General features: G+C 38.2%; 11 protein-coding genes across 19 annotated transcripts in view; 5 read left to right on the top strand and 6 right to left on the bottom strand.

The window, feature by feature from the left end:
- mix23 (mitochondrial matrix import factor 23) overlaps nt 1–1,231 on the bottom strand; it is a 3,336-nt gene extending 2,105 nt beyond the window's left edge. The window contains exon 1 of one of the 2 annotated variants that reach the window (XM_079259440.1): nt 1,151–1,231. In XM_079259440.1, coding sequence (XP_079115566.1) covers nt 1,151–1,201 — 51 coding nt within the window. In that variant the 5' untranslated portion in view covers nt 1,202–1,231. Of the gene's footprint in view, nt 1–1,038 lie in introns of both variants that reach the window. The other variant, XM_079259441.1, reaches the window with a different exon arrangement.
- A 535-nt stretch (nt 1,232–1,766) lies between these two features.
- Nucleotides 1,767–5,178, top strand: fam162a (family with sequence similarity 162 member A). The gene is made up of 5 exons (XM_079259794.1): nt 1,767–1,904; nt 2,589–2,663; nt 3,051–3,162; nt 4,171–4,279; nt 4,478–5,178. The coding sequence occupies exons 1-5, from the start codon at nt 1,862–1,864 to the stop codon at nt 4,592–4,594; spliced, it is 456 nt and encodes a 151-aa protein (XP_079115920.1). The 5' UTR covers nt 1,767–1,861; the 3' UTR covers nt 4,595–5,178.
- A 134-nt stretch (nt 5,179–5,312) lies between these two features.
- kpna1 (karyopherin alpha 1 (importin alpha 5)) lies at nt 5,313–11,743 on the bottom strand (the record flags this gene model as incomplete). Its single annotated transcript, XM_079259793.1, is given in 15 exon segments — nt 5,313–7,413; nt 7,675–7,850; nt 8,039–8,166; nt 8,256–8,381; nt 8,464–8,542; nt 8,789–8,952; nt 9,143–9,242; nt 9,332–9,420; nt 9,578–9,709; nt 9,870–9,964; nt 10,299–10,398; nt 10,634–10,747; nt 10,855–10,988; nt 11,666–11,717; nt 11,720–11,743. Coding segments are annotated over 15 exon segments (1,701 nt in total). The 3' UTR covers nt 5,313–7,225.
- Nucleotides 11,744–25,367: 13,624 nt separating this feature from the next.
- On the top strand, nt 25,368–35,623 carry LOC306771050 (uncharacterized protein). Its single transcript, XM_079260079.1, has 16 exons — nt 25,368–25,654; nt 26,155–26,198; nt 26,334–26,401; nt 26,485–26,618; nt 26,840–26,900; nt 27,024–27,234; nt 27,348–27,437; nt 27,876–28,013; nt 28,668–29,338; nt 29,770–30,285; nt 30,961–31,567; nt 31,645–31,718; nt 33,315–33,455; nt 33,848–34,014; nt 34,120–34,210; nt 35,439–35,623. Exons 1-16 carry the CDS (start codon nt 25,631–25,633, stop codon nt 35,519–35,521), a joined length of 3,120 nt encoding a protein of 1,039 aa, XP_079116205.1. The 5' UTR covers nt 25,368–25,630; the 3' UTR covers nt 35,522–35,623.
- A 40,919-nt stretch (nt 35,624–76,542) lies between these two features.
- On the top strand, nt 76,543–127,854 carry vipr1b (vasoactive intestinal peptide receptor 1b; the record flags this gene model as incomplete). Its single annotated transcript, XM_079259722.1, has 13 exons — nt 76,543–76,596; nt 88,649–88,739; nt 90,463–90,573; nt 102,347–102,447; nt 107,353–107,450; nt 113,671–113,803; nt 118,498–118,651; nt 118,794–118,854; nt 118,959–119,031; nt 123,072–123,163; nt 123,733–123,862; nt 124,199–124,240; nt 127,663–127,854. The coding sequence occupies 13 exons, from the start codon at nt 76,543–76,545 to the stop codon at nt 127,852–127,854; spliced, it is 1,332 nt and encodes a 443-aa protein (XP_079115848.1).
- Nucleotides 127,855–145,426: 17,572 nt separating this feature from the next.
- Nucleotides 145,427–148,212, bottom strand: sec22c (SEC22 homolog C, vesicle trafficking protein). The gene is made up of 7 exons (XM_079259336.1): nt 148,010–148,212; nt 147,255–147,466; nt 146,891–147,054; nt 146,554–146,733; nt 146,326–146,444; nt 145,957–146,022; nt 145,427–145,858 (listed from the first exon to the last, which is right to left on the bottom strand). The coding sequence occupies exons 2-7, from the start codon at nt 147,434–147,436 to the stop codon at nt 145,658–145,660; spliced, it is 912 nt and encodes a 303-aa protein (XP_079115462.1). The 5' UTR covers nt 147,437–147,466; nt 148,010–148,212; the 3' UTR covers nt 145,427–145,657.
- An 80-nt stretch (nt 148,213–148,292) lies between these two features.
- On the top strand, nt 148,293–164,662 carry nktr (natural killer cell triggering receptor). 6 transcript variants are annotated; one of them, XM_079260089.1, is made up of 18 exons: nt 148,293–148,394; nt 149,749–149,819; nt 150,588–150,662; nt 151,740–151,847; nt 152,985–153,029; nt 154,861–154,948; nt 155,732–155,761; nt 156,585–156,730; nt 157,962–158,184; nt 158,272–158,439; nt 158,555–158,642; nt 159,386–159,534; nt 159,620–159,777; nt 159,859–162,241; nt 162,338–162,427; nt 162,588–162,647; nt 163,614–163,709; nt 163,992–164,662. In XM_079260089.1, the coding sequence occupies exons 2-18, from the start codon at nt 149,762–149,764 to the stop codon at nt 164,059–164,061; spliced, it is 4,035 nt and encodes a 1,344-aa protein (XP_079116215.1). In that variant the 5' UTR covers nt 148,293–148,394; nt 149,749–149,761; the 3' UTR covers nt 164,062–164,662. The 6 variants fall into 6 exon arrangements, with proteins under 6 accessions (XP_079116215.1, XP_079116214.1, XP_079116216.1 ...); XM_079260088.1 differs by having other exon boundaries at nt 159,620–162,241; XM_079260090.1 differs by lacking the exons at nt 148,293–148,394; nt 149,749–149,819; nt 150,588–150,662 and adding an exon at nt 153,308–153,331 and having other exon boundaries at nt 151,790–151,847; nt 159,620–162,241.
- Nucleotides 164,663–167,056: 2,394 nt separating this feature from the next.
- zbtb47b (zinc finger and BTB domain containing 47b) lies at nt 167,057–190,160 on the top strand (the record flags this gene model as incomplete). The annotated part of the gene is given in 7 exon segments (XM_079259858.1): nt 167,057–167,130; nt 184,245–184,263; nt 184,265–185,677; nt 185,963–186,110; nt 187,956–188,071; nt 188,431–188,575; nt 189,715–190,160. Coding segments are annotated over 7 exon segments (2,361 nt in total).
- Nucleotides 190,161–194,612: 4,452 nt separating this feature from the next.
- Nucleotides 194,613–201,795, bottom strand: klhl40b (kelch-like family member 40b). Its single transcript, XM_079259535.1, has 6 exons — nt 200,539–201,795; nt 199,425–199,585; nt 198,872–198,979; nt 198,545–198,730; nt 198,123–198,272; nt 194,613–197,950 (listed from the first exon to the last, which is right to left on the bottom strand). The coding sequence occupies exons 1-6, from the start codon at nt 201,661–201,663 to the stop codon at nt 197,839–197,841; spliced, it is 1,842 nt and encodes a 613-aa protein (XP_079115661.1). The 5' UTR covers nt 201,664–201,795; the 3' UTR covers nt 194,613–197,838.
- Nucleotides 201,796–206,703: 4,908 nt separating this feature from the next.
- Nucleotides 206,704–212,822, bottom strand: hhatlb (hedgehog acyltransferase like, b). 3 transcript variants are annotated; one of them, XM_079259362.1, is made up of 12 exons: nt 212,646–212,822; nt 210,916–211,054; nt 209,910–209,971; nt 209,710–209,823; nt 209,207–209,401; nt 208,896–209,105; nt 208,378–208,549; nt 208,114–208,258; nt 207,997–208,032; nt 207,712–207,913; nt 207,492–207,633; nt 206,704–207,411 (listed from the first exon to the last, which is right to left on the bottom strand). In XM_079259362.1, the coding sequence occupies exons 2-12, from the start codon at nt 211,019–211,021 to the stop codon at nt 207,200–207,202; spliced, it is 1,596 nt and encodes a 531-aa protein (XP_079115488.1). In that variant the 5' UTR covers nt 211,022–211,054; nt 212,646–212,822; the 3' UTR covers nt 206,704–207,199. The 3 variants fall into 3 exon arrangements, with proteins under 3 accessions (XP_079115488.1, XP_079115487.1, XP_079115486.1); XM_079259361.1 differs by having other exon boundaries at nt 210,916–211,057; XM_079259360.1 differs by lacking the exon at nt 212,646–212,822 and having other exon boundaries at nt 210,916–212,616.
- Nucleotides 212,823–220,200: 7,378 nt separating this feature from the next.
- On the bottom strand, nt 220,201–226,345 carry gars1 (glycyl-tRNA synthetase 1). Its single transcript, XM_079259942.1, has 17 exons — nt 226,086–226,345; nt 225,587–225,688; nt 225,015–225,117; nt 224,765–224,906; nt 224,344–224,432; nt 223,744–223,820; nt 223,403–223,548; nt 223,165–223,314; nt 222,900–223,062; nt 222,661–222,825; nt 222,308–222,438; nt 222,095–222,262; nt 221,922–222,007; nt 221,721–221,830; nt 221,464–221,557; nt 221,185–221,375; nt 220,201–220,684 (listed from the first exon to the last, which is right to left on the bottom strand). The coding sequence occupies exons 1-17, from the start codon at nt 226,335–226,337 to the stop codon at nt 220,559–220,561; spliced, it is 2,295 nt and encodes a 764-aa protein (XP_079116068.1). The 5' UTR covers nt 226,338–226,345; the 3' UTR covers nt 220,201–220,558.
- Nucleotides 226,346–231,929: the final 5,584 nt, after the last annotated feature.

The following is a 231,929-nucleotide window of genomic DNA, read 5'->3' on the forward strand; positions in this document are numbered from 1 at the left end:
GTTGGGCAGATGACGTAAGTTCACAAACCCTTTCCATTCCCCCTCCATAGTTTATTATATTTCAAGCTGTTCTTGCTTTCATCTTTCTGGAATGAATATTGTTGTTTAGCTGCAGAGGCTTTTTAAAATGATCTTCAGCAAAGTCTAATTTAACTTGTTTTGCAATATTCAGACTATTTCAATCCACTAAACTGACACCTGTAGTGATTTGCTTGTCTTCCCTCCAGTGTTCTTGAATTTGATGGAAATATACAGATTTTTTTCCTCAGTAAGGAAAAATGTCTTCCTTAAAAGTAATCCCAATTTTTTTGTGTCACTGAGCTTGTTTGTACATATTGTTGTTGTAAGAAAGTGACTAAATTGTGACCCTGTATATTTGTTGTTTTTCTCTTTTGTATTTGTTTATCCAGTTAAACGACAGCCTGCTTCTTTTGCTCTAATACATACAATCACACACTGACATTCACATAAACTTAAACAAAATAAACATGCAATATTTGGGATGAACTCTACACCGTGTTTGGCATTAATTTTAGTTAAATAACATGAAATTATGCCAAGTGGTCATAAAACTGGATATCAGTTCATTTAAATTTATATCAGTCCACAAAAGAGCAAACTACAATTAATAAACAGTGCATAAATATTTTTTCCTCAACTCTAGAGGATAAAGTCTAAACCTTGGAGTTAGTAAGATCTTGATTGCATCATGTCAATGCTTTGTACTGCTTCACAAAGGTGAGCTTGTACAACTTGTTGTACAAATGGTCTATTGGGGCTTTACCATGAATAAAAAGGGATGATACGAATCTGATATCACTGCAAACACTGATCAGCGGGTTAGTTCTGTTACTATGTCCATGCCTGTCTGAGCTAGACGGTAAGCCTGACTCTTTCAGCACATGCCAGACAGTTTTCAGTCCTGTGATCCAGACTGGGTCCTCGGACTCTGATTCAGACCTCGGACTCTGATCCAGACTGGGTCCTCGGACCTCGCAGAGCCACACAGTGAGACCACGAAGTGATCAGCAGGGTCACCTTTTTGATTAGGTAACGTGTCGTGCCAGTAACTCTCCAAGAGGTAAGGGATCACATCACTGCGACTCTGTGACAAGTTTGCGTTGATCGATTAATTTTTCATTTAATTTACCTGAAACATCGAAAAGTCCTCACAATTTAAAGTTCCGTTGGGCGCCGCCATAATGGCCTGCAGGGTCCTTCAGGATCAACGCGACCTGTCTGTCCAAGACAGTGCCTGCGTAAAGCCCACTTGATTAGTTGTTTAGGCTAAAGCTTTATTAATGTTTCTCTAAAAAATTATATTCTTACACTGATCACAATGCATTGAATAAACATACATTTTAAGTTATTGCATGGACGAACGAGTTTATTGATTTGTATTTATTGATATTTTAGTATTGTAACATTGTTTTTGTTTTATTCTGTGAAGCACTTTGGAAACTACCTATCATAAAATGTGTTATATAAATAAAGTGGGTTGGATTGAAACATGACACGTTGAAATACTCGGATGTTTGTTTTATATGCACTATACCCCACCACTACAATAATATACAACAATTACTTAATTTGTACTAAGCGAAATTAAACTTTAGATTTTTATTCATGTGATGTTAAGGACTAAAACATAAAATAACTATGCTATAACCTCTGCTAGTGAATATATGTACTTTATAAGAATATGAAAGTTTTGATCGGGCATTTGGCACAGACTCCTACAGATATGTTAGGTCCCTGTTTTGGCAGTGACTTTCGGTCGCTGAAGAGGTTGGACTCTGTTGCTCTTTGCATCGCACTTTCATAGTTTTGCACTCAGAATCCACATTTCTGCATCAAAACCATGAATTTTCTCAGATCCCACCTTTTCACCGACGGCGTTTTCGGTGCGTATTGTTAATTTTTATTTTGTTGTCGTCGATATAAAATGAATTTCCTGCTTCTGTCTGTTGTTCTACGTGCTGTTTAGTGTTGTTGTAATCGTAAAATAATTGTGAAATTAAACTGTTGTTAGAGAGTTTATACTTTATTTCCGTATAAACATTTGTCTTTTGAAAGGCAGTTTTAATATAGAGATGTATAAATGTCCTGTTAAATGTGGCGATGTACAGTCTGTGGTTTTGGCATATTATTTTACATCGACAGGTATGTTGATAGTTTCCATCAGATTGCACAACATGCACCGTCACGGCAGATCTCTGTCTCTTTACACGCTAGGTCAGGCTTTGTCAGGCAAATTTATACGTTTTGTATGCATTTCTTAACACGATCAAACATCTTGTATTGATCATTAGAAAAGCTGCCTATTCTAAAATTGTTGTTCATGTTAAAGATGTGTTCATGTTAAAGAAACAAGTGTAAAGTTTCAATAAGTATCTGGTAAAACCATAAATATTTGATTAGGGATATAATGAGAAATATGGTTATTATTGAAGATGAAGCAGTGTAATGCAAAAGATGTGAAGAAAATAAGGAATCAAAAACTATCTGTAGATTAACAGTAATGAAACTTATTTTTGGCCATGTCTTTGCACCACTTTTACTGTTTTATTGTTTTTATTTATACACAGGTCAAAAATATAGAGGGATGTGCAATAAACTCCAGGAGACCAAATCTGAGTCTGCTCCTGCAGCTTCGGCACAAGGTGAAGTTTTAACCATCATTTACTATGTCCTTGCTTTCTTTTTTTTTCTTAGTCTTGAAAGTTTGTTTTTTTCCTTATGGTGCAGAAAACTGATTTAAACTAACAAGATACATGCCTTTAAAGATGACTTTTTAGTTAATAAAAGCTAATAAAGTTGTCATATTTTTAACTTCATAAGCAGAAAATTGGCCATTAGGTTTTGTGCATCACAGGTTACAGAGTTCTCTTCGTGGTTAAGTGTGTGAATGTGTGTTTACGGTCCCAGAAGACTGACCGACAGGAAATGGAGCCACATTCTGAGGATGGAACAAATTATCATGTTTGTGTGGATAAGCTAGATTATTTTCTGCTTGCTCATTAATATTTGCTCCCTGTTCTTTTGTACAGAACCACGGTCCTCTTTCAAAGTTCCAGGCTACAGACCTTCTGATTGGGACAAAAAAGTTTTCATCTGGTCAGGTCGGTTCAAGTCGGTAGACCAGATACCAGAGGTTGTGTCGTAAGTACACTTTTCCTGTTTACACCAGACCTCCCAGTGTTCTTGTCTGATTGTCTTATCACAAAAGCAGAGCCAGCTAACTGGATGAGCAGCAGTGGAGTGTGTGGCAGGTCCTCTGAGATGGCTGTAGTTCAAACAAGGCATCTGTTTATTGTGGGAGATAATTGTAGTGGCTCCCAACATCAGGGTGGAGATCACGTCTGATCTGCTGTTGCTGTAAAAGATCTGCTTTTTGTTCATAGAAAGTGCCACCTGCTATACTCACAGGACTCGGCATCTTAAAAAAACCTGAATGTGAGGAGGACTCTTCCGAGTATTGAATTATTTAGTTGTTGTAAATATGATGCCATGGATAACCTTGAAGAGCCAGTTGTATTTGACATTACTGATGTTGCCCTACACGTGTTTACATGTTCCGTTAAGTAAATTGAAAAATAGTTGTAATGTTGTAATAGGTTTACTTTTAAAGGCTCCATACTATATATTTTTTCAGCAGTTTCATATGGGTGTCAAAGCTCAAACAACATTGTTTTTAAAGGGTATTACCCCAAATTTGGCCTTGGTCCTTCAGTTCAACCATTTCAAAGTTTCTCTGGTGAGCTCTACTGAGAACGGGTGGTTTCTGTGTCTGATCTTTTAAATGTTCATGACCGGTGTCTGTCCAAGCCCATTCCGCGCACCTCTCAGGGAAAGGATGCAGTTTTTGCTGCTGCCTGCTTGTTGATTTCAGAGGGCAAGCTAAGCTAACCAGGGGACGGGTTAATGGCAGTATCTACTACTGGAGGAGTGGATACTTCCCTTCTAGAGGTTGCAAAAGAAAAGATCTCAGACTAACCTTCTTAAACACGTTGTCACTGAAAAGCAGTGAAATAATTTTGTTTTTGGGTCTTACACACAGGTCATAGGACTCATATGACTGATACGTAACTATTAGAATCGTGAATTTAGAATAATATGGGAACTTTCAATGTGATGGTTTTTTCATTGTACACCTGTATTTTTCAACAGGTTTGAGATGCTTGACGCTGCCAGGAACAAACTCAGAGTTAAAGCTGCTTATTTTATGATGGCAGCCACATTGGGAGCCTGTTTGTTGATGGTAATATCAGGCAAAAGGGTGAGTAACAATTCATCAGTTCATTATGTCTTTCAAAATGAGCAAGATTAATAGGAACTGTGGTTAACTGCAGTTCTTACTGGTGGCTTTGTTTCTGCGCTTGTGTGAAACTTATTACAAATTAGCTAAATCGTCAAGTACCAGTTTTTGGTTTATATACAAAAAAAATAATACCTGTATTTCCTCTTGTTTATGCAGGCTGCAGGTAGGAACGAATCTTTGACAGCTCACAACGTAGAAAAGAAAGCCAGGTGGAGGGTGGAAGACCAGCAACCGAATCCAAACACTGTTGCAGTGTCTGAAAAGGCTCAGTGATGGAGAGAAACTCATCCCCGCAAAGTTATAATCTCCCCATATACTGGACAGATAACCCCCTTTATACTGTGTATACCACAGCTTCTTTCTTCTGGGGTAGAACAAATATCAAGTATCAGGACAGTTAGTACAGTTCAGTAGTACTTTTCAAAGTGGGAGAAGGCTTTAAGATACAACCCCTTGCAAAGATTTCTCTACAAATGGATTGTGTTCAGATGAGGTCATAAACTGGCACTTAATGAGTAAAAGGCAAATGCTAAACATTTGCAGTACTAGAAATTTGATTATATTGGAGAGTTATATTGTGGCATTACAAAAACCCAGCGCTTTGACTGCGAATTTATTGGAGACAAAATCAGTGAACGAATCAGTGCACAAGTTCAGACATGAAACTTGCAAGTTTAGTTTTCCTGGCTGGAACTTGCAAAGGCGTGCTAATCTTCAGTTTTCACAAAATCACCAGGGAGTGAATTCAACATGAATAGTTCCTCAAGCTTTTTCTAGATACTAATATCAAGTATATGGCATCTGTGTTTATAAATAGGAATCATTATAAAAATGGTCAATAAAGTAATGCTTCACGAGTTCCTTGTCTGATCTCATTAACTCACCTGCATATCAACCGACTCAGTGCTTAAGCAAATGTCCTTGATTACTGAGCATCCACAGGCATTTTCAGTAGTTATTCTGTCTTCTAGTTGTGTTCAAACCTAAGCTATACGGCCAAAATAAATTCAGTCACTTTTTAAATACTATTTGCTAGTTTTCCTTACTCCATGGAAATAGTAGTGAAAGCCAGCAGCATTACCTAACAAGTATTTCTGTGTTTGATACTGCATAGTCTCAAATAAAAACTGCAAATTGTTGCAACTGTGTACAGAAAAACCATCTTAAATGGAGCTGATTCATTTGCCACTGTAGGAGTTCATGAAACAATTTTTATGCAAATGGCGCAACATGAGACAGATGCACAAACTCAATACAACAAACAGTAATTAACATGTAGAGCTGGTCATCTCTTGCAGAGATTTTGACAAAAGTATGTAATTTAAAGAGGACTTGGTAAACAAACATTCAGTTAACTAAGGTGATCACCAGAGTTTTCAAGTTTTTATCTGGATCTTTGCTGAAATTGTGTAGAAGGATTTTGTTTGAACAAGGATTATGGCACCATGACAATATGACAGATGCTAACCCCCAAATTCGAAAGGGCAAGACGTAACAATACTTCAAGCCTAATAGCTGATGCATGTGTTAATTTGGCATGATAAAAAGGAAAATACTATCTGAACTTGTTTTAAGCTGCTTACAGCTAAAAATCCAATTGTTAGTTAGAATGAAGTTCTTTTAGCTTCGCTGAGGCGTCATGATCCTTCTGATTGTGATAATTGTGTCATTAGCATCGGTTCACAATTTGCTCCAGTCCCTTTCTTGGAAGGGTAAACGGTGTCTTCTATGACATGCCAGTAGGGGGCAGAAGAAACACACCACCCCTCTTTACACCTGCTTCCTGAGGAGGGAAGAGCCATGTCATCAACTAATTAAATAGCCAAGTAATGTAGAAAATACTGTTAATGAGCAGGCATCAGTCCAGAACTAAAGTGCTGCAAATGAAATGAAATGATGGTATGATAATAAAAATTCCCGCTGGTTTGCTGCTGGACAGAATCCAGAATCATATAGTCTGTTTCGTCCAAGTCCGTCCAATTGTCTCAGTGTGAGGGAAGACTCCAATTCCCATGGTTCCATGGGGTTATTCACATCACACTAAAAGGCAGGAGACGTCTTCGTGAGGATGGAACCGTTGCAGGTTGAAATATCCCAATACTGGTTAGAGGAATGATATGAGATCCAGGTGGGAATGCAAGCAGCCCGGTTTGTCAACAAGCTCCAACCCTCAGTGACACAGTCAAATTTTTAATTAGTCCATCTGTGGTTAAAGAGAGAAGGACAGAGGATTCGTCCTCTGTTTTTGACTTGAGTGCCTTTCAGAAAGGTCAGTTGAGTCCTGTGACACAGTCCAAGTGACACAAACATGTGGTCAACGTCTAATGGTCAGTCCAGTGCTTAGGTTAGAGCATTCCTCTGTGTGTGTAGAAATGGTAAGGGGGATAATTATGTCTATTTTTGTCTGTCATGCGAGTCATTTAATGCTTCAGACAATTAGTGCAGTCCAAATACTCCCACCGAATCAGAGATGGCGCTTACCAACCCTTTGGGATGAATGAGAAGAGCTTGTTTTGAAAGAACGGAGGAGCAGATCGATTAAGTAATACAGGGGTGTTATTACAAGGGCAATCTGCTAGTGAGAGATACTGGGGTCTGAGCAGGTAAAGAGGGGGTTCATATGTTAAGGAAGTCAGCAAAAAACAGAATGATTAAATAAAACCTTCACAAACTGGCTGACAAGATGGCAGAAACTGACCCATGTTGGACGTACACACAGACGTGTGCTATCATGGGTTTTTTTTTTTGTTTTTTTTTTAATGATTATGATTAAATCTGCCTTTCTGAAAGCAAGAAGAGGAGACCATGGGTTGTGTTAACCCTGGATCTTGCCTGCAGGCAGATTGAGAAATATGAAGGTAGGTGAAGATGATGGTGGAGCACAAGGGGAGGGAGTATTTAGCATTATAGCTGGAAGCCCTCCATGGGGGCCTCGCACTGCTGAAAGAGGAACTGCTGCTGCTGCATGTCAACAGCTGGAGCCAGAGATGGGTCTTCATCTTCCGTGTTGAAGTAGCGCTCGATCAGGTCGAAAGCTTTCTGGTAGATTTCCTGGTTCTCATGGCCTTGCAAGAACTCCAGCTTGTCCAGACCTACAAGGGAGAGACAGATTCAATCAGAAACAGTAAATATTTTATTATTCTGGCTTCTTTTGGTTTACAAAAAGTGACATCTTCATTTTTAATCATTAATATGTTCATTTAACAATTAAACGTAAACTATTTATCATGATTGGACTTGATCTATCCTTTGCATAAAAAAAGAGACAAACAAACAACTTGTTTTCAGCTCCGTGTTTTCATTAACCATCGAGACAAGAAAAATGTCACTGTTGTAATGGCACATGTACTCACCATAGGCCTCCTCAATGAGTGCACAGTAAGGGTTGATGCCTCCCCCTCTTTTGGCCTCCAGTTCTCCCAGTCGTAGGATGTTCTCGAGGCCATTTAGAGCCACTTGAACTATTTTGGAATCCATGAGTGTGAGCAGGTCACACAGAGGTTTTATACAGCCAAGTTCAACTAGATGCCTGCAGGAGGCAGCACACACAGTCGGAATGAAACAGACTATAAATAGGTCTTTCAAGTGTACATATCAAGTTTAATTAAAAAGGACAAACTGATTTCATGCTAAACATACTATATGCAGTTTGTTTCTCATTTACTTATATTTCAAATTCAGCTATATGCAGTACAATAATCTTCATCAGTCCCCTACCTTATCTGCTCTGCAGAGCCACCTGAGGTGGCGTTGGTGATGGCCCACGCTGCCTCCTTCCTTGTGCGAAACTCTGCTACTTGCAGAATAGTGATGAGAGGGGGTAGCAGACCTGCATCCATCACCATCTGTCATCAGGCGAAGAGACAGATTAATTATATAATAATAACTTATTACTTTCAAACTGTATTCAGGAAGAAAAAAAAAGAAAGCACACCTGTATTTGTGCCCGATTGCCTGCTGTTATGTTTGAGATCGTCCAACAGGCTTCCTTCTTGATGGATTCCTTGGGGCTGTTCAGGAGGTGAAGTAGGGATTGCAGCGCTGAACAGTTTAGAATAACCTTGAAAAAAATTAAACACAAAATCAGAACATTCATATCGCCAGTGCAGGCGCTATAGCTCAGCTCAGTTTGCTGGTCTCACCTGTGTCTGCATATCATCTCCAGTGACTATGTTTCCAACAGCACGCAGTGCAGGAGACACCACCTTATAATCAGAGTGCCTAGAGAGAAGCAGAATTGTTGTATGTAATTACTTTATTAAAGTAAATACTTTACGTTACATATTCACATCTAGTTTTGACATAGTGGAGATGAATGATTCATTTAGGAGGTTCTGCATCTGTTTCAGTGACTTAGTGCAAATAATATGACTCTGGTTGTCTGTTTACAAACATTAAGCGAATCACTTACAAATAATAATATAAACATCCCTCAACATATTCAAATGTATGTGTTTAATCTCGCACATCAGTAATTCGACCAGCCTGCGGCAGACTCCTGAGTCAATAACAGCCTGGATTTTGTCGTTGGGGCCATCAGATAGGTAGGAGAGTGCCCAGCAAGCATCAGCTAGGATGTCTGTGTCATTGACAAACAGCAGCCAAGACAGCACACTGAGACACGGAGACACCTAGAAGAAATAATGGGACAAAGAAAAGCTGATCAGGGGAACACAGCGATGAGTTGAGTGAGTCAAACTGTTTTCAGATCAGATATATCCAACTATATACCCATTTTGACCTTGAAATGTGTAATATGACAACATCAATAATGTAGGATGTATGCAGTTACTATAGTGATAAATTTACATGGCAAATTACCTTGGTGAAGTCTGGAGGTGGGTTCTTTCCTCTGCACAGGTTTGACAGTGCCCACACTGCGTTTCTCATCATGGTTAGGCGATTTTGCTTGGCCAATAATCTGCAAGAGTTAGCGAGTAAAATGATCAATGTGTTCTTTAATTCCAAGAACGTGAGAAGATGACACTGTAACACTGAGCCGCTACTCACTGCATCAGGGAAGGAAGAATGTTGCAGTCTATGACAAAGTCTCTGCATTCTGTGCTATCGCCTGCTATGTTTCCCAAGGCCCACACAGCCTGAAGGGTAAAGCCATTATTCAAGTCACACAGCAACTTCATAAATGTACAATTGTCAATGACAGGAGACTTTTCAATAACATCTTTCAGACAGACAATAAAAATTCTTAGCTGACAGACAGCAGTGGCTACAAGCAAGAACTTTAAACTGTCTTACCTGTTCCTGTACGTCTTCAAAATCTGAGCAGAGCATCTCTATGAATATGGGCACAGCTCCAGCCTGGATTACAACCCGTGTCTGGTGGGACGTACCTGAGGCAATGTTGGTCAACACCCAAGCTGCCTCAAACTAAGACAATATGCGGAAAATGTACAGGTTGAGACCCAGAGCATTCATCAAGCGCACCATCTAAAATATGTCACGCCATCATCTTATGAGGACAACAACATGATGGTACTTCATGGCTCATTCACATAGCTGTCCTATTCACACAGTTGGTGAAGTTTACCTGCAATGTGCAGTTTTCTCTTCTCTTCAGGAACTCAACAAAACGCTCCACCACTCCTGGAGTGGCAATAACTTCATCAATAGGTGGGTTGGGCTCTGCAGTGACATACATCAGGGAAAGGCATTAAATGACACATACTAAAGTTATTAATATTTATTTATTTTAATTAATTCCACAAAAGCACATGGCTGAGGCAATAAAACATGAGTTGATGTAGCAGATTTTAAACAGCTTCACAATCTTATCACCAGTATCGCCTACATAGTTAAAAAAATATAATAAATGTGTGCAAGAAGACAAAGTATCTTGTTTTGTGCTGAGGACATTTAGCAATCATCTTGCACTAGAAAAATTGTGTAAATACAGTTCATTTCACTGACCAGAGGAGAAACACTCATTAGGAATGACACACAGCTCAGGAATCCATACCTTTAGAAAGAAGTTTCCTAAAGCGTTGAGTGCCTATTAGCTGTTGTTCAGGAGAACTGGAGAAGATCATCTGAATCATGTCTTCTGAGATCACCCCACCCTGCACAAGATTCAATACACTTCAATTCAGCTTTTTTTTTTGCATAGTGCCACTCACAACAATGTTGTCACAGGGCACTTTACATACACAAATCAACGTACACATAATTTCAAGCCAATTCCTACTTGCACAAGATGGTTAATGAATGACTGTCACATCTGACTTGGTGCGTGTAGTTAGTGAATACACTGCATATCAAAGCAAACAGGTTATTTATAAATGAACGCCTTCTCACCACATGTGGATCCAAGTTGTTAGCTTGGGATTCCAGGAAGCCACTATCTGCCATTCCATCATCCTCCAAGACCCCATCATCTCCCACTGTGGCAACATTTCTTCTTTTAAAAAGCTGCAACATAACAACAGTTAGATTCATTGTTGTGGCATGTTTGTTTATTAATATTAAATTAGCAGTTAAGACAGTGTTAGGATCAATATAGCTCTTATTGTACTTACTTGTTCATCCTTCTTCTGTTTGCGGAGCTGCAGGCCTTCCTCTTCCCTCCTTCTTCTCATCTCATCTGTATTAAGAGATTTGTTCTTGTAGCTCTTGAGTCTCGCATTGTCCTTTCCTTGACTCATTGTGCAGCCTAAAAAGACACAAAAGTATATAATTTTGGCAGATCTGGATATAACTTGGAAGAAATTCACTGAACTTCTTGTGGACACAGAGCGGCTTACCAATACACAAATTTTAATTTTAGTCATATGTTGTTAAACAATACATGTAGTACACATCCATCAGTTTTCTTAAAGTGGCTATTCTTCGACTAAGGTTGACAATCATCATCTGAGGTAATAACGTTAATACTCAAGCTTTGGTTGTCGTTTAGACTGCTGACACTGGATCTTTCTTCTTAACAAACACATTGCTAAACACCTAGAAGCGTCTAAAGATACCAAGCTAGCATGTTAGCTTTCTGTGACTTTACGCGGCAGGATTAGTAAACAATCATTAATATAAATAATATCTGGCCAGTGACAAACATGCCCGCTATTGAATCAGACTTCGGTAAGGCATGATAGAAATCTAAATTAATATGCTCCATTCCCAACACTTTGTTAGTTTACTAATGTCGTTGTTACTGAAAGCTAGCTGGGAAGCTAACAGGAGATAGCTAAGCTCGATACCTTGCGTAAACGAATACTCGCGCGACAGTAAAATGTTTCCAAAAAGCTTCTGACGACAAGGCTAGCGTTTATCTTGTCGTTGGAAAGCGTTTCTTAGCCTGAAAAGCTAAAATAAAAGCATTCATAATGATTTGACCTGTCAGACTGGGCTCCGTAATCCCCTTATTAGTTAGGCCACCGTTTCTACCGTCGTCGCCGGTATGTTAATGCGCATGCGTGACATTAAACGCACCCCAAGGCTCTCCTTACGCTCTTTGTGGCCCCGCCCACCCAACGCTCTGTGGTTCAGAAATAGGAAATTTGCCTCTTCGGTTTTATAAAATAAAGACTTATTTTCTTTCTTTCTTCTTCTTTTTTTGTTTTAGTTTTGTTTTGTTTTTAGGGGAATGTTGGTTTATAGTTTTAACTCAAAGCAAAACCAAGACGGAGATTCCCCATCAGTTTGTGTGGTTGTCAAAAGTTTTTTTTTCTTTGTAGCCCCCTCCCCTTTTTCCCCCTCTGGTAGCTGAAGGTGATTCCAGACTATGCAGGTGTGATCTTAAATGTGGCATTGTTTTGAAGTGCACTACACTAGACGCCACGGCGTCGGTGACCACCAGATGACCTGAAGTGTTTGCACACTAACTAATAATACACGCACACACTTTCATGAACACATCAAGAACCTTCATCAGACTGCGTGACAACACAGGCAGCGTTGGCAACACAAATTATTGTAAATACGTGTCGTTGTCACACTGTCTCTTTGAATCATCGTCCTTAGTATTATGAACATATAATTTAGACTAGCCTACTTATTTAACAATAAAATATAAAACATACGATTTCCACAATAATGGATGAACCTTATAATAAGCTGCGCATCTCACCAGAAACTGTAGCCTAAATACTTTATATTCCGTTTAGTCAGCTGTATAGTGCACCCGTGCTGGCAAATACACTAACAGAAGAATAATCTTTATACAAATGACCAAATGAATGCGGCCAAAAAATATGCAAATAAATAAATAAATGAATAAATAAATAAATAATACACCGGCGAACTTAATTTCTGCGCAAAAACATGAGCGACTAAAATTTTGATAACAACTTTTAATCTGTATCTTCTTTCAAGCTTCCATCATTTAAGAATATAGCCGGTATATTTGCTGTGCGTGTGCGTGTGTACGGCATAAGGTCAGTCATTAAGGGGATGACTCCTGACAATTAAGATAATTAAAATCGAATGTGTCTGAACTCCTTCTGACCTGTCACATAAGGCACGTGCTTTCTTCAAACAAGAAAATTTGTTAAAGACAAATGAGTCTTGATGAATTTGATAGTGTAATTTGTTGGTTGCCATCCATAGGAATTAAATGTTATAGTTGTTTTCTCTGGAAATATAATCAAAACATATAAGGTATAAAGCCCATGCTGAAAGTAATAACCCATGTCGTATGAAATCTGTTTTCATAGAAGCTCCTCTGTGTTTGAGGATCTTCAAGCGGCCACGCGCAAAATCTTTGCGTTTTAGATAAAAAGTAATCTTTTCAACATCACAACGTTAACACCTGCTGTCAATCAGGGATGGGAACGTTTCAGTTTAGTTTTAGGTTTCTATAAATATGACACACCATGCACAAGCATAATTATATTTTAAATACTCATAATGCAAAGAAGAGTCGACGTGCAGAGTTCGCTCCTCTACAGCGAGGACAGTTTCGACATGTGGCGCGACTACATGAATCTGGGCAGACTGCTGGAGAGGCTGGGCCACCGGCATGACGTGAACAGCGGAGACCCTGAGAAACCAAAGAGAGAACCATCGGTGATGCAGGGGAGCTACCTACAAAAGTCATCCCTGGGGAAGTCCAAACCTCCCAACAGCTCTGCAGAGAGCAGCTCGGCCAGCAGCCCGTCCGACACCAGCAGCGGAACACATGCGGACTACTGTCGCTTCTGCAAGCAGAACGGGGAGTCTGCGCGGGTGTACCGCTCACACACTCTCAGATCAGACAACGGGAAAGTCATCTGCCCAATTCTCCGGAATTACATCTGTCCCATTTGTGAGGCCACCGGAGACTACGCTCACACACGCAGGTACTGCCCGCAGGCGCAGCAGCGCGAGGAGGATGCCCAGGGTCATGTCCTGGTAACTAATGATGGACTTGATGACACTGAAGAAGAATGTACATAATTCCTAAAGAATGTTGTTGAAATGTTTTAATGTTTGCCCTGATAGTTTGATAACTCTGGAAAAGGCTGTTTATAAACATTCCGTTCATGTTTAATGGGCTGTTTCCGTTCAGCACCAGTCTGCTGCAAACAGTCTCCAGTCCTCAGCAGCACCCTGTTAAAAGCTAACAAATGTTTCATTTAAGCATTCTTGTTGTGCATAAAAAAAAAAAATACAGGAGAAGAGCTCATTATGTGTTTGTTGTGCTGTCAAGGTTTTAAAAACAGAGACATGGAAACCTCCTATCACTTGTTGCACTGGCTTGTATAAAACGTTAATAAAAAGTTGTTTTATAAACAAACATTCAAAAACACATCTTACGTGTTTTTATTATAAGTTAGGCTACATTGATAATTGATGTGAAAACAAGCTAAAAATAGAAAAAAAGAGATTTTACTTTAACTTAAATTCTTGTTTTAGGAATTTATATTATAGAGTCCGAAAAGGAGCAGGATGAAGCAACGCTTATGTATTCCTGCCCCCCTTTTACAGTTTTGTAATGACATTTGTCCATGACATTATTGCTTTCTAAAACACAGTGGAGTCATTCATGCCATGCAAAATACATTAATGACATATTTAAAAGTTGAATATTCGTTTCATAATTCATGACTCATAGTTTCATTGTAGCAAACGGAAAGTTCTTGTCACATGATTAACTAGTGTTCAAATACCGAATCCTTTCATAACATGACTTTATTGCATTTGATGTCCCGTGGAATCTACATTAAACATGGCACCCAGCAGGGGAGCAGGTTATATTTTTGTCTTTTGTTTTGAATTAGAGCTTTAACTCATAGGGCCTTTGAAAATATTTCTAATAGAAGTTGAGGTGAGTAATAGAATCTGCTTCATGAGCTCAAGCTCAGACTCCAAATGAATCAAGATGTTGGATTAATTCATTTTGAAGTGCAGAGCAGCTTCTTATCAAGAAGTCCATGTTAACTTTTGTTGCAAAGCATCTTTTAGATCTCTCTGCAGAAAGAGTGAAGAGACAAGACAAATGGAAATGTGTAAATGTACTTGGGTAAATGTCACAATACCCCATAAAGTACAAAAACACTGCATGTCAGGTTGTTAAAGTGTCTGTAAATTGGCGAGTTAAAAAAAGTCTGAGAATGTAAAACTTAAATAATCATTGTATTTGGAAAGTTTCTTTTACACAACAAATGTTAAGAACAAAATTCACTAATACTCATAAAATACATTAAAAAAATGAACAACAGATTGAAGAGATGCTGTTCAGTTGAAGAGATGCAAGTGAAATATTTGGCTACAAGAATTTAAACACAACTTTTTTCAGAAGTTTTTTTTTTAAAAAAAACTGTATTTATTCAACCACTTAACATGAACATATTTCAGGGTAATCTTACACAGTAAATATTGGACATAGACATTCACATACAAACAAAAGTATTAGACAATTGTTTCACTGTAGAACTTTTATATCACATTTTAGATGATTCTTTACATCTAATTTACTATATTTTACTTGGGGTTCTACCTTAAAAGAAAACAATCTCTGATTACCAGGATGGTTGAAATAAAGATATATGGATTTGTGAGATTATATATCTGAACCAGGCAAGGCAGATTAAAAACTAATTCTCATTTACAACTGTGGCTTGGCAAAAGACAAGGCCCTTGAGGGAAAGGAGACAAGAGGCTTTAAAAAAAAAGTAACAAACTAACTAATAAAGAAAAACATAAAAAGAAGATTGAGTACAAAAATTTACAAGCTATATATAGACTGAAATATACAGACCAGGTAGCCAACAGGAAGGCTTTGCAATCATTGCTCTTTAAAAAGGTCCATGATGAAAACTTTAAGAACTCTTTAAGATGAGAGAATCCAGCTTTAGTGGCTTTTTGTAAGTCATTCCAGTCTCTGGCTGCAGCTGACAGTAACGATGAACCTAAAGAGGATTTAGTTTCATGTTTTACTGTCAACAAACTCAGGTTTGCAGAGCGAATGTTGTACGTAGAGGACGATGTGTGCAAAAGTTGGCGCAGGTTAGGAGGGGTTACACAAGGAAGAGTTTTGTAACATACACCAGTGAATTATGAGAGGAATGCAAAGTGCAGTGGTGTGTTAGGAAAGGAACCTTTTTAGGAATCCAGTGATTGTCTTGCAGCAGCAGAAGCAGAAGAACCAGAGCAGAACATACATTTTAGTCTGCTGCTGTTCCATGTCATCTGAACAAATAGAACAAAAACTGAAAAGAACGAGAAAAGAGACACAAAAAATAAATAAACTCATGATGACTTGAAAGAAAAATATGACAAAGAAATGGAAAATGAACACAGACACTAAATTGACTTCAAACATCAAACAGTTCATCAGCTGAACTTGTACTGAACCTCTTTCACTTAGTGTGTTTCTCTGATATAAGAAAGGAGTGTGTGTCTACACGCCTACAAGGATCATTTGTCTTATTGTCATCAGTTTTTATATAATGACACTTCACCCTTTTAGTTAGTAGCAGACAATATATTGGTACCTTTTATTCACCTATATAAAGACATGATAAACGTAGTCCTATTGGCAGCAGCTCAACATTTCACAACATATGATTAAGTTACTTAAAGCTGAGAACACCTATTGGCTAATCCTAACAAGGCAAACTCTGCTCTCACGTGGAGCAGGGACAAAGATCTAACATGAATGGGTGATAAAAAGCCGAGTTACCAAACAGACTGCTGGGGCAAAGTCTTACTATTTTATAATTGGGTAATTATGGAACTGAGCAATCTATCAGTCACTTTAGGTAACTTTTGTTTTTTTTTATTCAGCTGACGGTCTGAACACAATAGATGTAAGAGGTGATGTAAGTTTCAAATGTGCACGTGTTGACGAGCCATAAAAACTCACCTGTTGCACAACACCTTCCTCTAAGTGCAGTGAAGTTCCTGGTCTTTGAAGTTGCACCTCCCACATCAATGCACGACACAACCAATATGTCATCATCTTGCTGCCGAGACTAAATCGTTCTCTTGCTATTTCTAAAACGGACGAGCGTTTAAGTCTTGAATTACCTCTGCTGATTTGTTCTACCTGTGTTGTTAGGTTTAGAAGACATGGCGAAACACAACATTAGCCTTCTGATTGCCATAGTGCTGGCACTTGTCATCTTCATCATCACTATGGTATTCTCTGCTCTGGCTGCACCAGGAATATGTAAGTCTGCGCAGTCTAGTTATTTAATAAGCTTATTATATTCACATTGTTCTAGGAAAAATCTACAAAAAAATCTTGCTTCAGTGATGTTACATGTTTTGAACTTTTCATGTGTACATGACTCTTTTCCTCTTTCATTTTTTAAATTTGCTCTCCATAGACCCGTTCCTGTATGGCACTGGTAACATTTCGGACCAGTTTGTGACTCAGATCACACCATCGGGGTGGACCTTTGCCATCTGGTCTATTATTTATGTTTTTCTGGCATTAGTGTTGGTGTACATCCTCTCTGGCATCTTTAGGAAGTAAGAAAACAAGTTGCCAAACTAAACTGCTGTTGTGCTATGAAAAGAAGTATCCTGCCGTATATTCGGTTTTTTGAGCTGATTTGTGATCTATCTGCAGGAATGCATATGGTTACGTCTACTGCAGCCCTGCTGTCCTGCCGTATGGATTTTTTGTGGCTTGGTGCTTGAATCTGACTCTCAACGTTGGATGGCTGTTCCTGTGGGACAGAAAGTGAGATGGGATTTTTTTTTTTTTTAAAAATATGTTTATATACATAAAAAAAAAAAAACCTTTACCACACTTAATTTAATAGTTTCAGTAAAAGGAAACTGGAAAATCAGGAAAAAGTCTTGATTGATTCTAAAATACCAGTAAAAAGACATCCAGGGAGCAGAATCAGGCGACACACACAAGTCAGTAATTGAACACAAATGAAAGATGTTTAAAATTAGTAACATAATCTAATGGGAAAACAAAACAAACAAACAAAAAAAAAAAAGAATTCATAACACCATTTACCATTTCAAATGGAGTAAATAAAAAAAAGTGCACCCCTTACCAAAACAGAAAAATAATAATCATACAATCCAGCCTTTAAAGAGATAGCCTTTGGAGATAAAATGCATTTTGGTTTTCCTCAGAAGTTGTTCCAGTTAAATTACCCCTAAAAAGTCGCATGAAATTATACAATCAATATACATGATTATTGATTTATAGTTATGTGTGCACAGTTTATGTTTTTATGTCATAACATGTGGGAGACTAGTTCATTTGTGCACATTTTGGCTTTTTTTCTGACAAAAGACTTTAAGTGAAAAATGTTTGAGGATTGGGAAATGACCACATCTGAAAACATCTCATAAAAAGGTTTTCATGGTCATGATGACATGCATGTAGGATGACTGATTATTTCTCCAAAGTGATTAGATCATTCAGACTAAATTTAAATTTGTAATCCCAGTTGTTGTATTAAAGTGTGTTTCAGACACACAGCTGCTTTCGTTTTTCTTTTTTTCAGCCCATTATCGCAAAAAAAAAAAAAAAAAATCTGTTGTTTAAAGTTTCCTTTAAAAACCTGTGGGGAAACTTTTCATATTTGACACAAATGTTTACATATTAACAGGGACATGTAGTGCATGGAATGCTGCGTGACTTTGTGTTGATAAAGCTGACCTTATCAACCGCAATATGTCCATATGAGAAACATGCACACAGTTGTCTTAATGCCATTCTGTACTAAACTAACATATTTTGTTCTCCATATTGTTTAAGGTTCATGCCTCCTGCTCTGGCATTTCTCATCCTGATCGCCTTGACTAACTACACTCTGATATTCTTCTCCTGTTATGGACTGAGTAACTACGGAGCCTGGCTCAATAAATACCACAGAGTAGACTTGTGGCTCCACCGTGTGTTGGTCAGTATAAGCTCTTTCAGCTTTCTTTCAGATCTCTTCTTTAATTAAAAAATAAAATGTCTCTGCATTGTGTTGTGTTTTTGTTGTATTACAGATTCAGAATGGCATTGCCATATATGCAACATGGACTACCATTGCATCCCTAGTGAACCTGACTATTACTATTAATTATGATGCTGACGTGTCCAGCACGGATGCTGCCACCATCTCACTTTCTCTTTTGACCGCAGTGTTGGTTGTGTGGTAGGTTTATATGAAATAAATGTAATGTTACATTAAGTTAAATGTTACTTTAAATCAGTGTTTCTCAAATCCGGTCCTCAGGACCCTGCCCTGCATGTTTTATAGGCAACCCTACCTTAACACACCTGAATGAAATAAAGAGCTTGTTAACAGGCTGCAAAGAACTTGATGAGGAAGTTCAACCGTCTGACTCAGATCTTTGGAGGAGGATCATGTCTAAAACAAGCAGGGGGGGGGCTGAGGACTGGAATTGAGAAACACTGCTTTAAAATAAAACAAACAAAAAAAATCCTTTTTTTCTCTCACAGGTTTATCCTGGAAAACTTCCTCCTTGACAAACATGTGAGGTTTATTCTCACCATCTATCCAAGTGTGATTTGGGCCCTGACGGGTGTGTTCACCAAAAACTACGACGATTCAGCCCCCACTCGCAATAACATTTTCATTGGTGAGACAAAACCCTTCAGTCTCAGGCATACTCCTCGTCATTTCTTCATACACACACTAATGTCACTCTGTCTTTCCAACCACAGCTGTATTGTTGGCAGTCGCCTGTGTCTTGTTTGCCACGCGCATAATTCTGGTCACCTGGAGGCAAATCAAAAAGCCGCTTTACAGAGATGTGGACCCTGATGACATGTCTCCCATGGAGATTGCAGAAAAGCAGAAAAAGATATTTAAGTAAGCGTGTGGATCATGTATGGTTCTGATAAACCTTTTGAGGCATGTTTTTGTGGTTGCGTATGACTCCTGTTTGATTTGCACTTGAATGTGTTTTGTACATGTTGTAAATGATGACTTTGTTTTTTGAAACCCAGCTGACAGATGATGAAATGCAAAGTGGTAGGAAGTCAAATGATGGTGAACTCTGCTTTAAATATCTGCACTTATCCGCCAACCTTTGTATATGTATGAAACAAATAAAGACTTTGACACGGATGAGTCCTTTTTTGTGGAATTATTTGGTGGGTGAAATTGTAACACACCATCCTTGTGTTGCTGAGCATAGAGGTGGAACGCTAAAGACAGCAGAACAAATTAAGATGGACAGATAATACATAATGTCAATATTAGAGCGACTTCATGTATCCCTCAGGGGAACCTGGTTCCATCAAAGGATCCTTGATATCAGAGTAGTCCTTCAGCAAAATTTTCTGATGTGGCGTCCTAGAAATGAATCCGTTAAGGATCCTTCCATGAGTCTGAGAAACAACCTCAGGTGCTTCTTCTCCATTCTGTTTAATTACAGAAATGGCTCCAGGTGTGCAGCAGTGCTTGTCACATCCAAACATCCCCAACAAGCAGCAGTCACACTGCAAGACTGTCAGAGTGTGGATTTATCTGTCACGCCAAGCATGATACGTTTGTGAATTATTCTTGTTGCTTATCTGCAAATGTGCGACACTGACTTCACCCAGCAAAACTTCTGCCATACTCCACCTCTGGATCTCATGACTGAGGAATCTGCGCCGACAACAATCATCAGGATCTCTGGATTTTCCAACACAAGGACAAACAGGCTCTCATTTCTGTGCCTGTAAGTTAAGAGACTAATTTCAATATTAACCTGTAAAACCTGCCTTTATCTTTGATAAACAAGAGAAGACAGTTATTTTATCAAGTACTGTGGAGGAGGGGGGCTTTTAAGATAAACCTTCATCTGATAAACCCACATGAGAACTTTGGTTCTACTTGCAGAGACCCATACCTCTATATAAATAAGTAGACAAACAAAAATCGTCGTAGCAAGATGCACTCTCACACGATCACTGATCTACTGGCTCATTTTACCTTATATATACATTTTTACTTTAATCAGTCACCCATTTATTAACTCTGGGATGTAAGGACAAAAATCACAAGGAACTGAACATCTTAAACAGAGATGAATAAAAAAGGAAATGATTTCAGTTTCTGTTTACATGATGAGTTTTCTTTTTTTTTTTAATCTCTTATTTTTCTGATAGAAACATGAATCCGACGTGAATCTGCTTGCTATTCATATCTGACTGACACATTAGATGAACAGTTTATCTATTCAGCCAGCTGTAAAGGATGACACTCCCTTATGGTTGTCAGAGACTGAAACAAATTGTTATAGTTTACAGGAAAAAAAAGAAAAAAAAACTTTTGTGTTATTTGTGCAGTTGGCGTTTGTCTGTTGTTTACTGTAGTCTGGATAAAGAAAAACGACCAACAAAGTCTTCAGAAGCCTGTAGTGGTGGTATTACACTGTATATGACAGTATATCCCACATACTGTGGCATAGACTTTGCTCTTCTAAGCTGGTCGTACCAAAAACTAAAAGAAAGAGATTATTCAACAGTACAGTATTTTGAAGTGAATTTTGGTGATAAACTGTATGAGAACAGCGGCTCCATGACTGACCCGAAGTGGTACAACTTAACAGTCCAGGTTTACTTCATACAACATGCTTAAATAATTTCAATTAAAAAAAACAAAAGAAGAAAAAACAGCTGCGAATCTGTTTACAATATTTTTCATTTCTGAAAGATAAGCCAATAAGTTGTAGGATGAAAAAGCAACATAGTGTTCATTAAGAGAGAATATTAGATACGAATCCATTTTCTTAAGTTAAATATTTGGGTAGAAACAGTGTAACTGTTTTATAATCCTCTGTACTGTGGCATAAATGTATATGCCAGATAAGACGAGCACGTGGCCATGTAGATGGGCCATAAATGTCCCTGTTACCCAACTACAACTGTTCTATAAAACAGGCAGTTCCCCGTCCTCTGCTCAGTTACTCTTTCTATGCACAGGCTTGGCTCGACTCTGGGAGCAAAAGAAGGTGTGTAGCTGTTTATCTCTTTGGGTCTTAATTTTATGACCTTTGCATTTTTTTTTTTTTTTAAATCATGCCAGCTTTATGTTGATGTGGATGAAAGACTTGCTGTAGCGACACGTGAGTGTAACGTTACAAAAATTATTTCAAAACCTGGGGTTAAAATCTGTCTTAGAAAGAAATCATCCAATTTTTTTTATTTATGTATTTGCTTATTCATTTATTCATTCAGTCATTCATTTATTTTTGCTGCAATGAACAGTTCAAATAAAAGTGTTTTAAATCACAAATATTCTCTGAGACATTAAGTCGTGTCACAACTAAGCTGTTTTCTTTTAAAATGTATTTCTGTCTCATTTCCATACATCACAGTGGATCACAATGGCGAAACACAACTATGGGCGTCTTGCTGCTGTGATTCTGTCTGTCATCGGCTATGGGATAAGTCTGGTATTCAATGGCCTGTCCGTGGTTGGAGTTGGTAGGTTGAAGCTTTTCCCGTCTCTTTTAGATAAACTACGTAATAGAAAGTGTAATCTAGAGAGAGTATAATCTGACTCTGAATCTGACTTGGATTTTTCTCTGCATAGGTCCCTATCAGACCACCACAGCCAATGTGTCTGCTGTGTTTGACACACAGCTCACACCCTCAGGATGGACCTTTAACATTTGGAGTGTCATCTACATCTGGCTGACAGCAATGATTATCTATATTGTTGCTGGTCTTTGCAGAAAGTAAGGCCCCTTTTTATGTCCTCTTAACTATCTCATTGCATGTTCAAGCCATATTTAGTACAATCGTTTTGAGCATAATTTACTTTCTTTTTTTCTACATGGATGCTATTTATTAGTTTTAAAGCCTTTTAAATGCTAATTCACAGACTGAGGGTTCGACTGTTTGTCTTGTAGGAACGCATACGGATATATGTACTGCAGCCCTGCAGTGTTGCCATATGGATTCTTCTGTAGCTGGTGTCTGAATCTGTGTTTTAATATCAGCTGGCTCATTGTTTGGGACAGAGGGTAAGTGTTTCCACTCTGATCTTTTAAATGGCTTTAAGGGATGATGTAATTAATGAAAAGAGAAGTAAACAAACCCAAAATTAACTGTGTGTTTTCTGCTTTTCTTTTTAAGAATGATGATCGCTGCACTGATTTTTCTCATCCTTGTCATCTGCACAAATTACTCCATGGTATGCTTCATCTGCTACGGACTTCATACGTACGGGGCTTGGCTCAAAAAATACCACAATGTGGACTTGTGGCTCTTCCGTGTGCTGGTTAGTATATGAAATTTCTTCTGTGTGCAATGTTTAGCTAAAAAAAATGTGTCTAACTATTTAACTTTATTTGTAGGTTCAAAATGGTGTGATGATTTACACAACATGGACAACCTTAGCAACTCTCATCAACCTGACCATCGTGCTAAGTTATGATGCCGAGATGTCCCCTGCAGATGCTGCCACCCTCTCCTACTCTCTTTTGACTGTGGTGTTGCTTGTATGGTGAGTGCACTTCATGGGAAAAACACTTACATTAAATGATAGAATGGCGATCAAGATGATTCTGAGGAAATCCGTTTACAGGTTTGTTTTGGAAAACTTTGTGCTTGACAAGCATGTGCGGTACATCTGCATCACCTATGTTGTCGTGATCTGGGCGCTAGCTGGAAACCTGGATAAAAACTTTGACGCTGACTCACCCAGTTGCAATGGCATCTTCATTGGTAAGACAAAGAAATCTACCCTGCATGTCAGAATAAATGAATCTGCAGACTTAATCTGAGGAAATAACACGCATCATTTGTACATCAGGAATTGCCGAACTGACCTTGGTGACCATAAAAGACTCATTTAAAATTGTTCCTAAAACCTTTTCTCCTCCTAGCTGTACTGCTGGCTTTAGCCTGTGTCCTGTTTGTCATCCGGATTATATTGGTGGCTTGGAGACACTTCAAACAGCCGCTTTATGAAGACATCAGTCCTGAAGCCATGGAAGTGATGGAGATTGCTGAGAAGCAGAAGAAGATATTTTGTTAAGCATCTGAATATAATAATAACCCAAATGTGAACGGAGTACTCTCCCTGGCAGCATTGCTTTCCACTGATTTGTTGTCATGGAAGCAATGCTTTCTGTTCACATCAAGATTTCATTCAATACATGATTACTCTCTGAGGCTTTTGTAACTGTTTTATTACATTCTGATTGAACTGATAAAATGCCGACATGTGACAGTGTAAAGAGGTAAAACACCTCAAGCACAATGGAGTTTAAAACATTTCCAGAATTTTTCTTTATTGTACAAAATATTTCTAACTCTATAATTTTTTTTTATTGTGTATAAATGTATATAATGTATATATTCCCTAAACATAATCTAATATTACTTCTGGATTAAGTTTTATTCCAGGCTGGTTGGTGTCAGATTAAAAACAGCAAAAGAATTGAAGCCTAACAAAATAATTTTAAACTTTCTTCTTAAATGCATATGTTCATTTTTGTGCAAGTTATTGAAATAAAAATGTGCTTGTTGCTTCTTCTTTCTTTTTTTTTTTTTTTTTTATTTTTTTTTTTTACATTTTATAAGAATTATTTTTCAAGGGTTTATTGGATCATTTAGACATTGCTGAAATGGTGGTGCTTAGCCACAATTATATTTTATAGTGCATGTTTATGCATATTTAGAGATGAGAGGTAAAATTTTCTGTGTACATTTCCATGATAGATATTCAAATATTAAATACCAGGTCGGAGACTTAGAACAAGACCAAAGATTTATGGATACAGTGAAAGATGACATGAAGTTAGTTAATGTATGAGAACAGATACTAAGAATAGGTTTACATGGAGACAAATGATTTGCAGTGACAACCCCTAAAGGTAACATGTGAAAAGGAAAAGAAGGATTTTAAACTGTATGGGGTTGAAATTTGAACTCAGCCTTATCACTGTAAAAACTTCTGGTTAGTGATTTATGCTAAAGTAAATATACATCAGGTGATGCCAATATCCATCATACACAGCAAATATGATTTATTTACCCAAGAGCAATATTTTTCCCTCTCTCATAAACACACACCTATGGAAAATGAAAACTGAACCCTTCATTTAACCCTCTGTGAACACGCCATAGGAATACGCACGAGGAACAAGAAGCACACAATCAATAGAGGCAGGCAGAAAGCACATCAAACAGACTTATTTACAGTTGATTGGAGTGCTGATAGCACCTCTTAGTGAGTGGATAACAGAGTATCGGTATTAAATTGATGGTGTAATTCATATTTTCATATTTTCCTCTTTACAATAATTTTGCAGAAGATGGCAGCTTTTTTCTCCATTTTTCCCTTGCAGTGAACCATCTTCAACAGTAGGTGGCAGCAGCAAGTTAACCTTCAACTTTTGTTCCAATCCTGAGGCACTGAGCCGTGAATATTTTAAACCCTGCGCAGGATCTGTCAGGAAGAAAACCTGTAACCAACTTAGATTTTGGAAGTCTGAAACAAGCTTTATTATTTAGCAATTAGAAAGTTACTTTTACATTTTTAAATATAAAGTATATATTTTAGGAGAAGAAGAATGCATTACCCTGAACCAAATTTGACATGTTGTCACCTGCCAGATATGAATGGGAGGAATAATACCACAACGTCTCTCAACGACTGCGCGGGATATATGCGTATTGTCAACAGCGCCATTGTTTTGCTAACGCCGAATTTAACTGTAAATCCAATTAAATACAATGTCTATCAGCTTTCATATTGATGTATACTTGCCCATGATTTATTTAAGATAGAAGAGAAGATAATAAATGCATTCGGGGGACTATGCAGGCATATGGCTGTCGAAAAACGGAATGATAGCTAACGCTGGTAACTTCGGTAACTTTCAGAAACAGCAACAGAAACAGTTTCAGTTATATTACCATTGAAAACAGACTTCTAGCAGACCCAGATGGAGAAAAAGTACCCTACCTTGGTAAGTCACGGCACTCCGTTGTTCATCTGCAGTGATGCTCGCACATTACAATTGTATTGTGGTCTTTGTTGTCAGAGTCGATAGCTACGAAGCAAGACTTAGAATCTGATTAAGCTTGCATCTCATCTTTGGAAATGGCTGTGCTGATAAGTTACTAAGTTACTATAATGACGTCTAATCACAACATTTCTGCAATAAATGCTGCATCTGTAATTGTTACAATAGTTGGGAATCGTGTTCATGTTTCAGCAGTATTGAAGGCTGTCATTTGTGATGTTTTTAAGTGTTACTACAATATACTAAAATGTGACTTGTATTTGTACATCATCCTATGTACAGCAGATGGTGTATAAGAAAAGACACCATTTTATAAATCAGTTTAAAACTGAATGAGTTGAGTGTTTTAAATTGGGATATTTTCTGCAATTACTTCTAGTTTCTTATTTTAAGATAACCTAATTATACTAGCAGTAGTTACAAATACTGCTATTTGTTTACAGAGGAGACCCAAGAGGAAACTCTGCTACATTACAGACAAGAAAAGGTATGTTTAGACATAGTGCCTGTCTGGATTATATCTCTTTTAGTTTTTCTGCATATAATCCTACTAGTTATAATTGTGTCTCATCAGTAATTTGTTTGCTATGGCTATGTCTTTGACCTGAAATGCACGCTACAGTCCACCTAAACAATTGGGAGAAGCCCTGACACTGGAAGAGGCGGTTGATAAGATGTTTGATGACATTGGTGAGTGAGATTCACTTGTTTTTAAATGTGCATTGACATTGGCATGTTTATTACATTAACCTGTATTTAATGCATCGTTTCAGAGTCATGTGCACCGTTACATTCATCGTCGCTGCTGCTTCAGAGTTGTGATACTGACACAAATCCAAGTCAGACACAAATCTCTCCAGTTTCAGAGCAGAAATGCCCAACAGAAAAACTTCCAAGAAACCAAATGGTATAACAAAGTCAATTCATTACATGAACATCTGCTAGTCTTACAATTATATATTCAAAAAGTGCCTAAAGCTCCTGTTCCGTAAATTTCTTGCATGCTTATTGTTAGGATGCACAACTCATTTACTTTTGAATCACATGCATTTTTACATATTCAGTCCTGACTGATTTGATGCCTTTTGGCAGTCTGAGTCACTGAATGTATGATTTACTACTATTTAGGGCCACAAAGAAGTTGTCCTACATGCTACAACAGAAGCTCCAAGTCCTAAACTTGACATCGGTAAGACATTTGAAACTGCATTTCACTAATATATATCCTTTTTAAAGTAATAATAACTTTTTCTGTCTGCTCTGTGTTAGAAATGTTTCTTGTGTTTACATTAAATTCTCTTCATTGTTGCAGATTTGGACATCCCCTTCAAAGCAGATGGGCCAATAAAGACTTCCAGCCCCATAGAACATAACTTAAGTGTACATGGTGTTCATAAGCTGGACAATGAAAAAGACAGAGATGTACTCCCAATTTTATCAAACTGTGGACATGAAATAGTAGAGGATCCTAACAAAGACTTGCTACCTGCTCAGAACGCCCTGTGCAGTGGAGATGCACAAGAGTAGGAACATTTGTATTCAAAAATAAGATCTTGAAAATACATCAGCCTTTTTTTTCTCTTTAGGGATTTTTTTTCCCTATGAATTTTTAAATAAAAATTATTGTCATCTTTAGGAATGATGATGGTGATGAACTGGAGTCTCCTCCAAGTAGAGTTACAATAACCAAGATGCCTTCTCACAAAGTCAAGGGCGGAGTATTGTGGTAAGTTTTTATTTTATTTTTTTAAAATTTTTCATCATCATATATATATATGTGTGTGTGTGTGTGTGTGTGTGTGTGTGTGTGTGTGTGTGTGTGTGTGTGTGTGTGTGTGAGAGAGTGAGTGGCTGGACATTTGAAACTTTATACCAATAATAAATAAAAATTAAACTGGTGACAAATGTTCATGACTAGATAAGATCACATCAAATCACTAGATAAGCACAAGATAAAATCACTAGATAAGCACACATCAAACATTGTTAGAGAGAAACCAGTGCTCTTTTTTTTTTTTTTTTTAGTCAATGTTTAAAGCCCTAATCCACCAACATAGAGTGGAAAAGTATTTCAGCTTTTATATCAACAGGTAATTGCGTTGTCGTTAAGCTGTTGAACTCTATCAGCTGTTATCTGATGTATTTTTGTCACTATGTTTAATAGCAAGCAAGAAAATGTGGAACCTCTTGCTCCAGCAGTGAGTCTGCAGCCTAAAACTTTGCCTTCTGAGAAGAAAAAGGGAAAAGACATGACTGCTTTTCTGGAGAAGCTCAAACTGGCAGTGCAGCCACAATCCACATGGTGAGATAGAGAGGAGCACATGTGTCATTTTTCTGTGATCATGTGTGTAATAATATGTGTGTAAGCCTTGGCTACAGCATAATTGTTTATCTTTTTAACTATGCCATTCACATGTTTTTTTATTTTTTTTATAAGCCAACATGTTTTTCATAGCTGATATTCTTCTCAGATGAGGCCTGTGTGGTGGTTACCACAAAATGGTCACATGTTTGAGCTACGGTTAGGTGGAAGGTCAAACAGGAAGTTTTGCTGTACTGTGGTTTCCTCCCATCAACCAAAGACATTTGTGTTAGATTTAGTGGTCAACCCTAGACTCTTGCTATGAGTGATTGTGATTGGTTGGTTGACTCTCGGCCCTGTGATGAACTGGCAACCAGGCCAAACTGTATCCTTCCTCGTGCCTGCTAATTGCTTAAATAGACTCAAGCTACCTGGCTTAAATTGATATAAGCGGTATAGAAAATTAATAAATGTATTGAATGGCTCGCTTATATCAAATAAAGTGACTAATTTGCAAAATTATAGTCCCCATCCATGTAGAATTACTAGAAAACAACTTTTAAAGAGATGTCCACTTTAGTGGACACAATTCATAAAATCATTAATGCAGCAATGAATAATACATTATTGTGTTTTTAACCCTTCTATTTAAAGTTATAAGAAATCTCCAGCCAAAGTGTCCCCTCCACTCCCTGCTCCTGAGCCAGAGGATGACTTTTGTATTTTGGAAGATGATGTACCGTTTTGGATTTCCATCCCAAGCAAAAGTGCCACAAATAGGAGACAAAATCTGAGCAAGACCACCAGCACTGACAAGGAGAGCTCAACAAACAAGGAGACAAAGGATAGTCCACGCAAGAGTCCACAGGAACAGCTGGAACTAGTAAAAGGCAATGTTAAACCAGAAAACCAGAAGAAGAGGAAGGAGAAGCCTCAGGAAGCTATGGAGCCTGTAAATGATGAGGATGTTTTACCCAGTCCTCAAGATCCTCCAGCAAGTGACTTGGTGGGGTGGCAGAAACAAAAGAAAAAGAAACCGCAACTGAAGGTTAAATCAGGAGAGATCGACATGGTACAGGATCAACATGATGAGATACCCAGCATGGAAGAGGGAAAAGAAAAATCCTCCATTAAGACAAAAGCTCACAAGTCTTCTGCGAGGAAGAATTTGAAAAAAGGGAAAGAAATCGTCACGGCGAACACATTAAAAGTGACCAGGAAAAAACAGCGGGAATCTGATGTTGTGAAGGATGTTCCACTTGTAGATGCTGTCAAAGAACTAAGTCCAGCGCCCGGACATGCTGAAGACCTAGCTTCATTTACAGGTAGGGTCTTCCTGTTAGTTATTTCATATCAAAGTTTTTTCAATATACAATGTTGTTTAGCTGGCAACTTTCACAGAAATGTATTTAGCATCCTTAAAACCAGCTAATCTCATCCACTGAATAACCTTCCACATGTGCTCATGATGTCTTTTCCTTTTGAAAACTCTTGTTGCATGCAGGAGTCCTAAAAAAGTGTGTTTTTTGCTTTTGGCATTCTGTTAAATTATATATATATATTTTTTTTTTCAAATATTCCAAAAAAATATCCAGCCAAGAAGTGATTAGGATGTCGCCAAGTTTAATTGTTTGATCACATTTTATATATGAGCTATTTGGCTCCTTATTGGATTGTTGGGTTTTAATCCATATAACAAAAAAAACCCCAATGCTTTTATGGCTAATATTTTGTTGTTATTATTGTTGTCCAACAGACAAAAAAGTTGCAATGGTAACATCTGAAGCAGATGGAAAGACGACAGCAAACAAACAGCCAACAGGGTCAGGAGGAAGTTCACCAGAAGATGCTGAGGATCTTGGGAAAAGAAAAAGAAAACAAACAGGGCAATGGTGGCAGAGTTGCCCACAGAGCACAGAGGAAAAAGAAAGCTGGCAGCCTAGTCCCAAGAAGTCAAAACAACATGGTAAAAAGTCCAAAGCAGCAGTACTCTCACCAACCAAGGCCAAGAAAGGAAAAGTTTCCAAGAAAAAAACTAATCAGGAACCGCCTGTACAATTATCCTGTGAGCACACCGGTAAAGAGAAGAAATCCAAACAGATCAAAAAAAGAAACACAAGACGAAACACAATGGACAAGATGAAAGCTGCAGAGGAAATACTCAACACATATGAAGCTGAGCAGGAGCAGCAGGAGGTCCTCAACCAAGACTTGGACCAGCAGGAGTCTAGCCCCCTGGTTTTTACACAGAGAGGCCACAGTGTCGACTCAGGTAGGAATATTGACTGTCGGACGTGTACACATCATTTAGATGAGGAAATAGTACTGTGATTTTATAATATGGCAGGCAAGGTGCTCTGTGAGTGATGTATTACACACTCAGAGAAAATAAATAGGCTGATTAAGTGTTTCATAACAAAAAAATAGATGTTTCTGGCTGTATGAGCTAACTTACATTCCCATTAATATCTATAATAATCAAAAGACAATCCCTTAAAATTTCCAAAAACTGGGGTGCACCTAAAGTTTTTGCTGATGCACCCAACTTAAAAAGTTAGTTGCCGCTGTGCAACCAGTGCTAAAAGTTAGTGTGGAGCCAGTTTTAAGCTAATTTTACTGTGATGTTCTGTTTAGTTAGGTTTGCTGGTTATTGACTGTGCTCTATGATTGATAGATATTAGATCATTTGTTGGGGATGGAAAGAAAAAAGGATCAACCCATTTTTTTCCTAAATATTTATTTATTGGTTTCTTTAAGGGAAAAATCATTTTGCTTCCTCATGCCACAAATGTTTCTTTTAAATATGAAAAATTTGCTAAATGTCACACTGATCTATATTAATAGTAAAAAAAATAAAACAAACAAAAACTGTTACATGTGGTGAATTTACTAAAAATGGAAATGGAAGTGTCAATACTAAACTCATTTAAATGTTCTTTTGTTACAGGAGGGCAGATATTTCAGAAAGTCTATCACCACAATATGAATTTAGTATCATCTGAGTCGCCCAGGCAACCTAAGCAGCAGCTTATGAAACCAGAATCAGGGAAACGGAGGAGAAGGACACCAGGTAACTGGTGGACAGTCAACAATATGGGTGACGATTTGGAAAGCGACTCCTCACAGCCTCAGCTGCTTCCCCCCACAGAGCCTAAACCTCAACAGGAAAGGAAAAAGCCATCAAAACTAAGGAAACCTGCTGGTCTTGGTGTTCCCAAAAATGGCAACATGGTAATCCCAATAAAACCACCAGGGGGAGCTCTGACAACTTCTCTAAAGCCCCTTCCCACTCCAAAGACTGTCAAACCCTCTCTGGCGACATTTAATGACATTTTCACTTCAAGAACAGTGACCCCGATTGTGGCCAGTAGCAGAGACGCACACCAGAGTAACAGATGTCACATCACTTCACATCCTGCAGAGGACGTCTCCGCCACTGACGCAACATGCAGCAGGGCTGCTAAAGATGCACTCATTGGGGATGCTGAAGGATGCAGGGGCACGCAGATCAGCCAAAAGATCCCACAAGACAAATACAGTCAGTCAGAGAACAGGTAAGGAAAATTCTAATTTATTCTTACTTACCTATCTTTAATATCATAAAGCTCTTACTATTTAGGGATTATTTCAGCAGGTCAGAAGTCTTGAGAAGTGGGCCGTCCTCTATGATTCAGCTGGAGGAGTACGAAGACCATGACGACATGAGTATGTTTTTTAATCTTTTGGTAATATCTACTAACATAGGTTTGTGTACATGTACATCACCCCTTGTGCTGTAATCTTGAAATTTGAGATTTACACTGACAAGGCACATCTTGCCAATGAATTGTAATGTTATTTCACATTTCTATCAAACATGAATATTAAAATGATTATATTGATCACACACCATCATAGATAAAATGAAAAATACTTTCAAATTTCAGATTTCAGTTCTGGCGTTTTGTTTTACATTCACAAGGTGAAAACATGACGAGTCTACAGCACAAGATGTCATTTTCGTTTAGTGGATTTCTGATGAATAAAAAGTTTTAAAAAGTTGTCAATCGTCACAATGTTATGATGAAAAACTATTTAAGAATTGCTCTCGAATGGAGATTTTTGCGTTTACAAACTGAGGCTTTGAGCACACAAACACAGGTTTAATAACTGCAGTTTTTTATGTTTGTATGTGTCGCCAACATGAAAATGCAGGTTCTTCTGTGCTGAAAGCAAACCTTTTTAAAAACACATTCTGTGGTGAAGATGTTTATATGATTTTTAATTATTTGTCATTATGTTCAAATGAACTTTTTCAATCAGTCCTTTGACTGTTGCATTTATGCGTTAGGATTTTGACTTCCAATGTCAAATTGTACGCCACTGTCGCCTCAATTTAACGTCAGAATATGGGCTGACTTCCCCTTTTAGAGCACATGCGACATGGTTTCAGAAGAACTTTGCATTGACATGGTGATAAGGAGCATTAAAAAATTTTGTGATTACAGTTAAAAACATGAAAGCGAGCATACGGCTATCGATTTATTTACTTTTTCCCTCCTTATGACTTCAGTTGTGTTGGAAATGAGATTAAACAATCAGTAAAATATGTCATTTAACCAGGATTTTGACCCAGTTTATCAACTGAGATCACGTCATATAATGATTTTATTCGGAACCATCCATCCATCCATTTTCTGAACTGCTTGTTCCAATTAGGGGGTCAGGGGAAGCTGGAGCCTATCCCAGCAATCATCGGGCAAGAGACAGGGTACACCCTGGACAGGTCGCCAGTCCATCACAGGGCCTTCATTCTTAACATTACGGTTATTGTTAATCGTATATTGCAGCAACACAAGACTTTATTACTCAAACTATCATGAAAAGCCCCCAAAAGAGACAGAAGTGGGAGATTTGAGCTGATGCAGATGGGGATGATTGTAACAGTCGGGCTGAGAGATAATGTTTTCTGCAGGCAGAGCGGACAGTAAGAGATCTCTTATTGGCTGTTCAGCCTCGAATAAATTTACTGCCACATTGGAGAGCTGCTTTCAGACTAGAGATGTGGGTATCCATTAAACAAAATTTACAACAAGCCCTTTCCCCTACTGTGGAAAAATAAAAATGTAAAGCCACGGCCTTCGTACTCTTGGAAATGTGTCACGTCACTGGTTAAACTGCAGATGGCCTTTCCATTAACCTCAGTTGACTTCATTTGACTGACATATATAATCACTGATATCCCCTGACACGTGTCTCACTGATTGCCATTCACTATTTTCTTGGTTTTTAATATCTGCTTTCTGTTCTATTGTGTTCCAGTTATGCCATCATCCAGAGTTCAGACGATGCTGGCTATATCAGACATTTCTGCTCCTCCTCTCAAACCGCTGAGCTTACACCCAAAGGATAAGGCCGCCCTTACCGAGTGGTTCCAGAGCCTCTGGTCCCCCTCTGCTAATGGTAAAGACTATTTTTAGTTCCTCAAAAAGCTTGTAAGACTGCAAGTTTTGGTGTGTATGTTTGGGTTATTTATGTATTTATACTGTTTTATTTCTAAAAGTTCACAATAAGCTTAAATCACTGTGATTGAACATAAAAATCATAAATCATAAAAAGTGATTATCCCTTAAAGATAGAAAAGACACAAAGAAAAAAAAGGGAGCTTTTTGAAACCACAAAGTTTATTAACATCAAAATATGGACATAATAACACAACTTTCCAACATATAATGAAAATAATATAATAGTCTGAAATGTGGACAACACATTTTTAATGAATCACAGCTGTGTCTTCATCACGGGCTTCTTATGATTATGTTTAATAATGATTGAATAATTGTGAATATATAAAGATACAGACGGTGCTGCAGTCACTCCAGACCAGTTTGACTGGTACTCCTACAAAGACAGAGCCTTTGGCATCCAGGCAGACCTAAACAGTGGCTCCATCTGTTCTGGAAAGATCCTGCTGGGATCTCACATGAAGAAGCCCCTCTGGGTGGATCACACTGCTACAACAGTAAGTTCACTATTACCCTCCTAAGTTACCGGGTTGTTCATTCAGTTGTTGCCATTTAAATAATTCTCTCCTTTTTTTTTATTTATTTTTTTTTTCATTCCAAAGGTTTTTAATTTATTAACAAGCTCTGTGAGTGTTAGCATCAATGGCAGTGTTTCTCGCCACTGGCCTGGACAAACCTTTATAGTGGAATGTGGTAAGCACATTGTTTTAACAACAGTATTATACTAAAGCACATGTTAAGTTTTTGAATGTCAGATCTGGTCAGATGTGAACAGATTTTATATTTAATATGTGTAGCCGAGTATTTTTCAATTCTGGTCCTCTAGTACCACTGCCCTGTGTGTTTTAGAGGTTTTCTAAATATTTATTTAGAAAAAAAAAAGATTTATTTTGGCGTTTTCACTGAAGCCAGTGACAGATAAAGCATGAAGAATGACTAGTTGGAAGATTTTCCTCCAATTGACAGAAATCTAGCTGTTCACTGTCCTTTACAGAAATAAAACAGATCTGTGTTTGTCTTATTTTATAAACGAGGAAACATCCTGGTGAATATCATCATTTTATGTCAGATCTCGAGGCCGATCCAGAAAAATAAACAGTCAATGAAACCCTCACTGACTGGTTGTTGAGCCACGCAAAAGCGACAAAAGTTGAACATTTTTCAACTTTATTGCTTTATTTCGAAAGCCAACGTGTGCATGAATGAGGGCAAAATTTCACATGCATGGAGGGCAGCGTTTTTCGCCTCATCGTGCAAGTTACTTAGGAATGAATAGAGAATAAACTACATCGCCCCTGTGTGTCGAGTCTATAAGACATGCAGGACCAGTATTGAGAAACACTGGTCTAGACAAATCCAGCTTATGTTTTACACCATCTTGTGGCGCTGCCATTACTGAGGTGGCCGATCCTAATTATAGTATCAGCCAACATGGAAAACAGCATGAATATCTGGACTTGACACAAAAGATCTACATTTACTGATAAGAGTATCTTCTCTAAAGACCTAAAAATAAAAATGCTGTTTTTCTTATAATCAACGCATGAATGCAAACTGTTTGATTCGTCAGAAACTGTTTTAATGACTAACAATCAACCCTGTAATGTAAAATGCAAAAAAGTAGGTAAAGAAATGGTTTTAGACTTTTGCAAAAGCTGTTGATTTTCAGAGAGAAAATGAACCACAAGGCTTGTGATAAGTAGTTCAGGCTGCAGGATGCCGTTTATGTTATAAGTCTAGATTTCCTTGACGTTGTTAAGGAAGTGGTCAGATTCTCATTTGTTCTGTTCTTAAATGCACAGAAATGGTGCCTCAGCAATGGTGGAGGTTTCTACTTTAGGTCTTACACCAAATTAGTCCATAGATTTTTAATGTAAGACAAATCTGGTTCTTTACTCTGGTTATTATTTTATTCACACAGGAAGTGCCTACAGCATCCACAACAACAATGCACAGCCAGCCGTTCTGTTCTTCACCAGGATCCTAACAGAAAGTTCAGACTGATGTTTTCTGTTGAGTTTTAGAGAAACGATCAAATACAGGTGTTGTAAAAGAGGCTGGGGATGTATTACACATTAATTGTAATATTTTTTAAACTGTTTTTTTCCAGACCTATGCTGTGTTTCAAATTGTAAGATTACAACATAAGAAATGTTAAAATACTTGTAAATAAATGTTTTTTTTCTCTAATGGTTTTGTTTTACTGACTGTTCGCACTACCCAGATATTTGTGGCGGAAGAGTAGATAATCTGATGTACAACTGGGATAAATCTGGATGTTGGCCATCTTGGCTGGTTGCTTGAAAAATGGCAAACAAATGGTAGACTTGCTTGTTGATCCATTTTTTAAACATTATCTATTGTTGAAGAAACTACATTGAATAAATGGAGACAACACATTAATTCATACTGAATGTTATTGAAGTAGATTAAAGCCTTTGCAGAAATCTGTTACTGGTATTTAATATAAGCAGTACAAAACATACACTTAGAAAAATGGATAAAACTGGTAAAGTATATGAGAAAATATTCCTGATTCCAGAAAGCGCCTACAAAACTAGAATGTATATTTTTGTAAATAAGTCGGCATGGTGTGCAAAAATTTAAAAAATGTCCTTATCTTTCTTCTTTCAGACCATTTGTGTTGTAGGTGTAAAACATTTTGGGCCAATTCTGATAATCCTTGGTTTTCCTGATATGGACAGTCTGCAGAAGTGGAGGGGATTTCATCTATTTACACCTTATTAGACAGCGAACAGCTTGAACTGTGGTCTCAAAATTGACCTAACCTTTATCCGGGTGGGTGAGTGTAAATCAGCAGGAAGGATATGTTGCTGCTCAATAAAACCCTCCGAAGGCCTAACGATATCATGGTAGAGAGACCCCTGTTGCTGACGTTTATTTACAGTGATGTTTAATAAGGTGGTGGAAGCCCGATGGATGCATGACCGACACGTCTTCACAGCAGACAGAAAAAGTTGAAGGCAGGGCAGGCCAGCAACGACATAATGGGTTACAGTGAAGAGTTTCTGGTAAATAATCCAGCAAGATTCCTCTATTTTATGTATCACTTTCTTTGTATTTTAGCATGGATTTCACACAAAAAAACATTAAAAGATGAAGATCCAAAACCTCAATAGCAAAACTTTTCTGGAGTGTACCGCTTTAATAAAGCTGCCACAATGGATGTTAAAGATGCTGAGCTTCAACGACCCTCTTCAGCGGTTTGGTATGACTGCTTCTTGGTTTGTGGATGCACTCAGAACTGCGTTTCAGGTCTGTTCAGAACAAACGGAGGATCGTCTTCAGAGCAGCAGCTGCACTGCAAAATACATTTGAAACTTTTTTTCCCCCCATCTTTAGATGACCTACCAGCAATATTTGCTCACCTCTGATGAGTTAAGTTTGATGCGGTTACTTTCCATCTTCAGCCAGTGTTGCAATTTAGTAGGAAGATTCTTTATCTTTATTGTCATTATCCGAGCATAACAAAAATGAGAAGTCTCTGCTTGGACACACATAAATAAGTAATGGAAATAAATCAGGGACACATAAGTACAAAATATAGGATAAAAAAAATCTAAAAGATATAGGAATAGCTGTATATTTACAGAAAATGAGAAATAATTCACAACAGATGGTGATATTTACAGGGTGGAATACAATCAACACTGGAGTAAAAGCTAAATCACGCTTTTCTGTGAGTCAACGGATTCTAAGATCTTAATGTCTATTTCAGCTTCAGTACCACAAACTTTATTCCAGGAGTTACAGGTGGATGGATTGTAATAGCTTTCATAGCAGATGTCTTCATGTTGAAATGGAGTACAACCGTTCGTCCATATTTGGGATTTTTTTTATCCTTTTGTGCGACGCAGGGATGAACCATGTGCTTTGCTCTCGTTAAGTTTTAAGAGTTTAAAATTGTGCCTGAATATTTAAACAGGAGCAGTAATGAAAAGTTGAATAAATTGACAGAAATTTTACAACAGCAATGAAGCCAAAACCCTTGATCCAGACACGCAATAGGTAGATTAGTGACCAAGTACAGTCATGATTGATAATGAGAATCATAATTTATGATGTTGCATGTATACAAGCAAAACTCACAACTGAGTCATATGTTGGTGGGCCCTAACCCCCTCTGCCTGCCACGAGACATTAGCCAACACACGTCATGGGGGAGAATATATTTCTACACGAGATCCCTGCATAGTTCCATGTCTCCTTCCATGTACACAGTTAAATAATGACACTTGGATACCAATATGCATCTTAATAAAGGCTTTTTTATGTTTTCAATTTGTCTGTAATGTTACATGTTGAACAGTGTTTTTAATTTTTTTTTTTTTTTAATAATGGATCAAACATCTCTAATTCTTACTCTGTATGCACAAGCAACATAAAATGTCTGTCAATAGTCACTCAGGCTTGGCAATATCCATGGCATGAATACAAATCAAAGGAACACAGAGGCCTCTCAGCAGTAGATCTTTTAACAGCATGTCAGTTTGATAAATTATCATTTGCAAATGTCTAGTTTTTAGCTGCTTATGGTGCTCCAGCAGCTTGACTCGCCTCAGGGCAGGATTGCCTTCAGAGAAGTGAATGCTACTGGGACCTCTGCTGGAATGGCCTCCCAGGTCTTTAATTATCAACCATGTCTATGACCACATACCGCAAGCTGCAATGAAATGACTGAAACACACTCATTCCACTCTGCTCTTGTCAGAGAAGAGAGGGGTGAAAATATGTTCTTTTAAAGGATTAAAAAAGCATATTAAAGTTGAACTTGAGTGTGTTATTGATTAAAAAAAAAACATGATGAGGGATGCATCATTTTTATTGGAGGACTGTTTAAACCTCCTGTAAGAGGAGGATGCTGGACTCACTGAACTATAAACACATAAAAGATGAAAATACAGTCGTGTTTAAGGTCCCTTCATAGACATGCAAAACAGTTTAACGTACCATGAGCACTGAAGCACATCCAAAGCAAGGATGCTGCTTTAAACAGTGTGCTGATAAGTGGGATGGCTTGCCTCCCATTTAGCCTGGAGGATGTAGTGGCTGTGATTTCCACAAGGAAGTTAAAATTTAGATTCATCAGCCCACAGGAAAGCTTTCTGCTCCACCTCGGTCCACTTGATGTGAACACATGACAGCTTGGTTTTTATATGGTTTCTTTGCTTTATAAAGTATTTACTGACACACAGCCCCCATATATATGTGTGTGTGTGTTCATGTGTTATGAAGTTTCCTATAATTTATATAATTTTCTAAAGAAAAATAATAGGCAGTGCATTTCTTTTTAAAAGATTTAATTAAAAGTCAGTTTATCCTGGAAAAAATGAAAGAAAAATCACTTTTTAGCCATAAACCACAACTTCGAGACAAAATTATTAATTAAAAATCATGTCAGGTCAGCATGCTAAGTCCGTTATAACTAATTTGCAAACCGATTCAGCTCAGTCATTCCACTCCAGATCCAACTCATCCCCATTTATAAAAAGCATCCCAGTTAATTATAATCATATTTACAAGTCAATGGATCAACTAATGTCTTTAGTTTGATTTAATAAGTAAGTGTGTTCTAACTTTTTTCTATTTTTATTTCTTTTTTTTTTATTATCAAGAGTTAATCACCTTTTACCACCTTGAAATAGAGTTTCTTGTGGGATTTGTTTGAGTGAAGAATGTATTTTTCCTTTCATTTGCAAAGACATCCCTCTTTAATATGTATAACCCCCCTCTGGTGCACAGGTGTATGAAGTAGAAGTACAAATCAAGTAGAAGTCCTGGCATTTACCGATGCATTTAGAAGAGGTGTTTTCATCAACAAGCTCATGTACCTCACTGTGAAGCTGAGCTAATTAAACTCAACTGGTTTAGTGACTGGCTGGAAAGAGTTGCCGGACGGGACTTCTACTTTCTTCTTCTACTTTCTACACCTCTGCTCTGGTGTGAGGCTCTTACATGCGTAGCTCATGCCAGTATTAAAACTAGAACTGAAAATCAAATACAAGCCATTTATTTAAGCTGAAATGCAACACAGAGGTATGAACTGTTAAGTTTCAACAACAAGTGCAAATCTCCATATTTCAGTTCAGACGCTTACGCTTTCATGATTGGTCTGATGGTTTAGCAGCAGGATAGCTATCAGTGAGAAATCTGGCTGCTAGTGAGCACATTTTATTTTCGGGATGCATAAATCACACATTTTCACAGCATTTTCCTGCTTTGAGCTTTGAATGTGATGATTTCATTGGTTTGAAGAATGGATATGCAGATATTGTCTGTGATTAGTCTCAGTTCTTGGAACAGAGCTTGAGCATTAAGTATGATTTCCTTCCTTTTCCATGGCTCTGCGCATTTGTTTGGAGCGACACTGCAGCTAAAAGGCACAGGCATGTATAATAAAGCTGTTGCCCTGCTCAATGAATCATTGTGCAACAATTCTTTCAGGTTGGGGCAAATCACAGGAAGCAACCTTTTTGTGTTCGAGTGAAGTTTTCACACAAAGACTCGTTTGATCTGAGAGGACATTTAAATGCTTTTAGATTCTCTGAAAGGGATGTTTGTGTACCAAATAAGCATCACAAATCAAACACCTAACAGCAGAAAGGGCTGCATAGCAGACTCTCAGCTGTTGCACCCCACCTCCCTCTTCTCCTGTAGAGCTGCTGCGCCCCTCAGTGTGTTTGACATCCTGGTTACAGCCTTGTTGACATAACATGCTGCAGACAGATGTTGTGTGAAGGGCGACTTTGAATGGTTTTTTTTAGAAACCGAAGGCTATGCTGTTGTAAACAAATGCAATGTTTACGCCATTAGCATAACAAATGATACACACACACACACCCATTATGCAATGTCCACAGAATAATCTTCAACATAACAGTTTGTTTCTGCTTTAATATTAATAATATGCTGAACAGTGAGTTTGTTTTGCTGAGTTGCATGTTTTTTGATGCAACCGTGTAACACTGCATTTTTAAATGATCGAGGCTTCAAGCTGTTCTGATGTGACAATTCAGGCCAATTCATCTGTTTCTGAAAAGGATCTTTCACTTCTATCTTTTATCCTGGATCCAAGAACATCTAAGAGTGAGTGATTGATAGAAATCACTGGCCTGGATTGAGTTTAAAAGTTTAAACAGGATGACAAATAATGCAATTTAAAACTGGATCTTGCTGTGGAAGCCATTGCACAGAAATCAGCACGAGTATGTTGTGATAATGCTGTTGTTTTTCTGCCAAAATGCAGTTTATTCATCCTGCAGGTAACAAAGTGATGCAAAATCAACAATAAATAAAGGGTTACAACAATCTAAATAAGGAATAATTAAATCAAAAATCAATCTTGCAAAGTTATGCAATATCAGGCCTGAATGTCACTCCAGTTCTAATTATAAAAAGGTGGACTTGACCACTTCACGAATATGTTTGCCAAGTTTGAAGGCAGAGTCAGATTTTTTTTTTGAATTGTAGGCTAATGGCACGGCTTTATTTCTCGCTGTTTGGATTGAGTCTGAAGCAGCGCCGCACCAAATGTGTATGAATATAAATACCTATAACGAAAATAAAGTCAAGTTTGTTTTCCTCTTCTTAGTGTGAAACAAGATTAATTCAGTACTTATAACTTAGTAACTATTGTGACGGGGTCAAAGTGTGGTTTTTAAATTGAAATAGTTTTATTGCATGTGTTTTTAACTTGTTGCTTGCACTACTAACTCCCCCTGATTTTTAAAAGAACCAAAGTGGCCGGGAGGACCCTTCTCTTTTACCTGTTTTTATTTTATTTTAACACGCCCCGGGCCACCCCCTGTTACAATTTTGGCATTGTCGCCAGGATCAGGGCTGAGCAGAGTTGCCACTAGTTTTAATGTTTTATGTTTTATCTTTTTTTTTTAATGTTGCCATCGTGAGTTTTAGTCTGAGCTCATTTTAATTGGAGAACTTCAGGTGCTACAAAGAGAATTGGTTTTAAATTGATTGTCTTGTAAGTGTTGTTTGGGTGCCACCTGTGTGCTATTTATAAAGAATGAACTGATGTTGCAGGGACTGCAACCATTTAACAATGGGGGTATGTGACGGGGTCAAAGTGTGGCAATGGGGGTATGTGACGGGGTCAAAGTGTGGTTTTTAAATTGAAATAGTTTTATTGCATGTGTTTTAACTTGTTGCTTGCACTACTAACTCCCCCTGATTTTTAAAAGAACCAAGGTGGCCGGGAGGACCCTTCTCTTTTACCTGTTTTTTTTTCTTTCTTTATTTTATTTTAACACGCCCCGGGCCACCCCCTGTTACACTATCACACAGACTCCAGGAGGTGGAGGGTGGTGATGCACTATGAAAACCGGACTTGGCTGAACCATAAGTCGCCCAGCATCTAGTATTTGTTTGTTCCAGTGAGGCAGTTCAACAAAGTCGGTTTCAAATCAAACTCTATCTGAAGAGACAATACGAGCCGACACATCATTTCCACCAAGAAAAGTCTAAAATCATTTTTTGTTTTCGTTGCAATGATGTCTCATTCCAGCTGTAAAATAACGGACACTTCAGCAGCATCAATGCTGCTAGGGTAAACACAAGCCACCGGTGATGACTGTTGTTACAAGCAGCCTTTGGCTTTGTCTCAAACTCTAAGAAAGGTTATACAAAGCAGATTTGAAGTCACTGGCTGACTGCTATGATTTGCATCAATGGAAAAGGAAAATAAGCCTTGCTCAGGTGAGGAACTTGTCATGTGCCCCGCAGACTGTGTAATTTTCTGAGAAAATAAACACGAGACAAACAAAGCCTAACAAAATGAGAAAAAAAGGAATGATTTTCTTTCTTTGAGAAGAAAACAATATAATCTGACCTCATCTGAGAGAGATGAATTAATTTAACTGCATTGTGTCAAAACTAAAGTCTCAGTTATAAATTCACACTAAAACATTTTTGTGTTAACTCAGTGGAAAATGGTTTTATCTGATGTTGACTCTAATTGTTCCTCTATTGTATGTTGATATAGGAGGTTTATAAAGGATAAATGTGCAGCTTTTTCAACATCCAAAACCTTTAAATTGAGGTTTTTCTGAAAGAAAGGATTGATTAAAGTAAAATAAAAGAAAAGCAACTAGATGGATTGAATGAAGAAGGTATAAATTAGAGTCTGTTACATGTGTTTTTAACTGTATAAGGGGCACTCTGTCATTTTAACAAAGCCTGCATATATTGACATGCAGTATAATGGCACAATGTATTGATACCAAAACTAATTTGTCAATGAGCAGATCTACTTCACAGACTGTGACAAAATAAACAAACAGCATCTAGCTCAGAATCAATATTCATTATAGCATAAACATTGTAATATAATATCTTGCTTTAGCTCTCAATTTTAAATCCATGATCTGAATCCAACGGTCTGCACCTTTATGACCCATCAGCCATTATGAAATGTGTCTAAGAATCTGGGAGTAAAAATAGCCTTTAAATTAAAATAGTTTTAAGTGCTGAAGAATTGCTTAAGTAAAAAATGAAACTAACAATAATTTCATCTCCCTATTAAAGGATTTGGTTCATGGATGAAGTCATTTTTCATTCCTCAGCTGTGATGTTGCACAAGCTCCAAGAATCCTCTGTGGGTCATTCAACACTCTAACCTTGAATTCAATCTGCTTCCACTGAGCACTTAAAAAACTGCAAATGGAGGATGAAGACAGCAGCTGCAGCCTGATGCATATCTGCCCATAGGGCCCAACAGCTTCTCAGACAGGGACTGAAAGATAGAAAAGTCAATAAAAAAAAGACAGGTCTCCATTTAAAGTTGAATTCTAAGTGAAAAGTTTTTTTTTTTTTTTTTTTTTAGATAAGCAGTTGCTTCCATTTTTAAAGCAGCACGACTGAACTTTGGGCAGATTGTCACACTTTTCTGTCCCCTAATGATGGCTAATTTGGCATTTATCTTCCATCCTGTCACGTCTCTGTGTTCTCTGTTTCTTCGTCTTATTCTTTCTCTTACTTCCTCCAATACTTTTCGTCTTGGATTTATTTGATTAAGCCATAGTGCAAATTCATGAGAGTCAGAGTGCTGATATTCAGTTGCTGGCCAGAAAAAAAAAAGCTGGAAAGTGTGTTTTCTCAGCCTCAGATTGCTGCAGGGAGATGACAGCTCCATGAACTCAGTGAGTTAAGGTCAGAAACTTGTCTTATTTTGCTTTGACATGCTTTAACACTTTTAAAAATGGGGATCAAATTTGGATTGTTTATAAATAAATAAATACAGCAGGAAACAACTTCAGTCCAAGTGCAAAGCATTTAAATTGAGATTTTTATTCATGTGCTCATTTTCAATTGACAGTCAGCAGGATTGAAAAAATGCCTTGGCAAGGACAAATTTTTTCTGTTTGCTTTTGCGATTCATCTTTTTGTAACAACTGAGGAGACAGAGAGAAAAAGAGATTTGGACCTCAGGTGGACTTTAAGAGTGGGGCTAACATCCACTTACGAACCGGATGGTGTGACGCATGCAGAATGTGGGAAGACTTTGTCCTGCTGAAATGAGCCGCTTCCTGAAATCCCATTTTCAGACCATTTCTCATAGAGTCAGTATCTTATTCTTTTATAAAGCTCCTGTTCTGCTGTCACAATCCTGTAAAGCCAAAACACTGCAAAGACAACTTAAAAAAGGTTTCTCTTTGTTGTTTTTTTCCCTTTTCTTCACACTTTGCTTCCACACTTATCCCATTCAGGCTGACAGGAAATTACTAATGACGGGAGAGCTTGTTGTTTATCACAAGCTGTTGATATTATCTGACAGTCGGTGTCGAGATAAATGTGTCCTGCTTCATTATGACTGAATAAAATGGTACTTTTAATAAAACAATGGAATGAATCTTATAGTTTTTTGGCACATAGATGTGCAACACAGTGTCATACAAAGAGTTAGATATATAAATGGGAAGGTTATTATTTCTTTGAAAGATAAAACCTCTAAAACATAATACTAATTGGACTTTTAGTTTTTGCTACTTACAAACAAACTCATGGTAAATAAATCACATTTCACTTGAATGTCACCATCGCTTGTGATACACATTCATCTAAGCTGTGACTCAGGCTTGAAGGTTTTGATTAATGTGCTGCGTCAAAAATAAAACCCGATTTTATTATTAATTTCCACTTAGGTTAGCAACAGCTTACTTGTTTTTTTCTTGCTTTGCACACTGTCAATCTAACTTTGCAGTCGGAGCTTGTTGACTGGTGGTTTTAGTGCAGCTCCACATTCTCCCGAAAAGTCTTTAAGGTCAGATAAGAGAGAGACACAGTTAAAAGACACAGATTAATTGGTGTCTATCTGCTGCAGTAGCATTCTACCACGAAATGCTGATAAGCATGAAAATGTCAGTCCAGCCCCAAAACAGCTAAGTGAACATCTAATGGATGAGAAAAAGTGTTATCAGTGTCTGGGGGGTCTGTTTCTTACAATTAAGCCAATTATAGATGTCTGTTGTTGTGACAGATAACCATGACATCCAGGTGTTATTTAGCTTCTAAATGCAACCACCTCTCTCCTTTTCAGCGAACCTGTTCCTCTTTGAAATCACCTTCTTGCAAAAATAGCCCAAATGGGCTCTGCCTCCATTTGTAAAACTAAAAGACCATCATCAGTCCACCCATTCACTCACACAAATAACAAGTGATTATTATTTATGGCAATTATTGATGACAGGCGAATTTAGCATTAATCAGAAATTATTTATAATAATATGACAATCAATGTCTAAATTATGCATGGCCTCTGGCTTGATTGAGACCAAATTTGAGAAAAATATTTTGATAACTATAATTTGGATACAACAAAGTGTCGTCCAATTTATTTCAGCAAAAAATGTGAAAATAGTGACAAAAAAGGTGAAGAAAAACATTTCAGGGAAGGTCTTCCCTGAAAAAAGATACCATCTAGAATAAAGATCGTGTTACTCAGTAACCTATATCTATCGCTTCTGAATGATCAATATAGTTTCTGACTGTTCCCAAATAAATTGAGCAGTGTGAACAAGGACAAGGCCTCCAAACTAAAGCCACAAGGAGAACTGATATGTTCTTTGGCCAATGGTTTGACCCAAAACATCACAATGTCGGGATCATTATTTTTAAATTGATGACATTTGAGGTGGCGCACACTTCAACAGGACTGGCTCATTCTACATACACACACATATATACATATATATATATATACATATATATATATATATATATATATTCAGATATTCAGCTTTTGGGTGAAATTTCACAACAAGCCTAAAATGCATTCAAACCTGTACAGGTGAACTTAATGTGATCTTCTCTAAGCTTTTAAATGCACATCTCCAACTGTTAAATGTTTCAATAAATTTTGCACAAGTTGCTGTTCTCTAACAAGGAGCTTAACGGCAAAAATCACGGCAGGTGTGTGATCCTTGAATTGACCAATAAATGTCCTGGTTCAATTAGAGCAGGTGTTTAAACAGTTGTCCTCATCATGCTGTTCACATTTTGATATCATGAGACCAAGACGACACCTAACAATGGAACAACAGTCCCTTGCCATTGCGATGCTTCAAACAGGACGTTCTCAGACAGAAGTGGCCACTGAGCTTGGAGTGTCACAGAGTGTCATCAGCAGGTTGCAACAGAGATATCCAGAGACTGGAAGAGTCACAGAAAGGCCTAGAAGTGGACGTCCTTTGGCCACATCCTGTGCTGATGACCGCTACATTGTGAACACTGCCCTGAGAAACCGGATGATGAATGCCACTCAACTCCAGGCCCGTTTAAGAGAGGTGAGAGGCACCCAAGTGTCACGTCAGACCATTCGAAACCGTTTCCATCAGCGTGGTCTGCGTGCTAGATGACCTGCACGGGTACCTGACCACACCACCAGGCACAGGCATCATCGTCTTGCATGGGCCAGGGAGCATTTACGCTGGACGAGGAACCAGTGGGCCTCAGTGCTGTTCTCTGATGAAAGTCGATTCACACTGAGCAGAAATGATGGCCGGCAACGATGTTGGAGACGTCAGGGAGAGCGCTATGCATCAGCCACTGTTGTCACCAGGCGAGCTTTTGGTGGTGGCGGTGTTACAGTGTGGGCAGGGGTGTCCGCTTGGTACAGAACTGCCCTACACTTTGTGAATGGTACAGTGACAAGCCCATACTACCTGAATAACATCATTAATCCAGTGATTGTGCCCCTACATGAACAGCACAGGCCTAATTTCATCTTCATGGACGACAATGCTCCTGCTCATCGAGGCCGCATCATCAGGGAACGGCTGTTGGAGACTGGTGTACCTCAAATGGAATGGCCTGCACTCTCTCCAGACCTGAATCCCATTGAAAACCTGTGGGATCAGCTGAGCCGTCGTGTAGAGGCTCGAAACCCTGCACCCCAGAACCTCAATGACCTGAGGGCTGCCCTTCAAGAAGAGTGGGATGCCATGCCTCAGCAGGCAATAAGTTGCCTTGTGAACAGCATGAGACGTCGTTGTCAAGCTGTAATTGATGCTCAAGGGCACATGACGAGATATTGAGACGTTCAAATTTTTTGTTGTGGTGTAACTACCATTGTTGTTATCTTTTGTGTTGAATGAATTGTTTGAGATGAGGAAATCAGTAGTGCATCCTTCTACTTAAATGTCTTACTTTTATGATATTATATCACTGTAGCATGAACATATTGCATTTTCCATAAATTTCACCTGAAAGCCAAATATCCCTAACTTTTTGTGAGTAGTGTATATATCTATATATCTATATCTATATCTATATCTATCTATCTATCTATCTATCTATCTATCTATCTATCTATCTATCTATCTATATATATATATATATATATATATATATATATATATATATATATATATATATATATATATATATATATATATATATATATATATATATATATGTATTCATATTTTTCTGGTGATGACAGTGCCTCATAATGGAAGAGTGGGAACGGTGACAACCCTGAGGTAATTATTCATCAGACCACTGCCACTTTTACAGAGGGCAAGTCAGATCAATGTCCCCTAAACTGTTGAACAAATTGAGGGATTCAATAGGTTAATTAGAAATTTTGTAAACCTATTATTTTTCTGATGAGAAAGCAGCACATGTTATGAACAAAGCTGTAGTGAGTTTGCCACATTTTGTAGGGACGGTTTTCACATGCAAGCACACAAACATCACCAAAGGCCGTCACACAGAATTTGTGTTTTTATTTCATATATTGCACATTTCAAATATGATTATTGTGTGATAGAATAGCAATAATGGTGAGCAACATTTTATATCTATTACTAAAACAACTAGTTTATTAAACACTAGACTTTAAAAAATTAAAGTTCAGTAGACATCTTTCACTTCAAAACAAGCATTATTGAATTAATAAAAAAAACGTTTTCAGTCATTTCAGTCATCCAACATTAATACTTTTTAAAAAAAATGAAAAATAACCTTCAAGCTTTTCTGCGTTTCTTTTTCCTCCGTTTTTAAAAGGCTTTGGGTGAATGTGAAAGGTTTGCGGAGTTAAAAAGCAGAATGCCAAAATCAAAGAACACCCCTTTCCCACAGAAAAATTCTGCTCCTGATCTGATTGACACACTTTGAAGAACAAGTGATTCATTAGAAGCGAAAAAAAGATGCTAGGGAGAATTCAACTATATATATATATATATATATATATATATATATATATATATATATATATATATATATATATATATATATATATATATATATAATGTATATATATATATATATATATATATATATATATAAATATATATATATATATATATATATATATACACACATATATGTGAAGAGCCAAACATGAGGTGAAGGTGAGAGCATTAGAGCAGTGTGTCTATACGTGTGTAAGCACTGTTGTCAGTTTGTGATTCAGACATGTGCAGGGAGGACTTCAGCCAGCAGAGCCTGTTCAGACTGAACAAAGCAAGAGGAAATTAGGAAGAGTTTCTGCACCTGGGATGTCTACACATAAAGACCATCCATTTATGAACAATGGTGAACAATCAGTATGGCCTTGCTGACTCAGATGAAATGCAATTATAAATCCAAAGCTGAATTTGGAGCAAAATGTTTGAATGGGAGGTTTGCAGCTAGTTTATTAGTTGTTCAATAGAGAGCAGTGATGGAGCCAACACAGCTTGAGCCGAAGCCACGATCAATAGGCTACACCTTGTAACTAACAGCAGGCTTAAGCTCAGGACATAAGTGTCTTCCAGGGACCTCTGCAGGACACTCTATCAGTCAAGATTTAGCTCAGGCGTGCCCAAGTTCTGTCCTCGAGATCTACCATCCTGAAACTTTTAGATGCAACCCTTGTCTAACATACACAACACAACACATAAGGTGTGTTGGACAGGGGTTGCATGTAGAAGTAGCAGGATGGACAGGACTTGGAAACCCCTGTTTTAGATAAACACCCAGTGACCTGAGAAAAGGGCCTTACAAGCAATTACCCAAATGCCAATTACAGCAAATAAGGCAATGGTGATGATGAGCATCATTTTCATTCAGTGGGCAAGCTGCCCTGAAAAACTGCCCGGCTAATGCACAAATGAACTAATGTGGCAGAATGTTCTTATGACAAATGAAGCTGTTTGACGGGGCTGCATGGTGGCTTGTTAGCACTGTCATCTCACAGCAAGAAGGTCGCTGGTTTGATCCTCGGCTGGGGCGAAGTTTGGACAGTGGCTTTTCTGTGTGGAGTTTGCATGTTCTCCCTGTGTATGCGTGGGTTCTCTCCAGATACTCCGCCTTCTTTCCACTGTCCAAAGACATGCATGTGAGGTTAATTGTATACTCTAAATTGCCCATGGGAGTGAGTGTGAGTCATTGTTTGTCTCTGTGTGGCCCTGCGATGGACTGGTGAGCTGTCCAGGGTGTACCCTGCCTTTCACCCAAAGACTGTAGGGATAGGCTCCAGCTTCCCCGTGACCCTTCATTGGATGAAATGATTAGGATAATATATGAAACTGTTTGGCACTAGCTTTACAGCAATATATATATATATATATGTATATATATATATATATATATATATATATATATATTTATATATGTGTGTGTGTGTGTTTGTCATTATGCTGGTTATGAAAAAGTTATAAAATGAAAATAAAATATAATGTGATCACTTGTTTCTTACTCAAGTTCTTTTATTATTTATCTTCTCGAGTCCCAGTTATTATGACTACACAAAAATAAGTGAGATGCACCGTGGCATTCCATTGTGGGATAATTTCCTCTCATAATGTATCGTCCAGCATTTTTTATACTAAAGGATGTAGTAAAAGAAACAACAAAGCTTTCTTTGAATGAAACCAGCTGTCACAGTGGTAAGTTAAATACTTCCAAATACAGTCAGAAACTATTCTTCTGCAAGCTATTTGATGACTCAAGACCTTTCCTCTCTTATATACATCTACAAAAAAATGTGTTTTTATAATGCCAAAGCAGTTGCTGTTTCTCTTACATTCCTCCATGTCACAACTTAAAGAGAAATAAAGCATTTTAAAGAGAAGTAAAGCATTTAACTCACAGTGAGACAGGTGGGGATAAAATCACCAATCCTACTATGAACTTGGATTCAGTAACTAGTCCCTTATGCATAAATATTATATTAAGATGCAGCTGAAAATGATCCCTGCATAATGAAATGGATTATTTGCACATAATTTGGAAACATTTGCTAAAGAGCAAAGGTGTTCATAATGAAAAATTGTGAGCAATTTTCTAATCAGAGAAAAAATGAGATTCTCAAATGTTGCGTCACTTTTAATGGGTCGAGAGGCTTTTTTTCTGCTGCAACATCTGGGCTTGGAGGGTAGAGGTAAAGTAGGGAAAGAGAAACATCTTTAGACATGAAATAGTAAAAACAAACACTAGCTGTATATTTTTCTCAATGTCCGTGAGAAATTTGAATAAATCGTGCGCAATTGTGATTTCGGAATCTTTTCAGCCCTTTACTCCCACCTGAGTTTCTGGACAGGATGTTCACCACTGGAAACCAAGCACACGGCAGACACGACCAGGGTTTATTTCTGGCGACAATCAAAGTTAGGCAGCTGGCGCCCTGCGGAGGGATGTTATGTCAGGAGGCTCCTCAGGAGCTGTTAAAGGAGGAGTACCCGTTCACTCTCTGCCACAGCTTTACAGCCACCAATTAAGGTAAAAGCTCTGTGGATCTTCCGACTTTCACCTTGTGAACGTGACATTTGGAACCAGATTTAATGGTGTTGAAAAGCAGCCAGTTGCCTCTGAAATCCATCTGTCGTCTGACGAAGTAAATTCATCTACAACAGACACCGACCCTCACGGCTAACGAGGCATCTTGTAATAATAGCCTTGATAAAGTTCAAAACAACAAAGAATCCACTGCTTTCAGTTGTTGATGAGGTTGACACATGGAAGGAGATTGTATAAGAGAAAATCCACCTTTGTTTGCACACACTGCACCATCATGAATCCACATTAGCACTGCCAGCTTCTTCTTTTGTATGCGTAACAGTATGTCACAGCTGTACCTCAACAGGTGAGCAAAAGGTCTTTCCATCTCAGGATCGGAGCCTTTATGCCTAAATGTCTTCTGGTTATGTTGCATGTTGGCCAGTTGATGCTTTTGTCACAGGATCTATTGGATTTGTCTTTACCTTTTAATTTTAAGAGACTCACAACACTGCATGACCTTAAAGGGGTGCTATTATGGTATTTCAAGTTTTCTGAGCTTTCTACAGGGTTACAGTGTTGAATCCTCATCAGACACTGTTTTTTATCACCTAGTTTGAGTTTGAGTTTGAGCACTCTCTCAATTCGGTTTCCATGGCGATGGAAAACGCATTGTTTTAGAGAGTTTTTTGTTCTTTGAAATCCTTGTGACGTCCGGGGGATAAGGTTCGGTGATTGGTTACCTTCTACTGGTTAACTAGGGCATGTACAAATACATCAGGCGGGTGGAAAACGTCGGATAAAGTTATTTTGAACGATGGCTGGTGAGTTTAACCAAAGAGAGAGATCCTGCTGCATTCGTTGCTGTGGGTTGCTGTTTTCCACTTCGTTTTCAGGGTCTGATTCAGGTTCCAACATGTCGGGTTGTTTTTTATTGAGTTCATATTAGCCTAATCCTTTTGTTTATGAGATGTTACAATGACGGCGAAAGCAGGTGCGGTGCGCGCTCCCGATGTAGTGCAGTGGCGGGAGGCGGGGCTTAATGCAGAAGAGTCTCAATCCACTCGTTTTGCCCACAGGCTGATCTGACAGCCTACGGAGAGGGTCGGTCTGAAGTAAATAAAGGAATTTGTGACAATAACTCGATCAATCCCAGCCCTTCTGGTCTCAGAAACAAAAATAAATTAGCCTGAAATGCACATAATAGTTCCACTTTAACTGTTAGGATCCATTAGTCATGAAATAAAAGAGAAAAAGACACATTGCTTCAGAAAATAAGCTGCAAATAGATGCATTTTAAGGATTTATTTTCCAAAGAACCAGGGGTTCTACAGTGAAATATGAAGTTATTGTTTGTATCAAGCTTCAGATACTTGTGTTGTTGCTTGGGTTTCCAATTCCCTGGAGTTTTTTCTCTTCTAATATTGGTCACACACACACACACACACACACACACACACACACACACACACACACACACACACACACACACACACACACACACACACACACACACTAACATGTAGAAAATAAGTGGTAAGGCTTGTTTGACGTGTGAAATTTCCAAAACAAATCTGATCAGCAGCAATTGGATTTATAATTATAACGTTTTTGCAGCAGCAACATATGTGTGTGTCTGCTTCAGGTGTTGTTGTAAAGGGTAAATGGCACACCACAGTTATTGTATGGATAGCTTCCCCCCTGGGTGGTCAGAGATGAGTAACATGCACAGACAAGCTTGTGGCGCTTAAGGTGGCTGCACTGTGTTATATAGTTTACTGTAGAGTGCACTATATAAAGGTTCAAAGCTTAAACTTGTCATCACCAGCATTTACACGGAGAACTTTTGAGATGATTGAATGCCCATTCAGATTAAACTTTTTCATGATTGACTGTGTTCACTCCTTCTGATTGGTTTTGGGGTGGATGCTTTTTCTGTGATGTCAAGAGTTTCAGAGAAAACTTGAAAAATGGCGGCAGCAAAACAGAATGGGAATATGCAATCTCACTGTACGTTCCTAAACAGCCAGTGATTCTTGATGTCCAGTGTAGCAAATGGATATCATTTGGCCCAGTGCTTCCTGCTTGATGTGCTCATTGTTTCAATAATAAATTTAAACACATTTATTGTGAACAAAATATCCATCGGATGGCTGTAAAAACTTCCGAGCAAATGAAGTCAGTGCACTTATGCTTGGCTGTCGTCATCTGGGAAGATGGAAGCATTGTTCCAGTCCATGTGTGGTGGCACTCTGGGGGTCCTCTCCTTCCTCAGGCAGGCTACATTGTGGGGGACACTGCGATGTCAAATGTCCCGCCTGGGGCTGACCTTTAAGTTGTGAAGACATTGAAAGCATGCCTTCAGGAGGCCAAAGGTCATTTCTGTTTGTGCCCTTGTCCTGGCATGGGTATTATTATGTGCCTGCTGTGCTTCTTGGTGGTCTGCACACAGGGTCAGGAGAAAAGGCTGGCAGGCATACTGTTTGTTCACCAGCACTACAGCAGAACATTCACCTGTGAATTTTAAATGTTGCAATCACAACCTCATAAATAGAGGGATATTCCTGACCCAGCCATGATTTTAAAAGCGATTATTGATGGGTTTCAGTTTCAGCAATTTATCGTCCCGAACGGGAAACATCATTTACAGACAGGTCCTCATGGACATCATTTAGTAAACTCCAGTCACTCACAGCAACCATGACTGTTCACAGAAAATGTCAAGAAGAAGAAAAAAAAAAAGTTATTCAAAAATAAAAAAAAAAATTAAAAGAATTGAATGAAACAAAAAACAAGGGACCAGACAACAGTTGAAGTATTAATCAAATAAAAGGGGTTGTGTGGCTCACCGTGTGGCAGGCGCTGATAGACTGCAGAGGTCTGAAAGACTCTGGAGTCATAGAACGAGCCGGGTCACTTTCCTGCAGCAAGGCTGAGTAGCCAGTCAGCTTTGCAGACCATCTGAGATGATAAGATGTAGACCAATAAACCAATCAATGTGCATCACAAGCAATACACAGCCTTCATTAATAGACAATATCAAAGAGTCATGCTCAACATAAAGTTAATGTTTGGATAAAGATTTCTTATTCACAAAATCCCCCTCATGGGCACCCGAGGGGGATTTATTTTGATGAGGGTACAGTCCAGTGGACCAATGACTTTGCGCTAATGTAACACAAAGCAAAAAGTCTCATACCAGGACTGTTAACAGGTAAAGTAAGAGCAATATACTGCACTTCATTCAAGCAATCAAGGATTCTGACCCAGAATAGGAATGTAAAAGCATACTTTGTATAAATAAGGCAAGCTATGCACACACCTGACCTAAAACCCCTTATATATAACTAGTCCCTTATGAACTAAACGGCCATTCTATATTAAACACATAAGACCCTTCCCACACACCCACAAAGTTAGTTTTTTACTTGAAGGATATGTGAAAATATCCCAGGAATTACTGGGTGAGTGGCAGGGTACACACTGGACAGGTCGTCAGTCCATCACAGCAGCAACACAGAAGGATAAACAACCACAAAAATTAATCTTAGAAATTTTTCTTCATTGTTTTTTTTTTTAAAACATTGTTTTGTCTATTTATTTAATGTTTGTCAGCACGATTTAAATTTATATAATATATACGTTTAAATAATGTATAATTATCATGTTTAAAAATATAAGTTTAAATAAAAGTATAATAACTTGCCGTTTAATCATATAAAATTGAAGCTCTCCAAACTGGACTAACACATCTGTTTGAAACTCCATCCCTGTGTGCCCCACACTATATTTAAATGGGAAGATGTATGTTGTACAAACTCCAGGTTCTGCCGCATTCATGTATAGTCTGATGGGGCAAAGGTGGTGATACAAGTATTAGCCTGGTCAAGATATAGCCTTTATGTGGTGCAATAATGTGCATGGTGCCACGGTATCGGAGAAAGAAGTGGAATGTCATGAAGTGTAACAGAATAAAAGCCAATTAAAGCAGAGATTTCACTTTTACAGATCCAGCCATTGGCTGAGAGAACTGTGGCAGCCTCTGAGGACATCAGTAAATATGGTAATTTTATCAGTTGCTGATGTTGAAATGCTGATAAATACTACTTTTAGTTCAGGCAGCTGAAATGCTGATTACTTTAAAGCTGTAATTCATGTTTAGAAGAAACTCTTGTTGAGTGCTTGTAGAAAAAAATATACTCCACTGTGAAACATTGTTCTTCTGCTTTGTACAGGCAACACTTATCACATACAGAAAAACAGAAAACACTTTAGTTCTACACTCCACTGTGACATCAGTTTGCAGAAATGCTGATCTATCTTAAAACAATTGAAATATTGGATGTTAAATGCCACCATTAAACCATTAACAGCTTGTAAAGTTGAGAGGTCAACGTATACAGTGATCCAGAAACAGGACACTTTAAATTCAGTAAGTGCAAATCTCCTTGTGTGACCACAATTGAAGTGACAGGTGGTTCAAGCAATCTTCCACATGGATGATGGCACGGAGGGGAGGAGGGGTGATATGGCCGATGGTGATGGGTGAAGAGTGGCAGGCAAGTGCTAATTTTAGCAGGCAGGTCTAAAGCAGCATATGCACACAATGAGGATCGTCTGAATGTCTGCATTGCACTTTTTCTCTGCATATCTGTTCTTTGGCAAACTGAACTTTGCAGGACATTTGCTTAGTAAGCAACTGGCCATAAAAAGATTTTTCTTTTTCTTTTCTTTTTTTTAAATTTTAGCAAAGGTGTGCATTCATTTTTATAAGCTCCGGTTTTGGTAATAAAGGGTTTCCAGAGCACTAGCACCAAAGGCAGCACAAATTATCATTCTGTCCTTCTGTGTGAGCTGTTCCAGCTAATGTGTGGTGAAAATATGAATTAAATGGAGGAGAAAAGAAAGTGTTATAAAAGGAATTATGCATGGTGGATTTACTATGGCACAGTAAATCTGCACTGATACTTTGGCTGGATGTCGCCATGCTAAAGTAGTGCCTTACATTCAGATGCTGCTCCTGCAGTGCTGATGGTGCCTTTGGACAGAAATACCAGGTTTGATGGATAAAATTTAGACATTTCCGTATTTTGATTAAACTGATGCATGCTGCAGAGAGGGTTTTGGGAGATGAGAGTGCTGTTTGATTGGAATCCATCCGTAAATGCACCACTTCTGCAATTTTAATACATTTAACACAAGGTAAAGTTGATTGAAAAGTTCAGGTAAAGATAATGAATGCAGAGTAGAAACTGGAGAGTAGGAAAAAAAACGTGAGAAGCTCAGTGTTTGTCTAGACAAAGCCTGGTAGGATGTTAAAATATCTAAGCAATCTGATTCTGTTCTCTGGCACGAAAACAATATTGATCTGTAACAGGCTAATCCAGTTAGTGTCATGGTGAAATGCCACTATGTGTGATCACAGAGGCTACAGTGCTTCTTCTTTTGTGATGCTATTGGCGTTTGGGAGCAACTGCATCTTTACTCACCTCAAACTTGCTCTTATCTGTCCAGAAATGCAAATTAGCTGGCAGAAAATCCAAGTATTCCGGTTATGCAATTAGATTTTTTTGACATATTGATTTTCTCTTTGGAAGTTAGAGTGGCGTGATAAAGTGCGCTTCTCTCAGATTGCTCTAAAATAATTAACAGGGGAGTTTATTCATGTGATCAAATAAGTCTTTTAAACAGTTCATTTAGACAAAATGCTGTGAGGGTCTGAAGTAGTTGCTGAACTTTTTACCATTTAAACACGCTAATGACCGAATATAGCATATTGAAAGTTTAGTGACTCAAGTTATTATTTTCTGTTTGCTTTAAGCTGTGCTATGTAAATTAGCATATCAATTACCAGCAGTGTTAACAAATAAAGCCTGAAAGTGGTTTTTATAGTGCTGTGTGCTTTTAGTGAGCTGTTATTGATGATTTCTTTCCATTTAATCTTACTGTTAATATCTTTTAACTGAAAACATGTCAATGCACCGTACCATATGAGAGTCTACATAAGAGTACATATACAAGTCTCAAGAGAGCTTAAAGGCATTTATCAGGCTATATTTAGACTGTTAAAGTGCCCAAATGTGACTTTTATACTCATACAGTCAAGACAATAAATTCGCATATCAGACTATAATGGAAAAAATCCTCCAACTGAGTTTAAATATGACTTTAAATGAACACCAGACACTTAACATATCACACTGTGCTCTTAATAATTTAGCTAAACAAAGTGCAGGAAAAGTGTGAGAAACAATGAAGTGCACCCTTGCTACTTCCAATATAATTAGAAGTATTAAGCAGCAGTTAGATGCTGACAATCAAATGCACATGAATAATTGATCATCAGCAAGTTTGAGCATCCACATAAAAGCTTTGGAAGCTTTAAAGTTTGGTGCACAGAGGTGTGTGGTTAACACAATCCCGAGGAGGAATGAGGTAAACAGTGGTTCATTGTAGATGCGAGACTGTTGCTGTCTGACAGTCTGTGAGGGAAACAACAATGTGGAGTTCGTCATTCTACAGCGAGAAAGATTTTTCACAAGTGGAAGCCAATTTGCAATCTTCCCTGAGGTGGTTTACGCCAAGTTCATTGTCAGTACAACTTGTGCAATAAACAGATAACCAGAAAAACAAACTAAACAAAACAGGACAAAAACAAGAGCCAAACGCAAAATCGTGGCTGCATTACACACGTTTATGTTAAAGTTTGAGACAGTACAATGAATTATGGCTCGTCCCTTCTAGACAAGCTACAATTCACTGGCCAGAAGAAAACCTGTTGTTTTCTGAAAGAACATGGCTGCACAGTTTACATTTGCAAAGAAGTATCTGTATAAACAACAAGGTCTTTGGATCGATGTTCTTTGGACAGGCGGGAATGACCTGGAGATGTTTGCCATGATGCACAGCACGACATATGGTTAAAATACCAACCATCATCACAACACTTCTTATCAACTGACAACATGGTGCTGGTGGGGGTGGGGTTGAAGATTTTGTATTGTTTTGCAGCCACAAAACACAGTCTTTGAGTTAACTATTAACTCCTCTGTTTGCCAAAATTTTAATTTATAAATGAAGCTGATAAATAATGGTCTTTCTTGAGTACTTTACTTAAATAGTTAGTTTTTTTTTTTGTAGATTTCTGCATTTTGGCTTTGGTTTTTGGCAAATACATTAAAAGGCCTCAATATGTTGTTGTTCACCACAATATTTTACTCAATTTTAAACACACGTAAAGACCAGGATCATTTTTATATTCAAATTATATCACAATATGTACAAACTGAATTGTAAAACTGCGTTTTTTTTATTTTTATTCATGGCTAAATTTAATCGGAATCTTTTTATTTTACTTTCTCACTGACAGAAAAATTGTCTTGTCTGCCCAGATTTGGGTTGTTTTCCCATTTTGATGCAAATCTGATATTTTGTTTGTTTGTTTCAAGTAAACATGAGTATTATCAAATGCTAACAACTCTAAATCAAAATCAGGTTTCTCAATGCAAAACCTCTGATTTTTTCAGTTGCTGCTGTTTAGTGGATATTGTCTCTATGACCAGGAACTGAAACAAATTTTGTGTCATGATGGAGCCATGTCAAGTCAAGCTCCATCATGAAATGGCCAAAATCATATTTTAGACAATTTTGAATAGAAAATTTGAAAACCAAACTAATGACATGTCATCCTGGCTGTATTATGTACAGGCTTTGTGTATCCCTGAGCTTGTTCAGCTTCTGTTTCAAATCACTTACTTTGCCTTCATCCCACCAGTTTTACATCTGTAATAACACATAACTCTTTTAAAATTTTTGTCATGTAAAAAAGCGAAAATCAGGAAAATCAAGACGCTGTCATCCGTTGAATTTAAGGATGTCTAACAATTTACACTGAAATATGAAAAAAAAAAAATCAATTAATATAGTTATGGATACCAAAAAAAACAAAAAAAAAACACTAACAAATGAAAGAGAAAAAGAGATCCGTTACTGGTCAGCTTTCTTTATCTGATTCATTCATCTCATTTTGTGTTGTCATTGTGACACACCACCACAGAACTTTACACTGAGTGTGTGTTGTTGGCGCGGGTGGAGAAATGACTTCACTAAATTGACCAACTCCTCCTTGAGAAGACCCCTGATCCTCAGAATCAACAATCCAAAAGCAAAAAACAGGCAGTTCATGTTTAGTTCAGAGAATATAAGTATCTTTGTGTAAACCTATGCACTGAGCCTTTGGCTTGCACCAGCTGTCTGTGGCGGGGGCTCAACAAGCCTGCAGTCAAACTTGTTTGTTTCTCTGGAAAGCTGGTCTGCAATGGTCTGCTTCGCCCAGCAATGATGTAATCACACAAGACAATGCCATAAGCGTATTTTCTCTGGTCAAACAAAACAAAACAAAACAAAATACCTCCTGCACTATGTTCTCTAACATATACTACTCACACTGAGGATGCTGTGAAGTTAGATCCAGAGATCAGAAATTAGTTTGCTTTGATTTTTGAATCACCAACAGTGTTTTATACCATGAAAGAGTGATAATCAAGTCAATGTTTTGCATTTATAGTCTGTGCATTAGTTAAGATACATTTTAGCATGTTTCACATTTAAGTGCAAGTGAAAGACTATTTTTGATTAATCATGATTAGAGTTATATTATCAGGCAATTCAAGGCAAGGCAAGTTTATTTGTATAGCATCTACAAGACAATTCAAAGTGCTTTAGATGAAAAAATAAAACCATTACAGATGGTGTAAAAACAAAAAAAAAAAAAGCATAAAAGACCAGACGAATAGCAAAATCACAATAAAATGATAAATTATATTAAAATAATTAAAAGCAGAATTGATTAAAAGTTGCTGTGCAGATGTCAGCGCATGAGAAAATAAATGTTTTTAACCCAGATTTAAAAGTGTTTACATTTGGTAAGAGTTTAATCTCCACTAGCAGTTTAGTCCATATGTTTGCAGCGTAACAGCAAAATGCTTCCATGTTTAGTCTGGACTCTGGTCTGGACTAGTTGACCTGAGTCTTTGGATCGAAGAACTTTGCTTGGTTTATATTCTCTGAACATATCACAGGTGTATTCTGGTCCAGAACTATTCTGAGATTTGTAAACAATCAGCAGGGTTTTGAAATCTATCCTTGATTAACTGGAAACCAGTATAAAGATTTTAAAACTGGTGTGATGTGTTCAGATCTCTTAGTCCGAGCAGCAGCATTCTGATGTTTCATGCTCTTTTCAGGAAGTCCTGTTAAAAGACCATTATAGTAATCCAGTCTGCTGGAGATGAATGCACGTATAAGTTTCTCCTGATCTTTCTGGGAGACTAAATCTTTAATCCTGTTGATCTTCCTGAGTTGGTAAAAAGATGTGTTAGTGACAGCTTTGATGTGGCTGCTGAAAGTCAGATCTGAGTCTATCAACACTCCAAGGTTAAAGACTTGATTGGTGGTTTTGAGAGCTCATGTCTCCAGGTGTTTACCAACGTTGACCCTCTTCTTTTTGCTACCAAACAGAATAATCTCAGTTTTGTCTTGATTTAATTGAGGAAAATTCTCTCTTATCCAGGTGTTTACTTGCTCCAAACACTGGCAGAGTAAGTCTGTTGGACTGTGGTCATCTGGTGACAAAGACACATAAAGCTGCGTGTCATCTGCATAACTGTGAGGATTTATGTTAAAGTTCTGTATTATTTGACCCAAAGGGAGCATGTACAAGTTAAACAGAAGAGGTCCCAGGACTGACCCTTGAGGTACTCCACAAGCCACTCGTTCAGATTCATGGCTGTCAATTGTAACAAAATAATCCCGGCCTTCTAAATAAGACCTGAACCAGTTAAGGGCCACTCCAGAAAATCCAACCCAGTTTTCCAGCCTGTTCAACAGAATTCTGTGATCTACAGCATCAAATGCAGCACTGAGATCCAGCAGAACCAGAACTGACACTTGACCAGAATCCGTACTCAACCTAATATCATTTAAGACTTTGACCAGAGCTGTTTCAAAGCTGTGATGAGGTTGAAACAATGACTGGAATTTATCAAGATTTCCACTTTCATTTAAGAAGACATTAAGCTGATTGAACATAACTTTCTCACTTATCTTGGATATAAAAGAGAGGTTAGAGACAGGTCTACAGTTGTTCATTACAGAGGCATCTAGACTCCTTTTCTTTAGGAGTGACATAATAGCAGCTATCTTTAGAGACTTGGGAAAAAAACCTGATGCCAATGAGCTTTGGACAATAAGCAGGAGATCACTTTCTGCAGAGGTAAAAACTACTTTTAAGAAGTCGGATGGGATCATGTCCAAAGAGCACATTGTTGATTTCAAATGACAAATTATTTCTTGTAAAAGTTTTTAATCATAATAAATTCTGACATTATATCAGAGTTATTTTAAAGTTTTGGACATAGACTAGTTTTCTTGTTTGAATATGTGACATTAATATTTTGTTGAATTATTTTAATTTTCATTCGTGCATACTGGCTCAAACGGACTCCTCAATTATTATAGAAATATTTGATAAATATTTTTTTCACCATATGTCCAAAGAACCATTTGTCATTGTCAAATTCATTCTAATTTGTACTAACCTTGACAAACACTGATTGAAATGGAATTAAAATCCCAACATCTGTATTATAAAGCCCCACCCGAACTGGTCTTGTTTCAGATATTGTCTGTGTCAGGCCAACCGTGCCGAGTGGCGCCAAGTACAGATTTATTGTATAATTTCATTTTCTATTTTCTTTGTCTTCGTGTGAGTCATAAATCTTCTCATTTCATTTCTCTGGCAGCCTGATGGCCTCTGCGTGTACTCCAGCACTTTCCAAAGACTTTTTCATGGTCACAATATTTAAATCAAATTTCAAGAGTTATGGATTAGCAAAAGAAAAACAACATTGTTGGGTGCAGGTTCCCCATGGCGTAGTAAAATATTATTGTGTTGCCATGGGGTGCTTAGAAATTATGACCATGTCACATGTTAGTACATTGCAGCCAAAGTATTTTATCTTTTTCTAACCAGCTTTCTCTGTGGGGCACTGTATTTGGCACCTTTTTAGAGAAATTCAAATAAAATATTTAAACATATTAACATAAGACTCACATGTGGTTAATTTCTCCTAGGCTGATCATTCCCAGCTTTTTTCCACCTTACAGTGAAATGACAGGAATGTCTGAGAGTGTCATGCTGTTGGAAATAATACCTCGCCCCAATCCCCAAAGGTTCATTTCAAAACCCCTGTTTCAATAGTTTAAATAATGCAATCAATACGTTTCATAGTCATAAAATTATAAAGAAGCCTCTGGGATCATGTGTTGAGAAAAAAAACTGTGTTTGGGTCTTCTCATTCTGAGTGGATTGTAGAAAGAGCATCAGATTATAATCATCTAAAAGTAAATGAGGATTGTAGTAACAAGTGACACTGAGAACAATGTGGCAATTTTACGTGTTGTTTCTGTGACAGAAAGCAAAGACTACAAAGCAAAATGCCTCAGCAGCGCTGACATCCAGAAATGGATGGATTTCATTTTGATTTCTTCGGCACTTAGTCAGGTGTCCTTGCTGAGTGTGTTAAATCTACTGATCCTCCTCGCTCCAAGACACGCTGAACACTACCTGAATAATGCATCTGTGAACTATTAAAATGTTGAGTGAAAGCCAAAAAAAAAAAAAGGTAAAGTAGGGCCATGCAAGCTGTTTACTTCAAAGAATTTCTAAAAGGAGGACTTTGAACATCTTAAAGAAAATATGGTGGCTTTTTTATGATTGATGATTGTGCTCCTTGTCATTCTTCCTGCTGTGTGACACAATAGCAATCATAACAGGGGGGAAAAATGCTTCAATTAGTGTCACTGAGCATCTTTTGACACCTTCCTGAAGTATTTCAGGTGGGAGAAGACCACCTGGAGGGATTATGTGTCCCAGCTGGTTTTAAAAAACCTTTGAATGAGGCTTGTGTTGACTGCGACTACAATCTGGATCAATACAAGCGGTGAAAAATGGATGGATGATTGGATAAACTGACGAGCTGTGGCAGTTTAATTTATTTAACGTTCTTCAGTGATTATATGCCTATAGCGCTAACAGTGTTAGTCAGGTTTGACGAGGAAATAAGCCTCTGCCCTTGTGGACTGCGTCATGTTCACTTATTTTCATTCATACTTTACAGTTCAGACATGCAAATGTTTTACTGAAAGAATTCCTGAGCATGGGTGATCTGAATTTGAATGGCAAGCCCATTCCTATCAACCAAACATCAAGCAGCAGGTTATGGAAAACAAGGTTTCAAAATTTTTGCCCCCATGACTCTTTCTCAGGTTGTCAAATCCTTCAAATTATATATGTTGACGGCTATAACCATTTTACACTCCAGACACATTATTACATTTGGGTGAAAGGTGATGTCTCTGTGTGAAATAGTATTCTGCTGAGCTAATTTCTCCCCCGGGAGGAGTGACTGAGGAGCAGCTCTTTGTCACAGATGGACACAGCTTTTCTCTGCAGTAGCTTTGACATTGATGCACAGAAAGCACCTGGAGGCTCTGATGAGTTTCAGTGGAGGAGGATACAGTGACACTGCCTTTGGTACAGTCACATCACTCCTGCTGTGTGGGTGTTATTTTGAAATCTTTCAGGCAAGTGGCAGAAACTCTTATCGTATTGTGGTTTAGTGTTAAAAACCTCTTAGACTGATTGCAACTGGGTCTCGTACCGTCTTAATGGGTCCCTTACTGCTGCTCTCAGTTTCACCTGAGAGTTAATTAAGATTTTAGCTGAAGTATTGCTGCTCGTTTTGTTACAATAGTTTAGTGATTACAAAGTGCACAAATGATGCATTCTTGGAATGGATTCAACAAGTGCTGCTGCAGATGCTGCACCCTTCAAAATGATGCATCATGCTGGATCCAGGTTGTATGTCGTCATACTGCGCGTCAATCAAAACTTACCTCTAAATATCAGCCAGTAACTCAGTGGTGGAAGGTACTTATATCTTATTATCAGCATTTATAGTAGATATGTTTATAAACATGTATCAAAAATAAAATAAACGATTTTGTATATAATCACATCAGTAGTTTTTCATGGTTTTAGCTTCAGTCTTAACTTGTCAACTAGTGTGTTGCTTCTAAGACTGAGATGCCTTCTTCTGTTAAAGCAATGCTCTATGCTGGATTTATATGTATAATGCTTGTAAAAGGATTTGTTAAATGTTCAGCTTTTTTCCTTTTTTCTCTTAAGGTTTGACATCTGACTGAATATATACAAGAAAACAACTTTGGTCAAAAAAAGAAAAAAAAAAATTCAAACCAGTATAGCATCTGGATACGTTAAGTGTAGTGTGAATTTAGCTAATTTTTGCAATAGTTCACATACTGCACACAATGTGCCATAATTAACTTAATAAGTATGTATGACTACTATCATCCACGGTAGCAAGTATGACAAGTACCAGTTTTGCTGCTATTTTGATTATGAATTTAAGTACCAACTCAACATGAGCCTACTACTTAACTTTTTGCAGCAACTGAGGAGGAGAAGAAAGATAGACCACCAAACACGGGAGGCAAAACAACACGCGTCATTCGGGACAGGACAAGGTAACGAGCATGCGCAGAATGACCGGAATTAACTTAGAGCAGAATTAAGGCGTACATGACAGAGGAATTAAATAGTTTGAAATTAAAATGCGAATAAACCAGCCACTTACATCGGAATTAAGTTTAATTCCGAATATAAATTTGCATTTGGAATTGTTTACACGGTCCTGCAATGGACTGGCGAGCAGTCCAGGGTGTACCCTGCCTTTCACCAAAAGACTGCTGGGATAGGCTCCAGCTTCTCCGTAACTCTTAATCAGACTAATCAGACTAAAAAAAACCAAAATACAATGTCAACACATAGCATACAGCCCGACATGTTGGAACCTGAATCAGACCCTGAAAACGAAGTGGAAAACAGCAACCCACAGCAACGAATGCCGCAGGATGTCTCTCTTTGGTAAACTCACCTGCCATCGTTCAAAATAACTTTATCCGACGTTTTCCACCCGCCTGATGTATTTGTACATGCCCTTGTTAACCAGTAGAAGGTAACCAATCACCGAACCTTATCCCCCGGGATGTCACAAGGATTTCGAAGTAGAAAAAACTCTCTAAAACGACATGTTTTTCGTCGCCATGGAAACTGAACGGAGAGCGTGTTGGAACTCAAACTCAAACTCAAACATGCGTTTAGGAGATAAAAAACGGTGCCGTTCACATGTCTGATGAGGATTCAACCCTGTAACACTGTAGAAAGCTCAGAAAACTTGAAATACCATAATAGGACCCCTTTAATATAGCATTTCAGTTACCTTATTATGCAAATTTTTTTCAGAAACCACAGCTCATAACTAGGTTTGTGTTTCTTTAAAGTACTTTGGCTTGTAGATAACTTGTTTCTACTCTTGGAACCAACTTTGAAGTAAGAAAACATGGGAGGAAGATGTTGTAGGTGACAGTATTTAAGCACTGCTTGAATACCCAGATTTAACGAGGCATATAGGTATTGAATACTTACTACTGGGTAATTATGTTTAGGCTGGCAACAAGTTATTTAATCTTTGCTGTTGCAATAAAAAAAATCTCATTTCTTAAACAATAATGTCAAAAGACACTTCCCGTAGTTGTGGAAAAGATGTTTGCCTATTAAAAAATTGCCACTGCAGACACACTAAAGCTAAAGCTAAAGGTAGTCCAACAAAATATTAATGACTTCTTTTTTTTTAAAGTTTTTTTTTTGCTGTGAATAATATTCACTCTGGAACCTGGTTCTATAAAGTTAATGGCTGAAAGTGATTCATCTTCACCTTTTATTGACACACATTTCTCAGTTGCATCCCTCCAGTCATTAGTGGCTTCCCACAGCTACTACATCACAGCTTTCCCACAAGGCCACATGCATAAAGGGAAAGGGATGTTTGTAATGGTCGTTTTATATGGAGCATAATTACATTGGAGTCTTTTAGCTGATTGCAGAATGAAATGAGTATGCCAAAACCTAAAACTATGACTCATTCTGTTTTAACTGGAGGATGGTACGACAGTGATGCCTCTTTCAGCCATATCACGTCATCCTGTTTTGTTCACTTGACAGGTATCAAAGGAAAGTGCATCAAGAGACAGACAAAGATGAGAAGGTAGAGTATTAAAGTTGACAACAGAGTGACTGCAGCACGGCTGCTCCTCCAGGTCCCACCAGAGAGAAAAGTTTTGGCTGTCAATAATATCGCTGTCCCTAAGGTGTTCATACATTATGATGTACCATGTGTATCATGTTTACCTTTCACTGCTTCCAGCAGTGTTTTGCACATCTTTGCCACATGCTGGAAAAACGGAAGGCTCAAACGGCCCTGTGTGGGGGGGACACCCTTTGAGAGCAAAGAAAGCAAATCCAAAAATCTTGGATACAATTCTGATCACAGGGACAATTCATGTGTTTGGAAATGTATCTCATTTGTAAAGCAAACAGAGGCTTAAGTATTTAGATTGCTGTAAAGCTAGTGCCAAACAGTTTAATTCATTCATTCATTATCCTAACCGCTTAGTCTGATGAAGGGTCGCAGAGAAGCTGGAGCCTATCCCAGCAGTCTTTGGGAGAAGGGCAGGATACACCCTGGACAGCTCACAGTCCATCGTAGGGCCACACAGAGACAAAAAAAAAAAATCTAGAGTAAACATTTAACCTACACATGCATGTGTTTGAACTGTGGGAGGACACTGGAGTACCTGGAGAGAACCCACAAACGTCACACTGAAAGACCGCTGTCCAAACCTTACCCCAGATGAAGATTGAACCGGTGACCTTCTTGCTTTAAGGCCACAGTGCTGATCACTATGCCACCATGCAGCCCCGCCAAACAGTTTCATTTGTCAAAAGGACATTCTGCCACATTAGTTCATTTGTGCATTAGCCGGGCAGTTTTTCAGGGCAGCTTGCCCACTGAATGAAAATGATGCTCATCATCACCATTGCCTTATTTGCTGTAATTGGCATTTGGGTAATTGCTTGTAAGGCCCTTTTCTCAGATCACTGGGTGTTTATCTAAAACAGGGGTTTCCAAGTCCTGTCCATCCTGCTACTTCTAGATGCAACCCCTGTCCAACACACCTTATGTGTTGTGTTGTGTATGTTAGACAAGGGTTGCATCTAAAAGTTTCAGGATGGTAGATCTCGAGGACAGAACTTGGGCACGCCTGAGCTAAATCTTGACTGATAGAGTGTCCTGCAGAGGTCCCTGGAAGACACTTATGTCCTGAGCTTAAGCCTGCTGTTAGTTACAAGGTGTAGCCTATTGATCGTGGCTTCGGCTCAAGCTGTGTTGGCTCCATCACTGCTCTCTATTGAACAACTAATAAACTAGCTGCAAACCTCCCATTCAAACATTTAGCTCCAAATTCAGCTTTGGATTTATAATTGCATTTCATCTGAGTCAGCAAGGCCATACTGATTGTTCACCATTGTTCATAAATGGATGGTCTTTATGTGTAGACATCCCAGGTGCAGAAACTCTTCCTAATTTCCTCTTGCTTTGTTCAGTCTGAACAGGCTCTGCTGGCTGAAGTATATATACATGTATATTTATATATATATATTAAAAAGAGGTGGAATAAAAGGGTCTGTTTGTTGCTCTGAACAGCAGTTGCAGCAGTAGGAGGATTATTGGGAACATGTTGGATGGTTACAATAGCAGCGATGAGAATGATGAAGGTCATATTTTTTTCCATTTTTCTTTTAAATCTAAATTTGGGTGGGGTATTGTTGGATTTACAAAAAGGTGCTTCAGACCAAAACACTTTTTGCGTTTAAACGTGCTTTGCCGGTCTTGAGCGCATCTTTTTATTTATTTATGTATTTAGAAATGGGTTCAGCAAATTAATCCAAACTCCAAAATATAAATATAATAACAGCATAAATCAGTGTTTCACATGATCATTTTTATTATTTAACACAATATGAACTTTCTAAGCTCTCAATGTCGGCTGCATTCAATTTTGATCAAGCTGTTCCCAAAATGGGATGATCCAGTATCTGTGTCATTCAGCATATCTCAAGGGGTCCGATGTAATGCTCAGGTCGTTCTGTCTCCCTATTCCTTAAGGATATAACTTTGAAGCTATCTGCCACAGAATATCTTAAAGACCTAAAACTTATTTTGTCTTTCATTTGTCCACTTCCCTCAGTTACCTGAAGGACACACTGTACACCATGTTGAGATAAGTCACGTTTTGAGATTATTGGTCTTTAGGACTCACCTTGTGGAGGCAAAAATATCATCTCATGACGATCAAGCTCTGGAATTTTTCTTATATGTAACTAAAAGTATGGGAACAATTTATATGTCTTTGTAACAGGCTATTAGTAGGTGCCTAAAGATATGGTTTAAATGTGCTCTTGGCTATCTGTGTGCAGATACAACACTTGTCACTTTCCTTTGTAATGCTGGAATTAAAGTGTTATGGCGAAACGAACAAAACAAGAAGAAAAACCTTCCTCTGCAAACGGTTGGGTACAAAGACTGTAAATTAGTGAAAAGCAGCAGACAATGTTCAGAGAAACTTTGAAAAACCTTCATAAAAGTCTGAAGAACAATTGCTAAAGGCCACTTTTAAAAGCTTGCAGTCTGGCTCCTTGGAATCAACATCTGAAGGTGGAGGAATTCAACTTTGCACAGTTCTGCCTCATGCTAATTTTAATTTTTCATTCAGTCTTGCAGAAAAACATGAAATTCATGTGAATTTCATATGTATTGATTCATGTCCATAAACATGGTTTTCATTTATTTTAACGCTGTTAAACATAAACCAACTCCACAGAGTACCTTCACTAATGCACTCACGCTCCCTCATTTTAACTGTCAAACAAGTCTGATTTTAAGGATGCAGGGTTTAAGGAATGGTACTAATTACCTGCCACGCGGTAGAGATCAGATGGAGTCATCTCACACACTTCTCATTCTGAACACAAAGAAAAGCTCATTGATTTCCTCAGAAATGAACCACTTAACTGTCGCAAATAGCAGATTTCCTTTTACTTTGCAAAAGCAACATAGGTTTTGTCAAATAGCATTCGCTTTCCCAGCCTAAAGAGGCTCACACTAAAGCAGAGGAATTGGTTTAGATCTTGAAAAAAAGTTTGGGGGAAAAAAATGATAACCTAAATTAGATAGTTTAATAACATAATGCATTAAAATGCCCTTTTCTTGGATTGTTGACTGGAGTCCTGCCCCTTTAATTGTATATAATGTACAACACAAGTCTCATGTCCTTAATGAAAGATATTACTTTAAAGGTCATGCTGAATGACTGGCTGAGGGAGGCCTTGGCCACATGTAGCAGCGCATCTCACAAAATGAAGATAGTTTTCTATGATTTGATCCGTCATCTACACAAAAGTACAGATTTACGACATTAAAAACGATTCTTTGAAAAACTTCTGACCAAAGTGAAGATTTAAGAAGTTTGTGCATCTGCATGTCTACACGCATAACCGGGGTTTTAGATTTCAAAACAGCCTGTTACAAAAAATGTTCAATGTCAGTGTGACCTGTGTTTATGTGACGGGGTCAAAGCATGGTTTTTAAATGAAATAGTTTTATTGCATGTGTTTTGGCCGCCGCCGCCGCCACCAAGTCAGGTAGATCCACCTGGATGCGTGTTCAGCCATTGCTCCCAGGACAGCATTTCGGTGAATGCAGCCTGCCCCAGCAGGTGTCTAGCATCCTATTTATAATGAGTGGGAGGCTCTGATTGCAATCAAATGCAATGAGGTCCAGGTGTGTCCGTCTGCAGTCAAACGTCTGTTCTTAGTTAGATCCTAGTAACTCAGTTCAATACCACACAACACACTTAACAAACAAAAATTCAATTCACTGCATGGCACACAACAAAAATGTAGAATTACCCGATCATAAAAAACACCAAGAACAATGTTCTGCATCCTGTGACATTTACAGTCAGAAACAGCATGTGTTGGGGCGGCTCATCACAAACACTCAGAGGCAGCAGTTCTTGCAAGCAAGGGTAGCTCTCGTGCAACGTGGCACATCAAAGTCAAGCTACCACAAATGCAGCCCAAATGTAGATGTATGCATATGAGAGTCATGCAGGTGTTGACCTTTGTTCCTCTAAACTATGTGTGTGTGCATGTATGGTAGATGGAGTGTGGTTTTGGGGTGAGACATCTGTCTATTCTTATCTATGGAAGCATAGATCAAAATATGAAAACAGGAAGTCACAAAACAAGAAGTCAAAGAATACATGTACAAATGCCTTCTGACCTTACTTATCATAAATATAAGACTAAATATGGTAAAAGCACACTAACAGCATGGACACCCTCTGTACTTAACAATGTGCTTATGCAGTTGTGGACAGATTATTTTCAAAAGGACGAGGAGCTTTGGACTCAATTTTTTTATTTTTATTTTGGGGGGGGGGGGGATACATGGTCTCACACACACACACACACACACACACACACACACACACAAATAACAAAACAATTTTAGTCTCTTTCAATATAATGGCCTATATATATATATATATATATATATATATATATATATATATATATATATATATATGTATATATATATATATATATATATATATATATATATATATATATATATATATATATGTATATATATATAATGTATAATCATTGACATTTGAAATATGGGGAAATATGTATATAATTAGTACTGTGTAAGATGCATAACATATTCAGCTATAGGGTGATTAAAGAAAAGAAAAAAAATCACTCCCAGTAAGTGGAACTGTGTATACCAGTTCAGCAAACCACAGATTCTTATCAAGAATGCATGATGCATTTTGTACTCTGTGCCCCAAAGCTTGCACTAATGTCGGGAGGACAGCTCGCTGTGGGCTGCATTTTTACCATTTGATGGCAACTAAAATGACAACTCTGACAAGACTGAGTCATAACTGCATAAGCTCACTTTTCCAAGATCTGTTTGAGAAAAGCACTTTGACAGAAACTGTAAGTGAAAGACCCGGGCTCTGATCAACCCAACCTTGCAGGCAGACAGCAGGTGAACAGGAAGGAAAAGAAGTACATATGGAGCTTGTCAGGTAACCAGCCAGCTGCAGTCATGTTAAAGTAAGGCTGTAGCTAAAACAACTGGGACAGATCCAACCTGGGCACTTCCAGAAAAAGGGAAACGAAACATCTGTTTCTGAGAATATAAGCAAACACGAGGACACCAGAGCACGCAGAGCACGCAGAGCATTGTTACACTGCTGGAGGGGAAGTGACTCATTAGAAAATCCAAATGGATAGATTTTGCTCCATAATGTCCTGGACGGGCAACGTGAAGAGAGCACTGCTGGGTTGCATGTTGAGGGAGGTAAAAGATTCTAATTTTGAGGAAGTAAAGGGTCCTGATTTCATTGCCATTCAAGCAGACAAGACAGCTGACATTTCCAACTGCTACCAGCGAGTGTTTTTGCTGCACTGACGCCAACAGTAAGATCCAAGAGAATTACTTTAGTTGATAAACATCCAGAACACATCTGATGACACCACTGCCTCACAGTCCTGTTGAGACAAACTTGCATGACAGGGCCAGCATAATAACAGGAGCCATCGGCAGCATGCATTGCAAAATCATGGATGTCTCCAAATATGCGTGCTACGTCCACAGCAAGGCACATCATCTGAACATTAACACGCAACGGGTAACAGAACCATCCCCAGGACTGACATGTTATTCTGACCTTGCTGTTTTTTATCAGTTCTCCACATCACCAAAGTAAACTACCATTTTTCAAAGTATTAAATTCTTTCATGTAAGGATAAATTAATTGTTACATTTCAATGTAAAGTGGTAAAATCATGTTAATATGTAACCTCTCTGCTTTACACCATATTTACATTCCTTTTCTGGAGACTGGGAGGTCTTATTTATCTTATCTTATCTTATCTTATCTTATCTTATCTTATCTTATCTTATCTTATCTTATCTTATCTTATCTAATCTTATCTTATCTGACCTCGTCTTGTCTCGTCTTAATTACTTTCATTTTGAACTTATTTCTATTCACAGGTTAGTTTCTCTTATTGTGGTTTGTTAGGTTTTGCCACTAAAAACTTGGTATTTGTTCATCATCATGTCCTTCTGCAGCTTTTACGACATGATACATATTTTTCCTACTAAGTTGCCAGGTAACAAGACATTTGAAAGAGCCACATAGGGTTGGCATTAAAAAAAAACCCTCGTAATGTAATAAATAACTGGGCAGATGACAAAGAACACAATTTATGTCCTTCAGCATGAATAGAAGGATTTATCTTTGCGTTCTTTGTGCTTTTATCAAAAGACCAGTTTGTGTTTTCTGTAAGTGTGCTCTGCGGTGACAAGCTGCATGTTTCACAATCCAGCATGTCCAGTTTCTTGGTCAGAAACTAGCCAGTGAATGGTGACAACAGATCATAATCAAAGGGTGAGAAGAGAAGCCAAATTCATATGGAGCTCATTTACATATTTAGCAAAGGTTGTATTGCATTACAGTAAAGTAATCAAACAAATAGCCTACATTCATTCCCCCTTTGCTTTTGAAACAAATTTATCTGCAGTTGGATGGATGTAGATGTACTAACTTAGCTTAAGGGGTGGAAGTTAATTAAGAGCACATTCATGACGTTTCCTCAGGAAAGAATGTCTCAGCAGCTTGCTGGGAAAAAAATTACCTAATGTTATAGAATTTGAAATGACATCATTAAATCTTACACTACATATGCACAACTCGCATGTGGACTTCATACAGAGAAAACTACACAAAGATCAGTGTGAATGATGAAATTTACATCATATGAATGCACAGTGACCCTTGCAGAAACACAGGCATGGATAAAGCATGAGTAGTTGTAGACATAGAGTACATGAAACGTACTAACCCAGCTCTGTTGTGGAGCTCAATCCACTCTCATTTTTAGTTCAAATCATGCAAAAGCAACTTACTTAAAAAGATGTTTATAGTCAATATTTATTTTCAGTCCTCAAAACCTTGAGCATAGTTAAATTCTCTTTGTAAGAAAACATTCACTGATTGCCTATTTAGCGCTGACGTGTCCTCGCACATGGAGGTAGCCCAGGATTAATTCACTAGACCGAAAGACTCTTGACCTTACCGAGATGAAAATCCTTTGTGGCAGTCCTTTAGTTTTCCATGGTCTACTGATTCAAGGCATCTCTCTTGATAAAAGGTTAGATCTGTTTGCAGTCCGGCAAAATAAGAAGGTATAGATTAATTTTCATTTAAAAAAATCTCTTTCACAACAAACGCTGCTTTTTGTAATATGTTTAGAACGAAATGAGAGACGTCTGAACTGTAAATACTTCTTTGTAAAGACATAAAAAGACATAAAATTATATATGTATATATATATATATATATATATATATATATATATATATATATATATATATATATATATATATACATATATATACATATAGAGCTGGGTTAGTACGTTTCATGTACTCTATGTCTACAACTACTCATGCTTTATCCATGCATGTATTTCTACATCTCTCTCTCTCTAAATACACACACACACACACACACACACACACACACACACGTGTCTTAGGTGGGAGTTGATTTGCGGCCATGATTACCACATGCTGCAAGTTGCCCTCTTCCTCAGTAAATAACTACCTTGTCTCCACTTGTCAGATGGTTTATGCCCAGGTCTGTACTCTCACTTGCTGTTCTTCATGTTAGAGATTTTTTAAAATCTTTTTTGTCCAGCTGCAGCAGTTTTGGTTTTGGTTTAGTCGAATAACAGTTTATCACTTTTTTTCCACCTTTCCATGCTTCCACACTAGCATGAGTCTTCTGCAACACACGGCCATTACAGCAGAAAAAAAATGTTTTAAAGAAAAGGGAAAAGCAGCGTAACATTCAAACTCATTTTAGACTTCACTAAAAAGTGAAGCCACAGACCAAAAATATCTTGCCACCTCTCAAAAACCAAAAGGAGCAGAAATAAAACATGTCTGAGCTCTTTGTGGAGATTTATTCTTTGCTGTGTTATTTGTTCATCAATATTCATGGATGTGCTCATGCAGAGAGATGTTAGGCAGGGTTAAGTCAGTCACAGAGACAGAGGAGGAAGCTGGGAGATCCAGTCAGCTGTGAGTGGTAGTCAATCAGCTGTGACAGCGACATGAGCGTGGGACAACAACTATAGATGATGGACGTGCAACGCTGCAGTCAGGATGGAGGAAGGGGTGTGTGTTTGTGGGACTGCAGGAGAGGAGTGCAGAGGACAGGTGGGTATGAAGGTGCAGCAAGAGTGTATCCCTCAGTTCGGCGTGTCTGCACTGCATGAAAGAAAAAAAAACAAACAATGCAAAGCACTTAGATGAGGCTAAACATGTCATGTCAGTGCACACCATTTATCATTTTCTTATTTAAGATGACGCTCTTTCCATTTTTGTACATTTGCAGTTGTAAGATGACGAACCAATGCAATTTGGGTAATGGACTTTCTGCAAGCAACTGTTCAGTAGATGTCTCTTTATATATATATCTTACCCCTGTGACACAACAGACTGCTTCATTACCACATTAGGCTAATGAGCTGCTGCTTGTGGACAGTAGGCACCCTTACCGCTCTGCTTCTGTTCTTCTGTGTCGTCTGCATCTCCAGCTTCATGTCGTAGCTATTGTTCCATGATTTCTTTATTCATTTGTAAGGTTGTAAAAATGAATCTGTCATTAAAGATGGATTATAGACATAAGAGGCATACATCCAGGGCTTTACTTATTAGCATGCTCAGGTATATGTCAGTGTGCCCCACCAAGTTACTGTGAGTGATTATGAAAGCTCACTGTGCTTCTGATGCTCACATAGTGAGTGTAGGAGCTTGATTATGATTTCGTGTGGCAGATGTCAGAGAGGTTCATGTCCTTTGTGTTTTTTGCTAAGAATCTAGAAGTCATTTCAAACCTGAGAGAAACTTCAAATTAAAATAACAATGTGGATGAAAAGGAGAGGTAGCATGTTTAGTTCGTATTGAATTTACATGAAAATGTGCGTGCAAAGGTCTGATAAGAGAATAAAACTAACCCTGAACTGGAGATGGGAAGTTGTAGATTCACATAAAGTTGCATCTGGCCAGAGTTCAAGTCATGGCTCATGTCCTTCTGCTGCATGTCACCCCCCCTCCCCTCTCTTTCTCTGACCCCTTCCCATCATGCTGTTTTTAAATGAAGGCCATTACTGAACCAAAACTCATTTAAATAAGGAAAAAAAGAGCATCTCATGACATGATGCAGGTCAGTATTATTCATGCCACATTGTTGATTTGGTTGATGCAGAAGATTTGTTCAATACTTCAAAAAGCAGAAGTACGGACAAGATGATTTTATCTGAAAGAAACGTGTTTAAGAAGTGAAGCTAAAAAACAAAATAGATGGAGTTTCATCATGGTTTGGGTTTACTTTGGGGATTACATTGTATCAAGGTGAAGTGTAGAACAGAAGAAAACATTTGCATGAGTTCAGTCATTCACTATAAATTCTTTTGATTAGTTTTGGTTTGTTATTTTATTTGGAGAGTCAAAATGCAAACCAAGAAATGGACATAAAAAAACCATCTCAGTTTCAGTTTTCCAGTTTTAGAGACTCTGGCTTTTTGTGCTGTTCCTTCTTTATGACAAACACAACTACAAAAACAGAGATAAAAGAGATCAAACATTTCTAACCTGGGTTTTATGAAGTATTTGTAGGAATTCAGTTTGAAGCATTGCAGCAAAAGTTCAAATTCTTTTCCTTCTTTTTAATGGTTGACAGACAGCTTTTTGGACAGACAATATATAACATATACATATATATAACTGAATGCAAACAATATTTTTCAACACTGCACCTTTAAAGTCATCTGAAGGGGAATATCTGCAGTGTTTGACTCTTTTTAGTATAAAATACTCAGAAGTCATATGAACCATAGTAGGAATGAAGTCAGTGGGATGAACATCTAAATTCAGAAAATGTCTTTCTAAGATATGATTTAACTTAAATTTAGATAGCCCAAAACGTCAAGAATCCCGATAATGTAAAACTCTTTGGTTTAAGGGGAAGTTAGGAGCTATAAGGGTTAATGACTTCTATCTTGGAGGAGTTCAAAGACCCAAACATCCAGAGTTACTTCCACCACACAGGTTTATTCTACCTGTCATATTAAATCCATAACTGCGATGGGTGTTTGCGCCTCAGACGAAATAAGCATCAGACTCTGCTTCAGGCTCTTCAGTCTGTGTCTGTTGTAAAACAAACAAACAAAAAAAAAAAAAAAAAAAAAAAAAAAAAAAAAAATCGCATAAAACGAGTCGGAGGACAGGGAGATAACACAAGAATACATAAGTGGCTTTGTGACCGACACCTTTCTCCCACTAGCAGCAGGCCGACAGGCTTGTTAGCGCTCCGGCAGGACGGGCGGTGTGGAGTAGTGAATGGCCAAGAGGCGGTACGGTGGAGCAGATGCAGCTTTCCAGCTGGAGGAGCGCACATAGGAGCGCACAGAGGAGCGCAGTCCGATGGAGCGGCAGCAGCAGTTCACCTCACACAACTGAACAGACATACACACGCACACACACAACTTCAGTCTCAATACACGTGCTCAAAAATACGAAAGGGATTTTGCCAGAATCAAGAAGCAACAGCAAAACTTCTTACTGCGTAAATCGTCACCAAGCACGGGAGACAGGATGGATCCTTCGCAGCTGCTTTGTCTTCTTCTGCTGTACGGGTGTCTGCCAAAAGTAAGTCTTTTGTTAGCATAAAATATACAAAGAATATTTCTGAGTATATATTTTGTATAGGTTTGACTTAAAACAGTAGCATTTACCCGAGAGATCTAGTCATTTCCCTCACAAATAGTCTTCATTACAGCCGCATCAGAAGAGACCAATACAACATCTTTACATAATTAACTGAACTTTGAAGTATTTTCTGTACAATAGTATTGCTACTTGGAAAAAAAAAGCTTTACTCTCTTGGTAAATAACTGACTTTTGAAACATATTTTCATCAGTGAAGGTGAAATTCTTTTCCAGAGCTTGGAACAAAACCAGTCTGAAAACAGGGTTATTTTTAAAAGTAAAAGCCATTCAAATGAGTTTTTTTTTATGCCAAGGCCATAAAGCCTTAAACAGGGACTCAGACACAGAATAAATTGTGATTCTGTGTGTTCAAAAGTAATCTGTTTAACTGCTTCAATCCTACAGCCCTGCTTTCAACGCACACACACACACACACACACACACACACACACACACACACACATATATATATATATATATATATATATATATATATATATATATATATATATATATATATATATATGGCTTCAGATAATATAGTATGGTACATGAAGTTTCAGTAGTATATGCTGACATCTGAAAGTAGGTTGAAGTGAAATAGCCTTTGTCAGGTCTTGTGATCATTTTGAGCTACATTTGAACTGTAATTTTATTTATTTTCTTTTTTTGCCCCCTGAGGTAAAGTATAGTGATTAAAGTGGACCACACTGTTACTATAACGACCTGTGCTCTCTGTGGATTTCTGTAATTGAATCAACAGCTTTGAGCATCTCGGCGTGCCTTCCAGTGTGATGCTGTAGGGAGATTTAGGACAGAAACACATTCACCCTGGCTTTTCCCCAAACATTTTGTTTTTAAAATTACAGTCTTTGAGATTAAGTGAACAGCACTCTACACCTCAAACTAAAACCATCCAGCTGGTAATAATATAAGACAATTTACTGCTCTGCGTGGTTTTGTGTTTATCTTGTCCATTCGACGCATCAAGAGCAAATGACTTTTTCTTTGTTCTTTCACAAATGTTTAAGTTCATGCTGTTCCTCTTACTGTGCACTGCTGTCAGTATTGAGTGCAATTTCATTCATCAAGGTTAAAATGACTTATCTATTTTTATTTAACAAATGTTTGTGACAAAAGCAAAGAAGAGCCTGCTTCTAAGAAGCAACCTTACTGATAATTACTGCGACATCTGACACTCTGGTTTCAATAATGCTTCCATTGGAAACCCTTTTAAGAAAATAGATGGCTGACGTCTAACAGTGTGTGTGATGATTTCTCTGTCCTCACCTTTGACAGATCTCAGATGTCCCGATGCTTTAGATCAACCACAAATGTCCTTTGTAGACACACTGTAGTGGCGTTTTGTAGGGTGTCCTTTTTACAAAGTTCCTTTAGCTGCTGTACAATAACACACCCTGACATGTTTCATCAATACATCCAGTGAAGAAATGTGGTCTTGACAGCTGTGTAGAAAATCCCATAAGTGGTTAAAAAGTGCATGTTAGTGGCTGGATGTCACTGTTATCGATTTAACACAAAGCAAATGGGAGGTGGAGAAGGAGGAGGGCAGCATGGGTGGGCTATAATGACTTCTGCTCTCCTTTCCTTAAAAACACGAAACCATCTGATAAACACCAGAAGCAGATGATTGTGCGTTCATGTGCTTGTGGGTGATTTTCTGTCCAACGATCCCAAGGATTCAAATTTCTCTGATGGATGGTTGCTGAAAGTTTAGATCAGTAGCTTGAAATAACAGATTATCACAAATTATAACTTAAAATAGTGTATTTTCCATCTTCTTTAAGAGGCTATAAGTGTTTTGAAGTAAGATGTTGGATGTTTGTTATCAGTTATTCCAAATGTGCATTTATAATCTCTCATACACAAATCTTTATCAGCACTTCTTTGCTCATAAAAAGTCAGCTTTTTTTTTTCTTTTTTATCGAATGTAGTCCTCTATGCACCCAAAAGCAGCAGCTAATCCATCGTCAGCCACTGCAGAGATAAGATCGAATTTTGCACACAGCTTCAGATTCAAAGAGGTGACAGATGAGACAGGCAGCATTAGCATCAATCTGAAACTTAGCAACCTGTTGAATGAAACACCACACGGTGAATGTAGATCAGCTCATCCATCTTGTATGCTCCAGTTTGTGTTTGCTCAGTGTTGATATAAAAACCCTAAAATGTGAATTCAGTCACGTTTGTACAGACTTAAACTGCAGAAATTGCTCTACACAAATGCTGAGTGAAAATCTTGAGTCGCCTGTCACTTCTTTTGATGTTCTCAGGAAAATAGGAAAAAGGATTTACTGAAGCACATGCAAACATAAATGGAATATGAAATTTAAGGCAAAAAAAAAAAGACATTTTATAGTTCTCAGAATATTTGGTATGAATATTTTCATCCTTAGACAAGGTTTCTTGTCATTTTCTGAAGTCGTTTTCAGGAGTAAGTTTCCAGGCTTCTTGAAATGTTCCAAAGCTCCTTTATGATTGTTTTCTGCTTTCTGTTTAATTTTCTCTGAAGTTGATCCTGCATTGTCTCATCTGAGTTGAAGCTTGAGCTCTGAGGAGGATTCAACAATCTACAAGACCTGTTGCCACTGATTTTTAGTCCAGTTCACGCGCACATCAGCATTCCTCAACCTTTTCTTCCTATTATTCTTCCTGGATAAGCACATCAAGGCATTTTTCCTCTACAGTCCTCAAGGAGAGTTTATTTCAACAAATATATACATAGAAATCAGTTCAGTGTATCATCTGCAATATACATATATATATATATGTAACATTTCCAGCCTCTCCTACCTCGCCATATTGCACAGAGAAACATGCTGGAGGGCAATATTTTATAACAGATCTTTTCCTCTACCTAACCTAAGTTTTGTGCCAAAATCTGACCAAAACTGATTCTTGGTAAAAAAAAAAAAAAAAAAAAAAAAAAAAAAAGATCAAACAAAAAAGTAAAAAGGCAAAACAAAACAGAAATGACAGGAAATGTGAAGCACTTTGTTCAAGGTGAAATAACATGAAAGATTGTGTCTCTTTGGAGGCAAATTCTGGACTTCCAGATGAAAGTCAGTTAATTTATGTAATGCATGTTTATTTGCTGATAAAGTTTACATTAGCATTTACTTTGAATGTTATCAAAACAGCAGGAGGTTAATTTGGTTTCAGGAGCATAGATTATATATTTCATATTTTATATCTTTTGATATATGAGTTTGAAGAAAAGCTACTTATACTTTTGACAAGACTTCAGAAAAATGCTTATTGTTATTCTTTCTCCAAGTTCTAAGATCAGCATAATTTTACCCCTGCATATTGTTGAGTCTAGTAGTAGTAGCACCACATACATGCAAAACCTTTCACTTTAACATTTTACATGCTATAAGTGAGTACTTACTGATTTATTGCAAGGATTGCAGCCAAGCAATCATGCACAATGGAGAAAACTTCGAAGCAGCTTTCTAAACATGATAAAACCTAAAAGTGTTTAATCTAAATAAAAGCTTTACCATAGCTAGCATAAAAAGGATATATACTGTAGGTTATCATGCTGTCTTTTGAACAAGTCCTCCAATCACCAATAGGGGACATCCAATAGAAACTAGGCAGCAGCAGGAAGGAAATATGTCATGTCACCGCTCCACATGGAAACACAAAGTCTTCTAAATGCAAAAGGAATGACATTTGGGTCACATTCTTACAGTCCATCAGGAGCACAACAAAGCTTCACTAAAACACTTTTGTAACTTCCTGTTTGAGTTCAGGCATTAATATTACCAGGTTAGATCGAGAAAGTAATCATGTTTCAGACCTAATATTCTTTCTACAACGCCACTGTCACAGCCACAGATGTCATTTTGCAAGTTGCAATATGTTAATGTTATCATTTCTAGATTGGATTGAGAAATTAACATTGTTTATTTAGGGACAGAAATCAAAAGCACATGCTCAGGCTTAAAATATCATGGTGAGGTCTGAAATATGAAGAATGCAGGGCACACTTACTAACGATCACAAGTTACAATATTTTAATAAGTAATAATTGAAAATATTTTATTATTAAGAAAAATAACCGAGAAAAATAACGCCATTACCTGCATTTCAAGCTCCTAAGAGAACTTTTAACAGGTCAGATGTTTGAACGGTACTATGTAAACGTATTTAGACTCTAAACTCATCATATTTGTGAGAAAAGCTGCAGTAACAGTCGGCCACATGGCTGAAAGTGGGTGGTGAAAGTGCTGCCTCAGTAAATGTGTGCAGTAAAGTTGTTTTAATTTATCTTCCAGGAAGCAAATAGACAGATGTTAGTTCTCAAGGACGTTTGTTTTGGTTTGTGAAATTGTTTCATGGGGAAGTGAAAGATGGCTTCCCAAAGCAGAAAATAGAATATTATAATTGGCAGAAACCCTGTGAAAATCCAGATGAGGATTTAATTAAATCAGCATTTAATAAACACCTACACTAACATCCAAAATCTAGTCTGTTCAGCTGGAGCCAAATAAAAACAGTCTGGTTCACAGATTAAACAAATAAGATATAAAAAAAATCTTAATTAACTTCGTAGGTGATGTTATGCACAGTCGGGGGGGGGGCTGGTTTTCCCAGATCTTTGATAAATTAAGCCTCTGGTTCTGTTTCAAATGTCATGTGCAGAATTGAAGATTATATTGATTTCTTTAATAATCTATTGGCAAAGCACAATTAACTAGAAATGCACTTTTTTAAAAATTTGTAATATGCAGGTATATGTATTATTGTATAATGTCCACATTTCTTGTTATTGTTTCAGCACAACACACATTTCTTGTGTTTGTGCTTGTCTGCTTGGTAAAGATTGCTCTTTAATTCATCCACACATTTCGCTCCCTGGTTTATATAACCCACAGAAAACAACAAAAGCCTGCATGTGTTCCTCCCAAGTCAGACAGAAAAAAGGACTTCAAACACATTTCTCTGGCCACGCACAAACACAAGCTTCTTCCTTCATCTTCACCTTGTCAGCCTTTCTCATTTTTTATTTATTATCATCTTGTCCTCAAACAAGGCAAAGCTGTCAGCCATTTCAAATGGCAACAATCACTACAAACCTGAAGCGGGGCCCTGTTAACTCTTGTGATGAGCTGTGTGAAAACAAACTGAGCGCTGACAGGTATTTATGAGATGTTTTGCTAACCAAGGCAGTCTGCGTACATGTTTGTCTCTAAGGCATTGCAAGGATCTACTTATCATCAGCATATTTTGGAAGTGACAGTTTAATTCATTGCCCATCACAGTGGTCTTAGTGGGCGAGCTGTCCGAGCTACAGATAATATTGACATGTTTTTAAGCATCAGGTGGCAGGCACTTCATTTTGCCGCCTGAATTTTAATGCAAAAGTCACAATCAAGATCCCATCATACCTTTTTTATTTGAGCTTTTCTTCCTGGGTTTAAGAATTTGTCCATTTTGTGAATTTTGGGGCTCGTTTTTATCACTGGTGACTCTTTTTGTCTCTATTTATGATATACAAGCCTGTATGGAGTATAAAACGATTCGCCATGTTTCAATGAATAAAGCTTTATCCCAGAAGCTTAAAGACTTAAGACTTGGACACGTTCCAATATCACGCCTGTTTTCCTCCCTAGTGAGGGACTTTATATCAGGATTCTTCTGTTTATGTCTTTTATAGTATTTTTAGAGACTTCAGATTGAAATTTGTGTTGCAACACCAGACGGACAGATGGAAAACAGAGCCTTTCTGCTGTCATGTGTGAGTGGAATAACAGTGTTTTCAGTTTCTGATACGGATGCTCTGTTTTAAATCATTCTGTCTAATGGAAATCCCTGGCATGCACGAGCTGTGGCTGGAATTTGGTTTATGTCATTCCTCCTGTAAAACATCTAGACAGTGAAACTTGACCTTAAAATGAACACACATGTAAACAAAAACTCTGACTGAACATGTGCAAACATTTCTCAGAAAATTCCAGCTTTGCAGATGGTGAGAGGAGAAAAGGAGCCCAGAATATGGAAATTGCATGCAAACGGTGCTTAACACAAATGATTAAAAATGAAAACCATCAGTCATGTTTATGTTTGCACTATTTACCTATAAATATTCTATTTTTTTTTTTTTAAATCCAGTTTTAAAAGATTACAAAAAAAACCTCTATCTGCTTAAAAAGTTGTCTAACCAAGATACTTTGCAGCCATGAGAGGAGAAGCTGACCTGGTCCGATGCTGAAGATGTAGTTTCTGAAATGCTGGAGGAAACCAGAATGAGTGAATAAGTTAGAGCTGCATCAGGTAGGCAGCTACATCAGCAGCTTTTCTCTTTCAGCTTGTTAAGAAAAAGCCCAGAAGTACTGCAGTGTGTAATGTAATGTATAAAATCTATCACATTGTGAAATATTTTACCAGCTGTTGTTATTAAAATTCCCTGTAAAACCAGTTTAAGAGGTTACTACAAGCACATTTTTAAATTAATTGATGACGAATGAGGAATTATGAGGATTTGGAGCTATATGTGCAAAACATGCTAACACTAAGACATCATTTGCATATTTTATGCTGATATTGTGTGTCTTCTGTATCCCCCCGTTTGAACTAGTGGGCCCATGTCAATGCACAGTTATTTGGATGTCCACAAGCAAAAACTGGGACAGGTGCTAGACTATCTGATACCTCCAAGGCGGAGGGGGGGCGGGGGTCTTCTATTTGGGTCCCAGTATAGTTTTACATTCAAGCTGAGTTTGAAATTACTTTTCCAAAGGAATTTGTGCCAGAAATGGAAAAAGTTATGTGTCCCAGTTGCCTCCTAATTCCAACTGCCTGGAATGCCAACTTTCCATGAACAAAATGGCGTTTCAGCTTCACCGACTTGGAAAAATTAGACACCTCCAAGATAGTCACTTTGTTACCATCTACTACATCATAATTAATAAAATTAAGAACAACTTATGAACCAACTGTAAACTGTACCACTCTAAAAAGTGTACGGTTAAAACAGCAGCCAGGTTGGAAGATAATGATTAATAAACCACACATATTAAAGCAACATTCCACAAACGACCCCTCCTTAACGTTGTAATATCCATACCAACTCAATGCTACACTGGAAACATAGTAGATACAAAATATATTAGAAAGTTATCTAATAAAGACAGCAGTTGGACACGGGTGATACTGGATGCAACCATCTTTAAATTGGGGTTCTTTGCAACTTCTGATTTCTTTGTTTGCAAAAACGCAACAGAGATTGGGATTTACCAAAACAAACCCTTCCAAATTAACCTCTACCAACCTCAAACTGGGTTGTTTTCTGTTATATGTTATTTGTTATGTATTTTAGATGTAGAACTCAGGTGATCAAATGAAGGAACACAGACATAGGTTCAGGCCTTTCCTTTCTACCAAGAGAACCAGCTGATGAAATGATCCAGTTGTGAAAATTCAGCATTACATCCAATGGCATAAAAAAAGTCTCAATAGTTTAAAACAGCATCTACTTCTCGACAGCCCACATACTGCTTTCCATATATGTTTGCAATAACAAACAAACCTATGATAAACAGTTCAGTTTGTGACGTAATACACACTGAGAGCACACTGTGGCGTTTGTCACACTATCTGGCCTCTGCAGTCACTTCAACCAGCATGTAGACACGACTTGACCGACTGCCTGTGTAATCTAACGATGTCTGCATGAAAACAGCATCACTGAAGCCTCTCATGCAATCATTCCACCCAATGTCCTCACCATCACAACAAGTTTAACTTGTGAAAATCCCTCTACAGCATGCTTCTGACTGTCACGATCATTTAGCATTCAGTCTTCTGCAGTGAACAAAAGAAATACATTCAGCAGTATTACTTTTTATGCTTATGGATGCACCAGTGCTGTCAGAACTCTACCAGACTCAAAGGAAAGAAAATAAAAAGTTCAAGGACCACAATTCCTCTACAAATCATCATCAGCACTTTGATGTTTGGATAAAAAAATGTTCATTTTCTTGGTTTTCTTCTTAGGAGGAAACATGATTCACAACTGCACATTTCCAGGAGTGCTCAAAAAGGAACTTTTCCCCTGAGAAATCATGCTGTGTGAACAGTTTTATAACTCCTATTATTCATTCTGCTCACCCTTTTTTAGCTTTCATGGTAATGCACACTTCAAATACTGATCCTGTGCCCCTTTTTTATTCTGTATGTTTCTGTCAGTGCAACAACAGCATTAGCTAGAATGGGTTTCCTGCTTGGCAAAGGATTTGCTTATTGAAAGGAAACTGAGATGTGTATAATAGAGGTCCTACACATTTTCTAGTTCAGGGTTCCTGAAGTGGCATGTCTTTCCTTTTTAATGCCTCAGATAAAAATAGATGGATTAGGTAGCCGAATATTTCCTTTTTTCCCCCCCTGATGATAGCATCTTTACCTGGCGTCCAAAACTAAATCCCCCCATTACAGCTCTATTGTTTTACTGACCCACAGTTTCTTTGATGCTAATCAAAAATAAGGTTACTGAAAGGTCTGCCCAACTAAAGAGTCCTCCTGCATGCATGTTGCCCTGCTCAGATGCTGTCCTCAGATTAAACTTCTACCTCCCAGCAGTGCTGGAGCTATTACTTCAGATAAGCTGGATTTTCAGCTATAATCAGTCGCTGGCATGGATCCCCGTGAACAGTTGTGGATGGTGTCAGAATGACCTCCTCCTTGCAGGGAGAAGGTGAACGAGGCAATGAGCTAATCTCTAAGAAGGAAGAGTGGAAAGTAGAAGTTAGATATGACATGGTTTGTTATGTATGTGCAGGGTCTGTCAAATTTACACAAGTTGCACATGCAACAACTTCTTGTTTCAAATCTACACTGACAGATAAAAAAAAGGAAAAGAGGAAAAAAAAAAACCTTAACAATATTGAAGGTGGTTTGTAATTAGATTTATTTTACATATGACCGAATACTTGGCAGAATCTAACACCAGTGGCTGAAATCAATATTCATAAAATCGAACTCAGAGATCAAAGTCCTCGTGCTTTTAAGCCCATTCTCGCCAGGAAGTGTGTAATTGGTTCATTTGAATGCATGCCCAAATCTCAATCACATAGCATCACACCCCATGGTTGTAAATTATGAAATGCAATGTATTCCTCAGCTTTCAGTCTGCTGGTGCTCATATGATCATATGAATAGTACAATCCACTGAGACGCCTGGATCTTTCTAATGGACTAATTCTGCAGTTTGCAACATGCAGACCAGGGATCCTCCATCCTGATCCTCAAGGATCGGAGTCCTGCAGGCTCTCCAAGTGTCCCTGCTGCAAGACAGCTGATTCACATCAGTGCGTATTTAGCAGACATGCGCAGAGCTTGTCTGAGTCTGAGTCTGGTGTGTTCCAGCAGGGACACCTGGAAAACCTGCAGGACAGCGGCCCTCGAGGACCAGGACTGAGGATCCCTGATGTAGACTATGGTTTGAGGGAAAGTGAACACATACAGAAACAAAGAAAACTGATGAGTCAGAAGTCAAGCTGTCTCTCTGGATCAACGGAGGGTTAAAGGACCTTTTACTAAGCATTAATTACCTGATAATTCTGGGTTATGATGAGCTTCTCATGACAGTTTGTTATTTCTTCATTTATTCCCTGCAACTAAGCAAAAGTTCAGCCTTGAAATCAGCAAAGCAATGCTGAGTTCTGTCAGCTTGTTCCTTTCCTCATCTCTCACCATGGCAGAAAACAGTCTTTATTGTTATCAGTTATTTAGGTCATTTTTTTATCTTTATATTTCTGAAGCATAACTGTCGCATCAGTAAGGTAGATTTGCATCAAGCATGTTATCATCATATCAATCATGTTATCTGTTTTGTCTTATGAAGCAGAGTTTATATCATGAGAGATTGATGCACTATAAGCTAACTGTAGTTTATAAATGCTGTCATGTTTTTCACCTATAATATCAGGAATTCTTTTGTCTGTGGATATTTTTTTTCTTGTTTAAAAGTCTTCAGAAAATGTAGGTATGATTAAACTTCCTTCCCATTATGGATTTTTTCACAACAAATCACAGCAGTTACCATTATTATCATATAAAAAGGTTCAAATATGTTGAAATTCCACACAAAGTCATCATACGTACCACCATGACAACACCAATGAAGACTCACATTTAAGGACTAACATTTTTGACATATTTGGAAATCTGATGACAACAGCACCACTGGATGTGTGTAAAAGCTTATCTACTGTAGGAGTGAGCACAGCAAAAGTAGTTGCAGAAGTCTGATTGCTTTCTGCTCTGAGACGGCGAGGCAGATCCGTAGATATTACCATTCTACTTGTCATACTTTGTCCTTGGGGAATAGTTGACAACATTGGCATAAAAAAATTAAACCAACATATTTTTTAATCAAACAAATGAGATTGGTGCTTTCCCATGTTGCCCGTGGACACAGGAAATAATTGCACCAAAAATGAACTTTTTCTCATTTGTTTAAAATGTTGCAAGTGCTTGTTATCAGTCCTATGTCAGGATCAAATAGCTCAACCAGAATACAGCATTTGTTTTATGAGCTGGCCAAAATATTAAATATAATGGTTGCAAATCAGGAAATAGACATGAATTATTTCTAATGTTATCTGTGAATTTGCACTTTAATCTTTTAAGAGCCTGGTCTACCATTTAGTAGTGATAAATTTGTTGTAGTTATGATGAATGTCTTTAAAAAAGAAATTGTGGAAATAACCTGGCATCTCTACCAATCGGTTTGAGTATGTGAAACTCAAACTAAGTGTTTGTTATATCTCTGTCATTATGTTATTGTTAACTTATATCTCAACCTTTTGCTAAAATACATTTATTTTGATTATTCTTGTCCAAAACAAACAGAAAAAAGCAACAATACAGTTTTCTCTTTCCTTTTTTTTTATGTTTGTGACCAAAGCTGGACCTCAATTGAGAAAGTTTAGACTCTGTGATTTATTGGAACACAATGACAAAGATTCCTCTCAGCCACTAGTCATCTGTAAGCAGCTCATAAACTGCATCAATTGTCACAAAAACATTTAGAAACACCCCATAATTGCCTTCATTTCTGACATTTTGTCTGGTGACTTGATGGCAATCTTTAACTGAAGATGTGAAACATCATGTTGTCATTTCAACTAACACTGGACTGCAGGTACTTTAATGTAAATTATATGTGTATATAATTTAATAATGAAGCCATTTCATCCATAATATCACGTACATGCTCCCATGATTGTGCCGTTGGGGTGTTTGTCTCGCCTGAGGAGAGCAGTGACAGCTTCAGGGTAGCTGGGGCTCATGAAATGGACTTTAAAGACATCTGTAAGGACCAATTAGAGAACATGAGCTGTAAATTTGCTCACACATCATGGGCTTTGCACCACATCACTCCTCTCATCATGACATTCGCTGCTCTCAGTGCAGTAAGTATTGTAGCAGGATGCAGCTGCTCCCAGAGAGTTCATAAAGACGTTCTGCCTCATGCTGACTTCTCTTTCCTTCTTTCTGCTCATCTCCTCTGACCTTCTCAAGCTTTTGTTGCACATCTTACACGTTTTCATTGGCCCAGTGGCTCTCCGCCAACGGCTGTCAGCCCACATTTTTCAGCTACTGTTGACACAGATGAACAATCGCAGCAGATTACTCAGCGGCTCCCTCCTCCACTTCTTTTGTCCATTTGTGCGATAGCATCCATTTCCCTTTTAAGAAGGAGCATTGTTTGGATTTCACACATTGACAACATTTCTGAGCGTTTTTAGCTGTATTATTAGCAAGAGATTTATTCTAATGGAAACGCACAATGGGAGAGGCCACACAAGTATATGATAAATGTCTTTTTTGTGTGTGTGTCATACAGCCTTCCTAACTCCCCCAACTAGTGATTACAGATCCCTTCAAATGATTAAAATGTCTTTTTTTTTTTTTTTCTTTCGTTTCTGACACTTTGGTGTACTTCCTCCCTCCTTTGCAGGTAGTATCAGTTCAGATGTGTGACGTGGTGAACGAGATTGAGCTGGAGAAAGAACGCTGCGAAAACAGCACCTCTGGGAACGTCACTTCAGGTCACTCTCGACAACCCTTTTTCATCTCTGAAGCTCTTTAATGTCTGCAGCAGCCTTTTTAGAGAAAATTGGAGGCAGCAAGAGAGAATGAATAGCAAGGTACAGCCATGCAGCGTGGAACTTTGGAGATAAAGTAGTATTGCTGCAATCAGAAACTCAGACATATTTTTCAGACACATAATTTACTTATGCTGAGCCTACTGCAGCTGACTGTTGTCATAACATATGACTTTTAGCCTTGAAAGCCACACTTTCAAAAATGAATGTGTTAATTTAGGGGCTATTAATGCTTCCTCAGAATGATCAATATGTATTCTCAGTTTCCAGTTACTTAGGAGCTCTGAGGTAAAAATGAAATCTGCTTCTACTATTTTTATGTCTCTGCTGCTGTATTTTATGTGTCATATTCCAACATGTTCATGACCATTTAAATCAGCAAAAGTTGTGGATATAATAGAAACACCTTTAATTTTAAATGTAAATGATCATACCACAACTTTCAAACAAATTTCATTATAAGCTGAACTTTGTAATGTTTATTGAAGAACATTGGCATTTAAATGATGTACATAATGTTAAACAGACACTCCTGCTATACTATGAAGACTCAAACAGGAAATACTAAAACTAATTTGCCCGAAATTGGTGTTTATACCCTGGACGTAGGTTTCTTGGTATGCTTCTTGGCAAAGTTCTTTCTGACAGTCAAAGTATTCAGTTAATATATTAACCTCAAATACAGCACTTTTATTCACAAAAATGATATTAGGGCAGCGGTGATGACAATAAGTGCACTCTCTGCTTCTGTGAGAGGAAGTGAACCTGCAACTTCTTTTGTGCTGGAAGTCCAGTAATCACTTTAAATGAAAACGCTTCTGTAAAAACACCTATTAAAGCAAAATGAGCTATAAAATACATTTTCTTAAACAGGCCCACCAAATAAAACGAAAACACCCCTGAAAAACAAACAAAAGCAAAGTTTCCTGCCCTGTTTCACTGCGGTTACCGTTCTTGCCTCCCCACCCCTACACCCTATGATTTATGAATAATTCAAAAACCTATTCTCATAAACCTCCATCAGTGCTATTTCAATTTGCTCTCAATTTAATAAAAAGGCAGAATACATACCAGGCATACAGCACATTGCATTAAATGAATATATATGAACAGCTTGTGTAGAAACAGCTTTCCTTTTTTTTTTTCTTTCTTTTTTTTTTTAGCTATTCTTGGAGTTTTTATGGTAGTTGAAGCATCAATGTGTCACATAATGACAAAAAATCTCAAAACTATTTGATTTCCTGTAAGTTTGACCTTCAGAATTTGAGATATTTCATCGCTTGTGTTTTTGTTTTTTCACACTTTCCTGAGCTTCGCGGTGGTTGTCATGCATCAGAGTAAGGTGCCGTTAACAGGCACAACGTTGTAGCTTTCATCTCATGTAAAGAATTCAAGAAGATCCAAAAAATTGTTTTCAAAAAAGTTAAAAAAGAAATGGCGAAACGATTCGGGCTCTGATTTCTGGATCAACTTGCTGTTTGTACTATGTGTACCTACCTGCCCGTATCCCAAAAAACACTGTCATATTCAAATAAATAAACAAATAAAGTTATCTGCAAACCTTAGGACATTGTTTATTACACATTTTTCCACCGTCATCTGTGTATGTGTGTGTCTGTCACAACACAAGCAGTGGCATGTCCGTGTTATTGTTCTCTCCCGGCAGGTTGCCAAGGCATGTGGGACATCATCGCTTGCTGGCCTTCAGCCAGAGTGGGAGAGGTGGTGACAATAACATGCCCTACGTACTTCAGCTACTTCAGTGACCAACAGAGAGGTAAAATCATTCACATTAATGCAACTAGTACTAAATTATTTCATACATGAATATGTTTTGGGGGCAAGCAGCAGTAATTTACTGCTTCCAGATTCACTCCCTCTCATGTCTCTGGTTTGACATCTCTGGCACGCTAAACGCAACGGACTGTGTTTAGAAGATTGTTTTTTCTTGCAATCTTTAAACTACTGCATATACATATTTATGACTTTATTATGGGGTGAATAAGTTGGTTGAAAGCACTTATGGAGTAACTGGTTTTTGATACATTACATTATAATCTACCAACTCTGATTTTACAGTAACATTTAGTGGAGGCTGTTGGAGTACAGTGAGCTTGTCATGTTCAGGACAGCAGTTTGACATGATTAGATCTTAGTTAGTCGATGCATTGTCCTTCTGGAGGTAGCCATCAGAAGATGCTACACTGTGGTCATAAATGGATGGACATGGTTAGCAACAATACTCAGGTACACCCAAATATCACCCCAGCATTACACCACCAGCAGGGTCTGAACCACTTATTAAAGGAGGGTGGATTCATGCTTTTATGCTCTTCCCAGGCTGCACGGTGGCGCAGTGGTTAGCACTGTGGCCTCACAGCTAGGTCACTGGTTCGATCCTTGGCTGGAGAGGGGTTTGGTCAGTGGCCTTTCTGTGTGGAGTTTGCATGTTCTCCCCATGTCTGCGTGGGTTCTCTCCGGGTACTCCGGCTTCCTCCCACCATCCAAAGACATGCATGTTAGGTTAATTGGTTGTTAATTGGTTGCTCTAAAAGGAATGAGTGTGAATGAGTGGTTGTTTGTTGTTTGTCTCTCTGTGTGGCCCTGCGATGGACTGGCGAGCCAGGGTGTACCCTGCCTGTCGCCCAAAGCCAGCTGGGATAGGCTCCAGCTTCCCCGTGACCCTGCATTGGATTAAGCGGTTTAGAAAATGGATGGATGCTCTTCCCATTGAATTCTGGCACCACCATCTGAATGTTGCAGCCGGAGCCGAGAGTCGTCATACCAAGAAAGGTTTTTTCCAATCTTCTTAGAGTTTAGGATGTTAAGGGTAATGTGGGGGTCCACTCATACCCAGAAACATTTTTATATATGAAGGGGAAGAGATCAAACTGTTGACCACCCAGAACAAGGTCCAGTTAAACCAGTAAAGAGATAAGAACGGAGATGACATGAGATGGTTCTCTTTTCTAAAATGTGAAAATTATCCATGACCAAATTATTTTTAAGTGTCAGTTATCAATGTGTTTTTGTGTCGTCTCTCATCTGAACCAGAAGAAAAAGCATTGTTTCAATTTCAGCTGTCATAACAAAGAAAGTTTAGTTTCATTCTGACTTTGGTATTTTGGTTTTACCTCACAGTAAACCTCATTCGTCTTATTTTAGGCTTGTCAGGCTTTTGTCAATACACATTTCCTACCTTATAAAACAGAAAAAAGAGACTTTTGAAGGATTTGGAAGAAAAAATGAAGCTAGATTGACAAAGTCCATGTTGTTGAAATGGTGTGAAGCTGCATTTTGATAGTTTTTTTTATACCCCAGACATTATACTGGTTTCCACTGCGAGATTTGATTTGCATATAGAAGATGTGAATAAGAAAAGGTGAGTCAGAAAAGGAACCAAATTACTGCAAATGTGTGAAAGTGTTGCACGTTCTTGCTTTTGTTCATGCTGAGATTTGTCTCTTGTTATGGCAACAGCTTCTGCTACTGAATTACAACCTGCAGGAACATTATGCAACCTACTTTATTTCTTTATATGTATATTTTTTTTTAGATCAAGTCAGATCTCATGGAATGAAAACCTGATTATTCAAGGATTATTATTCTATTATTTGGCAGTAGAAGTGACATGATCCACTCTCTTGCAATGAGTTTGGAATACATTTTCATGTATTTTCAAATGATTTTCCATTTCTGTATTATTTATTCATTCATTCAAAATGTCCCTTCTGCAAATACTAACTCTGTCACGCTGTTATAAACTTTGTCTTTTGTACTTTCTGTATTGAAAGCCATCCTTCAGACTGACTGTGAACCTAATCAATCAATAAACTCTATTTGTACAGATTGATTATATGATTTGCATTTTAGTTGCTATAACTGATGCAAAAACATGCATGAGTGGCAAGCACCAACAAAAAATAAAACAAGCTGACCCTAAAAAAGTAGCTTTGTGAAGCTTTGAAAACTGATGGATCTATTATAATTATTATGACTTGGAAGTCAAGATCATCAGGAAATTTCTGAATGAAGCCATGAATACTCGTCCACAGTCATTCACACAAACTCTTAACGTAGTAAACAATAAGACCCACAAAGGCCTTCCTGTTGATAATTCATCACTTCTTTGTCCCCGTCTGGCTCCCCAGTGAGGTTTCTCAGTGTTCCTCGGCTGTTTACATCAAGAACCAAACATTAACACAGTGTTGCAAGACGTATTTAGTTCTTTAACTGTGCTTAAAAGTAAAAACACTATACTGTCAAAAGTATTCTCAGGTTTAAGTACGTGTGCAACAATACCAAAGTCTAGTTCAAGTATGAGAGTATATTAATGTATATTGTTATATAAGGTCCTAGGATGCATATAACTACTATACTCATGTGTGAGTTGTGTTTACTAAATTACTGCAAATGCCTCTATTGTAAATGCCTGTCATGCCTCTAAAACATCCCCAACATTGTTGTACCATAACATATTAGAGTCCTCAGCTGATGTATTTGTGGCAGTTAGTAATGTTGCACATTAATTTAGCATAGTCTGTTACTTTGCCAAAGAAGTAGTCTGTTTCTTTTGGCAGGTTACTGTAGTAGTCTCTGCATTTTGCTTATCCGACACAAACAAAAGAAGGAAACAAATTCCAGACTTGCTTTGTGTCCGTTTTACTCAGTCCTGCCTATGTTAGCATGCTTGTAGGCTTTTGTATGATGGAACAGCTGTGATAAAATATAGTAGTCAGTATATTCAGAGGAAGTTGTTTTTTTTTTTTTTTTTTAAAGTTGTTTAACTTTATAATCTAGATCAGGGGTGGGCAACTTTGGTCCTCGAGGGCCGCATTCGTACAAGTGTACAGATTTTTCCTGCTGCAGCACACTTGACTGATATCAGTGACTAATTAGCCGACTTGTGCCGAGTTTCATGTCAAGCTCCATGGAAGTCTGCTGATTAGGTTGGATGTGTGTAATGTGTGTTCCAGCAGAGAAACTCCAAACACTTGCAGGACTGCGTCCGACCCCTGATCTGGATGCATAAAGAATTGCAAGTATGTGTTGATATTTAACAAACTGAAAATACTCCAAAAGTCACTTAAAAATGCAGTAAAATAACTACTTACATTTTCATGGCAGTAATCCTGTCCTTTACTTTTTAAAGTAACAATATCTGACACCGTTTACCTGGAGGTGTCCATCACACTTGGAAAACCAGGTCCACCAGGCCCTCCTTGGACCTGGTGGACACTCACCTGTTAATTTGTTGCCATCTTCGTCATTTTAACTCTTTAACTGTGATGCTATAACGTTCACATAAAAGTGAGAGTCACATTTGTGAGACTGGGAAGGTAGAGCATGGATGAATGAAGAACATTTTAATGCAATGGTCTTATAGGAGAGTGTTCCCTTAGTTTTAGCTTTTTTTCTTTTCTTTTATTCTTAACTATTTACAGCATTCAGTATCAGGCCCGTCACTTTGCTGTGTGACCCCACGACCTCAGTCGTCCATGTTTCACACCTGCCTCTTCTCACTTATTTTCCAACTGTAGAGATGACGACTTATGACCACCGTAAAACTGACTTTTAGCATGTATTAACAATAATTTTGTAGCTGCTTTCATCTGGGATCATGATGTTTGTTTTCTTTTGAGGCAGAGAGAATGTAATGCTCTAAATTTAATATGAATTTGAACAACAAGGCTTTTCTCTAGGTATCTTAATGCAGTGTTTTTTAACCACTGTGCCGTGGCACACTAGTGTGCTGTGAGAGATCATCAGGTGTGCCATGAGAAATGATCCAACTGCACCTAATTGGTCTAAAAAGTAGAGAGAAAAATCACAAAATTTCCTTTTCTTGTGTGTATCTGATGACTGTGTAAGACTCTTTGAAAAGATTGACTTTAAATTCTTAATATCGGCTCATTTTTTAACAATTTGGTTTGTACTGTGCTTTGTGATTTTTTTCGTGGAATAGGTGTACCTTGGCTCAAAAAAGGTTGAAAAACACTATCTTAATGTACCATAATCTCTTCTTCAGTTTTTAAATGTCACATCATTAGAGTGAAATGTATTGGAAAATGCAACCTGACCCAAATCCTTCTTTTAAAGCCCTTTTCCTTCCTCTCTGAGCACCGTTTTCAGATTGGTGCAGTGATGGATACCCATTCAGCACCTCAGAGCTTTTCTGCTGCTCCTCTTGTGCTCCTGCCTCAGTGACTCAGCAAGTCAATTCTCATTTTTTACTACCTGACTGAAAAATGTGCCAAAATGTGGCCATTGACAGCACTCCAGGATACAAAATGACAGACTTACATTTACTCTTACAGGTGCTGAATAACTGTAAGCTTCCTAAGAGATGAATAAGATGCTAAATTGATCTTGCATTTGGAATCAGTTTCAGCTTATTTTCTGTGTTAAATCTTAATTTCGGCTACACTGCAAGCAAGCAGTTCACGTTTATATACTCCATCTCAGCCTTGTTTTATTTTGCACACTGTCACCTTTCATTGTCGTAGTTAGTTAAAATGTTTTTTGCCGCAGCACTTTTTCATAGGTTTTTGGGATTTTTTTCTTTCACCTTTGCATATTTTGTGGGTGTGAAAAGCCTCTTAAACAGCCAGTAAAATCCCCCCAGAGCTATTTGTGCATGTTGAACACACATGTCCTTCATAGAGGCATTAGCACCTCCAAGAGTCAACCAGCAAATTAGAGACCAAGGAAACTGTGACATTTTGCAATCGGAGGATGGACTTTCAACCCCACCAAAAAAAAAAAAAAAAAAAGAAATCTAGCAAATTTAGACTATTGTGTCTCTCTTTCTCTCTCTCTCAGCAGGTAAAATCTGTATTTGTTACTCTGGTATTGCCTGCTGATTTCATTCCAGTTTTCTTATCTATTTCTTGGTTAAGAAAAACACTCAATCTGAGATAGAGACAGTTTTTATTCAGTTAAAGCATCAGAACCTTTGAAAGGTGTGTTGTACATTTAAATGACCTCGTTTCACCTGCTGTGGAAATAAAATGTTTTCTGATTCTTCGTCCCTCTGCAATGTCTGCATAGGATTATTCATGGCACTGAGACATCATTCGCCTGTGATTTTTACTGATGTCAGTTATATTGTGTGACATATTGTTAAGTAAACTTGTCAGTGAGCTGTGACAGTTTATATTTTTTTGTTTAATATTATTTGTGTTTCTACTTCATTTTTTTTTACCCCGGCATACAGAATTTATGCAAATTGACTTTTTTTTTGACAGCTCCTTGAAGTAATTTTCAATTTGTTTTCAATTCAGTTAACAGCAAAATTGACTTGCAGTTTTTGTTATTCATTGGTCTGCAGAGTCTGCATGTTTGTGTAAAATTGTAAATTGTTATACTTTATATGGCTTTAATTTTGCAAAACATTGGCGTTAGTTGTGCCTGAGTGCGCACTGAGATTAACGTTGCATGCTGTAAACAGTTGATGTAGAAATCTACTGCTGTTTGCACAACTTGTTGCAACAACAGATAATTTAATTTGACATCTTATCCATTGTTCTGAGACATTATGATTACATATTAGGATGCAAAACTGGACCTTTTTGAAAATCTAAGTTGCCCATGTTTATACCAGATGGGCATCTTTTCAAGCATGACAGTTTGGGAAATGAATTGATGACTTTCAGCAACATAAAATCTTTAATTATTGATAAAGAAAAAGGATTTAGTTCGGATTATATCTTTGAGCACAGAGAACTGATCCGTGCCTGATGTGTTTGCTGAAATAGGTTTGAAAGGATGAGGCAAATATATTGTGTCAACAGGATTTCAGCATCGAAAGAGCCGAGGCTTAGTGAAGGAGTGTGGTGATGAAGCTGGTTTATAAGGGGGGAAAAAGACTTGAGAATAAGTGCATAGTTCTGCTGCTCTGTTCTGGTGGTACGGAGGTATATTTAGGCCTTTAGATGATTTACTAGATGGAAAAGTGGTGTAGTAGTAGATATTCCTCACATTTTACTCAGACTTTACAGTGTGTAATGTCTCTTCATACATCAGTGAAAAGAAATGGTTTAAGGTCCAAATTCTAGCCAACAAGCCCTCATAACATGGAGCTATATCAGAACAAATAAAGAACTACAGCTGATTTTATTCAGAACTTGTGATGCAATAAGTTTTTCATAAATCTTTTCTCATCCCCATCTTGTACTCATGCAGAGCTAATAGTCCACTGTTTCAGCTCTCAACACAGAGACACCGAAAAGATCAGCAAAGCTCCTGAAAATATCACAGAAAAGTTCCTGAAATAAAACACATTTATTTGGTTTTAATTCACATCCGCAATGTTTTCTAAGTATAATGAATTTACTTACATATGATCCATATGGAGTCCTTTCAGGCAGGAATGAGAAGCAATTTAATCTTAATTCATTTTCTTTACTGCTCATGGGGAAAGTTAGAGCATATCATCCAGCGAGAGTCGGGGTGCACCCTGGACGGGTTGTCAGTCTGTCGCAGGACCAACACAGAGAGACAAAACTCCATTAATGATCATTTGCTTCTAAGGAGAATTTAAGGACACCAGTTAGCCTCACATGCTTATGATGGTGGGAGGAAGCCACAGAAGAGAGAGAGAGAACCCACACTACATACATAGTGGGGAACATGCAAAGTCCACACAGAACGACCACTGTTTGACACAAGTAATCTCTTACTCTATCACATGATATTAACACAAACTTGTCGATGGTGCTTTGGACTCAGGCAAATGAATATTTCTAAAATAAGAATTTGAAAGTCATCCTCCATATTTTCATTTAAAACATATTCATAATCTTTCCTGTATATTCATGAGCGAAACGTTTTACTTAACCTGTGTCCTCTGTCCCTTAGATGAAAAACATGATTGGCTTTCATCTTTATCTTCTCCTTTGTAATTGCATTACCTTTGATTTAAAATATCAGAAAAGAGGAACTGCTTTTTTTTTTTTTTTTTTTTTTTTTTTTTTTTTACCTGGATTCAAATTATCTCTCTTTTTTCCTGTTAGAGTTAATTTGCTCTCTTTTTCTCTACTTTGACATGTCACAGCAGCAGCAGTAACCATGAAAGTAATTTACTGAATGCCTCTGTCCTCTGGGATCATAAGCCTGCTACCCACTATGATTACAGCAGTCGCTGCCCTTCAGCTAATCTTTTCCATCCGCCCACACCCAGTGACACTTACCCTGCCATGTTCTGCAAAGTCAGAGGATTTTTCAGTTGACTTTTATAGATTTTATGGAGAATAAGTGTGCCCTAAATCCTTTTTGCCAAACTTGTTTTATATGGTTTTTCCACAAAAGAGAGATGGGTCTACATGAAATGTTAGTGAAATGATCTGTGCCCACAAGGAAGACTATCCCTCAGCCGACCATCCCCACCATGGAGAAAGTTGGGACTTCTCTCAACATTTTTATTTTTACTAAATAAATGCTGCTGAAGCTTTTTGTTTTTGTTTTTGTTTTACCAGCAAATGACCTAATTGGAGTTAACCTGGCATCTTTATTCATTCATTCACTTTCTATACCGCTTATTCTCACTCTAACAACTCACGGTTGTGGGTCCTCCTGATCAGTTTTTGCAGTGTTCCTACTATGCTACCCCAGGCTAATGGTAAGAAGTTAAAAATATACAGTTATGGTGAGAAAAACAAGAACTGTTTTGGAATATGAAATTGTTAAACTCTGACCACAAATTTTAAACTGACCACAGCTCCCATCACATGTTGTCGTGCTACCCAGCCCCACAACATGTGGTGGGACCTTTTTTTGAAGCCTGATTTCTACTGGTCATAAGTCAACTTTATACAAAGTAAAAGAAAACCCATCTTAGTCCTACACATGATTTTTTTCTAGTCCTACTCAAGTAGTTTGGGGTTCTACATTAAAGCAAGTGATGTTACAGTCTGGACCATACTGGAACATGACAGCATGGTTAAAGCTTATACACAAAACAAATGTAATAAAAGTTAAAGATAAAAACAAACAAGGATTGAATGTCAACATTTCAGAATGCCATGTGATAAAAGCCGCCTGGTGCATCTGTGCAGGGAGTTGCACAGCTGACTCCCAAGATGATCAAACATCTAATAATCTTTCAGCTGAGTTGTATTGGATGTTGTCCTGAAAATCATTCACACGACAACATTCATAGATTCAACAGATCAGGCACCAATTCATTTTCATCCCTTAAGTGACTTTGTTTATCTGTGCCAGAGAATTTAAGGTTCAAACCACAACATTTAATCACAGAAAAACTCTTCAGTTCGATTTGCGTCACATCTAGAATCTAAGGGCTTTGATAAGATGGACCTGATGAAGGGGGGGTGCAGGTAACCCTGAATGTCTTGTTTCAGAGCTTCATAAATTCCTTTGAGGATTGATCACCATATTTCAGTTTGTAGAGAAGCTCATGCTGCCAGATTGTTGCACATAAATTGTGAATATATCTACGCAGCAGCTTTGGCAGTACTGTCTGGTCCTACACTGTCTTATGAAGACCTGGAATTAATTTGGAAGCAAATAAAAAAAGCGGACTTTCTCTCCCAGCCACTTCACTGCAGTGACATGAAAAAATGTAAATCGTTTTCTCTGTGCCAAGAGGGCATTTAATTGTGAGATATCATTAAGGAACCACAACGCGTTTGGCCACGAGTATTTCAATGTGTGAGTTTCTAGAAACCAATTCCAAATATAAATAGCTTCTTAATTTAAAATGTTGTGATGGTTTGGCAGACTTAGTGAAACTTTGATGGTGTTTGTTCGTCTCAGGGCAAAGTTGAAAACAGGGCCAACATACAGAGCACGCAGAGAGTTTGCAAGGCAAATAAAGCCAAACAGAAACAGCTTGATTTAAAGCCTGCGGGGAAACCAAAATACGGACTGAGACTGAAATCTTTCTAAATCCACATGCGCAGAAGTAAATGCAAGTCAAAAACAAACAAGGCAAATCTTTCTCAATCTATCCCCACAAACAAAATGATACTGATGGTGTATCTATCCATATCTCTTCTTTCCTGCACCAAATTACGTCATTACAGCAAAGTGTGATTAGAGATATTAGTTTACTCATTGTGCTTGCCATGTCGGTAGGGTTGTCTTGTTTGTCTGAAAATGGCTTGATGCTGTGAAAGCATTCCTCTACATTTGGATTCAGAGATCATACTGTCATAGCAGTCTAAAAATTCTCTTCTCTGGTATTTGTGGATCCACTTGTGGGTTCTGCCGGTGCCAAAAAAAGCAAAACAACAACAGATACAAAACCAACATGGGAGAGTTTCATGTGTGTTTCGGCTGAAACGTTTAAAAAAATGAGTTATTTTGTGCCAGATTGTTTGTAAGAAAGAATTGAAGATGATGTTGTTTGAAGGGAAACTGGTGCAAAATGCCTTTCTGCCACAGAATGGGATTTGATACGATTATTTTAAATGATCACATTTTAAACTAAAATCTAAAAATGCAGTGAGAAATGCTGGGATAATACTTGCTTTAACCGATTTGCTTTCTCTGTTGGATCCACAATATCATATTGCTTATGCACAATAAGCAATATGATATTGTACTGTATATATTGACAGTAGTCAATATATACAGTACAATGACAGTACTTGTACTTACTTGTATTTAAGGTAAAGTCAGCTGTCATATTTTCCCTGTCTTGGTTTGTTGAAAAGCAAATAATTGCAACATGTGACAAATGCAAACATGTCTTTTGAGATATCCTCCAGAAAGTTTGTTATTTTGCAGCGGAGAAGAGGGGGAAGGATGGTACCTTGGTAAGAGGCTTACATGTGCCTACATGAACATTCATTCATTCATTCATTTTCTGAACCGCTTATTCCAATTCAGGGTCGCGGGGAAGCTGGAGCCTATCCCAGCCGGCTTTGGGCGACAGGCAGGGTACACCCTGGACAGCTCGCCAGTCCATCGCAGGGCCCCTACATGAACATGTGTTTCCCAAATGAAAGAAATTAATTTATTTTAAAATGTGAGAAATTAGTAGGAAATTTGTAAACATGGGTAAAGTTCAAAATCACGCACATCCACAACATGATAAAGCAAGGCGCCTGAAGAAAGAAAAGTTATGACAATGAAAAAATATAGGTTTTCATGCTAGAAATGGCTCCAGTGTGGTTTTTATTCACCAGTAGAAAAAGTAGCCATGGCCCAAAACATTACTGATTTTTCAGCTGCTGAATAAAAACCACATAGGAGCCATTAGTAGTGTGTGGACCTACAGTTTTTCATAGAATAAATTTGTAAACAAGCTCTGTGACAAATTCATGCAGCCACAAGAGAGATAACCTGACATTTCAACTGCGCAGTGACCTCTCTGTGACTGAGCCAATACGCCACTAAACCCCTGCTGCACGTTCCTTTTTCCTCAGCTGTCTATTGCATCACATCACATAGGCTAGTAATTGTTAATGTTAACATCCATAAGTCTGCTAACGTGTCTACCACACCGGGGTCCAGGTTTAATTTGTTTACTTGAAGCTTTAAAGCACTATAATGAAAACTAATTATGCCCTATTAATAAACTGAATAATAGATAGATAGATAATAGATAGATAGATAGATACTGATTAGTTCTGTTTTTAAGATCCAGAGCCATATTTAGTAACTTGATGCTTATCTTAAAGCTTCTTCTATCTATCCATTTATCTATCTATCTATTTATCCATCCATCCATCCATCCATCCATCCATCTAATCTATCTATCTATCTATCTATCTATCTATCTATCTATCTATCTATCTATCTATCTATCTATCTATCTATCTATCTATCTATCTATCTATCTATCCATCCATCCATCCATCCATCCATCCATCTAATCTATCTATCTATCTATCTATCTATCTATCTATCTATCTATCTATCTATCTATCTATCTATCTATCTATCTATCTATCTATCTATCCATCCATCCATCCATCCATCCATCCATCCATCCATCCATCCACCTATCTATCTATCCATCCATCCATCCATCCATCCATCTATCTATCTATCTATCTATCTATCTATCTATCTATCTATCTATCTATCTATCTATCTATCTATCTATCTATCTATCTATCCATCCATCCATCCATCCATCCATCCATCCATCCACCCACCCACCCACCCACCCACCCATCTATCTATCTATCTATCTATCTATCTATCTATCTATCCATCTATCTATCTATCTATCTATCTATCTATCTATCTATCTATCTATCTATCTATCTATCTATCTATCTATCTATCTATCTATCTATCCATCCATCCATCCATCCACCCACCTATCCATCCATCCATCCATCCATCCATCCATCCATCCATCCATCCATCCATCTATCTATCTATCTATCTATCTATCTATCTATACAGCAATGAGCAATTGAGTATTGTGTTGTTTGTAGCAGTGTGAGAAACCAAAGTGTCATGTGTGTCTCACACAGACAATGTTGAACCAATTTTTGAATTTGCTGGGCTGATAAAAGAGCAACTCCAGTGCTTGGGTGGCTGTGACCTCTTCATTTCTACTCCCCCTGCAGGAAACCTCTCAAAAACCTGCACAGCAGACGGCTGGACTGAGATGCATCCTATTGACATAGCAGTGAACTGTGGATACAATCTCAACAGCACCAATGATGATGTGAGTAAATTGCCTCCATCTAGAAGCTGAGCCAAAGTTCCCACAGTGAATGAATCAAGGCCGGCGTACAGTGGGAGAACTTGCTGAGAGTTAGTGGGTATCTGCTTTTATTTATTTTTTCTTTTTTTGCTCTCTGGTTGGTTGTTCTTAACTCTTTTAGGAAAATGGCTGTATTGATTGTTATTGCTATGATTGTTGTCATATCAACGGTGGCGGGTAGATGCCATGACAAACAATGATTATATTTGGAACCTGACTTACTTTGATAAATGAACCAATTATGAAGGTTGGATTATATGCTGGACAGATTTTGAAACATCATAGGATTCTAGTGAGGAGGTCTTCAACCAGTCACTGAATGAATGAATAAATGAATGAATGAATGAATGAATGAATCCACCACTCAATCAATCATATCTGTAATATTTCTATGTTTAGACCTGGATTCTTCCTTCGCAGCATGAGACATTGGACTCATACCTTTAAGTGCTTTATGAAGCAATATGTGTCCATGTGAGGCAGGTTGGAAAGTTAAAAAAAAAGGTTATTTCCTGATATATTATCTTCAGATATTTTCGTGTATTTCATGTGAATCCAAAACAAATTCACATGATGTTTTAATATTACTTTTTATTATTACTTCTCATTTTGAATACATTTATTTAAAAAAGGAATAACTTTTGAACGAATGAAATTCGTTGATGTGGTAACTAGAAACTTCCTTATTGTGCTAAAAAAAGCCTTCAGAAACTGTGTAATACTGGTGAAAATGAAAGAACATGACATGAACATGTTTGCATTTGCCTGTAGGTTGTTTTTGTATTGTTTTCACTGAAAACATTTATTACTTTGAACTAAAGAATTCATGACCCTCAGTACAGTCAAAAGGATCCTGACAGCAAAAAAAGAAAGCGGGAGGGGAAAAAAAAAAAACTTTTTTATTTTGGGTTTTAGGGGCCTTGAAGTACAATACCTGACTCCCATTGATCCAGCGAGGTCAGTTGATATTCCTGGTTGTGCTATCAGGAATTATGAGAGGTTATTCGTTGTGCCTCCCGGGGTGGGAAGGGAATAAAGACATCAAATATTAGTCTTGCCTAGTTTTGTTTTTTTCTTCAAAGAACACAAATCTTGTCTGTGTTGATAACAGTGGAGCAGTGTGAAGAGTGGATGAGCACTACATGGTGGTAAAAGCTTTTCTGGTGGGCACTCTGCTCTCTGAGTCACAGAGGCGGCCTCATTAGTATGCCACATAGGAAGTCAGGAGGGACCAGGTGGGTAAGGCTCTCTAAAAGGAATCTGATGTCCGTCTTTCTGCATTTTTGATATTTTTGTGTCACAGGATACAGAGCTCTTAATCTCATTTCTTATCAAGCATGAAACATATAGTGCCATAGCAGTAGCACAGTGAGAATAAAGCAGGACTTTCTAAGGTCCAGTGGTTTGTTAGATGACGGCATATGGTATGTGAAATCTTATAAAGTAAGTTCTGCTCTTCTAGAAATCCTGTCTGAACTGTCATTACAGTGGAAAGAGAGGATAAAATTATTTATTTAGGTTTATTTAATTATATAAAAATGAAGCTTGAAATTCAGTAATTACTTAGAAGTAAATGTTTCTTACAGTTAAACTCTTGCTTGACTGAGAAACATGAACATAATATTGATTAGGCTTTCTACTGACACTCTCTTGTTAAATCTCTGGTGAGATTTATGCACTTGCAGGCCAATAACAGTTTGCCGAACTGCAAGCCACCATAATTAGCTTTGTGAGTGAGGCAGGCTGAGTTTATAGCAACTGGAAGTATGAAGAGACAGCTTAAGAAGCGCTCAAGGAGGGTTTTGTTCGGCATCGTAGCCTGCAGAATGATGCTGAACAGACTTCCCCCTCTTCAGAATAAAGTTTTTTTCATTATTTTTTACATAATTTTTTGCTGAAATGACATATTAATGCTTAATCTGACCCTGCGATGTACTGGGGACCTTTCCAGGGTGTCCTCTGCCTCTGGGCCAATGGTTGCTGGCATAGGCTCCAGCTTCCCAATGACCCTTAGTCGGACTAGCCGGTTAAGAAAATAAATGGATGGATGGAAACTGGACCTGACAAGAGTGGTGGGACAAAAGATAAGAGAGAGTAAACAGAAGAAAAATAAAAGTGAACAGAAGAAAAAAGAGGCAAGAATACTCAATTTACAAAGAAACTGTATCAACTGTTCAAGCTAAACGTAAAAACCAGACAATCCGCTGCTAAACCTGCAAGAAAACAATAACTAGCTGCAGCATCTTCTAGAAAAACAAAGCTGACAGTCATCAGAAACACCTACTAAAATGAGAGAGTCTTGGCTGCAGCATGGAGAATGACCCGGGGCTGGATATTGGGTGGGGTTGGATGTCCAACCCCGCCCCCCTCAACATTTTGATTGGATTAACCCTAACTCTAACCACGCCCATTCGATGTCCATCCCCACCCAATATCCAGCCCTGCCCCATTCTCTTGGCTGCACTAAAATAAACGTTTGTGAAGCATGTTTTTTGGTTGCAATTAAAATGCAGGGGCTGTGACCACTCAGTAAGGATCCACAATGCATCGGTGTTAATATCAGTATCAGTCAATATAGAATCAGTCCGATAAGTAAAACTGAACTGATATTGACAACTAAATATTTATTTCTGGCTGTTTGAGTGTGTTTTAAAGGAGGTGAGGATGCCTGCGGTATTTCTTTGGGAGTATGTCATGATAGTAATTCAGCATGGCAGAGTGTTTAACTGATTGCAATGCCAGCGGTGTGGTTATTATTTTACTGCACCAGACTAAAAATACTCAAAAAGTAGTATACAATACTCGCAAAGTCAAGGTAACGCAAGAAGGATGCCACATCAGATCATTTACACCACAAACAAGATATGTCATTTGAAAAGTTCCTAAACAATGGCAGGAAGCTAATGTTAACTTTAATTTTGCACAGAATTTGATCATCTTAACCTTTAGAAAAAATAATATCGCTGTTCGTAAATATCAGTTTTCAGCCAAAATGTATCCTTATCAGTGTTGGCTGTGATGCCACACGGACATCCCACCTACCAAAAACGCTGCACCTGCCAGACACTGTGCAGCAAAACCCTCAAGTGTTATGTTCATGCAGTGTCCCTTTTAAGTCATTTCTTCCTTTTCTTGCTTTCTTTCTTTGATCTACTGGAAAGCAATCCTATTGGTCAGTAAGCCGGCACCCTTCTCTCAACCACAAGATTGTCATGTCATTTCATTTTCCATGTTAGCCTCTCAAGAAAACAAAGTGTTTTTGACGTTCAGTCTGATCTGCTGTACGCTGCTGTCATTCACTGAACAGAATAAATATTGTGAGAGATGTGCTAGTGGCTGAAAGCAAAATCCTTTTGCCACGGGGGTCATTCTGACAGCTTAGTTTTGAACAGAGTGGTTTCTTCTTTTTCATTTTTGCCAAAATAGTAGTTTGCCAAAATACAATAACGAACAGCCTCCAGAACCTGGACAGCAGAGAAAATTAGGTCAGAGCAGACTCAGATTGGAAGAAGAATGAAGCAAAATAAGATTTATAAATTTATTTTTTCTAGTTGAGCAGTGATAAAGGACATGAGTTGAGCAGTAATAGAGGACATGTAATATAGACACAAGTTTGAAAAAGTGAACAAACTGGACGAATATTTATAGCACAACTTTCTAAGGAACCATTTAAGAATATTCTTTAAACAACTAAAACAGGACTTTCATTTATTAAATAAAAGGAAATTAAAGTTTTATTTTTCTCAGAATGGTAGCAACCGCGGCAGCACAGCACGGTCTGCTCTGACAATGGATGTGAACACTGATAGAGTGGACACAAAAAAGCGTAAAAATAATAAACACTGTTTCTGAAAGGAGAAATAAACAACACATTTCAGTTTCATACACTTTAAAAAGCTAATTCCCCTTTCCATATAACCTTTCTTTTCCCTCTGCATTTTAAAATCCTTTATTGGATTTTTGTTTAATGGTTTATCCCCTCCGTTTACCTTTTACGCAACACTCTGGATCAGTGAAAACCAAGTTAAACCAATCACAGCCTGTCTTCGAAAATAACCACTTCTCTCATTGCATCTCACTGCCTTGCATCTCAGATTCAGGTTAACTTCATCTAACTTTGAGGGAAACTCATCTCCTAAACGCAGCAAGGATGCTTAAAAGTTTCACCTTTGATGATGGAAAAAGAAAATAAAAGAAGTAGAGTCCTGCACGCTAAGTTCCATTTTGAAATCAACTTTGTTCATATTGGGTATATTATATAAGACAGAAACTGTTCATATTCATATATGTATATATATATATATATATATATATATATATATATATATGTATATATATATATATATATGTATATATATATATATATATACATATATATACATATATATATATATATATATATATATATATATATATATATATATATATATATATATATATATATATATATATATATATATTTATATATATTTATATATACATATATAAAAGAACAGAAAAAAGCAATATATATATATATATATATATATATTTATATATTGCTTTTTTTGTTTAAGTATGTGTATAAATTTTATTTTATGCAGGTGTATATTATGTATACAAATCTATGTGAGTGGAACAAGCTGTGAAATGGGGCAGGAATGGTGTACATTACTGGTATTTTCTCTTCAATGTTCATTAAATAAAAAGTGAAAGAAAAGTAAATGCATTTTCAAAACAACATTTTTCTTCTTTTTGCGAGACAGATTCCAGAGAAAAAATATTAGTGACATTAAATTCAGTTTCCTGTAAGTAACTCGACGTTGACATTAAACTTTTGAGTTTAAATTCATATCACATGAAAGCATCTTTTTCTGCTCTTTTCAGGGAAAGTTTTTCTGGCAAGTGAAGATTGGCTACACCATTGGTCACAGTGTTTCACTGATCTCTCTGACAACCGCTATTGTGATCCTCTGCATCTTCAGGTATGTAAAAACATGATGGCACTCTCTTTTCTATCTGGAGCTTCCCTGGGTTGCTGTTTTCAGTCTGAAACAGTCAGTTCTAAACCTATAAAGGCTATTTTAGTTGCAAAGAACAACAAAAAACAAAATTGCATGAAAGTCTTTATCAAATCTTAATCTAAAAAGCAAAAGCTACAAGACTGTGTCCATCAACTTCTTTATTTTATTTTATTTTATTTTATTTTATTTTATTTTGTTTTGTTTTGTTTTGTTTTGTTTTGTTTTGTTTTGTTTTCTTTTCTTTTCTTTTATTTAGTTTTATTTAGTTTTATTTTATTTTACTTCTGGTATTTTCATGTTGTGGACCTTTGAACTAATTTTTGTCTAGTTATTTGTTTGCAGTTATTATGTGCAATTATGCTATCATCAAAGTCAAAGATTAGGCTGATTTAAGGATTGAACTTTAGTTTGATGAATGCAAAAGTTGTGGTGCCATCTTTAATAACAATTACAACATCATTTGTGACAGTGTCTGGATTCTTCTCCACAGGAGCAGATAAGGTCAATAGTATTATGGCATTGATATCTTAAATTCATTTCATAAGATTTTTCAGGAGCATTTTTCAGGTAATTTTTTCAGTAAATAAGTAGTTGAAAGGGTGAACATGCTGGTTTTCAGGAACACTAAAGACACTCCAGGACTTTTGCCAATTTCCCAGTAATGCACCCCCTATCGACGTCTAATTCAGCAACCATCTTACATCCTACCTGTACTGTGAGCTCTCTACATAAAGCAATAGACAATCCTACAATGACTTATGTATTGTTACTTTCTCTCTTTTAATCTTTCTGCATGTCTTTGCTGAATCAGTGACGAGCACGTTCTAAACAGCCAGTGTGTTTATATTAATTTTCTATCATGTGAAGTGAAACTGCTGCAGTATCACGCAGCGTCCCAGGTGACAAAGTTGTATGATGAGAGTTTGAAGCTTCGGACGCTGTGGGGCTCCAGATAGGCACACGATAAATGTCATTGTGTTGTCAAACAAGTCTGGAGTGCAGAGTTTTAAGGTCAGAAAGTTTTGTAATGAATCTTTAAGCCTTCCCCGAACTGTCTGTCCTAAAACTCTGATTTTGTTCTGCTTCACTTTATCAGAGTTGTTCTTTGCAGAGACAATGATGTTCACATGTTGTCCTATGATTTGATCAATGTTTAGAACTACAGCAGCATCATTCCAAAGGGATTTTATTTATATTCATCCTTAAAGAGATTTTCAGGCAAGCCTGAAATGGTTTTCATTTGTTCTGTGTACCATTTTCATTTATTAATAACTACTAATTGATAGCCAGCTTAATAAATCTGCCTTTACTATGACAGGATAAGTATTCCATCAGACCTTGTAGTTGCAGAAATGTTCCCATTTCATTATGGGAATAAAACTTTTTTAACTGATATGACAAAATAGACCCTGGTTTAAAGGGTTAAAGCCTCAGTTAGGTATATTCTCACTTATTATGGTTGAATAAAATAATGTGTGAAGCATAGTTTAAAATGATCTTAGCAGCAGGTATGGAGCAGTTAGGGACCTTACATGACAGCTGATCTGGTCCTGTATGCATGTTAGGGCAGGTAAGAGACTGTGGTGCAGGGCAGAGCAATTTAATTCGCATTTTTCTCCAATTTATGGAGCATGTTCCCTGGCTGAAAATGTCCCACAGAGTAAGGGATTAGATAAAAACTGACCTTTGCCTTTCAAGAAATAGTAGCAAGCTGGTCTCAGTGGAGAACTCCGTGCTCTGTGCAAATGTCTTTGTAGTTTTTGTAGACAGAGAACATAACCACAAGACAACATGAAATGTTTTCAGTGTTCCACAGCTCAAAGTGCTTGAACACAAGAAAGGTTTTAAAAAAAAGTACAATTACAATGTTTCTTTGACTCTATTGTCAACATAGATGCAGCTTGTGTGTTTGTCAGGTCGCCAGCGTTGTTTCCTATTCCAATGTGATGATGGTAAAATGTGCTATTTCACAGGTTACTGTGACACTGAGGGCTGCCGAATGAGAGGTCAGTGGTTCAAGAGTTGTCTCGCATCGGGGATTTAACAGCCTCAATTCCTTTTATTCCCTCCCATTTGCTACCTTTTTTACTGTGGAATCACCTGCAGATGATTTACTGCACATGGTTACATGTACCAGAGGGAGGTCTGGGTTTCCCTGCTTAGGCAGCTTCCCCATGACCCAAACTCCTGGATGGATGGATGGATGGATGTCTGGCTGGCTGGCTGGCTGGCTGGCTGTCTGGCTGGCTGGACGGATGGATGGATGGACGGATGATGGATTCTACATATCACAAAATACCTGCTTAAATGGTTACAGAAGTCAGCATTGTTACAGCTGGCAAACTTAGACATGTTTCATGGCTCTTCATGTCACACTGTGGTGCCAGACAGAGAACAACAGCCTGCAGCTATATTTTCATCACACAATTTCCAACCATGGATTGTGACGCCACCACCTCTTGGACAAGTGGATTCCTGTTAATACACTTTTTTGGTTAAACTGGTCTGAAGTGATCCAGGTAGTTTTGAAAAAGCATTAGAGAACAGAATAAAAGGACTTCCTCACCGATCCAGTTAAAGCATTATGTTGATATTTTTCCTACTGGGTGACTTGACAGGAATGACGTGAAAAATTTTACATTCCATAGTCACACATCAAGATAAAGCACTTTTCAGCAGGATTTGCGCATCTCGGCTCAGCGCGGCTTCACGCTGGTGCATAAAAAGCAGGCTTATGTTGAGCTACAGAAGACGAGATATTCTATAAATGAATTAGTCACACTCACTTTGATGACCCATGATGTTTGCATGGAGCACATCTGGAGCTATTTGGGGGATTTTAAGGATATGAAACAATTGTGACGTTTTCTATTTGATAAGACATCATGGACTGCAAGATGCTTGAATGCAGTTATAATATTTGGAATAACTACAATTGCAGCTTTAGATTTCAGAGCTTTACATTAATCTAAAAAACCAGCAGATATAGATTATCTAAACCATAGCTTTTCTGTATTGTATGCCTTGTTGAACTTTTAATCCTTTTCCAGTTGAAATGCTTAGAAATTTAAACTTTTAACCATAGTAATGAGTGATATTATTATATTGATGGATATTACAGGATTTCAATACTTAGATACCTTTTTCTAAAGTAACTTTTACTGTAGGAAGTGGTAGGTACAGAGTGAATACTGATCTCAGTGGGACGTAGCCTGATTGTTGATAATTGGTGTGGAAAAGCCAGTGTGGGTCTATGATTTTAGGCACCAGCATGCAGAGGTATTTGTGTTTCCAGTGAAGTATATAAATATGGTTCTTCACTCAATGGAGGATTAAGACAGACTTGTTATTTGTACATGTAAACGGTTTGTACATTTGGCAGATAGTCTTACTCTGAATACTGTATGATGCCACTATCTATGTAAATTAGATGTTATGTCCACGTTAAATGTTATTGTCAGTGTATTAGCTGTGAAAAAATTCTTTTGTACTTTTGGTCTCATCTTTTCATTCAGTTTATTGTAAAGTAAAATGATGCAGCAAGTGTTTACTTTCTTTTATACAAGCACTTACTCTGTTCATTTCCATTCAGGGTCACACTTAGAAATATTATCAAACACTCCTTTTCCCATATTATGCATGAAATTGTTTCTTTGCCCACATTTTTACCCAAAAGTCTTATATAAACTTAATACTGCTGCTATTTTTCTTATTGAGAAGATTAATAACACAATTGTCCCATTTCATAGTTTTCTGCAAAGACAAGTCCTGACTCTGAAAGTTTCCCCTGTTTGTTTCGTTCCTCCTGACACACATCAGAAACCACGAGATGGGACAAGGTCAGGAAGATGAAATAACAGATGAGGGTGTGAAGTTTATGCAACCCGCAGACTCGAGCTGTGAGGTGTGTTGTGAGCAAAAACTTGAGGTGGAAAGCGTGAAGGTTAGGAGGTCAGTAAGAAAGGAGAAAGCAGGTGGAACACACCAGTTATCAAAGCATGCTGGACCGCAGGCTCTTATAGGTATCTATGATCTTTTTTTAACTACAAGTTTAATCAAAAAGGTGTCAATCACACAAAATGTTTACAATAATAACCAATGTTAAAGCATGTTCTTTAAGGTAATCTTTATTTTGCTGCTTTTGGTTATAATGATGTGTTTACAGCAGTAAGCTTATGAAATATGAGCACAGTCAACTTTTATTCATTTCAAGTTTGTCTCCAACTTTTCTTATAGACTCTCTGACCATTTGGATGAAGGTCATGCACACGTTTCTCTTGACAAAAATGTTCACATATCACAACAAGAGAAGCACAGTTTTCAGCTTGTTTTGCAGTTGGCTGCAGTCCACACTAGTGTGTTCACCCAGCGACTCACTCTGAATGATAAGAAACTTGGTTGAGAGGTGGAGTGCATGCAAAAAACTTATTTAAATTTTAGAGGCAACAAGATGACTTTTCTCTAAATTGAAAAAATTATTTTTGGCCTTGGTGGCGGATGCACCGTGAATAATACTATTCTACTTGTAGTTCATTCTACTTGTTCTTTTCTTTCTGAGGGAACATGTTTGAGTTCGAGAAGCTGAGATTATCTTTTATGCTGCATACTTACCTTTTGGTCTTATTTTAATTTAGAAAAGCTCTATAAGCAAAAATGTTTTACAGTTTTTAAATTGATATATAAGCAAAAAGAATTACTGGTATTTAAAGATGATGCAAGGTCTGAAATTACACTTAGTGGGTGTATTAAGGGTAGTAGCTGCAGAGGCAGCTCCTGCCACTTTAGTGCCTCGGCGAGCTCATGGTTAGCTCAAGGACACCTTATTCATAAATTGGAGCAAAAAATAAAGAAAAATGATGTGAGGAAAAGTGAGAAAAATGAGAAAAAGATGTGCTCTATCATAATTCATTCCTCCTTCGTAGCACATAAAGAAGAATGGGTTCTGACCAGATTAATCAAACTATGAGAAACAACCAGTGTTGCCAGATCTTGTGAGAGAAACAAGCCGCTAATCCAGTGAAAACAAGTCTCAAAGAAGCTATTTGGCCTCTTTTGATTAAGATAGCAAATCACCAGGCTGTAGTAATTGTGCCCCATGGCTGTGAGTCAGTGTTGGACATGTACACTGTGATTTCAGCAGTTCCTTACTTGCGGACTGGCTGATAGGCCAGCCCCATTCTCAGTTCAAGAGGAACTAGGCTACTGAACTTGTTAGCACTCTGGGCAAAGATTTAGGATTATTCAACCCCTATTGCAACAAATTTAACCTGTTGTGTAAAATATGAAAAAAAAAAAAGAAAAAAAAAACAGAAGTAGGTACACAAAGTCCCAACTTCATTGGATTAGACTTCATTGCGGTTGTAAGTAAGTGATTACACACAATAGTCTTGGTAACAGAATTAGTTTTGTTGAGTATTATTATTCTTTACAGATTATTAATCCATAAAGACCATAAAGACTAATTCTGTTCCAACAAATCTGATGGGCCCAGGCCCCACTGGCTCCAAATGCTAAGGTGCCATAGGCCACTAGACTTCATTATATCAGAAGTGGTGCAGTTACTCAGACCATAGTAACTCTGGCACAAATATCCTCCAGATGTCAGGCCTTTTCAGTGACAATCTTTGTGTGAATAACAGAATAGTTACTTCATGCAGCTTTGACAGAATGAGCAACCTGCCTTTGGATAAGTTTAATGTAATTGTTATTACTTGGTGGGTTGCATTAACTAAATGCTTTCTCAGAAATGAATACTTCCCTGCCTGAGATAATCATAAAAAAACAATGATAGGAACCATTGGACATCTTCATCAGGCCTCTCACCTCTCCTGCTGATTATTTAGTCTTCTCGAGTGTGATAATCAGGATGTGGAGAGGCACTGAAATTTGGTCATTTAAAAAACGTGTTGCCATTTGGACGTTTTCCTCTCTTGTCTGCATTATTAAGGTGTGTGAAGAGATATAAAAAAGCATTCAGTGTGCCGAAAAGTGGATCCAACCACTCAGTAATTACAAAAGCCAAGAGGTTTGATTATGATTTAATTTGATCTGTGAATTATTCCATTAACTCCAAGGTAATGCGATAAGAGGCAATAAGGATAATAAGGACACTCTTTTTTAATTGTGTATTTGTGTCTTTTGGGTTGCTTTATGTGTATTCTTGTATCTTTTCTGTTTGTAGGAAGCTCCACTGCACAAGGAACTACATCCACATGCATTTGTTTGTGTCGTTTATCCTGAAGGCCATCTCTGTGTTCATCAAGGATGTGGTTCTCTACGAGGTCGGGGAGGTGGACAACTGCTCCTCAGGCTCTGTGAGTCAATTGTTCAAAATGCAGCTGTGTGATGTGGAAGTCTTGAGCTAAATGGCTGGCATCTGGTTTGATTAGACATCAAATTTGCTAGATTGATCTGACACAGTAAGATCTATGAAGATCTTTGATCGGAATCAGAGTCTGTTTGCATATTGGCTATACCCCAAATGAAGAGAATTTTGTAATCAAAGGACTTAGATTGTAATTGTAAGAGCTTCATCAATGAGGACAATTATTGTGCCTAATCTTAAAGGTAGAGAGGATGCTTCCCAATAATAGCCTGATAATTGAAGGCTCTGCCTCTGATTCTACTTGCAGAAGCTAGGAACTACAACTAACCCTGCAGTCTGAGACCAAAGTGCTGGAACTGTGTGGGTGAAAAGTATTTTAAATCATATAATTGCTTTGACAGGGAGCCGATGAAGAAAGTTAAAGTTGGTGAAACATGATCTCTTCTCCTAAATCTCAACAGAACCTTTATTACAGTTTTTTGGATCATCTGGAGCTTTGACAGCATCAACAAGAAACACATAGGAAATTAACTGATAAGATCTGAAAAATATTCCCCAGAGAAAGATTAGACGGGTTTTTGCATGTTTCTCCCCATACATATGGTACATATCATTAAACAGTTTAAGCAACCTGGAGACATTACAGCACATAAAGGATAAAAGCACACGTCTAATCTCCATTCCCTGGAAAGACACGACATCAAGAGCTGCTTTTCATCAGTAAACACAAACCTGAAGTTAAGTCCAGCTTGTCTGGACAGATAAGCATCTTGGTTTTCACATGAAAGAAATCCTTACCGTGGCAAAACCGATCAATATTTAAGATATTTTTGAAAGAATTTGCCACCAAGGACTCTGGATCACCAATGAAAAGAACCATTCGTTTCCCAGCAACAAGTCCACAAGCCCGGCTTTGTGATGATATGCGGTTGTATCAGCGCCCAAGCCAGCTTATAATTTTGTAATAAAAGGAAAATGATGAGATAAAACATGAAATGTTTTGAATAATACGGTTCAGTTTTATTTTTACAATTTGTGGAAGCACAATCCTCAACTAATTTTTGACAACATAATTGGAGCTTTAACACCACGACCGTCACAGCATCCTAAAATGTTTTGATTTAATTTCACTTTGGAATAACAGACTGTCCAACAATGATAAGCTTGAGAATAACACAGGGCTTAAAAACCACATGTTTTAGACTTACATCACCCCACTATACTGTCTTCCATCAGCACCACCACATCGCACAGTGCTGAGACGCAGATCAAAGACCCTCGAATCCAGAAAACGACGCGAGGTTTAAGGTCCACACACTTTCCGCCACACATCAAGAGGAGCCTTGGAGTGGATTCATTAGTAAGCTCTCAGGCCGGCTCTGGCGTGTTATTGAAACTTTTTATGTTGACAGGAGCCAGCTGATGTCAGTGGCAGGGTAAAACGTTATTACAGATTATGGAGACAGGTTTAGCGGTGTAGTTCTCACAATGACCTCGGCATCAAATCCTTCACAACTACTGGCTTATTTGCTTCTGCTGTGGAGTGTGTGGGCGTTCTCCTGGTTTATCTCTCTCTCGTGGGTTAGGGGTTTAGATGTCTGCAAGTTATCCATTAAATCATTTCATGAAATCCATGCTCTGGAAAAACATACAGCAAATGCTTAATTTAATGTATGTGTGTAGGTGTGTGCAGACATGTTGAGCATTGTCTTTTCACTTTTTTTTTTTTATTTTTGCTGTGGCAAAATATCTGATTGTTCATCCACATGCCTGCAATGACAGGCTTTTAAAAACTCAGCACCAGTGAACAATTTGCACTGATTTGCACACATTAAGCTACTGGAAAGGTTCAGACAGTTCAGGCTTGTCTTTTTTTCTTCTAAACATGCACACAGTTCATGTGCTGACTGCTTTAATGAGCTGCCCTCTGAACTTTTACTTCATGCTCAAGAAATGAATCCTAACTAAATCAGCAGAGCGTGATGATTGTTGGTTTTATTTTTATTTGTTTGATTCATGTTCTAATTTTTAATCTTTAGAGGTAATCCCTCAACAAACAAACATGTCTGTTTAATTTACTCAGTCTTCTTCAGCCAACAGATGAAATCAGCTCACTTATATGTCATTTTTAGTCTTCACAGTCTTCTCACAGTATCCATAATTTCTTAGACTACACACACATACAACATACAAAGCACATGGCCTTGGCTCTTGGCGGCACAATCTTTTCACATCTCTTTACTTGTGAGGCAGACTGAAAAGAGTCGTCTCATTTCTTAATTAACGAAAAGTGCCTTCATTCACTCTTAATGTTCTTTAAAATGTTGTTGATCTACTCCTCAATCAGGTGCACCATACACCACAGTGTTATTAAATGTATAATAGCTCCATGCATTTTTCTCACAATTTTTTATTTTATTTTATTTTATTCAGTTTTTTTTTGTTTGTTTGTTTGTTTGTTTGTTTTTTTTTCCAATCATCATGTAATTTGGCATCACCACAAGCAAAGATGTCCTGTTCATTTTCAACCATCAGACTAACAAGAGCCAAAATTCTTGGTCACAACAACATCACACACACACACAATTTATGTGACAATAGTTTGCAGGGCTGATGACAAAACTGACCAAAATATGTTAAGTCAGCTCATTTAGTTGTATCATTTCACTTTCTTGAAAGGGAAATAAGTGACTTGGACAAAACGTGAATCTTTTAATCTCTGCATTTGTGTTATGACAAATCACTTTTCCCAAAAAATGCTCACCAAATAATTTGTCAACGAAGTCTGCAGAAAACAGGTAGAATTGAGCTGGAGAGCTACAGCAGGGCTGTCTCAGTGATGATTAATGATGTGTGAGTACATCTCATCCCAATGAGCTCTGACATTATAACACTTTTTTACTCATTCATCATTCTTCGTGGTTGAAACAAGAGGTATAGCCTTTCAACTCTGTGCCTTGTTTGTCCTTGTTTCAACTTCAGAGTTAGTTTAGTTTAATTTCAGAAAGACACCTTGCAGCTGTTACTGCTTTTTATTCACTCCCTTTTGATTCTTTTTACATTTAAGTTGTCAAAACTGAGTTGATTCCCACTCACACATTAACATTTCCACCCTTCCCCTAATTTAACACATCTTTTTTTTATCTATGTAATGTCATTCCTTCGAGATTTCTGAGTTATTCAACTAAACATACATTGCACATAGCTCATATATGTTACTACTGCACCTGGCTGTGCTACAGACACACACACTCCTGCCAGGCTTCACTGCAGTCAATCTTCAGATTACTGATTGATCACACTTGCATCCTATTCCCTACCCGGCTGCTTATATCTCAGCTCCACTCTCACAGCTTGTGGGACCTCCCATCAACAATGCTGGACCTTCCTCCCGTCTCCTTACCGACTCCAACTCATCTGTTGTTGTCTGGACTTTCAAGTTAGATCCTTCCTTAGTCTTCATTATGAGATTCCCATTGTTATCCAGAGTTGTTATTGAAATCCTGATTGATTCTTATCTGTCTCTGAGAGGTCCTTTGTTACAATATAACCTTTTATATGGATCTATGTGTAACAAGCTCAGTAGTGGCCTCCCTGCCCAGTATGCCATCCATCCATCCATCCATCCATCCATCCATCCATCCATCCACCCATCCATTTTCTTATTCCAGTTCAGGAAAGTTGACGTGGGAAGTTGGAGCTTATCCCAGGAATCATTGGTGAGAGGAAGAGTACATCCTGGACAGGTCCCCAGTCTGCCCAGTATGCACAGGGAACAAACTGAATTTGAATTAGTTCACCCATCTTGGCAGGACTGTTGTTCCCCCAACCAACCAAAAGGGAGTCAATGTGTCATCCTGCGTTGTTGTTCCAGTGCTCAGCCTGTGTCCTTCGCTCAGTTGGAACATCTCTGCACTTTATCGATTTATGTCCTCTTGTTGTAGAAAGACAGAACTCACATTTTTCTCGGGCTTTGATCACCAGTGTACCCACTGCCAGCACAAATTTTATACAGCAAAGAAAAAAAAAACTGAGTTGCTTCTAATTTATATATTTCAGTATGTTCATGGGTGTTAACTAATTGCTTAGTTAACTAACTAGATACCCCCCCCCCCCTTCTCAGTGGTTAATTTGGCATCCATCTTGCATCTCACCTGTACTGTGAGCTCTTTCCAGCCAGGAAAACATTTAACTTTTGTCTTATCTCTTTCTCAGTCTCTCTCTCTCTCTCCTTTTTTTCTTTTCTTCTTCTAATGATGTCTTCTTGTGGTTCTTTGCTGAATCAGTCATGGCGGACATTCAAAAGGTCAATCAAACACAAAGTTATGAAGTGCGGTTTGTCAGCCTCGACACACAGCAGGGCAGTGAAAGCTACTGAAATGTATGTAATAAATGTCACTGTGCCATCAAACGAGTCATAAAGGTGGACCATTAAGGTTGGAAAGTTACTTTGTGCAATGACACAAACTTTAAATTTTGTATCGTCTTTAGGTTTATACAAAAAATTCCCACAATTTAACCAACCACTAACACATACACAGTACCAGTAAATAGTTTGAACCCACCACATTGGATCAGTAGATGATTGAGAACCTCAATATGAGGAAGTAACATGATAACATAGGAGGAAAACTTTACCAACTATATAAATACTGATTATTTAAGTTTTTTGTTCATCTCTAGGTGGGCTGCAAGGCCGTGATTGTGTTCTTCCAGTACTGCATAATGGCCAGTTTCTTCTGGCTGCTGGTGGAGGGCCTTTACCTTCATGCATTGCTGGCTGTCTCCTTCTTCTCCGAGAGGAAGTACTTCTGGGCTTACATTTTGATCGGCTGGGGTGAGAGTAGTATGTTTATTTGATTTCATTTTATTTTAGTGGTCTCCCTAAACAACCACAGAGAACTAACTACAAACTGAGAACCTCTGTGGGATCCAGTAATAACTTTGGCTTTGGTTGTGTATACATTTGATGTCCCCAGGAGGTCCAGCAGTTTTCACCACAGCTTGGAGCTTTGCTAAAGCCTACTATAATGATGTGGGGTGAGTGAAACATCAGAGAACTGCCATGCTTTTTTTTTTTTTTTTTTTGTTCCTTTTTTTTGCCTTATCGTGTATATTGACAGTTTCCTTTCATGTCTCACCAGATGCTGGGACATAATTGAGAACACTGATGTGTTCTGGTGGATCATAAAATCTCCCATTTTAGCATCAATCCTGGTAAGTTTAGAAGTTTAAAATATACTTTCATTATTCAGTTCAACATAGCACCCTGAGCTCTTAGATTAAACTTTTCCATAGTTGCCACAAAGAGAGAAAAAAAAAAAACTTTGTGTCAGTTATCATCAGTCCTCATCGTTTCCATCTAACAGTATCATTTATCCTTTAAAACTCTTTTTTTGTCCTTTATGTCAGCCCAGCAGAGAGGTTAACTTGACCTCACTGAGTTTCATTTTACCGTGGAGAGCTAACAGTGTCACTACAAGTATTTGTTTTTCTTCACTGACAGCTCACTTTTTACTTTTAGAGAGCAGTAAAAGAATCTTAAAACACTGTTTCTAGTGGTGAAATTCTCAAAGTAGCTGTCAGTTTTGTGATGTACTATAGGTTAAACTCTGTATGTGATTGGATTAAACAAACGTGATAATACCGTTTATTTTTAAGCCAGCTGTAAGGTAAACTTTGATGGATAGAACACTTAGATCACCACTATTAACACTAATTATTTTACTGAAATCCCTCAGTAACAGCCAAAATAAACAGGCATAAACAGTTATACTAACAAGATGTTTGCATAAAAATAAAAAAAAAAAACCAACAAAAAAAAAACAAGTACATTTTGGATCAGAGTTGTGTGTGAGTGAGGTAATGGGTAATACAAAGTGAGACGTTTTTCGTCAGGTTTTTGGCTGCCCTGAATCTAAAATGTATTTAAAAAGAAGTGTGGTTTTATTATTGTCTTGTGATAGTCATACTCCAGTCCCTAAAGGAACAGCTGAAGCTATGAGTTATGAACAGGTTGGGATTATTCTGCTAATTAAACTGTAAAGTTGCAGATGACTTGATTCTATCACAGCCTGCCATGAGGGAACAGCAAATATAATCTGTTTGCAACATTCACGACATTTCTATAAAGGCAGATTGAGAAACTTGCTTGTTTTAAATTACGTGTAAAGCTATAAAAGCAAAACTACTTCACCATTGAAGTGACAGCGCTTAAAAATTGTCTCAAGTTTGGTTTATCTTTGTGAATCAGCGCCTCTTCAATGAATGATTTATTCAACATAGTTATCAACAGGAGGGGCATCCTAAATCATTTTGCCTTCAAACATTGAGCTATACATGCATTTATTAACAAAATAGTATATATATGTAATTATAAGGGTAATTATATACATATGCATACATTTACAAACAATCTGTTTGCAAAAAAAACCAAAAAAAAAAAAAAAAAAAAAACCCCAGAAAGTCATGTGCTCTTCTTCCTTTTGAAGCAGCAAAGTGATTGATGACCCTGTTGTATAAGTCAGGTATGTTCCTGACTCGTTTCCGCTGAATGGAAAGCGTGGCCCATTGCACTATGGAGGGATGTCTTGTTTTTGGGGTTTTTTTTTAGAGGTGCAGCTTTTTACAAAATCAAATGTCAATGACAGCATGATGTAATATACAATCAAAAACTGTTTCTACATCTAACCACCTCAAATACCTCATCCTACAATAATATTAAGTTAATTAATTCACAAAAATAAAACTAACAAGAGTTTTTTGAAGTCTTACTTTCATGCTTCATAAAAGCAAACTCAAACCCTGCTAAGCTTAACACAGTTGAAGTGTTGAGCTTAAGATGTGTCATTTTTACAGTTAACTTATCGTTTTTACAGCAGACAGTTGCTGATGCCAGTAGCAGTGGTAATGTTCACTCACAACTGCTGGATTTTTTTTTTCCTTGATTTGTTTGACATCCTGACAACAGAAGATGATCACGCTGCTTCATGCTGAGCATATCTGCTGAATGGAGGATAATAGGCTCCCCTCGATTCTTGATAATTGATTGTATCAGTTTACCAACAACATACCTGATGTTCAGATTTGATCTTAGTGGATCTAATTGTTAACCAGTAAATATCCGGAAATATGACTACTAAAAGGAAATTATCTTAAAGATACAGAAGAATTGCTCTGACCATAAGCCATCATGTGTTTGACCATGACCAGCTTAGTGCAAAAAGTTGGCCTAACTGGATGATTCATTAGGTGAAAAGCAAGACCTCCCAGAAAACACATGCACTACATTATAGTACCTGCTCATGGGAAAATATACTGTCTAACATGAGGGCTAAGAGGACAGTCGGGATCATTTTCAGCCTGACTGAAATCTCCTAGAAAGGAGCATTAATCCCAGGAGCATGGCTTTATGCTGATTGGACGCTGACATACAGGCAGGCCAACATATTAAGAGTGGTTGCAATCAGTGTGACTACATTTTTTTTTAATTAATTTTTTTTTATACCTGTCCTGTCCAGCATCTCAGCATACAGAACAGCAATCTGCGTGCCATATTTTTGCCAGACAGATTTGCTCTGTCAAGGGAGACATCTCATGTATATAGCTGCCCTTGATAATCTGAATATTTTTATTATTATAATTATTTTATTTTATTTATTTATTTATTTATATATATATTTTTTTCCTTTTATCATTTTGCAATCATCGTCAGTCTTGATATGGCCGAGCTGGACCTGGCAGGGAAAGAGGAAAAAAAGTGTGACTACATTAAAGAAAAAAAAAACTAAACTTTTTTCACCCAGACAATCCACCCCTGTTTTGCTGTATTTAAAGTAACTATTGCAGCTTCCAAGAACCAACCCTTTAGCCATGGTAACGCATTCACTAAGATGTATTTTGGTGCAGCCATTACAAGCAGTATAGAGCTATTGCAGCTCTGCAAGGATGGATGTATGGAAAAGTGAAAAACAGGGACTTAAACAGATTTTAAAAATGAATGAATGAATAAATAGATAAATTAAGGTGAGTGAATGCGCACAATTACATTCACTTCCATACATGCATACATCGACTCCCATGTGAACCATTGCCTTGGCAGCATGTTTACGCACTCATGCACACCTCATCACCACTTGTATGCCTCCTACAGTAACTATTCCTTCCTCCGTTCATTCATCCTCTATACTTCTTAGTCCAATTCAGGGATGAAGGGAAGCTGGAGTCTGTCCCAGCAATCGGCAGGTTAGAGACTGTAAACACCGTGGACACGTCACCAGTTCTTCACAGGACTATTCCTTCAAGATGCTAAACCCAAATATTAAGAAAAGGCTGAAGTGTAACAGCTCACATTGACTGAATGTCTTATTTATTAAGTAAACAGACATTAATCTTCATAGGCATGTGAGAAGGAGTGTGTGTGTGCATGTTCGGGTGTGTTCGTGTATTTGTGTCCGTATCCAACAAAATAGGATGTGGGAAAGTGAAAATGAGGGCACTTTTCAAGAGGTGTAAAAAGGAGGGTAAAGGCAAGTTCAGCAAGTATGACGACTGCATTGGTGTGAAATGCATCTTTTTAGAAAATGAACTGCATGCTGCACAGCTCCGTTTAGGATTTTTTATGACTGTTGGTTTTTTTATTTTTGGTTTTGTTTTTTAACTTTCAGCCAAATGTTGAAGAATGCGTTTTCTTTTTGATCATGTGGTTTTGACAGATCTGAGAAAACCATTTTTAGAGAAATGCTTACAAGAACTGAATATGGTAAAATGTTTACTTGTTGCAGAAGCAAGAACAAGTTTTTTCCAGTCTTTATGATTAGATCGAGTATCACTTTTATCCTTTCCTGTAACTTAAAAAAGAATTGAAAACATTCATCAAAAAGGTCAAACCATCAATATTTTAAATAAATAAACCATATGTTGTACACAGATTGTAATCCTTTCCTGCACGCTGGCATTGCGGTGCAGGATAAGCCGCCTAGCTGTCAAGTGTGTTGTGTCAGTCTTCAACTCAGATTAACAATTTAGAAATCCTCTAGTTCCCTCAGGGCAGTGCTTCTTTCCTGCCAGACCAAAGTTAAATTTGACATTTGGTTTCTGAAATTACAATTCTTCTATATCCAAGATGTCATATTTTTAGTTATTATACCCAAAAAGAAGTGGAGACTTTGCTCAAGCTGCATTACATCAGCATAAAATCCCATTTACAATGCAAAATAAATGTAATGCTGTCCTCTTTTATGAAACTTATTCCTCAGATGAACTTCATCCTATTTATCTGCATCATCCGAATACTTCGTCAGAAGATCAACTGCCCAGATATTGGAAGAAATGAGTCCAACCAATATTTGTACGTATGACATAATGGCTTTTTCATATTGCATTACTTATTAATTCATAACTAATTCATAGCTGTTGGCTGTTGAAAAAAAAAAAAAAGAAAACAAGATCCTTGCAGTGGTTTCTGTGCAAACTGAATCCGATTCACATCCACATTGACAGCTTTTACAAGAGTAAAAAAATATCTTAAATATTCTGACAAAGACTTATTTGATATTTGTTTATATTCTTATGATGATGCAGTGATTACCATTATTTATTTGGACTTAAAAAATGCCAGTATAATGCAGTCGTCTTCCAGCAGCAGCTGCTTTACACAGAGATGCAGGGCTCTGTGTGTTTAAGTGATTTTTCTGTGATGGAGAGCTTCTCATATACCTGCCATAATGCATGAGCTATTTTCCCACTGACAATTTTAATGGCGTTTTTTTTTTTTTTCCATCTCTGGCCCACTGAGATGAAATGTAAAATGAAAAGTACTGCAGAGTTGCATTTCATCATTGATGTATAAAGAGACAGACTGAAAATTGGTTTCACCAGAGGGGGAGCCCTGAATACTCTTATGCTTTGTCGTTTCAGGAGACTGGCAAAATCCACGCTGCTTTTGATTCCTCTGTTTGGGATCAATTTTATAGTGTTTGCATTTATCCCAGAGCAAATGAAGACTGAGTTACGGCTGGTTTTTGACTTGATTCTTGGCTCATTTCAGGTATTGTACAAAAGCAAATGATTTTTTTTTAAGCAACTGAGTAAAAATACTATTTTAGATATGTTCAATAAAAAATGATCAAGTTTTAACTTCTGTTTTGAATTTGTATCATTTTATTTAATAGTTTTCCATAAAGTTAACCACAGCAGCTTTATGGAGCACATAGATAACTACAGAAACCTGTGTAGCACATTCTCCGCCCTCACTCCCGTCATCTTATTGTCAATTAAATGTGTTCATATAAACAATGCAGGACACATTTTAATTCTAAAGAACCAAAAATAAAAAAAAACTCAAATCTTTCTCTCTCATATGTGTGTTTTGCTTTCCTTTCAGGGCTTTGTGGTCGCTGTCCTTTACTGCTTCCTGAATGGTGAGGTAAGTGATACAAACATTGCCTGTATAAACATGCTCTTCATAGCATGACGCTTCCATGCAGAGGCTGCCAACTGTTAAAGTTCTCTGTTGCCCCATCAGTGCACCATTTACATTCACACACTCAGTCCCATAAGGATGATGGAATTGCGAGCATGAGTCACCGGCACTGGTTGTCCCAGCCGCCTTCCCTCCCTCTGACCTGTTCTCTGCAATCCACTAGCCGGGTGGTGCAGCTGTACTGTAAAAATAACCACCTCCTTTGGCAGTGATGTCTGCAGATGCTCTCTCTGGACAGATTAGTTATGTTCCCAGTCCTGAGCCAGAATGAATAACAGTGATGGGATGGATGGCAAGGCCTGACTTTATGCTGCCTGAATTTTAATCAGCTGCAATTTTCACTGTCTTTTGTTAAGTGTGGTGTCTTGTGGTGGTGTGGAGTTATTATGCTCTCAAATGACCAAAGCCTCACAAATGGCACTGGATTTGTTATTTGTTACATTAGAGACAAGTGAAGATAAAAAGGAACAGATTAAATGTAATATTGATTAAAAAAAAAAAAAGAGGAGAAAAACAAGGTGAATATGACAAAATAACAATAATAATGTACTGCAAGACAAAAACATTTCTGTCAAACAAGGCGCATCTATTATCGCTACCTAAATAATACAAACTGCAGTTTGAATGTCATCAAAACACAACTCCACTTTGTCAAAGTAAATTATGGTATGTTATACCTTAAACTTAGTTGCTATGCATTCTCAGTCATCCCCACATTTACAGTAAATAAAAATAAGCAAATAACAGAAATATAAATACAATGGAAAAACTCATACAAATACAAAGCATACAAATGACATTTGATGAATATTAAGAACATCATGATGTTACAGCATCTCCAGCAACAGAATGCTTGTCAATAATTTAATTAACCAAATAGTCAAGTTACAAACGCTCAGATAAACTGGAAGAAATATTGAAACTGAGAGGCGTGAATGCTTTTCATTTGAAGAAGATTATACAGCAGCTGAATGGAGCACTGTAAAATAAAATAACTTTGTGGATGAGGACACACTTCCCACTTGACCAGTTGGGGTACATTTGAAAGACTGTGCAGATGTGAAACGCAAACGTCAAAGTCTGCCAGGTGCAGTGATGAAGACAGAGACCTCAAACTGAAGCATAAACAACAGGGTAATGAGCGCAGAAAGTCCTAATGCAGAGAAAATATTTACAGGATTTAATAGAAAACAATATGATGTCTAAGAGATGAAGACCTTTCTGCTCCAGTAAAATGGGTGACAGGTCTCAACTCCAAGCAAGTCAATTGAACACTTTATATTTTAACTGTGAAACTATGATGTCGTAATAGGAGCTGAATGTTTTACTCAAATAAAAATAAAGGCCTTGCCTGAAAAAGACGTCTAAATGTTGCTTGGCTAAAGCGTTTGCTGCTGCTGGCCAGGTCTGCTCTGAACAAAGTGATGAGGTCAACACTGAATATAATGATTGAAGATGTTTTTGTCCCATTTTACTCCCTGGTGGTAGAAGCTTATTCCAAGAGGACATTGCCATGATTCATCAGGCTCAAATATGAAAGGTGATGAGTGGTTCAGATGTTATTTTCAGACACAGATTTGCCTCTACAGAGTCCAGGCCTTTACCCCACAGGGAATCTACCTCTGGTCTAATCTTGCTGATTTCAAAGTGGAGGTAACAAGGAGAAGAAGGTATCTTTGATTACAAATAACAATCAGTATGTGATTTGTCAAACCGCAGGACAGTTTTCCACCCTGCTTCAGGAAGCAGCTGAATCTAACAATTATCTATTTTCCTTTGCATGGTGGAGTTTTGACTTGATTTTAGGAATCCTTCACTTTTTGTTGAAGGGTTTTTAAAAGGGCGCCTGAGTCCACTAAGTGATGTCCACAACAGAATTCCACTTGCTTTTAAGGCAGTACTGCCTGAGAGCCTGAAGCTTGCTGAACAGCATTCCAGCCTTGCATCTTGTCTACAGATTTTTTGAATCTTTTATTGATATCCGTAGAAGAATTTTGGGGATTTTTGTCTTGACAAACATGAGTTTGTTAAATCCTTTGAACTATTTGTGCCCACAATCTTTCACTTTTCACTGAACTCAAGCAGTCTTTAACTCTGAGTCATGTGGGATAATGGTTTCTTGTTTTTAATCCTGTGTTTTTATTGACCAAATACACAAACTGATCATGAAATGTTTCTGCATTTTATTCCATTTTCCCCCATGTTTTAAAAAAACTTTTTTGGTAAATGCTCGAATGTACAGCTGGACCGGTTTATACAATATTTACTGCGCTTACCTTTGAAAAGACAGCTCATAAACTGAGTGGAAGGACAGGTGTTTATATCTCCCTGTAACCTTCAGCCTGTGTCTGATGAGGAAGTTCAGATGAATCATAGACACTGCCAGATCTCCATATCTATTTCTGATTTTGCCATTTTTATGGTGTGGTAGAATAAAATATAAACCTGTTCGCCACACAAACTCTGAGTCTGCCTTTGAGATACAATCACGATTATAAACAAACAAGAACACAAACTTTTTCCAAAGACAACAGTGACCTGGAAGCACATCTGGTTGGATGGGTCATTGTGTTAAATGTCTGGACTACAATCGTCAACAACAACAATCTTCCAAGTTTTTCTGACACTTAAAATGAGATCACTGCCAGAAACTGCAGAAAACTGAAACTGAAAACCTAAAACCAAACTTGTAGGAACTTTCAAGATATGAAACTTTTCAGACAAAAGATTTTTTACATCATTACCAGACTGCATATATTTCCTCAGAGAAACCGAAAAGACATATTTTAAAGCAAGCATGTAAGAGCTCGTTGATGAAATGTCGGATGCGCTTATATGTTCATCCTGCAGAAAATCCTGTCAGTTCTCAGTTCCTTTTCCTCCCTTTGAAATGGTTTGAATGAAAACATGTTATTTGGAGTTTAGTTTCATTATTCTACTTTTAAGCTGATTATCTGCTATTCATTGTATTTTTCCACAGTCCTTTTACTGATTCACACCTCCGTTCTTCATCTTCTGGTTGCTGGCAGCTCTTTATTTTTACTTGCATTAAGCCAAACATATCTCAAAGCTCTTATGAATGTGTCAGGTATGAGTCTGTACCAATGAAATACCACCAGCATGATAATAAGAAGTAAATCACAGTGAAACAAGGGAGCAGTTTACACAAAACATGATCCTAAATCACACAAAAAAAATGTCACTGTTTTACTGAAATGATTGATCTCCTCCTCCTTGTATTTGGACTCTCCATCCTGTTACTTTGTGCTCGTATTTATGTGGCAGTAGAGATATTTTGTGTCAGGTGGTACTTGACAACATTTCATTTTGTTGCCCACGCTCCCTGTTACTGTGATCCCCTGTAGGTCCAAGGAGAGATCAAAAGGAAGTGGAGGAGGTGGCACTTGCAGAGATACATGGGCTCAGACACCAAGTACCAACATCCGTCTATTGGCAGCAGCAACAACTTCAGCACCCAGATCACCATGTTGACACGATGCAGCCCGAAAACCCGCCGGGGTTCCTCCTCCTGTCAAGATGATTTGTCTTGCATATGAGCCAAAGAAGCAAAATGCTTTTGTGCTAAACATTCGGCACACCGATGAAGCATGAACACTCCCTCATGGACACATGCACGCTCTCAGTTATGGTGTAGATAAAATCTGGTTAATCCTTCTCCAAGCGGCTCTTTATCTTCACTCATCTTTCAGAAAATAAGTAAAAGTGATGCAGAGGCAGGCATCACGCAGAAGCAGAACCTTTGCACCTTTAAATACCAGTCTGCTTTTTCTTTCTGCTTCACATTTTAAAGCACATTATCAGGTAGATTTGTGAGAACGTCATACCTGCAGTTATTGTTTAGTGTGCTCAGAAACGGAGCAAAGTGATATGTCACATATGAATGTTTTAAAGAGGGTTCCCAGTCTGGACTGCACCAGTAGACACACAATCTGATGTAACTACAAACTGATGGGAGAGAAAAGTCGCAGCTATTAGAGGGAACTGAGCTGAAGTTCGGAGCATGTATTTGAGTTATGATGGAGAATTTGCTTCGCATCATACAAAGGGAATTAATGTGAACAAAGTTGTGTGCAGTATTTTGTGTTCCTCGGTATGAGGGCATGCAGCAACAAAAAAGGCCTGTGCAGAGTTTTGCACGAGCGCTGAACTGTGGTGGCTTCTGACTGGATGACCAGTGTGACGATGATTCGCAATGATGGTTCTGGAGCACAGACGCCTTTCTGTGCACTATCAGTCTCACAGACTGATTGCCCTTTGCCATCGCTTGTTTCAGCACAGCTCTCCCACTGGGTCTGTGTCATTCTGTTCTGATGGGTGGTAATGGCTTTCTGTATTTCAGGCTCTGTTTCAGGCAGTTCAGGCGGCTCGTCATTGATTTGCCTGGTTCTCAAATGCGTGTTCTCTATATCCAAACTTTGCCAACTCTGGGATTGCGAAGCAACTCTGGAGAAGAAAAGCCTTTACGCATCTCAGTCCTTGAATGTTTACATTTTCTTGGGAAGAGTCTAAAATGTCCTACAGAAAAGTGTACAGTGTATAAAACATGAAACACTGACATGTTGTGCCACATGGGTTGCTTTGTGCCATTGTAAATCATTAACTGTTGTCCGTTGTTGCAGCAAGTGCATTTTAAAGCTTCACCACTAATAGCGCAAGCTTGTTAACATGGCAATCCATGGTTTTTCATGAAGAATAACAGCTAAGTAAAAGCTTATTGAACAGTCCTCTAATTTATAACGGACAGATGTTACACATGCAGAAGCATCTGGCTGACTGGCATAAGCTTGTAGTCCTCAGCATTTCCTGAAATCTCCCTTGACGTGTCAGATTGAAACTTTTCTGCTGGAGGAGTTTGAAACTGACAAGTCAGTAGAAAGTGTTGGAGTATGATTGTAAGGCAAAGCAAGGTGACAGGGATGACTGGTCCTGTCACTTCTAGGTTTTCACCATGCTTCTCAGCCCACTTGGGTTAGACTTGAAAGTCACCTGCGTGTTAACGCAGGGAAGACATAAAAAATAAACAGATTCATTAATTAATCATAAGCATCTAAACCCGGAAGACCATGGTGTAACAGAGAAATAATAACACATAATATAAATACTAAACTTTGTTATTAAGCTAAATATTAAACGTGTCTAAAGAAGAACCGTGAAACAACATTATAACTCTTCAAGGAGCAGTTTCTGGAGTGTGTATTATCTTTTTTTTTTTTATTATTATTATTGCAAATTTTAAAATATTTGACTATTGAAATATGACTATTTGAATATTTGAAAGAAGATAAAGAAGCTCAACTTATCAGAATAGGATGCAACTTCTGTGTCATATAAACCTGTCAAAGGTGTTGGATTTGAAAAGATTGAAAAGTTGGATTTTTCTTTTTGTGACTGCTCTGTTCCAGTGTGACAGCCACACATTATCTGCTCTTTATCTTAAAATGTGATACTTTTAATCTCGATGCTGATGAAGAGTGTTCAGGTATGCTGATAGCAGGTATAGGAATCAAAAGGATATTAGTGGTATTGATTGAATATTGTCAGAGATATACTCCAACAGACCAGTCAGTTTTCTTATCTTATTTTTCTGATTACGTCTGATTCAATTTTAAGAATGTAATATAAGTTTTTCTACAAATATGCCACACATGTAAAGACCTATCTGGCCTGTATTGTATTTATTTTATTTTCCAATGTGTTTCTGATGGAAGGTGGAACAGTCTGCGCGACCACAACTGTGTTGGTGGGAACATGACAGTGCAGCTCAACAAGTCCTCAGCTGCATACATGTTGTTTATGGAAAATGCTAACATGAGAGGAGACAATGCAACGGCTGCACTTTAATCTGATTTGTTCCACATATGTTAGTGTCATTTTGTTCAAGTTAAAAAGAATTTTCCTTCCTAACAGGAAAGTCTGGCTCAACAAATCTTTCAGGCACCAATTTCACTTCACAGATGTATTGATTTTCTTTTTGTTTTTCTTTATATTTAAATTTTTGTTGAAGGGTTCAAGTGACAGCTTCAGTATTCGAATGGTTAAACTGAGCCAACGATCCATTTTCAGAACAAGGAGATCAAATTTTTCATTAGGCAAGATAAAAAAAACAAGAAAGCAAATGTTATCCTTCAATACGTCATGCTTCACTGTTACCTTGAGGACTTCATCGTTCAGTGCCTGTCTTCTGTTGTTGGTAATGTTTAACGTAGTGAAGTGAACTTGCTGAATGTAAATATATTTGTAAATATTAAAGAAGCCATCTTTTGTCTCTCGGTTTGAGCACGTGGTGTTTTGGTAACTTGGAAAAGTTGTAACAAAAATACTGGAATTACATTAAAAAGAGTGATTCAGCAAACATTCAAATGTGCACTTAAGAAGTAAACACCGCAATGCTGAACAATGTGTGTTGTGAATTTATCTCTTTGCAAACTGGATGTTGTTTCTTGTGTGTGGGCTATATGAATTAGTGCAATATGTGTATAACTGGTTCGTGCCAGCAATGTCCTGTACATACTTATTTGCTTGTTGTGTACACATAAAGCTACTTTTTGATTTTTAAAGGAAATTGTTTGGATAATGTACATAGTTTTGTTGTCATTCTAATGTGTACTTTTAATGGAAAAAGTCTTCTTTGCAGGGAATTTGACCTGCAAAAGACTTTGAGGCACTCATACTGAAATAAAGTCATTAAAAATAAACAAAAAGGTGGAAGTTCAGTATTTATTTATCTATTTATTTATTTATTACAGTATTTATTTATCCCCACATTTAGACTCCTTCACTGAGTGCTTCTTCTACAGACCAGACTGGAGCGTGGCCTTGAGCAGATAAACTCTTTGACTCACTAAACATTCACTGAAATCTTCATACTTTAGTCATCTGTGCAGATTCATTTATCCCTGTAACAGATAAATGTATTCTTCATTTTAAATATTAATATTTCACACTGAGCATCTTTGTAAACGACATATTGTTCACACCTAAGAAACGGATAATGGCTTGATTAAATACAAGCTCTTTTCATATGTAAGCACATCAATCTTTCACCATCAGAAAGTACGAAATGTGTTTGTACCACACAGCTTAGATAACTGGGAGCCTGCTGCAGCTCACTAAAGGAATGATCTCCGTAATGACTCTGCTTTTTCACTCGAGTTAGATGCTGTTAAAGGTCGATGTGTCCTTAAAAGACAAAAGCATTTGGAAATGTCTCTGAAATACATTTTAGAGTTTGATTGCTTTTGCTTTTTTGCAACTTTATTGTTACTCACCTCGATCAGGGATGTGTGTTACAGCAACACAGTGACAGGCTTTTCCCCTTACTGGTTTTACTATTGAATAGAATATATTTTCTCCTTTCTGTTTCATCTTTTCCTTTTTTTAATGTTTTCTTTATCCTCAAATGACCCTAATACGCCACGTAATACCAAATGTAAAAACACACATTGGTCTAAAAGTAAAATTTTAGCGCACTTATAAGCTCTATTGACCATTTAGGAGATTTTCTGCTAGTCGTTCCAGCAGAATTCAGTGAGCAGTATCACAGTGAAAATAAAGGCATGTTTATATTAAAACAACAAATCCAGATCCAGATGAGAGATCCAGATGAGTAATGCAGATACAAAATTCTACACAAACTGTAGCATTTAGTCCAGTCAGAAATCCCCTCGCTCTCCACCTTCACCAGTTATCACTGGCAGTTTTTGACACGGTCAGATCAGTCCACTGACTTTGCTGTGGAAATTAAACTCTGGCTGCTGGGAGTTAATCCTCATTTTAGTCCTCGGGTTTATTGGTTGACTCCCTGCTTTGAGTTTTGTGGACTTTTTTACTGCAAAGCTCAGCACCAGGAAGGAAAATGAATTCAGCCAAGGCAAGACTGTGTGCTGCAAAAAGATGAACTGTCACGCCTGCTTCCTCACATCAGCTGCTTTATGTTTAATGTTTCATTAGCTTTATCCATGAAGTAAAAACGAGCATGCATATAACAAGATTAAGTATGCATGGGAACTGTAATGGATGTAAATTAAGGTATTACCGGGTTCAAAGGTTATTATCTGCATTCATTAAAATGTCTGCCTGAAAGGCTCTATATTAGACCATGTTAAGTAAATTTATATTTGTATCTTTTGTAGTTGAGTCATGTATTTAAATACTTTTTAATGGATTTGTACAACCAATTTCTTCTAGTTTAAAAATGTCTTGGATGTTTGGGGTCACAGCAGTCTGAATTCATGTAGACAATGTCGTCTGAGTGCAAGACAGAAGATGGATGATGTCATTCAGAGTCCCTGTGACTCTTTAGATGTAAGACAGGTGTTCTGCCTTTGAGCATCTTTCAAGATTTATGAGACTGACAAAATATTTATGTGTTGAATGAAAAGTTTGGAAAGGTGAGTGACAAGTAAACTGCATCCAAGTCACTGAGAGGACACTTTGATTCTCACTGCTGTCCTCAGATAAGCCTGATCAAGTTAAATTGTCCTTTTATTTCACTCTGATCTGTGACAATGAGTGATGTACACCAAAGTTTTTTCCAGCTTTTTACCAGGAACATCAACTCAATTATAAAATGATTTAAGTCACAGGTTTGCAGCTCTTTCTTTTTACCCTTACAATGTAATTTTTTTATGATTAATGCATGTTTACTAGTACACTTTTCCTCAAATATAAATACTTAAATTCAGTACATGAATCTGTCATTGCCAACACACACTACAGAAGAAATTACTTTAAATCTTTGCTCTTTGATTCATGTTTAATCACGGTGTAAAAAAGCTTAGGAAATTGCTCCTCACATTTACACAATGACAGGATGTTTGATCTGACTTTTGGACTGAATGCCTAATCCACTGGGGAAAGCGTGACTCATGGGGTATTGAAAGTCTTGGCTCAGTATTGTGATCATATTGTATTTTATTTATAACTGGATGTACTGGGAGAGCTCTGTTGGGAGGTTTTTAGATGATACCATCATGCCTGAATCAATTAAACTTTTTTTTGTTGTTGTTGTTGCTTTATTATACAATATATAAAACAACTGCCTGGTTTGTACAAAGTAAATTATGTGGATATCAATTAAATTTGGTGTGTGAGCCACTTTGACTCCATAGTCAATTTAAAGTTTACATCACTGAGGTGATACTGTGAAAGCTGAGATGGAAAATGTCTTCCACTAAACTTCCAATAGGAAAAATAAAAATAAATGCTAAAACCTAAGATAATTATGCTATACATGTCTGCCTTTCGAGTATGTCTGTGCAACCACTTTGTAGATAAGTCTCTCAGGAGATTTTCGACTGATGACAGTCAATTTTAGACTGTGTGTTCTCTAGGTTTCATTATAGGACAAGACCTAGATCAAAGCAAAAAGTGTAAATGAAGTGAATGTAAAAGCATTTTGAAGCTATATCAAAACTGAAATGTAACATCAGAGGATGCAAATCAAGATCCCATCAAGAGTGTAGTCTGCACTTGGATAATATGCACATGCGGAAAGCACAAAGTATAGGTCAACCATCTACAAGTCCATGACAGTCATGGCCCACATGATCTTCAGCAGCGCCGCTTTGTTTTGCAGCTCAGATACGATGAAGGTTCTGCAGGCCACCTTTACATACTGAGAGCTAGTCAAGTGTTGAAGCAGGGGCATTTACCTTGGATAACCAGGTAATGGGAGGAAAAGGTTGTTGCTGATGGGAAAAGACTGTCCTCTAACATGCTAAATAAAACAGCCTTGGTTTCATGTGTTGTACTTCAAAATGATTTGTCTATTTTTTATTCTAAGTTTAGTATTTTCCTTATTTTCTTATTTTATATTTTAGTTGGACTCATTCTGTAATTGATTTGTTTTCTGAAATTTGACTTACTGTTTTGTTTTGCAGCGATTGTCTTTTTTTTTTTGGCGTCAGTTCAGTTTGCTTTCTGCCATTATAACAGCAGATAGCTTTTATTTATTGCCACTCAGCAAGCTTTCTTCACTATGTCACTTTTTGCATTGAGGCTACGCTGCCAAATAAGCAAACAATGAAAGTAAAATAAAATAAAATAAAAATTAAATTAAATTAAATTAAATTAAATTAAATTAAATTAAATTAAATTAAATTAAATTAAATTAAATTAAATTAAATTAACCAGAGTAACTCAGCGAGTTGTACTGCTTAATCCTAACCTAAAGTGAAAAGTCAAAACTGCCTAAATCCGATCATGACTAGCCAAACTGCGAACAATGTAAGCATTAAAAGTGACTAATAGAGTCATCAGTAAAATTTCCACTCCATTTAAGCTTCCATTCAACTATGGGTTGAATATTTTCCTCAGCAACTGTGATGATCCCACATGGTACACCAACCCCACTCTCATGTGTGAAAGTGATACAGAGAAAGTAAAAATCTTGTCATAATCCATTCTCACGTTTTACTTGCATATCTGCCTTAACTGGCCTGTGAATACATTTGTAAGTATTTAAATGTGTCAGTTTTTATTGATTTTTCCTAAAAATGTAAAATGAGATTTCAGCACAATAACAGTCTATTTGGTGGCAAAATTCTCTTTGACTTTATTCATGTCCTCCCAGAAGATTTAGCAGATTCTAGCCAGACTAAACTAACAGAGCAACAATAGCTATAAACAGAAGCTATAGGAGTTAAGTTGTTAGGAGATTGCACTCCCATCCCAGCAACACAGCCTGACATGTCTTCACATTTTCTGTTTATTACATGTCACCTTATTTGTAAAGGTTTCCATGTGTAACTCAAGAGTCGCCAACCACCCGCCTAATTTGTCTGTCACTGTAAGGACATTTTGCTTGGATGCAGTCATTACTGTTCAACATCAAGACGTGCTTTCTACTTTAATTCCTTTTTTTTACCACCCACAAGGAGCACAAACAAGGCAGGGTAGGAATATTATTATTCTACAATGTGCTGTTGAGATAGTTAAGCTGAAACCACGAATAGAGAGCATCAACGGCCTCACCTTTACAAATTGTTTAAAAAGCTTAAAGGTATGAAATCCCTGACTGGGGATCAACATGTTATTGCTGGAGCATGATATGAGTTTGACATTTCCTGCCAATGTTTTTTAAAACAGGCAGTATCTGTGGGGTAATTCAGAAATCAATTTCATGGGAAAAATCAGCATCATACACGTACCACAAAATCATAAATGCAAGGATCAAAGCAAAGCTTCTTTCTGCTCTATATGATAGCAGAGAACAATTCTCCACTCGTGAGATTGTCTCAGAGAGAGACCTCTAAAACTCAAGGTTCCTGGTCTGAAAGATGAATGATGTATTTGAAATAAATGGAAAAAGCTTAAGTGGATGCTGTCAATTGGCAAGAGAAACTGAGACAAAGATTAAAAAGATAGAAGTGGGTGCCAGAGAGACTTACTTTGATTAAATCCACCAAGTCTCAGAGTAATTTCACACAGTCTGGAGGAAACACCGCCCCCCAAGCCCCTGCAGGTCAGGGTGGACCTGACAGTGTAATTATGAGAAGGTTGACTGATATATTAACCTGATCTATTCAGGTTAATAGTGTTGTGGTTCCAAGACACACAACCCAAAGATGAATTGACGTGTCACTTCCCACCATTCAAAAGTGAAAATTACACCCCAATAATTAATGACACTTACAGCTGAACTCTTGAACTGATGAAATTAGCCTATTTCCCATGGCCCCATCCATCCATAAGAGTCACTAACTGCAATATTCAACTTTTTTTTTCTCCAAGAATACAAAGAAATGTGTTGCTTTTTAAAGAGGGAAAACTGAAGAAAAGCTATTAAAATTGTAACTGAGCGCACATGTAGGTGAAGACACCACAAATTTGGCAGATTCAGTCTAATCACAAAATTGATCTTTGGCTTTGTGATTCTTTCCAAATGACGTATGAACAGTGTTAAATAGAAAAGCTATATTACTATGTGCATGTTCAACTGATTCTTATTTCCTGTTCGTAGCATATTGTACATAAAGTCATGGACAACATTTCATACATTTCGTATCTATTTCCAGCAATATGAGAGGTTGTTGTGAATTTGTCATTCATGTTTATAGCTTTAGTCAGAAAAATAGACAGTGACAGCAAACTATGGATAGTAAGCCTTCACTTGATGAAGGTTGTAAGAAAAAAAGATTCCATTTCTTTGTAAATTATGACATTTTACAGTTCTAATAAAGCCATTTTGTGCGTGTGTGTGTGTGTGTGAATGCACCATTAATATCCATCTCTTTAATCCACTTTACAAGGTTCAGGTTGTGGAGATGCAGCATCCAAACCAGGCTAGACCAGACATTTTTCTTTCTGGGCTACTTCTTACAGCTCGTCCAGGGGGCTCACCAGGCATTCCCACACCATGTTCAAACATTTCATCCAAACCATGGAGATGTGCTATCTATGCCTTCTTCTGCGCTTACAATACAGGCAAATGTCATGGCTATGAGGGTTGAGGGCACACACATAAATCCATGCTGCCTGAAACCAATTGATCATGTTATATTGGAATAGTTCAAGAACCTATCTACACACACACACAGTGTTATGAGTGTTAATACTAAATACCCTACTAACATTATCCATTATCTGTAGGTAAGTATAATTTCAAGTCACTATTGTTACATGAAAACCAGACTAAAATATTCAAGTACTTTGTTAGATATAATTGGAAACTAAAGAAAAAAAGAGCAAAGCTTCAGGATATTCCTAAAATATACATGAAAATAGACACAAACAAGAGCTATTAAACTCCTTATACCAGGGTCCCCAACCCTGGCCCTCGAGGACTGGTGTCCTGCAGGTTTTCCAAGTGTTCCTGCTGGAACACAACAGACTCAGACAAACTCTGCACATGTCTGCTAAATACACATTGACTTGAATCAGGTGTGGTGCAGCGGGGACACTCAGAAAACCTGCAGGACACCGGTCCTCGAGGACTGGGAGTGCGGATCCCTGCCTTATACTGCTGGTTGATAGTAATTTAATATGGAGTACAGCCCAGTGACGTCAGACAGTCCAAAGCAGGATTGGAACGTGCCAAACAATTAGCGTTGCCCATGGCAACCACATTAGTAACTAGAAAAGCAATCGGAGTGCGCAAACCTCCACCAAGGGCCACAGTTAAAAAATTCCTGGACCTAAATGGTGATCTGGATCGCCACCAAAATTAAATCAGTTCTTCCGTTTCACATTTCCAACAACTCCTGAAATTTACATGAAAATCTGTCCATAACTTATTGAGTTATCTTGAACACAAACAAACAAACACATAAACGCCAGTAAAAACAAATCTCACCAGACTTCAGAGAAGCTTTACAAAATGACTGTTTAGCTTTAAGTTTTCTATTCGATAATATACATGGTCTAAGGTATGTTGGGAATGAGAGTAAGCTTTTTCATTGACGTTTGGAGCCAAATTAGGTGATTTTTTCTGGAGGTTTTTTTTTGTTTTTTTTTTTTGGGCATTTTCTACCATTTTTGTTGTTCGACTGTCACCTCGTACATACTCAGGATGAAGGACTGGATTGAAGTCGTGATTCGATGCAACCTTTTTGCTTTCCTCAACGAAGAACAATAATTCAGTATGAGTTGGTTTAAGTTGTAGGTCGACAAGTGCCCTGACAGGACATTGTTGTGAGGTAAAGCTGAGTTTTACTGAATTGAAAAGCATGTCAGAACACAGCCATTGATCTATCATCGCCCTGATGGGAATAGCATTTTTTAAGATACATACAAATATCCGTGCATTATTTTTTTTTATGAGAAATCATACAAACCATTTGTGAGGTCAGCCTGGCATGTGACCCTTGAAGCCTGTATACCTTTTGTTCTGTATGGCTAAAATGATGGACAGAATGATAACTCTAAAAGAAAAGCAAATTGATGGAAAAGGACATTCCTGTAATTTTTCTAAATAGAAGTCATTTTGTGAGGATCCCATTTGCACTCGAGCCATCTTTTGTGTGAGGAGAACCCTGCTTATTTGAACCTCAAGGACTTGTGCTTTTTTAACAATGGGACTAACCTCCATCATCGTGTTTCAGTCCATTTCTCTTCAACAAAATAAATTGCTCCACATATCTGTCGACTGCAAGTAAAACACTCACATTTTGCAAGTTCAGAGAGCAGATATTCATGGATACATGATGAAACTTTGATGTAGTACAATGTATGCATAGCAAATCTTCTGGTAAAATCCTTTAGGTACTTATTTTGATAAACGATTTGTCAAAGAGTAGCTCTTCCTACAACTGTTTTTCACTTTATAACTCAAACATAGTGCGTTCACTTCGTCCACAACCTGCTATAATGGAAGCAATCTGGTCCAATTTATTCATCTGTATTTCAATAAATTTTTCTCCTAGTAAGTTAATTTCTCTGTCTTCCCATTTTCTATTAGATTCAATGATGATAACCAGCTTTGAGCTAGACAAAGGGTACCAAGGTTATCATAAAAGGTGGGTTTCTTGGTACTGTGTGCTAAAGTCAGGCCCAAGGCAGCAGCTGGGTACATAAGCACTCACCTTTGTGTTGAATGAGCCATTGCTTTTACATTTCCTATCAATGACCAGTGCAGACTTATCATTATCTAGATATGCCTCAGATGCTGTGTGAAGGAAACTTCCTGAGCCATCTCTGAAATCTTTGAGGTTTGTCAATTAGTGAAATGATGCCTCTTTTATTGCACACAATGTGTCGTATTAATGTGTTACTCAGTGGGAGGATTTTTCTTCCAAAGAAATCAGAATATATGCATCACTAATTGGCTGCATAGCTTCAGTCTTGTCAGAAGAGCTCTGGGGAGCAAGGACCCCCTGATAGGAACTGCTGATCTAGTTTGTCAGCCTACAGCTTCATCATCTTGTTTAGCAATTCTTGAAGTATCAGTCGTCCGCTTTTCTGTATGTGTATTTCTGAGCGGAGAAAATGTAAGCCATAAAAATTTAAAGTAAGACCTTTTACAAATCTGTCTGTTAAATGAGACAAGTCAGGTTCTAGACAGTAGGATCATCTGCCACTCAGAACAAAACCCAAGTTTCCCCCAACACACAAGAAGTTTACCCCTGTAGATGATTGATTATTTTGTTTTGATAAAGGCACAATGAACTCTGTTCAACCTCAATTGTTCTGCTTTAATGTAAGTTTAACTGCTGACGGTTACTGGTAAAAATAAGTAACACAAAAGGTGAAAGAAGGAACAGAAACCAAATGTCATTTTAATGGGAGAGTATTACTGCCTACCTCGGAATTGTAGCTGGAAACAGCTGCTGTCACTAAACCAGTTTGAGGTAAGTTTCAGAGTGGTTTCCTGATCATTTATCTATTAAAAATACTGTAATTTAACTCCACATTTCTAGAAGAGATTTTTTTCCTGTTCAACTTCAACTAATCATATGAAAGGGTGACCTTAATGTTAGCACTGCTGTTATGGTAGTATTTCATTAGTTTTAAGATAATAACATGTAGTTTTCAGGGAGTGTATTAAGGGACGAGACATAAACTAAGTCAATCAAGATTATCCTTATGGAACTGATTATAAAATACAAAAAATCTTCAAATACTACACCTTAAACCAGCCAACTTACAGTAACTTGATATGGACCTCTTTGAACTTGTTGCAAATATTCTCAGTTGGTGATCCAGCTTGTAACTGTAAAGATGTTTTACTTGTCATGCCTCTCTAACGTGACCACAGCTGTCCCAGCAGTGTATGTAAATGTGTTGGAGAGAAGCACACAATCATTTCCTTATTTTACCACGTGGACCCCGTGATAAAGTCTCACCAACCCTCTGGCCACATTGTAAAAGTTCAGCTCTACTATTAGTTACCATGGAAGCCATTTTCAAGCTGTTTTCCAGTGGTAAACAGCGAGCCATGTATCCCCGCTCCCCGCATTCATTTCCTCAGAAATGTAACTACACACCAATCACTAATGTGACTGGTCCAATTGGTATGTATTTACACGGCATGAAGATAAAGTGCTCTTGTAGAGCGTAAATGTAAGAAGAGACAGGACATCTTTTACTATTAGAAAGTCAAAACCAAACCCAATATTGGAGCCATTTTCTCCTTTTAAAAGTTTTGTCAGTCTCTGTAAAAATTCATGTCTCTTTTCTGTTCCTAAAGTTTCAGTAAAAGTAGTGGTGACCCAAACTGCAATTATCAAAAATACCTAAAACATAAAATTGGCTCCATAAAAAAATGATATGCCAATAAATTGAACAAAAAAAAATTAAAAGTGATATCTCATTTTTCCATTTAAAAAAAATGAAACATCATATTTCTATTGTCATTTATTTAACTGCTTTAACTTTGTATTATTACTATTTCTACAACAATTTATTTACTTTTTCATCTAATTTTCAGTTTAGTTGTCGTTTCTGCCAAGGTGGACGTCTTGGATTTGGTAGGGTCGGTTTGTCTGTCAGTCTGTCTCTTAGCAACATAACTCAGAATGTTATGCCTGGGTTTCGATTCAATTCTCAGGAAATCTGAGAAATGGAATAAGGAACACAGGATCAGATTCTGGGAGTGAGTCAGACTACTCCCTGAATCCAGAAAATGTTTCAGTATTTTTTACTTTGGGAGATTGCAATAATTCTGCCATGACAGCTTCCAACTCAAAAATAATACCCGAAATTACTGGCAAAACATAAAAATATAAAACCTACAATAGCTTGATGGAGGTCTGCTTGATGCTTTTTTAAAATTTCTTCCTCTTTCATTTCTATGCCTGTTTTGACTTCTGGATTGTGTTACTTTTACATTTTCTTGCCAATTAAGAAATTATTTTTGTCTTTTAATTTCATCTGACACTTATTTGAAAATTCATTATTGACATCCTCATTATGTCTCAATCTTGCATTTTCCTCTTCTCTTCTTTCCTTATCCAAGTGGATTTAAATTTCTCTCCTATTTTACATTTCTGTATGTATTTCATTAGTCTCAGGTGAATCCTCACATTAATGGCTGACTTTCAACACAAGAATGTACAGGAACTTCAGCATGTTGCTCTCGTACCTGAAAATCAGTCACTGATGACTGTTTACTGGTTGGTGTGGCTGCAGAAACTGAGAGTCTGTTCCAGCTTCAGACATGCGGTTTGCATTAAATATACTCAGTATAAACCAGTCATGTCCACTAACCTTTGCTCTTGGCTACCACTGATTGATGCTGCATCAGAAACCCTGCAGCCAAAACAAAGATCGAGGCAGTTTCAGTGGAGCATTTCAGATGGAGGGCAACCAATCTGATTCTCCCACTTTGGAGAGGATTAGAGTGCATGTTAAGATAAGACACCAGGAAAATAAAAGTACATCCTTAAAGTACTTTCCTTTCATTTTAATAAGTTTTATGCATCTCCTTTTAATGAACAAAACTTAAATAAAAATTTCTAAAGATTTGAAGAGCACTTCAATGTATCTTTTACCTGTTATTAGGGACTACCAACACTTTATTTGTTGAATTGTCTTGCATTTGCTGCAAATCTTGCTTATATTTAAACAATGTGTTTCACCAAATGTAAAGACATCAACATTATAGTTAATCTGTGGTGGACAGGATTTTAAAATATCACTGTTTCAGCATCACATGTCAAAAAATGGACAGTTTCCTCTTGTGTTACTATACCATACCTGATAATATATATCAGATAATAACATTGTATTTAGTTTTCTGTTCACTGGGCAATAAAATATTGTCTTTCAAGCTATGACACGCTAATAAAACATGATGACCTGGGGAACTAAACTGTTGGATCACCTCCGCATACTGACTTTATTAAGGACTGGGATGGTGTCTGGAAAGACATGCGCTAACTTGAATGCAGTGAAAGGGCTCCATCTGCTGTAAAATTGTAAAGATACACAATAAATTCTGTTTTGTTTTTTTTTCTGCAAACTTTTATAGCATTACTGAATGTCTAATTCACAATATACACACATAGATGTACAACAAATGTGAAAAGACACTATTTATTCATGAAATGTCAGCTTCACTATAGCAGAAAAAAATTACAAAAGAATAAATAGAGCCCCATCGTTACCAGTGTTTTCGGCAGTTACAATTAATAACAGGGTTACAATTCCTCCACAGCCATGAAAACCACTGAATAGTCAGATCCGATACATATTACAGAGCAGAAAAGGATGGGTGGAAAATATTCAGTTCGCACAGTACATTTATACTTTAGTTAAACCTTCATAGTGAAGATGATTCCTTCATTGAGTAACTTGTACAAATTTAAAACATTTTATAATTAATTCATTCTGCATTAAAATACACAACTCTTGTCCTGAAAACGGTGAAATAGGTAAAGTAATTTGTATTTAAATAAAACATTACTGGTGTCCTGCACAGGAAACACCCAGCAGCATAATGGGTGAAACACTGGGATGATAAATGGGCTTGAACTCTTGACACAGAAATCCTCCATCAACATGTTAAAGTTTGCTTGTTAAAAATGAACTGATAACTTTAAAAATCTATTTCTGAAACAGATAACTGCAACTATGCAGCTAATCTAACAATGACTTTATTTCCTGAGAAGAATAACAAAAGTTTAAAATTCCCAGAAGAGCTTTCCATTTCAAATGAGGGTTAAAATATCAAGGACGGATTTTTACAGAGCAGCATTGTTGTTATTAACACGGTCAAAACTTTGTTTTTCTTTTTAGTAATTGTTTCAGAAAATAATTAGAATTGTATTGAAGCCAAGAACAGAAAAACTTTTAATAAAGCATTCTTGTGTCTATCACAGTTCTCTTGTGTATTTTGTTTGATGCATCATTTGTACAAACTCCCAGAAATGAGCTCTACCTGCCTGCAGGTTGCAACGTGCATGTGACTGGTAGGGAACCAATTTGACCACATATCAAAAGTTGTAATAATTATGAAAAGTTTGGAAGACAAACATGCCCTGGGACCTCGTGTACAGTCTATGATACTGCTCCTGCAAGGCTGTGATTTCAAGATTAGGGAAATAGTTAGCTTCTCTTTATTGTCATGTTTATTGTTTTGTTCTGACGCTACAAATTTGGCAACTTTGTCTAGTCTAAGTTCTCTGATGTGCCCCTCTGGTGGAACCCCCAAGTAATAAGCGTACTACATTAGCAAGTAGTCTATGGGAACAATGGTGCTCAAGATTGAGTTGGTGACCGAAGGGACCACAGGTTAAAAGCGAGCATATTCTCAGCTTGAAGCCCAGCACAGGGTCCATTAGAACAAAGAAAAAAATTGTTTGTTTGCTCAAGGTGTTAAGAACAACTACAAAGTTCACTCTGACCCTGTTATTTCACACTTCATGAGAAAGCTTGTCTACAGAAGTGTGGGGGTTTGCGAAGGTGATGTTCATGACTTTAAAAACCTTCCTCAATCCTTCAGCAAACTGTTCCTAAAAACTGAAAAATGGAAGCGACAACTTTCTGCTTCATGGTTTCTGGCATTTATCCCACCAACTTCAAATTTCTGACTAGTCACGCAATAGCTGTCGGACACCACATGAAAAAATGTTCTGACCAAATGTGTTGAACATACACCAGGTGATCAACCCCCAAACCTAGACCGGAACATAACAAACTTGTACAGGCCTCTCGTCTATCTATGTAGCAGCGCAACATTGAGGCTTCTGCATCTGGAAAAAAGCAGGGGAAACTAGATTTTTAACTTTAAACGAATGGGGGAACTACAGATGAAGTGATGAAACAAAGATTATAAAAGATTCTAAAAAATTGTTCGTTATTGTTTAGCTAAGCTAACAACAGGCTAAAGATAGTGTGGCCACATCTGCCTCATCTGGAATAGTAATAATAATTCAGCTAAAGCAGGGGTGCCCAAATTCAGACCTCGAGGCCCACAATCCTGCAGGTTTTCTATCTCTGCCTGTTCCAACCCACCTGGCTGAATCCAAAAGTGATTTCTGCACTATGACAGATTCATTTGAGACTAGTGGGCTGGAACAGGGATACATGGATTACCTGGATGGATACCTGCAGGATTGTAGCCCTCGAGGACCTTAGCTGGACACCCATGAGCTAACACTTAAAAGCCATATTATGCTGTAAAGAGTTTTAAATCTAAACAAATGTCCTGTGAATTGTAGCTAGCCAGAAAATAGGCTAGTCACCGACGGGTGATACATTAGCTTGTGCTGCTGCACTGTGATCACAACATCTGGAGTAAATACCAACATAAAACAACTTCAAAATATAATTTCAGCTACCGGTGATCCTAATTATGCAAATGCTTTAAAAAACAAATGCAATAAACGTCACAAAAAACCTTTAACCTAAAAAATAGTGCAGCTTTGTTTTAACAAGTCATATTAAAACATTATTTCAGTGCTTTTATACCTTACACTTGCTTTACATTTTTACAATGAAAACATTTGTTTAAAAAAAGAAATAAATTATTAGTTTTTTCTTTGATGGTAGAAAAAAAATCCTTGCTGAATATGGATGAAAATAATGGGTTTTATCAGAAGGTTTTAAACAAAACCACAATATCACACCTAACCACTGTAAAATCATTAAATAATGAAGCCTTTCACTTTAGAGCAGCTAAGCACTTGTTGGTTGATTTATAAAATTTAACTGATTGATAATATTTATTCTGTCATACAATAAGGCATGTAAGGACCCACAACTAGACAGTTCGCCTGATTTTTTTACAGTAGCCTAAAAAGGACAATTCTAAACTAATCTGAAAAGGAGCAACCCGCTATTCCAAAGTTTCACTAATATTAATTTAAACTACTCTAATTTACTTATCATACTCCTACTGATATAAAATCTTATTAAACAATGAAAGCATGTTTTCATATCGTAAAAGTACAAATAAATCAACTTTAAATAAATCACAAATCCTCCCCAAGCGTTGTAAACTGCTTATGCAAGGATAATCAAAGGCCTGTGGAAGCAGAACGCAGCTGAAGCTTAATGCAGACATAAATGAGCCCCTAAATCATACATAGCCCCTACAGTTAAGACACTGACATTATTCTCCCCTTTTGAAAAACTTTGGTCAACAACAGACTGAAAAACTCCTTCATATGTTAAAAATGTATCATTTTCTTCCTTGTTAAAGGTCAAAAAGAAATTTATTATGGGAACCCATAAATAACTGCATTTGACTGTATTCTCTTTACAGTTTTGAAAACAAAAGATACAAAGTGCAAGTTTTGACTGTACATGTGAAAACATGTACATGAATGTTGAAACTAATTTTCATTGCGACACTCATGTGTTTTTCACATGTGTTTACATTGAGTCGATTACTTCCCTATTGTTTCCCATTGCACTGACCACTGAAGTGGGGCAGTGGGTTAAACTGGCCGGTGCTCGTCAGACCCCGCAGTCATTGGCTCTGTCTTGGAGTTTGCGAGTGAGAATGAGGACGGTAGAAATTGAGGCGACGGATATGTGAAAGATGACCTGCCACACGTTCCTCATGCCAAGCAGGTAAAAGTTGCATAGGACGATCACGTTCAACAGAGCAAAGGACTTTAGCTTCTTCAGAGATGAGTGGAACAGATAGAGGTGGCACTGTTGAGACAGTCACACAGAGAAGCACCACAATGTTTCAAATGAACACATTACTGTTTAAAACAAGCAGTCATGTTAACTTATGAGCTGATATTTACCTGAAAAACACAGCAGACAAATGCCAGTAGAAACGCCACAACATTCCACATGCCTTCATAATCATCCTGTAAAAAAAAAAAGTAGATGAATACAATTAAATAAATACGTGTTTTGTGGAATAAGGCCTGCTTCTATGTCTGTCATTCATTCATTCATTCATTTTCCTAATCGCTTATTCCAATTTAGGGTCGCTGGAGCCTATCCCAGCAGTCTTTGGGCTAAAGCAGGGTGAAAATGTCTGTCATGACAAATCTAATTGAGTTTTAGATGTATCATTATCTCATGCATGCCTACTTTCAGATCAAACACATCTACATCATCATTGTTTATTTGAAAAAATTGTGATTAGGTCTTTACACTGGCCACACCTGAAAAGTGTACTCGATGAGGTGCATTCCACGGATCACATTCAAAGATGCACACATGATATTAAGGACAAGAGAAAGGATGCCTGGTGCTGACACTGGTTCAAGCCTCTGGTTCTGACCTGCCAGACAAATGAAAGTGATATGAGTAAATTCATTCATACCTTCAAGAAGCAACAATAATTCAAACAATTCTATTTCTGTGAATGTGCTGTTTATAAATAGCCTCACCAGATGCAGGACCTTGCTCGATGTGGCCATTTGCAATGCCATTGTTTAGCTGCACCTCATCTAAGTTAATTACTTGTGGTGGATTTCTCCTCAGATCCTCTTGGACTTCTACCAACGTCACCTCGAGTGCCGGACCACCACTTTGGTTGTACTGCTGCTTCAGCTTTTGAATAGTGCTGTCTGTCAGCCAAAGAGATTGTTTAGATTTGGATGAAAACATCCACCAAAGCTGACCAAAATGCTTTACATTTGAAGCATTTGCATCGTGATTCAGAACCAGATTCTTTGAAATACCAAAGTATAAAATGCAAAGGACAATATTTTTCTCTTCTCTCACCGAATTCCAAAAATGGATATGGCCTGGCTGCCAAGGCAACAACAGTGCTATTGAAGCATGCTGTGAACTCCCAGTGCAGATCTTCCAGGAAGCAGAAGGCTTTAGCAACAGGGAGGCTGCAGTGGCACACAGTCATGTAGGATACACCCTCTGAGGAGATGAAGCTGAACAGGTGAGAAGAGAAAAGGTGTTTAGTAAACAAACAGGCTGACTCAGTGTGACACGGATGCCCTGAGCTCACATGGTGTCACTGTGTCTGCGTTCTGCGTCACAAAATCAAGTACACACAGAATTGCTTTAGACGGTGCATTGTGACTTTCTGCTATGACCCAGTCTGCTGCATCTTTGTTTCCTGAGTCCTTACTATATGTTGAGCTGCTGGCCCTTAACGGTACCCCTGTCAGGAAAGCAGGCCAGCGACTTGCTGATGGTTCTGAGCTGCTGCTTCCTCTCCTGAAGCTCTCGGTTGTGTTCAAAGTCTGTGGAGGCTGACAGGGGGAGTCCATCCCTGACCCGAACCACAAAGGCAAACAAGATCAGAGACATTTTCCACTGGGTCCATGAAGAACAAATAACCTACATGAGGTAGAGGGAGAGACAAATAAGTTGAGTTATTTTTACATATTCCATCACAGCTTTACACAGCAGTCCTGCAGTAAACTGTATCCACAAGGTTATAATGGGCGTGTTGTTTAATTGTAGTTTATGGCGTCATTCAATTAGATTTTTAATACGAAATTATATCAATGGCTATTTATTTTATGAAAATAAAATAGAAAGTACCAAGTCTAGGCTATCAAACGCAGCAAATAATGCATTTTAGGCTTGTAAAAATGACAACTGGCAGCTCACACAACATCTAATAAATATAAAAGATAAAACAAAATATACAATATCTCTAACTAACGCTGTCAATCTATTAGAATGAACTAAAATCCTGGCAAAGAATTTAAATAATTTCTCTAACAATATGTGTGTCAAATGATTTTTAAGATAATGATGACTTTAAATACGTAGGCAGGAGAGCTATACAGACTCTTTGTTTTTAAGCAACATTTGGAATATATAAATTTCTTTAAGGGTAAAAGAAATGTTTTGTTTTATTTCTTTACACCTTACCTCATTGTTCTGGGGATCATGCTGCACCTTATTACAAAGCTACAGTAAGTTAGCTGACTACAGCATCATATCAAAATACACAAACAGCGGGAAGCCAGCTTAGCATAAATCAATGCTATTAAGAAATAATAATGAAAGATCTGAATAAACTACAATAAGAGGGCAAATCCTTAATTCAAAATTGTCAAACGAGCTAACTTAAAATCTGCTTGTACGTAGCCGTCAACAACAACCACAATAAATCTGCTACGGTAAGGCAGGAGGGACAAACTTAAAGCAGTCGCAGTGATCTCGTCTCAAGTCCCCATTAGAAAAAAGAAGTTAGCACAAGCTACGTAGCGACCGTCAGTGACTAGCTTATTATCTGGCTAGCTACTGTACATTGGTGAGTTGCTTCATTTACAACTTTTGGTAACATATTATGTCATTTTTAATCTTTATATGAATTTGAAGTTATCATTGCAGCTGAGGGGAATTAGACATAAGCTGCTACGCTAGCTTGCTATTAGCTCAACCATTTTGGAAGCGCTAACATTTTGGTTAGCTGTTTGCATAACAGAGTTTGCAAGTATGTCTTTTTTTTTTTTTTTTTAGTTGGGCTCATCTCAATGACGCTCGCTCCCGTAGTACTATCTAAGTTAAAATATATTAATCCTCCTGACAGCTTATCTAACCTCTTACTAATAATAGTCCTCAGACCTGCCCTCTTACCACTGTGTTGTAAATGAGGACATTTTACTTGGCTAACAGATGTGGACTTGAATTGATGAACAGGTAGAATTGCTTAGTTGTATTTTTATTGTGCATAAATTTAATTAGTCGGGTTTGTTGGTGCAGTTATTGTTCTCTCCGTTTCACTGGTTAACCAGCTAAAGTGTGAAATGTACTCCTTCTGCAGGAAAATCTGGACAAGTGTTGCTGCTACTTACTTAAAACTCTCAGTCTTTGTCGACTAAAATTTGCAAATTGTCAGGAGTCAGAAAGTAAACATGAACATGTTGCACGTGGAATTTGAAGTGTAAAAGATGCATTAAGTTAGATATTCAGCAAATCTTTTAAGATCTTGGAAAGAAAGTTGCGATTTATCTCAGTATTAAAACTCTAAGTTGTCTTTAGTTTGATTTATAGTCTGGCAGTGCCATTCCCAGTAAACCAATTGCAGCAAAGGTTAGTAACATGAGACAGGTTACTCAAGGACTACAATGGAGTTCTGTTTTAGGGTTGTGCTGCAGTAAGCTTAGGATAAAGTGATGGGGTTCCTTGGCTTGGTACAACAGCCTTTGTATGATTTGTGAACACCGTCTTAGTTAAATTACATGCAAAGCAAAGTCAGAACTACTCATTTGTTGTCTTTATCTTCATGCATTTTCGTGATTGTTGGTTATTTTTAAAAGATAAATATCAGGTGAAGTAAAAATGTTGACTCAAAGCTACATTTTCCCTGTTGCATTTAAAGATTTATAATTACATTAATATTATTTTATATTTAAATAAGCAGCTAAGATTTGGTCATTCTCTCCTCCCTCATCTGTTTCTTCTGCCTTGCATGTCATGTCATCTTTTCAGTGTTTTCTTACAAGCCTCTCACCAAGCTGTATCTTTTCAAGGCTCAAACTGTCATATGAAAAAGGGAACTTTTTAAGAGAAGTTATTTAGGCTTAAACAGGAGACTTTTACTTTATGTTTCTCAGCTCTTTTGAAAAGTGTTTTTACAAACTTTTTTTCTTACTTTATTTTAGGACTTTAATAACAATGGGGGTGAAGGACCGCCCTCAGTGCTACTTTGATGTAGAGCTCAACCGGGAGCCAGGTAAGAAAACTCTTTATGCACTTTAAGGAAAGAAAATGTCAGCATCACCTCACTTTTATACTTTGATCTGATATACAAAAAATAGCTGTGTTTACTGTTCGCCACATTCTACCTGTGTTTGTTGTTCTTGGTCTGTCAGCAAGATAACTCAAAAAGTAACGGACAGGTTTTGATTAAATTCTCTGGAAATAAGAAACAAGTGATGAAATTTAGGGACTCTTCTGCATCACCCCAATTTTTTTAACGTGATTCTTCACTATGGGCAGGTAGAGATCATTTTGCCATGAGAGCTTATAGCTAAAAAATAATGCCCTCAATGATTTTTGAAAAAGTGAAAGTGAAAAATTATGTCATACTGTCTTGTTGGACATGTTTTATTTTATTTGATTTTATTTAAGAGGCAATTATGTACTCTATGAATTGACTCCAAAGAGACTCCATCTCAAGCACGAGTATTGCAGTGGTTTCTAGATCACAAAACAGCTTCCTCTTACTCTGGCAAAAATGTCAGACTTGTTAGCTGTGAAGGTATTTCTTTGTTATGGGAGTTTCACTACAGGAGCCTTTAACTTCTGTTCCTTCAGCATGTTAAGATTGTACTCCTTCATTTAGCCTTTTTCAGCATTTAAAAGATTATCTTGTTTTGCTATTGTACAGTTAATGATGTCCCATGTTATCATTAATATTTCATAAAAACTGCATATTTTCCTGCAGGAAACTGAAGGGAGTGTTATTAATAAACTTTTTCCCTTCTTTTTTATTTTTCAGTTGGGCGCATTGTCTTTCAGCTTTTCTCAGACATTTGTCCCAAGACAAGCAAAAACTTTCTGTGTTTATGCACTGGTGAGTAATATTCAGTCATGGATATGTTTCACTTTCATTAAATCTCCTTGCAAGATCCGTATGATTGTATACTTCAAATTCTCTAATTAAAATAAGAAGTTAATAAGAAGAAACTTGTGTGTGGGGAAAATACATCTTCTTGATTTTGAATAAAAACTGAGGATTTACCGGTCACAAACAGTCAATCATTGGGTATGAATATTTTCCATTATCATATTGAGAAGATTAAGATTTAAACAGTCGAAGTCTCTCTGTGAAGAAGGTGTGACTGCAGTGTAAATGATGCAGTGATTGATGGAGTCACTGAATGGCTAGGTCCTGGTTTGACTGGAGATTTTATCCCTCGCGGTAATGTCAGTCTGCCTACAGACAGTCGTAAAACAGGCAGTAGATCTATTATCTCTCTCTTTTCCACTCCTTTAGCTGCAGGGGAGGTGGTGCAGGCAGACATGAAAGGTTGCTGGTTATTCTAAGTGTAAATGCAAAAGCACATAAAGTGCATCACGGTGCTGCAACAGACATTCACCTTGGTACAGTTTTGCTCAGACTTTACTGAAGTTTCTAATCTGCCCTTTTAAGTGCAGAAATTTTTCAACACAATTAACCAAAGCTTTAGAGTAGTGCTGATGCAAGTGAAGTAAAATCCTGAAATATTAGAAATGTAAACTTCCTATTTAAGCAAACATAAACAAATAGTTATCTCTTCTGAAAGGAACTCTTTAACCACATGGATACATATAATTAAATTTGTCTGCTCATGTTTCTTTCCAACCCTAAAGGCAAGGTAGAATCCTAAAGGTAAGCAACGTGGGCTACTATTCTGTCCCCAGTCTGTGTTATTTCAGTCGAATTGTTAATTGACTTTGAGGTTCAGTAAGGAACTGTCAACAACAAGTAGCCTAACAAAAGGTTGCTACAGTTACAGTCTCAGTAGTGCATTTTTTTCCCTTTTTCTCAAAATAAGCCACATGTCAAAGCACCTCACCTAAAACACCTCAAAGCATCTGGTACACTGTATTTCCAATGCTAGCAGATCTGATGAATGACTTGTGTTTGATGGAAACTCTGTAATTGCAGGTGAAAAGGGAACTGGGAAAAACACAAGGAAAAAGCTCTGCTACAAAGGCTCCACATTTCACCGAGTTGTTAAAAATTTTATGATTCAGGGAGGCGACTTCACAGAAGGTAATAAGAGTTTATATACACTGAAAGTAAATGTTTCCATAATAACACTAGAACCACCAAGAGGGTAATTTTTACCACTTTGCATTTTCAACCTCATGTAACTCTTTCAAATGACCCAATCTACCTTAAACTTCATGACTTTTCCTGAAATTAATATTTTTGTTACCTTGTGGATTTTGAGGTGTCTGTGATACAAAATAAAAAGGTTATGATCATTTCAACCTAGAAACGCCGAGGCGGTCATTTTTACTTAATAGAAAACAATGTAAAACACTGAATAGAGCTGCGTCCTCGCATAGTCAATATTGCGAGGCAACCACGCTCTGGCACCAAAAAATAACAGATCAAAGATACTTTCTTTGATTCTGCCTTTAGTTATGACTCGCAAATCCAGACAGAAAAAAAATGGATTTCAGTAAATCAAAACAAACTCTTAACAATTTGTTAAAACTATAATCAATACATTTGATTAAGTTGAGGGCAGGACTAAATGAATAAATTGTTGACAAGAAGCCAGACGATTTTCATCTCAGGCTGCAACCAGAAGATGGTCTGTTGTGGTGTGTTCTCACGTTTTGTCATTTGAAATTATTAATTCCAAATTGAAAAACTTAATGTAACTATAAACAATGTAACATACAGTCTAAGGTGCATTTAAGCTTTACACAAGGCTTAGTTTTTTTTTGGGTTTTTTTTACTCTTTTTTTTCTACTCTTTCTTTTTTTTATTTTTAAATAGAAAGTATTATTTATTAATTATTTATTAATTATTTATCAAATTGGATTTGCTGTGGGTATAAAATGTCTTTTTGGGTTTACAAGTTCCACTGTTAATAATTACTGATGGTGATTATAGTCAAAATTAGGAGCAAGAGGGAAAAAAAAACAACCATAAACATATACTTTGGCATTGTGGGTGGCTATGGCAGACTTCCAGGAGACATACTGGGTCTGGACTGTGGAAACCGCTTCAAAGAAAGTATGCATTCACTATTTAGACATGTTTTTATTTTGTGTATGTTTTTTTCCTCTACAAAAAGCTGAGATGTTACTTATTTCAGTGATGCAGATAATACAATACCTATGATTTAACATAAAAAATGAGTTTATTTATTTTGATTTTTATTAATCTTTGCAGGAACTGGAAGAGGAGGGGAATCCATATATGGCGGCTACTTTGAAGGTATTGTAAAAATGATTATCTAGTAATAAGTCTACATATATCCCATAGAGGTGTTAACATACAGAAATACAGTGTTATTATTTTGCATGTGCTTGTAGTTGTAAACACTGATCTCTTATTAATCAGTGACTCAGTTAATCCTTACATTCCCATTGTATAGAGCTGTCATCTGATATGTGTTGAACTTTTAATTTAACCAGCATGGGAAGCAGCCATTCTCTTTACTGAAAACTACAATCTTCCTAACTAAAATTTTCAACATATTCTTTTATTTATAGAGTGGTCTTATGCAAAATAAGAAGGTAAGAGATGTGCACAGCTCAGTAACACCATGTTAACATAGTCCCCAGCACCTTCCTCAGAGAAGTAACAACAGTGGCAACTCTTCCAGCAGTCCACATCTGTCCCGAATGAGTTTCCTTTCAGTCAGCTTCCTCATAGTACCTCAAAGATTTTGCCTGATCAATTGTGGCACTTATGACTAGTGAAACATGGCGTCTGTCACAAGTTTTAGACAAAAGATTTTGGTTTTGCACATTGGACCACATCATTGTCTATATGTTGACTCACACATTGAATGTAGATAAAGGGATAAAAAATTTAGATTAAGATCTCATAAAGCATGATATTAAATAAATAAAACATTGTTATAAAGATTTATCATTGGTTTGTTGAAATCAACTGTTCATCACCTTTACAGTAAATGTAATTTAAAATTTAAAGAATAAAGGATCATTGATTTATTATCATCACCATTGATATTCACATTAACTTTTTGTCTTAGATGTGTCAATATACAGAGATTCGTCTCGTCACAGAAAGAGGGTGTGTGTTAATAATGCATCTGGCTTGAGATACATGCAAAACCTGAACAACAAACTAATTGCGGAGAAAATATTTGACTTTTTTAAAACGTTTAATCAAAGATTTGGGAACTTTTTTAGTTTCTGACGCGAGCTCTACCAGATAAAATTCAAGAGACTAATGGTGACTAATGACCAAATTATTATTTTATATTAATTGTCATAGATTTTATATTTTATTTTATATAAACTTTGAATAACCTACCAAGTACCATTTATTGCTTGTAGCAAGCTGAATATTTGCAGGAGTGAAAACAAATCAATCTTTTGTCTTCTACATCTACAAAAGGGCAACTCTGCTAAGGCTGACTGTCTGAGCATTATACAGAGACTGTGTAATAACACCATCATAGATTGGTCATTCTTCTGAAGCAACAGTCTTCCAGTTTTCCCAAGTTCAGAGCTAATGTTCCCAGTCTTTTCCTGCCACATGAACAGGACTGACATCCTCATTGTGAAGCAGCCTTTTTTTTTTCTTTTCTCTGTTCTAAACTCTTGCAGACTTCATTCCCTTGCCACTGAAAGAAATAATAACTCCACATATGTCAGATTATTGTTTTACTATTCTCCAAATAGTATCAAAGTAACTTAAACCACAAAGGTTTCCCCTAAATATATATATATATATATATATATATATATATATATATATATATATATATATATATATATATATATATATATATGAAACACATTAAACATTTCTGTTCAGTGATTTTTATGTAATGTTGAATATAAAAAGAGCCAGTATGATACTTAAACTGTCTGAAACTGATAGAAATGAGCTTCAAACCTCTGGATTGGTGTTTAATAACAGATTTCAATCAAAACAGCTGATTCTGTGGAAGGGTCTGCTGGTGGGGCAGCTAAAAGGCTTTTATTTATTATTCATTTTCCCCTTCAGTATTTCCAATGCCACTTCTGGGAAAAGACTGAAACTGCGATTCTTGTTTCTCTGTACCTCACAGATGAGAATTTTACTCTAAAACACGACAGAGCCTTCCTGTTGTCGATGGCCAATCGCGGGAAGAACACCAACGGTTCACAGTTTTTCATGTGAGTAATGTTCAGTAAAATAAACGCAGCATTTACGTGTTATTGTTGATAAAGTTTTGTTTTAGTTTTTGGTTTCCTATCCCTTTTTTTTTTCTTATGAACACCCAGAATAGATTATGACCATCAGAAGTCCCCTCTCTGTGTGAAGTTAGATTTCAAAGTACAGAGAAACATTGGATTCATTCTTTCTCACCTAAAATGTGTTACTTTTTTTTTTCTCTGCCGTTTTTTGTGTAAAATTTACAGAAACTCTAGCATCCTCCTCTTCCAAGGTAATGTGTTTCAAAGGCTGTGTTTCTCTCTCTCTCTCTCTCTCTCTCCTGACTGTTTTTCATTTAGTAGTTTATATTTGCAAGTATTCTGCACAGTGCAGTGTTTCTCATATGCTTAAACATTTCACAAATGGCTTGAGGTGACTCATGTTATTTGGCCTTATAAACCCCTTTGACCACTGAAAAGGGTTGAGTTTTCCTCCGTGAATAAAAATGTCAAACAAAAAGGAGGAAATTTAGACTGACTGTTTTTTCCTTTTTTGTATGAATTGATTTGATCATATGAAGATATAATTATTTTGCTCACTCTTCATGTTTTCATTTAAAAAAAACTGATTTTCAATCAAATTTCAACAAACGGTGGTCTTGCTTATTATGCATCCACATGTCATCAGAGATATTTGTTTTTTCATTCTTTTCCCCCTTTTTTCCCTGTTTTTGTTTTTCACAAACTCACCTCTGCCATTGGTTGACTTCTCACCTGTTTCACTGCTGGAATTTCTGTATACAGAACAACTAAAATGGCACCACACCTTGATGGGTAAGTTTCGCTAAACTCTTCATTTAAAATTGTACACAGAGCTAAAAGTAAACAGAATTCCCATTATTGTTTTTCCTCATTTTCCATTAACAAAGATGTAATATTGTGCATATCTAAATGTAAATCTTGTATGTATTTAACAGAAGGACCCCAGGAAGAATAGCTGCAAGTTAGCAGCTGCGAGCTAATGACATCCAGTCATGTTTGATCAGAATGGATATTTGGATTTTAGTTTTTTCTTTGTTTTTTTTGTTTTTTTTTTGCCAGCTACAATTAAATTCTTAGTTTTTGCTACATGTATATAAGAATGTCACAGCTACTTAATTTAACAACTAATGAATTGTGCTTTTAATACAATTTAACTTGAAAGATTTCTCAATATTCTCAGTTTCCATAAAAGTTCATGTCTGAACCGTGATGGCAGGTCACTGCAACTTGCACATGGAAAGAAAGAAAAAGTTACTTGATTTATCGCTTGGGCCATTGTGTGTCTTTCCTCAAAATTCCTCAAGACTTAAATCTGATAAGATCTTCATTTAAAAGGAGGATAAAAATTTAGGTTACAAACCTAAAAGGAGTGAACGTGCAATTTTACAGATTTATGACGTTGACAAATAATTAATGCATAATATTTGAAGTAATAAGCATGAGAATTATGATTATTTCTTGAACAGTAATTGTAAAAAGAAAACCTCTAAGCATGACATCCCTTCACGTACATTACAAATCAAACTACATGTTTTAAGTTTTAGTTAAGTCATGATCAGCTTGTGTGTTATATGGTTTCAAATAAGACGAAGCACAAATGTATTTTTCTTTTCAGAGTCCACGTCGTCTTTGGTCTCGTCATCTCGGGTTTTGAAGTAATAAAGAAGATTGAGGGACTGAAGACTGACTCAGCTAGTAGACCCTACGCTGATGTGAGAGTGGTGGACTGTGGACAGCTGATCACAAAGTCTGCAAATGATGGTCAGTTCAGTAGTGTATGTTATGCTTCCTCACAAGATGATAGTTGTGCTTTGGCTGTTCGTGTAGATGCCAATTACCATTAAAATAGACTTTTTAGTCACCTCTAGAAGAGTTGCAGATGAGGCCATGTATGAATATATGTTCAGCAGAATATGTCCCCCCCCGACATGAACAGAAACTACGGAAAAACATCAGGACCAAATTGGTCTGACGTTCTAAATATTTCTGGTATTTACCTGTGTAAAAGCATTTCAAGGCTCCTTATTGTCTTGTCTTAAAAAAAAAAAAAAAGAGTGTAGATAACCTTCTAGTTGAATATACTTGAAACGCTACACCTGAAAGGCAACAGCGTCCAATCTAGACCCCCCCCCCCCCCCCCCCCCCCCCCCCCTTCACCATTTTCTGTGTGCAGAAGTGCCTCTAATGACCGACAGCTCTCTCTTCCACGTCTAACCGGTTCATTGATCATTCTAGCTCTACTATTACCCCACTCTGCCACTTGTGCAAAGTTTTTACCTGCATTCTGTCCTCAGACTTAAGATCCTTTGTTTTTATTGATGATGTTAATCTTTAAAAACAACTAACTGCGAGTTTCATGTTCACAAGAGCATGAGGACTTTCTGAAAACAGTTGTGCACTGTGGTTTAAAGCAAGAGGGAATGGTCTGTGGTCCTGGGAGCCTGTTTTCAGCAAAAATGTGAAATAAATAAATAAAAACAGTACTTATTGAAAAGAAATCTTTTTTTTAACTTGTGAAATTTGTATGAAAGAAAGTATATGTGTAACAAGTACTTCTGATTGATGTGGTTTTATTTCCGCCAAGCCAGTGTAACAGTGTTATCATTTCTGTATTTGTTTTGGTTTAGATTCCTGTCAGAAATAATGTGCATGCCTGTAAAGAGCAACCTGGTCATATTTCTGCTCTTTTTTTTTGTGAGAGGTTTTTCATTTGGAGGCCGGAGTTATTCCCCTGTGGCATTAGTGCAGGGAGCGTAACCCAATCTTCTGTTTAATGGAGATCAGCAAGGTGATCTCTGTGGACTTCAGATGGGTTCGGTCCACCTGACTGCAACAACAAGGGCTTTTTCTTGCCATCATGATGCACTGAAAATGACCTAACATTTAGTTTTTCCCCTCATTCTTTACTTATTAACAATATCTGATGCAAAGTCTTTAGAAAGTGTAATATTTGAATTTGAAACGAAACATTTTGTTGTAATTTTACCTGCAGTGCTTGAAGGGAAGAGGAAAAAAGCCTCCCTTTCTGCTGACTTGCCCTTCAACTCCAATGGCCCGTCCTCCCGCTTTTCTTTATCAGTGGAGTCAGAAAGTGAAGTGAATGACAAACCCAAAAATTGCAAACGCAAGAGGCGTGCAAAAAGGAGAAGGCCTAAAAAGAAAAGGAAGGGAGCAAAGATGGAGGAGGACATAGATGTTCCGCCTTCCAAGCAAAGGTCACTTTTCCTCTGGTTCATACTTTCATCTAACCTGCTTATATACGTGCAATCCAACATTTTGATGTGTTGTTACATATCCCACAGGTCTGTAGAGAAAGAGACGCTGGAGGGAGACAGCAAGGTGGAAGAAGAGAAGGAGCAAGGAGGGAAGAGGGAGAAACCAGTTGTTCGGCCAGAGGAAATCCCACCTGTGCCAGAGAACCGCTTCCTGCTGCGACGGGACATGTCATCTCAGGAAAATAAAACTGAAGTGTTAGTTATAAAAGCAGAGCATACATATGGAATACACCTAAACAACAACAGCACTGCTGAAGCGCAACAGTTTTTCATTCGCTTTTTTTTTTCTTTTTAAATCTTTTTTTTTTAGTGTCGAGAAGGAGGAGACAACTATTTCAGCTGATCAGAAACCAGCTGTGTCAAAGTCCGGACGGAAGATCAGAGGCAGAGGCACAATTGTACGTTTTATATATAAAATAATGAAATGCAGTCAACAGCAAAATTATTCGGGCTCCATTGCACTGGAGTTGAAAAACTTTACTGGTATACAATCTGAGCAGTTCATTTTATTTGCATGCAGGTCTCAGAAGGATTTTTTTTTTTCAAGCATTGAAACTAAGACATTTTACTTCCTAATGAAAAAATATTGGCTCATTTTGAATTGGATGGCAACAAATGATTTTGATAAAGTCATAGCAGGCTCATGTTTACCGCTGTGTAGCACCATGTCTTCTTTTTAAAACAAACTCAATGAATATGATCATTTGATATTTAGTGTTTCTGAGTTGCTATGTGGTATCTGGTTCTAATGCGATGCTGCCTGAGACCACAAACATCACTAACGTCCAATACTGAGTTTGACACCTATTATGTGGAGTTATATTAATTTATTTATACATTTATTAGTGTTTGGACTAAACAACATTTTTCCAGCTTTTTGTTGCCACTCCTGTTTTTTAGATGAGTTGCTGCTAAATTCAAGAGGAAATCTTTAAATCAGTAAATATCTCATTTCAACATTTAATGTTTTCTGCTCTGTCACAAATAAAATATCACTATTAAATTTGCAAATGCACATTTTACACACCGCTGAGCTTTTTCTTCAGATTTGGGTTGGAAAATGAAGGAAATCAACTAAATGCAAACTTAAGTCAGTGAAAGTGATGACAGGTGTGATGTGTGTTTTCGTTTATCTTTTCAGAGATACCACACTCCTACAAAGTCTAAATCCCGCTCGGCGTCTGTGGAGGAGCGCGGTAGCAGTGAAACTCCACCGCACTGGAAAGAGGAAATGAAGAGGACCAAAATCTATCAGCCCCCCAGCAGTGAGAGGTGGAGCAAAGGAGACAAGTAGGATTTTTTTTTTTTTTTTCTTCCTACCTTTTTGGAATATTTTTTTTCTTTATTTTCATTCATTTATCTTTTGACTTAACAGATTGAATGACCGTTCCTCAAGCAGATGGGCTGGCAGAAGTGACAAGACGTGGTCTCGGTCCGCTGATCACTCCTCAGACCGCAGCTCTCAGGTGTCCAGCCAGAGCCAGCGGCCGAAAAAACAGAAGAAGAAAGCCAAAAAGAAGAAAGCCAAAAAAGGTAAACATGTCAAGAAGAAGAGCTCCAAGAACAAATCTGAAGAACATTCTGTGTCAGATGGTGAAGGATCCGTGTCTTCAGGGAAGAAGTCCAGAAGGTCCCGTTCCCCAACTCGTTCTCCTTCAAGTCAGCATCATTCATCAACCAGGAGGGGACGGCGGTCCTCGCGGTCCTACTCAGGATCCTACTCCAGGTCGTACACATCCAGTCGATCCAGATCCAGAGGAAGGTCCAGGTCTTATTCTAAGTCCAGATGTTATTCCAGATCAAGAAGCCGATCTTTGTCTACATCCAGATCTAAGTCCTTTTCTGAATCCCGGTCAAGATCAAGGTCCAGATCCAGGTACAGATCCAGATCCTTGTCATCGTCAAGGAAAAGGAGTTTATCCAGATCGCCACGAAAGAGAAAAACAAGCAAGTCTAAACCAGAGAAGCTCCAAGATCATAAGAATACACCTGTCTCCAGACTGCCAGCGGTCCCGGCTCCAGAAAGGGTCCCTGTGATCCCCCTGAGTGACAGTCCTCCACCCTCACGCTGGAAACCAGACCAAAAACCCTGGAAGCCCTCCTACATCCATATTCAAGAAATTAAAGCTAAAGTTTCCTCAAATAAACCTTCTGCTGCACAAGCAGCTGATGGCTACCTGGAAAAAAGTCTGGCTTCAGTTACACCGAGGTCCGTACCAGAAGTTCTTAAAGGTGAGAAGCTAGACCAGACTGCACGGCGCTCATGGAGCAGATCGTCCAGGAGCAGAAGTTCCAGTCGGTCCAGATCGAGATCCTCACATCGATACAAGAGCAGGTCATCGTCCAACTCTGAAAGTTCCCAGAAATCCAGTAGCAAGAAAAGGAATTCATTAGACAAGGAGTGGAAAGAGTATTACAGTTCTCTGAAGAGGATTAAGAACTTAGATAAGTACATTCTGCTCAGACGTGGTCAGGATGGTCTCTCTGGGTCAGAGATGGGGACGGACAGCGAATGTAGCCCCGGTATCAGAGAAACTATGGAAAAAATGGAAGACAAAGGCAGTTTACAGAATCCTGAGACGAAACATTTCAGTTCACTGCCAACAGAGAGCTTCAACAGCAGGTCTGAGTGGGACAGTGACAGTGATCAAGTGGGTCAAAGCAACAACACTGTCCTATTAGAGAAACACAAACAAGCTGCTCAGTCCGCTGAATTTCATGACCCGTTGTCTGTGCTTACTGGGTGGAACTCCGAGAGTGATCCTGAAAATGTAAAAAGCAGGACGATTGCCATTTCGGAAAAAGAGGAAGGAGAGGCTAGTTCCGAATCAGATGATGAGGGCTTGAAAAAAGCATCAGCTGCAACTCTGGCATACAAAATCGCTGCCGCCGCTGCTTCATCTGGTCCGTCAGATGAGAGTCCCGAGACCGCCCGACAGCCAGAGAAGCCCAAGAGTAAAAAGAAAGCCAAAAGAAAGCGGAAACATAAGAGGAAAAGTGAAAAAACCAGTTCTCATCACAGTAAGGATAAACCAAAGAAGTCTAAGAAAAAACATCAGAAGTTGAAAGAGACGTTTCACTGGCAGCCACCTTTAGAGTTTGGTGAGGAGGAAGAGGATGAGGAATTGAAAAGGGAAAGGCAAAGCCCGTATAGAGTCTGTAAGGATAATCCTGGCTACAGTATGAACAAAAAGGACCAAAATTCACCCAATTTGAATAAGAATTCTGCTAAAGAAGAAGAAAAGGTTCAGCAGAGATCAAAAGAAAGCAGCGGCAGCAGAAACACAAAACATTCCGAAGCTCATCGGTCATCTAGTAGAAACAGTGAAGGCAGCTCTCGATCGGCGTCTGTCAAGGAGCAAGACTCGTTAGATGATATGGATATTTGTACTCCAGAGCATGATGTTGATATTTTTGAGCTTTCATTTACAGCTGATTCTTCCCACAATGCCTCTGAATTACCAATAAAATCTACGTCCAAGTCTTCAGACGTGGCAGGTTCGCTTCAGAGTAACGATCAGTTGGCTGTTCCTTCCACTGCAGCAGCTGGTGGGGGGCAAGATGAAGCTGCCGCTGGAAAACCTGGAATAAGTTTCAAATGGAAACCACTGAGAGGAGTGTCCGCTCCGCTTAAAGCCGGCACGTCGCCTGCCTTTGTGAAGAACGCACAACTCCAGGAAAGCCAGCCCGTCACTACACAGGGGGTGAGAATGGAGATAAAGAATAAAAATCGGGTTCGACCCGGTTCTCTGTTCGATGAGGTCCGCAAGACGGCACGGCTCAACCAGAGGCCAAGGAACCAGGACAGCTCGAGCGAGGAAAGGTCTCCTTCTGTGGAAACGACCAAGGGAACCTCGCGCACTCGCTCCCCAAAGAAGTCCAGATCTGTGTCTAGAAAGTCTCGCTCAGTATCCAGTCAGCGATCGTGCTCCAGGCGGTGGTCCCACTCCTACAGCAGGTCCAGAAGTAGATCCCACAGCTCCAGCTCCTCCTCCAGGTAAGAGAGAAAGAGACCATGTTATTGTTTTAGGATCATAAGCTGCCTCCAGTAAATGGGCCATCAGTCCAGCCACTAATGACATGTAAAACGCAGTTTAAGGAGCCGCAGCAGGAGGAGGAGAAGACACGGGAGAGGACGATCTCGCTCTCGCAGCAGTACGTACCGGAGTTACAGGAGTCACAGGTTTGTGATTTATCATCTGAGGAGGGAACTGAGCTGCTGGGCCTCATTTTCATTTCAGCCAACACATAATACCAAATACATTCATCTCTTATTTTTCTCTTGTGTATTTTTCATCTTATTTGTGTTTTAATGTAAAACTTGTCTCCTCCCTCTCACTCAGTCGGACATACAGTCGAAGTGCCTCCAGAAGTCGCTCCTCTACTCGACGCAGGAGGTCCAGGTCTGCTCTTCACTCAGATAATAACCAACTACAGTTACTATAAACTACAACTCTGTGTTTTGTGATGTGACTCGGATTATATGATAACAGAGAAACTAAACACAGTAAAGCTGGTGGGGTAATCTTGCTCCGAGACTTTTTTTTTACTCTGGGTGAAGTGGTTCCTCATCCTGATAGTGGTCTTTATAATTTGTAATATTAAACAATAAGAAATATAGTTAGACCCCTCAGTTTACTGTAAAACTCTAACCAACCAAAACATAGCTTCTTCTCCCGGCTCGGAAGGCAAACATGGCTGAGAAAATGCAGGAAGGATTTCCCCGAACCCGGCTCGGTTTATTTGCCTCCTCCCGCTAAACAGCCGAGAAAGAGAAAATCGTTGGTGGAAAAAGCGGCGACACTTTCAAATCTTGCTAGCTCCCCGACATTACCTACCCCAGCTTTAAGAGGCAAATTAGAAAGAAAAACTCCACAAAATTCTACAAAATGTGATGTAAATCGCCAGTTTGATTGCAATACAATATAATATTGATTTAAAGGATAAAGATTCAATGTTTGCTAATATCTCATTTTCAGTTGTGATCCAATTTTGATTCGATTTGATTCAGGATCCTCCAACTGATATAAAATGATATCACAGGTAATTGAACACAATCAAAGATAGAATGGTAATAAATGGAAGATGATTTGTCAGCTTAACCCTAAAATACATCCTTTAATTAAGGAAAAGTGTTTGATAAATGCTTATTGTGTCAGTTTTTGATCAATGTTACTGATCGCATGCTTTTTAAGATAAAGTTAAAAAAAAAAAAGTTCTTTTTTTTGGGGGGGGGGCTTAAAACTAAGTCCTAACACTTAATATGCGTGGAATCTGCACTCCTTTAATATCCATTCAGACTGATTGTTTTAAGTCAGACATCATTCCCCAAATAATATCTGCTGTCATGTGCCTGTATGTTAATGCAGGTCAGACTCCTATGACAGCTATTCCAGTCGGAGTGCGAGCAGGAGACGAAGGCACAGACGAAGTGACAGCTACAGAAGCTCTGAGCGCCGGTCACGGTAAGAGTCCCTGCTCCCTGGTGAGCCCTGACAGGCTCTAACAACGTGGCGAGGTCTCACCTCAACCTTTACATTCACTCAGTTTGTTCCATTCTCTGGAGCCAGCACTTTTACTTCCGTCCTTTTTGTATTTACTAAGAAGACTGTTAAGATTTTAAGTGCAGACAAGATTAGCATCCATTAAATGCCTCTAAAGTTGATGTACCTTGTTTACATCCTACCAAGATAATCTTTGTTAATGCCCAAGAGGTGAAATATTGCAATGTAATCTGTCTCCTGCAGGTCGTATCGCTCATCCAGTCGCAGCTCTTCCAGGCGCAGGAGTCACAGTCGCAGCAATAGGTACAGCTGAGCTGCATCTCTGCTGTCTTCAGAGAGGGAACACAACCACAGCAGCTGCTTGGAAAACAAGCAGATTTTCACTGATCAGTAACTAAAAACCTGTATTTTAATACTGTACTGTGTTTATTTAGCAGGGCGGTCTGGAAGGATCAGAATGTTGTAAAATGTAACGAAAATAAATGTATAAGCTACTTTACATGCTTACAAAAGAGATGCTCTTATTTTACAATCTGCAGAAACTCCACTGGATCTCTGGATGTGAAATATGTGGAGAATTTTCTGCAGGAGAAATGAGCTGCAAATAATTTACATTACTGGATATTTGTTGTATTTTTTTTTTTTTTTTACAGCTGCCTTTTCTAAACCAAATGTCAGATAATTATACTGTCCAGGAATCTTAGTTGTGATTATTTTTGAGGAACTTGTTGGTTATTGTCTTTTTGAGTTGAGGTTGAGCCTTAAATCCTGAAAGAATCATTCTTTACTGACTAAAGCGGAGCTTAACTGTTTCATCATTACTTTAACTGAGAGCTATGAATGTTAAACTTTATTCAAAGTATATTACCTCTGATTTTACTTTGTACAGTTATCTAATAAATACCACATCTTGAGCTTTGTTTGTGTTTGTATTCGTGAGATCGGCTTGCTCCTGAAGTGTTTGTCCCTGTCTCAGTGACATCATGTTGCTGCTGGTATCACTGACACCAGCTTTTGTTGAAATCATCTCATCTCAGAGAGAAGACTTGGTACATAATTTTAGAAGTAACCACTAACATTTGCTGATGTGTGACAACACCCTGTCATGCTCTGGTTGGAGCTTTAGTGAGCTGAATGTCTAATAATAAAACTGTCATACACACGTTATACTGAATTGAGCCAATGCTATTTTATCTGCAGAAAGCAGGAGTGCAGGTGGTGATGGCATCTGCTGTTCTGGCCTGATTGTATGTGCGGTCAACATACGTGTGTTATAATGCACTGGCGCCTTTTAACAGACACATGACTTAAAAGGCGGCAGTGCACTATTTGATGTAAGCAGCCGCAGTGACGGCAACGGATGCTTTATGAGGCCACAAAATAAGGTAGGATTTCAGGAGAAAGTGGGAAACTAAGCTCTTTTCCTGGATCTGGTTGGAAAATTTAATGGGTTTGTGGAAAGATGGCAGATAAATTTGAAAGGACTTGGATGGGTGCGCTGAAGTAAGAATCTGACCACACATACATGAAGCTGAAGTGAGTGCAGGACTGAACATGTTAAATAATGAATGAATATTAATGTATCTTTGATACTTCATGTAATGCAGTATTATTACTCTGAGACAATATATCAGTACATTTATATATATACATATATGTATATATATTTATATATCTTTTTTTTTTCTCAATGAAAGGAAGAGAAAATGGTACAGAAGTGAAACATGTCGGCACAGGTTGTGCCTTTGTCCTTTTCATCCGCACATCAGTTACTACAAGTAAAACATGCAGACAGTCCAGTGAATCTTATGCTAAAGCAGATAAAGGATGTATGTGAGCTTCTTTCCTTGGTAATTGAAGACAGACTGCTCTCGTCATGTCTGCTGCTTAAATACTTCCAAATAATTTCATTAGTAAGTTTCCTGAGCAGAGTAAACTATTAGGCTTTAACCAGGACCTCATGAGAACCAGAAAGCTCCTTGGCTTGATTGAAACAGTAAGGCTGGAAATCTATATGTGCATTCTGGATATTTTTTTTTCTTTCCATATAAGTTTACCTGATCAGATTATTGATTAGTTAACCAGAAATAGTGGCCTGAAAGAAAGTTAGGTCGTGGATATTTTATGGTCTGTAAATGTACTCTGACATCATGGAGCCCAAGGGAATATCATGCACTTTATGAATAAGGGCTGCAGGAGAACAAGAAGAGAACATAAACTCCATTGTTTTACAGATGATGGAGTTGGATTCAGCTCGTATGAATAAGTGCGCTGAACTGCTTCAAGTTGTCTTCTTAAGACCAAGTCTTGTAGCAGCAACATTTGTGTTTATGAACCACTGAAGCCCTCAGGACAAAAACACAACAAAACAAACAGCATAATGACTCTTTTTTTTTCTAATTCTGTTGAGTCTTCTTGAGTATTTTTTTATCCTGTATTGTTATGTCTTTTCTCAAGATTATGTTTAAGTGTGTTCAGTTTTGTTGTTTTATATAAAATATCCTTCTTTCATACACAAGTTCTTTGTAATATACTGTTTTTGTTTTAATCTTTTATGCTCTTTTATTTTATCTCTTGTTTGGTTTTGCTGTTAATTAAACGTACTGTAAAATTTGAAATATATTTGTGTTGGTTGTGGATTTTTTTGAGAAATTGGACTTTTCTGTTTTTATGCGTGTTTGCTGTAAAATGTTCTTTGTTAAATAATTTAACCTACATCTTTGTATTATAATTTAGCCTGTTTTGCAAACCATTATTATGCTTTTACTTTTTTATTTTTTATTTTTCAGTTTGAGACTTGTGTAACTGCCGCACAATGTACACAGTTAACATTTGCGTGGCGCTGGCATGTGGCGCTAACTTGCGCCAGGTATGTTGCACATGAAGTTCCAGTGAACTGCTGTAATGTGGGAAAAGAGTGAACTCGCTGACCTCCGCATCTGTCTGCCCGTCGTCTGACGTCACACCATTGCTGGAGCGCACCCAGCGTTTGCGCCATATGGCCGTGGCGTGTGTCCTTCCCCGCCGTCCTCCTCCTCCTCCTCTTCCTCACTTCAAAACATTCACTGTACGCTACAAAGAAATGTGCCTGAATCGCAACTCCGCGTTTGAAACAGTACCGTGTCCCTTTAAAAACGTCTGACAAAAAAAGCCCATATGATCCCTGAGCTCCAATCACCAATTCCTTCTGCAAAAGCAGCCTCTGCATTTTTGTCTGTCTGAACGCCACAGCAGCACGGGGGGAGAGAAAATGATTGGGGGGGAGAAGCCAAAAGCTGAAGAAATGTGACAATCCAACGGTCATTTTCATGGCGAAGGGGAAACTGGAGCGAAAGGAGTTATTGTGGGACTCCTTTGAGCCTCGAAACGCTGGATCAAAATGGTAGGCTGCAGGGCAGCGCTGCATTTTTTTTTTTTTTTTTTTTTGTTTATTTTGTGTCCCTTCTTGATCTCTTGCAAATTTGAAGCTACTTAACAGGCCGATCAAACTTGCAACACTTGTGCCTCATCATGCTTCATGGCTGTCATACGTGTGCTTTTGTGCTTTGTGTGTCGTTTGCAGTGAAGTTTGTAACTTGCCGACATGGCACAAGTTGGAAATTGAAGCAGCCGAAAGAATGCAGGGGCTACAATAGCTACATTGATGCAGACAATGAGTTAAATTCTTTGATATCAGGGCGCTTCTACTGGACTCGGATGGTGACTGGTGCAAATGTGGACAGGATGAGTGAAAGTGGAGCTGCCACTTTTCTTTTCTTTCTTTTTTTTTTAATTTTTTTTTTTTATCCCCTCCAAGCAGGTGCAGGTCAAGTTTGTCAGGAAGATACCCTTGAAATCTGCTCAGAAGAAGAGCAGATGACCCTCTTTAGTGGCTTACAGTTGACCCTTACAAGGAGCTGAAGTGATCACAGATTTCAGGCTTTGATTTTGTGCAAATACATGCAGCAGCGATACTAAGCAAATCCCCCCCTAAATATTTATTACACATGGTTTAGTTTCATTGTACACTTCATCTACTGCATGTGATTCAGATTTACTTGTTAAGATGCATTATCTCCATGTAGTGTTTTCAGTCAGTCCATGATGTGTTTATACTTCCTCAGCAGATTGGAGCACAACTGAGAGTCGGCCAGTGAGGCAGACAGTCCGCTCTATCTCCAGGGTCATTTTAGGATGCCTCATTAGAAAAGCATGTGGAGCTTGATGCAGTGGTGGAGTAATCCCAGCGCCGCTCACATCTGGAGGCTTGGGTTAATATCTGGGTCAGGTCAGCAGGGTTAGTCCTGGTGCTTGCTGGGTGGCTTCTGGCAGGAGCAAAGAGAAATGAGGACATTTGCTTTTCTTTTTTTTTTTTTTTTTTTTTTTTTGCTCTTTCTCTTTACTGTTTTTGTTGGAGGTACATCAGAGCAAACTTGCAGTGAGGTGCAAAGTGTGCCCTTTGAGCGCAATCCACCAGTCTTCACAGACAAGCTGTTCTCTGACCGTTTTGCTGCACATGATAAACCATGATTTTTTTTTTCACACTATAAAATAAGATGCAGCCTGTTTTATTGTTCATCAATAGCTTCATTTTTTATTTACCTCATAAATGTCCTTTATTTGAATTGTTGGATAAATTATTAGTCAGACCTCAGCTTCTGAAAAGTGTCTGTAAAATTATCACTGTAAAGTAGGAAGTGCATTAAAAGTAGGCGTAAAGTAAATACAACAAAACATGCCCACAAAAAACTGCAACGACATGTTTTTTATTTTTTAGAAAAAAGTCCTGAAGAAGAGAGGTTTGTTATTCCTAATCAGAAAGAAGAAATGGAAAATGACAACAGACGAGGCTCTATAATGAGTGAATTTTAAATGAAACAAAAAAGAACCACAAAGATAAAATAAGAAAATCTGACAAATTCAGCAAAAAGAGATTCTACAACCACATAAAAAAAGAGTAGACACAAACTGAACCTAAACAGTAACAATATGGAACAAAAAAGCGATGTAAATTTACACACAAAGAGACCAAATGGAGATTAAATAGCACACAAAGCTAAACAGAAAGAGCTAAAAGCTAAACATGATCATGAAAAGCACCAAGTTACCAAAACGACTACTGTTCTATCAAGAGAAACTTTTTTTTAAACATGACCACAAAGACTGTTCAAAATGAGTCATAAAATGATAAAGAAATGCAAACACCACCCAACATGTGTAAAGATTTGTTTTGACTTTAGAAAAGAGAGAGGATAAACCAGAGCAGGAAAATGGACGCGACAGAACTCGAGTGATCCGAGTTGCTTTTGTCTCGTAGAGGCCCTTTTCCTGCATGTGTGTGTTCAGTGTGAATCTATCAATCAGTCCATGTTCTCGATACATATCCATGCTCTCATTCTCATCATATTTCTGTGGTTGCTTGTGAAATTGGCCCCAGCTCCACACACACACACACGCTGAACATGTTTGTGGCGTACACTGTGGGACCCTGCGAATCGGTTAGGTTCCAGTCAGCATTGTGAGGGCCTGAGCAGCGCTGTGTCTATCCTCTCGGAGTGCTGGGAGTTTTACGTAACTGCCTATTCAGGGCATTCCTGCCCACCCTTGACTTTGAGGCTTCACTGTCTCTGGGTGCTGAGCGAGGGATCCGTCTTCAGTCTTTGTGACAAGTGCAGCCATTCCTGAGACCCGGCAACAAACTCCAGTAGACATCTTTGGCCTCTGGTATGGGGTGGGGAGGGGGGTGCTCTTCTCGGAAACTCCGAGCGTACTGTAGGTGCTGCTAATTTATGCCCCTGAGATTAAGAGCAGTGGACAAGGCCATGCAGACAGCAAGGTCACACTCACTGGGCTTGTGTAAGGCTTCTTTTGTTCTTGTTAGTTTAAATGGCACCAGTTGTTTGAGGGAAGTGAAGGAGGTTTATGCTCTGAGAGTAAATGTACTTTTTAATGTTCCTCAGCAGCATTGTCTCTGTGTGTGTGTGTGTGGAAAAGCAGTAACTCCACTTTAACCCTTCTTTTGATGATACGCAAGGAGATCTAGAAGAGTTCTGATAGCGAACAGCATGGCTGGATTCAGCCGCTGTTGGCAGACTAAAAAGTTTCTGTGCTGTTTTCCGAGATTTCCCAACTGGAAGCTGGAAACCTTGATCCGATAGTCATCAGAAATGTTTTGTTTAACATTTATTCGTGAACGTGCTGCGTGATTTACCATGCCAGCTTCTGCGTGGCGATGTTCAGGTGCGCCGTTGTCTCGAATACAAAGGCAAATCACTTTTGCTTTTTCTGTGTAGAGAATCTAGCCTGTCTGCTAGATTTCTGCTCGATTTTGTTTTTTGTTGTTTTTTCTTTTTTTCCTTGAAGTTGCAAACCAGAGTTTGTCCCCGGTGAGTCTCTGCATATTTAACAAAAGCAAAAATACTGCAAAAAGAATAGTCATTCACTAAAAGAACCCTAAGTTTGTTTTGCCGGGCTGTGAGAAGATGTCACCCTCCTGGGTGTCTAAGAGTCCCTGCCGGCCCACCTGGACTTCCCTGGACTCTGTGGTTAAGCCCCTCCCCTCCCTAAGTTCCAGCCTCTTTGCTCCCAGTTATTAATCAAATACCATGATCAATAACTGGTGTAAGCGTCCTATGTACCCCCTTCATCCCTAACACGGGAAAGCTTCCCTCCTGGGGAGCGGAGGAGGGGAATAATAATGGCGGTCCCTCAGCCAGACGCACAGAAAGCTTTTTCCAGTGGGCTGTTAGCTAACTGTGTGACATAAAAGTCTTTGGTTTTGTGGTTTTTTTTTTTACTGATAAACTTCCCTAGTTAACCCTTTTCCAGTTTCTACAGCTTTCTGCTGAACTTGTGTGGCAGATGGACCACGTTTAGCCACGGCGTTAGTTCAGTGGTTGGATAAACAGCCAGGAGATGCTCTGTTGTCAAAAGACATTCACGTTAGGTTAGCTGATCACTAAATTCTCTGTAGGAGTGAACGCGAGCGCAAATGGTTGTTGGTTTATCTGGGATGGACTGGCAGCCTGTGCACCCTTGCTCTTGCCTGATGACCGTGAACTGGACTAAGTGGTATAGATATGAATGTATGAGCATGGAAGGCGTATCTACTTTTTAGAGAAATCATACAGATTGAGTCTTTAAATGAGTGTGTTATCAGGTGCAACATCCAGCTCTGGATTAACACTTGGAAAAACTGCAGAATCTTTCCCTCCTAGTTCGCCGCTTCTCACCTGTTGGACACCAATATGGTGGCATTTTAACAGCTAAGTGCACTGAAAGTTTCTAAGTATGTTTTTTTTTTGTTTGTTTGTTTGTTTTTAAATCTGGTTAAATTTGAACAGATTTTATTTGTTTTACCATGGCAACTTGTAAGTCCCCTCATATGAATTGCTAGCCTGGCACGCCAGACTGGAGTGCTCTATATATTTAATTCAGAGCGACTCAGTCTGGAGTCCCTCCCCTCCACGGAGATTCGCATGGGTCTTAAACAAACCACTCTGATTGATTGATCTGAGGAGACTCTTGCCTCTTGCCTTCCGGCACCACGTATTCTTCAAAACGTTCAAGATGGCCAGAGGGGGCAATTCCTGGTCCAGAAAGTAAAAGTCCTGCCATGTGTTTGGATCTACCTGTTTATTTAGAACAGGTGTTTTCCCTAACAGGCTTGTTTACCTGGCAAATAAACTCTGGTCATTAAATTCAGCTCGTTTGGTGACTGGTCGGAACAGCTGCCGGACAGGACCACCTCTGAAGATGGCGCATGGACGTAGCGGGAGTTTGTTTCTTTTTTTTTGTTGTTGCAAAACATTAGTTTCTGACTTACGATTAGTTTCAAAAAGCAACACTGAGTTGCCAGTAACGCCATGTAGCCTCAGGTTTTTACAGTAGAAACAACACAGGTCATTTATGTCTTCTGTACATCACGCCATGTTTATTTTCTTCTGTTGCGTTCACTCTACCGAACACTTCCGGACATTGTAGGCTACCGCTTTATTGACGTCACGTCCACCATTTTTCTGATTGGTTTACTCCGCGCTTGTTTGTCCCGCCATAGAAATGCATTGATGCGAGTGAGTCCCAGACTCTACGCGGGAACAGCGAGAGAGTCTGGCTTGCCAGGCTGATGGCATGCTGGGATGGCTTGAGAAGTTCTGGTATAGGAGAACGTACACTCTGTCATGTAGGTGTCTGAATGAAGATTGGAGGAGCATTATTGTAGGAAGTCTGCTTTCTTTAACAGACAGAAAACTCTGACATGATCTCCTGTCTATGAAGGGCTAAACTTTCAATTTTAATAAAGATTTTATTTATGTAGAAACAGATACAAGATGGAGGACTGGATTTAAGTCAAAATTCGATGCAATCTGTTGGTTTTCCTTATTGAGGCTGTTTATTATGAATCGTCTCAAACTGATGTGTGTTTAAAGTGCCCTGAGATGGCATTGTTGTTGTGAAGTGGAGCTATACAAATAAAGCTGAATTTAATTGTAGATTCATAAGACAAACAGTCTAACTTAATCAAACTTAACTTTGACTGGTTGTAGGTTAAGAAAGCCAACAAAAGCCTCTACCTGTTTTTGTTTTTGTTTTTTTCTTTTGTCCTCTCTGACCTTCTCATCAAACACACCAGCTGCTTCCACGCATGAACACAAACAGTGTGTCCACACCAGAGAGTCCACAGATAAGGAGCTCCTCTCAATCATACGCTAGCCTCTTCTCCCTATGTGTCACGCTATGAAAGGGATAATGAAGACAACACCGTTCCATCCTGCGTAAAAGCCCTCCGGTCTGTCTGCACCTTCTCTTCGCTGCACACGACTTATCTATCGTCTCGAATAGCTTTTCCTCCCCGGTGCATCTTTTATATTTTGCATCTCTTATATGGACAAATTTCAGGTTGTTCTTTTCACATTTGATTTTTATTTGGAGTCATTTGTATGTTACTAATATTTGCACGACCCCGCTAACCTCTCCAAACAAACATGTCATGGTGCCACAGGTATTTGCTCTCACATTGCTGAGATTACTGATAAATACATGTATGGCAGGTGGGTGTGTGGCAGCTCTGCACACATGCGTGATGGGCGCGGGAACAGAGAGTTATGACTCCAGCAGAGCGGTGGTGTGTGAAGTATTGTGGCATGTGTGCGAGGAGGAGGAGATGCCAGCACCACGGGCCCCTCTCTTGGCCAGGCTTCCTGACTCAGCACTTCCTCTCCAAGCTCATTGGTTTAAACCCAAACTTCCTGGCAGAGCATCAGCACGGACGCTTTAACCTCACCGCTGCCCGTCATGCCTCCATCAATCCTCTCTGCCTCCAGGCAGCTCCTTTTGATAATCCCACTGCTCATCATCTCTACCCCAGACGACCGCCGCTGGACGTCTGCTTTCAGCATCGCTTCTGTTCTCACAAACATACTCGTACGCTCTGTCCGCTGCTTCACCAAGCCGGCATCCAGTCTGTTCAAAGGGCAAGCCAATGAAAGAGTTCTGCAAGTCATGCTGTTAAATGTTAATCTACTGTATGATGCCAGAATGCTGCTCGAGCTGTGTTTTCATCCTTATTTTTGTTTGTGCTCCCCAATTTCATGCTTGGATAAACGCATATCACTTGTAGATTGGCTTGTCACCTGTGGTTGAATTAACATATAGATGGAAATGTTTTTAAATTTAAGGATGTAAGCTTGCAGATCTCCACCGGGGTGAAGCTGCGTTGGCCAAGTCACAAACTACCAGCCTGAGATGGCGAAAAGCCCACAGTGGTGTGGGGAGATTGGATGTCTGGGATTAGAGCAGCGCAAATGCTGATAATATTGTTTTTATTAATTGCAGCCAGTAGTGAACGATGTGTTTAAGAAATTAAAATATTTTAATATGCTGAAGGGAAAAGAATAATTAGCCGAAGTGGGGGGTGGAGAGAAAAGTGAACAAGGAGCTGCAAAGTGTGAAGCGATTCTTGAGATGTATGAGGTGTTATGCTGTCATTTTACCTTACATCTCCTTCCCTTTGCAGGCACTTCAGGTTGTTGAGCTCAAGTTTTATTTAACAGCATATACAGTTATTTAACATGTCAGGACTGTGATCAGCACATGTATGAAAAAAACTTTTTTTGTATTGTAGTCTTATTGATTGATTGCAAGTTATTCTTAATGGGTTTTTTTTATGTTTTCCCACAAACTTTTGTACAAATTAATAAAAAATTTGGCTTTTTCTATGCATTAGAGAGGGGATGGTATAAGTCTGAAGACTTGGAGCTACTTTGTAGAGCTTTATGTACCCACAGACTCTGGGTAGTTGTTTTCTTTTTTTTAAACACAAGTTAACGTACATGCAATGGTTGAAAACACTGATTATTCCCAAATGGGGGGTAATCCTACAGTTCTGTGGTTGGTGATGTTGATGCATATCTCTTCAGACGACGGAGCAGAAAACGGGAAAAATGAAAACGTTGCAGGCTGTTTCAAATTCAGTGCACTGCCTCCATGTGGCAGTGGAAAGCTGGAGCAGCTAGTTGTCTGTGAGCAGCGGCTGTTGAAAAGCACGACGAAGACGTCTGTTCCAGCCTTTAGAAGTACTTGAGACTGAGACTACTGTGGGATTGTTTTATATTTGTTTACTTTTCTTTAGATGCTGGTTAAGAAAAAAACGAATTAAGTCAGACCAAGACTATACTTAATATAAATGCTTGCAATGTACAACAAAAAGTGTTTGTGTTTGGTTCATGTTAACATTGCAACAGAAAATTATGATTCAAGGATTTAAGTAACTTTATTGTCATATCAGCTGCTCCCATTCACATGTAGTGATATGAAATTGGAACTGAGGTCCCGGGAGTGGCTGACAAGAAGGAGAAAAAAAAAAAAAAAAAAAGAAGGAAATACAAATATATACTAAAAACTGTATGAAAGTAAAAATGGAAATAGAAGATAAATAACTAGAAATATAAGCTAAATAAAAATAGAAATGTAAGCTAAAGACAATTAAAAGTGTACACTCCATACAAAATATAGGCTACATGTGCAAGAGGTAGTCTGGAGTATTGCACTTAGTGTTGTTGCATTAGTAAAGTAAAGATGCTCGCAGTGCATGTCTGTACAGATCTGTTGTCATGAGGTGGGGCGTGTGTGTGTGTGGGGGGGTTAACGGGTGCCGGGGTCTATATGGCATGGCTGAAGCGCAGCAGTCTGACAGATTCAGGAAAAAACTTTTCAAAGCCTGCTGGTTTTGCTCCTTATGCTTTTCAGATAGATGGCATTTAAGGTCCATATCTGGCAGTATTTGCACCTTCAGTGCCTCTCCTGGTCACTATATTGCATTTTATTTTCATCTTTCACCATTTTTTACTGGAAAAAAATGATTGCGTTCTGATGGTTGATTTTCTTCCAATCTGTATCATATGCATCATGAGTTTCTTGGATTATACAGTCCCCCAGCTTAAAATCACAACACGTAGCTGTCAACTTTAATACTATTATAATCTGATGAACGTTGCCTTCTCTGTGAGTATTAAACTCCTCTTTAATGTGGCTGTGCATGTGACTGTCCCGTGTGTGACCTTAGCAGCATGTTGGCTCTCATGTGCCGCTGTGGTGCCCTCCTGACTCAGTGAAGATTGATTTTTATTAAAGCTTTACGCCTTCGGGCTGTAATGATCAGCCGGGGGGATTGTTAAAAACTTGTCGCTGCTGCTAAACTGGCTCATTTCTGAAAGAGCAGGATGATAATTTGATGACAGGATAAATTGGGGTCCCCTTACACTGCTGTGGATAAGCAGTGTCCTGTATGCCAAATTTGTTTACTTCCTGTTACTGATACGGGTAAAAAGATGTATCGTGATAAAGGGGTCTGTGCATTCAGAATTTCAGGCATATGAATGGATATTCTCTTTTATCTGCTACTGTAAATTCTTCCACCTCAAGGTCAGTGCCTGCTCTCCTTGCAGATTGGATTCACACAGAAGACGAGTGAGTGCAGCAACACAGAGTTGTACTCATGAAGGTACAAAAAGGCTCCAAGATTGATGGAAAGGGTCATTATGTGTCTCTTTGGTTGATTGGTGGTTAATTTAGCTTTCTTTATAGACATTTTCTTCCATTGAAGACACTTCTATTGCCTTCACGTGTGTCTTTTACATCATTCTTTTTAATCTTTTTTGTAATTTAGGTTTTTGGTTAGTTATTCTCTCTGGTTGTTTTCTCATTTGATCTATTTGTCATCTGTAATTGTTTTGTCTCCATGTGTTTTCTTGGTCTTTTTTTTTTTTATTTTAAATTTCATTTCAGTCTTTTGATGAATTTGTCTGACAGTAAACCAGTCACTTTAAGCACAGACACCCGGGTGTGGGGGACCACCTGTTTGGTCCAGGAGGTAATCTGTTTATGAGAAAACAGGCAGACACTTTATCCAAACCAATGCTGAAGATTCAGCCAAAGATAAAGAGAACTAGAATAAGAATCCACATGTCTGGTTTCACATCTCAGAGACCAAACCTTTTTGTGTGGCGTCAGCAGCCAGGGTTGCCCTGGCGAGCGCAGAGGACACGGAGTCCATCATTACCCTGATGACTTTTTAATGGCTGCTTGATTGGCCTCCACCAGGAATGACATGCCCTTGTATGTTTCTGTCTGGTTGTGTTTACATGTGAGCTGATCCATTTTCTATGTTTCCGCCATGTAAAAGCTCTGACGTTGCCGTGTGACCAAATCTCGCTGCTGCATCTGTGTGTTGGTCGTGAGGAGAGTTTACATTCAGGCCTGTCATGCCCCACACTGGAGTGCTCTGGTGATGACTCAGGGATATATATCCATACGTGTGTGTGTGTGTGTAGGGGTTTGTAATGTTCTCCTACCATCTCCCTGCCAGTGAGTGAGATGAGGCTTGACACGGTGCCCACTCTCTTTCCTGTGGGTGTCAGTCACGTCGAGCCCTTTGCTGGGCCCCTCAGCAGGAGGCCTTGCTGTTAGGAATGCTGCTGAGTTTGCTCTTTACTGTATGCTGAAGTGCTCTGTGGGTGCAAGGTGCACGTCATACCACACTGACCCCTCTAAGCAACATAGTAGACAATGAAGGGGGAAAGCACTAATGGTTTTGCTGTCTTGACGTGTAGATGGCTGAAGGATCCCTTTTCACTCTATGTCTGTGAAATGGAAGCTGTTGGATACCGAAGCTATGAGTGACTTTGTTCAACTATTAATCGTCGTCTTGACATAACAAGATAATCTTCTCATTATCTCAAGATAATGAGGGACGCTTTTTCCCGATAGTGGGATTATTTATCATTTTAAACAAAATTTGTTTTCTCAAGATTACGAGTTGATTAAGGGGGTTCTAAGAAGTAAGTGGTTCCTGTGTTACACCTCAGTAAAAACCAAAACAATTTATTCATGTGCATACTTATTTCCCTCTCTCTCCCCACATGTATGTGTGGGTTCTTTCCAGCTTCCTCCCAAAGTCCAAAGACATTCATGTTAGTGTAATTTGAGTCTCAAAAGTTTTGCTTGGCTAGCATGAGTTTGACTGTGTGTGTGTGTATCACACTTCAATTTCTCTTCACCTGAATAATCTTATTCCAGTGAAATTTTTTAATTCTATTTAGCTCCATGAGATGGCAAACGTTTTACACACTGCAGAGGTATCAAACTCCAGTCCTAGAGGGCAGTTTGTTTGTTGCTTCTCTCTACCAACACATCTGATTTAAATCACATGGATCCAGCAGTTTCTTGTCAACATATTTATGACTTTCGGTCAGGTGTGTTGGAGCATGGAGACAACAAAAACCTGCAGGATACCAGAACTCAAAGACTGGAGTTTGACACCTGTGCTGTAGAAGAAAAGCAGCTAGCACTGCTGTGTTAGCAGCTAATGCTAGTGGTGCTCTAGCTCTATTGTCCACCAACTGAGTCAGCAACATAGAAATATATATATATATATATATATATATATATATATATATATATATATATATATATATATATATATAGCACAAAACAAATTCATGTCAAGTCACTCATAAATTTAAAAAAAAAAAAACAACTCAACAGCAAACAAATAAGTCTGTTTCACAAACGACTGAATCATTTTCCAACACTTATTTATCTTAGTGTGTAAACTGTGTTTGCACCAATGAACAAAATAAGCTAGCAAAGGAAACCAATGAATTGCATTGCATGTTCCTTGTTTCTGTCCACTTACTTGAGCATGGACATAAAGGCGGGCATCAATGGAGAGTGGAGAGAAAACTTCCTTTTATTAGGAAGAAAACCCCCCACAAAAACCCGACCAAGGGAGGGGGGGCTAACTGCTTGAATTAAAATGTTTTCTACTATCCTTAATATACCAGAAAATTGAATGTGTTTACATTTTAAACTTGCTCAACAATTCTTGTTTGGCTAGGACGAATAATCTAATTTTAGTTATAACACAGGTTTTATTTTAAGATAAGTAATAGAGATGTTTTAATACCTTTTTATATAGTTTAATCTAGACAGTTTCTGTTTATTCACTGTTAAAGTGGGTGCTTTTACTTATCCTTGCGACTCATTCAAAGTCCAATTTATTTAATGAACTCAGAAGGCACACATCAAGCGAAACAATACACCATGAAATATAATAAAGGTAAATTTGTTCATATCACTCAGCTCAATGAAGAATCTGATGCATGAGGACACAGTTCAGTCTGAGCAGCTTGTACTCGGAAAGCTTTGACCTCCTGCAGTGTTTTCCCTGTGGACCCCCTCCTGTCTGAATACAACCTGCCCCTTTTGCACTGTTGATTCGTCCATGACTCTGTGCTGTGCTCTGACATTGGCCTTTGCTAATGACTCAGACTGGTTTCCAGTCATCAGGCAAACCAGAAAGATGGGGTAGGCTATTAAAGTATGGGGAAAAACTTAAATGTCATCATTTTATCTATTTATTGTTGTTTTTTATTTTGACAAAATAAAACATAGTAAAAAAAAATTTCACTAATATAGTGCTTCCCATGATGCATTATTTTTAGAGCGGCATCAACCTAAGAGGTTGCAACACATTCAGTCTGCATGGGAACTGTGCTGTTGTTAGAGACTTTATAGAATTGTAAATCTCCACGGGTCGTCCGGCATGAAGGTGTGGGAGTGAAGTGGCATTCTCAGCAGTGAAGTTAGAAAAACGAGTTTCATCCTCTGCCTCAGTTCCACAAGTCAAGACTCTGCCAAGACCAGCCCCACCATGGCTCAAGATGAAGAGGACTTAATGCTGTTCTTTTAATCACTTTGACTGACAAGTTCGCTGTGAGTTTGACTTACACCTCAGTATCTTACCAATACCACAAGATAACAGCTGGTAACTTCTTCGTGATGGATGCAGGCTGTGCTCAGGCAGCTCTGTGATCCCGAGCATCATCTATCACAGCTGCATCCAGACTGGATTAGTGCTGAAGCACTTTCAGAGTTGGAAACTTTGACTCCTATTTGAAGATGTACCATCATTTTTATTTCTTTTTTTTATTTCAATGCTTGAGTATTTGTATAAAATCCATCATTTTTCAATCTTTCTAACTCAGTACCCCATAAGTTTGACATTTAATTACAAAGCTCCCATCAGGCCAATTTGTAAAATGTTTTAATGGAAAATGAAGTTGGGGGGAAAAGTTTATTGGCAAAGAATTAGAGCAACTGGTTTAAGTTTGGATGAATTTAAAAGCATCGCCTCTTATGATCATAATTTCCTCATCTGGTTTGAATGTATCTGTAATACTGTATATGGAGCACAGATCTGCTATATCAACATCTCTCCTTTTTTAAATTCCATGACGAGTTGTGCAGCAAAGTGAAGAGTCATTTTATGAGGCTGAAGCGCATCAATCTCAAGAGTCGTTTAGTCAAACTGGCCCACTAAGGCCTCTGCAAAGCTGTAGATCCACTCATATCGTTGTCTTTGGCAGATGATAAAATGATCTGTGTTTCAAGGGTGCGTAGGGCTTTGATTGAAGCCAATTTAAATGACGCCCCTTGTTGGGTGCGTCAGTAATCCCCCTGCAGTGTGTTTGTCACAGGTCAGGCCACACATGAATAATGTATTGGGAGGCATCTAACTGAGAGGCTGGTTAAAGGTGGTGCTCCTCTAATGACAGCAAACAAGCTCTCCCTCTGACATTTCACAGCGAAAGAGAGAGGGGAGGGTGGCAGAGAGGGAAAGATCTGGGGAGTCAGATTAGTCCTTTAATTCAAAGTGCTCGCTCTGTTCAGTTGCTGAATGATGAAAAGTGACAAGATGGTTTTGTCTTTGGTGCATAGTGCAACATCCACATGATTATGGATTAAATAGTTATGAAGCATCGCTGTTTACCGAAACCCCTCCATCATTCATGAAACACCAGATAAATGCTCCTGTCTGTGTCAAACTAACTATAAACATAAAACTCATGCAGGAATCTTGAATGTGGATACACAGAAGAAGCTGCCAGGTGAAAGCATCTCTATGCCGTCAGATACAGCAATAGAAATGATACAACAAATTGTTGACTTTACTTTGAACTTAAAATCAAAAAGACCTCCATCATATGCACTGCTTGCAGCTTGACTGCATTTTAAAACTTGCATCAAAGCCTTAGATGTCTTTTAAAAAGATCATGTTATTTTAAATCTGCATCACAACCCAGAGCAGCATGCATTCTCTGTATTCAATAGCAGGAAGTCAGCCCTCAAAAACACAACAGCAGAGGGGGGAACTGGGGAAATACACCTGTTAAAGTTTTTTTGTTTCATCCAACAAACAGCATGTTTTATTAACCGTAAGTTCATACTTAATGAGCTGAGTCATTTTACTCTCTTGTTTTGTTAAATGAGTGAGCTTTTTAACTCACAACTGCATCACTTAGATCAGGGGTGTCCAACTCTGGTCCTTGAGGGCCACAATCCAGCAGATTTTCAATATATCCCTGCTCCAACACATTTGGCTCAAATTGATGAGTCATTGTGCAGAAATTTGTGGGCTGCTGGATTCATTTAATTTGAGTTAAGTGGGTTGGAGGGGGGATATGTAGAAAACCTGTAGGACTGTGGCCTCCGAGGACCAGCTTTGGACACCCCGCATCCAAATTAGAACGCTTGGTGATTTTAATGTTATGCCTCCTTTAACTCCCCTTGTTGAATTCAGTGGAATTCTTCATGATTGAGTTTGATGCATTTGAACAAGAGCCTCTAAAACACTGATTTCAACTTCAAGGCTGGCAAAGCAATATATCAGGGGTGGGCAACTCCAGCCCTCAAGAGCTGCAGTCCTGCAACTGTTGGGAGTTTCCCTGCTGCAACAGAGCTGACTTGAATCAGTGGGTAATGAGCAAACGTGTGCAGAGTTTGATGTCAAGCTCTGCACAAGTCTGCTAATAAGGCCTGATGTGTGTCAGCATGCGCAATAAATCATATGGTTAAAAAAAAAAGTACCAAAAATGTCAAAGTTGAAGGATTGTTCAGGTCCTAGAACTTAATAAATCCAAATCTGCAGCTAAATTAAACAATTTTCAGATTTTATTGATTAGTTCATTAAACCTAATCTGAGATAAAGAAAAAAATGTTCTATTTCACATCTTCTGTTACATAATTTTTGTTGCTGAGAATGACCAACTGCATATTTCTGTTTTAGAAAAAATATCCAAACCAACCACACCACATCCAGTGTTGTATGAGCAGTGATACACTGCACTGAAAATCACAGCGTTGAAACATGTTCAGACCCTCTGATGATGAGCGAGACTCCCTGATCCTGACCAGGTACAGTAAGTGGGGGATGGAGGTTTGTGGATGTTTCGCATGTCTTGCTTCTCATCCTCCAGACTCACATCTTTCCCTGCATCATCCTATTTGAGTCCCAGAAGAAGCAGATCATTATCGCTGTAAGAGCATAACTTCCAGCCTGCAACTTATACTCCATCTGATTAAGGCTGCTACGTTTTGCCCTTGGGCGATGTCTGCAGCCTTGCACTGAGAGCGATAACCCGATCTCCATTCCTCTTGCTCGGAGTCCAATTTAGCAGCTCAGAACTATGAATAAATCTAACACTGCATAATTGAATTCTTCAAACAGAGCAAACTCTCAAGGTTAGGCCTAAATGCAAAACCATTTTCCCGCCTGAACAATGACAATACATTGTCACTGATCTTAAATAGAGGGAAAGCACATGCAGCAGAAGGAAAACACAACTGACTTATGTGTTAATTTTCCTTTGAATTATTAAAAACATTAGTGTGATTTATTTTCATCAAGAGTCCACTTTGTGCCATGAATGCCATAACTTTTGTTGTCTAAAAACAAGATTATTTGAAAATAATCTGTTCTCCCTTTTTCTTTCATTATCTGCCCCATGAAAGGCACAGAGATGTGATTATAGTTTTACAGCTGAACCAGTTTTAATGACATTTGTCAAAAAAAAAAAAAAATAGACTGGTATCAATCCACTTCCTTTTCTGCCTTCCAAAGATGCTCAGGATGATAAATTCCATTAATTGTTTGGCGGGTTAGTTTGTATTTATTAAACATGGTTTCCCTGATTGTTCCTGTGGACATGTTTTGTCGTGTGCATAATTCGGCATCCTTCTGGGAAGGAGTAGTGAGTGGGTGTGTTGCGAAGATCCAGCTAATAGGAGGGAAATGGCATTGAATACCAATGCACAGACCAGTCAGTCCTTACAAAGAGACCAGACACTGTGTTTGGTGTGTGTGTGTGTGTGTGTGCGCTCTCAGTTTGCTGCTCTGTCCTCACTCACATCCCGTCTGGATCGAAACCCTGCCCTTCCTGTGCTAAAATAAACCCACCTTGGGAAGTTGAGGACCTTGCACAGAGTGCTGATTGTTACACATTTTGATTTTTCACTGACTTGCATCGCATACCGCATGCAGCCCAACACGTTGCAACGTTTCCTCCGAAACTGCTGCACGTGTGTTGCAACATTATTTTCTGCATTTGATTTTAGTGTCACAGAAAAACCAAAACGTAGAACAAAACACTGATTTTCTTCTTCTTCTCTTTTTTTTTTTTTGTTTACAATAGTTGTAGCTTTAGATTCACCAGTTATTTAACCTTTATATAGATAAATTCAGTTAAACATAATGGGACCCTAATACCATATAATAATAACAGTTAAATATCACAAAGTCCCTATGAGACATAGCTTTTCCAGCTTCAAAAGCAGCTTCACCTTGACTTTAAAATGATCCCAATAGTGATCGATTTTGAGTTCCGATCTACTCATATTGATCCCTTAAACTGAGACGACGGCTGTCCAAAGGTGGTTTTGTTAAAACACAAATCCCAACTGCAGCACAGGAGTCAGTGAGGTTGTTGAGATCTGAAGCATCCTGATTACTTTCAATTGGCAGAATGTGACATAGTTAAGACTTGTCCATGCTGTCTTTTTTCCATGATGCCACCAAATTGAAGTCATGCACTTTGATGAGAAGCCCGAGAGAATACTTAAAAAGGTCTTGTGAGGTGATTGTTGTCTCAAAGTCAAGAATAAACTTCATTAAGGTGAAAGTGTAAACAGAGGTAAAGTGCATTAAGTGAAATCCTTCATGACTGAAGTCTGGGAGATGCTGATTTACTGCTGTGGTTTAGTAAATCCCATGATTCTTGTTTTGTATCAAACTGTTTGTTTTCTGTTTTTAAAGTTTGGTTGATGTAATCTGTCAGGATTATTTTAACACACTGGAAAATCCCTTAATCTCCAAATTTAACGGACTGAGTTAATGCATCAGCTGGGATTTGATAACTTTCAGAATTTCCCCTTGGGTTTGATGAAGTATCCTTTCATTATATGCCATTTCAGTAGTCTGTAACATTTAGTAGTCTGTCTTTTTGTTTTGTTTTGTTTTGGGTTTTTTTTTCAACAAAAATGCATCTAAATAATCAAAACTATTATGTTTTTTTTTTTCTTTCCTTTCAAAATTAAACATTTACATACACCTGTTTACACCTTACCAAACATATTTTTTTTATAGGACTTCCAAAAAAATACTTGAGAACTTTGTTATGTATCAATTTCATGTGTTTCTGCAGTTTTTACAACCTTCTTCTGAAGGCCAGACAGTATTCAGTTGGTTGCAGTCTATAACTTCACCAGATTTTACAAAGTGGATAGTGGAAAGTCAGCATGACTCACTTTAAGACTGAGGATGGGATCCACAGAGATGTGGGAATGATGCTTGAATGAATGCTGCACAGATTTTGTTTGGTGTTGCTCATTGAAAGTTTTTTGTTCAATCTACATACACTTTTGTGTATGTAGATTGTGTATGTAGATTATTATTGTTAAATTATTATTACTATTATTATTACTATTATTCTATCTATTCAATTTTTTTCTAGTTCCTTATATCTCTTTTTCCTGCAGAGATGTTTCTTTTTTTCTTTTTTACTTTGTTTTTTGTTGATAAACTGTCTCGTTAGCTTTTCCTGCTTTTCTTTCTGGAACATTATAGTTATTTAAATCTCTTAAACATATTGAGCTTCTATTCACTATTTATCTGATTGTAAGTTTTTTTTCTTCACTTTATTTTGTGTTTCTTTTACTTCCTTTCTCAGCTCATAGTGGAGAAGACCACAGACTTCCCCTCTGCTGAGTTCTCTCTGGTGGAGGATGTGGCTCTGCACTTTACCTGTTTGATGGACAGGCTGAATGAGCAGCGACTCTTCCAGCCAGACCTGTGTGACGTTGACATTGTCCTGGTGCGTCAGCACAGCACCTTCCCAGCCCATAAGGGTGTGCTGGCAGCCTACAGCCCTTTCTTCCACTCTCTTTTTGCCCAAAGCAAACAGCTGCGGCGCGTGGACCTGTCTCTCGATGCCCTAACCTCTCAGGGGTTGCAGCAGATCCTCAACTTCATTTACACTTCCAAGCTGCTGGTGAGCAGCCGCACCGTTCGTGACGTTCTCAACGCCGCCACCTTACTTCAGATGGGCGACATCGCAGCCTCTTGTCACGACCTCATCAGCAGCCAGTCTCTGAGAACCACCTGTACAGATATGGCCAATCAGGAGGGGCTTGGCAGCGGTGAGCCAACTGCTGCAGCAAGGCCCCCCAGCCAGCTGTACCGGGAGATCAAACAGGAGTCAGAGCTTGGAAGGGTGTACACGAGAGAAAGCAGCAGCCCGTTTTCCGTCAGAGTGGAGGAGGCAGGCAAGACGGCTTCTCAGACAAAGCAGTACTACCAGAAAGAGGAGAGCGCAGGAGGAGGGGCTGGCACAGGTGTGGCTACTTTGTGTAAAGTGGAAGACAGCAGAGAAGAGCCTAAACCAGCAGACAGTCATGCCTCCTTCAACAGAGACCAGATTATAGTTGAAGTCAACCTTAACAACCAAACCCTGAACGTGTCAAAGGGATCAGAGGGCAAACTTGCCACTACTACAGACACAATGTTTGGTCGTTGCCATGAAAACCAGCAAGACTCAGAGGATGACAATGAAGAGGAAAATGGCAATAATATTGATGAAGATCACGAAGACCTAAAGAGGGGTGACATACTGGGGCAAAGCAGCGACGAGGAAGATGAAGAGGAGGATGAAGAAGAAGAGGAGAACACCCTTAACATTCCAGGCTTGGATCAGCCTGCCATGATTGATCGACCTCGGCGGGGCACCAGAGCCTTGGCCATGGCGGGCACCACTGCCTCCTTGCGGCAGACTCTCGCTGAGGCCACGCTGGCCAATCAGCGACAAGGCGGGAAGAGGACACTGGATGCAGAGGGTCTGGGCCAGAAGGTGAGGCTGGAGGAAAAGCAGCACTTCCCGTGTAAGAAGTGCCCTCGCATCTTCAACAACAGGTGGTACCTGGAAAAGCACATGAATGTCACTCACAACCGCATGCAGATCTGCAACAACTGTGGGAAACGCTTCCTGCTGGAGAGCGAGCTGCTGCTGCACCAGCAGACTGACTGTGAGAAGAGCATCCAGGTATGGCCCTCTCATCAAGTATTTTCTTTCTTTTTTTTTGTATCTGCACCGTTTAAAATTACTAAAATCAGTTAATCATTCATTTATTCAACTAGTTGGTGATACACAGCTTTGATACGTCCAACTACCTTCACCATTACCCCTCACAATCCATGTTAAAGTCTCTGTTTAAACACTATATAACACACATGGACTGTAAAAACCTGCACCAGTTTGAAGATATAGATTATTTTTTGTAAATAATTTATACCAAAATAATCCCAGTTACCATCATGCATGAATTCTCCTGTGTGTGCTTTTAAGTGTGTGACATGTGGCAAGGCTTTCAAGAAGCTGTGGTCGTTACACGAGCATAACAAGATCGTCCATGGCTATGCTGAGAAGAAGTTCTCCTGTGAGATATGCGAGAAGAAGTTTTATACCATGGCTCACGTCAGGAAACACATGGTCGGTGAGTGGCAGTAAAATCAGCTACCCTGGTTGGTCACCTTGTTCCCTTGTGTATTTTAGGCTTCCTCTAATTGATTGTTGTACAGGATTTGTTTTGGGTGTCACTTTCCTTTTCCTGTGTTTTTGGGGGAGATAAGCATCTTGTTTCCCAGACGGGCTTATAACAAGACTCATGTACATCCATCCAAGCAGGGTTTTTCATATATAATGTTTCATTCTAACTGCAGGGAAAACTTTTTGGGAAACTTGAGAGGAAACCCGTCATTTAGTTGTTCAACCAACCAGAAAAATGTTTGACATTTTTTTTAATTCTTTCGCTCTCTGATAGAATATGACTATATCATTGATAAAGTTTTTGGATCCCGGTGGAGTTATCTACCTATCCAACCAGTTTTGAAGAAGGATGCAAGATTTAAAGGTTAAAAAATGAGTCTCATGAATCTACAGTTTGCTTTATTTATCATTTATTTAGGTAAACTTTACAGTATATTTGTAGAAATATATATATTTATAGTAACATTAGTATAACAATTTTGTAAGTTGTAATTTTTTAGTACTTCAAGTAATTTTTAAGTAAGATTATTTTGCTTCCATGACAGTATTACAGACAAGCAGACAAAGATTCACCCAAATGCACATTTCAGTTTTTATTTTAAAACCTTCTACCATTTTTTTTTTTTTTCAAATGTGAATAGATTCATTTATGTTTCATCGCATTTTGATCATGTATGGCAGAGGAAAACTTTATTAATGTATCTTTTATTGTTGGTAGGTTTCATATCTGTTGGCTTAAATACTCATTAATATAACATAACAATTTCTTTTTCTAAAAATGTTTATACATTTGTAAGAATACCTATTTGAAATGAAAAAAAAAGTTATTGAAGTTAGTTGATTGAAGATAAGATGTTTGTTTTAGCACAGAGATGTTTTTTTTTTTTTATCTCTAAAACTTTAAATTTGACATTATTTGTCAAATTGTTCTTTTAAATAATTCATCTTGAATGTTTCATATATATTATTTTAGAACAATTCAGCAGCAGGCACTTTGTCATGTGGTGTTAAAGTGGCATAATGAAGCCAAAGTGCACGCTCCATCCCTCTGTGGGAGTTCTAAGCCAATTTTATCTGATCTATGTTGTGGAAGTGGATCCAACCGCAGATTCATGTTAGTGCATGCCAGCCCCTGTCCTTCAGTGCAGAACAGGCTTCCTCATTTTCCATCAGGCTTCCCACAAAGACAAAGAACACTCCAGGTTGCACATCAATCTGGTTTTCCATGGGTAAAAAAGCTCAGACTTCGGTTACAGTTTTCGTTTGGGCTTTGTCTATTTTTTTTTTTTAACCAAGCCCATACTGCTGTAGTGTTAAGCTTACACATCTGACCTTTAGAGCCACGTGTACTGTAATACTTAAGAATAGGTTACCTGAAATCAGGTCTTTAATATTATTTAAGTGGTAATTTCTAAAATGAAACGAAACATTTAGTGATTGGATCATCAGACACTTCTTTTGGATTTTTTTTTTAGGTTAATGACCTTGACACAGAACATCTTGTTGTGGAATTAACTTATAAACATTGAACAGTTGTACACTTGCTTTCAGAACTTTAGAGAAAGTCAAATTAAGTTCACTTGGAAATGTTATTAGTTACACTGTCGGTTTATTCTGACATTATTCAACAAGCTGAATATCCCTAGCTTTTTGTGAGTCGTGTATGTGTATGCATCCTCTGTAGAAATGACAAACTTGTTTCTATTTGATTAAGATTGACACGGCAATGAAATTAACTAACTAATATTGTATGAATGTGTATGTGTGTCTGTGTATTTGTGTGTACGTGAAGCCCATACCAAGGACATGCCATTCACCTGTGAAACGTGTGGGAAGTCTTTCAAGCGTAGCATGTCCCTGAAGGTTCACTCTTTACAACACTCGGGAGAGAAACCCTTCAAGTGTGAGGTTTGAGCTCCTACTGCTTTCTGTGTGACTCGCATGAGGAGTATTAAAAGTGCTCACATTAAGATCAAGAAATCCAGATGTCACTTTAAACAAACCGAGGAAAAGACATCATTAACTAGCTCTTTATACGTAGAGCCCCATTAGCCAGTTAAACTTCAAATAAATTGAATAATAATTCAGTTTATGCCTTTCTGGTGTCAGTTATCTTTTCTAGTATATTTAATGTGATTCTAACTTTAACTACATTGATGTGACCTGGAAATATTAGATATCGTAAGTTAAAGTGTTTAAAAGTTGACATGTCGTACTAGCATAGCGTAGCATAAAAGATGCTAACCTGTCGCTGTTTTAATTCTCAGAACTGCAGCGAGCGTTTCCAGTACAAATACCAGCTTCGCTCCCACATGAGTATCCACATCGGACACAAGCAGTTCATGTGCCAGTGGTGTGGAAAGGACTTCAACATGAAGCAGTACTTTGATGAACACATGAAGACGCACACTGGTCAGTCACTTTTTGCAGCATTCCTCAAGATTTTCATGGCTGTTGCTGCTAATTGACCGAAGACTTTTATTAACGTCAAAGCTCCAGGAAAAACAAAATAAATCCTTTTTTCTGCTGAGCGTAGCTACTCTTTAATGTTCAGTTTTCAGAGTAAAAACCTTTCAGTGACAAACTGATTGTTCACACAGTTTATTCATGATGCAACTGATAACTCAGCACATACAGTGTTAGCTTGGCCTTTAATCCCAGTGAGCTAAAATCTGATTCTAGTTTTGACCCCTCCTATGGGCACAATATAAAGTCATAAAGATTTTGCTGATGAAAATAAATGAATGCAAATAATATAACAAGACAAGAAATTTGGTGTTGCATACAGCTATATAAATATACAGCAACTTTTTCAAATATCCCTGGTTACTAAGGTAGGTATAATGGCATTCCAACAATATTATTTTGTGTACAGTGCTGTCTAGTTTGTGCTCCTATAGCCCACTTGTCGTTAATGTACTCTGGTTCCCCAGCATGTGATACAGACCTTGTTTGAACAGCGGATGTCTGAGCTAGTATGCTTTTCTGTTCATTATCACTCAACATGAGAGCCCAAGGACCCGACTGGATGATGTACTATTGTGTCTATTCTCTATGACGCTATCTAGCACAATGGCACCTCCTGGATTTGAACTTACGTCTCCTGCACAAGATTCAGACGCTTTACCAACAGATACGTGGCGAAACATCAGACATATCCGCTCAGAAGAATGCAGTCCTAGGAACAGCTAAGATACAGTGTAGGACCCTCAAGCTCCCACGGCTCTGGTAGAGGAGTCGAGCTTGAGATGAATAGCCATCTGCCCTAACCAGAGAAGATGGGAAGGATGGGTGAGGGAAGAGTTATGTATATATTTACACAGAATACAGAGAACTAAAAAAGAATAGAAACACACAGGCATCTATATTTACATAGATACAAAAAGATAATCGTGCATTGGAGAAGAGCGGCTTTAAATTCTGTGCAGAAAATGTATGATGTATGAAAGGATGTGAAAATATGAAAATGTATGAAAGGTATAAATGTGAATAAGTACAGTTTTTATGACCGAATTGTATTTGTAGATCAACTTTTTGTCACATTTTGTCAGGAGAGAAACCGTACATCTGTGAGATCTGTGGGAAGAGCTTCACGAGCCGGCCCAACATGAAGCGCCATCGCCGCACCCACACTGGCGAAAAGCCATACCCGTGCGAGGTGTGTGGTCAGCGCTTCCGCTTTTCCAACATGCTCAAGGCCCACAGGGAGAAATGCTTCCGCGTTAGCAACCCCATGGTAACCAATTCCAGTGACCCCCTTGGCCTCGATGAGCACCTGGCCTCCCCTGCCGCGGACTCTTCCGGTCAGGTCCAGCTGGGAACGGCGACTCCCGCCACATCCGCCACCACACCTGCTGCTGCCTCTAGCCCCCACCCTCTCCACGGCACCCAGCTGTCTCTACCCCTGCTGCAATCCATGGGGACGCTGCCGCCTGCCTTGCATTTACCCCCACCACCTCCCTTGTTCTCTGCTGGTAGGATGAACTCCAACAACTAACAAATCTCTGTAGCATTGAAAGCACTTTGTTACTTTTGTCTCTTTGTTTTTTCTTTAAGCTTTTAAGAGGACTCACAATGGGAAAGTGATGCACCTCTGTGACATTTACACAAAAGCAGAAGAACTGAAAAAAAAAGGCCTCATAGCAACCACACAAAAATCCACCACGAGATGAAATAGCTATTTTTTAATCTGTTGAATACAATAAATAACCTCAGAGTCCGATAGGATGCTCATCTTCACTCTTCTATAAATCCACAGCTATGTCCTAGTTTCATTGTGACATTTCTAGACACCACACATCTCTCCAGAGTCTTGCACAAGGCATAGATTGTAGCATTCTTTCTAAAACAGGAAGAAAAAAACCTTCCTATGTTGTCACTCATACAAGGATGAGGATTGCAGTAAAATAGATTTTTTTTCTTGTTCTTTGCCAAGATGTAGCGAGCGGTTCTGGTGTGACCCAGCAATAACCAAATGCTGATTTGTCTTTCAACATATATATGTGTACGGCATCGCCAATAACCAAATCCTGTTAGCTCATCTGCGATAGTTAGATAATGTAATTCAGCATTTATGATCAATTCTGCACCTTACATTTAACTCCAGCGATATTTAAAGTGTACTCTATCTGTCTTCATTTTTTATAACTGTGATTGTGTGTATTTTGTGGCATGTCGCGTCAGTTTCTAAGGACTTTGGAGAAGTTGTGATGCGTGGAGATTCAGCCGTGCAATGCAGTGTGTGGTTGTTTGATGAGTTGCAAAGCAAAGACCGGAAGTGAGATTCCCCACATCAGCGATTAACACTTGAGCTTTCCCAAGTCAGGAGATGGATGAATTTGTTGACTCTCATCTTTTGCTTACATTAAGCAAGTTCTCTAGTCTCCTGCAGATCTGGCTATGAAACAATACAGCTTTTTTTCTGTTTTTTGTTGTTAGTAAAGCCTAATGCACTCCAACCCACAATAGAGCAGTAAGCTGAATTCTGATCTTACTGGTAATGTTACATACACCTTATTTTCCAGTTAAACCTGATCTGTGTCATTAGTTTGCAGAATATCGAGCATATAGACATAGAAGTTCACAAAACTGTGCTCATTTAGCTGAGCAGATTTATTTCATTGAGTTCATCTACATAGTATGTAACCCATATTGTGAAATGCTAAATCCTATATTATATTTCAAAGCCCTAAATCTCATAATGAACATTAACCGTGATTATTTTTGACACCACAGAGCCTGTTACTAAAATGGTTCCTAAGAGTTATATTCCTTCTAAAAGATTTTCTTTTTAATTCCATGTGTTTGGAAACATTTCTGACTGCTGATCAAAGTTTGGACGTGAAGAGTAAAACAGCATGAAACCATTAAAATCTATAGGAGTATATCTGAAAAGCAGATAGAAGAACTCTTATCTGTAACACCCTCTTTAAAGGAATATAGCTTGGCGTTTCTGGAAATGTGCATATTTGCTTTCTTGCAAAAGGCTGGAGGAGATAATCGATGCCTCTCAGAGATCTGCTGAACAGTTGTGTGAGGAAATGGCTAAACTGGCTTTGTCCAAAGGGGAAAACATCCATCAGCCATCATCTCTAAACCTCTTTAAATATCTTTTCCATCTTGTTTGGTTTTTTTTTCTACAATTCATCCATTTGGACTGTTGCTGAGACAGCAGTCGATGCAGAACTTCTAAGTGCTCCCACTCCTTGTTCCTGTTGTCCAGTTCTTCTGAGGGTAAGCTGAAGTGTCACCAGATAAACTTAGAAACAAAAAACACACAGATGAGACTAAAACATATCACCTTTTAGGTTACCAGGAGGCAACTAACTGGTTCTTGCCAAGGTAAAGGAGCTCCGAAACCCTTTGAAACACACTGATTTGTTTTTGCTCTATCTGAAATCTTACTTTGCACATGACCAGACAATGGCCTAGCCTCCCTGTTAGCATTACCATTTTCACCCTGCATGTCCAACTGGACCAGACTTTTCTATTGTAGGTGGTGGCTGATGAGTAGATGTAGTTTTACTCTGCGTTCACTTGCAATCAGCTGAAAACACTCAATTAAAAGGTGATTATCTGTTGCGGAAAACGAGAGCTTGAAAGTTATCTGATCCAAAAAGCAAAAAGCTTCAAACATGCGCTGGAAAAGCTACATGTGACAGACTGGAACTTTTCCACCTGTCAGTTGTCTCAGACACTTTTTCCCAAAGATACTGGCGGCCCATCCTTTTTCTGGCCACATACGGGGGCCCTGAGTCTTTTCCCAGCATCTATACTCCTCTGCAGTTTATAGCGTGGTGATAAAACAAATAACTTTTTTGTTATTAAACGTGATGTTAGATGCTACCTGGCCAGCTCTTCTCAGTTGTTTCCAGTTTTTACATTAAGTTGAGCTATGCTTAAGTTAATGAAGTTAACCAGCTGCTGTTTGCAGCTTCACAGCAAACAGATGTGAGTGGCACCGCTTATCTGATTCAGCTTGAAGCATCTCCAACATGTCAGTTTTGTACTCTGCAGTCTCTGTGTACTATGGTTGCGCTCACACTCACCTAATCAATAGATGGTGTACTTGTAGTGTAGCACTATATATATGTGTGTTTATACTGTTCAGACATATTTCCTGTTTTTTTTTTTCTTCTTTTTTTTCCATGTTTACATGGAGAGGTATGTGAATGTTTCCCCCACATGTGTCTAGGCTGGTACTACAGAAAGTTAAGGATTGTGAATGTTTTTGTAATTTTCTTTTTCTTTTTTTTAAGGCCATTTTATGCACCTTTAATGTAGTCTTATGTCTACCCCAGATACATGTATTTCTTAAACTGCCATGGCTAAATCGCAAAGGCCTAAGCAGACATTATTTAATAATGGTACATGTTATTTTTATTCAAAGAAATGTGTCAAACACGTTTTGTATTTTAATTTGCTGCTTTTGTACAGGGTCTGGTCTGAGACTGCCCTTAAAATTCAGTCTAAAGCTGTTCGATTGCAATGTAACTGGCTGTGATTTAATCCAGATTAGCCTTAGTGGACAGTGAGCCCCAGAGTCAGAAATAAGCTAAGATTTAAACCCTTGTATTTATTGGAAGCAGTAATAACCCACATGATGAAAGTGTTAACTAATCTTTATTAAAAGAAACAGCATGGAGTTAAACATGTTTGTGTTTCTTAAAGTTAAAAATGCAGACGCTAATAAAGACAGTAAAAATATGCCTTTATTCAATGCAACAATGCAACAAGGACTGCATAATATTTTTTTTAAAAAAGTTTTAAGACGGTCATTTTGTAATACCTTTGTGTTCAGCACCATTGCTCCCTTGTGGTAATCAAATAAACTGCAATCCTGCACTAAATCACAAGCGATGCCTATAAACGTGCATCATTGCTCATAATGTGGCTCTAGTCATCGCAAATACTCGTACTTTTTTTTTTTTTCCCTAAGTTTTTTTGTTTGTTTGTTCTTGTTACTGTCCCAACAGATGAAACTGACATAATGTGGTTTTGGTTGTGTGTTTACCTTGTGAATGAAGAGATTTGAATGTTTTTGTGTTATGGATATTGATAGTAGCTGATGGTAAATTAGGAGAAATAGTAGTAAAACTACTGATTTATTGCACTTTGAATTTGTTTGCCACGCTAGCCAATAAAGGGGACACGCATGCAGATATGAGGTGGATTCAGGTGTGAGAGATGTGTGATGATAGTGACATGTCCATGTGTTTCAGGGTTTATGGATAAATAGAATCAGTTTTGCTTTCCAATGTATTAGGAATATGCAGACACTGAAATGATTAAGTTAGAAAATAAAGGAGGTTTTGTCTGTTTGATACAATATGATCAGAATGTGTGTCTAGCAAGTTTTTTTGTTTTTTTTTGGAGTTTTTGGAGGTATTGCTTGTTGTTAAGTATCATATTCTGCACACTGTGGATTAACAAAGTGTGTCCTGGTTAATTGGGTTGACATTGTCCTACAAGTATTATATGACTGTAACTAATAGAACTTTAAATTATGTGTCCGGTTTTATCAAATGAGAGCTTAACATGTGACAGTGTGTTATATATGTTATGTGCCATCTCATTAGAATATATAAGACTGTTTGATGCCAAATGAAACAATAAGAATTGTATTAAATGTAAGAGCACTTTATACTCCAATTCAGCTGGCAGAGTTTAAAGGCTGACATAGTAACACTTAATCCCAGTAAATTTGCTGATGCTTTGTCTGTGTGTGTGTGTGTGTGTGTGTGTGTGTGCGTGTGTGTGTGCGTGTGCGTGTGCGTGTGTATCAAGAGGGGGGTTACTGGCGACAGATTGCAGGAAATTATCTAACTGCAGTTTTTAACAAGTTGATAATAATAAAGGTTCTTGGTAGGTTTTCTCTTTTCTGAAACAGCATTTTAAAAAAATGGAAACTGAAAGTCTGAACCCCCAAAGATTCATTGGTGACATGTTTTTTTATGGGCAAGAAATTATGTAGCTCAACAAGTTATCTAATGATGTACTTTTTTAAAGACACCAGTCATGAACTTGTGCGCTTAACAAAAACCCAACAAGTCCCTTTTTGCTCATTAATATCACATTAATTGCAAGGTCTTGTGGAAATTCCTGTATGTTTAAAGCTGACTGTTTCCTAGAAGCGCCGTGACAGTAAATTAACCATGAATTCTTTTGCTGACCTTAAGTCTGTGGCATCTTATTAACATATTGGAGACAATATGGTTAAAAGATTCTTCAGATCCATGTGCTGCAGCAATTCTGGTATAAATGTTAAATATTACACGAGTATTTATTTGATATTTTCTATTCATTGCCAAAATTCCTGATTAGTGACATTTATCTCACACAAACAATAAGGTGTTGCATGAAAAAGTTTTCTTCTTTGTGTGTGTGCGTGCATGTCGGTGTGTGTGTATACAAGTTAGTATCTTGTTTGGAAGAAATGATCTTGAAGGTAAAAAGAAAAAATATTTCATCAATGGCACTTCGGGGGCTCAGTATAGGAGTATTTAAAGACTACAAAAAAAAAAAAATCCAAGTTCTTTTCATTTAAAATAAATGAATCAAACCTCATTATATCATATGTTTTAGAAGTGATTGACATTCAGCAAATGATTAGGATGTTTTATTAACTCAAATGTATCAAATACATGTGTAAACTGTAAATGTGATGTCACCAAAAAAGGCAAATTTCCAGTTTTATACTGTTTTAAACCACACATTACAGACTGACGGGTGCATTGAGTAGCAAATGTGAGTCTAAATCCCCCCCAGAGAGCTGCATTTGTATGTTAATCCTTTCTCTTGGGTCAATTAGTAAACTAGTCTTCCTGAAATCCAGCTGCAAAGTTAAAGCCCATTCACACAACACAGCAATACTGCATTCATCTATGCCAAAAAAATGACATAAAAAACCTGTGTAGACATTTATCATCTCTCACATCAACTAAATTTTAAGGCAACACTTTTATTTAATGCTGAAATCATGTATCTCATACAGCGTTTTGCAGTTCAGTGGCAGTAAAGCAGCTTTCACTAACTTTGCACAGTGCACATAAGCCTTAGATTCAAACAGGTAGTGTGTTTGATTAGTTTGGCTATCGGCCAAAATGCTTGTATTAATTAGGAAAAGGTGGATCTGTACTGGACATTATATGAGAGCACAGATTCTCCAGTGACTGCTTTGCACTAAATGGCAAAAGTAATTGCATTTCCTAAAAGCTTTTCACTTATTCTGATTTCTGCCCCTCTACTTCTCCTGCTTTTGCTCCCCTCCTCACACACACACATGCACACACACCACAACTGGTGAGTGAGGGCAGAAATGAGGACAGTGAAAGCGATGTAATGGATACTCATTGAAATAAGACACTTATCTCGAACTGGTGTCAAACACAACATGACAGAAACAGTCAGCGGTGGCTTTGTGGTCTACCTTCAGATTTTTTTTCTTGTTGTTTGTTAGATAAGCATTAAATGTGTTTGTGACCATGTGTAGACTTATTTTTAATTTAATTAGTCTCTTCACCTGACAAATTCCAGACGTTAAGCCCACCAAGACTTCTTTGTGAAACAACGTATCCTTGTAAATACTGTCATATACTACTCTCATAAGCCTCCTCTTCCTCCATGTCTCTCCTCTCCAGGTGATATTAGGAACTATGAAATCCTTTATGGTGTTTTGGTGAGATTGAGTTTTGGGTCTCAGACAAGAGGACGCGCGAGACACAAATTAGATGAGATGTGTGAAGCAGAATGCTCGTTTTTAATGAAAGTAAACATCCAAAACAAATGACATTTAGTGGCCTTCACTTTGAAGTGTTTGGAAAACTGTTGTCTTAGAAGTATTAATGAAATTCTTGAAGGATAATGGGCAGAAAGTATGACGAGAGTTAGAAACTTGTGGTTGTTTCATGTTTTTTGTTTTGTTTGTTTGCTGTTATTAATTGTTTGTTTGTCTGTCTTTCTTTTATTTGCTCACATTTTGGTTAAATTTATGGAGCCCCAAACTCCCAAACAAAATAAATCTGATTTTAAACTTTGAGAAGTACCATTAACTTTTGGTGACTCGTCAGTTAGTAGCCGAACTCTTTCAAGTCCTTTTTTTATGTATTTATTTCTTTAAAAGGACTACGATACTGTGTTTGAACTTTTCACATTTTTAATTAACATAAAAGCTATGCTTTTTGTATGGTTTTGCACCAGTGGCCAAAAAAAAAAAAAGGAGAAACATCATTCTTTGCATTCAGATTGGCTTTTTTTTTATTCCCTGTGACTGAGTAAAAACAGTAAGGCACAAATGCAGAGAATAATCCATTTTTCCTACATTTTTACCTAATTCTTTGTCACCTTTGGGGATCTGCAAAATATAAAATATCACAAAAAATGCTCTCTATTTTTACATCTAAATGTTTAATTGCTTATTTTCCAACCTTTTAAAACACTATAAGCATAAATCCAGATGCCACGACTGATTCAGAGTTCAAATTCCTGCAAAACATTTCCCGTTTGACTTCATACTGCAGCTTCATTGATGAAATCATGATGCATACTCTTGTTAGCTGATTCTTCATAATGTAAACACTACGGTATGTCTGTTGTTAATTCTGGTGTACAAAGCCCATGTGTAGGCAATAGTTGTCACATTCAGCTATATTAAAATGCTAAAAACATTACAAGGACAATACAATAGTGTCTAGAGGTGCTAATAACATTAGACTGTATTTTCTTGTTTTATTGACTAGTGTTTACTGTCTGTAACACATCAGAGTGTAATGAAAACATTTCAATATTAAACAATAGATATATCATTGCAAAAGTACGTGTGTACTGTATTTTTCTCTTATTTTTGTATTCTATTGTGTTTTATGTGTTGCACTCTGAGCACCAAAGCTAACTCATGGCTTTGCTGCCATCTGTTGGCAAATTCACACTGCTTCCAAATTAATCAGCAAAAATTGTTATTACTTTTTAGTGTTTTTTATTTATTTCATTCAACTGTTAGTTGAGAACTGGTTAAGTTTTATGTCATGTTTATAAAAATGTAATCACAAAAGAAAACTGTCCGCAGTAAGCCGTTACAAAAGTTGCAGCATTGTGTAAAATAAAAACTGACAGAGCGCTGAATCTTGATGTTTGTGATTATACATCTGTTCAGTCACAAACAGGAACTGGAAGAAGCATCACATCTTGGTGAGACGCAGGGTGTTCAAACGGACCCCTAAAATTGTGGCCCCTGATGCGTATTGGATCTCTCTGAGAATCCCGTTCCACTTTCTCTCCGTTTCATTGTACCTGATAACAGACATGAGGAAAGGAGACTGTTTACTTTGCTGTTTTAGGATGAAATAGTTACCACAGCAGCGTTTGTTTTAATCTCTAGATCCACAGTTTACAGCTAAGATCAATGAAAACTGAATAAGCCTCGCAATAAAAATATCTTCATTCATGCAAATAACTCGTTCACCTCCAAATATCATTCATCTCTTTGGGAACTATCTCGTCGCTGTTCTCTAACGGCATCATGGCTAAACCTCCTACACCATAGAGGGATCCAGACAGAGAGACCAGATTCAGAGAGCTACGCTCCTGAGGAAAAGGCACAAAGTCCGTCCACCTGAAACATGTAAACACACACACACGCACAGAATGAATTTGGGAGAACCACATTCATTAACTGCTGAGACTTTTTGTTTATGTTTGATTGGTGACGTGTACAGCCACCCTGAAATTAAACAGTGATCTGAGGAAATGAGATGTCACTGCCAAAATACTCTAAAACTTAAATACTCTTCTGATGAAAATAAGAGTGTTTCCATAGTAAAAAAAAAAAAAAAAAAAAAAAAAAAAACTGGATAATATGATAATGCCTTTTTAAGATGAACTTACTTGTTGGTTGCTATGTCGTAAACCTCAATGGAGTCTGTCAGGCCATTGTCGGTCACCCCTGCTGCCACGTAGATTTTGTCACAATGAAGTGTGGCTCCGAATAACGAGCGTGCAGTCTTCATGGGGGCAAGCTCTTTCCATTCAAATCTCTTGGCATCATATGCACACATCTTATTCAGACAGCTCCTTTTTTTTTAAAAAAACAAAAGCAACAACTTCAGAGGTTTCCACTTCCCTTGCAGTCGTTTGTCACTTTGATTTTTATGACATAAACTCCTTTTGGTCAATATATCCTCCAGTTTTTCATACATAAAAGCACATACTTACTTGTTTTCTCCCTTTCCTCCGATCACATACACAACATCTTTGTGTGATACTGTTGCATGTCCATAGACAGGGTAAGGAATTGAGTCGGACTCGCCCCATTTAAAGGATCTGTGGAAATAAACCACAAACACGTAAAATGGTCATAATTGCAGTTTTTGTATTTAATTTAATCTGTCAGGTTGAACAACTGGCCAAAACCTAATATTGTTTCTCCTTTTTTTGGGAAGGAAACCATAAAATATACTTTTTTATTATTATTATTATTATTTCAGCCCTTCAGCATATTGTCTTTGAGTGAGCACAAAGCATGTTCAAAATCTTTTATAAGACTTTTAGCCAGCTGGAGGAGTTTTCAGTGCTTACATGGCTGAGTTCTATTGTTTGTTAGTTTTTGCTGACTAAAAATACATGTTATTTAACTTTTTGCATGCTGCCACTCCAGATATAATGCTTTTTGCTGACTGGCTGATTACAGTCAAGAAGCTTAACATGGGCTGACATTGAAGTTAGGCTGGTATATCTGTGCATCCCTGACTTTTTACTCTTTACTCACTGTCTGTCGTAGATCAGGACTGAATCCAGTGTGCTCTCCTGCTCTTTCAGCTCCTTCCCCCCCAACACGAAGATGGAGTTTTCAGCCTCAGCCAGACCAAACAAGAAGCGGGGAGAAGGGAGGGGAGGCATCCCGAGCCAGTCGGCACTGACAGGGTCATACTAAGTCACAGGATTCAAACAATTGTAAATAATTTAGTTATGTCAAAAAGAAAGCTTTCACTTCTGAGGTTTTACACATCAAGATACAAAGATAATCATCCTCGTCTTATCAAGTTTTGATACTGAGATGACTGCAAATCATAATGCAGAAGCTGGCTGTGGAAAACTAAAAGCTCTTGTGAATCAAATATAGTAAATCCAACTATGGCAGCGATATTATGAAGAAATAAGTTTGTCATCGGTTTTTCACATCATAGTAAATATATTTTACCGACTCAGCTGTTTCAGTCTTTTAGGGTTTATGGGCGTTCTTTTGTGCACAGCTCTCTTGAATCTCATAGGATGAGGTGTGGTCATTGCAACACCCTGAGTCTTCCATTATGTTGTTTATTTGCTGCTTTCTTTGAGATCTTTGTCCTTTTGCATCACTTGGTTTTAGCCAAGCTCTAGATGTCAGACAGACGGTCTCACAATTAACAAGAATACTTCAGTAAACAGAGAGGTTCTTGGATGACCACCTCTGGAACTACTAGACTGTCATGATCCCATTAGAGATGTGTTTAAGGTATATCCTGGTACATGAAGTCTAAGAATTGAAGATGGTGTACTTGTTCTTTCACATAACTGTATGTTAGGACATGTTGAAGAACACATTACTATAGTATGTGAAATATATAGAAATACATTATTTAGATAGACTTTTTCCCTCGTGTGAGTTGTCATGTTTCTAGCATTTTAAGCATCTATGTTCCAACTCTTCAGTAAAGCTGCATGATCTTCAAATGGCATCAAATCTTAATCATTCTGATTTTTGTGGTGAAAACATCATTTTAAATAGAAATATCCCACCTTGACATTATTTAGGCTATTTTCTCTCGTTTATCTAAAGATTTACTTTCTATCAGTTTAGTTCTTTTATTTTCTGTGAAAACCTTCTCAGACACTTTGCTTACCTGCAGGAAATAAGAGCACAGTGGCTCATCCTTGTTCTGTTCATCAAAGAATAATCCTCCAGCCACAAAGACCTGGTTCTCCTTGGTGACCAAACTGGCATGGTTTTTGGGAATCTGCGTGGAGAGTGATGCTACAAAGCAGTCATTCCCCGAAGGGTCGTAGGCCACAGCACCTGTATCACTCACCATCAGTATTACGTCCCTGACAAACATCCCAAATCTCAGATTATCATTGAGAATACTTGGGAGAAGACTTTCTTCTTCCTCATCTTCATTTTCTCCCTCTTTTGCAGCTCCACCTTCCTCCTTCTTGCTTTTGCCTTTTCTAGCCTCGGGCATTTTGCCAGCACGAGCATCCGTGACTAGCTGGAGTTTCTGCTGCAGCGCAGGATTGGACGAAATCAATTTGTGTTTCTCCACTTTTTCCTTCAGGTAATCCTCAGCGACAAGACGCAAACGAACGCAATCCAACAAACCTGGAAGTTCCTTTTCTCTGGTCTCAGTGTCCCGGGAAACCCAATTCATCAAAGCCTCAAACACTGTCTCCTCTGTCTCTACATTCAGAGTGTCATTTGATAAAATGGCTGCCAACTCATTAGGAAGGAGCTGAAGGAAGTCCTCATCTTTGGAGATCAGCTGGAAGCGCTCACAGGCGTAGTTTCGGGCAGAGACGGCCAACCTGGGGCAGTCCAGCATCAAACCGAGCCTGAAGATGGCCAGGCAGTTGCTGAGGCTCAGGCGCTTTTGTAGAAAAGACACACAGACGGTGAAAATTGAGGGAATCTGGTACATGTTAGCAACAGCAAAGATGTCCTGGACATTCTGCTCTGTCACATTGATTTTGGAGGTGTACAGGTACTTCAGGATCAGTCCCATCACACCAGGCTCCACATCCTCCAGAACAATTTCTCTCTTTTTGCTCTCCTCCAGGTCAGACAGAAAGATGGAGCGGAAATATGAGCTGCAGGCGCACAGCACCAGCCGGTGGCAGGGAAACTCCTTGTCTTTGATCTTCAGCACGGTGTCCACCAGCTTGTCATTCTCCAGCAGGTCATACAGACCGTCCTGGAGCAGAGTCTGCTGGTACAGCCTGGGCTCATCCATTGGGTTTATAGGCACAGCCATCGTTCCTTAGAGAAGGAAGTTTGAAGAACCTATAAGGGGCTGCAGATCGTCTCTATAGCAGAAGTTGGTTTCTAGCCTGGAAAGTGGATTTAGATGCACAGTCAGTCTGTGCACCAGCTGAAGCCCAGGACGGCCCACTTCCTCAGCTGTCCTGACCCTTCAACTGAGCTCCAACTGGTAGGTTATTTATAGACTGGGCGCTTGGTGTGAAGCTATGGGCTTTATTCTGGAACATGAAATCAATAGCCTCTCTGCCCCTTACCACCTCCATCCCCACCCACTCCCCAGGACAATCCCCTCAGCTCTGAAATAGCTGACACATGGCTTCATCGGAAACATGCCCATGACTCATAGGCATCCAGTGACATCGTAGCCATATGGTCGGTTTGTCATATTTGATATTATGAATTAAACCACACTAAACATACATCTTCTATGAAGTTTGGTAATTCAAAGGCTTTATTACAGTAACTCCTGATTAGCAAAGCAGTGATGAATTTATTTACATGTAATAATAATCAACTTATGACACAACACTGTGATTTAAATGATCCGTGTTGCTTGTGGAGTTTGGGCTTCTTGGCCTAAAGACAAGCATATTTGGCCCCAGTAGTGATAATCAAAATCTCTTTTGTGTAAAACCTGGTATAGAGTGGCTGCAGCTCAATCTGCAAAGGTTATGCAGCTAATGGAAATAAGAGCAATATTAGATTATTCCCGTTTAAAGGTGGAGTATGTAAGATTTTCAATATTTGAAAAAAAAATTAACTAATAAAATAACTACAATCATAATTAGATAGTTTTTTAAAATATGTAGGTTCCAGTCCGTCCATATTTGATGTGTTATTTTAATTCATGACAAAGACCCTTCTTAAATGTTTGCCTACCATTAAAAAAAAAGTGCTTTTTGTCATTTGTCATTAATTAAACTTGTAATTTAATAACGCATCAAATAAGGACAGACTGGAACTTACATGTTCAGAAAACTATCTAATTATGATTGTAGTTATTTTATTTGTTTTTTTTTTTTTTTCAAAAATTTAAAATCTTACATACTTCACCTTTAAAGGAAACCTCCAGCTTGAACGATTCAGCTAAATATCAAGTTAAAGTAATAAAGTAAAGCGTTTTAGCTTCAAGTACAAACATCTAATCCTGACACATCCTGAGTTTCTAATATGTTTATGAATAAATTATTCATAATAAATACCTAACAATCACAGAACATGCACATTTTTGCAGTATGAAAGTAATTCAGTGAAAATAATGTGTATATTGCAGGAAAAACAAACTGCTAGCAGCTAATTTAAGACCCTCAAGTGTACTAAAGAAAACTTGATTTTCATAACTCGGAAAAAAAAAAAGAATACACATGTATTCCATTAAACTAGTCTGTGACCTGAAGGTATGCATAACTTTACAAATCATATGACAAACTATCGGAAAACCTTGTTCTATATCAGATGATTAGATATTACGTGGGTATGTGCAAAAATCATTTCTGGTTTTTATATTTTCCCTTTATTTGATCAGAAAGTTCCCGTTGAGGTACATGAATCCTTCTGATATGTCCAACAAATAATAAACCAGTTAGTTAGTTAATAAGAAGAATTATCCATCTTAAAAATTATTATTAGATCCAGTTGATTTAAAAAGTCATTTAAAAGGAGAATCTTCCGAACAATTTTAAACAAAAGCATCTTTCTTCTGCTTTTATTGCAGGAAAGAAACCTTTACGATGTATAAATATTGGCATGTGACATATTAGGTATACCTGAGAAAGGCCAGAAAAGTAAGAAAAAGAATTTAAAAAAAAAAAAATCAACTTTCTTCATGCACAGAATAGTTCATGGATGGAATCATTATCTACACAGACAGTGTGATGACATACAAGCAACGGAAATGACAATAAACATCGCTTTCTGTAATGAATGGGAATATTTACTCATAGAAAAAGGACTGCCGCAGTTTAACAACTATGCTTTGTTTAATATGTGATCTCTTCAAGTCCTCAATAGAGTCACTGTAGCTCTTAGAGTGCTGCACATTATTCAGCACAAGTTCCTTTCCATAACATAGGAGTTTTTGCCAAATGCGGAGGTGGATATGATCTTCTCCATTCCCCTTGGACCTTTAAAAGTACAAACTTACTTAGTAAGGGTCCTTATTTGCATGCATATACGGTGTGTGTGTGTGTATATATATATATATATATATATATATATATATATATATATATATATATATATACACATTACTTAGCGGCAGTAACATAATGCTGCTCAAACACTTCTGATATCGTTCCATTTGCACTTTTCTGAGTCTGTCATTTGTGTTTTTTGTTCATTTGCCCACCTCAAAGTAGGTACTTTGGCTGGAGATTAATGAAAATTGGCAGAGTGCAGTAGAAAAAAAGAATAGCACATATTAAACAATACACTAGTTTGATGTTACTATATGTAAAAATGTGTTTTATAGAGTATAACTTTATTTAAACTGCAATCCAAAGAACGTCCAACGTCTGTCCTACAAGATGCTCACTGGTTTCACAGGGATTTGGCTCATGTGCCGATAGTCAAACAAATGGATGGTTAACAGTGACTGAACTGAGGTAGAAATGTTGTAATTCTATCTTACAAAAGTTACATTACTGTGTGGCAATATCTTCCTCTGCAACACTGAACTGGAGAATTAGTCTAAACTTTGTGACCCCTGCATAACAGAGTGCATTAACATGCACATAAATATGCTTTTTGCATGAAAATTTAGCTAAATTCACTATAAAATGTGATGTCTGTTTGGATGTATAGAGTGACAATAAAAACAATAGTTAAGCAACAGTTGCTTAATCCTGCAATGAATAACCCACATAGGTGGTAATAACTACCAGTAGATCAGTGTAATACATTCTTTGCTGATTATTACCTCCGTGAAGAAGTTGGTCCCAGACATGCATTGTGTCCTGTAGCTCTTGGCAGCAAAAACCTCATACACCGACCAAGTTTTCCTCTACAAGAGACTTCACCTGAGTGACAGCATGCGTGAAAATGAAACAATGTGGTCTAAAATCTGAATTAGTGTAGCAAGAAACATCATTATACTTATTGCATCACAGATCTGCTGAACATTTTCATTTGCATCCTTTGTCTCCGCGCTAATTCCTCTGCACACAGCCATCATGGTGGCTAACCTTTATAGTTTAGAAAATCTGCCAGCAAAACCAGTTGAGGGACTGAGACTGGGGTCGTCAGCCTGGGTTTCTGATCTTCCCCTGAGCAGTTATGACGGTTATATAGTCAGCTGGAGCTTGACTGTGTTACGGTTACTGTATGTCAGCTGGTGATTGTCCTCAGCAAACTGCTGGGAAGTCAACTGGTTTCTGAGACATGAGACTGGAACAGAAAAACCTTGTGACTGGGGTTTGGGGGGGGGGGGGGGGGGGGGTCTTATAAACACTCAAAAATGATGTATTGCCTGTGTCATGGCATTGTAATCAGAACTGAAGGAAGGAAAGAAAAAAATCACATGATTATACAATGAGCTCAATCTGAGATATTGAAACAACACTTAAAAGCCTCAGTTTCTGTTCTTAGTTGACAGAAATGACACCTGTTGTGTTCTTTTGTATGTAGTAAGTGATTATGTAAGGTACTGTCACCTTCCTATCATCTCAAACATTTGACCATTTTCTGTAAACTCTAGTTGTGTGTGAAAATCCCAGTGGATCGAAAGTTCCTGAAAAACTCAGACCAGCCAACAACCATGCCAGGCTTATCAGAGGATTATGTCAGTCACTTAAATCCACTTTTTCTTATTTTTGACGCTCAGGTGAAATGGCAGCAAGTTGTCTGATCTTTTTCACACACTTATGTGCACCGAGTCGCTGCTATGTGATTGTCTAATTAGCTGTTTACAAGCAATTGAATGATGCTGCATGTGGTTAAGTGGTGGGTGAGTGTATATAATTTATGTATAATTTGTAAATTAGCTTATAATTCTTGAGTTCAAGAGATCTGAATTAAAGGGTAATTTCACTACTTTGTTAGCATGCTCATCTCCCTAAATAATGAACTGATCAATCAGTCAGAATTATTCTGCAGAATGTCTGGATTTCCTAACACACACTTTGCTTATCTTTAGGCTATCTTAGTTCAATCATTTTGAGAGTAGTCATTTTTTGCATATATACCAACTCTATAGAAACATATTTTTTCATATAACTGTACTCAGGTGTAAAATTGTGCAAAAACAAATATACACCACATTGACTGCACACACAAAAAAGATTGCTGTGGCTTTGTCCACATCATATGAAACATTTTTAGTTTATCCTTTTTAAGGCTCTTTTTAATATGATTTATTAATTTTTTTTACTAAAACAAACAAAAAAAAATCAATATCACATGAATTTCAAACTCTTGAATGAAAAGGAGCAGAAAAAAGGAAATCTTACATAATCTGCCCACTCATACAAATTCATTCATTCATTCAATTATTCATTCATTATCCTAACCTCTTAGTCAGATCCTGGAGCCTATCCCACCAGTCTTCGGGCAAAAGCCAGGGGACACCTTGGACAGCTCGCCAGTCCATCGCAAGAGCCACACAGAGACAAACAACCAATCACGCTCACACTCACTCATATGGGCAATTTTAGAGTAACCAGTTAACCTAACATGCATGTCTTTGGACGGTGGGAGGAAGCCGGAGTACCTGGAGAGAACCCACACATACACAGGGAGAACATGCAAACTCCACACAGAAAGGCCACTGTCCAAACGTCGCCCCAGCTGAGAATCGAACCAGCGACCGTCTTGCTGTGAGGCAACAGTGCTACTAACCACTATGCCCTCATACAAATTATTAAACCAATGATACATTTTTAAAAATTGAACGAATAAACATTTAACTACATTGTTTTGATTAGTTTTTAGCAGAACCAAAATACTTTTATTGAAAAAATGTCAACTTTCTTTAAAGGAAAACCGTAATAACACCAGTATACCACAAAATGAGGAAATCTTCACTTTTAACTGTGAATTAAAGCTTTTTATTGCTGTGTTCAGGTAAGTCCAGGCAGGGATTCATCACAGCTGTGACTATAACTCACAGGCATTTGGTGACAAACAGCTGGTGTAACATGACAGAAATGTCTCATGATAGCCACACACTGACTCACATGGTGTAAAAAAGTGTCTTGCATTCAAGCGTCATCAAAAACTCTTCATAAAGACACACATGACGAGGCAGTTTAGGTTTTGCATAATAGTGACAATAATCTGGGATTGTCACAGTGTTATTTCATTGTAAATCTCTTTCAACAGCTCCAGGACACTGTGAAAATATACAAAACTTTGAATCATTTTCACTGGGGTACAACTATCCTACTAGATGCAGGTACTGCAGGATTTATATGCAGTATGAGGTCTTATGCTTCCAATAAAAACTCACATTATAAAAGCTAGTTAGACTGTAACGCTGTATCTGGACAACTTTCACTAAGAAACTGTCTTTCTTTTTGAAACAATATCAATTCCTACTCTGCTTTTTCTTTGCTGGTGTCTGCAGCTGCCTGGGCAGCAACCGGTTCGGCTGCAGGAGTGGGTGGACTGGGGGCAGCATTTGGAGGTGGGGGAGGAGGAAGTGGGTCAGGATCATCAATAAGGGCCTGCCTCCTTTCTCGTTCCTTGATCACTTGGATTAGACAGTAGGTCACAAACATGACGATGATGGTAGTTATCGGGAAACCTGGGGAGGTCATTTAAGGGAAATTTATTGTAGCATTGGTAGGAAATAGAACATTGTCACTGATTAAAGACAGAAATTACCTTTAAGAAGCAACCGTTTGGCAACCAACTTGGCAAAGTCTAAACTGTTCAAGGCTACGATGTTGTATAACACAATACTCCAGAAGTTGAAGGTGTTGAAGATGGCTCTGATGCGGCGGGACATGGCTTCTGACATTGCAACCTGCAAACAAAACATTATAAATAAATTATTCTCATGAATGTCTTTACTCAAAGGCATGTTCAACCTCCATTAACAAACCTCAAATGAGGAAAATGGCTCCATGGAGAAGAATTTGGCAGTCCAAAGCTCAAAGTTGAGACCAAAACAGTTAAAGAAAGCCCACACCAGGACCACTTCACATGGCCCCAACCAAAGGATGGTCACACCAAAGGTGCAAAGCGTAGCCACCAGCTCCTCCAGCACATTGTCATGTTTTCCACCCAAGTAATCGTATACATACCTGTGGACGGACAGCCTATCAGGATCTCTACATCTGGTGTAATTAACAAGACATGAATGTGTCACTCTTCCTGAGAAACTCACTTGCACAGCCAGTCGTTGATCCCTCTGTCAAAATGCCTACAAAAGTGCATGCGTATCACAGATTACCAGCGTTTCATTAACAAACCAAAAGTGTGAAAGCTGTGAAACTGGACTCACGTTTCGGCAAACACGTAGAGCATCGTGATGCATTTTGGTGGCTTGGGTGGATCCAAGTGGTCCAGTCTGGACACTGTGTTGATGACTCCAAACATGACAGCTGCTTTCACCCAGTCATACATCAAGTTAAAGTAAGCCAGACCAACTGGAAACAACACAGGAGCATCAACATTAACAGCTAAAAACAGCTCTTCTGTAATCCTGGGCTTCATTCACGGTCTCATAAAATGACTACAGTAGGAGTATCTGAGAGGTGGCACTTACCAAGAGCCCAGTCAGAGAGGTGCTTCAGCAGCTTCATGTCGGTGGGGATAGTGAGGATGTACATGAAGTGGAAGAGAACGTCCACTAAAAGGATTACTCCAAAGTGAATCAGGCCCTGCAGGCTGATATTCCACATTTCCCATTCCTTCCTGCTCAGGTCAGACTTGTTGGCCTGCAGAGGGCAGCAAACACATGTCACAAGTACAAAGAGACACGCAACATCAACTGATCAACATTTTATGTGTCCGTCAAATACAGGAGTTGACTGGGATGTTTATGTGTCTGTAATCCGTAGATAGATCTAAGTCCACCCATAAGTCTACAATCACTGAATAATATTAAGCCTAAGGAAGGAAAGTTATGTTTTACAGGGTTTGAAGGGTAACCACTGGATCAAAGGGAAGCCATTTTCATTTTAACAAATAATAATGATGAAGCTCCAGTTATCCTTGAACTGTTGGATATCTACTCACCAATCTACACTACATAACTGGTTGTTAGAATTTGGGCTAACTTACTTGAACATAATATTTATCAAAAGTCATGATGGGCCCAAAGTAGAAGAAAGGGAGGTAGAAGTTGTACTTGAGCAGCTCAAGGATGCTGTAATTCCCATCTTTTCTTTCACAGTTTTCCAGAGCAAAGCTCATGCAGCGCATGATGGTGAACCCGCAACCTCCGTAGAAGAGAACATGGCGCAACTCAAAGTCCCCTTCCACGAAACCTGTCTGTGTGGAGAAGAAAAGTTGAAGCTTGGGGCTGAAGCATACGAGCTACACTGAAAATAAACCTTCCATCCTGAAACGACTCTGAGAGTCAGCTGTTTTACCTGCCAGGACACAAAGGGCTCGCACTTGAATGTAGCAAGCGTAGAAAGACCAGTTATGAAGCAAAGCCAGCGGATTTTCACCAAGGAGATGCTATACAGCAGGATACAGTGGGATAAGATGAGGGTGACGTAGGTCCAACCCATGCTGGTCCACACTGCCAGCAAACCATACACCATGTACACCAAGGACCTGTACTGTGGGAGATAAACAAATCACACAGAAAGGCTATTTTTCCACATTTTTGCAACATAAAGTAGATTTCATGTTCCCTAAGTCTTATCTATCTGGTACCATTTATTATGTGCCACTAAGTTGATTGTTAGAAGCCCCTTGAACTGTTTTACTCAATACATCTACGATGGAGGTGTTGCTTAATGCAAAAAAGATCAATAAACCACAGACGACCTGATTCTTTCTTAAAGCTAGTTTCATTGAGGTTTAATGTTGTTTTTTTTAAATCCAACCCAGCAATGGGATAAACATAAACAGACTTTGGAAGCACCTGTGGAGCCAGCATGGAGCAGATCTTGGCAAACAACACGTGACCTGAAAGAGTAAACAGGATGTGCTCTCTGAAGGTGGAAAACCACATCATCCACTCAAAATCAGCCGTGTCCTGCGGATCAGGAGGGAAACAAGATGCATAAGAATTGCTTTTACATTAATGAGAAATGTCTCGATGAGTTGTGCACACTCCCTTACCATTTTTCTCCCAAAGTATCCCAGCTTCACGCTGGTTTTGAACGTCTTCCTGTTTGCATTGGCTGGAAACAAGACAGTAGGAACACGTATGGGTTTGGGGTTTTTTTTCTCATCCTATAATGCAAATGTGAAACTTTTGTCACAGTAAAACAAATGCAGCCCCAGCACAGGACCTATTTTCTTCCTGTGCTCTGTGGTATTAATACTGAAACCTGATCTCCTCAGTATGGTCTGCATAGCTCCAACTCTACACCCTCACACTGTGACACTGCCCTACATGTATGTTGCACATTGTGTTGTCCATCTGTAGGTGCCTGCAGTACAGGAGGCACAAAAATATGTCTTAGCTTTTTGGGTTGCAGGTGAACTTCCCTTACTTGACTTAACTGGACTGAATGGTTTAAGGTGCATTTATTCTACTTTCTGCTCCGTAAACACTTGAAACAAAGTTGGAATTGTTAGTAAGAACTTAACAGTACTTTTTATCCGGCCAGCATCGAGTGTGTCTTCTGGATATAACTAATAGGATGATGGTGATACTTTCAAGAAATCTATTGATCAATCATAATTAAAATCTATTCACTTATTTTAATTCTTTCTGTGCCATTATCTCTGGTGTCAACTCTTTACATGAGCAAAGTGTTGAAGATGAAGTGCAATAGCAAGAAAGGGTACCTTTTTAACCAAGTAAACATGAATGTTTGCTTATAAATGAGTAGCAACCACGTATTTGATGGTGAATGTGACATGAAATGTGGAAGTTTCTGGCAAATCTTGGCTGACTCTGACATGATGATGTGGCATAATAAGAGTTTAGATATTTGTTTTGGCTCCTAATTACCAGTAAATGCCATAATCTAAGAAAAAAGCTAAACCTTTGCTTTGAATTATCTTGTCTTCTCACACATGAAGACGCTGCGAATGTGTCTGATGGTGTATGAGTTAGTTTTACAGGCATCTTCGGCTCTATCCTGTATATACATGTGTGTGTTTCCTTCATACTCACAACTGGACACCTCAAAGATCCAGCTGGCTGCCCAGAACATGGCAAGACACAAGATGGTGTTGTAGAAGTAGATCTCATATCTGGGAAGGGCAGCTTTGATCCCCATGGTGATGCAGACAGGAAGTAAGAGCTCTGGAAGCTTCTGAACACACACACCAGTCACTACACTGCTGCACAGGATTTCTCCGTCTTGTCTCTGACTATAAAACATGTGCAGATCTTCTGCCTCAGACCCATAACTCAGCCTGATCATTCATGTTGAGCTCATATTCTATCCCTCTGGAGGACGGCGGACACATTTAGGCTCTCAGCCAACGTGCTGGTTATGAACCAGCAGCTGTAAGCTTAAAAATAAAAATGCAACAATGAAAGACATGTCTTCCGTCACTGTGATATTACTAAAATAGACTTCAGAACGAGTCTGTCATTCTTAATATAACTTTCCTTCATGTCTGAATTTGAGATGTCAGAAGACTTGAGGTACACAGTAAGAAGACATTTTGCTTCCTGTGATGGTGTAAACACTGCATGTGAGGAATTTCCCTGCTGCAAACCTGCAAAGTTTTTACTCAACATTTCACAAGGATATCCAGCATGTTTCTGAACACTTAGAGAAGATCAGTAACTCAGTTTGCAATTGGAGAAACAATAGCACAAAGGGAAAATGTTTTCATGGGTTTTCCTTTTAGGGTTGAGCAAAATTATTGAAGATTTTAATACATCTTTTCCCTTATATTCTGCATATTTGTGTACATGTAAAACATCCACAGAATAACAAAAATAAATAAATAAAAAGAAATTTAGACTATCTTAGTAGTGCAAGATTTCTTACTTTGACATAATTACCATAAATACCATCTGCATAATGGCTTTTTAGTGCTTAGTTTGTGTTGCCTCAAACAATGCTCAGATGTGTTGGATTCAGTCATTTTGGACCAATCAGAGCAGAGCGAGCTTTTCTGAAGGGAGTCCTTAAAGAGAGTTAAAATTAAACATTCCAGCAGAAGGTGACAACAAAATGCATTTGCATTAAATAATATATGTAAATAATCTGCTTTTTTTTTTTTATACAATAAAATTATCTTCAACTGGACCACCACAAGGAAAATGAACAAGTACTAAAACACACAAATATTTCTGTTTCTACATCACCTGCAACATCAATGCTATAAAACTGCAAGTGGTACAAGAATGAGTGGACACTTAAAAGTGATTGCTTGTATTTACATATTTAACCTATTTCTACTACACTTTGATTTTTTTTTATCTTAGATTTGTACTTGTGTAACACATTTTATGAGTAAAAACTGAATTAATCTACATTCCCCACTAATTGTCACTACCGACACACTTTAACATCCTCTCTGTAATGTGTCAAAAGTTGGCAACTACAATTCCCTTCAGCCACAATTTGTGACATGTTCTGGGTTTTTACACCTCTAGAACCATAATGTACCTAATGCTGTCCTAATCATTCTGGTGTTTGACAGCCTAATTTGACATATTTTCCATAAATCAAGGAGAACAGTGGAGAGCAGATGTGATGCAGACAAAGTACAAAATGTAAGCAAAGTACTTTTATTTCTAAGCAACCAATTCCTCTCTTTTCTGCTCAGCCATTTAAAAGCTGTCCCTGATTCCCCTCACAATGCCTGTGTGAGACGCCTGCTGTTGAAATGCCACACGGTCATGCACTTCAGCTTGTCCTCAGCACCTGTTGTGATACTAACCTTGAATGCAGCAGTTGCGAGCCTGAAGAGGTCGTGCAACAAACTTTTTTAGTTTGTTTAAAAGGAGGGCAAACAAGGATTAAAACATCCTATATAAAAACAAATCCCAAATGAAAAATGTAGTAAACGTAAACTTTTGCATGCGCTGTGCTTTCACAGAGTGGAGGGTGGGCTGCAGGTCCCTCTGACTCCCCTGAGAGGGAGCTGCCTCCTGTTAAAGGTGACATGATGTATTTATACTTTGACCACTGACACAGAGGGGGCGGAGCAGGAGGACTCCTTAGTATAATAGACTTTAAATCAGACAATATCAGTGACTCATTGTGGCCTCTGATTATCAGATAACATATCCTTCTTTGCTCAGTGATGCCACAAAGGGTTAATCTGCTGCACCTAAACCAACCGAAACTTGCAAATGAGTCAGCTTTGTTAAAGAAGATGATCAATTAAACTGTCATTTAACATAAATTAATTATAATGCTAAACTTTAATGTATTTGTATATTTACATGTCTATTTATAAATCTTACTGCTGACAGGTCCATTGAGAGACAATGCACACAGAAGCAGATGAGTGTTCAATTGGCCAAGAACTAATTTAATTGTGTCGGTACTCTAATGCATCACTTAATAAGGCACACTTAAAAGTTTCTCTAATGATCTTAAACACGTTTTACATTCCCTTATATCTTTTCTTATACTGCAATTTTCTATTTTCATGGTTGCCAGATCTGTTTTTGGAAGGTCTAAGCTTGTTGCAATTCTGAGCTGTAGCCAAACATGTATGTCTCAAATTCTGCAACAAATCATGAGCATGAGAGTACATATTAGGAGAGTTCAGGGGTGTCAATACTGCTGCAAAAAAAAGAGTAAATGTCCCTAAAGGTAGGTTATACAGCATATCTGGGTAAACAGAGAAATGCAGGTCAAGAACTGTTTCAATATTAATTAAAAATAAGAAAAATCCGATGACTGTCCTCAATGTATTCTTTTTTATGGACATTATTGATTCCCAGAACACTTTGTAGAGGCACAAGCATTTAATCCTTACATGTTCTCATTATACAAGAGTTCACTCTTCCCCTGCTGTTTTCTTGTCCTCCACTGCTGAGGTGATGGTTCTTTCTTAAGTCAAGTTACCTACTGTCAGATCCGTATAAAGCCTGCAGGGGCTTTGACCTGTAGTGCACTACTGTCTTGTGTCTCTACTCTGTATTACTGTTGGCACTACTGTATTTAAGACTAGATCTCTTTCTCAGGACTCACTCATAAGAACAGGGAAATATCTACACTATATTGAGGGTTATGTGATTATGAATAATTTACATAGAAATAACCCTCAGGGTGTTTAATCTAAAGTTGTTGGCATGTGATTGTGTAATTAGGTGTTTCATCTGTAACAATAATTGCATAATGACTTTCAATATTACTAATAATATTATATTATTACATTGTAGGGTCAGCATTAACAACTGACTCATTTAACAACAATTAAAAATGCATTCCGTAACTTTTTTACCTTAAAACTCCTTGTTCCAGACTTGTTTGATGACACAGTGACATCACATGCATTTCTAGAGCCGCTGTTACCCAGCAGCATACCAAGGCTGCAAAACCACACTACAACTTTTACATCCGGGAAAAGACAAAGTTTTTCTTTGAGATAAAATAAGGAACTGGCTGTTTTAAACACGCAATGCTGTTGATTCAGCAAAAAATTGCAAAAAGATTAAAAGAGAGAAAGGGACAAAAAAGGTGTCATCGTAAGATTTTCTTTTGCTAACTGGAAAGAGCTAGTAAGTCAGGTAGGATGCAATACGGTTGCCGAATTAGCCGTCGACAGGGGGCGAAAGGAATAGGAAAACAGCAAAGGTTTTGGAGTGTGTCTTTAAGCATGGCATCTGATTGCATGTAGTTCAGGATATTGACCACACAACAGTGAACTCCAAGTGACCTGGACCTCAACTGTCAGTTATAACATCTCTAGCCAATTGACACATTTTGGCACATGGAAGCTTGTACAAGTGCTTAGCAATGTATCATACAAGTCGTTTGCATGTTGTCAGCGTGATGTGTGTTGGTCTCTGATCTGGATACCCATCAGCATTCCTTGTCCTCATAGTTATTATCACAGACTCAGTTCCCCTAGGTAACGCTGATGGAGGCAGATCCCGGACTAGCCCCCAGACCTGGTTAAGGGGGCTAGATTATCCTGAGGATAATCTGTGAAACTGTTAAACTGAAATCTATAAATCACAGATAAAGTTAAGCAACAATAAAGACACAGAGTGTAGCATTAATTTTCAGACTGAATCTCGGGTGAAGACACTAAGTTCCACCAAGGCGGCCAGAGATTAAAGTAGCCCTGGGACTAAACTTTATCTGGGTGTTACTTCCAACAACACTAGGTGTATGTGAATCTCTTATGGAACAAGTTAAATTATTGGCTTTTCTTATTGAGGTAAAAAAAAAAAAAAAAAAAAAAAGACTTCAATAAAGAGAGGAAAACAATCTAAGTCTATTTTGATCAATTTTCATTGGGCTGTTTATGAACATTTTTTATAATACTGCTTTAAAAATTAATATCAAATAAATTTAACAATAGGGATGGTGCTAGAAATTTTTTTAAAAGAATTAACAAGAAAATTAGTACCCATATGTGCTATAGCTGCAGAACCATTTGTATTTTGCTGTAAATCAGGGGTGGAAAACCTTGGCCAAAGTCCTAAAAGTAACACACCAGACTTAAATGAACAATTCCCTGTGCAGATCTTGATAAGCTGTTGGATCCATTTGATTTGAGTCAGGTGTGCTGGACCTGGGATACATGGGAAACCTGCAGGATTCAGGCCCTTGAGGACCTGGATTCCCCTGCTGTAAATTGAGCTTTAATTACCTTAGAACACTTTAAAATCAGAATTGCTTTATTTTGCCAAGTCTTAACACACAGACAGGAAATTTGACTCTGGCTCTCAGTACAAAAGTAAAAGAAAAGGCTACAATATGTAAGAATTACTTGCATTTGCAACAATGGTCTTGGAAATTACCTCAAAAGCCAAGCATAGTTGTGACTGGATGGTGGCTGCCAGTGGCTAAATTATTTCAGACATACCCATGTCTTCATCTGCAAGTTGTGCAGAAATGACTGCACTATAAGCAACTACTTCCAAATTATGCACATGTATATAGTCTTCTTCTATGTGCTTTTTTAAAGCACCACTTATCCTAAACTATGCTCTAGTACAGGGATCTTCTCCTGTTCTTCAAGGGGCGGTATCCTGCAGGTTTCCCAAGAGTCCTAGCTAAAACACACCTGATTAAAATCAATGTATATTTAGCTGAGGTATGCAGAGCTTGTCTGAGTCTGAGACAGGAAGTTTCCAGCAGGGACACTTGAAAAACCTGCAGGACACTGGCCATTGAGGACCAGGATTGGTGATCCCTACTCTAACACCTATCAAACAAAGTACTGCAGTTTTATAGTTCAGTGGGTACCAACTTCACAAAGAGTTGTTTGTCCATTCTGAGACACTGTAGTAAAACTGGTGACACAAAGATGGCAGCTGTCATGTATGTGAACCCACAGCAAGAAAATAGCTTATTCTTCAGAGAAATGAAAGTAAAGTTTATAGGGAATCAGTTCAATCACTTCAAAATTTTTATTTATAATTAATAAACAAGACAAAAAGAGAAGAGAAAATATTCTTTATTACGACATCATATATAAAACAAAGCAAGCAAATGACTTTATCTCAGAACCCATGTTCTGAGGCCTTCTCACTGCTCAGTGTCGCCTTCGCAACCAGATGAGACGTTAGTGCCAAATGAGTACAGATGCCAAAGGAAGGCTCCATTACACTGGAAACAATCTCTTCCACTGTGGCCGCAGAAAACAGACACTCTTGTTTTTCCCACAAAAAAAACACAGTGTTCTGATCTCCTGCTTTAAAGTAGGTCTAATGCTACATCTTCCCACAAAATGTTTCAAAGCAACTACGTTGTAACAACAATGAATGCTGCATTAATAACAGCAAATTGTTCCTATTAGAATTTTTTTTTTTTTTTTCATTTTATGGGCTTTTTTCTTCAACTGATGCACCTGTTGAAGGCCACACTGGTGTCTTGTTTATTCATTTATTTTTCATTTAATGAACTTACCTTTCAAAATATAAAGCATATAGGATCAAATTTAAATTGTCATAAATGTAATTACCTAAAGAGAAAAATCATGTTTAAAATGCAGGTTTGATGCTACGGGCCTTTTGTGTATATGCTCTGTTTATCAGTCATTTTCACCATTTCTTTTTTTTTTTTTATAAGATCTTCAGAAATTCTGAAGATTTTTGACACCCAAAGTTATCCTCCACTGTGGTTTTCAAACATTTTCATGGTTTCAGGTTGTATTTGCTGATGACATACTTACCTGTTTGCTCTCATTACTTCTTCAGGAGTAGGTATCTTTGCCATCCTGACACTGGGCATATTGTCCTCCTCTTCTGTCCATGTGGTTGAAGCCCTCTATTGCGGCTCCCTTTCCCTTAAGCCGCTGAGAGTGTCTGGGTCTTGTAATGTTCGTGACGCACTTCGTCCTTTGGCCTACAGAGATGCTGGATCCGGGATGCATTCGAGATATTTATTACAGTTGGCATAAGACAGCGTGGATACTGATGATGGATGGATGTAAAAATACATGTTTTCAATACCCCCCTAAAACTAAAGAACAAGGAGGGCTCATTCTTAATTACTGCATCACTCAGAAACTCTTTCATTTCACTGAAAAAAAATATTTAAAAGAGCCTCATGTATGTAAGGTAATTCAGCTGACCTTCTGAACAGCAGCAGTTTAGCAAATCAAAGTCCCAGACAAACCAAAAAATACCTAGTTAGGGCCCCTCTGCTCCTATTTGTGTACAAATTTATATTATTCTATTTTGTATGGAGACAGAGTAATTTGGTTACTTGATTAAACACAAATGCATTTAAAAGTACCATGTGGACAAAACTCAACTAGACCCTGACACTGGATGCAAAACAACTTTTCAAGGCACTTTAAGGTCAGGTTATCAACAATTTGACAAACTAAATCTAATATTCTGGCTGACAGCTGTGCAGATTGTATGATCCAAAACCCAGATGATGAAGTTAATGTGTGATATAACCACTTTAGCTCCCCAATGGAAAACCAAGAGTCCAGTGGTGACACCTAGTGGCTATTGGTTGTACTGCTAAATATTTGTCAGCTGGAAATTAATACAGGGTTTTAGCCAACATACAAGCTGCTGAAAGGAGTTTCCTCTGCATAATGGCTGGGCTCTCCTTTAGAGATAGGGTGAGGAGCTCGGTCATCCAGGAGGGGCTCAGAGTAGAGCCACTGCTCCTCCGCATCGAGAGGAACCAGTTGAGGTGGCTCGGGCATCTGGTCAGGATGCCTCTTGGACGCCTCTCAGGTTAGGTGTTCTGGGCACGTACCTCTGGGAGGAGACTCCGGGGAAGACCCAGGACACGCTGGAGGGATTATACCTCTCGGCTGGCCTGGGAACACCTTGGGATTCCCCCTCCAGACTAGAGTTTTCAAATGTGGCTGGGGAGATTGAAGTCGGCCCTTTAATTATGTCCCTGATAAATTCCTGCCTGTCCTCAGGTTGTGTTCCTGCTGCCTTTAGGCATGCTCTTGTCCAGCCTCTTCTAAAGAAACCTAACTTGGATCCATCAGTTCTGTCTAACTACAGGCCAATTTCTAAGCTCCTGTTTTTATCTAAAGTTTTAGAAAAGATAGTGTCCATACAATTACAGGCACACTGAGAGTCCAGTAAGGTTTTAGAAAAATTTCAGTCTGGTTTTAAATCTCTCCACAGTACTGAAACTGCACTTTTAAGAGTTTTTAATAACCTCTTGCTGGCAGCTGACTGTGGAGGTCCTGCTGTTTTAATTCTTTTAGACCTAACTGCAGCCTTTGACACAGTTGATCACCACATCCTCCTGTCACGCTTGGAGCACTGTGTCGGTATTAGAGGAACAGTACTTCGCTGGTTCCAGTCTTACTTATAAGATCGGTCATTTAGTGTGAATCTTGGGGAGTTTTCCTCAGCTGCAGCCCCTCTCAGTTATGGGGTCCCACAGGGGTCGATTTTAGGTCCTCTTCTTTTCTCCCTTTATATGTTGCCCCTGACTTCTATTTTTCAGAAGCACAACATTGCTTATCATTGCTTTGCTGACAATGTCCAGATCTACTTCCCCCTGAAACCACAGGGGGATTCTCTGAAGAACCTCCTCAGCTGCTTACATGATCTGAAAACATGGATGGATTTAAACTTCCTCCATTTAAATACAGAAAAAACTGAGATTGTGGTATTTGGAAGCTCTGAGCTTTTAAACGGTACCGTCAGTGTTCTGGGTCCACTTTTCTCATACTGTCGTACCCATGCAAAAAATCTGGGTGTCATCATTGACAATTCCTTTAACTTTCATTGGCAGGTTAAGGTTAACGCTGTAGTTAAGTGTTTTCTTTAATTTAAGGCGGATTGGCAATTTAGAGCCCTATCTTCCTAAACCTGCCCTCAAAATAGTCATCCACCTGCTCATGTCACGGTTGTATTATTGTAGTTCTCTTTATTTTGGCGTTGATCAGTTAACTTTGCACCGACTGCAGCTTTCCCAAAACGCTGCAGTTCGGTTGCTTACAGGTATATAACGTCACGATCACATCACCCCTGTGCTCGCTTCTCTGCACTGGCTTCCAGTTAGTTTTAGGACCCAGTACAAGATTTTATTGATTGTTTTCAAAGCCTTAAATGGTTTGGCTCCCTCCTATCTGGCAGAGTTGTTGCATCAACATGCTCCAGCTAAGACTCTTAGGTCCTTTTCTCAACTTTTACTTAAGGTCCCATTGGCCAGATTAAAATCCAGGGGCGATAGAGCCTTTTCTGTTGTTGCTCCTAAGTTATGGAATAGCCTTCCCCTTCACATCAGAGCGGCTCAATCTGTCTCCGATTATAAGTCTGTTCTTAAAACCCACTTCTTTGCGCTGGCATTTGGTCATACCTGAGCTTTTTCTCGTATATTTTTTTTAACTTTTATTTTAGATTTTTATTTTGTGTCCAGATGTTATTTATCTTTTAATGTGCAGAGTTTAATTTTAATTTGTGGTGTGTTCTTTTATTGTTCAGCACCTTGGGCAGCTGCTGCTGCAGAAATGTGCTATATAACTAAATAAATTGAAGACTGGGCTTCCCTGCTTAGGCTGCTGCCAACGCAACACGACCCCGGATAAGCGGCAGAAAACGGACGAATGGTTTTAGCCAACAGCAAAAGCTGCCAATATTTTCCAAAATTGTTAAACTAAATTAATAGTTATATATTCCAAGTTTCATTGTAATGCTTTAGCTCAGCAAAAACAAAATGCATTCTAAAAACTGTCTGAAGACATCTCAGCTTCATGCATCTTCAACAATTTTAGAGCAATTATACTCTTGACTTAATCTTGTGTTTAGTAAAGGATGTTTCTCTATCTGAAGTTTCACAAAAATAAGTAAAAACAGTTATGTGCATGTGTCCAGTAAGTGCTGGCAACTTTTATTGAAACTGTTAAATGTCTCAATTCAATCCATCTGAAAACTGCACCAGGTGGAAGCCTCCATCCACCTACAACCAGATTAGATTTTCTGACTTTTAAAACATAGTGAAATGGCCATAAATGAATACAATGCTGCTCACCAAAGAGGTCCTGTATGAGCTTCTCCACATCTCAGATATGATAAATTACATGACATTTTAGTGATTGTAGTGATGCAGAGCACAGTGAGAACTCGGTGCACCACTGTGGCTCATCACAACACGGCCGCGGGGCTCCATCTGGTGGTGCATGTGCATTGAGTTTGTTGATTTTTATGCAGCGACTTGCAGACAAAGTAAGCTTTATTCTTCAGCTGTGTCCTTCTTGCTGGTTTCCTGCCCTTCAAATATGGGGTACTTGCTCTCCACTTCTGCCCAGGTCAATGTGCCGTTTGCCAGATCCCGAACGATCTCAGGCAGCTCGCTGACCTGAAGAAGCAGATAAAAAGTGACGGTGTTAAAACTGATATTAATAGTGTGTTGAACAGTAAGCCCAGTAATGAACACTGGTAGTTGTGTGAAGGTGTGAATATCAGAATTTACAAGAATCAAAAGCAAGATTAAGACTAAACTGAAATCTGACACATTACAAAATCATAAAAAGTCCATTAATCCTGAATTTAACTAAATAAAAATGCACTTTTCCAGATTTTACACTCAAAAACAGAACAGTGGCTCATGGGGTGGTGATGTGTAATGCACTGTCAATTTACAGGCCAATAAACCATTCAATGTGGAACCTCTCATAAGATGAAACATGTATATAACAGTCTTTTATTACTTCCTACTTATTTCATTATTTTAATACTCTTACTTCCAATAGCCTCTACTACAATGACAGAATGCTTTCTGGCACTCATGCATTTCAAAAGTATAAAATGAAACCGGAGTGAAAGAGAAATCTATGTCAGTGGGTACTGATACTGCACCTCGGCTCTGATTTGCCTCATGGAGTCCCGGTCCCTCAGTGTGGCCGTGTGAGGAGTCTTGTTAACCGTGTCAAAGTCGATGGTGATGCCAAACGCCACTCCAATCTCATCTGTCCTGGCGTAGCGCCTCCCAATAGATCCTGAGGAGTCATCCACCTTGTGAGACACGCCGTTTTTGGTCATCGCTTCAGCTAAAAAAAAAAAAAAGAAAGAGGAATAGTAAGTAACTATGCTGAAATATGAATTAAAGCAAAAAAGTAGAAACACATGCAAACTTACATAATTCCCTCACGAAGGGCATGAATTCTTGATTTTGGCTCAGAGGTAGGACGGAGCATTTGTATGGAGCTACTGTCGCTGGGAAGCTAAAAAACTGCAACCAAGACAAAACAAAAAATGTCAAGCAGCTCTCAGAACGCTTATTACAATAATACAGTTAAAAGTTAATACAAATAATAGTAAATATAAATGGATATGAAAGCTCTGATATTATATAAATACGGAAACAAATAACAAATGCTTTGTTTTGCACTTACCGTTCTTTGTTCGTCTCCTTCTCTGACTTGGAATGTGTGCTCAAAGATGGTGTACATGATCCTACCAATGCCAAAAGATGGTTCAATTACATTGGGAACAACTTCTTCCACTATGAGGGGGGGAAAAAAAAAAAGAAGTTAGAAAATAAGTCCAGTAAGACTAAAATAATCTGCATCCTGTCCCTCAGGGGTCCATCTCACCGTGCAGAGTCTTCTGGAACCGCTTTACAGTGACCATGTCCTTTGTGAGTTTAAATGTCTTGCCTTCTGTCGCGATAGTGAACTCCCTGTTGATGAGAAACACACATGCCACTTTGGAAATTGCAAAGTCACAAATGATTACCTGGTACTCCACATTTCCCAGTATGACTCACCCATTTTCAGCAAGCAGCTGCTCCTGCTCTGTGATGAAGCACTCGTCGCACACAGAAAGATATTCCATGGCGATCTTAGCATCCTTCTTGTATGCCTTCCCAATAGCTCCTTTGTTGGGCTCAAACTGGACGACATTTACAGTTTTGTGTGGATAAGTTAAGAAGAAACTATGATGACATCTTTGACATGCAGCGTTTTCTTTACAGAACTACATTCTGCTGTATTTGAAGGATATAGGTTCCTTAAGAGGCTTCTCGGCAACCAGCGGGACCTTTGTGGCACGTGCGTGACATTTCAGATCGTAACAAGACCGATCGGCACAGCCCACTATTTCAATCCAGCCCTGCAAGGGACAACCATCATCAGTAAGTAACAAGCTGATAAGCTGTAAAGCACGGATATATAACTCAGTCCCAAAAGGGCCGCAGTCCCACAGGTTTTTAACATACCCCTGCTTCAACAACATCTGACCCAAATTAAATGGAGCCAACAGCCAATGACGGTCTGCAGGGATCTGTTATAAACATGCAGGGCTGCTGTATAGAAATGCTGCAGCTGTACGTACGTAGGAGGTTTTGGCTTCGGCATCCCAGCAGTCACAGGCGTAATGAGCCATCTCGTTGTCCATGTGCTGTCGGAAACGTAGCTTGTCTTTGGCAACACCAACTTTAGTAAGGTAGAGGTAGATCCTCCCGACGAAATATCCCAGGACGGAGTTATTGATCACTCCCTGAATGGGACAGGAGATACTTCACTTTCTGTTCCAACAATTAATGCTAAAGCATTTTTTCTGGGATGGCTTACCTGCTCTACAGCTTCCCCAAGCTTCATGAGCTGTGCAGACTGCCCGCTGGTCTGGGCTTTGGAGGAGTACAACATGATGTCCAGGTCAGCTACACTGGAAAATTTAGGATGGACCTTCTCATTGGGGTCCACAAAGTGCTCAATCTCAGCCATGGTGAACTCCCTGCCAGAAGGAATGGAGAATACATATTTTAGTCTAATTTCTCAGATCACGTCTATTTAAAGCACAAGCGTAAAACAGTGGGTGAGCCAAAAGATTGCTCACCTAACCCTAATGAGTCCAGAGCGAGGAGAGATTTCATTCCTGAAAGAGTTTCCTATCTGAGCAGCAGCGAATGGTAATTTTCCCTGGTTGAACTCCAGCAGACGTTTGAAGTTGAGGAAGATTCCCTGAGCAGTTTCAGGCCTCAAATAGCTGAAAGTTTAGATTAGTGATCAGTGATACAAATCAGAAAAGAGCAATAACAAATGAAACACTACAACAAAGTGTGTTATGTTTATACCCTGGCATATTTCCCCCGGGTCCAATGGATGTCTGAAACATCAGGTTGAAGGAGATGGGAGGCGTGAGCTCGTTTCCTGTGGTGGGTGACTTGACGTTGTACTTCACAAAAAGGTCGGTCAGCTCTTGTTGGGTGTAGTTGTCCAACTAAAAATCATTCAAAAATATATAATTCAACAAACATTGCAGGGATATTACCCTCTAACAACATCATTGTAATACCACACAAGCTTGAAACTTCAAACACAATCCCTGTAACCAAGATTAAATCAGATTTAATCTTAACTACAGGGATTGTGTTTGAAGTTTCAAGGTTGTGTTGCATTACAATGATAAACTAACCTGAGTGACTACATTCTCCATCTCAGTCTTCTTCTCTGCTGTGCACTTCTTATCAGACATTAGCTTCTGGAGATGAGCTGCAGGGCAAAGAAATTATTAAGACAATTCAAAACAACTGTAATCGTAATAATAATGCCAAAAGTTTAATATAAGACAGTGACTTAAAACAAATACAACTAATGGTAAAAAAAAAAAAAAAAAGCAAGAATGCCCCATATATGTCATATACACTAAATGACTTGATATATTTTAGTCCCTGAACAACATTTTTATGCTTCTTTAACATCTAGGTATATTGTTATCAAAGTCTAAGTACTAACACATTGTCCCAGATCACCCCAGGGTTTTGGCAAAGTTCCCATCTGAGACTCTTGCTGCTGTATTGCTGTGAAAGCCCTGTGTGATTTCTGCAGGTCCAACCACTTCTATTCTGCCTCCGGCACAACAGTGATACTTAGACACAAGCCAGTCAGTTCGACATTGGACAGTGTCCAATCCTGCTGTGTGCAGAGTCCCATGAACACTGCAGACTTCAAACTTACAAAAAGCTCTGCTGTGTGTTTTTAGACACACGCTAGTTGCAATGAGAAGAGCGCTTACCTTTGAGAAGATGATCAGCCCTGAAGCATTCGCCATTTTTGACATCTTTCACCATGTAGTCTGCAAATTTTTCTACATGTCCTGAAGTCCTGGAGGAGTCAATAATGCAACAAATGAAAAATCAAGACAACAAAAGGGAAAGAAATAAGCTAATATTGATGCTATTTGACAAATGTATCTGCAACCGGGCTATGGAGCGCTGCTATAGTTGCAGCTTCCATGCATAAAATCGCAGAAGTCAATGTGCGCCAGTTAAAAAAAACCCACAGTTCAGCACTTAGGAGCTGACTCCAGGAACCACAAGGCGCCTTCTTGAATGAAACCATCAATTAAATAAGCAAAATCAAAAGAAAAATGAAATAATGATGCAAACTATTTCAGAGCAGCATGCAATTAACCTGATCAATAACAGTGCACCTACTTAAGGACGGGTTCCGGGGTTAGCATGGTGCAGTCAATCTCCAGGATCTGCTCCTCCTGGATGAAGTGTTGCCTCCAGGCCTGCAGGATGTTGTTCTTCAGGGCACAGCCCACAGGGCCGAAGTCATACAGGCCGCTCACACCTGCAGAGCATGACTGCATGGTAATGAAATTCTTTAAGACAACACTGGGTGTTGGCTAAAGCACCAACACAAGTCTTCATTTACTCAGATAGCTAAGCAAAATGCTACCTCCATAAATGGCAAAGGCCTGGTCATAGAAGAATCTCCTCTTGAGGGTGTCCTCCATCTTGCTTCTGTCAACAATGTCATCTTTAGGTTGTAATGCCAATTCCTGCAATATTTTTTAAAACTCATATCACATCATTTTATATACAATTTTTACATTTTCACAGGCAATGCAAGGGGTTTACATCCCCAAAGGTCCACTTACTAGCTTTCTTTTCACAGAGATGGTTCAGACATGAGTATTTTGCCTATGTTTGGAACTTCTCTGACATGATTTAAGGTGGTCTTACGTAACTCCTGTGTCTGCAGACTGTGCAATATGGTGAACAACTTGAAGGTTGACAACAGTACTTTGACTATATTATTAGTGCATGCAGTTTTTCAGCATGGTAGATTAAAAACACACTTTTAAATAAATAACATTCACATAAATATTTGAAGCACAGTCAGTTGTATGAATGCCATGTTGTGCTTCTAATGGCTTGACAGAGAATCTGTAAGCATGGGGATTGACAGAGCAGACCAAATTCATCATAAACATTAAAACAAAAACACATTGAACTTGACTGGCTTACCTTTGTTTCCAGAGCTTTTTTTCTTGCTTTTAGTTCAGCCACAGCTTTTGTCACATCCACATCTGGAGCTCCTTCCTGTTTCATTTGGCGAACCAGGTCCCCCTAAACCAGAGACGTGGTTTCAGACTTTCAACTAGAAAACCACTGAGCGAGCTACAAGTTCAAATAAGCTCAAGTCAATTATTTTGTGTTGTTTTGCTGGCAGCACAGACTTGGATTTCCTTCCCAAACCCCACCCTTCTCCTACATGTTTGCAACAGCAGCAGCAGCTCTGAAACGTGGCAGAGGACGTATAAATGACTGTCAGCTAGCGGCTAGCTAGCAATTAGCGCCTGTTCCCATTCATTATCAGGTTGTTAGCACCGGTAAAGTTAGCATGTTAGCTTGGTCAAAAATCTTACTTAATGTTACCAAGACAAGTACACAAACAAAATATTCAATAATTAAGTAAAGCCACGCAGTCTTTAGCCTTAAGGAAATATTAAGAAGTCTATGCAACCTGTTCTTTGACAGCTAGCCTTAAAGGGGCGAGAATCTCCTCAATGTTGCCGTCCATGGTTTGCCCTTCCGCCAGCTGCAGCCACAAGCTCTTCTTCTTCTTCTTACACAAGCAGACTGAGGTGGAAAAAGGCCTGATTCTGGGCAGATAGCGAAATGAATGCTGAAACAGGCGGACCGTGGACACCGACCAGAAGTGTGAAATCTCAGTGCTGGTCCTCAGCAGTGCTGATGCTGCGCTGCGGAAAAGCATGGACCGCCGTAATGCGAGCACAGGAGAATGATGAAATCTCTGGAAGCAAGTAAACACTGTTTCCAGTCTGAGTTGGCACTTTCGTTACACTGCTCGTTCATTTTGGGACCTATTAGCAGATTCGTCAATAAAATAAAATAAAATAAAATAAAATAATTAGCTTTGTATTTTTAATCAGAGATGCATCTTGAAGGCTAAATTAAATATCTATCTATCTATCTATCTATCTATCTATCTATCTATCCATCCATCCATCCATCCATCCATCCATCCATCCATCTATCTATCTATCTATCTATCTATCTATCTATCTATCCATCCATCCATCCATCCATCCATCCATCCATCCATCTATCTATCTATCTATCTATCTATCTATCTATCTATCTATCTATCTATCTATCTATCTATCTATCTATCTATCTATCTATCTAATGTGTAATTTACTTTCTCATTTAATATTATTTAAAATCATTGCTCAATATTTCTTCTAACACATATGAGGAGTAACTCATCATAATTGTAATCTATCCTGAAAGATCTTCTTTGTCTGACTCTTTTCGAACTGGCTTCTTGTGAAGTACTCCACCATTCATCCCCAAGATAAATCTCAGACACTTCATGTATCCCCAGGCCAGAAATCTAATTATCTTGGTCTTATTAAGACCTGTCTTCATCCTACAGAGAAATGATTAGATGTGCCCTGTATGATTTCAATCATTTTAACAACCATCACTTTTTGAAAAAGTCTCTGATTGTGCATTTGATTGACAATGACTGATTTGTTGATGTTTTTTCAGATCAGCTCTCGTTCTGTAAGAGGAGCCTTGATCTCATGTTTTCATGCAGAGTCATTGATTCAATCTGTTCCATTTTATGGGAGAAGAGTGAGTGTGATGGATAACATTACCAATCATTGTCTTCTGTTCCAAAGTCCTGGTGAGCCATAACTATGAGGCAATGAACCAGAAGGACCCTGAAAATGATGTTACTAAATGGATTTTATTCATTCATTCGTTTTCCAAACCGCTTAATCCAATTCAGGGTCATGGGGAGCTGGAGCCTCTCCCAGCTGGCTTTGGGCGAAAGGCAGGGTACACCCTGGACAGCTCGCTGCTCCATCGCAGGGCCCAAATGGATTTTAGTATTCTCTAATCTAATTATTATTGTCAAACTGTTTAAACTCAGTGTTGGTTGTTAGATTAACTGGTTAAGCAGCCATCTTATGCACAGAGGCTACAGCTGCTGTGTGTGGTTCCCTGCTTTCTCCTTTATGTCAAACCTTACAAAAAAAGAATGCTAGAGCCCCTAAATCTTTTAAAGATCCAGTTACACATGAAGACTTCAAGACCTTCTGCTCTTCAGAAACAGTTCTTAGTTACGAATACATTGTTTTGATTAGCTGTGAATCCATTTATATCAAAGGAAGTAAAGTGATGTAGGCGAAAGCTTCAGGCAGAAATAAAACGGCATTTCCTTCTGTTTTGATGGCATCAATGGACATGTAAAGCTTTTAAATCTGGATATATGTTTGCATTTATTCTTTATTTTTGTATTTGACTGTGGTTGTAAATTAATATCACATGGTAGGGATTGCTGAACAAAAATCCCAGAATATGTACTGTGTTACATAATCTGTCCAAAAGGCACCACATCACATTTTTAGATCTATGTAAACCTCCCTGTAGTTTGGATCCTTTCCACAAGGTGGCAACAGAGGTAAACAAATTATCCAACAGTTCTTTTTCTTTGTTTGTTTGTTTTTTACCACAAATATGTAGTACTTTTCAGCTGCATTTTTCACACAAAAAAATTCAAAAGCTTTTTTTCTCTTAATAGTGTGTATAAAACAGTGGAGCATCAGAAAATAAGAAGATCTTTGGAATAATCTGTCACACAAAGGATTTATCATATTTAGAAAAAAACTATACTTGAGAGCAGTTTATTAAAACGTCTTCAAAATACTTTGTCCTGTCATTTTTAGTGGAATCGACTCTAAACACTCAGTAAGTTGCAGATCCAGGGTTTTCCAAGCCCATACAGAAAGACATGATATAATGTACACCCACACTCATAAAACATTCACGGACCCTGCAGTCAGTCAGCAGCACACCAGATGTACGTGACAACAGTAAGAAAGATCATCTCTGTCCTATCATAATTGATATCAAGACCAAATTCGGTTTAATTATTCATCCACAGATATATAGCTGCAGGGCTGTGCTGCTGAGAGATTCTCCAGAATCAGAGAGCAGCAGCGTTTGGTGTCTATGATCAGAAAGTGTGCTTTAATGTGTGATCAGTCATTCGTGGATGTAGTGTCACCGTTCTGACACTTTTGTGTCACTTGACAAAGTGTTGTGACCCTGCAGCTGTAATTTTTCAGTGTGTCACCTGAGCCCTGTGCTGAATTATTAATTCTTTTATTCAGCATCATAATCACACTGCAACCATTCAACAACTACATAACCATTTACTTTAAAGTGACTTGGGCTCACTGCTACCTTGGCTTAATGGAAAGTTAATGTTTTTAACAAACAGTGAATAAATACAGTTTTTTTTCTGAACTTTATCAACACACTGTCAGAAATAATTTCATGTCCAGATACAGCCTAATTGCTGAACTTTTATGGGCTTATTTATACATTTTCTTCAGTGACAAATAAGATGTTAAACTTGCAGGTTGCACTTATTGTTGTTACTTTCACTTTTTCACTTTTATCTCATTTCTATGAACACTTTATAAGTTTTTTTCTTTTTTCTTAAAGTTGCAAATAAGAAAAAGTTTTAATTCATCAAGTTGTTGATGTGCTTAAGGGTTTATTTTGGTTTACACTCCAAACTGTGATATCTAGAACTGATATATTTTGTGCTAAAGCTTAAATGGCAAATTTGTGTGTATAGCAACAGGTAGTCTGTACAAGCTAATCCCAGTTTTGTTTATGTGCTGCTCTTCTGGTACTAGTGGTTGTTTTTCAGTTTTATGGCAGGACAGAGCAGGAAGGAGGCTGACATTAAACTGCTGATCCAGAAATGGAAACAGGTGTTGTAAAAGCTTCTCAGCACTAAAAACAGGCTCATTTACAGAATCGATTTATAAAGAAATTATACATATATAATCAATTTAAGTTTCAACAACAATAATAAGTTTAAATAGTAATAATAATGGTTTTAATGCACATGCACTGGTCATCATATTGTGCAAAAAATCATCAGGTTCTCTCCCATATTTCGTGTAAAACTTTGCTTATGTTTTCTTTCAGTATGATGTCTTACTTAAGTGATCAGATATCAGTAGAGAGTTAAAAGCAGGCCCTGTGTCATCAGATTTCAAGTGGCCATTCAGTCTTGATCGTCACAGTAAGTTGAGACATATTGTCAGGTGCTGAGAGGCGACTGTGATTGTGCAAAGTGGATGTGAAACCTGTGCTGTGGTGTCAGTTAAACACATACGTTATTGTAGGCATTAGGACATAGGCACTGACCCACACTGGGAGCTTCATGTCAGCGAAGCGATTACATGCTAATCTTGAGCAGCATCAGTAGATGACAGTCTACACTTACTTCTGTTTCCCTCCTGTCCATATGTCATCGGACACTTGTTTCTCAGGTGGGGTCCTTAAGGGCTGTGTGAGCCCAGACTCCATTAGGAAGACATCTGATGGGGGACAGAAGCTCAGACGCGTCACTACTGGCACTGGACCAGAAAACCACTTTATCTACCCTGTTGTTATTCTATGCTCCACTGAGACAGAAGCTGCACAAATCATGTTTGTTTTGCAGCGCATGTGCAGGATAAAGGTCTCTGTTGCACAGGTGGATATCAGGTCAAGGGATGCAGATGGATGGTATGATGTAAACAATATTAGATCTATCAGGTAACCCTTTCTTCAGAAAATTTGGCACATTACATTCAGCAGTTATTTGTAATTCATTTAGGTTGTGTGTATTGCTGGAATTATGAAAAACAGATTATTCTACTGTAGATTTTATGGCATGAATGCTTGTTACACCCGATGATCCCTATTAAGATGACCAATGTAGAAAACTGCTTTGTAGTCTGCAGAGTGATCAAGTGAGGCAGGACCATCCACCTAGTTAGCATTCACAATGCTAAAGATGCACATTAGTGGACATTGGCTGGGAGGAATAATGCTGCCATCATGGTAAAGCCTTAAAAAAAAGAAAATTTCAGAAAGGACAAGAGACCACATTATACTGTATTAAGAATAAGTGTGCTGAAGTGGCCTGCATGCAGTCCACATGTATAACAGACTTTAAATAAGTTTGCACATTATAAATGAAAGAATCCAGTAAATGAAGCATTAAGTGTACAAACAACCGAAGCTATGAAGTAATTGTTGAATAACATGCAACATTTAAAGCTGCAAGAGTCTGTCACCTCAGTTAAAAACCCCAACAGAGTTTTGTTATTTGAAGTTATAATGCAGCAGATTTTTAAATAAATGAGTTTCTTGTATCAAATTCCAGCTAAGGATACATTTTTCAGAAGACAAAATAGTTTCTATTTTTAAAGATTTAACATGTTGCTTTTGTCATGTTCTCAATTAAATATAAGGTTTTATAATTGTAAGCATTTCACAAAGTTTAACTCATATTTAACTTATTTGTCAAACACGTTTGGATGTTGTAAAATTTGTTTTATTTACTGAAAACATTTACTTGTACAGCTCATGTTGGGATACAGTGGAAATCTGAATCATACAAATTTACAAGGCAGAGCTGTTCCACAAACATGCTTGGGGATATTTTGGTTCTCTATGAGAACTAAAAATATCAGCATATTTCACTTCTTGCTGCATAAATGTTCTGTTTTTTTCCCCCACTGTGCCTTTTGTGCTCTGCAATCATAGTTGACAGCACATGAAAAGTGCAAATGCTTTTAAATATGGTGTCATATTCAGTTAACCTCATTCAAAGTGCAGTAAACAAAAAATAAACCTCAAACTCGCACATGGCTTTTCAAAGCAGGGAGGTAGTTCCAATAGTTATGAAGACACTATCAGTTATTTTGTGTATTTTTTTTCCTTTTTATCCTCATAGATCCAGCTTCCCAGACTTTCCATGATGTTCAGACCTCACAGTTTTTGTGCTGATGGTGAGACTCCTTAATTGATAAAGAAAAAGAATCAGTTTTCCAAGCAGAAGAGTTGGATTGGATTTTTATTGTCATTTCAAAACACATCTTCACAGCGATGCTTTCATAGTTTTTCCCTTAAAAAACTCAGGTTTTACATTTTAGTTTGTCACACAAACATTTTACACAAAGATTTTAAAGCTTGTTTTCTGTATGTTTATGTTAGTAAATGTGGCACCAAAAAATGTGTTTAATTGACTCATTTCTTCCATTGAATACTAAGAGTTGGTGTTATATTATTTGTCATTGGAAACCTGATTAGTCACCTTTCCAACATGGCACAACTTGTAAGAGTTATGCTGTTGTAATGAGCAAAACAGCTACGTGTGCAGATAGTTCCTAATGATCTGTGATATTCTCCTTTCTACTTTTGTTTTTAGAACAACGTGTTAGAGGTATGCCAATCACACATCAGCACCTAATAGACAGACATG

This window comes from Telmatherina bonti (assembly GCF_933228915.1).
Source record: "Telmatherina bonti genome assembly, chromosome: 20".
Taxonomy (NCBI): domain Eukaryota; kingdom Metazoa; phylum Chordata; class Actinopteri; order Atheriniformes; family Telmatherinidae; genus Telmatherina; species Telmatherina bonti.

Excerpts from the sequence above, each read along its gene's own strand:
- hhatlb (XM_079259360.1), bottom strand. The coding sequence starts at position 211,168 with ATGATCAGGCTGAGTTATGGGTCTGAGGCAGAAGATCTGCACATGTTT. Across the intron at positions 209,106-209,206 it reads AGCCCTTTGTGTCCTGGCAG|ACAGGTTTCGTGGAAGGGGA; the intron begins GTAAAACAGCTG and ends TTCTCCACACAG. Across the intron at positions 208,259-208,377 it reads CCTCTCTGACTGGGCTCTTG|TTGGTCTGGCTTACTTTAAC; the intron begins GTAAGTGCCACC and ends TGTTGTTTCCAG.
- fam162a (XM_079259794.1), top strand. The coding sequence starts at position 1,862 with ATGAATTTTCTCAGATCCCACCTTTTCACCGACGGCGTTTTCG. Across the intron at positions 1,905-2,588 it reads TTTCACCGACGGCGTTTTCG|GTCAAAAATATAGAGGGATG; the intron begins GTGCGTATTGTT and ends ATTTATACACAG. Across the intron at positions 3,163-4,170 it reads CAGATACCAGAGGTTGTGTC|GTTTGAGATGCTTGACGCTG; the intron begins GTAAGTACACTT and ends ATTTTTCAACAG.
- klhl40b (XM_079259535.1), bottom strand. The coding sequence starts at position 201,663 with ATGGCTGTGCCTATAAACCCAATGGATGAGCCCAGGCTGTACCAGCAG. Across the intron at positions 198,273-198,544 it reads TACGACATAGCAACCAACAA|GTGGACGGACTTTGTGCCTT; the intron begins GTAAGTTCATCT and ends TACATGTTTCAG. Across the intron at positions 197,951-198,122 it reads GAGATGAATGATATTTGGAG|GTACAATGAAACGGAGAGAA; the intron begins GTGAACGAGTTA and ends GTCTGTTATCAG.
- sec22c (XM_079259336.1), bottom strand. The coding sequence starts at position 147,436 with ATGTCTCTGATCTTGTTTGCCTTTGTGGTTCGGGTCAGGGATGGACTC. Across the intron at positions 146,445-146,553 it reads CGAGCAAGGTCCTGCATCTG|GTCAGAACCAGAGGCTTGAA; the intron begins GTGAGGCTATTT and ends TTTGTCTGGCAG. Across the intron at positions 145,859-145,956 it reads TTGTCTGCTGTGTTTTTCAG|TGCCACCTCTATCTGTTCCA; the intron begins GTAAATATCAGC and ends CTGTCTCAACAG.
- gars1 (XM_079259942.1), bottom strand. The coding sequence starts at position 226,337 with ATGCTTTTCCGCAGCGCAGCATCAGCACTGCTGAGGACCAGCACTGAG. Across the intron at positions 222,439-222,660 it reads CCGAAGCCAAAACCTCCTAC|GGCTGGATTGAAATAGTGGG; the intron begins GTACGTACAGCT and ends TGTCCCTTGCAG. Across the intron at positions 220,685-221,184 it reads TGAGGCAAATCAGAGCCGAG|GTCAGCGAGCTGCCTGAGAT; the intron begins GTGCAGTATCAG and ends CTGCTTCTTCAG.
- nktr (XM_079260088.1), top strand. The coding sequence starts at position 149,762 with ATGGGGGTGAAGGACCGCCCTCAGTGCTACTTTGATGTAGAGCTCAAC. Across the intron at positions 154,949-155,731 it reads AACGGTTCACAGTTTTTCAT|AACAACTAAAATGGCACCAC; the intron begins GTGAGTAATGTT and ends TTCTGTATACAG. Across the intron at positions 162,428-162,587 it reads CGGAGTTACAGGAGTCACAG|TCGGACATACAGTCGAAGTG; the intron begins GTTTGTGATTTA and ends CCTCTCACTCAG.
- LOC306771050 (XM_079260079.1), top strand. The coding sequence starts at position 25,631 with ATGGAGAAAAAGTACCCTACCTTG. Across the intron at positions 26,199-26,333 it reads TACATTACAGACAAGAAAAG|TCCACCTAAACAATTGGGAG; the intron begins GTATGTTTAGAC and ends TGCACGCTACAG. Across the intron at positions 27,438-27,875 it reads GTCAAGGGCGGAGTATTGTG|CAAGCAAGAAAATGTGGAAC; the intron begins GTAAGTTTTTAT and ends TATGTTTAATAG.